Source organism: Scatophagus argus, chromosome 4, assembly GCF_020382885.2.
Source record: "Scatophagus argus isolate fScaArg1 chromosome 4, fScaArg1.pri, whole genome shotgun sequence".
Taxonomy (NCBI): Eukaryota; Metazoa; Chordata; class Actinopteri; family Scatophagidae; genus Scatophagus; species Scatophagus argus.
In genome coordinates, this window is record NC_058496.1 from 21,046,405 (window position 1) to 21,334,762 (window position 288,358).

The following is a 288,358-nucleotide window of genomic DNA, read 5'->3' on the forward strand; positions in this document are numbered from 1 at the left end:
TTGTGTGCTGAGCTGTGACATGTACATTTATGAATGAAATATCTATCTATCTAATAACTAATCTAACTAATCTAGCAGGCTAAAATGTGATATTTAGCACAACACAAGGTGCAGCTTAGATTGGCAGGAATGTCATTTGTTTTGGGTTTTGAAAATAATACATACACACTGTAAATTAATTAAAATTTAAAAAAAATTCAGAACTACAAATATCAGCGTCAATGTGTGAGGAAAATTCTGGTGGTAACCAAAGTCACTAGAATTCATCCTCTGGAGACCATGAATATTTGTACAGGATTTTACGGTGATGCAGCCAGTCGTTGTCAAGTTTGGTTGTGAAGTCTGGACCAAAGTAGTGGAACAACCAACTGAAGTTGCCATCCCCTGCATTCGACAAGGTGTTCAAGCAATGTTTAGCTGAGAATGAGCTCCACATGGCAACGATCATGGAATCTTTGGCTTTATCAGGCCCATGTATAGGCTCAAGATTCATTTTTGCTAAAAAGCTACATTAATATTTGTTGCCTTAGAATACTAGACATTTGTTTGCAAATTCCCTTTTTAAAATAGTTTATACCAATTCCCCTTATACCCCTTCTTATATGCAAACACACACTCCAAACTTTAGGCTTCAGCAGTCTGAGTAAGTCAATTCAAAAGGGTAACCTTCCAAGTTGCAGTGTTTTCAGTACGGAATGTTTACAGCAAGCAAAGTCTCAGTTTCAGTGCCTATATACACTATGTAGACAAAAGTATCCAGACAAACCCACTGGGCTGTTTTTCAGGGGTTGGCCTCAGCTCCTTACTTCCAGTGAAGGGAAATCTTAATGCTTCAGCATACCAACACATTTTGGACGATGCTATGCTTCCAACTTTGTGGCAACAGTTTGGGGAAGGTCCTTTTCTATTCCAGCATGACTGTGTCCCAGTGCACAAAGCAAAGTCCATAAAGACATGGCTGGATGAGTTTGGTGTGGAAGAACTTGACTGGCCTACACAGAGACCAGACTTCAACCCCATCAAACACCTTTGGGGTGAACAGGAACAGAGATTGTGAGCCAGGCCTTTTTGTCCAACATCAGTGTCTGACCTCACAAATGTTCTACTGAATGAATTGGCAAAAATTCCCACAAAAACATTCCAAGACTGGAAGCTGTTATGGTTGCAAAGCTGTCTATGTATTTGAATGCAATGTCATTAAAGTCCCTGCTGGTGTAATGGTTAAGTGCCCCAATACCTCCCTCTATATAGTGTACATGTTTTACTGTTGTTAAGTCAGACATGAAAAAATGTTACCCTATCCTTTAACTTTAAGTAAGTCTCAAACACTAAAACAATGATTTCAGGAGAGGATTAAAGCTGTGACTGTGGGAATAAATGCATGAATGCATGCAGTCTGTGACTACCTACTGCAGTGTAACATGATCAGTGAATCAGTAACACTGCTGCTCTACACTAATGCTGGAGAGCTCTGGGTGAATCCATAACACACCTTTCACATGAATCAACAGGTATTCACAAGGGTAATTATACCTGTAAATTGTGTGTGTGTGTGTGTGTGTGTGTGTGTGTGTGTGTGTGTGTGTGTGTGTGTGTGTGTGTGTGTGTGTGTGTGTGTGTGCACATATGCATCCTATGCTATTCAGGATGCAGGATGCAAAGCATGATGTGTGTGGGTGTGAGTTGTGTATTTACAGCAGGTCACGCTCCTGCTAATCCTCTTGTCAGTTATCCACCACATCCAAAACTACTCAACTCAACTGCTACTCAACTACTCATCACTTCCACTGAAACACACAGCAGCCTCTCAGACAATGCAGTTCAGTGGTGGCTTGCACCAGGAGCTGCTGCACACGTTCATAGTGTTTCACCATCCTCTGCACTTCCCACAACACCAGTGTTCCTCAAATAACCATATCCTTGTGCCAATACACTATCACCTTTTAATGGTTCGTGCCTTGCAAATCTACTAGAAGCGTTCCAATGAGGCAGCTGCCCAGGGAACAGGACATGAACACTTCTGGCCAAGGACAATGTGTCTCAGTTGGCCATTGCACCCAAGCAATTGGCCTCGAAAGGCTAAATGTAGACCACCGTGATGCAGCTGCAGAGAGTTTCCAGTGTTAAAACATGTCTGGGAGCAAACTGAGACACTTTAGTCTGTGTGTTCAGGTTGTCTACATGGTAACACTCCAAAGCTCGCAGTACAATCATGCCTCCTGATCCTTATCTGAGCAACAGTGATGCAGACCTGCTCTAAGAAGCTTTAATGTGCTCCGCTCCACAAGCAAAAGCTTTTTAAAGCTTGACGTCTTTGTGCAAGGGAAAAGCTCTGAAGCTCAAAGAAGCAGTGCTGACTGGTGTTTTATTACATTGTGTTTCTTCAATGGCCTAGTGCTTGAAAACAACTTTCCAGATGAGCAGTCCTAGCATTAACAAGTCGTTCATCTTTGATGAGCTCCATATGCAAAAAAACAGAAGGGGAAAAAAAGAGCCTGTGATCAGAGAAATAAAATCATATGTATATTCTGTCATGCCTCACATCCTCTGGAGCGGTGCAAAATGTGGGGTGCTTGAAGGAAAACAAATAGCATGTCCTGGTCCAAGGCTGTGTTTGTTTCTGCTGCTCTCATTGGAATTGCATAAGCAAATGTAAGCCTTGAAAATGAACATGCAGCTAACAACTTTTGTTTTAGATGATTTATTTCTTTTACGGTAAATTGCAGGAATACTTTGCCTTATCTTCAGGGAAGATTTCCAGCCTGCTGCAGGGACATGTCAAGAGCCCCTCTTGCTCACAAGTCGTGTTCTTCCCTGCAGCTATATTTTCAACCTTGGGTGGTCACTTTACATTTTCTCATTCCTTCTTTCAACTCCCACTGTTTCAAATATCGCAACACGGTGACGATGAGCAGTTTTTTATCTCTGTTTTTGATGGGCCTGCCCGCCCCCCCGCACACACATACACACACACACACACACACACACACACACACACACACTGTCTGCATGGAAGACAAACACATTCATGTCATACTGCATCTGCAAAACAAAAAGCCTCCCAACCCCACCTACATTTTCACAGTTGACAGTCAAGTTCTGGTTCAGTCAAGCTGGTGGAAGTTTGCATTCATCTTTCTTTTTGACACATGTCACAAATGAAAAACGAGACAAACGAGATTTCCACATAAAGGGTTGGAGAATTCATCTTCAATTTCTGAAGCAGCTTGTAGCCCTGGGTTCACCAGAGTACAAGGGCACAGAGACGCACGTATTTGGCACGCACAAGAAAAAGCCTTTTTATATTTAATTTGCTGTATTTTCCACGGTTCTCAACAGCACCTATTCTGTGTCAGATCGCATTATTCCCTTCCACCACCATTCAACCAGCTCCAACGCGTACAGTATGTTACTATGTAGTGTGTATGTGTCCAGCCAGTGTAGCAGAGAGCAGGTCACAACAAAAAGAAAACCAAAGAACATCAGCACCCTGTGGTGAAGTTTATGCTTTTGTGGTGTATACTATGTGCCAGTGAAAGGGGAACCGGGGATAGAGTCATCAGGATTGTGGGATGACCCTGGGTTCATGGCATGCCCCCCCATTGCTCACCCCTTTCATCAAGCAGCACAGTTGTTGATTTAGCTCAGGCCCTTCTCAGCAGGCCTTGGCACAGGGGAGAACCCGTGGCCAAAGAGGATTTGATGAGAGGAGGAGGAAAGTCTGCTCACACTCAGCAGCAGCTTTTTGAGCATCAAGCACCACCTACTACCAATCATGCATCACCCCCAAATCCTCCCTTAGCCTGCAAAACCAGCAGGGCGAGTGCACTAACGGGGAAAAGGTCTTGCCTAAATATACCTTAAAGTTAGCACAGAAACAAAGAAACAAACTCTCAGTAATGCACTGTCACACATTTCAAAGCACTCGAGAATGTATCCAACAAAGTTGGCAACATCAGTCATGTTTCCTTAGAGACAACTTGGATGTTATTACAGCATTTATCTTTTAGTGGTGCAGTGGCACATCACAGGCTAGGAGATAATGACACGCTTTATTGAAATGGAGACGAATGCACCCTCTCCTCACCATGGGTGGTCTAGTCAGAAACGTTGCATGGAGAAGAGCCCCACAGGCAATTAGCATGCAAGCCAGACTGAACATCTCTGGTTTATGCATTACACACAGCTGGGTTCAAGACATCACTCAAAATGCTACAGAGTGTGTGCATAGTTTTTTAAGCAAAAGTAACAGCATATGTTTGTGAGTGCAGACATTGTATGCATGCAAGTGTAAGAGTGGCAGTGGAGAATGTAAAACTAAAATCATACTTTGTTTACATCGGCGAGTCTCAACCAGCAGAATCCGGAAGCTCTGTGAGTCGGCGCCAACAGGACGACAACACAAAATATATGTAGATGGAAACTAATAAGGATTGCCCACATGAACTCATCCATGTTCCAATTTATGTTTCATGTTTTTGTCTGTTTGGACTTTTGCCTTTTAAAGAGCATTTTTGGAAATTAGTTAAGCTCAGTCAGTTCTACAGTCTTCAAGTGTTTGAAGTGCAAGCCACAACTGATCAATAAGAAGGTAGCTTGGAGGTTAAAATGATGGAAGAGACACAGAAATCTGCAGCAAAAATTGTGTCCAAATATGTCAATGTTTCATTTACTGTCTAAATGACCAAACTACTGCCAGGAGGGTGAAAAATTGACATTATGATCTCTGCTTTGTCTAGAATGTTTCTTTTAGGCATTTGATCCAATGTAGGAATTTTTTTTCTGTTTTCTCATAATTCTTATGTTCCGAAATAAGAAAGAAGAAACCAATTTCTTGTCTCAGTGTGATCCTAACATAATAATCTTCATTTCTTTCCAACACATGTGTAGACTCTTTTGTGTACTTTTCAGATTAGAGTAAGATCCAAAGAAAGAATTTTTTCAATCATAAATAATTCAGAATATCAGAAATTTGTCTCAGTGATCAAATTCAAGTGTTAACAGCTGCACAGTCTATAAGATGCAGCTAAATATAATCCAGAAAGGGAACTCCCCTAAAACAAATACAGCCAGACAGAAAAACTATAGATAAACAGCAGTGCAATATCAGAGAAAAATGATCCACATAACTGCCTGTGAGGGTCAAAATCCCAGGTAGTAGATTTGTGTGTGTGGCTATCCTGCTGGGAGATACCACATCATTCATCATCTCATTAAAGAGACTTACAGGAAGGAAGAAAAATTGATGGTTGGACATACTTTGCAGAGAGTCATCATCATTGGGTGGAAATACCAGTTGGGTGGGACATTCTGGACATGCACTCATTTTCATTGGTAGACCCCTGCGGCTGCTGGTGACGGCAGCTGATCTCGGGGATTGTGCATGGTCAGGTGCAGCAGTCAGTCAAAGCTCTGGCTCCCACTCAGCAAGTTGGCGAGCCGTCTGAAACTCTCACCCAAAGCCACAAGAGATACCTGCAATTTGTCACCCCTATAAAATAACATTCTCCATCTGAATTGTCATTTACAGGCACAGTGTTCCTACAGGGAATGACACTTAACACCAAATCTGTGTTTCTTACAGAGCATTGTATTATCAAGAACCTCCCCCAGTCTCCCCAAACTCCTAGCCTGGTGTTTTTGTAGCAGTTGGCAGAGGCAGAGGAAGGTTTTAAAGAAGTAATCTTTTCTGGCTGCAAAGCTTTCATACTAGTCAGTGTAAAGACGGGCAGGAAAAGCCCAGAGGGCAGTGCATCGGTTCTTTGTTTGACGACTGCCTTGGCAGATCGCCAGGCCAGATTTCTCACACCATGCATGCCACAGCACACCTCAGGCTTAGGAGACAGAGACACAGATGGAAAGATTGATGACTGAATTAAGGTTTTAAAATTTCACTCTGTTGTTGACCTTTTTGTCAGTTGTGACTGTATATAATCTGACTTACAAAGAACTGAATATTTTTCTGCAATTAAGTTCTTACTAATGCATTATTTGAACAGCATTTACTGTATGTTAGGTTTAAGTTCAAATTAGCGTTCATATCAGTTGGTGGTTGGCATAAAGAGGATGGAGGATGAAAATGTTTGAGTTGTTACCTCAGTATTGCTGTGATCCTTGAAATACATTATTTTTTTGAGTTTTCCAGGTTTCAAAGTATAAGTGCAGGGAATGCCAACAAGATGTGACCTTATTGCCTGGAAGCAAAACAATTGAGGCTTCTTCATCCAAAATATTCAGTAGAAAGACACACTTGGGTACAACATATGGATCCACTATATTTTACTTACTGTTTACTACTGTTATATTTTACAATAAATCTACAGAAATCTGCCAACAATTATGTGTTGTAACATGACAATGCATTAATATGAAACATGGAGAAAACAGAAGTATTTAAACTAATATGCAAGCCAATTAGTAAGATGTACTACACATAGGCTATCAACCAACCTGCAGGGATGAATTTACAAGCTGTTGCATGCTGGTCAGTGTACTTTGACCCTCATTCAAATAAATGAACAGCCATTTTTTTCACACAGAGCTAAACTTGGTCTAAAAGCGGCCTAAGGATGTAATGCTTCCATCTCACTGGTAGTTAGTTTGATGAATATTAAAGCAGTAAGTAGGAGACAGTGAGTATTTTTGAGCAGTATCAGAGTGCAAGGCTGTGGCTATGTCCTACCAGTGCAAAACCAATACACACAGACTGCTTGAAAGTCTCAGTAGTTTGTTCGTTTTTTGCCAGTACTACTTGTAAATGCTATATATGTTGTTACATTGGATAAAGCATTGGGCACCCAGCTCTGGACAATCAAATGAAGTTGAAGTTTCAAATAAAAGAGGCTTAAGGAGAAAGTCAGATTTCCAAGTCAGATGACACTGTTGATCCCTGTGGAGAAGTCATTGCACAAAAGAATACATGAACTGAGCAACAAAAGACTAACATAGAACACAAAATAAGCACAGAAAATATGAGTATGCCAAGTGCACTTGCACAAAATCCACTTCAGTTTTCCCTTAAGAAAGGATAAATTTTTAGCAGCACAAATGTGTTTAAATAAGGGAAGTTTTCCCCTGTTGTCTTTGACTTCTGCAGCCATCAGGCTCCAGGGGTTTGCCCAGGCGATCAGTTACCATTCTGTCACTGTGAGTGATAGAGGAAAGAGATTATTCATTGATGTCAAGTGATACAGTACATGACATACCTCTTTCAGTGGATAATTCACTGAGAGCATCTTGTTTCATAAGCAGTTTCACACAAATGACACTGCCTTTTTTATTCTTTTTGCAACTCTGAGTCAAGTCTCAAGTCTATTGTGGTTGCAATGAGTGCTGCATGCTATCTGAACTGCTTAGAACACAGCAGAGCTGTCTAAGGAATTCAAAGTCTGTAGTGTATCACTATTTACACTATCAGCACTGACTAATTGTTTAGCATATCACTTTAAACAGGCCATTGGGATGCAATATGAAAAAAGACACAGTGAAAGCTTTCCTATCCTATCCTAAGTTAATGAGTCTATATTACCTTGTAACATGGACATACTAAGGTAACTAAAACACCAAACTTTAATCACCGATGAACAGAATAGACAGAAAAATGTTGTTTCTTATGTGGCGGGGTTGGAACTCAAACAAAGGTCTTGACACACTTCAAAATGACTAGCACTTCAACTACCATGACCCAGATGACAGCTAAAACACCATGATTTTTAGTTTCAAATGAATATACACTAATGAAAATTTTGTTGCAAATATTATATTTCTATTTTTGTCCCTAACTCACCCAATCTTTAAAGAAAAAACAATTTGCTTGTCTGTTGCTGAATCATAATAAAACTGAGTAAACTACTCTACTACCAACTACTATCTAGTAAAACCCTTGTGGAACCACAGGGTTCAAAGAGAAGAACTGGTCCTAAGCTAATGCTGCAGGCTATATCAGTCTTTTTTCTGAATATAGAGAGGGAGGCTAAATAAAGATAAATAGAAAAATACTATATTACTTCAGACATTAAGCATGCAATAGTAACTTGCACAGCCACAGTTGTACTCGCCATAGTGGTGTTGCTGCAGCTTACACTAGTCTATGGTTGTGCACCCCATAGTGTCAGCTGAATGATGCATAATCAACATTTCCCCTACAAATTATCTGGCTAACCCTCACCATTTGTCCCTTTAACACATCACAGACCTTGTATTGTCTACTGCATTAAGCCAAGAAGTCAGCTTTTCAATGGGAATAGTCATATGTGCTGTGTGAGTACACCTTATTTATTCAAAGCAAACAACCGTGTCATGCTCCAACCTGTCACACCAAAACACACACAGGCTAGTTTATGCAAATATGCAATAAGTTTAAATAGACTGTAGGATATAGTGACAATAAGGAATTGTCTTTCCTGTATAGTGCCATTTCTGAACTGTGGTTTCTCTTTGATACACTGGAGGGGCCATCTTGTTGACTATGTGTTAAGGTAGAATACTTTACATTCAAGTATTTGTGTGTTCATAAGTTATTGTTCTAACCATTAAAATGCACTTCAGAGAAAATGATATATTTCTTTAGGCCTAATTAACCTATGATTATTCAATATTTTCACTATCTTGCAAAATTTAGAATTAAATAAACTTTTATGTCACATGTTTCCTTCACAGGGCTGTAGGTAACCTTTAGAGGAGCTCACTTTCTACAATTATACAGAGAGTACACTTGAGTTTTTTGGGATGATTCTCTTGTCATCAGGAGAAAAAATATCATGTGCTGCTCAGTGTATCTAAGATTATGAAACAGGGCACTGTCAAACAGAAGCCTGTGTACTTAGCAAACCCCTCTTTGATGAAGAAAGGTTAAGAAAACATGTAAGTACACAACGAAATGGAGGCACAGATGTGCAGTATACAGCAGATGTGTACACAGGTGCAAACATAAGTGCTGCAGGTTGATTCTAAAGAATTAATGAACTGAAATGGCTTATGGCTGCTTTAGATGTGGCTCAATAAAACAAACGACAGGAACATGGTAATGTTACTCTCAACATATCTAATTTTATTGCAAAGAGTGATTAACAAAAAGTCAAGCAAAATTGACCATGTGTATTTATTATTCACACACAGTTTGTACATAATGATGTGGTTTGATTCTGTTTCCCAATTATGCATGACCCAATTTGGTTCAATTACTACTCAGAAATTTAAAACAAGACAAATAGAAAATTCTTTTCTAGCCATTTCACCTTGATAAACATGCAACATGCTTCATGTTAAAGCAATAAAATACATTAGCTTGAGCAGTCTCATAGTTACTTAAACTACTTCTTTATTGATGTTGCTATCAATATGAAATGTTTCTGTGACAATAAATGGTATGGCCCTTCAGATGTGTGTGTTGGTTTAACCCCCCGAAGGTACATTATGGCACTTGTGCAATGGAAAGCCTCGTGCAAAACAGCACAAGAAGAACCAGATGATGATTGGCAGGGCCCTCTGCAAGGCAGACTTGCCGGCCGGCTGGCTGACAGGTTCGTTGGCCAACTGGTTTGGGTTTTTCCTCATATGCAGCTGGAAAGGGGGAGAGAGAGAGGTGGACAGAGCATGGTGCCAGCGATTCGCTTTGCTGTTGCCTTGGGATTCTTAATAAACACATCCACACACTCACTGTGTCCCCCACTTTGTTTTTTTCTTGCCAGGCTGACCAAGTCAAGGCATATAGTGGAGAGTTCAGACAACCAAACTCTGTTGGTGCACCTTTTTTATTTCTCCAGTTTAGTTTACTCAGCTTTTGAAGGAAATCAAAGTCAACACTTCTGGAAAGAACATTTTGACAAGGTCAGCCTAGCCAAGGTAGTGTTGTTTTAAGACGGTTCAGAAATACTTTTATTAAGGTTATTTCTACTTGGGATATGTCGTAATTTGATTGTTCTATGCAATTGCCCTATAATTTTATATATATTTTTTTGTATGTGTAAAGAATAATTCAGCAAGACTGACAATTCTACAAGAAAAAACTCATAAAATTGTATCTATCAATCTGTGATGCCTTCAGAAAGGTTTTAGACATTTTCCCACATTGGCATAAACTTAATTTTAAGTTAATTCAGTTTGTTGTCTTTACTTTATTCAGAGCACTCCATGATCACAATGCAAAATTATGGCCCTTCAAGGGAAAATCTTTTGGCACCCTTGCTTTACAAGTTTTATGGAATTGCATCATAATGACAGATATACCGTCACATCTTGTCTCATACAAGCAACGCAGAGTTACTGTAGCTGACTGCAGCTGGCAAACAGCACTGATTTCTTAGAGATTCTTGACCAAGTAATTTCTTGCTTGCTTAGTTACTTTCATGGCAGACAACAAGCTTTCAGAGGAGTCTTTTACGTCAATCAAGAATTGATGATAGTCCAACTCAGCTCCCCTTCAGACATCCACAGGATGTCCTTGCTCTTGATACCTTTCCCCACTTGACCTGTCTGTAACCTGGTCAAGTCAGTCCACCTCCTCAAGCCCCTCACACACACCCACTCACCCACACTCAGACAGCGCAGCTGTCCAATCTCCCTCCGAGGTCAAAGGGAACATCCCAATACTCTTCTCACTAGAAACGAGCACCTGTTGGGCCTGTCTTAGCCTTGCCTTCGTAAAGACAACAGAGAATTCAATAAAGCAGGCTTAGCGTCACAAGGCCTGGTGATGACTTTGTTCGACACACTTTCAGTGCCTTCTTCCTTCACTTCATTTCCACGAAGAAGTGAAGTGGATTTGAAGCAAATGAGTGAAATGTCATTTGAAAGACTGAGAAGACCTTTGGAGCAGCAGCAGTTTGTATAGAAAAAGGCTATGAAAGATGCATTGGTTGAAGCATAGTGGTTTTGACAATGAGTGCTGCTGCAGGGACTATCCATGCTGGGACTTGTTAAACAGTGGAAAAAGTTGTAGGGATTTTGGCAAACAACTTGTCTTCCTGTGTATAAAATACTCAGAATTTGTCTTGAGGGCTTGATTTTAAGATCAGATCACAATTATACACCTGTTTGTCAATGTAGATTTTTACAGGTGGGATTTTTAAAGACAGATGGAAAGTTGACATGCTGCCAAAAGGTGTCTCTTATATACATACTGTAGATACATAGCATAACATGTGTTATTGACAGTAACGTCACCCCATATCAACCTTCTAGCTTTCACTCATTGATCCTATTTTTGCCACAGTGTGAGGGCCTACTCCCTCATATTATTTTTAGATTAATGTGCTCTCAGCTGTCCAAGAGTGTAATTAGAGGGCAAATAGATCCTACTGTCAATCTTATACATTGAGGATGGAAGAAAATTGGTTGTATTGTGACTTGGACAATGAGTGAGTCACTGTTCTGATCCCCTCCTTCATTAGAGCAAATCCCTTCCACAAAGACCAATGAAGAAGAGGTTTACTGTAGTCTGGGAGGTCCAAAAAGTCTAATGTGTGCAAGCACCTGCGTATTGTATCTGTGATATAACTTGTAATGTTTATAATGTCTTTTTTTAACCCTTCTTCCACTGTGTTTCTATATCGCTTCTTCTTGCTGTCACTCACACTCAAACACCCCTCCGTCTGACTTATAATTAACTGCAGTTGTTAATGGGCTCAAGAGGAATTTAGCTTGTAAGCTGATCCTACAATTAGGGCTTGTTGACTTTGCATAAATGTTGGGGGCTGCCCTCCCCAGGGGCACAGGCCAAAAGAAGGGCGGCTTTGAGGGGCTGCCAGGCCTGGCTGGACCTCCTAAGATGCTGGAGGAGGAAGTGGGGTCTAAAACACACACACAGAGGAACCCCTTCCAACAGTCTTCGCCTGAATCCTGTGGGGTCACGCTGGACATCAGGTTAACTTCTGGAAACTTAGATGAGACCCCATGGACCACTGATTCTCAAATGTGCATCCTCAAAAGACTAACCATGCAGAATTATTTAAAAAGGAAATGAACTTGGAACAACTCAGCTATATCATGGTGAAGTTATCTGCATGTTAATCATCAAAGGGTGAGGCTTTTTTTTATGCTGTGAGGAAAGACTTGGTGTAAACATTCAAATGCATTAAAAAAATTATACTGAGTAACCTGGAACTGCACTGTAACCAGGCAGGCATGACTTAATCATCGTGATAAACTCAGTTATTTGTCTGGTTACAGTCTTCACATACTGATACTCAAACAGCCACACAGACTCTTACACTAATATGTGAGAGGAGGATTGCACTACCACTATTTACACTGTAATATGAAATGAATTTATCATTTGGCACTGTTTTTGTTAAGGCACCTAATACCAATAAGATGCCGATCAGACACTGATTGCCTGCGCAGTAAACTACATCGCTTCAGTGTGACACCTCTTCTTGCGTGGATTTTGATCTGATCAACCAACTGTGTTGGTTTTCTCCATCCTTTCAGTGGTCATGTGATTAGTCACATGACCCTCAAGCTCAGCTGTTACACATGAAACCCATTTGAAAGAAATGTTACAGCACTGTGGCGCATCATGTGCACCTATTTTCATGTGTAATATATGTAATTACGTATTGGATTCCATGCTGAGTTTTTAAGTCTTGTGCAATTTAAAACAAATGGAAAAATCATAAAGAAACACTATAAAGTGTATAAAGTAGTTTCTAACACAAATCAAACTGTTGTAGGATGTTTTTTAATCAAGAGCCATTTTTACACAATCATTTAGAACAGCCGGGTTGGGGAAATTTCTGTAAAAAAGAAAATACACTGTAAACTTAACTGTGTCAACTTTTTCATTTAATGCAGTAAGTTTTTAAACATGTATTTAAAGAGGAACTCCACAGATTTTACTTTTATAAGTCTTTTAGTGTGTCTCTGGGAGAAGTGAAAAAAAAATGTTTCTCCAGAAAGAGCTGTGAAAGTCTAATAAACTGCCAGATGTGATGTCATTTGAGTTAGCATCAAATGGGACTGAAGACAACAAATTTGCGCAGATAAAAATAAAAGAAATGAGCCCCCTCTCCTTATCTCTGCTTAAGAATATTGTGTTTGTTGACACAGACATGGAAACTATTGGTTCCTCACCCAGAGTTGTGGGTTTTCTTCAGAAACCAAGCTCTGTAATCGCCTCTTTCCCTTTGCTGCACACTGCAAGTTGTGACAAGTGCCGGAGCCTCCCCTTCCCCTCCCCTCCCCTTCTTCTCTGTTGCTTAACAGGGAAAATGATTCAGCAACACAGAGAGAACATGCTATAAAATAACACACAAAATGATAAACACATCTCCCAGTGCATGTCAACACAGCTTCCAGTCAGAGATTATCTACTGTATCTGGGACTCAGTGCTGTTTGAAAGGGGTATGTACATCTACTATTGTGGTCACTTTGGTTGAATTTTAAAGTTCAGTAAAGTAACCTTTAAAAGATTAAAGAACACAGTCTTTCTCTTTGAAAACCTGAAATGAAATGCACTCTTTCTCACTTCAATACACACAGGGTTTTTTGGTTTTTTTTGTGCTGCTACAGCCCTACCGGTCTGGTATTACAGGTAGCTTTAGTCTTAGCTAATGTTAACAAACTGTAGGTAGTCACAGGTGAATAATGGACATTGTTGGGTCAGTTTGTCAACTTTCTGACTCGTCCCTGTGTCTGTTACACCGTTACACAAGTAGATGTGAAACTTTACTTTTAAGTATTTACTGTAATATTATTATGTAACTGTGACTGATCCTCGTGTCCACTTTAACATTAAAAAATACAGTTATCGCAAAAGCACATTTTGTTCTAAAGATACTGGCATATAGATGCAGTACTAGCATCATCCTTTAGAAACCCATGTGGGATTAATTCCTAGTTAGCAGACACTGAGTGCTAAAACTATAAAGTTCTCTTTCTGTGTTTCACACTTCCAGAGAGGTCAAAGGTCAGGGTCAGCCAGAAAACAACAGCCCTGAGGGCATCTCTGTATCTTCACGCACTTGATGCAGACAGATTATTCTCAATAATGACAATAATCTGTCTGACACTTGACCTTGACAGAATTAGTAATCTTACCTTGTGCCTCTTTCTCAGTCCTTTTCACAATTTCACTTTTTCTTTTCCTCAAATCAGGGTTTAAAACATGTACGAACTAACATTTAGTTGAGATATGAGAAGATAACTGTTGAGACTGATTTATGAGCTTGTCTTTGTTTGCAAAAGAACCTTGAGGAACATCTAAGAAATGATCTTGCAGGCTCTCATAAATCACTGTTTCACCACTGTTTTACCACCATCCAGTGTATGCGCATGCACACAAGACAGACTCACTTTAGTTCAAATGATCAGTAATTTATGGTAAGGTCTTGCTGTGCTGTCAGGTCAGCTAAACAGCAGCAGAAACATGGATCTGTGAAAGAGAGAGGGAGAGTGTGTGTGTGTGTGTGTGTGTGTGTGTGTGTGTGCGTATGTGTGTGTGTGTGTATGAAAGAGACACACGAGCAGGGAATCAGCGCAGTAGCTGCAAATCACACTTTCTGCACACACACTGACAACTGAAGGCAATTCAATGCTCTCAGCCAACTCAAAAGAGTATGAGAGGCAGCAATCATAGAAATAAATCAATACAAACAATTTGAACAGATCAAAAGAGTTTTTGATATGGCAACACCTTTGAGTGTGGTTAAATTCTTCACTCTGTTTAAGTCAGACAGCGGCAAGTTTGTCAGGCTGGTTATGTTGGTTAATCGGGTTCTTGCTTTGTTTGTGTTTGTTTTGATGGTTTTGTCATGTGTGGACATGATGCGTTGTCTTGGAATCACGCATCACTTTTTATACAATAGCGTTTTATCAGAGAACAATTTCTTAAAATGAACATATTCAGAAATCATCAAAAAGAGTGCGTGATATTGCAAGTCTGAACAACTCCTTAATGTTGTCCTTTTTTCAGCCGCCTATTTTAAGTTTCAGTCAAGTGATTTTAGTAAATGGGTAGGCTTTGTGCATCAGCCACAGATGCCAAAGGGTACCTTGTGCATCTGGATGAGAAGAACAAAGGTGTGACAAAGCTTTGGCATGTGACAGGCTGGAATGAGAATGTGTTGCGCTGACAGGAGAGTAAAACCACCTGCTGCTGTTGAATCAAAGCCTGCAGGTTGTCATCTCTCCATAGCACAACGTTTCATTCATGAAGAGCAGTCTCTCAACTCCCAGTGGATGGCTGCAGTGTCTTGACAGTATACCACAAAGTTTGAGCGCTTGGCAGCAGACATTGCAGGATGAAGGCTTCCTTTGGCTTCTTCTTCTAAAAATAAACCTGGATGCAGGCAACAAAAAAAGAAAGACGCATTAGACCTTATTATATTTTCCAGATCTGCAGGGCTTGTGCTCCTCCCAGCTGATTAGACTTCTGTGGCCAATAGTCTGCAAGGCAATCTGTTCTGAATGTGAGTGATTAAAAATACTGTCTCAGGAGTGTTCATTTTGTGGTAACTGAGACTGTACCTTAAAGGAAAACTCAGCTTGGGTCTTATTTTAACTATCATTTCTATGGCAATAATAACACTGCACTCAAGACCACAACAGCATCACTATAATAAAGTATGATGGGACAAAAACTATCTATGTACACATAACCACTGCAAGAGTGGTGTACATGTATGTAAAAGATGAATTTAGAACCGGATCTGTGAATTCTGATGGATGTTAACCACAGACAGTTTGGGTAATAATTTTAGCAACTGGACTTTTTTGCTTTGTCATGTTCTCCATCTCAGCAATTAAGTTGATGAGTACAGCGTTATTATTAGGAATGATGGCCCAACCCTGTCTTCACGGAATTATGTTTATATATTTCTAAATTGTTTTACCACAATTATTTTGCGGTAACAAACATGATTGCAGGGCGGCACGGTGGTGCAATGATTAGCACTGTCGCCTCATAGCAAGAGGGTTCCAGGGTCTGGGCCCTTCTATGTGGAGTTCTCCCTGTGCCTGTGTGGGTTTTCTCCGGGTACTCCGGCTTCCTCCCACAATACCAAAAACATGCACATTAGGTTAATTGGCTACTCTACATTGCCCCTAGGTGTGAGTGTGAGAGTGTGTGGTTGTTTGTCTTTGTGTGTTGGCCCTGCGATTGGCTGGCGACCAGTCCAGGGTGAACCCCGCCTCTCGCCCGTAGTCAGCTGGGATAGGCTCCAGCTCCCCTGCGACCCTGACGGATAAGCGGTACAGAAAATGGATGGATGGATGGAAACATGATTGCTGCCTGGATTACGTTTGTGAAAGAAGAATCCATCTACCACACCGTGGTCATAGACATGGGGACATACAACTTTGACCGCCATTTCCAGGGATTTTTAACCTGTTGTTATGCAGCAGAAACACCCTGGTTCAGTTTAATAATGTGGTTGTCACTACAAGGGGATATTGTCTTGGTGGGAAAAAATTAAATACTTGGTGAACATATTACTGATGCATTCAATTCATTCATTTTTGTGACTTGTAGCAACATTTCCTCTTAAACTGGAGACAGGTTTGGATGGAAAAAATTCCATGAGCCAGTTTTAAACTGCAATTTCCCTCTGATGTCAAACTGAAATTAAAATATACATGCAATATATGCTTTGAGTACTTTCAGTGACTCCATATATTACTCCCATTCATAATTCAAATAACATGTTAATGTACAGATTGCTGAGGTTACAGTTCTGCTGGTTGCTGTGAGTTTGTACAGTCACAACTGCTAGCTAGCCCTTTGTATAATGTGTGACAAATAACTATAACAAATAGTGTGTAAGCTGCCAATGTCTCAGCAGGTGTTAATATCACATGAGGAAAACAGAGGGTCTACCTGGCATCCATGCTAGGCTAATTGGCATTTCAAGTGGAATAAAAGCTGCATAGCATAATGGGTCCCCCAAAATGTGTAAAGGGACAGACATCATAACCAAAGCTATGTGATCACACTGCATGTTCAAGAGTGAAAAGAAAGTTGTCCATACTCTCATCTGAAACGCTACAGTGTCAGAACATCATTAGGCTACAGTGCTATGAAGGGCTCTAGTCAGTGGCCAACCACAGAAGTAGACAACACGTGTGGTAACAACATGGCTGTCAAATGTCACTCAACCACGGGAAACCAAGAGGACTGAAGCTAACACCATTTTCCAAAAATATGTCTAAAAACATTTTTCTCCTTTGAATAATTAAACTGTTCATTACTTTTACACAAAAAGTGAGAAGAATTAAATCTTCAGTTCAGCTTTAACTGGCATTCATTGAAGACACCGTAAGATTTCTGTGAACCTTAGCTGTTTCTGCGTACCATAATGGTGTAACAATTTTCCGGACTTCACTAAGTTTTTGTGACTTATGCTTTGCTCTTATGAACTTTGCTAATTGCCTCATATTTCTCAGAAAATATCATCATGCCTATTTTAAAGTTAACACAAACTTATCATCATGCAAAGTTGAAGTCCTTCCAGTATTTTGTCCACCTCCTTTTATTGCTTGGGGATGTTATACTTTACCATGTGTATGGAAGACAGATGAACAGTTAGTCCAGCCATTATATCATATCTCCCTGAGAGACAAATGTTTACAGGACAGCAAATCGAGCTCTAATGAAGTCATAGCCGAGAGAAATGCTGGGATAGGCCTGCAGTGAGCATGTGTGTCCGATGCCAAGTGCTGCTCTACAGTGATGAACGACTGCAGCCGAATTTTGCTAATGATCATTTTGGAAAAGCAAATAGATGTATCCAGCATCAGTATTTCTTAATTACCATCGTTTCCTGTGGAATTCTCTGTTGACGAAAACAGGGCGAAACAATCAATCAGGCAAGAGAGAGAGAGAGAGACTCTGGGAAGCAGGAAAGTAAACCTCAAAGGATGGATTTCATCACTAGCAATGGATTTTCACCTTTTTCAAAGTCTAAGTGTGTGTGTGTGTGTGTGTGTGTGTGCACACGCATATGTCTGAATCGAGTAAAGAGAGTGACACTCACCTCAAAGAAAGGATGTGTGTGTGAGACAACCAAGAGAAAAACACAGTGACTTTCTCTGCCCTCTAAATCCCCTGCAGACTACATGCCAGTGGCTACATGCTGCTCAGAGTGCTTTAATGCCCTGTCAGCTGTGCCAGCAGGAGAGAACACACACACAGTGAATCATGAACTGACACACACACACACACTGTTAACCCCACTGCACAAAGGGCTGCAGCTGCTGCCAAGAAGCACATATGAATCCTGAGAGGGAGTGTGCGCTTGAGGTTTGGGGATGATGGCACGACATGTGTATGTTGGTCTGTATGTAACTGGAAGCAATGGTGATACTGGAACTGTGACTGTTCATAAATTGAACATACAGTGAGTTGTTGGGGGCATGGACACATTTAAACCGGCCATTTCCCCTCCATCCCCCTTTCTTCACACTTCTACCACTCTTTTACTTCAACAAAATTTAGAAATTTGGAGCACTTATTTCAGGAGTTAAGGTCAAAGTCTTATTAATTCTAATTCTAATGAGTAATCTTAACATACTTATAGTTGTAGCACAGCAGAGGGCTTGAACATGCATGAAACAAAGCTCTGATAAACCCACTGTATACAGCCTACACAGCGCCACATGACACACACGCAAAGTTAGTGCTTCTGTTAGCTAACTGGTGAAGAAACTGTTTAGCAGCTAAGGAGACAGATCAGTTTTCAACTGATGATTTTTAACATCAGTTGATGATGATGATTAATCACTTTCTGTGATGAAGAACATTAAGAATAACAGGGAAAATACTTGCTCAACCCACAGCTCCACTTACTTTGCAACTTCATAGGCTTGAAGTGGTTGTGTTTTTTGGGGTGGAAAATGCTAATTGTCAAAAACCAACAAAAAAGTTTAGACTTTCAAATCCTCTCGATGATTTCAAACATGTGCTATCCAATCTAGTTTGTCTTTCTGCCACTCAATTCCCTACCCACCCACCACGCTCACTGTTAACTAGACTCTGCAGTGTGAAAGGCCAGGATTAACCTTGGATTTGAAACAGGCCACAAGCCCATACACTTACCAATCCCTCTGACGGACCCACCCTCATGAGCTCATCTCTTTCTGATGAATAGCCACGGTCACAGGTGAACACACACGCAGAGAGACAGGGACACACACACAAAACAAAAAAAAGAGCAAATGGGTGCTTATGTGTGCCTTTACACATGCAGACTCATACACACAATCACAGCATCAGTATATTTGCACTTGCTTTCTTTTTGTGTCTTCAGTCCGATTTGATGGTATTGTTAGTGTTACTCTCTCACTCTCCTACAAAGAGGCAGCAGTGTCAAACCAAAAGTAGAGCTGACAGGGAGCATGCCCTAACCTCACACACTGCTCACACATACACACAGAGCCGAATACGAAAGCATTTTAGCAGTGTCTTTATTAGAGCCGTTCCTCTGAGAAATAAGCGTGTCTGGCTCAGAGCAGGGAACCCGGATCTTCAAAAAGCCTTTTGGGAGGAAAAGGTTTAGCAAGTCGCCACTGCAAAACTGTGTGTGTGTATGTCTTTGTTCACACACACTGCTACAAAATAGTAGATGGTCTCTGCCCTCTCACCAAACTGTGCCTCCATGGGTATGTTTTGCTGAGCATCTAATTTACATACTATGCTCCAGCTGGACAGTTGTTTTCTTACAGAGCTGCAGTAATACACACAAGAAAGTTCTAAAAAGTTTGATTGTACATAATAGAATACTTTTGTTTTCTGTTATGTTGTAATGCTTTTACCTTGCAGTACTGAAACTTTAATCTGAGTGGGCCATCCCAGACTGCAACATTTTTTTTCACAGAAAATGTCCATATTAACCATGTGACACATTTCTTTGAACATATACGTTACATTTATTATATTAACAGTGCAAATTTTCATCCTGTTTTAATTTGTTATAGATATAGTTTCACTTAAACTGTTCTTGACATATTTGATTTACTATGACATTCATCCTCTACAGCAGTGGTTCTGAAAGTGTCCAGGGGTCCTTGAGCAGAAAAGGGGAATCATTTATTTTCACTATAATTCTACCCATAACTAACACAATGACGGAATGTATGTCCATTTCGGTCATGGGTTTAATGTACAATGTATGACAAAACATCTAAAAGTAAAACTCATATTAGATGAGGGACAAACTAGGTTCCTGGTCCAAATTGTGTCAATTCTGGGATACTTGACATGAAAAGTTTGAGAACTGCTGCTACTTTGTTATTTTACTGCTCAGTGTTCCAGTTTCATCATGTGAATGATAAAATATTCCTATTATATTACATTATCTTAAACCATGAGCACATACTGTGTGTATCTGTGAGTGCATACCCCTCATCCTTACGCACACGCACACACACACACACACACCCACACAGACCCACACACACACACACACACTGTGTCATGCAGTGTGATCTACTGTGGAGATGGTGCTTATTAGTGTCCTATAAATCTTTTCTACCTCCCAGTGGAGCCCTAAGTCATAATTTAAAGCAACACATGTTGCTGGCAGGGCTTCCACCAGTGTGAATTTCACAATGCGGTTGGCCAACTTTAAATTTATGCCAAAGAAGATAAGATTGTCATGAAACAATAAAACTCTGAATTCCAGAGGTAGCCAATTCTTACATGTTAATGCAGAATACAACCTCTGGTGCATTTTAATCCAGGTTTTCATCACATCACATCAGAGGAGAATGACTTCAACTTGATCAGATAGGGATTTTAATAAAAGGATCATATTGGCCTCATACATATGACAGACAAATCAGCATCACCCTGCTGCTGTTCCCCAAGGGCAACAGTGAAGAGTGCACTGCAAGAACAAAATTACTACAATCAACTCATACCACCACCGCCATCAGAGGAGGGCAAAAAAAAAAGAAGAAGGGTAAGAGGAAATAGAAGGTGAAAAAGGAGTAGAGAAGAGTGGAGAAGAAGCTGGGATAGGCTCCAGCTCCCCCGCGACCCTGACGGAAAACGCAGTGTATTTGTAAAAAGACATTAGGAGGGAGTCATTGTAAAGCGTGGGTGACAGTATAGCAGAACACAAAGCCTGAGACTAAACCTGTAATCTGTGGCATCGGATTCAGCGTGCTGGTGAAACGCCATGCTGGGAGTGAATGGGGCCTTTGTGGAGACTGCGGCTTACAGGCTCATTTGCATGCAGTGATAAACGTTGTTTACACTGGACATACAGCTCTGTGAAGTGGTAGGTAAACGCAGCAGGAATGATAGATTTACTGCCTCACATGGGAGCCAGACGGTTATGTAGTAAGCACACATACATACACATACACACACACACACACACACACACACACACAGACCAATTCATGCAACAGGTATGCAAACATAAGCTACACAGAGACATATGAGCAAACACACACACACTCAGACGGATCATTTCATGCAAGAGGGATATAGCATGTATACACAGGCACACACACACACACACGAAACAGTATCCATCCTTCTAGTGATAAATGTCCTCTTCTTTCCACTATGGCTGACATTCATATTTCCAGCCAATCTGTCAACATCATGCTCAAACAATGTTTATTTTCTCCATGTATATTTGATAAACACGTAGATATAAGCTAGAGCTCTTGTGAGTGAAAGGGGTGGAGGGCAGCAGTAGGGCAGACCAGGTCCACTGCCTTGTTGCAAGATGAGGAATCCCCTTCCTAAGCAGACAGGGCAGGCTGTAGGGAGGGGACCAGGGGCCCTGCGGAGTCTCAGCTCCATTTAAGGAGCTGAGGGTGATTTGTCATCTTCTGCAGTCGACGGACTGGAGGGTGGCAGTGTGTCGTAGGAAGGAGGCGGAGGTGGGGGTGGTGGACAGGGGCAGCGATTGAAGGCAGTAAATGGGTTTTGGGTCACTGACATCGTACAGTGGGCCAGTCATTGTGCTCCATAACTGGACAAGCTAGAGGGAATGGGATGGAGTCAGGCAGTGTGGAATATAGAGTGTATGCATGTGTGTGTGGGCAGGGGGGGTGAAGATGGTTTCCCTTCACCTCCTTCACCCACTCGCAACACCCCTCCAGACCCTCTAGGTTAGTGGAAATGGTAGATCACCCCTCTTCGAAATTAAGTTAGTTGAGTTCAAAGCTAGGTTGAGTATGTTTGTTTAACAGTGCCAGGTAATGTCGCTAGCACCGTGGTGAGTGGAGGAAAGGCTGTGCACCACCCAACGAGAAGGAGGTGCGTGGAAGCTCTTTAATGTGCCCAATCTGTATGTTTTTCAGCTGTCACTTCTGCTGTGGTGTGGGATGAATGTGACAACCACAGAACCCACCACAACCTCCTTGTGTTAAGAGCATCCCTCTGTTTGTGCAGAGAAATAATATGGAGTTTCCTTGTTTCTCACAGAGACTGGTCACGGGAGTCAGACCTATTTTTCATGTGCTACCAGCCAGCTACTGCAGTGAAGGGCCGATAAATCAGCTGAAGGTAAACACACAGACAGCGACTGAGTGAATAAGAGCAACAGATGACAGCAGAATTCACCCTCTGTAAAGTGGATGGTGGACATTGTAAGGTCAAAGTTCAAGTGACGATGCAGATTCTGCATTAGTAAATAATGCTATCATAACTAGAGTACTATATGGAATAGCTAGGGTTGTGTTTGAGCATCTGGTTTTATTTTGGATATGGCTTCAAAAAGATACAGAATCTGTAAAATCAGCTGAAGACGAAATGAAACTTTTGGCTGTTTTTATGCTCTCTGCCGTACTGAGAGGTGGATGATTTGTTTGAGTCTGTTACACCACTCTGTGATTGATAGGAAACCGCATGTTTTTGAACCAGATCAACAGGATGAAGAGTCTTCTCTGGTAAATCGATCTAACAGATTGCAGCACATTAATTCCCAAAGTTGGAATCTGTCAATTTAGCTTATACATATAAAATTGCTTGGATCAGAACCTCCAGTGGCTGGCAAAACATTATGTGTGCAAATGTTAATCGATTGCATTTTATTTTCATACAAATATGATACATATTTATTCAACATTTAGTTTATCACACTGCTTATTTTATTATTAAGTTATATTTACATGTTACTTATTAGAATTTCTGGTAATTCCAACTGTTTTATTCTTATAAATATTGAAAGCTAAGCTTAATTAGACTCAGTTAGGAACTCGAAATGGTTCGGACTCAACAAGAAGATTCAATACTGAATTCAGATTTTACGAAATGCCATTAAACTCCTGCTTCAGGAGTAATAGTGATCTGAGTGTTGCACAAAAGTACCCAAAAGTCATATTTGAATAAAAGTCAAGCTAAAATATTACTTTAGTAAAAGTAAAAGTCAACCGTTAAAATAAAACCCGAATAAAACTTACGAAACAGTCCTAAAGTACCTCATATCAAATGTGTGATATCAAGTATTACAAGTAAAAGTAAATTATATGTATATTCACATGTGTGTTTATATTTTAGAAGAGTGAGTTCTGAGATCCAGTGACGCAGGTTATGTTTTAGTTGCACATGTGGAGATACACAAACATGCATAGATTCACATGCACACATGAACACACTTGACTTGATTTAGCCTGGTCTGACAGAGGCCTGATTGGTGTCTCTGTCTCTGGGTGGGCTGTTTTAAAGTGTCCCTGAGGTCTCGTTCCAGGTAGGGAGACAGACGGGGGCCTGGAACTCCACCGGTTTCCCTCAGACCCACTCCTACTGCAGCTCCTGGCGAACAGACCCTGCCCACATACACATACTTACTCAACCCTCATCCACACAGCATCCATGCTTTCTCACACTCGCCTGAGCTGTCTGGGTCTTTGGGTTGCGTGGATTTCTCACCCCCCTACCCGTCTCGTCCCCAACAAGCTGCCGCACATTCCAGCAGCACCCGGGCTTATTATTGGAGGAAATTTATAGGGCCATTTATTTAACTGGATCTGAATGACATCGGTTCTGGATGAGTGGAGTTAGGGCAAACTGCCGGGCCATGTGGTCCAGGGAAAACAGAGCTGGGCATAAATCAACTGAATGAGGGGAGGTGGTGTGTGGGAAGGTGGGAGACAGAGAGAGAAAGGGAAAGACAGGGAGAGGAAAAAAAAAGGGAAATAAGAAGAGTAGATGATCTGTAGTTGGGCTGCACAGTGCTAATCTCCGAACCACAAGCATGGACAAATTAACCAGTGGAGGGGCCCCAGTCAGAAAGTGGGAGAATGATGCAAAGTGATATCATGCCTTCCCAGAATGGTGATCTGTCTTTTGACATGTGCATCTAAAGAATGGTGTTCCACTCACACAGACACACACCTCATGACTCTCCTGCCACAGTGAACATTTAGAAATGTCATAACTTAAAGAGAGGAAGCACATAGCCAGAGCAGTTTCACAGGCTTGTTAGCACATCTGTGCGTGTGTGTGTGTGTGTGTGCCTTATCTCTGCTCACAGGTGTCTTGGTGATAATTTCAGAGCTGGCAGGGATCAGACGATGGTTTAAAACAATTTTTGTGATGTGATTCAAAGTCCTTTTCGAAATTGTGGAAAACAATAGCTTCAAAAGACAGCAACGCAGAAGCGATGTTAAGGAAAGTGGGAAAAAGAGTTCTTGGTAAGCTTTAAAATGATTCTGAGCTCTCTCGCACACACATGGAGCGCCACTTCTTTGCAACATTATGTAACTGTTCTATAGCCTCAAAATCATTTTGATGGTAGACTGACTTTTAATAGGGAGAATGGCGTCTCCGTCATTCCCTCTCTGCACCCCGGACACCTGTTCTTGTACTACATAACTTTGGTTGCCAGGCACAATTTCGCACAAGAAGCATGTGACACTTTAAGCACTACATTACACATCACTTACGCATGTCACTGATTTTGGCAAAATGAGATCATGTCATATGGAGAAGAAACTTTCTGGTTGATGTTCTCTGACAAGAAAAGCAGAACTACATAAAAAACATAGAGGGTGAGATGAAATGTATCCAGTTGTTTGCAGTTTCTAACATTGACTCTATATGCCACTAAACCCAAAACACAAAGAAATGTCAGTGAGAACACTTGTATTGTGTTATTGGATGTAGTGAAAGAGAATCAAATACAGATCTGGATTTGACAGAAGGAAACCTAACCTCGCCAACCTAGCAGAACAACAGAGATTAGCAGACTAACTGGCTCCGATTGTCAAAATGTTGTGCTTCCTGTTATTGTTTGCCTAATGTCAATCAACTATTTGAGGAGTTAGATAGGGATTAACTGCTTTTCTGTAGTTTAAGCTATTAGCATAGCTAGCAAATTCCTGGAAAATTATTTGAACACAAATTAACAGAAAATAATTTTCATCTGTGCCTGCGTATACACGTGATTTGATTCGATGTGGGTACAAAGGAGCAAATACAGTCAGAGGTCTCATATTCTCAAATGTGAGGGAAGAAAGAAGTGCATATCAAACACGTTAAAAGAGTTTCATCCATGGACGTATTAAGAGTTTCATCATGTGCCAACATGTAATGAAACATCTGACCTCTCATTGTACATGAAAACTAATGCGATCTGGTGCTACCAAATAATGCTCTCCTCTGTCACCCATGATACTTTTTCACATTTAAATTGGAATGAATGATATGGAAAAGCCTACTGAGGTAACCTGAGCCCTGTTTATTCAGCCAGCCCTAATGCAAACAATCCTACACACACACACACACACACACACACTGCATTAAATGACTGACACTGGCGGCTGTCACAAGTTGCAGGGGGCTGGGAGGGCTGAGGGTGATGGTGGGTGATGAGGGGGTGGAAGTAGCGGGGGTGTGGGGGCAGATAATCCCAGTCCACAATAATGACCTTTATTCAAAGCGCGTGCGCACACACACACACACACACACTCACACTTTTATGGATGCAGAAACATCTTCCTGGATCTACACAGCCATAACTGTCCATCACACATTACTACATCGTCTGGCCTAAAGGGGGTGCTATGTCATACACTGTCACTTGGACTTCACTGACTGTGTATTCACAAAATGTGATAGAGTGATACATCTCATCACTGTCTGGTTTGTGTGTGTGTGTGTGTGTGTGTTTATTTATTTATTTTGGATATGTTGACATTTCAACAGATCACACTGAACACAAACATATGCACACTAATCAAACAATATTAGCATAACACAACAAGATTAAATACATTTTTTTCACAGTTTATTATAGAAAGATTTTTTTTTTTGTACAAGCAAATACACACTCAGTTTCTACAGAGGAATCACAATAACACAGAACTGCACTTATTATTCACACACAATGTAGCTAGCTGTACATGGCAGCTGTAATGTGCTGTGTGTTTGGGTCAGTAAGTGGGAAAAGGTGGAGTGTGGTGTTCTCACCATTGAAAGCAGCAGCAGCAGGGATCCCAGCGGACTCACTCCTGTTCACTCTTTTTATTTGGTCAAGCAGACGGCTCTCTGTCCCTGAATTAAGCTCATTCCCATTTCCTGAAACTGGAAAACAATGTGTATTTGCTTTTTGACAAATGATGATGTAACAACTCAAATGTATTAAAAATAGAATGTGGATAAGTCTGGATACTTCATTGGTCGACATCCCAGCTAGTGTAAAATGTGAAGTGTAAAATGTTACTAGGCCTATGCTGCTCACCACCATAACGGCAGTTTGGTATAATTTGAACTAATTTTTAAATAGGACCTCCACATTGCATTGTGTTATCACAAACATTTTTTCATCCTTGTAATGTTAATATATTGGAAGTTAGATAAGATCAATGGCAGTGATTAATGACTTCTGAGCACACATGGCTTAGGATAACAAAGACGCTGTATATATAAGAAACATTAAATATAACCTTCACCGTATGAATTTGTTATTCAGTTTGGTGAGTAGAACATTTTTTCAAACCATAAAGGAACATACAATACTTAAGTTAATTTGCAATTTTTTAAATCACCAAATTTGGATATGCATGGCTTTCACTGACAGAAGGACATGTAAAGAAACATAAAGTGTGAACCCCTCTGAGGTCCAAGCGATGACCTGGGCCCTTCTATGCAGTGAGTCCAGCTGAAAGCATTCCTTCACTGGGGGGGTGTAGAGGCAGAGATTGGAGAGGATGGAAGAGGATGAGTTGGGGTGAAGTGTTACGAGGAGAACCCACCTCCCACGACGCTGCCACGCTCTCTGCTCCTCTGAAGGTGCCCTACCTGCAAATTTGCATCAGTAAACAAGCAGCCAACGACTTCAAAGTGTCGACACCAAAGAGGCCCAACTCAGGAATGGACTTGTGTTGAAGCATGTATGCAGATATATGTGTGTCTGTATTTACTTACCAGTGTGTGTGTGTGTGTGTGTGTGTGTGTGTGTGTGTGTGTTAGCTTTTATATCATGAGAATACCGTTACCAAGTATTTGAGGATCTGATCAGTCCAAGAGTCACTGAAAACTCTATATTTGTAATTTATAGCGGGTGGTCGTAGATTTACATTTTCTACATGCTATCTCAGAATCACGTCAGCTATCTTACAATGGTCATTTTTGTACAATTGTTATATAAAAATGGTCAAAGTAAAAATACAGAATATTATGTGCCTAGTGACTTCAACGCAAACAGAATCCATATCGGCTTTCAAAACACAAATCAGTAAATCCCCTGTGTGTATATCTGTATGCTAAAAAAATCCATCAATGTGAATGTGTGTATACATGTTTCTTTAGATGGGCCACCACCCACGCAGACATGTCAGGTAAATATTTGGAGGGTGGTGGTGGAGGAGTGAAATGTCCAGCAAGGGCACATGCCATCTGAAGTTATCCATCCACTCCGAGCAGGCATCTGATATGGACCGAGACACCTGATCCTGCATTAGGACGCCTCTGAAGCAACACAATTTCACAGCTCACCCAAAACATCAACTTGAACCAAAGGGCCTCTAGCCAAATAACTCTGTGTGTGTGTGTGTGTGTGTGTGTGTGTGTGTGTGTGTGTGTGTGTGTGTGTGTGTGTGTGAGTGAGTGAGTGAGTGAGTGAGAAGTTTAACCTACATGTGTGTATTCCTCTTCACGTACGTATGTCAGGCTAGCTGAAAATCACAGAAAATTGAAAGACATGAAAACAGGCAACAAGACATTGAGTAATTGGTTTTTTTTGTTGTTTTTAAGCTTTACTAATTGCTGCGTGGACGCAGGCATGTGTGTGAATGTGTGTATTGGAGTAGGAGTAGTTGTCATATGTCACATGGAGGACAGGTGATGACAGAGACTTTTCGAGGTGTGTTTTCAACAACAAGAACACAATCTGGGCTTAAACGTGAAGGGTGTTTCCATGCTAACTCAATGCAGCAGAGTATATTCAAGAGATTACTAGTGATGCTTCACTTCCAATGAGGTGACTGCTTTAATCCAGGTGCATTACAGTAGAGTGAGAGAGTAGAGCATTTATTAATGTCACTGCCTCATCATCATCGCAGGAGTCAAAGTCCTACCTCTTCCTGTGCCAGTGGAGGTGTGCAGCTTAAGTTTTGGTACCCAAATGCCCACCTCTCCCACGGCAGTGCCAGGTGCTCTTACACCAGCAAACCACACAGGGGAGCTACTGCTTTTTCCAAGGCATGTAAAAGAGACACACACACACACACACACACACACACACACACACACACACTCATACTGTCTCTCCAGTCTAACATTCTCTTCAGACAACCTGCTGCACAGGGTTCAGTATGGATCAGCAGTCGGGCTGGAAGCGAGAAAGGCTGTGATTTCTCTCTGCAGCCAGTATAAGAATGACATTTTATTTATAGGTGCAAGTTTTACATTTGTCTTCTGTTTTTTTAAGCTGCATCCCGATTTTAATAAGTAATAACTTGCAACAAAGTAGATGTCAAAACAGCAGCTGATCACCGATAACAACTTGCTGCTGAAATATCAACAAACAACTCGACTATTTTGCCTGTCTACATTATACCCTATACAGTATGTAAAAGTGGAAGTTTTCTGTAGCCAGTAAGGTAATTTTGTATTACTGTTATACTTTTACTTTGAATTTAGCTATTTTAAAAAAGATATATATTTTTAAGCTTAACGTCATGTTGCTTTCATGGGCTGATTTTAAGCTTAGTTAAAGGTTTCATTAATTTATTGTGCAAAATGTTTTCATATTCATATGGTGAATTTTTGATTTTGTTTATGTAATTGTAGCCGTACTCACACTTTTGTACTTGCTTTTTAATACAAATTTGAAATCGTGTTGCTAATAAGGGCAGGTCAGGAGAGGGGTTTGAAGGTTTTCAACAGGACAATAAGCTTACATTAAAGAATTCTTTGCAAAGAGAGAAAACAAAGTGAACAATATTGATGTCAAACCCTCTTCCTCTTAGTCATATGTAAACACAACTCGGTATCTAGGACAGTGATGTCAGATACGGTAAGAGACATCCGGCAAGCGAGGACATGTTCTAATAAATATCATTACATTCAAGCCGGCTGAAAATATGCCAGCCTGCGAGAGGCAACGTATGACTACAGTCAAGATTAATGAGCTGAGAAATCAGACCCAAACACAAGGGCCATTTTTTTCCACATCCAGCTCACTCCAGTGTTTAGGCCCTCTCAGTTTAAGCCACATGGGAGATTGCTGCAACACGTATGACAAGAAAGATTTTTTTTGTCAGCGCTGTTTGGCTCATCTATCAGAGGGTCCATCCATATTTAACAGGGTGAGAGAAGACGATAGGGGCCTGTGGAATACCTATATGAACGTATGAGTGAGGAAGAGTCATATCAGTGTGAATAAAAGGTTTTTAAAACTGTGGCAGGCACACTCAAAAAATTTTGAACTAACAGCAACCTCAGGCCAGTGAATCAAAAGTTTATCAAAATCAAAAGGATCCAAAGTTTACTTAGAGGTTTATTGTGAAACCATCTCTGGTTAGGAATAATTCAAAATGATGTCATCAAGAGTCTGGAAATAATATTGGGTTGGTTGCAATAATAATAATAATAAATTGTGTTGTAATTCAAAATAAATGTCTCATAGCTTTACAGTATCTCAGGTTCATAAACATTTTTTGATTATCAATGTGACCTGTGTTTTCCTTTTAAATTATATAGTTTTACAAGGTTGCATTGCAAAAACTTTGAAGTTAAATGCTCTGTACTACATAAAGTTTTTTAAAAAATGGGATTTTTAATTACTCAATTTTTACAAGTAATGTGAGTAAACATTTTCAAAAATTCACATCCAACTAAAAAGAGTGTTGACCGTGTATTTTAAATATAGCTAGAAAAAGCAGAAACACCGTGTGATTTCTTCTGATTGAATTTTCTACATTAAACTGACAATATAATCAAATGTTTCGATTGCAAACAATGAAAAAATACTTTTTTTTTTTTAGCTTGTCAATATTTCCAAAATGAATGGACTCTTTGGGTAAATTCTTTGACTGCTTCAGCACAATAGTTGAGGGAACTTTTTCATTATACAAAGGCCATGTTATCGCTGGGCCCTTTGTTTTCCTTGGGCTCTCAAATGTTCCTCGCCACCTCAAGAGCTGGCTAATGGATGCAGATGGAGGAAGTGTTTGACATTATGGACACAGCAGTGCTTGTTTTAGAGAAGCTGGTCATGTGGTCTGCCCTAGCAGGCCACACAGTACCCCCTTAATGTGACCCAGACCCCCCAGCCAACTCCAGGGGGTTTCAGGAACTGTCCGCTCTGGGGGAACTGAGTGTCAGTTTAGCCCCCCAGTGAACACAAATCAACATGCCTTAATCCCCCCTCCACCTAAAGTTACACTTTTGTGTCTGCAATTAGCCAGCCGGCCAAATCTCCCCCACACCCTACTGAGCTCGCTCTTTCCCAGCTCCGACATGGAGCTCCGAGATGGGGCTGTGGCCAGCGTGTAGGGCTCTGTGCCGGGACCCAGAACTGCTGCCTGTGCTGGCAGTTTCCATGGCGCAGTGCCGGCCCAGGCCACATGGACCCTCATCTTTCACTGTCACTGTGCTGGAGGGGAAGAGATCAAAACAAACATGTGGTGGCAGGGAGTGCCCGACATGATGAATCGCTGTAATCAGTATCAGACAGCCCAGCACTCGCCCTGATTGGTGGAGGCTGCTTTTCACAGATTCCCAGAGTGACAAGGTGACAAGATGCGCAGAGCACAATCCGTGACCTGAAGCACAGCTTAAGACCCGAGACACAGATGATCCAAGCAAAAACCACCACTGAGAAAAGTCTGCAGGTCATTCCACACTGAGCTGCAATGAATGTAAACATTTTCTAAGGTAGGGAAATGTTGGCAACATGGAAGCTGGGTGTTTGGTGGGCGCCGTGTCCATTATCAACTGGCCCTGAGCCATGCCAACAGAAATGATGGGGGTGGTTCCAGTGCTTGGTATCGGCTCCATTCTGCACATTGTTTGCCTCCTGTGTGACTTCCTGCTTCTTCATCTTGGAAGAGGAGCACAGGAAGTCCCGATGGTCCCCCCTCAACCCAAATCTCCTGTACGTCCAAACAAAAAGCCACATTGTGGCTCATTTTCCTGTCTCCACCGCTGTGCATTTCCAGCCGGGGGTGTGGTATTGGCATTCCTCAAGGTCAAATCTCTGCATGCCTCTGATCCCCTAATTTCACTGTCTGGGGCGGGTGTGGGGGCTTCTCTAATGGACATGTTATGCACTTCCTGCTGCTGGTAAGTGGCAATCCTGATCCAGCTGTCACACAAGGAATTGCCACGTTAAAACCCCACTAAACACCTTCAGCGTTTCAAAATGGAGACTTACCGAAGGACTCTTCATCTCACCGACCCCTGAGGTTTGGCCATTTCTTCACATGGGCCACAGGGACACAGGAACACCAGTGGTCAAGGAAAAATGAAGAGCAAGAATAGAGGAAGAAATAGGATCAGTCTCTGAAAGCTGCATTTACTGACTGGAGGAGAAGGGAAATATTCACTCTGCTGAGCTTTTGGAAGAAAAGGAGCAGAATATGGCAACCTCGCTGGCTTGGACATTACCTCCACTAACACAGTTATGAATTTCAGCTAGAGAGGGAAATACACACACACAGTGGGGCTTTGACTTGAGGTCTGTGGTTCAAGTTCACAAAAGCAGGGGCTGGTGAAGAGTGAACAAGCCAGGGTGACTGAGGAGGGACAGATGGAGCAAGCGTTGCGGGGACGAAGGGATGGAAGAAGTCGGGGGTTGAGGGGTGTGAGGTGGTGTCGGAGAGTGGTTGGGGGGGGGAGTCAAGCCCCCTCTGCCAGAAACAACAAGCAGGCCTTCTCATATTCAAATAAATACCAAGCCAGTGGGGAACATGCAGAGGCTGCAGATAAGGAGGAGGCAAGGGGGCAAGAGTCAGACTGGAGGATGGCTTCTCTGCTACACTGAAGCCTATTTAGGATCACAGGCCAGGCCGAGAAGAGCAAAGCAGGCAGTGACAGATTTATAATGAGCATAGACTCTGCCCTTGCATTTAATACAGGGCTTAAGATGTATTAGGGAGACAAAGGTTGCAGATCCTGCTTGAGGGAGAAGAAAGGCCTTAATTAATTTGGGGAGATCACTGAGGCCCCGAGCCCACATCATCGGTTCTTTGTGGCAGGAATGCCAGCTATTTACCGGTGCTCCAATAGGACTGAGGGGAGAGGCGAGGTGATGACGACTGGGGCCGCTGTGCAACAGATAGGGAAAGGATACTTTTCAAAAGCTAAAAGCTTCCCAGTTTTAAAACAAAGACGGGAGGGAAAGAGAAGAAGTGATTTTGAAAAGAGATCTGACTCCAAACAGCCCCCCACCCCCTGACTCCACCCCACCCTTCTTATGTCCTACACAGACATTCCAAACTGTTTTTCCTCTCTCTCAGCCCCTCCATGAGAAATTCAGCTTGATTAATACTGATAACAGCTCCGAAAGTAATATTCAGTGGTATAAAATTACACATTTAAACATTTTCCTGTACGATGAGATACAGAAATATACTTTTAGGTTCCCCTCTCTCTCCTGTACAGACCGTTGCTTCAGGTGTGGTGGAGCTGAAGGGAGCAGAGTCGAGGCTGGCCTGCATGGACCAGGCTGCAGGCACAGAACCTGCTGAAGGGCACAGATGGCAGCTGTCAGGCCAATATTCGTTAACTCGGAGAAGACGTGTGGAGACGGGAGCTTCCTTCCCAAAATAAACAAACAGCAGTGGCACACATCTTCCCAGACAACTGCAAAGGGGGAGAGAGAAAGTGAAAATTGTGCTTTTCTTTATTTGTCTCTTTTTATTTCTGCTTGGATGGTTGAACAAACAGACTCACGAGTAAAAGTTGTCAAACCACAGAAAGAAACAAGAAGGTTATATCAGCAGGAACATGTTCAGAAACTTTTCATCATATAATTCTGAACCATATTACATTATGGTTCTTTTTAAAACACATTTGGGCTTCCTCTGAGATTTATAAATGAACCATTTTTAAAAAGGCAACAACTTGTTTTCCCTGTTTTTAACAATGTGTGTGGGAATATATGTTGGAATTTGCCTGGAACAGACACGAGGGAATCATGATTTTCACCTTTGGTCAACCATTGTGTTCATTTCCATTGTGTTTTTATGCACAAGTCCTTTTATGATGACCCCCTCAAATACAAAGAGAACAGGGCTGAACAGGAAAACCACATTTATATGCCAACAAGGAAATGTGTTTGGACTCGTTTTTTTTCCTTGTCTTTTTTTTCTTCCCCGAAAAGGAGAATTTTCCTGTAAAATCAGCAATTAATTAATATGGTTATAGACTAACGAATAAATATCCCAGATATTAAACAGAATTAGCTCCGGTAAAGATTTGACCTTTTTGTAAACAATATGAATGTGAAGATTGGGTGTTACAGTGACGTTATAGTCATTTTGGACGATTTTAGGATTATCTGATAATATTCCTTAAAGGCCTTGTAGCTTTGTTGTGATGTTTGCATTATTACAACACATGTATTGAACCTGACTACAGGATTAGTGTAACATGGCCGCCTTTACGCATGACTGAAGGGCTATTGAAGAGCGACGTGATCTGCAAACATCTGTAAGACAATGTAAGCACAAATTGACATGTGCACCGGCAGCAGACAGGACTTTACGGAAACTCAGTGTGCGCTGTGGGAATCTCAGTCCTGTATCAGCGGGCATATTTACACATTATTACACACAAGTTTTTACGTCAATTTATTCATTATGGAAACTGAGCGACACCACGGAAAATATCGGCTAAATGTCCAGCAAACCACTCAGTGACAGATGGTAGAAATGAAATTACAAATAAAGAAAAATAAATACTGATAGACATCGGACAAATATTCATCACTGTGGTAAAAATGTTTAGACGTTTTTACTGAAAAACTCTAATGACTGTTCGGCCTGATGTGGACATTTCATTTCGGGAAAAGGAGGTGGTCATTTTTTTTTAATGTTTTTTATTTTTTATTTATTTATTTAATTTTTTTTTTTTTTTTTTTTTTTTTTTTTTGGAAGCGGAGGAGTGAAGGAAGGCATTCACAGATTCGGCCAGCAGACTAAATCAGAATACTGTCGGTGCTTTACGGTTGCAGCCTGCTTGCACCTGCACAAAAAAGAAAAATAACAACATTTATATATTTTTTTACTTCTTGCCAAAGGTTTTTACATTATCTGGTTATGTAATCGACTACTCTTTAATTAGCAACGATTAATTGATAATGAATTCTAAAAATAGGGCAGACAGTGAAATAACAAGAAAACTTAAAGTCCTTTTGTTACTGGTTGGAAAAATCCTAATCACGGACTATCACGGTCATTTATTCACCACCACGGTTCCTTGTAGAAATTTCATAGAAAGAGTAGATGGATTTTACATTGATTGCTTCTATACATTAATAAATAGACGATATAAAGTGAGAAAAAAAGAAAAAATACATGTTTACGTTTGGAAAAAAATGTATTTCTTGTTTTTGTTTATTCATTAATGATATTTACGAGGTCTAAATTCCATACTGTTAGACAACTTATTTGAGAGCAGACTTTTCTTCTGAACAGAAAATAGATTTTAATTTATATGGATTTCTGCCTCAAAATGGCCGCAGGTCCTGTGGATAGCTGAGGCACCTCTTTTGAACGTTTCCTCCCTTCATACCTGCGTCTCTCCCAGCATTTCCTAAAGCCCCGCGGAGAGAGGGGACACCCCGGGCTCTCTGCTGTCAGCGGTCAACTGCTCACTTCCTCTCCTTCTTATTCAGGGGATTTAGACCAATATTTAGACAGGGTAGGGTTTTATACGTGGAGTGCGCCGCCTCGATCCCCACAGCTTCAGTCACGCAACATGAATAATGTGAAAATCGCTGTTTATGTGATAACTGGAAGAACCCGTGATTTATTATCTGCTAAATGATGTCAGCGTGTAATTAATAATTTTATCAGGCTGATTGTGGCAGAGGCAGGCTCATTAAATTAAAGAGTGGAGAAATAAATGTCTCCACAACACAAGCGCAACAACATCAAAGGAGATTTGTTGCAGTTTTATTGTGTGTCTGAGTGAATGAGAGCAGAGGGGGAGAGAAGAAGAAGAGAGCGCGCCCACAGCTCCTTCCACATATAACGATGACCTAATCACATCTCTGCTTAATAAAAACACACAAAGAAGCCGCTGAGCCTGGACGTTTATGAGATCTGTGCCATTTAATGAGGCATGGGCGGGAATTTTTGGGGGGGTTTGGTGATTTGTCTTGTAGCCACAACAGGACACACGGGACCACACAGGCCTCTCCTGCAGCAGGAGCAAAAGCCTCCGATCCTCCAGCAGCCAACAGACAACAGGAAGGAAACCGACGGCAGGTCACATCATCATATTGTGGCTGAACAAATGTCAAAATGCACCAGACCAGTGTCACTAATACACAATCAGACCGATGTTTTTTTTCTGTTTTTTGTTTGTTTGTTTTAAATCAAACGAACTTGTTTACTAGCTTGTCCATGTGCGTAAAAGCGCAAAGGACACCGAGGGCCCACAGGTTTGCCCTCTGTTGGCTCATGTCATCCTTCTACAGCCGCCTGTCCGTTTGTTTCATACAGGCCAACTGCCGGCTCCGGCTGTGCCTCCCGGAGACAAGAGCACCGCATCACGGGTGTCAGGCAAAGCAGCGAGGAGCGTTAACGGGGGGGGGGTATCTTCCTGTGCAACTATTTTGTCAACATCTTAATTCCTAAAAAATGTACAATCCGCCTAAACTGTTCCAATTTAAATGTTAAGATTAAAAGCATGTCTGCAGCAAATTCCGAGGCCTCAGAAGAGGGCAGGTTTATTTTCCGGATGGACGGATCAACTTGGTTGACTGCGTGTCAACGCGTACACGTGGTCAGCAAAGGGTTGTCACTTTCATTCAGAGAAGTCTTCGGGAAAGTCACACCAAAATATTGGATGTAATCTTTAAAAAGACGTCGGCTCAGTAGCCTAACTTATCATTTAATACTCGCACCTAAATCCAGTGCTGTTTCCCCTCAAATTGGACGAATGAAATACTACAATTTATAATTAATTTAAACACTTACACGCTACCTTAATGAAATTCCAACACAGCCCACAATGTGAATAATAATTTTAACCTCAAGTTTTCAATGAAAAAAAAAAGAATAAAGGAACACGCAGTGAGGCGCTCAGGTGTAAAGGGAGACGTGGCTGCGCCGTATCCGTCAGTCAGTGCGTGAGGGACGGTGAGGCCGGTGTTCAGGCCTGTATCCTCTAATCAGCGGGGGGGGGGCTGTTCGCATACTTTGCTCACTTTGTCCAGTTGTTGTCAGATTTGGGTCGTACGTGTTAAACTCCTAACCATGCATTGTGCGGCACATGAAGTCCTTAACACCGATATTTCAAACAGAACGATGCGCATTAAGAAATAACAACCAAATAACAACTGTGAAAGCTGTTTGAACTGTTAGAACGAAAAGCCACGATACACTTTATTTAACAGCTTCTAGTTGCGCTGATTTTGTTTCCTTGCGTGAGTCATCGCTTACTCACTTCTATAAACTGAGAGAATTTGCATTCTTATTCATACAAAGCCTTGGAGTATTTATTCAACGCACTGAATCTACTCTTTTTATTTATGGCGAACTTTCCAATTTGAATTCTGCTCTAGCCTGCTTCTAACTAAATCCGTAAAATTCATTTCATGAGCGAGAGAAAATGCGCCTCGTTGTTAAACAAGAGTATTTTTCCGTTTAATATTTCAGTTCAAAGTCGGTCTTTATGTTCAGACGTGCAGCCCTGAATGCCTCGGCTGTGCTTTTGGCCGCTGCTGGGGCCTGCGAGTGAATTCCAACACAGTCTCTTCCCATTTTGATCCGCTCCTGTATTTTGTCTGTTAACGCCTGAGTATTTACAAAGGAGGCTTCCGACTTGGCAATGATGAAGTGAGTTGGTATCGATGGCATCATATCTGATAAAACATCCCGGCATTTACACTGGGAGGAATACATCATCAGGGACATGGTTTACACTGGTTTTGACTGCGCCATGCGTGATTTCTTTTAGAGAGCAATCAATGCGCAGAGGCCACATTGGGTGTTCTCCCACTTTATGAATAAATACAGAGCTACAAGTATGAGTCACGATGTAGCTCTTATCTATCTATCAAAATATTTGCCCCGAACAACATATTGCAGCAGTTTATTTATGCTGCTTGCCTCCCATGGAGAAACATCCAAAACAAATAGAGTTAATCCTCTACCGGCTCAATCCAATTAGAACCCCGTGGCTGCCTTCACACTTAATTCAATGTCTTCAGTGTAAATGAGACTATCCGCTCACTATCACAGCAGCTCCAGCAAAGCACGTCTTTGGCTGCTGCACATTAAAGTTGAACCCCGATAAGCTGAGAACCAGAGAGGCGATGGAGGAGGCGCAAGGCGGAAAGGTCAAGTCCAGCTCCGGTCCAAAGTGCCACGTGTGTTTATCCTCTGTTTACTGACTCAACAGTTGGCGTTTTGCTCGGTAAAACTTCTGTGTCCTGCTTTGTGTGGCAAGGTATGTAAGAGTCAAGAGGCTGTGCAGAAATCAGATCAAACCGTCAGAAATGAAACAATAGCCCATATTCTGGTGCTTTAGGAAAAGTGCCTCAGCATGAGTAAGCGCCCGGATGGAAGGCTGCTGTGAGAAAAACACTCTTAATGTGGGCAGTATCACCTGGACGTCTAGTGAATCACTGATGAAATAAACCAAAACATTCGCCACTTTTCACTTGTTTCCATTTCTGTATTTCTTGTATCTGTATTTTCGCTTATTGCTTGATTTAAAAAACATTACTCTTGTTTCTCTGTCTTGCGTCACTCGGAAAACACCCAAAACATTTGAAAATCAAGTGAACATTTTTATTTCTTTACTGTTTTTCCTAACCCTTGTGCAAAGAGTGGACAGTTGCGTAAAAGACTTCTTTCTTTTGGCACTGCAGCCCCTGGTGTTTCTGACAAAGTCGTGGCAGGAGCAGCTCTGTCTGGGCTTGGACAGATATAATATGCAAACGCATATATGGGCCCATAATTTACTGGAAAAGTGGTGCACTTTGAAGCCGGACATTGCAGTGACGTTGGAGTTGAATTCAAATGACTGACACGGTCTTATTGAAATAAAACATCCAGCGCAGAGCGCAGACACTTTTTTCCTAGTGGTGCAGGGGAGGCGTGGATCTCGCTCACTTTTGACATTCTCGTAGCAGTAGTAGCTTCTCCTCAAGGCAAGACTCAGATGACACCACCCCGCCACCGACCGGAGGAGAAACAAGGGAAGTTCTCTCTCTCTCTCTCTTCTCTGCGGATGAACTATGTTTTGACACCAGGACGCGTTTGGGGGTTCATCAGATGAATCTGGACACCGAGGAGCTTCTCGCGTCTTCACACTAGCCGTGGGAATACTTTCAGAACAGTCTACCACAGAGTGTCGCACCCACGGAGCGCCGGTGGCGGAATGTGAAAACCCCATTTTGGCGCATGTTCGTCTGCATTGTGCGGAGCCTTCTCCTGCTTTCTGCGCGGTTGGGAAGCGGAGGAGGAGAAGGAGGAGGAGGGACGGCTTTTCCCGACTCGATCCCTTGCCTATGGACGACGGCGGTCCCCTCTCTCCAAAGGCAAATGCTTTCAGTATTGCCTCTCTGATTTCGGCTGCAGAGCAAGCAGGAAACGCAGCGTTTGACAAACAGAACACCGGCCTGGACAAGCCAGACCTGCACAACCACAGTTCCTTTAAAATGCACTACAGCACTGTCACCCGGGAAATGGAAGGTAAATCTGTTTGTTGATGCCCATAAAGCTGCCGTAGCATGTATACCTCTCAGCCGAAATTGTTTAAGATCCTGCATCTGCTCGGCTGCTCGACAGTTTCCGAACGCACAACTAAAATCAAAGCCAAACCCACATATGGGCGCGTTGTTTTCAGTGCATGAATGAAATTATTGTAAAAAGACATTCGAACAAGGTTGGCCCGCTATGACAAATAATATTAATTCAGTCCTAGCAGTCCCCATCAGTAAGAAGTCTGCATACAAAGCAGCTGCGGGGGGGTGCCATTCCAAAAAACCCCAAAGCGTTGGACAAAGAGTCAACTTTAATTCGTGGTCAGGATCACATACTGAAAACGAAGCCAAGAGGAGGAGGGATCACACGGGTACCCTGCACGTAATGGTAAAAACAGACCATAATGCGCATATCCAGCTCAGTGGGGTGTGTGTATATCCCATCCATAGATCTATTTGTCCAATAACGAGAAAGCAACAGTCACCTGCTGCCTATTTGTTTGTTCATGCAAATCAATGTGTGTTTACCTTGTAACGCGTTTACTCTCCGCTCTGCCGACCAGATCCTCTATTGTTTGCGAACGGGGGTTGATGTGGGCGATACCCTTATCCAAAAGTTAAATGGGTGCCGGAAAGCCCATTAAAAAGGGGCGCACTTCTCTGTCAATCAGCCTCGTCCCAAGGCGAGGAAAAGGCACATTACCTGCAGTTCCTTATCTAAATAGAAATAAGAACCGGTTTTATCGCAAAGGGGAGGCCCTCTGCGTCAGATAAGAGAGCAGACTTGGTTGCAGTGTGACACACAGCAGCAGCGCACAACAGAGGCCGCTCAGAGCGCAGTCGATCCAAAGCGAAATCTAATTCGCACGCACTCCGAGCCCGTTTCTGCCAATAGTTCGGAGATTCTACGAGAACAGCGCAGTTTTTTGGGGTTTTTTTTGTTTTGTTTTGAGAAACATTTCGTCACTATTTGGACTTTTGCTATTTTAGATCAGGCAAACCGTAGTATGCTGGCAGTGGATACAACCTCAGGGATTAATAAAGCAGAAGAGACGGAAACTTTTAGACCGAAAGAGGTGCATTTGTGCGTGACATCTTCATCTGGAGATCGCCGAGTCCTGCTTCTGTTTTTACTATCTGTGTTATAACCGTCTTAAAGTGCAAGGCATATTTAGTAAATCCAGTTTTTTGGGATGATTTCAGCCATATCCAGTCCGTGGCTGACGCAGCTGTCCCATTTTTGCGATGTTGCAGCCTTCACGACGAGCAGCCTGAGCAGCCTCAACACGCCGGGGGGCTACCACCTCTCCCCGTCCCCCGGGGACCCCTACAGCCAGCATGAGTCCCACTTCGAGCCCTGCCCGGCCGCCCAGCACAACTACAACTATCCGGGGTCTAACCCGGGCCAGGGCCCGCCGAGTGACAGCGGGACTCCCAACTGCTCTTCGTCGTCCTCCAACTCCACACCGAACGGCAAATCTATAGTGAAGAAGAACCCCAAAGTGGCCAACATTAACGTCCAGCTGGAGATGAAAGCTTTATGGGACGAGTTTAATCAGCTTGGCACGGAGATGATCGTCACCAAGGCTGGCAGGTGAGCTCAAATTCTGCGCAGGCCAGAGGGTGTTTTTGAAGTTGTTTTTCTTCTTATGCACACTCGTAGAGACCGGACGAATAAAAGTTTATCGGAATATATAACATCCTTCGATATCCCGATTAAATGAAGTACCATGGCACCGAAAGACTGAAGTTTCAAATATAAAATGCATTTTTGAGAAATTGTGCCTATAAAGCAAATCATACATGCGGATATGCAATATTTAGATTTCGTTTAGTCTTTTTATTTGGAAAATATATATATATTATTGCAAATAGTACAAAACCGAGGGTAAAGATAAAGGAGTTAATATATATATACATATACACACACACACACACACACACACACACATTTCAACCTGGATTCATCCTGCAGTTAACAAACTTTTTATTATTTCCTTTTTTTTTTACTGGTGGAGTGCATGTTTTCTCTCTTCAAATAACATTTATGTGTCCACACTGATAAAACTCTTATATTAAAAACAAACAAACAAACAACTAAAATTAAAATATTGCGCCTTCAATATCTAGGCTTAAAACGTTTACAAGCCGGATTAATTAAATTAATAAACACTAACATTTGTGTCAGCCCTTCAGACCGTTTGACTTCTATCTTATTTTAAGTTGGGCAGGTGAGCAGTTCAAGTCTGCTGCTGGAGATGTTTTAAAGACCGAGTCACACGCATGGAGGCTTGTCTGCGCGCGCGTGTGTGTGTGTGTGTGTGTGTCAGCTGTAAACACCACGCTGATCCGTTATAGACCCAGTAAGGAGAACTGTGACTCTCGGCCGGTTTTCCTCACCGTCAGTGTGTGTTACACGGAACATGAGGACCACACCGATCTTTACACACATGAAGGAAGATCAGCTCCTGGACAGGCTGATTACAGTTTTGCAGTGTTGGTTGTTTTTTGTTTGTTTTTTTCATTCGGGCCTCTGCATGTGTGTACCTTTATTTGTATTTCCTCATCATAGGAGTGCCTGCTTGCCTCCCTTTCCTCTCCAGTTTCACAAAAAACCCAATTTGGTTACAGAAATTGCGTGAATATTATTCTTCTTGTTATTCTTATTTATTTATTTATTTTATTAAAAAAAAAAAGGTCATTTAAAGATGTGCTTGATTTTGCCATTTTAATTCCCAATTTTGATTGACCTCTGACCCTCTGAGTAAAGTTAACCAAACGTTACATTAGCATTATTATTTTAGAGCAGTAAACGCTAACAAGAAAAAAAAGGACGTGAAAGCATCTCGCAGTGAGCGAGACGTGAGTTTTTGTCGCATTCTAGTAATATAAAGAGGCATGATGATAATGGATCTAATCCTGAAAGTGAGGGTTGAGTTTCCCCGCTGTGCGCTGCCTGACAGGAGATCTGCAGCAGAGCACTTTAAGAGCTCCTTCAGCCTCACCTAGCCACAACACTGACGTTAATTGAGCGTTGATTTTGGGATCCCTTTCACTGACTCGGAGGATTACTCAACTTTCAGTTGATGTTCTTGAGGGGGGGGGGGGTATAGATCTGCCCTACATAGTAACCCAGATGAGGTGGGGGATAAAACAAATGTTAATGTGCGCCGACAGAGCCGCAACGACGACGAAAAATTGCAGCAATTTTTTTTAAAATTTAAAACATTTTAAAAAGTGCCCAATGTATCCGCATACAGAGAACATTGTCCCTTTTAATTCCCATTTTTTCTTTCACACAGATTGAATGGATAATTTTTCCCTCTCGATCCTGATGATAAAAAGTTCAGCCTGAAAGCTGAATTCTCCATTAGGTATTGCCACACCTTTCCTGCCCAACACGACGGCCATCTGTGCGTGTGTAGGCCTTCGCGTGTCTGGAACTCGTCAAAAGAGCAGAGGACAAGTTAACGCGTCTTGCCAGAAACGACAAAAGCGGAGTGAAAAGGCTACAAACGCAAAGCTCCGTTCAGACCAGGGAGAGTTTTATCTGGTTACGCACGGACTGAATCACGTCATTTCCAATAACTTAAAGCGTCTGTCGTCTCCTGTAGCCTAAATGAAGCTCTGAGGGCCTGAAGCTGCATGACTCTCTGCAAACATACCGACTTCGTGAAAAATACTTTGGCTAAATCATTTGTTACCTCCTCTGATGAATTGCAAACAATTCCAATAGTTCAACCCCGCCGTCCGCTCACACACACACACACACACACACACACATACACACGCCAGATGATCCAGTCTGAAAAACGTTAAACGTGAAGCCATGCAAGCAGCGACAGCAGCCATTTAAATCCTACATTTAACAGGTTTTTTTGTTATTATCATTTTCTTTGCCAGGAGAATGTTTCCAACCTTCCAAGTGAAAATATTTGGGATGGATCCAATGGCAGACTATATGCTTCTGATGGACTTCCTGCCTGTAGACGACAAACGTTACAGGTAACTTTTACACCTGAAGCACACATCACGTCACTACAGGACCGTAAAACACCGGAGCCTTTCACTGAGCTGCACGGCTCACACTGTGCACCATTAAATTCCACTCGCAAAATCACTACTGTATCAAATAAACGGTGCATATAATAGTAGAAAAATAAATAAACAAATTCACAATTTCATTAAAGTTTTACGAGAGAACGTAACGACTTCCATAATTAACCAGTTTGTGCCCAAAATATATTGACGACTATGACATATAAGCAGACATCAGAGATGCATTCAGTGTCATACTTTCCCCTATCATGAGACTTGTTGTATTTTTAAGTAATTTTTGTGTGTGTGTGTATGAATGTGAGTACATGCATGGACATTTTGTAGGGCGTGAGTGTATTGTATAAGGTGACTTTAGTTGAAATGAAAAATGTCGGACCATCGTGCCTAACGAGCTTTGTTTTCGCCCTTGAAGGTACGCTTTCCACAGCTCATCGTGGCTGGTCGCCGGTAAGGCTGACCCCGCCACACCGGGCAGGGTCCATTATCACCCGGACTCTCCGGCCAAAGGCGCTCAGTGGATGAAGCAGATTGTCTCTTTTGACAAGCTCAAACTCACCAACAACCTGCTGGACGACAACGGACATGTAAGTATACACGACTGGGAAAGAAATGCGTGCAAAAATCACCGCGCGAATTATTTCGAGATTTAACTGACTGCAGTGCGGAACATTAGATTTCACCAGCACTTGGTAATAGCTACAAACCGTCAACTCCCCATTTAGACACATTAAGACTCAGCAGAAAGATCCCCAGCGTCAGGGAGAGGCCGAGCCTTTTAATTCGCCCTCAGACTGATTGATAAACGTGATTTAACAGGAACAAACCTTGATATTTTGACTAGTAGTCAGATGCTGCCAGAAGCCTATTTTCAATCGACAAAAATAGCACTGCAGGCTACATCAGGCTGTACTCCAAAAATGACGGCAAGGAAGTGGAATATTTCACCACTGGAAATTATTTCAGCCCTTCCCGCTTGATCTTCCACTCTGCCGGAGGGTTTCTGTGTGTGTCACTGCATTAGTGGTGAAATCAGAGAGAAAACGGGAAAGTTTCCAGTCGGATTTGCGAGTTTGGAGGGGAATATTTTAGCGCTTATTGAAACGAGGGAGACATGGCCAGGATGGGCATAGAGACAGTCCTGCAAGCTGAACGAGTTAACCATCCACGTTACTGCACTCTGGATGGGCTTTTAAATGAGAACCACGCTAATAAAATACTCTCACAACACCTTTATATATTTAGGTAAATGTAGCAGTTTGAAATGGCTCTGCACATTTTAACAAGAGCGTCAGGTTATTTGTGCTTTTTAGTAGCGCTAACCCAACCTGCTCATATTAAACTTTATGTATCTCGGACAAGGTTGACACAGTTTTAATATTTAGCATTTAACATTATTTTGTAATTCATCAATTTGCAACCTTTTAAACACATTCTATTTTTTCTCCATCCAACCATCATTTGTTCGGCTCAGTCTTATTTATTATACCCTAATAATAAACTACAAGATCGAAAATAGTTGGACTTGTGCAAATGAAGCCTTATAATTCTGTCTGAGCGCTGAAGAGTCGTCTGGTTTTTACAGATCATTCTGAACTCCATGCACCGCTACCAGCCCAGGTTTCATGTGGTTTATGTGGACCCCCGCAAGGACAGCGAGAAATATGCCGAGGAGAATTACAAAACGTTTGTTTTTGAGGAAACCCGCTTCACAGCAGTCACAGCGTACCAGAACCACCGGGTAAGAAGCCTTTGGCACCTCGTATTCCACTCACATGGTGTGATGTGCGGGAACAAACAGCAGGTGCGGGACGTGGCCTGATTCTAAAGGCAAATATATTTGTTTAAACAGTATGCGAACCCATGAGAAAAATACTACCACAGCGTGTAGCCCATAACAATAACCTTCATTAAAGGTAAAAAAAAAGAAGTAGCTTGTGTTTGTGTTTGTGGCACTACATTATGCAGAAAAATTAACGAATGAACGAGTAAAAATCTCTCCTATTGCGCGCTTTTTGCGCCTAAATGTTGCCGCGGCTCTGTGCGCACAGCTGTGTCGTCTTTTCCAGCTTTGTCCCTGTTCTGTTGTCCAACAGTCTGTTTAGGTTCACTCATCAGCGTCATCATGGGTTATTCAGAACGACTCGTTACGAGTGAAATATTTTAAAAAATATATATATATCACTTCCGATCGACAGTGAAGAGCGCGGGAGTGTGTGCGTTATGGTGACTGTAATATTCCAGTGAGCACATGGCGGTCAGGCTAGAGAATGAGACAGTTTATCTGTTTGTTGTTAAATGTTACACATTATTTTTACACTTGAAGCCCCGGCTACAGTTACAGGTACGCTGGGCCAGTGTCAGCTTTTAGAATGTGACTCAAGAAATAAAGTCCAAATGACTGTGAGAATGATTTTTTTTAAAACACAGTGAAATGATGATGATGATGAGAAATATCTCCCATTGATTATGAATACCATATTAGTGGGACTTTTGGAATCTACAGATGTAAATTTTACAAAATAGTTCAATAATGAAAGTTTACAAAAAATGTAAGCTTTGTATTAAATGCCAGTTATATTAATTCGCTTGTGGTTTAAATACCACTGATGGACATTATGCTGTAGCCCTGACAAACACAACTGGCTCTTATCAAAAACAGTACTGTGTTCAAAAGTTTGTTTATTTTTCTATTTTCAAACAGAGCAGGTTTTCCACAGAAAAATCTTTAGGCCATGATGCTAGCTTATCACTGCTGTCCTTTCTCATAGAAATCGAATGCAATGAGCATTTAGGCTTGAAGCTCTCATTGTCTGTGACTACAGTATGCACTGAGGTTTATTTAATGCTGTGCGCTGGATTTCAGATCACACAGCTGAAGATAGCCAGCAATCCCTTCGCAAAGGGCTTCAGGGACTGTGACCCAGAGGACTGGTGAGCGTTTACACTCAAACATTGCAGTCTTATTGGCATGTTTTCACAGGGTGCAAAAAATGTCAGAGAGCATTTGCAAAACAGTTTTGCCGTTTGTTTTATCTCACACAGGTAGCAGATGGGTGCAGTTTGCCACATGAAAGGACACAATGAGTGCCAAGGAGTTTACAAATGGCTAGATATTGTTTAAAAGTTAATCGACTGTTCTTTTCTGTCACAGACAAATCACCAGACACTCTCGTAATTGTCACAATGGAGCAAACCCCACCCATCTGCCGTCCTGCAGCTGAAAGCAATGCAAAGGCTTATTCCAAATGCTGTTCATCCAGCTCTGCAAATCACTTTTTCATTTAGCATTAAATGAGGCAATTACACTGAAGACTGTGTTTTTGGAGTTTTTCATTATTTTATAGAACAGGCCAATCTTCAATCGTCGTATAATGTAAGGGGTTGATTCACATTTCATTCGCTGTAAATTGGGGGCCTGTCGATGTGCAAATGCTCATTACATGCATCAGTGTAAACTCTTAAAATGTGCATTCATCATTTTAAAATATAATAAAGAAATTGTGCCCTTGACATTCATTAAATGAGCATGTAACTGAATCCATTCTCCCTGCTCCAGGCCCAGGAATCACAGGCCAGGCTCTCTGCCAATAATGAGTGCCTTTGCCAGAACAAGAAACCCAATGTCATCTCCCCCTCAGCAGAACGGCACTGAGAAAGGTCTGCAGCTCACTCTTTGTTTCATCAAAGCTCATGCCTGCTATCAAACAGAAAAAACGTTGCCACATTAAGCTGTTGCTTAGCCTTTACAAGAAAAGCTTCTTTAACATGTTGACACGTTGAATCTCATTTTCACATTCGCAGTATCAGGCCAGTGTTGGCTTTTAATTAAACATCAAATATCATCCAGTCGTCACCCACCACTGACATGATAGATGTTCTTACGCTATTATATAACCGACCACAGCTTTGTAACATAGTGAAATGAAAATTTGATCTTTTGACACGGTGATCCAATCAAGAATGATGATTTTATTCATTAGTTCAATAATAATAATTTGATCACTAAAATATTTGTTCAATTTTCACCTTGACTTTAAAAAGCTTTTAATTCATCTGAAGGAATTCATTACATTAATGGGAAGTTATGTGACATGGACTTTATTATGTGTCAGCGTACACTGCAAGCTGTACCTGTCCTAACCTCCTGTATTTTGAAGTGCAGGCCTGAACACACTCGCTCTTCATGAAAATATCCATAACCTGCTGGTACAAAGCACAACACACTGACTGTTCTCACATCTCTTCCTGTACAGAGGACAGAAGCCGGGAGTACGAGCGAGACCCCAGTGGCACACCCATACACGCTGACCCGGCTCACCAACTGATGTCCCGGGTCCTCAGTCCCGCCTTGCCTGTCCCAGGAGGCCTTCACGCCGTCCCACTCACCGGCGGCCGACCCAGCCCTCCTCACGACCTTCGGTCGGACCCCCACCCTCTACCCCCAGACACCCTGCACCACCACCCTTACAAGTACCCCACCACCTATGAACACTATCTGGGAGCCAAGACCAGACCGTCACCCTATCCTTTACCTAGTATCAGAGGACACACGTACCATCACCACATGAACCCAGCCACAGCTAACATGTACTCAGCCACCAGCGGCCCCTCTAACTATGACTACGGGCCCAGATAATGACTGCTGTCTACGTGGGCTAACGGCGCAAAGCACTGTGGGAATGGAAACAGGCAGGAAGGGCAACACAGTACAAGCCATTGATGGCTTACACAACCTGCGGTGTGCGTTCACAGGCTGAAACTCCTTTCTGCTGGATAAACCCTGCCGTATTTATTTAAAGGAAATGCCTCTTTGTTAAAGCACGGACACCTGCTCTGAGTCGTTGAGGGGGTCTGCTTTGACATTTGAACCCAAATGGCAATAGGTCCACACCACGGAGCTTTTTACCTGAGCGGTGCAGACATTGAGCCAGCAAACAGAGGAGACAGGAGGAACCTCTCCTTAACATGGACAATACCTTTGATCACAGACTGGAATTGAATTCATTTTTTTTTTTTTTTTTTTTTTTTGTGTTGGATGCACTTTTTGATTTGCCTTGTTTTTATTGCTTTCAAAAAAGCCATATGTTATATAGTCCATCAACCTTCTAGGTAGACGAGATGTTTGCATGTTGAGCTCATCAGAGACGGTGTCGAAACACATCAAAATGTTTTTGTTTGACGAAAAAAAAAATTTGATTTTGAAACGTTCTGAACATCTTGAGCCGCTCTGAGAAGCTTGTACCATGGCACTGACTTGCAGCAATTCAAAGTAAATAAATGAAGCAGAATGAGTGTTCTGTATCTGTAAAATAAACATTAAATTCTTGTAATTCATAAAGAAAACGGTCTTTGAGGAGATCTTCCATGGGGGGAGTGGGGGCGGTAAAAAAGGCTTACCTCACTGATAGCATTGTTCAGCTCTCTCCAACCGGATCTGCTCTGTTGAACTGGGCTGAGATGTCTGCTGCTCCTGCAGTCAGCGGTAGTCAGGACCTGGAGGCTGTCTAAACATTAGACTGCACTATAGTTCAAATGGTGAAATGTTCATCTGGCTTTATATATATAAAAAAATACTCATACATAAACGTATACATTGACAATGCTTCCTCCTTCTACACACACTTCCCTCTTAGTTTGGATGAACCATATGTGCAACTGAAGTAACTGTGATTTCATTAGAAAGTGAGGTTTGTTGTGAAAGCCTTCCACTGATTTATTAATAAACTATGTTTGGTGATAATAATAATTTAAAGTAAACTGGAATATTATGCAGCTTAAAGGAAATTTAATAAGTATGTTTTATCACATTATTGAGCAAATCATTTGGTTGAAAAAAAAACTTAACCTACTCTATAATTCCTAATTTTGTGTTTTGGAAAACATCCTTTCCAGAAAACAGAACCTGTGCCATGTCATATACAGCGGAAAAAAGACAGCATTTACATTTCCGCTCTCCCCAAAAGGATATAATTGCTCATATTCAATGGGACAGCTGAGTGATATCTTAAGAATGTCGCCCTCTCCTATCTGGGCAGCCATTTCCATCTTCTACTTGAAGTTCTGTGAGGAATGCTTTGTTGTCAATGTTAATCTCAGTGGAAAAAAAAAGTCTGCTCTGGGATTTGGGATTTGTGCTTGTCACGATACAAAGGGAAACTTACCCTAATGATTCATTTCAATAATGTATATTTTCTCCTTGAGGCCGGCTGCCATTGAGCGGAGAGCAGGGGGAAAGGATGCCCGACGGCGCCTGACCTCTGACTGTTTAATGGCTTGTAAAGGTGTCAGAGGTTAAAAAATGTTTCCACTCATTTAAACGACGACTAATTGATTGTATAATTTTTTCTGGTTTGTTTGGGCGGTGATTAAAACTCTGACGCTATTTACTTTACTTACTTTACCATGAAGTCAATACTGTCAATGACGTCTTTACAATTTTAATGAATCTTATCCTAGCCTAAACGGTAGCTAGGTGTACCTTTAGGGAAAAAATGGCCTATTTGAAAATCTTATTTCTCAATAGTCGTCTTAAACGCTCTGTTAATTATATTAAATTATTCAGGGAGATCATAGCTATACTATGGCTATTTTCATTAATTCACATTATTGCCTGGTTTGCTATTTTATATCTCTAACGGCCTTTCATATTGCAGCCTCTTGGCTTATTTTCCCCACTCCCATCTTTTCTAAAATGTTGTTCTCGCCACATAAGTAGCCCTAACAGCCGGGTGAAATTCCTGTGAAGTGTGCTCAGGAAGCCGCCTGATGTTGACCGACGCCGGCCTGCAGGTGCTGAGGATCAGCCAGTCCGAAACCGGGAAGCACCACGAGGCGACATGCTCTTTATACCCGCACTGCGCGAGGGGGGTTCGGCAAGGGTGACACGTGAGGGGAGAAGGGTCAAAAGGCGATATTCCGACTAATTATAGGTTTCGTAACAGGGGAAAAACGTCAGCTGCTACTGGACGACTCATTTAATAAGCTGTCATCTGTCTGTGCCCTCATCACTGACTGAAGTACGCGAACTACCATCAGCTGCTTTCAGGGAAAGGTCATCTAGGTTTCTTCATATTAATTAGCACACATTACCCCGGTACCCATAATTTCCATATAGATTCAGAAAGGTTTCCAGCTGAAAAATGCCTACGTTCAAATGCGTTAATACCCCAGTGCTCATACGAGCGGACAGCTGAGGACCATCTCTAAGGATCCAGCAAGGCCTGCAGTGACCAACTGGCGAAGCGAGGAATTCATTTACACTTAGTGAGCCAACACTAAAGCAGGGGCAGTGGAAGTGGAAAAATATATTACACGTTATTCATTTTTCCCCGCAATAGGCAGATTTTTACTGCAGAAATTTATAAAGATGCATTCATCGTATCTGGTCGTTAAAATCAGATCAGTTTAATCTACCAAGATCACTAGATTTTGCAAGTCTACTGCGTGAAAAATCTTACAAAATGACAATATTTACCCTTAAAGTGTACTGAAGAATAAAGTAGATGTACATGCAAGTATTTCAGTACAGTAATTGTAATTAAGTACTGGAATAAAGGAACAGTGTTCTCTCTTTCTCTCTCCACCTGCACTATTAACAGTTGTCAGTTTTGTTCCAAACTACATCCAGCAATGAAAATATTCTTCACATGTTGCGATCTTAATAAATGGTGCCCCCGGTGTGGTATGCAACATTCTGGAGAGACTTGACATTGAAGCCTGAGGCAGCCCTCGTTTAGTAAGCCTGCCCTACAGTCTGAAGGGACCTGCAAGAATCTTTACAAATTAGAAACACAAGATGTTTTTTCTACTATTTAGTCTTACAGCTACAGTATAATAGGCTTTGTTTATGGATATTTTAAAGCCTTGCAAACTAAATAAAAGAAGCAATTTCTTTCAAAGTGACAAATGAGGGAAACTGCACCTACTGGAGGAATTATAATGAACTGCACTTAATTTATCAACGATGTCAGTGTGGTGCCCGTATTGGAAACCATTTTCCACACGACATTTCTATGCATGTACCAAAATAATTTCCAGGATGCTTTTAATGAGACTAGGCATAGTACAATTTTTTTTATGTAGCATTAATTGAAAAGAGCAACCTCCTTAGGCCCAGTTTCATTGTACAAAACATTATATGCCCAGATGTCTCAGGCTCCAGGCGACATGGTGCCAAGGACTTGGCAGTGAAATATGAAGATTTAGAGGATGGCTGATCATGTGACCTGAGACATCATTTGACACTCAGCTGCATCTGGAACATCTGTTGTGACAGGCCTATTAGGGTCTCGATTCGTTCCCATCACCTCTGTGTACATTTCTGCTGCTTTGAGCCTTGCCTCGCTGCCTGATCTGGGGACAGTTTATTAAAAACAAGCCAGGTAAACCAGCCGGAGACGTCCACAACAGAACACGTGTTTTACATTTTCCTCCCACTATGGCCTCTTAACTAATACAAAAGGTGCTACGGTTTATGGTGTGCACGAGGTTGCTGATGGACACTTTATGCAGAACATCAAAACACATCATCACCACTGAGCAAGAGCCATGATACATTTGTATCAAGTCACATCAGAAAAAATAAATAAAACCAACTTAACCATGAGGCAAAACATTGGTTTTGGCTTACAAGGAGGGGAATTATTTTCTTCAAATTTTGTTCACCATTTGTTGTTTTCTAAATAATCAGGCTCAGCGTGGCGTCTTCCTCGTTCATGAATGCAACCAAAGCCTCGCAGAGTGACAGGATCAACCCCACACACACTCACACACCGACACAACCCAATGGATTATGTCCTAACCCAAAGCCAGGCTGACCTCTGACCTTCGAGACTGAGGAAGACACACGTTAGGTGATAAGTGAAGCTCGAGGCCTATTGTGCACATGCTGTCCACGTCCATTTATTGACTTCCTAAATGATCCATTATGAAGTGATTTATGAGGTCCACCACCACCCCACCAGGCACTTCTAAAGTTGGCAGGCGGCTGTCTGCTCCATTCAGCAGACATCTGCACGAATGGACCCAGAATTTGATTTATCAGAGGATGGACGGAAGCTGGCCCACGCCACCTTTGGTGTTTGTTCAAAGCCAACAGGAGACTTAGGAAGCTGTTATGAATGCAAGATGTCACCGCTGGGGTGAGGGACAAAAGCTATAGCTGGAGCTCTGCTGGAAACAAGGAAAACATGTCATTACAACCAAGGCCTTGAAAATCAGAAGTTCAAAAGAGAGTTCATTTCTGATGTATTTTTAAAATGACCGCAAAGGGTTTTCAGTGATTTTCAATGACAAACATCCCAAACATAGGCCTGATTACAAGCTAGGAAACCAATCAAACTCTCGGTTACACACTTTTCAGAGACAGTAGCGTCACGGCATGACAGTTTGTCTAGCCAATGACCTCGCCTTTCCTCTGTACACTAACGATTCGTGCCTATATTCTAGTCCGGCTCTTTGATTTCTCAGGCCTTTCCTGTACAGCATGATGAGCTTCTCAACTTTGGGGTCATCCCTGGAGACAAAGCCTTGATGAAGCAGAACGTCTAGTGTTTGCAGCCCTGACCCCCGGCCTCTCGGCACAGTGCTGTACCACAGGAGCTCCCATGCTGCTCATTGACTCAGCTATTATTAGAGACAGTGGACAGAAAAACAACACCTCTCTATTTTCTCTCGGACTTTCACAACAAAACCCTTGGCCTTGCTCATGACAAATGTCTGTTTCTTAAAAAGGGCATCTCTTTTTGGAATTATATATAAAGTAAATGCAAATGAATGTCTTTATTTTGACATACTCTACTGTTTAAGCATTTCACATTCTTCACCAGTTAATCTTTTTCTTATCTTAAAAAGAAATAAAAAGAAATCAGCTCCTATGAAGACAATACTGAGCAAGGAGAGCATCTGTGGATCTGCACCTCCACTAAACCAACAACTCTCTGTTCTTTATGTCCCTGCTGTGATTAACCTTGTTTGACAAATGCAGCTCAGGTCAGGCTGGAGAGCTTGTGTGTTAAGCTAAGACCTGCTAGAATAACAACTCAAGATTACATAGTTGCTCAGGTGTGTCGTATGTCTCAAATTCAAATCCACTGGAGCAAATCTCCTATTAGATAAGTCAATACAATCACATAGCTGCACAAAGCATCACAAAAGGCTTTAGCAAACAGTGGGCTGAAAAAGTCAGCCAGTATTGGGCAGAAAACTCTGCTCTTAGTCTCTCTAGCAGGTCAACAGATTCATACTAACTGCTCAAGAGTCTGATATGAAAAAATCTTATCACAGCAACTTTGCACTATGCCAAACATGTTGTTTAACATCACTTTGCCATTGTTATATCTAACATTTCAAATGTTACATATTGTTTTGGAAATGCCATTTGGATTTGGTGAGGAAAGCAATGGTAGGAGGAGTCAGTAAACACAGGCTACAAATGAAATTATTAATGTAACTTTTTGTAACTTTAAGTTTTTATATGGACTAAATAAAATCAGTTAAGACTGATTCCAAGCACTGGTCCTTATTCATGAGATTATGCTGAACAGCGGGTTTGACCAGTGTCTGTTGTTTTTAAGTTTGTGGCAGAATGCAGTACTATAATTTTAGTCCCATTAGCTAAGAAACAGCCAAGGCTCACTGTGTGGGATGAACTTGAACACATATCAATAGACATTTTCTTTAATTGTTTTTTATTACCTCAGCAGACATTATTCACCAGGCTGCTAGATCCCAGTGTTGATGAAGTTCAGGATACATGCAAATGTTTCTGTTTTTAAAAATCTAAACAACTGAGCAGGGGTAGTCTGGGTGTCACATAAATGCATTTCCCTTACTTTACTACTGTGCCTGTCTTGCTCTTAAGAGCTCAGGTGAGACAGAAGTTGTAAATAGGTCCCACCTGACAAATGCTTCATGAGATAACCCTGAGTAAGAAATAGCTGTTTATAGAGCCCATGCATTGTCAGTATTGATTGGCACTAGTCTATGCAGGACCTCAGTATCTCAATAAAGAGATAAGTATAGCTAAACATAACACACGTCCATATGTGCACATAGCAACACATAGCAAATCATTGCTCTGGTCTATTGAGGAACTGTTAGCCGCTGGCACCACCACTGCAAATTTGGGTCAGGAAAAAAGCAATTAAAAGTTCATATATTGTCCCAGAGCTAAGAGGCTCAGCTTGTGTCAGCTCCCTCATTGTATATTGACCACAGGCTGATCCGCTGGTCTTTGGATGCAGCAGCTAGCAGTCTTTGCCTGGGGTCCTGGTGGTCACAGAAGGCCACACTTTGCACCATGTCAGTGTGGTACTGAAGCACTGCCAGTGGTCGCAGCTTCTTCCATCCAAATACTCGCACCCGATGGTCCCATCCCGCTGATGCTAGAAGCTTACCGTCACCCCTGACGCACAGCTGGGAAACCCCAGCATTGACCAGAGTCACACAGTCCTGGAGCTGTAAAACCACAAAGAAGAAGAGGATTTCAGCAGTTGTTTGGAGGTTATAATGCATGTATCTTTACATGTATTACAGCACTCCCACACAAGGAGACCAAGGATGCTATTTAGTAGTGCTGTTTAGTGGTTATTGTCAGAGAAATCTAAAACTAAATGTTGATTTAAAAAAAAAAGAGACAAAAATAATTAGACAAACTGGGGCAGAGAGCCGATTAATCTCTGCCGTCTAGGAAACTGAGGCCAACACAAACACTGACAGGGAGAGCCTATCAGCTGATCTGATGACTGAAGTCCAAGTGTGAGGCTGGTGTCTGTTGAACCTGGCTGTGGACTCCTGGGACTCAATCATCGGCCATAAAACATTATGGCACGAGGGCTGTGAGCAAATCTCTCTGCATCCCACTATTTGGTTTGGAGTTATGGAGGCCTACTCTGGAAGCACGACAGGGCTTGAGTTACCTTTGTCACAGTTTGCAAGAAAGAGACTGTCTCGCTGAAATGCTTGTTTGCCGAGGCCTTGTTGCTTTAAGTGCCTCTGATGAATTACATTCATCATGAAAGGTCTGGTCAGCAGGAGAAGAGACCCGGTAAATGCAATGTTGTAACGTCTGCCTGCTAAAGATTAGCCACAGCTCCCTCTCCCTCTGATCTACTGTGTCCCAAGGACTGTATCAATCTCTCTAAAGGGGCAACATTCTGACACATTATAACGAATGACGGCTAAGATCACTATCTAAAGGGCCTGCTGTGTTGGGCATTCCTGGGGAGCGAACGTGCTCTTCCTGCAGGCTAGGGATCTCTGCTGGACCTGTAGATGTGACACAAACATCTGGATATGGGAGCTGAAATCAAACTGGACAGCGTAAAATTAACTTCATAAGTTGTGTCTAAGGAGACGAATGGCCTTGGTTCGGAGGAGACGGTGGAGAATTTATCTGCACGCTTCTGTTCCGGGTAGGAACCATCCACAAGCTGCATGTGGAAGATATAAGCCAGGTACTCATGGCCCAAGTGGATAAAGTGGAATGCAAGGGAGAGAGGGAGCAGGGAGGAATGTCATTGATCAAAACAGAGAGAAAGAGAGCTAAGTTCAGAGCAGGCACAGATTTGATTTCTTTTTTCCTGTTAATTAAACCATCATCTCTGGTACGACTGGTGTGAGCCACAGTGTGGCTTGTTAGACCAAACAAGCCAGATACACTAATACAAAGAAACCTGGGGGCTGAAAGATTGTTTGGACCTTTGTTATTACCTCAAGAAGTTGGTATGCCCCTTCCTCTCTCCATCTGGTTTGCATTAGAGGCCTGATAATGATGGGTTTAAGTGTCTGTTTTTGTTTGTTTTGCTTCCCATAGTTTGTGTCAGGAAAAGGCATTTGTTTCATTAAAGGGTCAATAGTAAGTAGTAAATGGCTAATGGCAGAGTAATGGTCATTCAGCAGAGCTGGTTGGCTTGTTTTTACTTTCTACAGTCTGAGAACGCAGACGTGGTGAGAAAAAGGTTGTCCCATGCTCGAATTTATAATTAATGGTGCTCATGTGTTGCAAGCGATCAGTGCATTTTCTGTGGCAGCAAGGCTTGACTGCAACAGAGCTAAAACAATTAGTGGATTAATTGATAAGCTGATCAACAGGCAAAGATTTACCAACTATTTTGAAATCCAATCAAACTCAATTAAGTTACTTTATTAAACAAACTAATTTATTAATCAGTTTTAAGTATTCATTCTGTGCAAGTACTGCTTCTGCTACTTTACTCTGTATATCACTGTAAATTAAGTATCTTATGCTTTTTGATCGTCAACTGGACAAAATGCATTTGAAGGCATCACTTCGAGGGATAAAACGTGATGGTCAGACTTTTTCAGTTTTCTGACATTTCATCAACCAATTCATCAAGTCATCACAAAAACCATCAACAGATTAATCATTCATAACATTAGATTTTAGTTGCTGCCTGACAATAGTAGTGTTTTGATTTACACAGAAGAAGAAATATAGTTCTTCGGATATATTATAATAATACAAACATTAGTGTTTGAACGATGAGACAATTTCTAGAAAATTAATCACCAACAATGTTGATAGCTGATTAATTGCTGAAGCCATTTAATGTCATTTTCGGATGTAATATTTTGACATTAAGCTACGTGCTTCCAGTCAGTGTGGCTAAGCTAAACTACTCAGCTGCTTCTTGTTTACAGATGTGAGAATGGTGAGAATCCTCTCGATAAACTTGTACAAAATTTCCACAAAATATACAGGCTCCTGTTTGTTAAATGTGAATATTGGCCTGTTTTCTTAGTCTTCTATGATGGTACACAGATCATCTTTGGATTTTGGGCTGTTGGTGAGAAAAAACAAGAAATCTGCCGTCACCTTGGGCTCTGGGAAAATGTGACGACATATAGTCTAAATGTTTCATCGATTCAATGAGAAAATAATGAGCAGATTAATAAAATTAAAAAATTAGTAAAAATGACAATTTCATGTAGCATTAAATGTTCTTTGTCAGCGTTACTCACTGTTCTTTGTTCTTTAAAAGGATTTGAATTTGAATTCCATTGCTGTTCTTACTGAACAGTCGTACCACTGCTGAATAATAACCAAGAAAACACTGCTGACTTCCAGCGTGGCCATTAACCAGTTCTCCATATGTAATGAAATCCACTCACTCTAACTGAGGAGTCTTGGCTCATATTATTTAACGCCCCATTTTTCTTCCCCTTCCTTCCTTCCTTACTATCTCATCATAGACAGAAATCGTCTTTGGGCTGCATTTTTCTTTGTTTTTTGTTTGAACAGCCTTTCCTTGCCTGTGTTACAGCATGCATGCAGACACACACACATACGGCAAACTTTCTGTTTTAACACCAGCTTTCAGGAGCCTACTAGCTCTGCTCAGCAGCTGGCCCCACTAGAGTTTTTGTGGCCTACAACAGATCCAATACAAACTCACACTCTAGGATCCTCATTTGTAGCATCTCACCGACAGAGGAGACATTCAAAAGGAGTGTCCACTTGGCAGATCTCACTCAAGCCTTGCTCCACTTTTCTCCTCGCTGACTTGGCACAGATTTTGGCGTGCACGCTCATCTACTGAAACATCCCATCATCGCTCACTCACTCCAGCCTAGCAGTTGAGAGGCTTTTCGCAGGTATTTCTGACACACCCTGTCCCAGAATCACACTCAGCAGCGGGGAGATTACAGCCTTTTGTCACCTTGCCTGTCAGAGCTTGGCTCTGGCTGACAAGAGATGGATGTGTCAAACAGTTGAGCAGTTCCATTCAGAAAAGAGAAGGGGGGGGGGGGGGGGGTAATTTTTATGACAACATCTCATGGATTCATCGGTCCAACAGCAGACTCGAGTTGGCGCTGATGTGACCTGACCCATAAGTCAAGTCGGGTCTACCTGACGGGTGCAAGAATTCACAGAAGACCATGTAGGTAACTACAGGGGGGAGACAGAGGGGATATCTTTACACTGTAGTGAAGATGAGAGGCAGGAGTCCCACCTGTAGAGAACTGTCATCAGTCTCAGAAATAGCTTACTGGCAGCTAAGCTTGATTTACACTGCTAATCTTCCTCTGTCTATACCTGTTCTCTCTTTTTCCAGTCTGCGACCTCTACCTCTTTCTTTGTCCTGAAGAAACCTGTCCCTGCACTTGTCAATAGAGTTGAGTGGCCGCCTAAATATATGTCCATCTGGCTTAACAGCTTGCAAAGCCCTAACACCCACACCCTCATAGTCTTACCCTGACACATTCCCCAAAAAATGTACACTAGAAGGAAAGGAGAAAACAGGCTGAAGATGATGCCTCATTACTGGGAGGGAGGATATCAAGCCAGCCAGGCCAAACAGCAGATAAAGGCCTCTGGGAGCCATGTGTAATACATTAACCTCCGTTCCTGAGGCTATCTGTCTTTATCTGGGCTTGATAAGCTCACTTCACAGCCTTTCAGCTTCACTAAATCATAACTGCACTGTGTTGTGTCACATTCAGTTTCCCCCCCCACCCATTTCACAAAAAGCATCAATCTCCCTTGCCAGCCAGTTCCACTACACTAGACTGTATTGCAGGGGTAATTTGTGGGAAGTGGGATGCTGTGGCACTTATAGCCTCCTCAGCCTTTATTGCAGCCTCCCACTGTGAACTACTGTTCCCTTTACTGCAGATGTGTTTTTTGTTTGGTTAAGGGGCCTCCAAGGTTTTGATATTTTTATTACCTCTCACGGGTCGTCCGTCAGGACCCGGGGCCCCGGCCACCACCCGGCAGGTCCTCCCGCCCCTGACTGCTGCCACACAAAAATACTTTTGTGGGAAGAACTGAGGATGGCTGTCTGGACGTCACACTGAGCTGCACTTCAGGATAATTTAAAAGCCCCCATTGGATCTTTTCCCTCTCCATGTGCTTTTTTCCTGTCATCCTCATCCTGGATTACATGTTGAATCAATATTTTGTTGCTTGAGCAAAATAAACCAAATAACCACTCTCCTCCTGTTTTTAGTATATTGAATCAAATCCTTCGTAGTGTTTTTCTAGACACATTTTCAGGGTGAAAAAATATGAGGCTTTGCAAATATTTCTAATTCAAGCATTCATTTGTAAAAAGCCTTGGAAAGAATAATACCCCTTCAATGTGCAGGAGTGTACTATGACAGCATCAGGTTCCTTTCTGCTCTGATTCATGGGGGTTGGCTGCAAGATGGGAGCATTCCCTTTCGCTCATGAAATCAAGAGAAAATATCAGCTTCAAATGAGGCATTAAGTCTCTGAAGCATTGACTGTTAAGTAAAATGAATTATAGTACACAGCTAATGTGATCTTTTCTGGTGTGGCAGAAGATGTTCTGCTGTGGTCTTTAATTTGTAGTTTGGATCACTCTGAAATATTTGTTTGTGTAATATTTATTGTGCAAGTACCTGTATGTACTGTAAAGTACAAAGTACGCATCTCAATTGGATCCCAGTCAAAAGGAGTGTTTTTTTAACTTCTGACTGAAAGGAATATAACAACCTTCCTATTTATTACTATACAACAACAAGCAAAATTAGATGTTGCAATGTGTCTATATATGTTATCTGGGCCTAATATGAGTCAGGGTGTGTTTGTGTGTGGGTGGTTTGAGTCTGGAGTGACAGCCCCAGTCCGGCCCTTGGCCCCTGGCCCTGCCAACGCTGTGTAACCAGCAGCTGATTTATGGCCCCTGGAGCCCTGCAGAGCCTCTTCCTCTTTGGCCCCTGATGTTTTCCAACAGAGGCTGGAGAAAGGCGACACTCCTCTTCTCCCATCTCATCTCCATCATTGCCTTTCTGTGCTATTTTTTTTGACATTTCATTGACTCTCTTGTGCAACAATTAGTTGGCAGGCAAAGTAGCTCAGGACTTTAACCAAGCAAGGGACTGGTTAAGTAATGGCCACACAACCAGGAAGTACTTGTGGAAATATTGTACTTTGAGAAAAAAATGTATTAAGGTTTGATTAAACAATGTGTATGTCCATACACTGAGTCAGCGCTCACGCCTGAATACTCCATGATGCCAGGACGTTTTAATAGTGAGCGAAAAGTACAAGATAAATAGCTGACAATTAGCTAAAAATAACTTATAAACTGTATAAACGTTCAGCTTCAGTCACTCTGAGGTAGTCATGCAAATACAAACCAACCTAAACAGTGACAATTCGAGTCAATTTAAAAAGAATTGTAGCATCATCCACTGAATACTGGGTTTCCACAGGAATGCTCCCCTAAATTTTGGCACACTTTACTATGTATTAATAGCTGTCAATAACAGTTTAACATTATTAATAGTGTTAAACAGCCAGTTTGAAATCAGTTTAAATGAAAACATTTGGAACATGATGATGGTATTGATGAAGGGGTACTTTAGTTCACCTGACAGGACTGTGGGGATTCATCAGACAAAGAAGTCAGTGAAGCCTTCAACGAGACAACACCACTACTACCCTCTCTGCTGACCTGCAGGTTGTTCTGTCTGTCCAGCATCCAGGAGGAGAGCTTCTTGTCTGAGGAGCCTGATATGCCTCTCAGATGCTTGGTGTCAAAGGTCAGGCACATGACAGGCTCAGGATGGGCTTTGACTTGGCTCAGCTTGGACCTCTGGGTTACATCCCACAGCAACAGGGAACCATCCTCATATCCAGCCACCAAGAGAGGTCCGGGACCTGAATCTGGCTGGTAGTGAGGGAGGATGATAAGAGGAGGGACAGTGAGATGGGAAGAAAGAAGACAAAGAGGAGTGTGAGGTAAGATGTGAGATGAGGGCTGGGCTGTGCAGTAAAAACCACAAAAACCACTGCAGGATGCTGGAAGCTGAGAGGAGCAAAGGTTATCATCCTGGAAGCTCCTGCTGACACTTGGAAAGACACAGCGGGCTCCATTCATCAGCCTGCTGCTCTCTCTTTACAGAACTCCATTACACCACCCCTCACTTTGCTCCTCATCTATATTACTGAGACACAGGCTGCGCTGCCGGCACTGATACAGAGAGTGAAATAACAGACTCAACAACCATTTTTTATCTTAAAAATTGGTTCATTTAAAACATTTAAAACTCAAACCACTGTTTGGCATAGCTTAGATTACTTATATGCTTACTATATTTCAGATGTGCATTGATTTGGTATATGTTATCGGTACCTACTTTTCTCCGATTGTTGTTTTTGGCTAAGTATGCTCCCATTTTTACTGTTATACATAAACTTATAATTATATATCAGTTTTCACTACATTTGCTCTGTGCAGAATATTTCTCTTGTTGTTTTTTTGTTTCTGTTTCCCTTAAGCTGCAAACTGTGACTCTCTCTCCTCTCCTTTACTCAGACTCACCTCTGAGCCATCCAGAAACCTCGCTCTTTCCTGGCCGTCGTTGCCTCATGCAGATGCTGCAGTGTCGTACACTGTACAGATTATAAATTGCACTGATGTATTTGTGATTTTGGGCTATAGTATTAAAACAGACTTTTTAAACATGCATTTTCTGTAAATTTCAAATTTTGACACAAGTACTATTTTTGATGTTTATTTTGAAAAATAAATAAATTACTTTTTCATGAGGCACAACAACTGCCTGTTTATTTATCAATTATTATTATAACTATTTTTTAAATGTAAAATAAAATGTCCATTACAACTTCCAGACTGCTTCTTGTGTCTCACCAACTGTTTAAACCTCCCGCATCAGTTTACAATCAGAAAACAGAGGAACAGACAACATGATTCTGAGTTCGAAGCAGCCGGTTGGGGCCTCTCTGGGTGCACTTTGTGAGAGTTACCTCAAGGTCCTCTGGCTTCTTCCCACAGTCCAAAGACATGCAGGTTAGGTCGACTGGTGACCCATAGGTGTGAATGTGAGTGTGAATGGTTGTTTGTACCTATATATGCAGGCGACCTTGAAAAGGATGAATGGTGATAAATAATAGATGGAAAACAAAGAAATGTAATCTAAGTAGTAATGATTAATATGCATTTATTTTCTGTCGCTCAGCTGTTTCAGCTCTACACATCTTATTCATGCTCACATACTAAAACAAATGTAGAAATGTAAAAAACACACTATAGTCTTGCTTCATCCCCACTTAATCCCAGGACAGATCCAGCTGCAATGTTTACAACTGGTGAAACCATCAGAGTAAATCTTTCAAATCACAAGAAATGAAATGGAACCAGGTGCACAAACAGGCATCAGACACAAAACCTAAACCACACTACTTCTGTTAAATAAATAGAGAGCAACCTGTACCATGCACAAAAGATAGCTATACTGTATGCACACACACAGTGGAAAGTATAAAGTATTATATTTAAAAAGAATTATAAAGTGGTGCCATCTTGCAGATAATTCTGAATACTAGCTTCTTGTAAATACACATGCATGATCACACAGGCACAAAGGTTGTGGGGATGCATACAGCGAGCTTAGAAATCTGCAAACGGGAATATAAATGTGAACCGCTAGAGCTGAAGGCTCCAAAATTTTTTGAAATGCTAGAGGAAAGGCAGGGAGGACTGAAGATGAGAGAGAGAGGGAGGGACAAGGTGAGATCTAATGTCCATCCCACTTTCCCGAAGTCCCACTATTCCTCTGTGCACACATATGATGCTGTCCAATGTTATTCAAACAAAGATTTTCCAAGCTTAATAAGATTTCACTCTGGCCTGTGGAATAACACATTTCAGAGAACCTATGACCACGCTGCACTTTGTCCTAATTCGTGCCTTTGCTTCAGAATACCACCAGACCCCCGGCAAAAGCACAGTGCCCAGCAAAAGGAAGGAGGGAAAGAAATTTTTTCCATATGTGCAAGGGGGTCATGTCTGCCATTTTTTCATCCATCTTCAAGTCCTCTTCTCACTTAACGCTCTATATTTCTCTTCTTCCAGCTTTAAACAAATTATAGACAGAGCTGTGTATTCCTTCCAAACACATCAGCGTGGACGAACACTAAGGGATTATGAAAACAAATAAAAACAAGTAAAAATCAGTGGCCCCTGCTTGCCGGCAGGGAAGGCTAAGCGTTCCAGGCTTGGGGCCCACCGTTTCACTTAAGTGTAAGACCTCCTTGATTGATGATGTCATGGGTCAGAGGTCAGGGAACCCTGGGTAGACACCTAATTCATTATATCCTCCACAGGCCTTTCTACAAGAGGGCTCTCTGCTGGAGTGGGGCTGGGGCTCTGGGAGCAGATTCATCACCACAGAACAGCTGGAAAGACAGATGGATGAAAGCTGCTTTAAGGGGCAGGACCAGTAGAGAGAGCAATGATGCTGGATCTCCTCTAGAATGACTACTAGTAGGGCTTCGACCCGTAAATAGTCATGTGTGCCATTTTTTTCATGACTGTATCTCTGCACATCATTATCATTATTTCAAAAAAGAAAAAGCCCTACTTTTAGATCCATTTGTTCGGTCACTCAGACAAGCAGTCAGGTCATCAGCATGGCCTCTAGAAGGGGCAATACTAGAGTGACTTTGGCACATCAACTTTTCGTTCTCTCTTCCTCTAAAACAACCAACTTTGGTGGAGGTGCTTAAAATCCTGGTGCTGCCGAGACAGCAGAAAAGCAGTGACCTATGGAGGCACTAAACAAGCTCTAACAAATAGAGACAACATATCTACAATTGCTAAACCACTAGATTAAAAAACAACATTCATCATTTAATTCCTCAGAGATAAATCCGTATGGACAAATCCTCCATACTCAGATTTTGTATCTAGAATGACAGCTGTAGAAGTGAGGAAAAAAACGAAAAAGCAGGTGCAGCTCCTCAGAACAGTTCATTTTATGAACCTTATAAACACAAAAGGACAATGATATGTCTGTTTATACACTGATGCAAGGAAGGTGCTAATATTTTGCTGATTAAATGAAATCTGTCAAAAGTGCAAGTGTAAATATTTTTGTCCACCTCAGTTCCTCCTACACATGTTGTACTGTGGCATTATTTATCAGTGGATGCATGCTGTGCCGTTTTGTATTTATTTAACTATGCATGAATTCAAAAAGAATATTCTATATTTATTTAATATGCAATTTAAAGCACGCAATTTTAACACATGGAAAAGAACAACAGCTGAATATTAGACTTTTGGGTTAAGTCTGGCTCGCTTACAGTATTTTTTCTGTTTGTCAATGAAGGATGTCATCGCCAAATAAACCACACATAAATAATTAAAATCTGAATGTAATCACAGATAAACGTAGGGATAACATCCTGAATTTACTGTATATTCAGCAAAGACATCCATGTCATTTTCTTTCGCAGTAAGTCCATCCAAAACCATGAACAAGCCAGAGACCAACAGCTTGTTTGCTGATGTGGCCAACATAGGCCTCAGGCAGGCACCGCTACAACATAAGGAACCAATCGTTTCCTCCGGTTTTTGTCCCGGTCCTCCATGATGTCATGGCCACGAGGCAACAATGTGATGAGCTGAGAGTGATGGATATCTGTATAGGAACATTTCCTTTTCCCCGCCAGCCTCTGTTCACATTAAAAGCCTTGCACATCATACATCAATACTGTCCCCCCGGCCATGCCCTACATCCCCGCACACGTCAAAACCCACATGTGGAGGCACTTTCTTCCACCAAGTCCGCCGCATTGTTTGCTGCTTCACAGCCAATCAGATTCAGAGAAAACAGATAGCTCTGTCACCTTTTAGACGCAGCCCAGCATGTGAACTCAAGTCTGGGTGGGACTTTGATGAAGGGAAGCTGAATTGAGAAGAAAGTTCGGTTTAACACCACATTTAATCTTTTCCATAAATGCTGGCAGAGAGGGCTTAAAGGCCAACAATAAATCTGTTGGTGAGTCTGTCTTGGAAATAATGGAGGATAATCACTTCTCGTCTCAACAGTGGGAAGAAAAGAGGGAGGGATGGTGAGAGAGAGGACAGCGAGAGGAGAATGTTGTCAGTGGTTTCTTCCTGGTGTGTGTGTATGTGATAGAAAGAGACAGTGCGGAGAGAGGGGTGACGGTGTCTGCTGTTGCCTCCTGCTGTGTGAGGTTAAGGAAACAGTGGGCAGCATACGAGCATTTGATGTGAAAGACAACATGAGACTTTTTTTTTTATGACTGACAGACAGAATGTGTGGGTAGAGTTGTGTGTGAAAGATGGTTTACACACACACACACACACACACACACACACACACACACACTGGGCTTTTCAACCCTTTCCCACTGCCTGGACATCTCGAGTCACTCAGTCAATGTAACAGATGAACATGCCTCAGCCTTGAAAAGAGTCAGCCTGAAATGATTTAGAATCACCTGGGCCCTTCGGCTTTGAAGTCAGACAGCTGCCTGTGCTATATTACAATGATATTATATAATTTATAATGATATAATTGATCATTATGTTTCCTGGCACTCAACGCTAAACCAGTGTTGGTTCATAAATCAGATGATGAAAGGTGGGTGTAGCAGAAAAATCAAAGGGAGAGAATGAAAAACACAAATACAATGTCAGCATGCATGGTGAGACACCTCAACTGGTGTACATGAATACGGAAGGGCCAGCTTTACTCTGCCTTTAAAATGATAAATTGTGTTTTGATTTCTGTTGCCTGTAAACTGTACAGCTCTTAAAATTTATGCAAACCATCCACAGTCTTGCATAAGTCTAAAACCCCACTCTGTCCCCTAAAGCCCCAAACCCAAAGAGTTAATAATTAACCATGAAAATAATTGCAGGGTTTCGTTAATGGTTGGAAAATAAAACTTTCGACAGCGTGTACCAAACAGAAAGCTAACTTTTTTTGTTCAGATTGGATGTACAGCTCCAGGCTGATATATGGCTGTGAACCCCCAGCCCTTCCAAATGCTCTAATTACAGCGTTGGAACTCGCTGCCAGCTGAGAAGAAACACTTGGAAAAATGGCTCGGGACGAGTTGTTGGGCTCTAAATCATGTGCCATGTCTCTCATGCACACTTGTGTTGACTTATCTATTATTGCGTTTTGTTATGGGCTGCTGACCAATCAGAAGAAAGCAGGTACATATTAAAAAGGTACCATGTAAAATAGGGAAAAAAAGAAGAGAAAATCTGCTGGTTTTCATAATGGCTGCCAAGATGAACTCATTGAACTTCAGATGCAGATGCTACTTTTGGGGTTTTGGGGTAACAAGTTTTATTAAAATGACACTTGTAAGGACTGTATGGTGCTTACCTGCCACAGTTTGATACACATGACCATCCCCACCTTAGCATCAGGCACCAGGGTGCAGACTGGGGTCTTACTGGGAAGCTCAATAATCTTGATCTGCAGGGAAAACAAGACAATTAGATCTTGCAATTCTCTAGAGATAGCTGAAGGGTAGGGTAACTCCTCTGAGTTTCTGTTTACAGGTGTTACAGTACTAGTGCAAACTTTGTGTCTTCAGAGGAAGCTCTGTGAAGTCTGATAATTTAAACAGCCTCAAGATGCCACTTGAGTCAGCTTTGGTTAAGGCGGAAGACTACAAGTGTGGAAAAAAAGCAATCTGGGGGTGTGGAGTTAGAAAGAAGTAAGATTACTCCTTAGGTACTTACATTTGAGGCTTCCGCAGGTCGGAAATCAGCTTTTACTGCATCTAGAATAATGAATATAACTGACTGTTTGCTATTGGCTGCTAAAGTTAAAGATCACAGCAGCTGACACCCAATATGCGGATCATCTTGCTGTGTCTGCATGAGCTGCCCGCAGGTACTCCCACTGCAGGTTAGATTGACTGGTGACTCTAAATTGCCTGTAAATGTGAGCGTAAATGGTTGTTTGTCAGGAATCACCCTTTCAACCCTCCCTGTCATGCTTAAAGGACATTTAGACATGGAATATGCAGGCTGCTGTCATTGCTCTTTTTACAATTTCTGCACTTTCTTGAGCATCAACATGCTAAACTGCTTTGCACAGTGTTAGTTTAGGTAACTTGGGTCATGCTCATACTCTGCTGCTGGCCTCACTTTTAAGTTAAACCCAACTGTGAGTCATTTGCCCACCCAGGCTCTAAAGCATGCAGACAGTTCCACATGAAAAATGCACCTCTTTCAAATCATTTTAGGAATTTCTCCAATTTATCTGGATGCATTTTTATTTAAATACATCTGTTTTCATTACTTTTGTTCTTAAGCTGTTTTCATTATGGCGACCTGGTGACAGTTAACACACACACAAATTGCACGTATGCATTCATCTACAATTTGCCTGCCAAGTCATGATTTGTTTGTTTTCAGAATTCAAATAACAAAGCAGCAACCTGAATGTGTCATTGTGGTTCAAGACCTCCGCAGATCAGAGTGCCTCCAATCAGCAGTACAGTACCATCCATCAGCACAGAGCAGCCGCCCCACTGTCTATAATAAATCCTGCTAAAGTCTGACCTTGCGACATGAATGGTGTTTTCCTGCACACACTGGCACTGATTCTGATAAAATACACAGCCTAATGAAGCCATTGACAAAGTATGAGCCTTTGTATGCATGTAGCCGAATCACTAATCCCTTCGACTTCTTCCATGCTGATGATCCGGATATTCATTCTCATTAGGCCTCAGATTAAACAGACCTTTAAGGGAGCGATCTGTATTTTAGCGCTAGGCCACATCTGTCCTGTATGTTTACCTCTGCATGCCTGACAAAGAGGGCCTTTAAGGACTTCTCTGTGCCTCAGGTGATCACTGTTCTTGTGTGGCATCACACTGCCCATAAATAAAACACCCACACTATTAATTAAAATTGCCATGGCAGCAATCTGCTGGCAGAAATCTTACTGTGAGCAGTAAACAGTGAAACCACGTGAAATCTACGAAGGAAGAGGTTATTCTGTTTTCCTGGTAACATATGTAAATATTGACCTATCTGAAACTGCCTGTGGCACTAAATCAAATCATTGTGCATGTTTTGTGGCAAGTTCGTATGCATTGTTTCTCAAGGAAATTCATTTATGCGGGTGTTTTATTTGCAGATATAGGATAAGCATTTGTCTTGGTCGGTCACGTCTGAGGAATTGGGTGGGGAGACAAAATGACAAAATCGGCTGTGGCTTGATTTGGTCTACCTCATATGGGTGTGTGTGTTTCTGTCTGTCTGTTTCTGTTGAGACAATGGCATTATTGAGGTGCTGGGAGTCACAGGCGCCCTGATGCCTGGCCTGCTGGACTGAGGTTAGCAGAGGCACGTTTGGCTGGATCAGGTGACCGCTCTGTCCCTTTCAAGTGTGGCTCCTCCTCAACAAACCAAGTAACATGAATCTGGAGGCAATAAAAGATGGCTGAATCACTGGCTGCCCTCTCCCCCATCCTCCCTCACTCCACACAAAACCATACAGACTTGTGGGTGTTGAGCATTAACTGCGAGACACATTATACAGACAGGACTGTGATCTCATTCCAGCGTGCAATCTCTTCAGCCCTGGGAATTCTTTTATTAAGCCACCAGTCGAATAATAAAAATGTAAAGAGCCACTTTGACTGCTTCATCAGCCAAAATAGCAGCTATAATCTGAAACGTAAAATTTAACTTGCCTTCTTAGGCCTTCACTGAGCTGTTAGGTGTTTCAGACAAATGGATCCACTGGCATGTTATGAAACACAGCCAAAATTAACCTACATTTATATGATACCTGGCATTAATTTCCTATGCTTGCAATATGCATGCTGACTCATGACTCGTTCCTGGCTGCAAACTTCACGCTTACATGTCACACTGACTCCTGGTCCATTCAGTGACGCTCTACTAAAAATATTACTTTGATCCATGTGATTAAATTTGAGCAGTTTTACATTTATGGATCAGGCAACATTCAAACAATCATAGTGTGGCAACAGGAAAAGATGTGAAAGAACAATTCTTGCTGTGGGACCTCCAATTTTCCATTACTCTACTAAACAGGACTAAAAGCCACAAATATGTGTGAACACTGAAAGCCATCCAGCAAAGCAGCGACAGCAAGTCTGGTCAGGTTCATACAGGTTGACATTTTTTATACTCACGTCAGACAGTTTAACCAATTAACCATCCGACCTAAACATTGAGCAATGTGTGCCAATGGACACTTTGACTGGGAGGCTCCCTGGTTAATTTCTCCTCCTAAAAACACTCATTAAATATTTAAAAGGTTAAGGAACTATAAAAGCATGAAGACTGGGTCATTTATATGTATTACTGCAGAATGTATCAGTTTTACACTGATTGTATGAGAACTGTCCTTGTTCTGAATTTGAAATTGCACCATTTTAGAAAAAATGTATATGAACTTTTTTTTCTTCAATCAATCAGTTTTAAGAAACAAGCATGGATATGTGTCATTACTTTTGTGTATTATTACAAATCATTACTCCTCACAGCAAGAAGTAAAATTGCACAGAAAACTAAAACAGCTTCGGAAAATTGTGAATCAGTTTTTCTATCTTTTTCAAAATCGCAGGGGACTAGACCACATCCCAGCTTGCACTGGGTGAGAGGCAGGATAAAAAATGACTGGTTATGGTTAATAAAGCATGCAGGCACCTGAACACATCCATAGCCACAGGCTAGAGACAAGGGTGTCAGCTGCTGATGTCTCACCTCCTCTGTCTGCTGTCCAGCAAAGGCCAGCAGGTAGTTCCCAGGAATCGTTTCCAGCGTGGAGCACTGACAGAACCCAACACTGCCGGTCCACACTGAGTCCACCACCTCACTGCGACCTTCGCTCAGATCCCACAGACAGACCTGCATGTCCCGTCCCTGACTGCTCCACCGACAGAAAGAAGTAAACAGACAAAAGCAACAGCGCTATCATCATCTAAAGTACAAGCATTTATTTAAATACACAAATGCTCTAACAGAAACAGTGAGAAAAGATGCACTCACCTGATCAGGGCATCTGTTGCCTGCAGCGTGCTGACCCAGATGACCGAACTACCTGCATGACCTTCTATTATCTTCTGAGCCCTCCTGGTGTCCAGGTTCCAGATATGGATGGCCCCCTTCCCTGACCTGCAAAACCGAACAGGATGATTTTTGGAGGCTGTTTGTATTACACACAAATAACCAACATGTCATTCAACATTGTGCTGCTCTCACCTACAAGAAGAAAACTGTCAGATTTTCTCTGGCCAGAACTAACACCAAAATAACACTGAAGCTTTTGGTGTATGGTGTGGTGTTTTAAAAGCTGGTTTTACACATCCAAACTCAGTACAAACTGAGGAAACCTGTCTTTGTATCATTCATGATGGACAAAATGAAGCATTCAATTGGAACAAAAACTCAGAGCAAAAAGAGGAAGAGAAAAACTAATGAAATCTTGACTGTTAGAGAAGATGAAAAGCCCAAATTGTGAATGTTGAGATAAGGGACTCACCCAGAAAACAGAAGGGGAGTGTCCCCTCCACGGCAGCTAAAGTGGAGGGTGTTGAGGGGCCCACCTGCCCCCCTCAGGGTGTAGATTGGGGACGGAGCAGGACGAGACATCACTGAATCATGGAATCAATGTACGAATGCAAGAGGGCCATGAATCCACATAATGACAGCCATTGAAACAGACAACAAGAAAAGGCCAGGATCAGTCGATCAAAAGAAAAACAGTTAATTAGATTAGTTTACTTTGAAATTCTATCATTTAGCTTATCAATTATTAGTTTCAGTCATTTCTAAAGCAAAAATGTTAAACATTTGTTGGTTCAAAGTACTCATATGTAAGCATCTGCTGTTGGTTGGACAAAAGAAACAATATGAATTGTGATGCTTTTTTTCCCAGTGGTTTCTTTTTTTTCTGACATTTAAAAGAAAAAAGATCCAATCAGTATTTCTCCAAAAAATAGAAAAAATAAAAAAAAAATCAACAATATACTGTTTAAGCAGAAATGACAAATGTTCCATTCAAATGAGATTAATTTGGCTCTTTATGAGAAATACTAGAAGATGACAGTTAAATGGAGGCCTAATATGCAATATCCTCAGAAACCTAGGCATCTCATTTTGCTGTTGCACAAACACTGAGCAGAGACTGTCAGAATGTACTGTATCTCCATTTTGCCTTGAAGCCTTTCCCTTCCACACAGCAGACAGTTATGTTTAATTCACTGTCTGTATTTTCTCGACTGTTAGTAGCTACAAACCCTGTGGCTCTCTCTCTCTCTCTCTCTGTCTGTCTTCCTGCTCCTAGTCTACATGATAACACCTCTCTTACTCAATACGTCATAAATCACAACCCCTGACAGCTTAATTACAGTAAACAGATTCAGGCTTCTCACTCATCTTGTGATCAACAGCCGTTGTCCCAGAGGCAGAGGTAAGAGCTCAGGCTTTTATGTCGTTTGTAGGCCAGGCAGATGAGGAAACAGAACCAACCACAGGTATGCAGCAAGGAAGTGATGCGTCAACATTAAAATGTAGCACAATCAGGTAAGTGACTTATTTTAGACAGCTTTTATCCATCTATACATCCGTTTTCTAAACTGATTATCACATTCACAATCACAGGTGGCTTGAATCCTGTTCAATATTCAGTATAAATTTAAATGAGACCATTTAAATTCACACAATAAAAAAAAATTGTTACTAAATTCAAAAATTCTGTCTTCCTTCCAAGTGTTATAGAAAATAACTGGCAGAAAATGGCATTGCCAACAAAAACCCACTAAAATATAAGCAAACAACCAAAAATTCCACCTTTGTCATACTGAAATAATTTTTCTTCTGCTGTTCCATGTTCATCAACACCGAATTTCCCAAAAAAGATCAAAATCAGACAAACCAAACTATTATAAGCTTAGAACTAAAGAAGCACATTTTGGAAAATATGCCTATCTGTCTTCTTGAGGAGAGTTAAATTAGGAGATTGGTACCACTAGCATGTCATTCCAGGGAACAGGTAGCTGCAGTCAGGAAACATTACCTTAGCTTAGCATAAAATCTGGAAACAGGGAGAAACAGCTAGCTTGGCTGTATTTAAACATCTACTTACAAGCACCTCTAAATATTAATAATGCATAGATCTCATTTGTCTAAATTCTAAAAACATGAACTGAGGCAACTAGTGGAGAGCCTAAGAAGTCAATGTCCCTGGCCAAGAGGAAGCCCAACACAGAACTCCCTGTCAAACCGCAACTAAAACCAGTGGACGACACCACCCCCCGACAATTACCCCCTCCTCCACTTTTACTTATCATAACCCCTGCTCCCAGCAATCAACAGACGCTGAAACTGGAGCCCAAGGCATTCAGGAGAAACTCATTTCATGAGGTTAGTTGTTAAATTGTCCATGTGAATCTGTGAAGCAGAGAGAGAGAGAGAGAGAGATCTGACCAGCCTGTGTAATTAAGGACATGGCGCGAACTCTGACGGACTCACAAGGACATTGGCCAATCTATCAATTACTACTGATGTACCATACTAGTTGGAAATTTTGGCTTTCTTATTTTTAAGCTTCCTACAGAAAATCTGACCTAAAACCTATTTGGTTTATATTCAACATGGCTCAAGGTATATGGCTGATTGCACAATATACTGACCATTAGGTATCATCCATATCTCTGAACTAAACCAACAGGAAACACTTTAGCCAACAACTGTACAAACTTGTTTTTGCATGGTATGAAGAAAATGGCAAACAACATCAACAGTGTTTTTGTGAGGGTCTATCAGTTAAGCTGCTCCTCCAGTAAATGGGTGGGTAAGGCTGCATTCCTGACACCGAGTCCCGTTCCTGCGTGACAGGGTGAGGCTCACCCTGATAACAGGTGGATTAAGCGTCTCTTATTGTCCTCCAGCAGCAGGCCCTCATGGAGGTGTGAGTCAGGGACACACAGCAGCCTGAAACAGTGTGTTTTCATTGTGTCAAGGCAAGGGGCTGTAAGACTTTCCAATGACAATCACAGTTCATTGTCAATCACAGACAACAGGTGTGGACAGTGATGGAGATGTCACATGGGGACTGCAAAACCAAGCTTATACTCATAAGAGGAGTATAATGCCCACTTTCCCTTGACACTAGTTCCTTAGCAGACTACTTCTTCTGTTCGCCAGGCGTCAGCATTTCCAGTGTCTGAGTTGCCCCCAACAATAGGTCTGTTGTGGCTGCAAGTGAGTCACCCACAAACCCAAATACAAACATGCAGGCAGCTCAGGAAGGGGAGAGACACTGAAAACAAACAAGAAGGTGACAGGATGTCACTCAAATCTATTTGCATGGACCCTTTAATTGTTCCCTGCGAACAGAGAGAGACACCGAGCAAACAGTCCAGCTGGTCACTTGTCAAGCTTGTTGGGTTCCATATCAAAAAAGTTCAGTGAATGCAAAGATACCTTGCTGGAGAAGAGGGAGTTGATGTGATCCTCTTGTCAAAGATGCTCAAGGACAAGTTGCTTGATCTATTCACATGAAACTCTCTCCAACCAGCAGTTTCAATGAGCTTAAGAAGCTGTCATAAAGTGATCTGAGCAACAGATAACAAATATCCAGTAGGTCAGGAAACATGCTTATTAAAATGTCGACAAAAAAAAATCTCAGAACGGGGTAACTAGCTATGCCTAATTAAACTTGTGTGTGGTGGACAGGACATAATAAATCAGACTGACTGATTAATATACCTGAGCTGGATATGGGAGCCAGTGGGAAGAGGCAGGAGAGGAGGATTGAGGCTCCTGCTGGCCCTGTAACAGATAAGACAGCTCTGGGGTAATCTGACTCTAAGTCCATGGATAAAGGCAGTTTGTCTCTTCTTGGGCCGTCTGTCCACACCTACTGGGTAATTAGGCCTAATTATGAGAGAAAGGTCCGCTTCCCCTTCATGTTATTAAATAAGAGCCAGCCTCGTCCGCCAAAAATCTCTCAACACCAGCAAGGGTCTGGCGACCTTCAGATCAAACGCAGCCACTATCTGTGCCCCCCACTCCCCACCCTCACCTTGACTACAGCACCCGTTCCCCTCCTCAGCAACACTGCATACATGAGGGTTGGAGGAGAGAGTGAACAGAGAGTATTCGTTGTGATAGGGGGATCAAAGTTTTTTTGGAGTAGGGCTGAGGGGGGAGTCCTGTCCACATTCCTCGCTCAGCTCTTCAGTGCTGGTATCATGTGATCAGCAGCTACCCACCTGAGCTGCTCCCTTGTCAAATTCTTCCATTCATAAATAAGAGCGGTGAAGGGGGTAAATTGATCACAGGGGTTTATTACAGAAGCTTTATAGTGCCCAAGCTTCACAGGAGCCATAACAGAGGCATGGAATCCCAAGATCCCTTGCTGATATCATCCTAGTCAAATATGAGATCTGAGCTGCGTGATGAAAACTGAAAGTAGATAACAAATAACTCAAGAGGTGCATTCTAGATAGGTTGACCAATGAAAACTCAACCTTATAACCTTTCACACTGATAGCGCGTCTTTCCTGTAATATGTTTGTCAGCCTAAAAAAACCGTAATGTTTGAGAGAAAGATGCCTAATCTATCCATTCCTGCTACATCATATGTCAACTATTAGTCATTCTGCTGTTTTTCACAGGCTACGGTCTTATCTGCTGTTTCCCTGTCTCGCCAAGGGGTCACTTCCACCTCGCTGGCCGGTCAGTGGGTGGTGAATTGGATCTATGATCATTAGTCAGCCTTTCTGCTCTAACCCTCCCCCAATGAATACGATCTTTCTCTGGAGGAAACCAAGCTGCCACATAGAGAACAGAGTCCATTATAAAAGTCCAGTTACACAAACAACATGGGAAGTAGCGAGGAAGACACACACCCTTGATTGTGTCTTGGTGGGGTTATCTCGACTGGATAAACAGCCCTGCGTTAGTTAGAGGCTGAAGTCAGACACAAGTGCACCAACACCCACTGTCAGTCACAGATCCAATGAGTGGGAAGAGGTGGTATTGTTCGCGTGAATGGCGTGAATGCTAAGCAGGGGCCATTGCAGATAAGGGCTAAATGCCTTGTGGGTGTCACTGAGGCAGGCACTGATGGAGCACTGTGTCAGAGGGTCCTGTTTTAGGAGAACCTGACTGTGGTCAACAGGTACCAGGAGCCTTATCTGTTTGTATTATCACCCATTTCCTCCATGAAGTCATTTACCTGAAAACTAGAGGATAAAGGGACACAAGAGGGTCGACAGCTCAAGTGTCTTCGCGCACTACGAGTTACGGGTGCAATAGGCTTTCGATCTGTGGGGATTTTGCTGCCCAAAGATATGAAAAATATAAAAACAAGGAAATGTTTATTGTGCTATAATCCTAAGAAGGCAATATGCAACAGGGGATAAAGAACACAGAAAACAACAAGATGTTACACGATTGTCAAACAACACATCCCCCAGTCTTACAACTGTCATCTTCAGGACTGTGATGAGTGACTGCATGAAAACTAAGTAATGGATGATGACAGGTTTGACAGAGTGCTAATCAATTGTACATGATGACCAACTTCCAGAGCACTACCACTTTTTAAAAATTCCTATTTAAATGAGCGAACTGAATAAAACCAACACAAGTACAACTCTAAGTTGTGCATTTGTGCACCATCAGAGCTCCATGACCAATTTCACAGCTAAAAAACACTCAAGTATAGACCTGCACCAACGCTACATTTAACCTTTGAATATGTTACTGTGATATAATGAATAATACCCTATAAATTAAAAGAAAAGGAAGCAGGGCGGCGGCCTTCTCCATTAACAGTAAGTACAGAGGTAAGAAAATAATTACATAGTTAAAATGTTTTTATTCTTAATCCTGCTTTGTCCAATGTCATGAAATCCATCAAAGAATGCTTGTATCTGTTCAGATCCTCCCACACACCCCTTTCTTCTAAAATAAAGTTCCAGGAACTTATTAATAAACCGTCACAATCAACTCAACTCGCATATACATGTACATTACTGACCTTTAGCAGCAAGTTGATCCCTGTTTATTTTAAATAAAGCTCCAATTTCCATGCTATTATTGTTCACTAAATAAATTCTGCAGGAACGCAATTGGAGGTTTACTATCTGCGTTTTGTTACAAAAGTAAGCATTTAACACAAAACTAAGATTGTATCAGTATAATTTCACTGATCTTGTTTTGCTCATAGCGTACAGCACTAAGCAGATAAGTCATAAAGTTCTAATAGGATCATTTCATCAGACAAGCATGAGACACAGCTTAAAGTGTATCAAGTAAAGACAAGATGTCTATACGCTCAGCTTGGCTGAGAACTGCGGGTGACTATGACACCTTGTTGTTAAATAGCCACAGTTTTGAATTTTGATACGATGTCGTCTCCATGCGACTCTCATAGGCGTTAGGGCTGCAATATACTCCAAACATTGTTTACAAATTACCATCGCCAGATGAGGTAAAACTATAATTTAAATCTACAAAACTGTCAGTCGTGATGCTAACGTTGTTTACAGGAAGGTTAGCAAGAAGCTAACGACTACTTAAAACAACTGCGAATAAGAAGTATACCTTGTTATTACATGATAAGCTTTCTCGCTGGGTAAAAGAAGGGTCACGAAAATAAAAACGAGGCTTTAACAAAACTTGACAAAATACCATTTCACTGAGACACCGGTGTTTTCACCGAAAACCAGCCAGGAGAGAATACAAAACATGCGCCGGGGCTGAAGGACCCCTATTTACATCAGATGAGTTGTCCGTGGAAAGTGCCTGTATAGAATAGCCAGCTCTCTCGCTCTCAGCTCTCAGCTTGGGTTGACTATCTGCCGGTGCGTGTCTTCGCAGAGATCAAGTGTGTCTTTGCAAAAACACACAAAAATGCAAATGCTTTGCAAAAAAGCATTCCGATATATAATTAAAATGTGGTTATGATGAGTGTTATAAGATCACTTGAAATGAATGAGTTTTTTTGTTTTTGTTTTGGGGGGAAGGGGAGAAAAGAAGAACGGGAAAATTCAAAGTTAAAAAAACCAACAACTCGGAATTCTAACATCTCAGATAAACCACATGCACATTTTAAATTCTTACCACTTCTATGATGACTGCCTACCTAAAAAAACATTAGAACTGAGTGATAACCATAGAATTTGCAAAGCCTTGCAACAGGCTACTGCACGAACAGGAGAGTCTTTATTTTTTTTCATCCTTTTCAGTCTAATGGAGAAAGGGAGACAGAGAAAACACAGAGCTCTAATCCACAGAGCACACAGGCCCCTTTCATTGGAGTGCTGGGAGAGACCTTTATTTGTCCATTCCTATCATGGAGAAAGTGGGTTTCAAGCTCAGCTAGGTCTGAGCAGGAAGATTAGATGAAACCAGAGTGTTTTAAACCTTTTCTGTGGATTAGACTCAGTCCGGGGGCTGTACCCTGAAATGAAACAATAAGACAGGTGCCTCAGTGGGAGAAGGTGCATTGCATGTTGAGCATAGTGAGGTAGAAACCCAAATAACCTATAAGCCCAAGCAACAAAAAAGACTGAAAAGATTAAGCATTTAACTTTAAAGAGTACATATATCTGAGTTTGTTTGGGCCACTAAATGGTAACATTTTGGCCTACGCAGCCTTCATCAGGGACACACTCCAGTATTACTTGTTGAATTACTGGGTGCAGTGCATTCATTTTAATCTGCCTGTGAACCCACTTAAATGACATTCTCACCTCCCGGAGGCATGATACTCAAATATACTACACGAGACATACAATATTTTTTATTTAGAGTGGGAGAGGGATTAAGAGTCCACCTAATTCTCTAATGAGCTAGTTTAACACATAAGCACTTAATGACATACATGAAACTGTGAGTCCCAGTTGCAGAGTAGCAGTAAGTTTAAAACAATTAGTGCAAATGGAGGTGACAGGACATTACCCCTCAGCAGGAGGTGGGAGAAAGTGCCTGTTGCCCTGCATGAACAGATACCATGGCCTACATCATCATCAATTATTCCTGGCATCTCAACTTACCCTGGGCCAGAATGGTGTATGGGACAATGCCAGGGTGCACTTGAGAGCTAGAGCCCTGGTCTCCCCATGGGGAGAGGAGGAGAAGGAGGAGAGTGTACGAGTGGGGGTGTGGGTGTGTGTGTGACAGTGTTGGGGTGTGTATACAGTATCATCCATCCAACCCAAGATACTGCCTGGTAAGGAAACCCTTGGAATCCCACTCTCGCTCCAGCCGCCCAGGCATGGGGGCAGGCAGGTCACTTTACAGCTCATCACCAAATTAGAAAGGCTGTGGGTCAGCCTGAGCAGCGGTCAGACCACAGAGAGATAGAAATAAATGGGAGTGCTACCAGGCTCCTCTCTCATCATGCAGAGATAGACGACTGCATTGTGCACTGTGTAGGGCAAAACTCCAGGGGGAAACACTGAACAGTACATCTCCGAGACTAACTGTAAAGTAATGAATACATAGTGTGAATAAAGAGACCAAGAGGCTGATGAGCAGGGGCAGTTTTCTGTGCTGACATACAGAGCATGAAGGCCATGATACAGCATAATACTGTGTCACTATTATCAATACTTCTGTTTTTCAAGCAAAAGTCTCCAAAAGTTCTTCAAAGGAATACTTTTGCTGATTTACATTCTACATTTTGCAGTGATGAGAACAAGGCTGAGAACAACACCTCTCTCACATCTGTTAGGATATCGCTACATAGACACAGGAACACTTTGCAAAACCGTTGTTGGTAAACAGTTTGTTTGCAAATGAAGGAATCTGTGTCTATAAACTTTTTCCACACCATCCCAACTTTTTTGGTATCTGAGTTATGATTTCCTAAATTTCCTAGAATCCCTCTAATAGTGAACTTCTTTCCTTTAGGCAAGGATGAACAGGTTTGAGTCCACAAAAAACTATTTGCAGAACAAATGCAGGTGTTATCCTTGGAGACTGATAGCAAAAACTAAAGTGTTAATGTTTCTGATAATGTAATGTTCCAGCAAGTTACAGTGGAAAACTTCATGTCTGCTTTCTACATGTCAGTGAATGCATATGCATAAAGTTATCAGAACAGAAGGAGAAGATACTGTGCATGGGAGTTTGTGTTGAATGTGAAGGTATCATGAAATGTGATGGTGAGGCCACTTGTTTTCATTGGGCATCGTGGCAGGTGTGAACGGAGAGTTCTCAGAGCAGGTGAGGAGTGACAGGCCTGCCTGTCGTTTGAGGCGTACAACAAAACGCAACTTTAATGAATCATTGTAGAAGGAGGGAGAAAGCCTGATGCTGAGGCACTATCAGCACTACAAAACCATCCTCCCCTGGAAAAGTGCAGAAGGGAGAGGCACCCAGGGCCTAAAGTTAATATTTTTATCAGTTCTTTTTGAAACTCCTCTTCAGTGATTAAGCTGTTTCTCATGATCATGTCCACTGGGAACAACAGGCAGGGAATCATCTCTGAACCCATCACTCAGAAGAGGAGTGAACATTTTCAAAGGTTTATCTCAGTCATCAATTGCACCCCACCTTTTGTATTAATACACCATAGCACATAAGATGAAATGTTTAAAAGTCACAAGCTATTCCATTTGCTCCCAATACCTTGTTTAATTGTACAGTTGTGATGGTAGGATTGTAGTTTGACTCAGCGTTGGTTATTGGCACTGAGATACGGTTCAAGGTTTTCTATAGATGGTCAGTGTCACAGTAATGCACATTAATGTTCCCTGGTGTCAGAAAAAAAGTTCTCATTAGCCTCCTTGTTGCACTTCCAAGTTGTCCCACCTGGTGGGAAGACATACATGAAACTGATGGCCAAATTCCCAATAAGCCACTATTGGTGGTAGTTACTATTGATTAAAAAAATAATTAAATAATCTGGTTAATTTCATGTGAACAAAACAGAAAAGTAAAAACTACTGGTTAGCTGTTTAGCTGCCTTTAAGATTTTAAGCTAAGCTAAGCTCATCACCTTCTGTCTCTAGCTTCAGACTTAATATACAGATATGAGAATCTTCTCAATGAACTCTTGACAGATGAGCTTATTTCTCTGAAATTAATCTATTCATTTAATAAATATTACAAAGTCCTAACCAAATCTCAGAGTCCTGTTTTGATGTGCAGCTAGCCTGTCTCTTTTTTTAAGGTACAACTGAGATTTTTGGCTTTGCAGGTTTTACTTATTTTCAAAGAAGTGTTTGGTACATGGCAACAAGTAGATATTTACATCGCTTAATGGTCAAAATTGTTGCATTTTAACTGTGACCCCTACATTATCATCTGAGGGGTTAGGCTATCTTAGTGCCACTGACACAAAAAAGAAACAACGATAAAGACGGTCTAAAAATGCCATTGCCTGGACAGAACCCAGATCAGTGAGTCAAGACACATGCCATGCCTCCTCTTCCAGTATACGCCTCGACATACACTAATGACCACCCTTCATGTTGCTGCTGCTGCTTCATTTGTCATACAGGATAACATTCAGGCCAGAGGTTACTTTTGAAGGCTAATTACTGAGCTGGTTATATATACATTGGCCTCTGTGCGTATGTGTATAGCATAGTTTGGCTGTGACAATGACACTCCTGTTATAGAACCATCTGAATTTGTTTTGGAAAGACAGAGCAGATGTACAGCTCTATACAGCTTTATTTTTAGGGAATGTTAATGTGAAGTGAATGCTGGCTTACAGTATACCCATACCATGCCATTCAAACATGCAGTATGTGTGGACATTCAAATACAGACCATATACAAGAGAGTTCACGAGGCTGATGCACCCACGTGCTCACATTCCCACCTGCCCCCACGAAAACCAGGTCACACGCACACACACAACATACCACACAAGCCATCTTTCATCAGATCATTCACTCACAAATAAACACAGGCAGGCATAACTGTGAGCTTCGAAGTAAAGCTAGCAGATACATACTGCATGCTAGCAGATACATACTGCATGCAGCCTTGTCTCAGCTCAACCTGTGTGTGTATGTATTCTTACCATAGACATGTTTATTGACAAGGAAATCAGCAGGAATTGCTATCTGTGCCAGTTACACGCTCAGCTCAGGCCCAGGCAGCTCCTTAGAGTTGCAGCCAGATGTTTTAGCTGCAGAGTGGGAAGCTTTCATGGAAGTGGAAGGTACTTTGATTTATGTGTTGCGGCTCAGAGTGATAACACCAGAGCCCCAGAGCTGACACATTCAGAATGAAACTGTCAAGTTTCTGTTTATACTGATGCTCTCTCTGCTCTACTATTGTTTGGGAAAACTCTTAGGAAGTGTAAAGTAGCACCCTTTTTAAATTTTCCGTGCAGAGACTAGTTAAGTTGATGAACAGATCAACAGAAATGTTATAACTCGTGTCTTCCAATCAGCCACTATTTCATATTTATGAGAAAGTGGCTACAATGGTATCATAACTTAAATGACAGAGCTTTCATCTGTGGGACCATATACTGAACCATATACTTTGGTAATGTTTAATATGTAATCACTGCACACACACACACACACACACACACACACACACACACACACACACACACTGCATTATATTTTAGGTTTCATAAAGGAAGATTATTAAATAAGCCAGGCTTATTCTTGTATCCACATCCATTTATCCATTTCACATTCAGGCATCCAGACTTAACTTCCCCTAAACCTTAACAAGCTTTACAGGACATCTAGCAGCTGATGGTGAACAGGATTCAAAGCAAACTGCAGCACATATGCAGCAAAATGTAACTTAAAGAACTTTGTCAATCTCAAAAATTTGCACAGCATTCCCATCGTCCCCTCACCTGTGGACTAGAAAAATATATTTTTGCTTAGGCTGCTTGAGTACAATTAAAAAACTCTGACCTGTTGTTGTACCCTTGTAGTGAAAGTAGCATTTTTACCAATTGTCATGAAAACTTGTCATGAAAACCTTATAAATACTGGTTCAGTCTTAGTTTCATCTCTAAGCCAGGCTTTTCAAATCAAGCCCTGCTGCAAGCTTTCATTCATGCCAATTTATGCAACAAGAGAGCAACGCAGTACTGAGCAACTATGGAGTTAATTGAGCAATTATTCTAAAAGTCATCTGTTTTTATTTTTTTTAAAAAGAATACTTGATCAAACATAAGAGGTTAGAGGTGCAACAACATAATTATAATTCCTGCAAGTCCAAATATAGCGTGCCAGGCATGTCTTGTTTAGCTCCAAACATCAGAATGCATTGTGTTGCTTTTGCCAGCAGACTGCTATTGTCCCAATCGGTGTGGTTTGGCATACATACACACACAAACAATATCCCTTTGTTGTACGCTGTCATCAAACATCAGCTCAGCAAGTCTCTGTGCAGCTTCCAGAGGTAATAATACGGCTTCCTGTGTGGCAAAAGACCTGACTAAATGATTTAGGATTTGAGGTTTCAGATGGAAACAGCTCTCTCAGAACTACAAACTAAGACACTGTAGCACATCCTTGTTACTGTTGGCCAAAAGCACAATATTCTGCATAAGGCTGTGGTCGGCTGAATAGGTCAAAGTAGGCTAAATCCTACCTGCAATGCTACATCTCCTCAGATAAAGCCCACTGTAGCAGTCATGTGTATTGAATTTACATCATTGCTGAGGCTATCCTGTTCTTATCAAGGGTCAGATAAGCTCATTCACTGGGCTACAGACAGGATCCCCAATGACAAGAGCTGACCTCACAGACGTTTTCTCAGTGTCTGTGGTTGAATGAGAAGTTCAAGAGGGGACAAAACTCGCTCACTGAATCTTTCTAGAAGGTACAGTTGTAGAGTGTAGTAAAATCAAATATGCAACCCTTAGATCTTTAAAACAAACTAGACAACCTTGAAATTCCTGATGGGGAGTATCCAGACTGTAGACTCGGCCAAAAGCCAGCTTCAAGATTAAAATGTGTCTTTGGACTGAGGAGTCCCCACAGCAGAGAAGAAATGACAGTAGAGGCATGCAGTCTCATTTCAACACCCTTGTTCCCATGGTTGTTTTTGTGAGTCTGCCATTAGACTTAGTGCATGGCTTCAGTGGGTTCTTTGAGCTAATTGTCTTGAACTTGGGAGGCCAAATAAGGGAGTAAGCAGCAAATTCTAGCTTGGAGACTCACCTTGACTTACCAGTCTGAGGGCCCCTCTTTTTACATCAAGCCTCCTCAGGACCCCCTCCCCAGTCCCCGCCCTCTGTCCGGGCCCTGCAGGCATCTCAGGCTGACAGCTCTTGAGCTAGACACTGGCAGTACAACAGAGCAGTCATAATTGGCCCCTATTCATTTCTCCGAGATAATCCCCACCAAGATTGAGCCTTTTCTGTTCCTAGCGTCATTTTTTCACATATGTTTACACAAGGTATGTATTGGTTTCTCCTCCTCCTGAGGCTTTTGCTCTGGCTGTGGGGCTGTATACCCAGCATGTGTGTTTTAACGTGTGTCTGAGGGATCTGCTCTTCTAGCTTGGCTGCTAGAGCTCAAGACCTGAAGTCACAAAGGCCTTGTGAATGTCTGACTCACAGACAACTGTCAGCATTTAATGGGCCGGATTAAGACAATGTGTAGAACCGAGCGCACACTGACATGTTGACATGTTCTACTAAGTGCATTTCAAGGTGGATTTAGCTTGTTTGCTCCATTGTGGAGAGACAGGGGAGACACAATTGCTAAATAGGACGGACTATTCTTGAGATGGCGGGTGAACTCTACTCCTGTTGTCTGGGTTAGGACTGACACTGGCTTCATTCTCAGGGTGAGTGAGGCTGCTGCGGATCCTGAGGAGGTTCAGGGGTTTCAGAGAGCTCTGTCCTTAACCAAACAAACACACTGGAATTTCTGCCATTGTTGGTGCAGAGGGTTGAGTGACAGGGCTGCATAGCAGAGCTGCCTGTCAGCAGAAACGACTCCGGGTCAAAGTGTGATCACCCCTTGTGACACTGCTTAATATTAAGACTGAGCCATGTGGCATATTTTAAGATAAACCTGTGCAGATCCACAGAGGTGCATATTTATATTCACACCAATATTGGTTCTCTGGATTTGTTTTTGGATGCCTTTATAATGGTGTGAAAATGCACAATCATGATTCCAAAATAGTTGGAATCTATATTCAATTGAATGCAATACAAAGACAAGATATTTATGATTTATGCTCAAACTTTATTGTTCTTTGTGAATACACACCCATTCTGAACTCAATGCCTGCATCCATTATAAAAATGTGGGACAGGGGCATGTTTACCATTGTGTTCCATCACCTTTTCTTTTAATAGCAAGTTTGGGAACTGAGGAGACTAATGGTGAGGTTTTGAAAAAGAGAGGGGTCTTGACTGAATGCAGGCCAGTCTAGTACCTGCACTCTTTGACTATGAAGCCACGCTGTAGTAACATGTGCAGAATTTGGTTTGGCATTGTCTAAGCAGGGACATGCCTGAAAGACATTGTCTGAATGGCAGCATATGTTGCTCCAAAACCTGTATGAACCTGTATGTACCTTTCAGCAATAACGGTGCCTTCACACATGTGCAAGTTACCCATGCCATGGGCACTAACAAACCTCATATCATCACTGATGCTGGCTTTTGAACTTTCCCCTGGTAATAATCTGGATGGTTCTTTTCCTGTTCAGCCCAGACCACGCAAAGTCAGTGATTTCCCAAAACAATCTGAAATGTGGACTCCTCCGATGACAGCGCGCTTTTCCACTTTGCGTCAGTCCATCTCAGATGAGCCCAGGACCAGAAAAGTCATTTGGTTTTTACATTGCATGGCAGAGTGCTGAGATTCAGCAATGAGTTGTGTTCCCTTCAGTGGTTTTCCACAGTGTTTCATGTTAGCAGTATCTCTTATACAACCATGTTAGTGTTTATTGCTGTGCTGCCTGAAGGACTGAAGATCACAGGCATTCAGTGTTGCTGGTTTTTTTATTTTTCCATCCTTACATGCAAAGATTTCTTCACCTGTTAGGAACTTGTTTCCCTGTGCAATGTTCTGAACAGGTGTTTTTTGAGCGGCAAAAAAGTCTTTTGTTGCCCCTGTCCAAATTTGAAATGTGTTGCTGGCTTCAAATTCAGAACAAACAGATATTTTACAAAAATCAGTGAAGTTAGTGAGGTAAATCATTTACTGTTTGACAAAGGAATATATGTCTAAACTGACCAGCAAATTATCACATCCTTTTTTATCTACATTTTAAATGGTAAACATCAAACTGATAACTTGGCTCGGAAAGGAATGGAAATGTGGACAATGAGCCGTTTCCAAATTCATAGTTTTAATGCTAAACTATGCTAACCTGGTTGCTGGCTGTAGTTTCTCTTTTTGCTGCATTACACTTACATTTTGTTTCTGTAACTCAGCCTTCTCCTTCTCTCTGTATATGTTTTGTTTTTACAAAATGAGCACAGTCCAGTGAAACGAAACTCCTTGCACACACATGTACTGTATGCTCATGTGTACATTTACACATTCACGCACATGAACACAGATGCTAGCGATCCTGCAGTTATTTATGTAGAACACAGTACTCAATCAGTAGGCATCATTATTTTAATGGTGACACTGTGCATTCCAATGCATTACTTTACATATAAATTATGTATAACAAAGCTTTTACTGGAAAATTACTCTTCTCTATTTACAACTACTAAAGTTGGCAGCCAGGTGACATCAGGCCTGCACTCCCCAGTTTTGGGTTTTAGTGCAAGTCATCATGAGCTGGCTGACCTGAAAGTTGAACCCCAACCCCCTGTGAGGCACAGCTGAGTCTAACTGATCAGGTCTTGGGCCCTTGAGTGACAGATTAATTCAATTATCATTCAAATTAGACAGACAGGTCATTAAAGAAAATTTCATCCTAACTAATATCTGATTTTGTGCGTGTGAACAGCCTTACCGTGTATACTATGAAAGAGTAAAGGGAAAAAAAGCTCGAGGGAAGCAGAAGGTAAAAAGCAAACAGACATTACAGTTACACTTATGGCCTCAATAACTTCCCTCACGTTGCCTTGGGCCCACCCTGAGGTCTCTGAAGTGCCTTGTTAAGCACAGGAACACCGACTCAATTACCCTGGGCAAGCACGCTGCTAATGCTCAGTATTGTGTTGGTTGGCTGCTTGGTTGGCTGTGTCTGTCCCCTGCCCATCCACCCTGTGCCCCCCCCCGGCCCCTGCCGTGCAGTGCTGCAGCATGCGAGCGATCTGTGCTCCGAGTGATAGAGTCAAGCTGTTCCTGCTGAGCGGAGGTCAGGGTCCTTCAGTCAGCACCTCGGCCCTGAACAGAGCACACAGGAATCCCCCTTCCCTCCCTAACCAGAGCTGAAACTCAGCTCTCTCTCCTCTGGCCCAGGTCCAAATAAACCTGGTACCTCTCTCGCTCTCTCTCTCTCTCTCTCTTTCTTTTTCCGCTCCCCATCTCCTGGCACACTGTCACACCCCTCAACAAAATCATTAATCAGACTAGGCAGATTAGACTTCAAATAAAAATAAACTATATCCAGCAGCCTCCTCATAGGTCCCCCGATTTCTGTAGCAACCCTCTTTATTGACAGTCCTCCTCCTCCTCCCTCTTCTTCTACTTAATAAACCCAAGATGTTCAGCACAGCCAACAGGTTGAACATTTGGGAACTTTGGCAAACTGTGGGGGTCTATTACTGCTTTATTGATATAAACAACACGCTTTATCTTTGAGGGTGATGACTGTTTAGGCCTAACCTGCCATCCAACAACAGATAACCCTTATCAGTTTGGCACCAACAGAGCCTGTCTGCTTTCAGACGTCTTACAAAAGCACATATCTTTTATAGGGATTAAAGGGATTAAATGTGCAACCTGAAAGTATTCAGGCTTATGTTTTATCCAGTGGGTAGTTTAAACTGCCTTCCATTCTTGGTTCAGAAAAAAGGGTTTATTGGAGGGCAACAGTGCCACCTTTGGGTGAAACTGAGGAGTACAGTTAAAGCAGAGCTCTCCCAGCTCTGTTGTCAATGGGTAGAGTTGCCCTGGGCCTGGGCTATGGCATCCACACAGCTTTTGACACCACATGTTTGTAGTCCCATGGCTTGTTTAGGGCCCCACTGGGAAGGTGCCCATTGCCCAGGTCTGGCTGACTGACAGGCGGCCCGCCGACTGTTTGTGTGTGTCCATGGGAAATGGGGCGGTGACGCTGTGACGACAGCCCAGGAGCTATCCATCAGTGTCATGGGGAGGGTTTGTGGGGGTGTATGGTATGTGTCATCTAAAAGACTAATGGACAGGAAGTACAGCCGGAGAAACAACAATATTTGCAGAATATATATTCAGAAAAATGTTAGGGCTTGGTCTACAGTTCTCGTAAGTTTTCAACAAAACACTGAGCTCTCACTAACCTGTAGACCCATGCTTTCAGAGCATACACTCACAACCTGCACCGTGCATGGGATAATCATAGTCTTGGTTATCACATGACGTGTCAGTGACACTAACTTGGGCAGCTAGGGATGACCAGCAGAACTGGTTCATGATGAGATCCTGTTGCACAGGAAATCTGGGGCCATTTTGGGGCCAAACAGAAGGAGAGGAATGAGGAGAAAGAGCAGCACAAACCCAGGCTAACTTGTTTCCTGTGTGCTCAGTAGTGTTCAGAGACCGAGGGGCTTAACCTCAGCAACCGGTGACTGTAGCATCCAAGCCAGAGCGCTTTGTGATGTTGACCTTGGTCACCTCCTCAGCACAGGTTGGGTGGATGCCTACTGTCTGCAACAGGTGGGAATATGTTGCGGCACACCTGAGACACATAGAGACACACACAGAGATCATTAACGTTGCTTTTACTCACAGTCTCTCATGACTGATAACTATAGGAGTATTATCCTTTAATGTCCTGTCATTGTAAGTCAGTTGTTATACATAGAAAAACAACTCATAAGTATATAGTTCATTAGTGTCAACAATTTTAATATTTGGTTTGCTGTAACAAATACAAACTGCATAGGAAAGTCAGGTCAAGGAAAGTCAAATCCTACAAAAATATTCCATTCTGCAAATGTTGCTGACTTTGAGAGAGTTATAACACATCAGCTCGACATCATTGTTGTTTGGATTGTTGTTCCATAGGACATAAATGCAACTTTACGACCTTAAATAATACCCAGATTTTATTTAACTTACTGGAAACCCAAAGCAAAGCCCTGTGTGACTTCTCCAGCGTTTGGACCAGTGAAGTGCAGACCCAGGATCTTCTGCTCTCCACCACGCTCACATACCACCTAAGGGGGTAGAAAATTGAATTCGAGTCAAGGATTTGTTAGTGGTAGCAGTGTACCCATCGCATGGCTTCTTTGTCTGTTTCTGCCTGTAGCTGCGAAACCAGCCGTTGTTTTTAAGGATTATTTTTATCTTTGCAACTGGTAGAGAACGACAAGTGGATCCTAAACCTGACTGGCTAGAGCACAAGTTAGCAAATTAACGGTGAGGAGGATTACTGAATGATCAGACCATTGAGATTATTTTATGTCATGAGTCATTTCCGCTCACAATATGTGTTGAGCACCATGCTAAACCCCCACCAACATGCTGCAGGAGGTCCTGCTACTCCAGTTCCTCAACTACAGACATACACAAATTGCATTTCTGACACAAACACATTGCAGAAAAAAAAACAATTACACAGTATATTAAATGCACACTTGTAACCCTACCTTCAGGTAACACTGGCTGGCATCTCGCTCTGCGACAGTGAATTCTAGGGGTTTGTAGAATGCATGGTAGACCTACACAGACGTTAACACAAGACAAATCATGTGAACAGGAGAGATGGTATTCAAAGTGTGTAGACAAAAACTGTGAGGGAGTTTCCATAGTGATGATGTTTTCTGCTTGCATATATTTTGTAAAGTGATATATTGACTTTTATTAAAAAAATAGCAACTAAATGAGCACAAGGATCGTTAAAAAAATGTTTCACAGATAATAAAGCACAACTAATGAGGGAATTAGTTTTACATATTAAAAGCCCATTGATGTTACAGATACATTTTCTTTTACGATATCAATACTACAATAATACGTATCAGGTCATGGCCTCCAACTTTCATACCGAATTTGTTTAATTTTGGCCAGACAATATCTCACTAATAATGCAAGTGCAGCACCTTATGAGCACTGATTCAAACTCACTGTATAAAATCTGAATAAAGATATCTATGCTTGCTCTTGATAGCGACTGATTTCAAACTCTCCACTGGAAATGTGTGCAGTGTGTTTTATTCCACGGGCGAACGTGCCAATACAAGTTGTGAGGGCCGTGCAGCTGTTGGGGGCCGGTGCTGCAGCTACTCCTCAGATCTGAGCACGCCTGTCATCACCCCATACACACCTCAATCAGGCCTCCTGCTCGCCTGTCACTCAGAGCAAGGAGCCCCACCTCGCCGACTAAACCGTTTATCAGCGGGCTCGTGCAGGTGTTGGCTAGCATCTGGCACACCGCTCACGTACGCAAGCATGTAAAATACAGAGTTGCTCGCTGCTGCATTGTGTGCGTGTGTCAATGTTTGCTCATGGGTTAGGGAACATTGTATCGGGTTTATGCAGGTTGGTGGCAGCAACAAGCCGCTAACACTGAGTGTGTACCTTTGTGTTTTGCATGTGTGCCATTCATTTATTAGTGAAGAAACAAAACTCATAACAAAATAAAGTAGCCAAATGGAGCCAATGCTGCAGCAGTTCTGTGTTATTATACAATAAAGACTGTGCAGGTTCTACATATGATGAGATTAGTTGTTTTATTTTACAGTGACTTTAGAACTTTCACAGACGACTTAGTGCAAAGTACTCTTGTACACAGAAAATGATTTCATATCGTTTTCTATTTCAAAATGAAAGCATCCAAACAATGATGTTTACTTTATAATATCAACAACAGAAAAGAACAAACCTCATTATACAATATGCCAGAAAATGATTTACGTTTTCAGCATTTCACAACATTGTGGGCACTTGAGTCAGGCCACTAACACTGCTGGGTTCAGGTTCAGGTCTCACTAATGCCTAATGTACGTTATTTAATGTCTGTAATTAAAAGGGGTTTTTTTTACGTTTTTTTTTTTTATCACTTTATTTTCTCCATAGTGGTAAAAATTTGCAAATTAGGAGCAAATCGGTATTCTTCTTATACATACATACATACATATATATATATACACTAGTATGGAGAAACTAACCTCCCTAATCTCCCGATTTTCTATTGTATTTCAACTTGAAATGTGGACATGTGAAGGGCTTTCATTCAAAAGAGAACAAATTCTTCTGATTCATTCTGGAAAGACTTCCTGTTGGGCTCTCAGTGACATATCACGTCCTGCGTGTAGTATATGTGAGTGGTTACCATCAGGACAGAGGTACAGGGTACAAGCCCTGCAGACTTCCTGTGCCCAGAGATGCTTTATACCTTACAGCACAGCTCTGTTAAACAAATCCTTGTGATGTGAGGTGTGTGTCACTCACTTTTTGTTATACTTAACCCTTTTTTTGCTGGTGGTGTTGTAGTTTCTGTCCTTCATTTTAATGTCTTTTTAGTTGTTGTTGTATTTGTCTGACAGTTGTTGCAGACACAAAGAGGAAGGACAATAAACCAAACTAAGCTCATTGCTTACAGCTGTATTGTAGTCACACGGCCACCACATCTATCTCACCTCTATTCCATCTTTTCCATGCTTCTTCTCGGCCTCCTCCTCAGAGAGACCCACACAGCCGTACTCGAGGGGAGTGAACACTGTGGTGGGCACCTGACACACACACACACACACACACACACAAGGACATGTTGATCTATAATTATGAGGACCATCATTTTTAATTCGATCCTAAACCTTTAAACCAAGTTTTGACCTTCAAAACATCTTTTGAATTACTAAAGACCTGCCAAAATGTCCTGAAAAAGCAGAAATGATCTCACAACATGTGCACACAGTTATTTGACAGAAAATTCTGCAAAATTATGATAATTAAACCTTCCTTTCAGTAGCTTCAAGAAAAAATTCCAAATCATTCTTTAGTTAAAGTTTCTCAGAGTGGGTTTTGGACTAAAATTAAATTCAAATTTATTAAATTTTATTAACAAAACAATTATTCAATAAATTGAGAAAATAATCAGCTGATGAGCCAATAGTTAGCATGTACTACGAAGTAATGATTACTTTTACTTTATATTTCAACACCATGAAGAAAATACAGAAATAAAGAAATTTCAAACCTATTTCTCTGACATCAAACAAAATTAAACAAATATCATTATGTCAATCTCAGAAATTCCTATGAACCCATGTGAATATAAAGGTAGCCTGCTCATCAATATAATAAAAACTCCACTGACATCTACAGAAGAGTTGAATTTAAGTTATACACGGGATGATGAAGAGTCAAAACTGCTATATGTTTATGTCACAACTCATCCTGAAGACAAGCCCGAGGTACAATAAGACTCCAACCACAAAACAGCAGTGAGCATTATAATTAGCCTCAAATTAAGTATAAAACAATGGGTTCAACAAGCCAAACATGTACAAGCTGTGGAAAGATGAAGGGAAAGCGTGTGTGTGTGTGTGTATGTGTGTGAGTGTGTCTTACACTGTCGTATTTCATGAGCTCAGTGCTGTGACCAGCCATTCTGCGGGCGAGTAGCTTTCCCGCTTTAATTGCTGTTGGAGTCAATTCAGGACGACCCTAAAACGAGAGACAATTCAATTTACTTCAGTATTTCTGTCTCTCAAACACAGTGAGTCTTGTCTGTGGCAGAAGTCTGATGTTAAAGCAGTCAGTGTAAATACAAACACACAGACAAGGTGGATCATGAGTCTGTGACTCACTTGAGAGCTTGACATTTAAACCATCAAGTTCACTTTAAAAGGAAAAATCTCTGCCTCTTTGTTTTGCCTTTATTGTTCTGGATGTCTGCCAAAATAGACAAACACATAGTCTTGGATACACACATGCACACACACGTATACAACTGAATGGTGCAGGAAACAGTAGGGCTGCAGGGCAATTCTAGAGGCATGACTACAACCTGTTAAATTACCACCGCATATCCTGTTGTCCAAAACATCACCTGCACCTCTGCATGCATGTGAATGTGTGCTCTGGTATTCCAGTAACTGTCATTCGTCATTATAATGCATTTCTTGGCACACATTTCAGAGGATAACAAACTGAGATATCAACCCTCCTGCCTTTTAAAAAAAAAAAAAAAAAAAAAAAAAAGCTGACAGACAGATCGGGGTGGAGTGCGACTCATCAAAGTGAACTGTCAATCAGAAAGAGTGTGTGTGTGTGTGTGTGTGTGTGTGTGTGTGTGTGCGTGCGTGCGTGTGCATGCCTTGACGCCTGGGAGGCAGGAAGAAAACACACAGCTGGTCGTGGTGAAAAAAAAACAACACTGACGTTACATGCAGCAGATAGAACTAGTATTAACATGGCTCACTTGTTAGCCTTGCAGATTAGTTGCACTTCATACATAACGTCTTCTGCCAAGTACTTTCTGGTTGATAACACATCTTGTATGAGCACAAATAAATGACAGTTCTTTACTTTGTCAAATGTGCTCAGTTTAGAGCAAAGGGAAAGGTCGATAATCTTCAACTCACTGAGTTTGAATACAGCCAGAAGAAAAGAAAAGAACACATTTAGAGTGAAGAAAAAAAATTGTTGTCTTTACAATCATTATTATGCTTTTTACACATACAGCAGGGGAGGGTTTATGGGACCTCAAAAAACTGAAGTAAAGTAAAAGTAAAGCTAATGTTAACAAAAGTAACATTTTTTATATCTTGACTTTATCCAGGACTTGGCATCCTGACATACCTCGAATCTTTATTAGCTGAATTCAAATTAAGACCAATCATTACGTATTGCTTTTCCATCTGTGACATCTATGTTATCTGGGCTGTTTTTGCTGAGTGTTGTCTTTTCACATCGCTTACCTCCCCAACGTCTCCGAAAGCATAGATGTTTGGCACCGACGTGGATTCATCGGCGCCCACAAGTATTTTCCCCGTCTCTTTGTTAAGTTGCACACCAAGCTTGTCCAGGCCCAGGGCTTTGGTTTCAGGGGCTCGGCCTGAGTTCAACAGAAGGAAACACTGCAAGGTGAATTACATTACATGACTGACTTACATGTCGGGAGAGATAGAGGCTCTCTGTATGGTATTCATAACACACATTGCATGAGGTTTGAAGGCCCCCACTGCTCATCCAACCCAGTAAACCCTGTGTAAGAGTTATGAAAGTTATCGAGAAACTGGAGGATATGTGTTATGTGTTATGTTTATGTGTGCACTGTTCCTAACAAATACAGTGGCATTCAGCTGGAGCACTAAGAGAAAGGAACCAATACAGTTCAATACCGATTCACCTTCATGAAGGACAATAGGTGATGAACTTTGTGGTGACCTCTCTTCTAACTTCAGGAATTACTAAACAATATCAGACTGTCTTTCACGATAAGACTTTTTGCACACTGATGATAAAACTCTGAGAACAAATTAACTATTGGTGAAAATAGATCAACTGCAATCAGTTCTGAATAGCAGTTAATTCTACATTCAGTCATGCTGGCAGTACTTGGTACAGTACTTGTACTTGTGCCAGTGGTGACTTTGAACTACATGTTACAATCAGCATGCTAACACAGTCACAGTGACAATACTAACATGCTGATGCTTGGCAGGAATAATATTCAACACGGTCACTATCTTATCTTAGCCCTTTAGCATGCATACATTTGCTGATCAGCACAAAATCACCTGAAGCTGATGGGTGTCATGTGACTTTGTGCTGATTGTGTCATCTTGAGGATTTTGACGAGGCAATTCTACTTTATTGCAAAAACCATGTCAGACACACAAGTGTCTTTTAATGTATACCTAAATACATGTGTGGAGGGGAACTTTCACTATTTAACAATAACTAGCTCATATCTATTACCCATGTTGGAATTAAAATAAAAATAAAGTCTACTCATAATTTACAAGTCTTAAATGAGAAAACTATAACATCTGGCCAAGTGAGAGTGGGAGCCCAAAAGGAGAAACTGATGAGCAGCTGGGAATCAGTATCCCATCATCTCCCCCCGCCCCCTGGACACCCCAAGGTGTGATTTTTGACACTTCCTGGGGGACGTCTGACTGATGCTGTCGACACTGAGTCTCTATGGTGATGGTGCACGGACCACTCGCACCCCGCTTCTCTCCATAGCTCCTCACAGCCTGCCTGGGTAGCATAATAAACACTCAGCCCTGAGCTACCCATGTAGATGCTATCGGACAGCAAAAATAACAAACCCGCGAGACTCTTTTTCCTGACTGGAGCCGAACAACAACGTCCTCGCCCTCTTCTCAGAGCAGGGGGGCTACTATAGGGACCTGTCTAGAGCTCTACAGCATGGGTGGTTGAAGGTGATGGAGAGCACAGAGGACCATTCTATAATTCTCAATTCTGCATTTAAAAGCAAGAATGCATCAATGATCATAGGTTGAAAATATATAGTGGACAGGGGTGTAAAAAAATATTTATGCACTAAAGTAACACGACATTGTGTTTTGTGAGACTGCTTTGATTTGCAGAACCAGTGTCAATTTTCTTTAAGAATAGTTTAAATGCAAACGCCATCTATCGGTGGATCATTTCATATTGTGTGTTAACTCCCAACAGCTAGACAGCAGTGTTGAAATCTTTCTTCTGCTGTTTAATTCTCCCACTCCAATGTAATGTCAACTCAGACAGCAAGAAGTATGCACATATTGCTGTCATAAACAACAACAGAAACAATATATAATATATTGTATATATAAATATGTGTGTGTGTGTACACATATATATATATATATATACAGACACAATATATTACTATTGCTTACAGTATCTCAATATATTGTACTGTGATACAGTATTGTGATACATATCAGATACACAACCTCAGTGGTGGGTGAAACTGTCATAAAGACTTCAAGATTACAGCATTGTATGTGTCATCATCAATCAATAAATATGATTTCAGCTATGTTATATTGTGGAGGGTAAAAATAAAGTGTTTTGTTTCGTTCCTGAGTTTCAGTGGAGTTCCATAAGGGTTAACATCCTGTTGAGGCTTTACCCTCCAGATAAGAATACATTTATTCAGCTGAAACATTTCAATATTTTACATTTTCTGCTTTGAAAGCTTTGAATTTCAACATCAATTACTGCAAGAATATCAACAAAATTCATATCAGCAAGATCTGACTGGTAGGTATTGACTTTCTCTTTACATATCTGGCCTTCCTGTCTGTTGCTCCAGTCACTGCTGTACTGTAGCAGCGAGCACAGCTCCATTGTATAGCAAGGACACAACAACAGTGGGCTGGCTGATAAGGGAATCCGCTGGAGCTGAGACACTGTGGTCCAACAGATAGGCCAATCTGAACAAAGCCTGTTGTGACATTAAGAGGAAGCCTCTAGACTGCTAGGCTAATTAGCCACAACAACCCTCTACAAGTTGAAATGAGAGCTGGACACTTATCTGATGAAGCAAATGAACAAAGACAAAGGGGACTGTTTATCTTGGGGGTATAGATCATACAGGATGCCAAAAATTGATTATGTGTTGTATCTCAGGCCAAAAAAGGTTTTAAGATGCAAATCGATAAAGAGCTAATTATCAGTGGAAAACACTTGCATTGCCTGTGCATAACAAAAGATGTCAATGAAAATGAAGCCCCCATAAAAATAATATTTATTTAATTATAATAATAATAATAAAAATAAACTAAATTTACCCTATAGACTGACTGGTGCGTTTTAGTATCATCACTCTCTCATGCTGTGTCCACAAATGAGGTGCCGCCTCAACCCAAAGCTCAACCAAGAAAGTCACCAGTCACTTGTAACTCCTGATTTCCGCTCGCTTAAAATTTATCACAACTTCACACAATCTACTTATCTGAATAAGAGTTCTCTCAGTCACCAGGAAGACAAACATTGTAAACAGAGTTTAAATGCCTTGAAAACTTATTTTCAAGATCAGCACTCTACTGGGAACGAGTTAGAGTCGTGTGGTTATTTCATAGGAGAGATTTCTGCGTTTGTGCCTTATTTTCCACGACTTTCTGACTTCTTCAAAATAGGTGAGGATGGGTTGGAAATAGGTGATGTCATGCACATCTCTGCACCTGTCAGAATTCAGCCACATTTGAATCAAAATGTGATGACAGTCATGTGTTTGTTGTCAGCAGTGTCTATCAAGTCAAATCAAATCACAGCCATAAATGAAAAAAGTTGTTTTGTTTTTGTTTCCAAACATTAACTCACTGAAACCTATTTAGTAAATGATTATTTAACATTACAGTGAAATACTGAAAGATTTAAAACCATATTTACAAGGACTTTAAAAAGATTTAAGATAAACTAGCAGTTGAAGACTCAGCAAGATCGCCTCAGAGCTTTAAGAACAGACTCATACAGTGGGCATTGAGCCATACACTGGTGGAAACAACAGGGCAAAACAAAATAAGAAATCTTTCTTGTTGTCTGCACATGCTATACCATGACTACAAAGATGCTAAAACTAAAAGTCACAAGAATACTGAATTGCTCTATATATTTTTGGATATATTTTGAGTGAATGCCTATATATTGCTGCAGTCCATTGGGGAAGATATTCAGTGACTCACAGTAACCAGGTTCTACCTTAAAAACAAGAATAATATGAGACTACATTCTATCACAAGTGATTTTCCAACTGCACAATTGCAAACCCACACACTAAAACAGACACAGAGACACAGAAGATGTCATCAGTAACTGAGATTGGCAAATAGGGTTTAAAAACAAAAAAACCCCAGAAAAATAGGAAATGTTTTTTAATGAGAACTGAAGGAAGACTGATGTGTCCACTGTCCACATGCAGACAGGAAGTGTGGAAATGTTCTGTTTCCTGGTGTGTTTCTGTAGGCACACCTGGACAGGGGAGCGGCCATGAGGCCAGGAAGGAGCAGGGGAAAGGTGGAGGGAGGCAGAGCCGTGCAGAAGGATGTGGCAGACACTGGTGATACTGTCCTCCGGTCCCCTCTGGCCTTTAATAACTCCACAGAGGCCTGGGACCCTGCCTGGCCCCTAGTGTAAGGTCACAGAAAAAGGAAGTGGCCTTGTACTCATAACTCCTGCATGCTCACATCAAAGAGCAGAGGCCACGTTCTTACTGTTTCTCACTAAACTGTATGGGAACAAAAGCTGTCAGGGATATTGCTGGGGCTTCCAAGGTTTTAGCTAGTAGCACTAACACAAGGGTACTGCCGCTGGTGTTACGATTCAGGAAACCCTTTTAATATGCCACACTGTTTTTACAAAAGTTGATGGAAGTTAAATTCATGGAGATCAGGCCAGTGGTGCCATTCAACGAACTCAAACAACAAAAACTAACAAATACTTAGCTGCATTTAATGTAATATGTAATGGGAAAGGGGCTAAAAACACGCTAAAATATTTTACAGTTTGGTGGACTGTGGTTTTGTGTAGTCCCAAAATATTAAGTGCTCGACTAAGTTTGGGTGAGAACTCTTGCTGAATATAGGAAACCAAGGGAAGCAGCATCTCATGCATATCAGAATACCCACTGATACATGCTGTCAGTGCAAATGTCATTCTCACCAGCCGCCTTACGTGGGGACGGTGTGGGAATTCAGTCACAGGAGGAAAGAGTGAGCGTCATCTCAGCTGCAGGGTCACGCACATCCTTGTCGCTGTCACACGCATACAGCAAGAGAGGACCCCCCCCAACCACCATACACACACACACACACTTTCCTGCCGCATCATTCAAGTACAGTGTGGTGAAGTAAGCACTGAAAAAGCCTGGCAGTTAGATACTCAAAAGCATCACCTTGTCTTTGAAACCACTCAACACAAATAAACCAACAGCGCTTCACGGATGTTCCCTCCATTGTTGCTAATACTGCTAGTGGAATGGGAGAAGGAAAATGATAGAAGGTACAGACAGATGAGAGAGGACAAGGAGGGCTGGTGGTAATGGCAGGCAAGAGGGCCGCAGTCGGGGCTGGCAGTGACAGATGTGGCACTGGTTTCCGCAGGGCTGGCACGGGCAGGAAGGCCCAGAGAGGGAGAACAAAGAGGGGAACGCTGTGACCCTGTGCCTGGGAGCATCCTGCCCCGTCCTGCCCTTCTCCATCCATAGATCCAGAGAGCCAGCGGCGGGTGATTAACACTTCTCCTGGCCATTCCCATCACTCAGGCTTTATTACTTTGTTTTCAACCTTGATTCCTCTGCTATCTGCTGACACTGCACTCTATTGAGGACGACAGTGATATTAATGGTGGAAGAGAGAACGGTCATACCAGTGGTTTATTTCAGGGAGATACATGAGAAATGAAATAGCTGGTGTATTACACGTAAATTAGAATTTGATTTTATTTACTTTATTAATCCCAAACTGGGAAATTACTTATCTGTATTTAACCCATCACTGATTGAAACACACACACACACGCAACATGCAGTGAAAAACACAGGAGCAGTGGGCTGCCACTGTCAGGCGTCCGGAGAGCAAATTGGGGGTAAAGTGCCTTGCTCAAGGGCACATCAGCTGGCTAATCGGAGGGAGATATTATTAATTTTGCCCATTCATCCAGAAAAGCGTTTGTGAGGTCAGACACTGATGTTGGACCAAAAGGCCTGGCTCACAATCTCTGTTCCAGTTCATCCTAAAGGTGTTGGATGGGGTTGAGGTCTGGTCTCTGTGTGGGCCAGTCAAGTTCTTCCACACCAAACTCATCCAGCCATGTCTTTATGGACTTTGCTTTGTGCACTGGGACACAGTCATGCTGGAATAGAAAAGGACCTTCCCCAAACTGTTGCCACAAAGTTGGAAGTCTTAAGCATATTAACATTGTGTGTTATTATACAATAACACAACACAATATTCAAGGTGTATGGCAAAAGACCTCCTGACACTGTCTTGTTTGTTTTTTATTGATCCAGGTTAAACGTTCGAGTTCTAACACTTTTGCTTAAAACAAGTCAGGAACATTACAATGTTGAGCACTCATTTCCAAGTCGCGAGTCTAAAGCCAAGGCTTCTTTTCTTCTCTAATGTGCTTAAGCAACATGCTGAGTCTCTACCACTCCAGGGATGTTCTTCTCTATTTTAGCCTGACCCCTCTGACCTCCACATGGAGGGGGTGAGAAAGCATATTACTTAAATATTCCATTCTTCATTATCACATTTTTTCCAACCCATGCACACAGACTCACCAACCGCCCATAACACAGAGTCGTAGGTGTCCTTGTGTTCATTGCCTGTGTTGGTGTCTGTCCAGGTCACCTGCAGAGCTCCTGAGGAGAGTTTGTCCACTCTCTTTGGGACACATTGCCATGCAAACTTGGTCCCATATGCCTCCATGTAGTCTGTCACTAGACCTGCCATTTGCTGAACAAACCAAAAGAGAATATCCATCTTCAACCACAACAAAAATCACTATCATGTTGTGCACAATATTTGGACTGCAGCTCATGGAACAATACCTGGTCAAACCCCCGGAGGGCGATGCTGCGAACCATCACTGTAGTGTCCAAGCCAATGCCAGTGAGGAAGCCTGCACACTCCAGAGCCACATCTTAGCAACAACAGGTTGAGGACTATAGTACTTATACAATGTGTGTCTATAACACATAAAGACTGACACTCTCGAACAACAAGAATAAAAATGGGAGCTTTTGGGTCCTGTATTACTAAATAACTGCTACCTAATCTGTCTCGGACTGAGGACTCATCTTAAGGGTCTCTGTGTAGAACTGCAGATACAGTACTCTGAGTTTAAAACAAACGTGAAGAGTTAATACTTTTGAAACTGGTCTGGTGCCAATCTTATTTTAATAGTAAGTTAATGATATTTCTCTACTGATAAGCAGTGGACATATGGTAGTTGTATTTATAAGCTGTCTGGCAGAGAAAGGATACAACTGGCTCCAACCACAAGCCTGTAAAACACAAAACGGAGAAGTTCTTAGACGAACTAACAACACAATAAAAATACATTTCGCCATTTGTGCAGTACACTTTGGCCAAAAAAAATAAAGCAAGGCTAAAGTTGAAAATGTTAACTTCGTCCTAGAATTAGAGAGGTGATGAATTACAGAACTTCACAAGCTCAGAGGGAAGTGACGAGGTGTGAAGAAAATGCAGAAAACAGGGACAGGGCTGTGTATGCATGTGTGTGTGTGTGCGTGTGTGGTCCAGGTGAATTACAGTTCTAATCCAGCCCTAAGATCAGTGGCATTGAGGAGGGCTAATTGCCAGTGTTTAAACTAATCCCTGTAGATGGGGTGCGCCATGTTCTGGGCTCAAGTCCACACATCAGCCAGCTGAGTGATGGCTGTCACCCGCATGCATGAGGCCCTTCTCTCCCTTGTTTTTACCTCTCCAGCCCAGACTTCCATCCCTCAGGTCTACTCCACCTGACAGCTCGGGCTGCCTGCGGCATATCCTGCACTCGTCCATGCTAACAATAACTGCTAAAAAGCCCCTGTGCCCGTTTTCTCTATGTCTGTGTAATGCACAGCTGCTCTTAGCACGTATTGTGAAGTGGCTCAAAGAAGATTAGGCAAAGAGCTTTAGCTTGATTCTACACTTTCATCACCGAGAAACTGTTTTCGACTAAAAGATGCTCCTTTGGGACCTGTCTGAGCCCTTTCAACAAAGGTGACAAGCAGGCAAGAAACAGAAACAAGGACAGAGTGAAAATTTTCATCCGTCAGTCTTTGTGTCCTATGGGTAAAATATTGTACTAAGCCAAGTCAGGTTTGTTTATATAACCCAGTATCACAGCACAATCTGTGCAGCACACCACACCACAATAGATGAAATCTCAAGGACCAACTGTTAGTCAATAGCTGAATCACTGTGGAAATCTGGACGAAGGCTACTAAAAGACAGCTAGTTCAGGTGTTCCAAAAAACACAGTGATGCTTTACACACTACTGGGACAGTTATGTAACCAACTCTGTACTTTTTGACGAAGAAATGTAGCTTATGCATGGCAGATTGATATAATAATGAACTATATACATAGTGTTTTTTGGGTGTCATTTGTCATTCTCCTTAATGTTTGCTTTTCCGTCTGTGTGTCTGTTTTGCTTTGTATCTATTTTGTGGATAAAAAAAATGAAAAACAATAAATATATTGAACAAAAAATAAAGTTCTTCCAGCTTCCGTGTGCAAATACAGCATGTGTAGAGCTTTTGAAACACAGGAAACTATTATATAAACAGTATGTACCACACAGACTTGTATTATCAAAGAGGAATCAATGCATACACTGCATAGGTGGCTTAAGGGGAATCTCCTCTGACCATCTTGCCTTAGCTATTTGATTCTGAAGCATAAGAAAGCCTGCTCAGCATACAGTTTCTTCCTGTTAACAGCTGCACAAAAATGTAGCAATGTTGTTCCATTTCTTGTTCCCCACTTTGTTTTCTATGCATGTCTTAAACAAAGTGCCAAATGTTAGATTAAAGAAGATACCACAGAAATAATGCAAGCAAAACTCCAAATGTATTTAATGAAGGTATTCAAAATAAACGTGACAGAACGAGAGGCTGTCAAGTTCAATCTCACGCAACGCTGGACTCCCACTGGAAGAGTGAACAAGGAGCCATACAACAAACAGAAACACTATCAAACTGGTCAGAGGAAGCTCAGGCGCTTTTACTGAGCCCACAAATACATGAAGTGGATGAGCCAAACTAAGATTTTCATGGACATTTGGACTGTGATACTGCTGTAAATTAGCATGGCATTACAAATCCTTGGCTTCCTGAGTTTTCAGTTCATTTTTATGAAGGTACATATCGTAACATGTGTGATTCATATGCTTCTCTATACAGGAGAATGTTATGTGTTTTAACAGGAACTTTACTGACTGTTTTGTTTTACAAGCTTTAACCTTTACTCCCCAAGTACCCAAGAATTTCTATTTAATCTGCACAAATTTCTATTTATTTTGATACACTGATCTGTCATTTAGAGGAGAGCTACTGTATATGAGTGGAAGTGTACTGCTGAGACCATTCTGTTACACTGTTCATGTTATTATACAGGTGCAGACTGCTTGTATGAAAAAGAGATGCTGTGAATGTTTTGTTTCTCTACAAATACAGAGAAGTTATACTGGAGCCATCTGTGGTGCTTTGCAATAAACTGCTGAAAGATATATCCGGGAAGTGTGGTCTTCGACTATACAACACAACCCTGACTTAGTCCCAAAAAAACAAACCCTCATACCACCTCAACTCATTCAAGTTGTGGCCCATTCCTAGACCAGTATCACAAGCCTGCTGGCACGTGCGCTGTGCTTTCTCTTGATAGCAGGATGATGGCAGGCCGCTCTGGGCTTTGCTCCCCGGCGGCCAAATCTGTCACTCAGGTGTGTTTGTGCTCTAAGACCCATTAGACACACATCACTCGCCCGGGGCCCCTTCCCACATCAGCTCTGCTGGCAGAGACAGCCTCTCGGACATCACCTGCACAGCTTACAGCTCAGCAGGACAACAACATCTCCAGCTCGAGTGTGTGTGGTTCAGTGCTGTTACAGAGGATGCTAAAGCTAATGCTAACCCTTAACTTACCCCTTAACAGCCTGCAGGGGGGAAGAGTACCCCACTAACAGTCACACTCATACATCAAAGAACTTCCTGAGCTCAAGTGTCCCTGAGTGGATAATTCTACACTGTTTATACAAAAGGTATTTTGTCAAATGCCACAGTGTTACCTGTTTAAGGATGTGCATTCACGTTGATTTGCTGACCACAAATGATTTTGTATTGCCATCAAGTGGTCAAAAATCTGACTTACATACATATTACTACGCATAAACTGCATTGAAATACCACACATTCTGAAATTAAAATTATAGAGTACCCGACAGTCCGTAACTAGGTAAAAAAAAAAAAAACCTCACCAAAACACTACATTATGTGCTGCATACCTATTGCCAGAAATACACAAGCACTAATAATAAGGCAAAACAGAAAGACGAATGTAATTAGAAACAATTAAAACCTCCACGCCCCAGGTGCAGACCCCCTAGATACATGTGAAGCTTAAATATCGGAATCATTATTTCCGCTTATCTGTCACCGTGGAGCTAACAACAACCAAAACTCAGTTACACCACAACCGCTAGCCACTGTCTGCACATTGAACCAAGAGGAAACATCAGGGAAAGACCAATTAACCAGGTGATGACAGGGGCTAAATGGCTGAATTAAAGAACTTGTTCTGTAAAGGTCAGGATGCACGCCGTTAATCTGAATCATGAGGCGAAGACAGGCTGACAGGAAGGGAGAAAAACAAACTGCGTGTCACTGATGAATGATTCCAGTGTGTGACGGTGGGACGTGTGGTGTCAGCACGTGAGACAGCACATGAGTTAGAGCAAGGCCTCAATACTGCACAGGTTAGAGGTTCTGTTTCCCTTGCAGCTCACTGTATAGAGAACAAAGCCAGCAATCCTACATGCACTAAAATGCCTTCCTTTGAGGCTGATATTATTATTTTAGAACTAAATTGGTTATAAAATACACTACATGGACAAAAGTATTGGGACTTGACGATTACACCAATGGGGACTTTAAAGACATTGCATTCTAAATACACAGACAGCTTTGCAGCTATAACAGCTTCCAAAATCTTGAGGAAGCCTTTCCTCAAGATTTTTGTGTTTCTGTGGGAATTTTTGCCCACTTGTGCAGTAGAGCACTTGTGAGGTCAAGCACTGATGTTGGACCAAAAAGCTTGGCTCACAATCTCAGTTCATCCCAAAGGTGTTTGATGGGGTTGAGGTCAGGTCTCTGTGTGGGCCAGTCAAGTTCTTCCACACCAAACTCATCCAACCATGTGTTTAGGGACTTTGCTTTGTGCACTGGGACACAGAAATAGAAAAGGGTCTTTGGTCTTTGATGCAAACCGTCATCACAGATTATCATCAGATGTAGAGGACACTGACAGGTAAATAGCTGCATGATAATAAATATAATACACATGATTTAATATAAGGTGTGTATAATACGTAGGTGGAAGGTGCTCTCACGTTTTCCCGGGCGACTTTTTCAGCCAGAAGATGTCGTCGCTGGTGATGCCGTGCTCCACTGCTCCAGGGATCTGGAACAAGTTAAAGCTGTGAACTACCAACAGGTCTATCAGTGATGTTAAACACAACAAACAGTTTGGTCTCTAAAACCTGCTCTCTTTCATGTCTCAAAACTTGTACGTGTGCCATACTGTAATAACTCCACACCACATGACTACATCACTTCGGGGTTTTTTCACTCCTCTGTTGCCACAGAGTGTTTCTTTCTCAATTGTTTGTCTACCTTGTAACCAGTCAACCAAACAATACACGGAGAAAAAGCCAAACATGTTGCGTACGTTTGTGGGATACTTGGGCCGTCCCCCTGTGGCGATCACAATGTTCTGGGCAGTGAGAATGGTCTATATGAGAGAGGAGCAAAACGTGGAGTAAAAGCCTTTGTTCATATTTGTTCAAAGAAATGTCAAATGAAAGCAAGCAGTCTCGACAGTATTCTGATTTAGGCGATGATAGAAACATTTTGAAATTACTGAAACAAGTAACAACACTACACAGATGTGTCCTTATAAATTAGGATTCCATGGATGAATTTAGATGTTGTGCTTCACTTTGATAACTGGGGAGTAGAAAGAAATGCAGAAAACATATTTAATTGCTAATTTTATATTATGATTAAAGAAAAAACTATTAAAAATTGAAAGTGATCATAAAATCGAACTTAAGAAACCAATGGATTGAAAACAAGTACACATTAGAACTGTAAGCAAACATACAACAGGATGTCATTCAGACAGTTTTTTATTGTATTCTCAATCATTCTAAAATGTCTACTTGTGAACTAGCAGCCCACCTCTTTCCCTGCTTTCGTTAGTCCTTTAACAGTGTGTTCATCCGCCAGGCTTCCTTTCATGTTCAGATACTTCACCTTCCTGTAAGACAGAAGATGAACAGCTGGTTGCTCCTGGAGGTGCGTAAGCTTGCTGCAGCAGTGCACATCACACACACACAGTAACTGTTGTGCTGTAACCACTGTCGTCATCCGTCACATGTGTTTTCTGCTGATTGTCACTGTGTATTCTCTACATTTCATCCTTTTAATCTGCACAAATCCAAGGAAACATTTGTAAAGTTGTCCCAAAAAAACATCAACAAAATGATGAGTATGAGTTAGTTGCACAGAGAAGAGAATGGGCCAGGCTGCACAGCAGATGACTGTTATGATCTGCGTGTCTCCTTCTTTACAGGACAGGGGAGGAAGAACAGATGTTGAGCGATATCTATGTGGAGTGTATCAACAGTGGACATGTGGATTACACTACAGGGTTGTTATGCAACTTACTATGAGCATTTTACATTTTGTCACTTGTTTGCTTTGTTTCCATTTTAACAGACAGTCACCCTTGGTTCCACTTTAAGAAGCAAACCAAAACCATTTCTAGTCTCCTGGAGATGAGGATGAGAGACAAGAGGCAGCATGAATTTGGTTTTTAACTTTTTTTTTTCTTTCTTTTCACTGACCGTGTCTAAATGCAACATAAAATCAGCCGTGCTGTTGCCACGTAGAGGCACGTAATTTCAATCGACTCCATTTACTTTAAAGTGTGAATTTCAATTTAGATTTAAAATTGTATTTGTTTAAAAAATATCTTCATGAATTCATCCATGAGTGTGAAAAATTCTAACTTGTACAAAGCAAATATAATCTTGATCACTCATATCTCATAACCCACAAATGCTATTTAAATTTTCACATGCTAATTATTCAGTATTACTCACAGCAATAAAACTTTATTGCTTTTAAGGAAAACTTAATTTTTGCAGATTAAAAATGGGATATTCATTTCACCTCTCTGCACTTTTCTTTTTTTAACCACATTTTTAATTATCATACTGTGCTGGCTCCAGTAAAATTTCATGACAAAGAGGAGCAAAAGTTAAAGAAAAAAAGAACGAAGAAGGATGCATTATATTGCAGGAAATATATAATATTGCCTATCGATTGATAATGAAATTACAGTGGATGAATAGAGAAATGCAAAGCCAAACTGCTTGACTTTAAAAAGGCAGCAGCTACACAGACATTATGATTGCAATTTGCAATACATGTTCCCCAAAGGATCAGAGAGAAAAGGAGTTTTCTTATTAATCTTATTAGAGCTCTCAAATATTAAATCATTCATCTTTGCTCACTCCATCTTAGCCTTTCTTACCCTCAGGTGTGCATAAACTACAGGATTTGTATTTCTTACAAAAATATGAAATCATCAGTTATCTTATTAAGCTGGTGATTATTGGTATCAGATGAAAAAGTCCATATAGTTCATCCCTTGACCTGAACATAAATATATATTGTTTTATGAACATTCTCTTTTTCTGAAGGAAAATTATGAACATGCAAAATGCAGGAGGCTGCTATAGTAATTAAAGTACATACTGCTATAGTAACACAATGTACAGGCGTTGATCTAAAAGCCTAATTCAATCTTCAGATCAGGAATAGACACATTTACTCTGGGCAGGATGTCAACATTTAGACTGTAATGGGACACAATTGACAGCTAAAACAAACCCTCAAATCAAAAGGGAGGAGTAGTCCACTAATTCCTGCCATCAAATCAGCCATTATATGAAATATAATTTAAAGAATTAAGCCTGAATAAAGCGAGCACAGCTGATGTCACTTACTTGTCCTGCAGCTGAACTCTGTGACCCCAGTTTAGAGACCTGACGTGGTTTTGCACAGCCTCTGCCATGGTGACCCTGGAAAACACAGCAGAGGTCATACTCTAAACGGAGCAGCCCACTGTGTTCCTGGCCACACTGACAGTACAGAGGGGGAAAAATGGTTCATGTCGTGAATGTGTTCACCAGTAGGTACTTTGACTGTAATGGCTCAAAGACATAATAATGCCCAGACACCATATATTCAGATTATATTTTGACAAACTATAATTTTACCCAATTAATATTTTATGTAATGGCATCAATCCCACCGCTGTTAAAGAATTCATTTTCCAACCGCAACTTGTGTTTTTGTCCTACTGCACTTGCATCACTAGATGGTGCTGTTTAGCTGATCATAATCAGCTGATCATAATCATTTGTTTACTTTTCCCATAAGCGAATAAAAAGATGATTAAAATAATTACATAAATAAATTCAGTGACAAGTTTTGATTGACCTACCAGTCATGGCGGACTGGCCCTGATATCTGCCAGCCATACTTTCCAGCATCTTTGATTGCAGTGCCAAGTAGAGCAGCCTGATGCATGAGCTTCTTAGGAATGCAGCCAACATTAACACATGTTCCACCAAGACCCCATTTGGTACCTGCATGTTAAGAGGATTTAACAATGGTGCCTTTAAAATCTTCAAGCAACAAATTGTTTGTTTGTTTTTCTTAGAATGAACCAGCTCAAATGGACAAATGTATTTTACCTGTAACAGATGGCTCCACATAATCTAAAACCGCAACTTTCTGTCCAGCCTGTGCCGCTGTAGATATGCATAACGATATGATGTCAGTGTGTTAATAGAGGGAAATCACTGTGCAAAGCACTTCAAAAAGATCTCACCTTCTTTGGAACAAGCAAGGCCTCCTGAACCACCACCAATAACCACCAGGTCATAGTCATACTTCCCTGTGTGAACATTTGGATTATCAATAGTGGACACAGTAGAACTGATGTAACATACACACACACGCATATATACATAAAAACACTCTCTACTTGAGTAAAATTATACAACACAACACTCCTTATTGATACTCACGTTTCTCTAATCTTAAAGAACAAGTTTTAGTGTTATGCCCGTCATATTATTTCTCCAGAACATGGAGGGCTGTAGCAAGCAGCGCGAACTGTACATATTTTTATTTGACGCCGGGCTGTTTGTTAGTCTGCCGGGCCAATTTTACCCAATGTATTCATGACGTATCCAATGACCATGTACATGTACATTTGGTGAAATAATTTTTAAATTGTGCGTAGAGGTTATCACCACACATGAGGACAATTATCCAGCTATATCTTAATATACCATTCCGTGGTTCTTAAGACTCCAGCTGGGTAATGTATGACCGATAAGCATAATACGTGAGTCGATCAAGACGTAGTTGACCTCCATTAAAATGGAATGGAGACTGGATGGATGGCTGAGGACAGCAGGAGAATGACAGTTACAGTAATTAACAACCTATTAACAACTAGCAGATTCACAAGAGTTGACTTGAGTTGACCAGCAGGGCTGCTGGTTTGGTTCTTAAAGTTACCTGTAAGAAGAACGGAAACACGTCCAACTATTAACCCGTCCAAATTCTGTTTCCCGTATTTACACAAAAATATGTGAACGATAAATTGTTACCTGTCAGATTTCTTGTCAAAACATGCAAGCAATTAGCTCTTTTCCACCGGTGTCTTCCCCTGCAGAAGGCTGCCATGTTGTTATTACAAAAGGACCCGGGCACAGGATGTGCTGTCTCGATAATTGCCTGAAAAGAAATGGGTCACATTCAATCCCAACAAAATCGAGAGTTATGAAATGTGTCCATACGTTAAATGTTGTTCATACTACATAAATTCGAAATTAAAATGTTAATAAGGATAACAATATTTATCCGGTTTTATGGAAATTATTTATGTATACTGTATAAAGATCACTACATAATACTACTTACTTTTTTCCAAATGTTACATGTAAATAATATGAAGGAATTGTACAAACACAGACTAATTTGAATGAAAAATATTACTGGCCTGTGAGCTAAATAGTTTTTCACTGTGGCTTTCCCAAAAGAAAAAAAAAAAGGGGTCAGGAGTCCGTGTTAATGTGTGTGCCTGGTCTGCCTACAAGACTGAATCCCAGTCCAAAAATATATTTTTCTGTTGCTAACTCTAAGTGGTTGAGATTGAAACTCAAAATGTTCCTGATGCATCATTACAACATTGATAAGATTTATAGCTGCGTGTCTGTTGGCTGTTAAACTCTTCGGTCCTCCCGGCCAAAAGTGCAGCCCTCTGCCCGCCTGTATGTCCTGATAAACTATAAAAAGTAGCTGTACAGCTTCAGTATTAAAATGGTGAACACAATAATGCATCAGTATTTATATTCCAACAGGACCACTTTACAAAATTTAAATGCATGACTTTTACTTGTAACAGAGACTCTGTATTGTGTCACTACTTTTACTTAAGTATAGGATCTGAGTACTACTTCCATCTCTGTCAAATCCTGAAATTCTGAGACAGACCTTACACATTTCATAGGCAAGTAAAGCCATCATTTTAATTTCCAAAATTGTTGATATTTTTGCCTAAAATCAGTTTCAGTCTGGATAGTTCTGTTGTGTTTGAAGTCATACTGAAATAACGTTGGCTGAGGTACAATAATCTTGTAAAGTGTATTCATTTCATTGAGTAGAGTTTTATTAAAAATACTTGTGTCCCCCCCACCTTTGAAATCAAAACTTCATCCTTGGTTAGACACAAGATATCTGACAGTCTTCTCGTGTCAAACTCCGCACACACACTTCTGTCAGAAGTTCACAAATGTAATCTATTTACTTGATGACAACACTGTACAGTTACAATTTTGATTTTCATTAAACAAAAATAAAACACAGACATCCAGGTCGTTCATTTTCTGGGGAAAAAGTATCTGGGTTCTGTGGGTGCTCGTATGAGGATGAATACTACTACATGCTCTCACCAGACCTCACAGTATCTCCAGCTGTACAATTGAGAACAGAATAATGTAGGCTGATACTAACTGTGTGAACTAAAAACGTAGCAACCAGGTTACATCACTGGATCTGTTTTTAACCATCAAGTGAGTAATCTTTGTCAGTAAATACAGGACTGGACTTGTACAGTACAGTGTACAATGAAACAATAATTTGGAAATTTCTTTTCTTGTACACAGTAGTCAGCTGTCATTAGCTGAACCAATTAGGGAAATAAAACTAAAAAAAAAAAAAAAAGTTTATTACACAGTTTATTGAGTACTTTATTGAGGTAATGATGAAATACTGCTGTCCAGGAGAACAGGAGAATACTGTTCAATGAAAATTAAAAATATTCTAAAAACATGCTGTAGGTGCAGACTTGTGTTGCAGTTTTCTGCTGCAATCAACAGGGGGAGGAAGAGGTGCAGGTTGCTGGCGGTGACAGAATGCAGGAGTCTCAAGCACCTGCAGGTGGAGGAATTGTGACGCACCTGTCTTCCAGAATCTGGCAGAGGCTGTAGGTGGAGAAAACCGCTTGTTGCCGGCAGTGGATGGAGGTGGAACCTCATCAAAGCTGGTGGGACATTTGTCATTTATAAGGTAATGTCCAAATTAAAAAGACTAATGCTTTCCTACAGGTTCAGCCTTGGTCATCTGGTTTACTGACTCCAAACAAATGGCTCATATTGTTTAAGTAGATGCTGTGGCATATGCTCACAATTCCTCGAGTGTGGCAGATTAAAAAGAACACAAAACAAAGGTCTCCTCAACTAAATTCTGCAAAGCTGTATTTTCTCACTTTTCACTTTTTCACCCCTAGTCATATGCAACCATGCAGATGGCTTTGATGAATTGAATTTCATTTGTGGTGGACACAGCACTGAAGCAATGAAATGTAAAAACAGCAACATCTTTTTTTTTAAGAAAAGTCCTCCCCGATAAAAAGTAGTTCCAATGCAAACTGTTCACTGTGAGCGTCTCAAATTAAATTCTATTTCTGTCATTCAGGTGAACTCACTGTTTACAATTCTGGGGTGGCTTTTAATGAGAGCTGTAGCCTCTGGGGTACGCTATCATAATTTAATTTAATTTATTTTACACAATGTAAAATAAGACACAGAGCCGAGACACACCTACTTTCCAGGCATGATTTATTGAAAACACACCAAATTTATACTCTACAAACCAGTATTTTTCCGTTAAGATTAACAAGCGTAATATTTGACTCTGGGTATTAGTAAAATTAACATAATACATTCTGTCACTGTGGCATCGCTTCTGCTTGCTACGAAAGCACTGACAACTCCTCTAGGAAATCAAACCCATTTCTCGAATGACTCTATCATTTTAAAAGTATATAATACAACGTAGTACAAGGCAGAAACCCACCAACAGTCTAAACTACTTGGGGCTGGGAGGGGGTTTGAGAGAAAGGAAGAGAGGGTGACACAGGAGGAGTGGAGGGGAGGTGAATAGACAGGATGGAGAGATGACAGTTGAATAGGGAGGAATAGAATTATATAAAACACACTTATCTTTATCTACCATGGAAAAGGTTAAGGCACATGATAGGTACAAACACATCTGCTACTGAGTGTTACAGTTACTTTATTTTGACGGTCTTGAATCAGTTATATCTACACAGGTAGGCTTGTTTGATTCGATTTGTGTCTGTGTCCTGCATTGATTTTACAGCACAGTTGCTTGGCTCTTCATTTTGTAAATGTACACTGTACATCCACAAAACAAAAAAAACCTTTTATGAATGCATGTAAATATACCTCAGAGAGGTGTATTTAACAGATCCTTTGGTTGTGGTACTGCAAAGCGCAGTCGGGAATAGACAGTTGCATGGGTTCAGCATTGTCCAATGAAAGCACAAACTTCTGAGGACACACAAAGGGGATGCTGGGTATTATTCTAACTTTTTAAACCTTTGAAATTAAAATTTATACACTATGTTTTTTTGTAGTTTATTAATTTTTGCCACAACGTACATCTTTGTAAACACTGTGTAAAATATGCAAGCTTTATAAAGTCACATACGTCACAAAGAAAAATCAGACTTCAATGCAGGCACATGCCGTTCGCCTTGATGACGCATGAGTGATACAAACTTGGATTGGATTCTCTTTCTGTGTCCCGTTCACAGTGAATCAGGAGACAGACTTTGTCAGCAGTCTCATCAAGCAAGAGAAAAATGGCAATACGATTCTGTATCTCACTGCTTTTCTACATCACAACTGCAACCCTAAAACGTTGTAAAAATATATACTTTATGACCAAACTTGATGTTTTTTTATGTTTTTTACAGCGTGATGGAACTCTTTTTATTTGCCTTGAACATCCAGAATCACTCGTCCACCTGTACTCTCATCCTGCACATGAATGAATTAGTCGATATCCAAATGACACCACAAAAAACTGGCACTTGGAAAGAATAGAATATAAACATCTGTACAGTTTTTCTTCATGCTCACGACTGAATATTTCTCTTTAAAATGCGTCGGTAGAGGAGGGTTCAGGGTTGGTGGTAACTTGGTCTGAATCCACTAGGAGGAAAAATGAAGGGGCTTTCATTAACACTGCAAACTCATGTCTATCCCATGACATCTGTCTGACCTCTGACCCCTCCAAAGTGTGTGTTTCGAAGACACAGGGGCTGTCAGACAACATGTAATTCTTCGCTTTCTGAAGGAACACTGCAGATAAACCTTTTTTTTGACAAATGCAAAATATAAATAGGTGATCGTCAACATAACTCGACAGTTTTCGACACACATTTAAGTTACATGGTTATTTCTTGTTTACAAACACGGTGAGCCTTTATCAAATGAGATGTGCTTTCCAAACAATGTGATATTAATATACAACTAAGAAGTCGGTAATTTTTGTTGTTTTTTTTTCCTTCATTTTGCAGTTTTTTTTTCCTTTTGACCCTAATATACATTTATATAAAACCCAACAAAAATAAAAAATGCTTTTAGATCTATCCTTTCAACAAAAGAACAATCTTCTGCCTCTCCTTTCTAAAACACAAATCATTTATAAACAAAATGCCTTATATTCTCTTTAATACACATCATTGACAAAGAGCAACCAGCCAGGAAACTCATGAAACTGCATCGCTACACGACCTGAGTAGTTACACAAGTAACCACAGCTCTGTGAGTGAGAGTCAACATGTATCTGTGCTCATACATGTTGTCCACAATGAAACAGAAAGTCTTCTTTATATTTTATCGTACTTTTGCGATGCAGTGTGAACTTCCTTTCTCTAGAATACAACTTGTACACTCCACACTTTATAAAAATGGACATCAATCACCTGTTAACAACTTTTGATTTCAAAGCATCTCAGTGCATTTTTTTTTTTGTTTTGAAAAAACACAGTGAACCAAATGGACTGGAAGTCTTTGAGAGCAGGCTGCTGGGAGTACATGTTTTTCCACTATGCTACAGCTCTTCTCAGGCTCAGTTTCTCTCCTTTTACTTTTCCTTTCTCGTATTCCAACCCAACAGTCTGAAAACAAACATTCACTGACCCTCAAGTCCATACCTGTTCACATCAAAATACCAAAGCCAGAACCAACAAAATCAAAGCATGAACTTCTTCCTGGATTTAAAAACTAAAATGAACAAACATCCATTTCGTATTTCTTCTCCTGCAGGTTTCCTTCCAACATACGTTCCTTTTCCCTTCACTTCCTTCACCTCACTTTGTCCACCCTTTGTATGTCCATTCCTCCACAAGCACTGCCCTCGGTCAGTTTCTTGTTACCGGTAGAGCTCAACAAGAGTCAAAACTGTAAAATTCACATGATGTTCAGTGGGAATGTGGATGTGTGAATGTAGTCGGAGTAGTCACTTTTTTTTTCTTTAAAAAAAAATATTAAAAGCATGAGAATGCTGGCTGCTGCTGTGTAGTTGCTGTTGTGATCATTTTTTTAAAATCCTCTTTTCTGTACAAAGTCCAACTCCAAAGATGAGCTCCATGTAAAATGGCAGTGGTGATATGAGAGATCCTCCTCTAGCTGGGGTGTTGCACTGTCGTCATTTTAAGCCTGAAGCATGTGAACAAGAAAGAAAAATATTAGAAAAACCACCTACACACTAAAAAATGATGAGCATTAGTTAGAAATGCTACAAATCCAATGACATGATGACGATGAATAATGATGGATTTATTTGAAGGATAAGGTGGCATTATTCAGTATTTTGTTTTCGTTACTGTCAACAAATCTCTCTTAAAAGATCAAAATCAACAAGTTAGTGTGACTGAAGGTGTAAATCTACTCATCAATATTTTTACAGGGTTGCCTGTGACCAACCCAGACTGTTACCACCCAACTCTGCATTCCCTCTCATCTCTATGGAGTATTTCAGCATCTTTTATTTCACAGTTTCTTTTCCTTGGCAACTTAATTGTTCTGTTTCAGTCTTGTAGAAAGATTTCCAGCCACACTGGGCAGCTGATGTGGAGCGCAGGTGTTTTAAAAGCTCTGTTAACCCACTGCACACTACCCGTGGCACACTGTCGGCTCCAAACAGCCAACAGACACTTTGCAACTGCTTTGCAAAAATAGTGGAGTGTTTAGCAGCTGAAGAGCCACACATTTCCCTCTGGAGCTGGAGGTGACCAAAACAGAGCTAAAACCCGGTATGAATAAGCAAATGTTTGCTAACACAACATCTGTAGCAACTTTCTAAAGCCATAATGTATCAGTTGTGATGTTAAATTACTAAGGGTGCTTCAGCACCTTCACATCTAGGTGGCTGAGGTAGGCTATACTTATATACTATCCACAATATCTCAAACATTGCTCAAACTATAATAAACAGGTCATATCCTTACATATGTTTTCAGCTGCAGATTAATACACATTTGGTGTACTTGTAAGTTGATCTCTATGGTAGAGAGGAATAAGATACACAGCATGTGTGTATAGTAGAGTCAATTCATTGTTGGTTTTAGTCTTTTCTTAGGATTTGTTGACAATAATAAAAATAAAGCATCATTACATTGTGCCATCAGCAGGTGTGAATTTAGAATGAAATCCTCCAGTTTCAGATGGTAAGTTAATCAGTTTGTATCATCACATCACTGCCACTGTCTTTCAATCACGTCATTCCAGATGGCAGATGGAAGCAAGAGACAACAAAACAGATGCTTAATGTGTTGGATGAAATCCTGCATTTGTCATTTGAGTGAAAGTGAAAACTACTTACCTGGTAGTTCTCAATAGAACCTATAACATCTTTTTTGTTCTTACTAAAGAAGCTAAATTACACAGAACACCACAAATCACACCAATGTGTCTCTCAAGAGTCACCATGTGATGTTTTTCCTATGATAATGCAATGGATGGAGATGAAAGAACTGAACGGATGGCCACTGGCAAAGGCGACTGAGATAAGAAGATGAGGATGAGAAAGACGGAGAGGACCGACAAGAGGCCTCTGGCACAGGAGAGGACAGCAGTGATGAGGAGGCGGCAGGAGGAGGAGATAAATGCTGCTGACAGAGTAATGACGACTACTGAAGCTCACCCAGATCAGCTTGCAGCTTTGCTTAAGTCATGTAGTGGGACATTAAATAGTGAATCAATTTGGGAATTCAGTGAAACACCAGCAGGCAAACAGCCACTAATGCACTGCAAATAAAATTTACGGAGATTTAAGGACATGACTATTGGATTTCTTTCCTTGTGACTTGTTTAACAAACAGCCTAACAGCCAACGTGCATGATGCAGGGGATTGTTCTATCAAAATAGTATTTATAATACTGGTGCTGCGATATAATAAATATGTGATATTATTGTGTAAACAATCAATCACAGATGTTAGGCCTCGTGTATCTTTTGCTTATCAGTTTATATGGTTGTTAAGTGTGACTGTTCTTTCTGTACACTTTGGTTTGGGTTACAGACTTTCTCTCTCTCCATTTCCCTTACCTGAATTTTTGAGCGTAATTTATTTGCCAAAAAAAAAAAAAAAAAAGAGACAACATGCACAATAAACAACATTAAAGGTGAGCCTGACTGATAGCACTTGTTTTTTTTTAATTTTCTGTAGATCAGTAGTTTTAGTTGTAGCTCTATTCACTCAAAGTGATAAAAGCTTCCTGCTGATTCTCTCTTCTAAAAAAGACATTTTTGGAAATCTTCCATCCACTGCGAGAATAATTTCCTTCTTTCTGTAACTTAAATAGAAATATGACCATCCAAGTTACTGGAGAAAGCGCCTAGTAATTACTTTTTCCATGAATTCAAATCAGCTACATGACACCTTAGAATGTAATTCATTTGAGCTCACCCTCCATTACATCTCTGCCTTTGACACATTATCATGTGAGAGTAGCTAATGTGTGAATTTGTGTGTGCACATTATGTGTATTGGTTTCCATCGTCAACTTATTACTGACATGAATTATTTATCCGAAGACACCTTGCTTCGACCAAAGGTGTGTACAATGAATGTGGTCAGAAGAGAGATTACATGTGTGGGTGTGTGTGTGCGCACATCCTTTTCTTTCTCCCTGCTGCGTTTCATCGAGAGATAACTGAGTCCCCGGAGGATCCATCTCAAGTGGGACGGGAGTGACTCTGCTTCATCATTTGTCGCTAATTCCAGCAAAGGCTGTCAGGGGAAACAGTAAGTTAAACTAGGCGTACGTTTCAATCAGACAGGTGGTACTGAATGGTAAACAGACCGAAGCCCCTCTATTTCTCTAAATCACGTATAAACGTCCTTTACAGAGCGGTGAAGTCACGTTGGTCTTTTTGTTGCAACTGACTAGTTTTTAAATACGAATTTTGCAAAATGGAGCCAAGAAACACAATTGTGCTAAGAGACTGAGGTTAAAGCTCCATGTCCCTGGACACAGTTAGCACTCTCACCAGCTGATGATCTACGTAGAAAACAGGGAAATAAAGAAATGCTTTTTTGTTGTAATGCAGAACTAGTTTTAACTGTAGTAGTACGCAGCAGTAAGTATGACAAGGAAAATGAATTGCTATTTCACTCTAACACAATCCCGATTGGCTGTTTAGCTTACAGACTTGTTAGCAATTTCAAAGCTTTAAGATGATGCCTGAACAACGTTATCTGGCAAACATGAAGCTATCTCAGGTGACGAGATTGGCTGGAATACAACAAAAAGTAGAACAGTTGGCTTCGGAAGTAAAGCACCATTTCCTTCCACTTTTGCTCTTGTGTTTTTGGTTTTAAAAAAGCTAGTGTGGTTAAATATTCTGTGCAGGTGACAGATTACAGGTGACAGTTTATCTCAGAAATTTTCTCAATTCTCATTCATCCTGTAACTATGAGATGTAAGAGATATAATTAATGAGTTTGTGAAATCATATATATATATATTGATATATTTAAATAAAAATCCAAAAGATTAAAAGCCCTGTGTTGACCTCTGACTAAACTGTGTAAATTTCCATGAAAAGGACAAGGTGACCGCTCCAGCTGATTGCTCTGGGTGCAGGGTGACAGCAGGTCTACATGATGCAGTGTGAGGGTGAAAGGAACACAAACGTGGAAGAAACAGGAAATGAAAGGCATACAATCCAACCAAAAAGGTGAAGGTCGTTATTTTTGTTATGTTTTTATTTTTCAGACCTACCATGCATGCATTTAGACCCAGGAGTCAACAGGCTGGGGCTTAACATCACAAGCGTCCACCAGACTGACCGCAGGCCTGTTACTCCTGATATAGTGTTTCCTATTTGTGTCATTCTGTGGCCACAGGAGGAAGGGTTAAAAAAACACACAGCAAAACAAAAAGAGGTCAGTACATTTCACAAATACACTCGCACACATACACACATGCAACCAGGATCAGAGAAGCCAGTGTTAGATCCCTGCCTTAAGGAAAGTTTGGAAAGAATCAGAGTGATTACAAATCAGCAAAACAAATCATGCAAATGAAAGAGGGAGAGAGCAGTATCAACAGCCACGTCGCATTCAAGGCAGGAAGAACACTTCTCGGGAAGTACAGACAGCAAGAAGACAGCTTTGGAGTAACGCTACAAGGTCTGCACACTCTGAGGATAAACACAACTGTTTACTTTGTATCTGCACTCTCAGGAGGTGACAGTATAACTTCAGCTCTGGTTTAGTAGTTCACCCAAATATGATGAAAAGTAGGTGTCAACATACTTTGCCTCTATGTGTCCTGCATAATTTTAACATTAAAATTGCTCAGATTTGTAATTAATCTGGCCTTCCTTATGACATCAATTATGCAGTGGCAAATTATACAGATGTTTGAGTGTGACAAAGCAGATTTGGTAGCAGGTTTTACGACTGAATGCCCTCTCGCCCAACAGTGGGAGAATAGAGAGATAGGATAGAGGGAGACTCTCTGGAGGAGTTGTTGCTCCCACACCACCGCACGACCTCACACAACTCCTGCTTGTGTCTGAACGAGGCCTTAGTTTTAACCTGCATGGAATTAACTCACCATGCTAGAAATGCTAAACTGACTTCAGTGGACTCTTGATTGCATTCATTTTACAGTCCCACAGGGAAAAATCTATTCATCTTCCACTACAGCAGATCAAAAAATAAACTACAGAAAGCACTTGAGAGTGATCTGACATATGTCTGGCATCCTCTGAGGCCATTATCCTGTGACTCCTCTTTGAGGCTAGATTACTAATCAGCAATAAACAAACTTTGGAGGCACTGTGAAACAGCTGTATAATCAGCAGGAGGCAGCTTGATAAGGCTGCAGTCTGTTCATTGCCAAAGCAAGGGTTGTCTCCATGAGGAGCGTTTGTTGGTGGCTCTTTTCATCAGTCTCAGATTAATTACTTTGAAGATACCAAAAGCTTACACTCAATTAACTGGTGGCTCACAGATCTGAGGCTGTCCACAGCACTGAGCTGTGGTGGGCAACATTAACAGGGAATGACAACTTCCAGCCTCTTCCTGAATCGATAGGATTAAGAGCTTCTAATGAGGACAACCAAATAAAACACACAGGGAGAGGGAAAGAGAAAGACGCAGAGGGACAGAAGATGTAATAACATTTCGGTGAGACATCATTATTTCATCCTTTGTGCCCTGTTCTCTCAGGAGACCCGAGGAGGTCTGCCTGTACCTTTAATGGCTCCCGTTCTGTCAAGTCCACTGAGCCATCGGCTGTCTTGTATTTGCAGTCCTTGTCCCTCTGGTCAATGGTGGAGTAACCATCTAATGAGGTCAGAGAACAACGGTAAGTTAAATCTTCTCCGTCCATGATTAAATAAAAACAGTGACAGATCAATTCTAGTGTTGTCTTAACCTATGTGGAGTGACAGACTTAAAGGTTTCCTGCCCTGGAACCCGTTGCTGGAAAACTGTTGGACATTGAGACTACGTGGCACATTCTTAGCCTGTGTTTGTCTAAACCTTCTGGCACTCATGTTATTTACCAGCACAGAAGGTTTCAAACAAGCTAAATGAAGTATATGCAAGTGGTATTTGACCCAGTCCTCACAGGGGACTTGCACTCTCACATGTTCCAGGCCAGTATATTATCAAGTATCCCAGAGGGAGTAACAGGCCTTAACTGGCCAAAAAACCTCACAACTGAGTGTAAGAGCAACATTCCTTTGCAAATACTGGCTGATTTTTTTGACTGAACTTGTCAAGATGGAACAGAAAGCACATGCCTTCAATGTATATCTCAACAATCGGCACTTAAATAGTGTATTCCCATCAGTAATGTCACATAAGATAACAGGAGAAGCACAGCAATGTCTTTTTGAGTGTGCATTATTTCACAATAAAGTTGCCACGAGGCCAGAATCAACTTAGATACAATACCAGTATAAAAAAATGATACTCAATACTGCTTTCAATAAATATATCAATAAATAAATGAATCTTGACACACAAAATGCGATTTTTTTTTTAATTAAGGAAAAGAAGAGAGCACACACTGCCATGTTTGTAATAATGTTAATAATGTTGTTTTAGGTTTCTTTTTTTGATACCTTTGATACTATTGAATGTGGATATCATATTGTTTTAAACACGTGCTTTTCAAATATTATCAAACTATTGATACTTTTGACAGCCTTGTTGCACAGTACACACAAACTGTGGTGCTAATTTTGATCATGTAAAACTGTGTGACTGGATAGAGTTTTTAAACTGAATACACATTGCTAGATTACAATATTAGAGCTTACTGAGTAAAGATATATATACCCACAAGCCTATTGGTATGCATATCATTATACAATTAGGCTATTTATTAATTTTGGCATCACATTTTTGCACAGATGACTAGCCTATGCATAAATGTGTTGCTATTTTCTGCATTTTTAACGTTACTAATGTAATATTTCAAACTCTAAGTGTCAAAATATTACAACATATCACCATAAGTTTTACAAAACAGCTCAGAATGTTCACAGTATCTCCTGGGAGTTCTTCACCTCACTGAAAGACAATGTAGGAAGCTTCATAAATGTCCCACTTTATGGTAGAAGTTTTTTTTAGTCCTAGATTAACTCCTTGGAGGGATTGTGAGACGTTTGATAAATATGGGCCCAGAGACTTGAAAGCAAATCAGTGTGATATACCCTAAGAGGGAAAAAAATGAGTCTGTAAAAAAGTGACTTTTTCACAGTAAAAACTTTCTCTGTTCTATGCACTCCCAAGAGTTTTGATTTCATTAATGTGAGAAGAGAAAGACCAGTTGCGGTTCTGTATTTGTAACAACAGCAGAATGATTTAGTTTGAAAGAAGCACAGCAGAGGAAATCTGCTCCTGTGATATATGTATTAAGAGTGTATTCATTTAAAAGGAGAACCACCCACATCTTTTGGTTTTGAGCTTGTAACGAAGGCCCAGCTTTGCACAAACATCTTTCAGGAGAGGGGTCTTGCATACAGCATCAAAGAGCATCATGTCTGAAGCTCGGTCCAGAGCCATCATGCCGAGATCAGAGTATTCAGTGGTTTGAATTTTCTGACTAAAAATAACTTGGCAATGGTTAAAGAGCTAGTAGAGGAGAAGTCGAGTCCACTGTTGGACACTGGAGAGAGATTAGAGGAGAGCTAGCTCTTCTTTGGCTGAGGACAATCATGCAGTCTGGCTCTTACCTGGACCCAGCTCATCCATAGGTATCATATCACCACTGCCACCTTTCCTGGTGCCTGAAAAGCATCCATATGCCATTTGTACAAAAGAGGCACACAAACAAACTGAGTCATTGAGCCAAAATGCTGCTGCTTTTCAGCGTAATGGTTCTCGGCCAGTGATTAAATAATGCAAACTGAGAGTGGGCAGGCATGAGCACTGCGATTCATGTGCATGTATAGATGCAAAAAAATAAAAATAAATAAAAAAGAGGGGGTGGGGGGCACAAGGCCAAAAATCAGGACATTAAATTGCTGCTATGCTATTGACTCCTCTGTCAAAGAGATGTTTGTTTTTGGGCCAATATACTGCAAAAGTCCCACAGCCTCCTCCATGTACTATACTGCTGTTGTTAGAGAAAACCTCACTCCCACTTTCCTCACTGGGGATACAGCTACAGACACTTACCGAAGGGTGGGTAAATTAACTCTGACCCTATTATGTCAATTTAAAACCCATGATGAAAATTAAAATTGAGCTGAACATATGAAATGGACATTTCTTCATATTCTGTCAGAACTAACTTTTTGAGGGCTGAAGGTTTTGGTTCAACAGCAGCAATATGCTTTCACAGTTCTCCCATTTTATATGTTTTATTTTTGACCCTTATGAACTGCATTGTTGCAACATGTAACACACCACTGCTTCACCACACAGAGGATGAGAGTAGTAATGTGTCAGGCACAGCACTGCAGTATAGCCATGACCAAAAACTCACGTGACGTCGACAAAGTGGACGCACACGATCACACGCTGTTTCCAAGTTGCTGTTAGCTTTTACTTTGAACCTACTTTGAGGACTAAACAGGTGGGATACTCAGGACTAATTAGAAAAAAAATTAACAGTCTGTATATTTCATACCCTAGTGTCCAAAAACAACTAAAAACCCATTAAGAACAACATAATTATACTGTGTGACATGCTCCTTCATTGTGATGAACATGGCAACTGCACTTACTTATAAGACTTACATCATCAGTAGAAACCAATGGACTTGGACGACAGAGAAGACAAGGAAGTCAAAGAGAAATGGACTAAAACATCTCTCAATACTGTAAAATAACAAAATCAAAATCATATCCTCAGCATTATACTTAAAATTAGGCACTGAACCCGCTTGTGGTCTTCAGGTTCTAATTAATGAAATTATAGTGCATAGAATGCTGAGAACCCCAAGGATATTCTTTACCATATCCTGCCCGCTTAGTCCTGTAAACAGCAACGACCATACACACACACACACACACACTTTAACTGACCTTGGTTCTTCTCCATCAGGGGTAGAGTGGTGTCGTCGTAGCCCGGCTTGCCGTTCTTGGTTGCTTTAGGGGTGGCTGTCACCGTAGGCTGAGAGAGCAATCAGAGCAAGCAGCATGAGAATACAACAGCTGCATGGAGAACTATGCTGGGTTAGCACTGAACAGGTAATGATCCTTTTCCTTTTACTGACACACAAATATGACATGCTAACATCAACTGTGTGTATATCAACAGAGTATGAAGACATGGTGTGTTGATCCCTTTATGTTTTAAATGTGTAATACCTTGGTTCGACGTAATGAAAATTTATAGCAGGATACTCCTACTTGGCGAGATACTTCATTATCGACACCGTGGTTCTTCTCTAAATTTTGTGTCTCTAAATGTTTACAAAATTATTCGGAATCCAGATTATGTGTGAAGTATGACATCTAAAAGATTACACCTCTGTACCTGGAAGTGGCTCTTGTTCCAGCCATCCTTAGTCAAAGCGTTCCTCAGCTCCTTATAACTCCAGACTGTCTGCAGCACATGGGAAGCTGCCTTTGTTTCACGAGCTGATTGGCTGATGGAGACACAAAAAAGAGATAAAACACATGAAGATACCTCAACTGACCCCCCAAAAAAGTAACGACTGGGTATGCTAGGACGTCATTGCTGCAATCACTCTCTTTGTTCAAAGACACTGAGTCCCCTGAGTGGCTTCAGGGTCTAGTTTTTAATTCATAGTCAGATGAGTGCACATTTCCTTTCATTAGCTACCTCTGAGCCACCAGTATTAATTACATGTGGGTGGGGGCCTCACTTCAAAGAAAGCTAATCTCACAAGCCTGTGATGAAACACAGCTATTTGGTCTGTGAATGAACTGTGTGTGTATATATATATTCACGCCAGCTAAAGTGACTCTCCGTGTGATCAATACTTCACCACACAAGGACAAGCCTTTTGAAGAGTCAGCTCATACCGAAACACTGTGGTGAGGATAACCCTAACACCAATCCTAAAATGCCTGTTTAATATCTGCATTCATATATGTTACTTCTCTTTATCAGTCTGTTGAAGAACGACTATTCATTTATTTATGCAAGCAGCAGCTTCAGAGGCAACACCTCCCAATGCCCTCCAGTTTTAACAGCCTGCTAATAAATGTGTGGCGGCTGCTGGTGTGTGTGGGCTCAGGCTTGTTATAGTATAGTATTGTGATAGCCATGTTTTGGCCATTACAGACACGTTACATTATCCACCATGAATACTAATATAAAGGTTCATGATGCAAAATGCATTCAAGGTCATACTATAATTATTACATGTATAATGTCCCTGTGGTATACACACACTTCAGGCATGGTTTACATTAATATTAAGACATAGGTTCTGTTTGACTCGCTGTCTGTAATGTAATCTGTCTGACCTACAGTATAAGACAATGTTACAAACACCCAAGAAAATCCATTCAGTGCTGAGTGTATGATTGTGCAGGTTTGGGGCTCCCTATGAGAGAAAAGTAGTATGATTAATGCATAAAACATTAAACAAAACTGATTTACAGCCATAATCTAAGTGACAGTCTGTTGGCTTAGATGTACTAGAAATAGCTAGTTCACACATGTTGTAAAGCGACATTAATTACAGTCACGGTACAGTATGTCTTACCTGGTCCTGTTGATGGCGACCAACTTCTCAATGGCCTGGGCCTGGATGAGGGAGCGGGCGTTTTCAGAGCTGTCAGTGATGATCTCATGGATGGTGTTAAGGATGGCAACCACAGTGTCTTCCTCCAGGTTTTTGGCTGGCCGCTGCTGACCACTGGGCAGGTTGCTCACCAAGTCCCGCATGGCATAACTTCCTGTAAGGTGAAGTATTTTTTCAGGTTAACCAAGAGATAACGATGGGATAAAGAGGTTTAATGTGAAATGTCATCAAATTCAATCAAAATATGAACTAATTATCAAGGCATATCATTGAACATGCATTATCAAGCCATACAGCACAGTACTCAGTGTGCTGAGTCTTTGAATCTTGTAAACTGGGATAATTTCCAATGCTGTTTCACCAGAATTTCAGAATCTGACACAAGATACCACTTATCATGTCTTGGTTGCTTTGGAGACAGTTAATATTATACTCTAATGGGAAGATTTTTAACAGCTGTCTTTTCACAGTGCTTAGCTGAAGCCAATATGATGTTTCAGCAGCCAGACTGTACATCACAACTAATGTACATTAGTTTGGCTGCTTTACAATATAATCTCATTATGAGGGGATCTTGTCATGGACACAGGAAATAATTACACCAATAACTCTTTCAGTATACATATGGGCATGTGAGAACTTCTTAAATCAGCGTGTGTGGCATTGCTAATGGTTTGTACCGATCAGATCCTTGTTGCGGCGGTCGATGGACAGGTTGCGCAGGGCGATGGCCACAGCCCGGACCACCTTGTCAGAGTCAGAGCGCAACAGCTCCACCAGAATGGGAAGACCTTTCTCCTTACGCACCGTGGATCGGATGTAGTTGGACCACTGGAGGGTAGACAGAGCGCATGGCATGACTGTTTTTTATAATTTCAACCTTTAACGTCAAGGGGAGGTTGAGTGAGCACACGCTGTCAGCAACATCCTGTTTGACATTCATGCAGACCTACAGATTCCCATCTGAGAACTACCTGACACAACCACACATATTTTCTTTTGACCAGGTCACCTCCATCACACCATTTGAGAAATTCATACATGCTCACACGCACACATACTCAGTCATTCACTCACTAACTACAAGGCAGCTCAGCGCTGCTCGTTGAGCTTGACTAATTCACAACATTACACAGTGGGGCTGTGAATGGACATGTGATATAATTTGTCTTAATTTAAACATCAGTAGATTTTACTTCTCATTTTTTTTGCAACATGAAACATTAAGTTTGACATAAAAGGATTTCTCTTCTAAGAACCACTACCCCAAGAGATGTAATTAAATAGAGGACAGGCACAGCCCAACCAGTAGGTGGCAGTAGTGCACCTTAAAAAAAAGAAAGAAAAAAAAGAGGTCTGCCCAGCAGTACAGGACTAAGCTGCAGCAAAGACTGAGGAGGATTTAAAGAAGAAGCTCGGATATCCTCCCAGGGAGCAGAGACATGCTTTGTCCAGCCCCCAGATGTGACAGGGCAATGGGTTAGAGGCTCTGTAGCTTCCTGAGCCTTGCCAAGCACTCAACATGAAAAAATACAGCAAAGTGAAAGAAGGATTTCTCCTTAAATGTTCGGCTTAAATTAGTAAGTATTTGCTCAAGACCACAAATACTAAATTATAAACACACACACGCACGAAACCAAATCTGAACTGTTGAGGTGCTTTTCCAAATGAGGCGGAGAGGCTTGGTGCTGCTGGTGAATTCAGAGGACTGACGGATATGTTTACAGTTTGACATACGGGTGTTAAGAGAAGAGCTGCCGTGATGATGCTGCTGTGGGCCAAATACACCCAGCCAGCTGAAAAACATTAGCAACCACTCTTGCCCAAGGAATGGCTGTCGTAAAGTGGCATCTGACATCCAGCTTGCCCTGTTGATAATTCACCGCTGCCTGCAAGCCAGACAGCACAGACACACACCTCTCAGCAGCTCCACAGAAGCTCTAACTGGAACAAATGTCTCATTCTGGATGTGGAGGTTCTAATATAATCCATCATCAGAAGCAAACACCTAACAGTTAGTCAAGCAACTATCAGTATAAAGATAAGTGATAAGATAAAAGTTCTGAGAAACCTGCTGCTGTGCTCATTTGTGATTTATGTCAACTTCCACAGTTGCTATATGGTTTGCAGAGAGAGTGCATCTACACCTTGTTAAAGTGACTCTCTGAGGGCAGGTTTTGTTTTCTTTAAAGCCCATCAAACTCATTCAAATCACATTCCAAGAGCTACTGCTACTGGAAGGTCAATGCTGAGGACACAAGTTACAAAAATCCAATTTGTAAGTAAAAAAGGAAAAAAAAAAGAAGTCAGACAGAGCACAGTGTCTACTGTGTGTTCTGCTCTCCCCAGCCCTTGACTCACAGTCCACTGTCCAGCGCTGAGGTTCTGCAGGGCCCCGGCGGCAGCCTCCAGGGTGTTGTAGTTCTGGCTCTCCGTCAGCAGAGACAGGTAGAGCCTCACCACTTCCGGCTGATACAGCAGCTCAAAGCCTGCAGGGAAATACAGAGAAACACACACATAGATACACTGGTTAGACTCCCTGGCAGGACAGACAGGCCAATTAGGCTGAGCGAAGGTACGAGCAGTACAGTTCTGAGGTTTATCACAGACCATAGGGAGAGTTCTTTGGCAAGGGGAAACAGGAAAGAAGCTTGGCTTTACCACACCACCTGTGGTAAACATGGACAACCTTGACAAAGGCAACACATTCTGGACTGCAAAGTGTTTTGTAGAGAGAAAATGCACACAACTCTACAGCATATATGGGGTGCAAAATAGAAGATTTCCACTGGTTTCTTTATCCACTTCCTTTCTTTATTAAAAAAATATTGTATTGCCTATTTTTCTGCATAGTAATTCTAAAGCATTATGATTGAATATACAATTGAAGTAACTATTGATCTGACAAGCCTGCCCAAGCCCATACTGTTGAGAGGGAGGTTTATCTCACTAGCACATAGCACATTCCAGTGCAGACAGTCAATCATTAGGCCTCCCTCTAACGAAAACCTAATTACATTATCAGCTATTAGACAGTGCAGGCACAGGGAGAGACAGGGGTGCAGAATCACATCAAATCAAATTTATTCATTTTTTTTTTTTTTCTTATTTCAAACAGGTTCGTCACTGAGTGCTTTACAAGGGATCAACGAGACACAAAACACTTTAATAGGTGGAGATGTTAGAGCAAGGATGTTTCTTTGGTCAAGGTCATTTCGAGCAGTTCACAATTCTGGAGGGAGTCATGCATTTTTTATGTTGGGATACATCACACTACAGAAAGGGAAGGCATGTCTCATCTTCTTATGGCTTGAGCAAAATAATTCTTTACTATTCTGATATTCCCAAAGTCAAGTGAAGGCGACTACAGATATGTTCAGGTTTTATTTTACACCAGTTCTTAAAAGTAGTTGTAAAAATGTAATAATGAAGCACTCCACTTCAAAATTGATGTAAAATAGTTTTGTTGTCACGTTGAGAGTCCGCTGATGTATGGTGAAACAAAGCCAGAAGTCAGGCCGTAGTGCTTCAACAGGAGGCTCAAACTGCTATTACTCACTGAGGCTTTAACACAATTCTGCAGTCGGTATCACAAGATAGCTGATGCTTTGGTTAAAATCCTCTTTTACAGAAATACCATTCCACCAGCAGCTTCCTTCCTATCCTCTACAATAGCACACAAGCAATTTCAAATCCTTCTTCTATCCCTCTAGGCTCAAATTAAAAAAAATATAACCCAGTGTTTCTTCCTATGTCTTCTGAGGCCAGTATTTCCGAGGTTCTATTTGGAAACCCCTGTATTATGTGGGCTGGGATATATAGTAACCCTATTTGATTGATGCACATGGGCTGGCGAGGCCCTCAGCACATTTTTGAGATGTCGAAATAGGGAATCTTTTAGTTATATACTTGGGTCCCAGAATAAAAGCATGAATCAAAACCCTTAAGAGGTGGCTGGTACATTTTCAGTAGAAGAAAAGACAACAATGTGGGAAGAGTGTCATTTGTGTGCTTGTGAGGTACAACGGAAACCAGCAAACAGACATTTGTGTCTCTAAATCCACATCTCACACCCATAATTTGCAGAGAGCGTAATCCTGGGCGCGCTCCGAGATTGCCAGATTCAGGCGGAGCACCATAGTTGTTAACACTCAAAAAGCAGGGTTTTCATCCCTGTGGCGTTTCTCTCCGAGATCGTGCCAAGTCTGTTCAAAAATGTGCCAGGACGAGAGGATGTTACTGAAGGTGCTGCTTGAGAGATCTTGAACTTGTTTTCAAAGAAACAGCAGAGGCAGGAGTCATCACGCACACGACCCTGGTTGTAACCACGTGCTAAAGTATGAATCACATCAATAGGTTTTCTCAGGGGCTACGCAAGAGGGGAGAGTCTGCAAACCAGACACTCAGAAACATTCTGCATGCTTCTCATATTTCTGGCCCTACTGGGTGCACACTCAGCAAACTGGAGCCCATTTTGCAGACAGTCCTGTTGACAGACACTTCATCTCCAAGGCAGATTCTCTCTGCACAAAATGTCAGCCATGGTGAACTTTTGGTGCACGACTGTTCCTTTTATCACAGTATTTTTTAATATAAAGTGTAAATCCACATTTCTTCCATCTTGTCATTCCTGTGGTTTTGGTCTGGCAACTAACTGAAGCGACTTATGAAATTGGCGTTTCACAAATGAAGGACTCAAGTCAAAAAAGACATGTACTGCTCAACAAAGGGGGATGAGAGCGGAGGAAATTTCACCATGCCTTTAAACTAATTCCTTTATCCTTATTGGAATTTCTCACTGTTGAGCCAGAGAAAATCTCTGCCAGAGCTTTCACTCAGCGTCTTTAGCAGGGGCTTAATGTTGGCACAGTGCGCCTTAGGTCTCTCCTAGCCAGGTCAAGCTCAGTTGGCAACCGTACACTGTAGTGTTGCTTGTGTCGTCATCGGTCATCTCCTGCTAGCCTTCTGGCCTGCTAGTTGTCAGTTTGTTAGGCAGAATTACAATTCAGGGGGGGGGGGGGGGTTGTCAGTGTGATGTGACCTTGGCTTTGCTCAGGACAACCCACAGCCCTATATTCTGTGACAGACTGCAAACATGATGAGATTACTTAAATACGGATGTATCCAGCGGTGTTGTGTGCAGTGGATACAAGTGCACTTCCTTTTTGGTTAGTACAAAGCACTAAGTATACTGTTTCAAGCATCCATGGGGCACACAGCTGGAAATGGTCCAGGCTCTGGCACCAGTGGTGAAAGTAAAAGTCGAGATACTACAATGAAAAACTGCATTAACAGCAAACGTACAGTAGAAAAGGTGCCATGATCAGTATTTTCATATTATTAATGGATCAAATGACTACATGTAAAAGAGGTATTTTATAGTAACAAATTCAGAGAATTCTGCTGTGCTACACACAGCATTTCAGCTTCTTTCAGCTCAGCTGTTTCGCTTTTGCTGTCTGCAACGTTACTCCTATGGTAAACTCTCTCAGTATGGTAAACGTAGTGGAGCAGTTAGGTGCCAAAGATCCAAATATTTCCCTAAGTAGTTGGTGGAGACAAGACTAGAGCTGGTGTTATATATATGTTAGTTGTGGATTGTTACTATTGGACTAATGTGTTAAAAGCATTTTACTGCATTTTATACAATCTAAAAAAAGTGACAAAATTTATAGATTGACAGTGTGGTAAAAAGTGCAAAATTACCTCAAAATGAAGAGTACCAATTTGAGCAAAAAAACAACCAACCAACCAACCAACCAAAAAAAACCAAAAAACACCACCAAACACAAATACAGAACTGCAAGAAAATCTCTAAAGAAGACATTATAGCATAACTAATGTTATTGAGCTGAACCCAGTGTGTCTATTTGCCATGTTTGTGTATTGGTGTGGCAGAAAACATCACACAACTGGGGGCCCCTTACAAGACTGCTGAGCTTTGCTTCATAACACACGTACACACACACACACACACACACAGACTCCCGGCCTTGTCTCTATGCAAACACAAATAAATGTACAGTCAGTAACGCACATGCAGAATACTCAGGAGGGCTACACTCATTCCCTAAATGAGGTGAGAGGGGAGGAGCAGCAGGTTAATTTTCAAAGCAGAAGGCGACAGCGATGACAACTCCTGCAATTGAAGCGAGGCTCAATCAGTGCCCGCAAACTGAAGAGAAGGGGTTCTGTGGCGCTGCAGTGCGTGAAAACTGGGTTAAAAACAAAGTTAAGCTGAAGTAACTGAGTGAAGTTTGGTTCAAGTGGCTTCACTATTGGCTGGGATTACCTGATATAAGAAGGGGCATACACACTTACACATGTATGTGAACATAATGCAGACTCTCTGAGACTCACACAACCAGACAAACCTCTCACTGATTTAATTCTCTCATCTGCCATGTGCCTTCCTCTCGGATAGTTGGCTGCTCTTGTCCAGAACTGGACGCACACCTCAGCAAACACCTGCATGCACACACAGAAATCCACAAACGCAGCAGACCTTTCCCCGGGCATGTCAAAAAGTGATGTTCATCCATCCAGTCTGCCCACAACACACACAGGGTCTCTTCCTCCATCTACACGAGCACTGTACTATCTCCATTTATTTACTGCTCCGTTTCCAGCACACAGCACTTCCATCGAATCAGGGGGACATGCAGGCATATCACTTTCTACAACTCAGTGGGGAGTTTTACAGCACTGTGAAAGACCAGAGAGAGATGGAGGAAGGTAAAGACTGGCAGCTGGGAGAAAAAAATCAGACAATAAAAAAAACAATAAAAAAAATCCCTCCTATCCTATTCATCATTTATATGCTCTGGCTCTGACATCTGCACTTTTGGTAGACTGAAATGCTGATGATGTCCAGTCCTGTAGGAGAAGGAGCCATCTGCTATTACACTCATTATTAGGCAGCTGCCACTTGAAGACAGAGACATTGATGGACAGCGTAAGAAGAATAGAGAAGAAATACTCAGAGCAGCACTGACCACAGGGTTTCACTCTCTGCCTATGAAAAACATGCATGAATAAAAGGCGGCATTCCAGTGGGAAACGTCAAGTCATCGCCAGGTCATTTCCAGTCTCATGCACATTTAACCCCGCCAACCCCCTTTTTTATGTAAGAGTATCTTTATTTAAATACACATTGGCATATAGGAGAGTGCTATAGTGCTAATGAAGACTTTTGCAAAGCCACAGCAGGGCGATGCCTAAAACAGCACATCATTAAAAGCAGCATGTTACCATTATACTTATGGTCGTGACTCTCTCAGTTTCATTAAAAACCAAAAGGTGAGCAGTGGAGCCACGTAAACAGAACAAGTAAATTGGCAGCATTCCCAGGGGCATGAGAAATGCCTTTAACAGTTCCACTTTGAGTTATATAGAATCTGCAAATAATTCCTTTTTAAAATATTTTTACACTGCTTGAGAGAGCACCAGATGGATGGAGTTTACAGACATTGTTGGGATTTCAGTGCATGATGAATAATTATAATTGGACAGGCAATAATGCATGTAAACCATCTGTAAATACAGCCAAACCAGCTATGGAATAGTTCACTGTGCCACATTACGATTGTAATCTACAATTAGGCCATAAGTAAACGCTCTGATGAAGGTTTTGTTTGTCAAACTGTCAAATAAAAAGGGCATAAATTGAAGGCATGACTATTTGTAATTACTAGTGCAGTGTGACTTTTCTTGCTTTTGGGGAACCAAAACCACATAAACCTTACTGCATGATTTCAACTGAGGAAAGCATGCAAATAAATCAGTTTGTTGAGTCATACTTTTTAAGAATGGATTCAGTATCAGTGGGTCTTTACTTTACTTGATCTTTACTCTCATTTAGTTATTTTATTTTATTAGAGGTGACATGCATTTAGTACAGTCAGAGGGAATTTTCCATTTTTTGCATTCAGGAGATGCATCTTAATGTCAGGTGTGAATGTAATCAGCTTGGATGTGAGATGAGTGTCAATGCCACGTATGAATCACAAACAAAGTACATTTAAGTAACTTTCAGGTTCTCTTTCCACTGTTCTCTGGTGTCATTTCGGTTGTGGTGAAATGCTGTGAAAATCTGCTGCCCCACGCAGGTTACACTGAAAACAAACACTCTTTGTAAAATATTTTGAAAAAAGGTTTGCTTCAATTGATTTAAAACATGCAAGCGTCCTCATGCTAAACCGGAGGGAGAACACGTGATGGAGGTTCACATTCCCTTTCTCTCCACAGCACTCCCAACAGACTTGGTCTCGTAAGGAGCCAAAACAGAGTGCACTGCCAGGCTGCAAAGGCCCCTCGCCCGCCGGTCACCCCTTCAGACTGACAAGGTCCAGGAGTCATTTTTTCCTCTCTACCCGGTTGGCTTCTGCAACAGATTGGCATCTCGATGGGAAGCCCCAGGGCACCACACATTAGCATATCCACACGGTGGTTTGGCCTTAGCGTGTCGGATGTTGACAAAGAGAGGCAGAAAGGTGGCAAGTGGCCCATCTCTTGGACAGCTACCCATCAGCTTTGGGCCACATAGATGCCCTGGTGTGATGTGATTTGGTTTAGGAGACGGTAGAGGGAGAACGGAAAAGAGACAGAGTGGACAGAAAGAGAGAGAGAAAAATCACTGAAGACAAACATGCAGCACAGACCCCTCCCTTGCTTCCTCCCTCCATCTTTGCCATTTCACAACAGGGAACCTGCTCTAGCACGACCAAAAATCTGGCCGTTGAAAGCTTGTTTCCTACCATTTAGCACAACAGGACCCTTTTCAGTAAGCTGCTTCTACGGTGACAGGGGAGTACTTCCTCTTTCCTGTGCTTATAGGCCAGAAAGGTCCTGCTGTGGCCTTTTAGTCCAGAGAGGACACATCAACACCAGTAGCAAAAGCACTCTGACAAACTGACACCAAATTGTCTGAAACGTCCAAGGACTCCTTTCACAAAGTCCATCGGAAATTCTCCATCTCTCCCACTATGACCCCCTGAACTTTAGACAGAAACACAGTGCCAGAGGGTCTCTCACTCTTGAGCCTTTGTTCTATTAGGTTTTCTGTGGTTCGCTCAAAAATGTGCCTCTCAGCTATAGAGTCTCTCAGTGGATCAACAGTGCTAATGCTCTTGTTGTTTGTTTCCAGTGTTTCTCAAGCTAATGTAATAGTGTTTCAGGGCCTCGGGTGAAGGTGTTACTGTATATTAGAATCTCAGGTGGAGATGTTATTTCCCTTTGGATGAAATTTACTACCACGTTACTACCACGCAAAAGCCTTTCACGAGAACTATTCAACAAAAGTTAACACTGCCTAATGTTTACACACAGTTATCATGCGCTGCAGATCGCTTGTGTGCACACACAGCCACACGGTACAAGCTCTTTATCTGTGCCCAAGTGCTGCTACTTGTTAGGCACAGGTAAAAGCTGCATGTCACAGAGCCTGGTGCTCTTAGTTGTAACAAAATGGACTGGAGGAGTAAAAGTAAATTCCGTTTTCAAAGTTGGGCCAGCCATGTGCACTGAAACCTGAATTATGATAAGTGTGACAGTATTGAAAACAGCACTGTAGAGTCTGGATGGAGATATAAAAGTAGGCTATAGTTCATAACAGTGATTCTTAAAGTGAGGTGAGGGTTCCCAGGGAAAAGATTTATCAGTCTGTTGATTTAATTCTTTTGCAAATTTAGAGTTATTCATAGTTTTATGATTTTTCTTGATACAGCATCAATCACAACAATCCAGTGCCGTTCAAGCTCTACTATTTTCACTATAATTCCATTCATAAATAACAGCAGAATGTATGACTATTTTGGTCATACATGGTAAAAAAAAACGTCAAAAGCAAAATTCTTAAAAGATAGGGGACCTTGGACAACATTTTTTTGCATGGGGGTTTGTAGCCCAATTCGTGTCAGAAGAGAAAATGTTTGACAATCACTGGCTTGTAATATGACAAAGATAAGTATTACAGTCATGTTTGCATATGTGGGAGTTATCTTAATTACCACTTTTTGACTTAAATGTACAAGTTGTAATTACAACTGAGAAACCTTTTCCAGGCTTATTTTATTATTTCCCCTTTCTGAAAGCCAAGACATACATAAAATTCAAATTCATAAAAAAACAAACACGCCTCACATTAGCCAAACTTCATAGTTCAAGGCAAATCAACACTAATTTACACACAGCACTGACACAGCAACCCGGGTCAAATGAGTATCTGCAGTCTATCTGAATGAACACATGTCACGCAACTCACTGTTGGCCAGGTTCAGATGGTGGTCAGACTCTGCTGAGATTTAAACATAATTTAACCAAGAGGGAGAGAGTAAAAAAAAAAAAATAAACAAAGAAACCAGCTAGACAGACAGAGGGAGTTTGACTTAATTCTGTGTAATTCTCTGCTTTATAGGTAATGTATGAACTATACAGAGCTGTCTGATGACATGGGTCATAAACACTGCAATCTTTCCCATCTTAACAGAAAGTGTAGCTTTTTGGAGCCTGTCTTACACTGGGATACAGTTTACATGCTCAGTCATGAAGCTGAAGCTGCCAGACTGCTCTGTATCCTACATACTGCTGCAAGACACAAATGGCAGATATCCGTGTGGACTATGCCATTACACTGGCTACAGATGGAGAACAGATACAAAGGAGCCTGCTGCTGTGCTAATCTATCTCCTCTACTTGTTTTTCTTTTCTCCCTTTCTTCTTTCCTGCTCTCATCATCTTTGTCTACTTTTATCTCACACGACGTCCCGTATCTTCACTGTGAGACGAAAATGCAGCAGATTTGCCAAAACTAAACTACACTACCTATCGATGTAGACAATACATAGGGATGAAAGAGTGCATGATGGTTGTACTAGGGTTGCTATGGAAACCCCTCTCCATCACCACTAACAAATCTGTTCATTCGATGTTCATGTGAGACAGGAAAACAACAGCAGTACAAGGAAAATGAACAAACTGCTTTTCAATCTGCATATTAACTAAAGCAACAACTTAGTCATTTCAATGATGTGTCTGGAAGCATTGAAGACAGTGACGGACAAGCCAAACTGACAACCTTAAATGGAGACCTTTCTCAGCCTTACCTACAATTTCCACAATTCCACAGCAACCGGCCACAATGCAAGCCTGAGAGTTATAATTAGGGGACAGCGCTGCTTATGCTCTGTGTAAGTTTGTATTTAGCAGCAACAGCTCCCTCAGATGCTCAAGTACTTCAGAGTGGAGTGGCATGTGTATCTGCTTTTGAGCGCATTAATGTGTATGACTCTGAGTGTGCATGTTTCAGCATCACCTTGAGTGCCTGCTGTCTTTGCTGAGGCAAGTCACGTCCTCACCCAGACACCAAAGTAACTAGAAACTCATGCAACAGCAAGAGACAAAGAGACAGAGAGGCAGAAAAAGGTAGAAAAAGAAAGAGGTCAAGGTAAAGAGTGTGTGTGGGAGGGGGGTCCATAGAGAAAAGCTAAGGGGAGGGGAGGCAGTGGACAATGTTTCCTATTTCCTGTTCCTGACAGTTTTAGTCGCTCACCTGATCTTGAAAGGCTGAAAAACAAGCGTAAGTTGTCAGGCCAGTGTTGCACTTTCACCACAAATTCTAACGTGCAGTCGATTCCGGACATGCTACATTTACCAACGTCTGACAGGGATTTCACAGGGAAATATGGAGAGGAGGAGGCGGGAGAGGAGGAGGAGCAGGAGAAGAAGGAAGGGGAGAACAAGGGAGGGTGAGAGATAGAAAGGCAATGGAAAGTTATAACTAGGGTGGCTGGGCGGTAGGAGAGGGGAGAGGCAAAAAGACAGAGTAAGGCAGTGAGAGAGGAGGAGAAGACAAGAGTGAAGGAAAACAGGTAACCAAGGCAAGAAGCAGAGAGGGAAGGAACAATATAGTGGATGAGACAGAGAGAGAGAAAATAAAAAAGTAGAAGATGTACAGGGAGATGGATGGATAAAGAGGTAGATGAAATGTATGTGTATTTGAGCTATGAACGTTGTTTGGTGGATGGGACAGCTATCTGGTAAATAGTCCACAGAGATGCATGGATCATTTCAGGGCAACAAGAGAGTGATAAGAGGAGGGAAAGATAAAAACCATGTACAGTTTACTAGAAGAAGAACTGATGCACTGCAGCACAAGCTAAATGATGTAGTCTGCAGTTTGGGATGGGGGTTTGGAGGTTGGAGCCTTCGGGAATAAGCCTAGATAATCCTGTGGACTGCTGGCGTGTGTGTCTGTGTGTGTGTGTGTGAGGGGGCGTTAATAGAGATATGGCAGTGACTGGAACGAGGACCGAAGATAGAAGCATTAGACTGGAGCAGATGTGGAGTAAGGGGGGGACGTAACGACTGATGCAGGCCTGGGCCTGCTGTCCGGATGATGGAAAGGAATAAGGCTGAAAACGCACAAATACCCAAGCTAGAGTTGCACTAATGACTACTGTAAATTTTTTTGTTTAAACTTGCTGATACTAGTCAGTGAGTATTTGGTACTAATAGACAATGATGCAGGTATTTGATATTAAAGATGTTAAAGAGGAGTGCATGGTAGCAATGATCGAAAAAAATCCACCAGTGACAGCTGACATTTCAGACAGGAAAAGCAATTTTTGCCAACAAAAAATAAGAATTTTTGTCAAATCAAAGACCTAGTATTTCAAAAATACCATAAATTTTGAGTAGTAACAGTTACTCTGGTATGGTTATCAAGTGCACATGTGTGGTGTGAGAAATGAAAGCTTGACAGGCACAACAACTGTAACTAAAAGGGCCTTTGTTGTGTTTATTTTCATTTCTTTTTTTTTAAAGGTCGAGATTTGCAGAGTGCTCAAGCAACACAAAATATCAGGCAATGTATACGGTTTCTGCTTTTATTCTTGCCTGCACTACACCTACAGTTTCACCCCAATTAAAACATCCTGAGCTCCACCTAGCTGCTTCACCACAGCCTGGCCTTCGGCACCAAAACAAGTGCACCCTCTATATCCAGCTGGAGCCTGAACCTGGAATGTGTGATGGCGACAGTGATGGTGTCTGACAGTGGAGGGATTTCCTTTGTCCGGGTTGGTGTCAGCCCCTATCTCTCATTTAACGCTCCCTCCAGTCTCGCCAGCGCCCTCTTTGTGAAATGGCACGCTGAAGTGTGATGGATACTCTGCATTAACTCTTGCCTTGGAGTATGAAGCTCTGTGCTTTTCTCCACACACACACACACACAAACTCCCATTGCCTATGCTGTGGCCAGTTTTTTCAGGTAAATAATCCCACTCTTTCTGCGACAACAACAACAAACAACAAACAACACCACCTCTAATAGCCATATAATACCACCCTCATCTTCAGAGCGTGTGTGTGTGGACAGCTGTATGAATTGGGATTTGGATGTGTGCATCTGTGCATGTGTGTGTGCTTATAAGAGTCAAATGAAAAGCAGTGAGGATGCGATGAGTTGCCCCCGTCAGCTTAAATGAATTCATCGTCAAATCAAATGCATATTAAAATCCAAAATGCTGGTGATTATAGACCAGTCAAGCAGATTGGCTGTGGATGGTGTCGGCATCTTCCCACTCACTCTTTTCTTTCTCTTACACAAACAGAAGCTTACATCCTTCTCCTTAGACTGTGTATTTCTCCTTCTAGTCATCTCTTTCGTGACTGTTGTGTCGTCACAGGGATATTGTTTAAAGCACTGGGACCTTGGCCTTTCCACTCTTCTGATTACTTGCTTGCAAGGAATGCACAAATTTTGTGCCGCAGAGGATATGAGCGACAGTTGAATCGCTAATAAATTCATCTGAAGAGTCATGCCTGCTTGATACACGATGTAACTCTGACTGTTTTTATGCTCAGACTAAACCCTCAGGAGAGGGACAGTTTGACTGGACTCCTGCCAGCGCTGAACTCCTCTCTGCTCCATTTGACCCTCTCCTTCGATTGTTTACAAGGACAGCGGTCCTTAGGGTGCATTTAGGCACTCCTGTTTACAACAGTGTAGACTCTTTGCAACCAGTATTTCATTTACTGTTTACCAGCAACAGGACAGTGGCAAATTCTAGAGAGGCGTTTTTTTTCCCTCGCTAAGCCTCTGTTGTAGCTCCAGCGATGGCAGTCGCCGCTGCATTAATCTGCTTTTAATTAGATTAAAGCATCTCTTGCAGCAACAGGAAGCAGCACTCTTGTGCCTCAAAGAGGTCCAAACAAAGGCTCCAATTGGCAAGTAAATCTCAGTGCGCTGCCTCCTACTTCCCTGGAATCGTTCTTCTCTCATAATTATCACTTTGCTCCAACTGCTCAGGTTTGAGAAGATGGGGGAGGCGAATGACATGGTTGATCATCTGAAGAACCTGATGTTGCTGGCTACTTTGGATTCCCCTGTTATCTTTAGTATACCACAGAGGCTTGTAGGAGGAGGAACACTGATGGGGGGCATCAGGATTTTTTCAGGGGTAAGGAAAGTTTGAATCACTTGAGATATCAGTGATATCATAGGTGGGAGGAAATGGAAGTTTATGCCATGCCACAGAGGAAGTGCTGGGAATTAGAGGCACCCCATTATGCTTTGGCAAACACAGGTGGATAAATGCTGCCATGCATCAACGCACACACAAACACACATACTAATCTGCAAGGACTTTATTCCACTAATGATGTGTAGAGCAGCCACTCTCCAAGAGACCTCCTAGGAATAGCATTATTATGCAAACCTCTTTGTATTTCCAACAAAACACAAGGTGGTCCTACTTAAGTAAACCTCTCGCTCCCCTCATTTATTCTTTACTCCTCCTTGCCTTGTTATCACTCCTTTTCATCACTGCCTGTGTGAAACAGCTCATATGGGGAGGACACACGTTAAAAATGTCAGCTGCAAGCCGCTGGCTATTCACGTAATTAGCCCTTTTTCTGTGTTGTGCTTATTTTTTACTGTCAACAGCAAAGGAGGGAGAGTGATTGGCATGTAAGGAGTGTTGGGCCAGCTGTGGCCACCTGAGCACGCTCAGTGGCACTCCCAACACCTGGTGTGGCACAGCAAGTTCAGTGCTAATCTCAGACAAGATAGCAATGAAAGGGTGATGGAACATCTTGGACCATCTTCAGTAGGCTTTTAACACATTGGCAAAAAGTGTAAAGACACAATGTAATACAATATATATATTGTTTTGTTTATCCTATTTTTATACCTTTCACTTATCTTTCTTGGTTGGGAACGCTTTCTTTTAATGCCCCAAGTTTCGATATTGTTGAAGTCACTGTAATATGTCAGGAATAATTCACATCTGTTCAACATCTGTCTAGAATGTTGAAAAGATGTGAAGTTAGCTTCAGTCTGTGTTGAATGATTCTCGGTGGCATATCCACTTGACTTTTTTGATATTAGATCTGCAATCTAATCAGCCAAAGATACATGAAGTATTAAATGTAACATCTGTGCCTTGACTCACAGGCATCAATTATCTATGGCTGCCACTTGGTGCACTCCTCAGCAAAGTTGTTCAGTGCCAGATACTGTAATTAAACAGTTAAAGTGGGAAGGGTGGAAGTTTCAGACGAGCATGATTGTGACTAATGTTTTGGTTCTAGGTTTTTGTTTATATTTATTTAGCATTTATTTAACTAGGAAGTCTCCTGAGATACAATGTCTCTGTTTGGTTTTTGTTTGTTTGTATCCCATTTAGCTTTGCCTCTCCATTTGAAGGTTACAGCAGAAATGGAACAGAAATATGAAGCCAATTAGTCACTCTCACATCCTGTTATACACTGGCCTTCTTTTCTTAGAGGAGGATAGACTTCCCACTGGATGTGATGGCATCCAGGTTTAAAAACTCAGAGGTGATGCCACAAACCGCATATTTGGCATGAGGAAGGTGTAATACCAAAGGAAACGAAATGACTGAGGCCAGAGAGGAACAGAGAATCATATAAGGTGCCAGACAGTCTGGATCCAACCCTGTGTGGAGTGGACACCAAGATAGCAGAGAAGCTGAGAGCGAGAAACGTGTGAATGTCCATGAGCATGTGTCTGTACAAATGTGATACGCTTGCTATTTGTTTGTTTGCATGCTTTCAGTGCATGACATGTCATCTGTGTGTGTGCTGGTACAGATATTCATGAGTTAGACATGGTCATTTGGGGTCTCACCTTGCTGCAAAATGTGGCAGCAGGAAGTGAGGAAGAGGAGGTGAAGGAGAAACACAGCCAGAGCAAGACAGTGGTGTGTTTATTCTGAACAAAAGGGTAAGTGATGCAGGAAAGTGGACACAGGCTGCAAGCTAGCAAGAAGTCAGCAAGGCCAGGGCTCAGCATTCACTATCTGGGTGTTAAATTCAACAGTCATGAAAACAGAGTGCCTACAGAAGACCACAGCTTGGAAGTCAGGGTGGAGAGTGAATTATTTATGATATTCTGCTTTAACTTGGGGTGTAAAGCAGACACAGAACAGGGCAAAACTTTCCCTCCCACCGGAATTGTGCTACTCTGAATCAGACTTGCAAGCAGTTAATGGCACATAGATGCTTTATCTTGAAAATGGATCTTCTTGAACATATTTACTCACTGGATGTTCATCATGCCTTGGGGCAAAATGATTGGTTTTTTTTTCTTGCCACAGCTTATGATCCATAGAGATGTTGCAGGGAGGATTAGAAGAATAAGATGCCACTGAGCCATCAAGTGAACTATTTCTCCTCCATGTGCGACGACAGCAGAGACGAACAATGAAAGTGCATCTCCATTTTCTTTAATTCAATCGAGTCTCTGACTTTTCAAGAGTTGAGATGCATCAGAAACGGAGATTACTCTGATAGGAAAACCGTCAGAGTTCATTATACAACAAATGGAGATTGCCAGCGAGATGATATCAAAAAGCGTTATACAGTGCAATACATAACAGTGCACACGAGTGTTGTTTGTCAATGCTAAGACCTCTCCACAAATTAAATGCTCAACTTGCAAAACAAAGCAGTGAGACGCCTTGCGCAGTTGTCATCTCGGTAAACGCTGCTGTTTTCTCAATTGCTCAATGTGCATTTGTAAAGCGAGAGGAACACAATAAATCTCCCAGGGATGGAGTGAGCACTGAAGTGGCAGAGAGCAAGAGAAATGAGAATTAGTTAGTGAGGTAGGAAGAGAAAGTCAGAGCAGGAGGGCAAGCTCATGGAAAGCACTGAGGCTTTTTAAACACAAGGCCTTGCTTAATCAAATTGTCCTTCTATTGTCAGATATGACCAATTAGCACTACATAACGCATGCATGATCATTCAGCCTCTCGGGAAACTACAAGTGTTTGACAAAAAGATTAATCAAGTTAGGAATATGTTCTCCCAGTGGACACAAACCCCAAAGTAATATATTGACACACATACTTTTATATATACATTGTATATATGTACACATGTAAATACCTATATTTTTAGATTTATACTTATCTTGTTTTTTATCCTATTTTATATCTTTCACTTTCTTTTTCGGTCGGGAAAACTGCAAGTGCAATGTCTGTACAAAAAAGATTTTCCCCGCAGGGATAAATAAAGGAATTCTGATTCTGATATATTTACTGTGTTCCTCATCGTCTGTCTTGTTTTTGTCACCATGGCACATGGCATCTTCTACTGCACATGTAAGGAACATTTCTGCATATGCCCGGCTCCAAGTGCGGTATGTTTGGAAGTGCAAATTTATCTGTTGTCCATGCACAGATCTGTAGCTGTCCTGTTGATACTTAAGTATGATCAACACTTAAGTCTTTTTGACAGAACAGGCCAAAGAGGATACTGAAGAGTTATGACATTGGAGTAGATGCTGCAGTCCGACTTCATTTCTGAATGTTCAGTTGTCGTTGGAGGCACATGCAAAAGACTCCTGCTTACAGCAAACTGCCTCGCCATAGTTAACAAAATTAAGTAATCTAAAACAAGCTGAGTTCTCAGTACATACAGCTAAAAAAAAAGAGGGCCATATCCAAACTTCCTCATCTGTTAAGGTCAAATGATTCCTATTTTAGATTTGCAGGGATCTGAGAACTTGTACTGATTTGTTTTGATTACTGGAGCTCATTGAAAACACACCCACATGCTCAAAGAGGAAGTAAGGCTCTCCTACACCAAGACACAGATCTGACAGTATGGGGAAGGCAGAAGATCATAACAGACAGCAGATGAAGAGGGAAGAGATGGAGGCTGCATAAAAAGTAAAGGCTAATTAATTTCAGGCACCGTTTTTCTCTAAGGACAGCCAAAAACTGTTTGTGTATTCTCTCCGCCTCACCTCCTCCTCAGGTTGGCGGAAACCTCGGCAAAAAGAAAGTCTATCATTTTTGTTTTTTACTGAAGCTTTTTTTAACCTCTCAGAGCTAAGGAGGCAAAATCTGTCCAAGTGCACACACACACAGCCATCACACATCAAACTGTCTCGTCTCTCCCCCTCCTTCCTCCCCTCACCTGACCTTTCTCCAATTTAAAGGTTTACGCCGTGGTTTCAATTAACTGTTGGGAAAATGTTTCATCATCTCAGGGGCTGCTGCACTCACCGGCTCTTTAATGAAATGTGTCTTTTCACACTTTTTAATTACTTTTGGTACAGCAATCCCTCTCTTTCTCTGCCTGCGCTGGGATGGATGAATAATGCCACTGGTAACTCTTCACTTACCTACTGATGTATGTATCTGCACCAGGTCCAACTACAAATCCAAACAGTTCACTTAATCAGTTAGTGTGAACCAAGTGGCCACGTAATCAACTAGAAGGACAATAATGGCTGGGAAACTGGGAAAGACAAGTTTAATAGGTAGTAGACATTTCAATTCTATTCTATCAATTCGTCAAATTATTTTATATTTTAGCAGCTGAAATGTTAGGCTGTCAAACTGCTATAACAAACGGTAATTTTTCCCCAGTTTCTTTCAGTTCCTTCAAAAACTAAAATTACCAACAACATTCATTATTCATGACAGGATTGCCCAGTCAGCCAAGTGAATCATAAATCTACTTGCACAAAGTCAGTTTTACTTGCTTCTACACAGATTGTTTTATTAATTAGTGATTATCGAACAACAACCACAACTAAAATAATACAATACATAGTTTTGTCTCTATCTGCTGCCAGTTTCTCACAAGTGCCCATGTGCATCTTTCACCAGAGATGAGAACGAAGTGAGATGGTTCAATGCTTACATACTGCCATCATCAGCTCCAAAAAAAACCCCCCATAATGTGTTTAATTCTTTTCCCTATCAGTGAAATTGTGTCTGAGAAATGACATGCGAGATTTTCTAGCCCGAATTAGCATTTTACTTACTTACTGTACCAGGCAGGTAATCCTTATTGCGTACACCAGCTTGTTTGGGAATCTCATGATGAGGACAAGACTCAAAGAAGTCAGTGAGAATTAAAAACAATCCAGCACACAACCCACTGCAATATCACAAACTGATGGTATACAATTCATCATGTGGGTCAGAGAAACATGACTGAATTTTTGCTATAATTTCTAGATGACTGATATATATAATGTGTAACTATGTAAGTGTGTTTTGTCTGTTCTCCATTAACTCCTCTGTGACATGTGATAATATCTCAGTGCTGTGATTACAGCTAGTTCCTCTGTCCTCATGACCAAAAAAAAAAAACAAAAAACAACAAAAAAAACCTGTTCACAAAGCATTAAAATATTCAAAACCAATTACAAAACTACTGTCTTCAACCTTTAAAACACTTAACAAACATATCTTCAAGAGAGTTGTGAACTGCCTACCAGGTGCAGTTCCCTTTTCTTGTTCTATCTCTCCTACTTTTTCCTTCTCACGCACACACATCCACACAAGAACAAGAAAATTAATCAATGCCCACTGCCAGGTCCAGCCTGGTCAAAGCGATGACCTCTGTCTGTCTGACATCAGATCAGGACTGGGATACACATGTAATCTCCCATATCGCCCTTAGCCATCGCCACAGAATGAGGGCTGCTCTTGCTATCTCGCTCTGCAAACTCTCCACAGATGACCGGGGGATGTGGTGGTGGCGGAGGGTGGAGTATGTGCCTGAACCCACACAATCATACATTTTCATAGACAAACAAACAAGGCGCCCAGATGACTCTTCATGGTCTTGCAGTCACCAGCAGTCTCACCTCCGATGTTTCCCGAAGACGAAGAAGTGATAAATGTGCTTTAAAAGTCAAGATGGGTTTTGCTCTACTGATTTAGCTTATTATCCATGAACCTCACTGTTGTTATTCGCCTTTGTGTTGAGCTAATAAACGTCAAGCACGATTTGTCTGTCTGCGAGCAAGAAAATGCAGAGCGCTCTCTACAACTGCCCCACACACATTTCAGTTGTGCGTGACATTTAGGCCTATAACGATAATTGCTTTCTCTGGATTCAAAACTCCGAAGGGTGTTGTTAACACATTGTGTAACGTAATCGCACCACAATTGTAACCACTGCAGATCCATAGTTGCAGCATGCCAGCTTGGCTTTTACCCATTAAAACCCAGTGAGTGGAAAATAATAATTATGATCCTTGGAGCTCATCTGCTTCCCTTTACTTTAGGAGTGATAGAAAAAAGGCAAAATCGGCTTAACTTGGGGAAGCACAGCAATTAATTGTGATCTAGTTTAATGAGAGCCCACTTTGCTGTGTTAATGTGGCTAATTAACAGTCAAACTGGAAGTGGTATTGACTTTGAGTGCCTGCCACTAGACATTGATGAAGGTGCTGATATGTAAATACCACATAAGGGTGTATAATAAGCGCAGGCAAATTCCACAGACATCACTAGACAAATGGGCACACACACACACACACACACCTTTCCACAGAGGAGTTACACATAAATACACAGTGTATTAACATCCAGACACACTGATGTGTGTGTTGCATACTAATTTGCTTTTATGGCTATAACAACTGCCTGTCAGTGCCAAAAACGCAAAAGCAAAGGGAGAATGAGTGCACAGACACGACTGTGAGACTCAAATGAAGAGGATGGGAACAAACGGTCACATGGTGAGTTTGCAAAGTTGGGTGCACACAACAGAGTGGGTCACACAACCAGGGAGAGGAGAGGAGTTTCTGCTTCTCTGAAAATGGTCAATAAAAGCACACTCCCTTGAACCTCATGAACCAACAGCAGCGAATTCAACCTTTGAAATAATAGCAAAACACCTCTTTCTCTCCAGGTTTGTGTGCTACTGACAATATCTGTAACATTGTAATGTTACAAACTAAGTCCAGTAATAGCCTATAGATGCTTGGATGCGTACTGCTACCATTGAAAAGAAACAGGGTAGCTGTTTCCAGTCTTTGTGCTAAACTAAGTTAACAAGCCACTGGCATTTGCTTCATATTTATGTAACATTTTATTTTCATTAATCCCATTGATTAATAATTTGTTCTATGAAATTTCAGACAATTTGGGAAGTTTCTGAAGCTCAGTGTTACATCTTCAAATGTCTCCCTTTGTCCAACCAGCAGCCTAAAATCAAAGATGTTCAATTTCCAATCATATAATATAGGAAATCGGCACATCCTTACAACTATGAATCTAGAAGCAGAAGTTTTATTTAAACGAAAACCGAAACTTTTATTTGAAACTTGACTTAAATGATTGACTAAACAGCAGTCAATCAATAGTAGCTGATTTTTGTTTTGTCATCGACTACTCAATTAATCGACCGCATGTTTCAGCTCTAATCTCAATATTAAATTACATATACTGTGAAATAACATTGTGCATCTCCTACTCCTAGGCTCAGCAGTCACCAATCAATTATAGCACAGCACAATGCAACAGACAAAACAATGGATTCCCATTAGCATACAGTCATACAGTCTGGTATACAATAACAGGCTGCTTTTCTTTGCCTTTTGTGTCCCAGTGCATTGTTGCACTATTTAACAAAAAGTCAGCTTACAGAGTTGATGTTCTCACAAGCTGCCAACAACTGACTGTCACAGCAAAAGCACAAAACCATAAAACAAAGCTAAAATACCAGTCTGCCTCTTCCTCCATCAAAAGCCTCCCACTCTTTTGTTGACATACACATTTGACCTGTCACCATCAAACCAGCCTCCAAGATATGATTCTTTTTCTCTGTGTCTTCTCACGCAGGATGACATCTAAATGAGCTGAGTCATGTACAGTCTGGGATATCCTCACTCAAGAGTGAAGGTGTTAATAGAGGGATGTCTTGCTTGACAGACAAGGCGTACCTTTTGATGGCTCTGAGCGCTTGGGCAGATCCAGTGTGTCGTAGTTTTTGTCGTTCTCACCATTTTTTTTGCCTGGATAGAGGAGAGAGGAGGGAAGAACATATCAGTGTCATGTCTTCAGACAACCGGATTATACCAGACAATGTCACTGACACCAGGGTTAGACCGATATGTGTTTGGAAGGCTGCAAATAGCTCATATTCAGTATTCAGTATCCTTTAAATTGATCCATTTTCATGATTTCATCATCACTGCATTCTCTTCATAGAAAAGAGCCTCCCCATTTGAATTAACATATGGGTCTAATCGAGGGCTACAGACTCACCCACAGAAAAGCATGAATGTTCGCATGCATACACAGTAGAGAGCTAGAAGCGTGATATGTTCAAACACACATGGAGATTCCACACTGTCACCAGTGTGTTCACAAAGATGAACTGACATACTGCAATCTGTGTAAGTGCAAGACTGCACACACACACACACACAACTGCATACACTCCCTTTCCTCAGCTGAATTACATACACTTTTCCACTGAAATAGCAGTGCTTCCTAAGCTGGCAAACCCGTTGAATAATGCAGTGGAGGAGGAGAAATGGAATACGAGGGTGTGGGTGATTGCAGCTCAGCCAGCTAAAGGTCATCTCACATGCACATGGACATGCCCATGGGACAGTACAGAGATACAGAGACAAAAAGCCTGCTTTTTGAACTAGACAAAAGTGAAATTTCCCGTCCCTTCACTCCCTTCAGGAAACTGCTCATACTTTTAAGCTGCCTAAACCAAGGCTCAGTGATACTGGGTTTTAATGTGAAATCAGCTAATTAGTCCTGTCTTCCACCAATACATGATTAAACTGACAATGTTTCAGGCTAATATTACTGACATGAATTCACCATTTTGGAAAAAACACAAAATACAGTATTTTGTAGTTTGTATTTTGTGTACTGTATACTGTGTATAAAAACACACATCACAACATCTGCAACACTGGTTGGTTGGTTGGTCTAACATGGGGGGAAATACATACACTGGCTATTTTGATGACATTTAGATGAGCTCACATTGCTGTACACTAGATATGAAGCGACTGCCAGCAGGTGTACTGCTGAATACATAGGGAGTAAAGCTAGTAATGCTACTGTTAATTTAACAAAATCTGCTAGCACCTCACTGACTAACACATTGTTTAATGGATATGCAAACCTAAAAAGAGGAGCTGGTAGGCACACTAAATAAATTTGGACAAGCCAGGCAAGCTGTTTCCAGCACTTTCAATCTTCAGAGAAGCTAATCAAATTGACATTGACTGGATGTAGCTTCATTGTTAATGCACAAGCATAGGAGTTTCACCTTATTCTCAGCAACAAGTAAAGAAAACAGCAGTATTTCCCAAAATGTCAGATTATTACTTTAACACCTTTCCAATTAATTAAGAACTATTTCTTGGGTATAATGATAACCTCTACCGTTTTGCACTGAAAACCCCAAATCTTGCATGTTGGCAGCTTCAATAAAAATCAAAATCCAAATGTTTCAATATCAATAAGCCTCTTTATATACACACAAACAAATACACACAGAGTCTGTAGCAGAGCTTGACATTTATTCTTAAAAATCACAGAGAGATCAGGCTGGATGCTGCAGTTTTTCACAGCTGTGGAGATTTGTTTTATCTGTCTAAAGTGCTGTAGTCCTTGTCAAAGATTCAGACAAAAACATTTTGGGATAGCTTCATGACTACATCTGTGACTCATTTAGATTAGCCAAGCTCTACTTTATATCCTGACAGACACCAATGGACTTACCTCTTTCATCCACGTGCTGCCTTTACTTTATGAAGAACTAAATCTAACAAAATGTGACGATTGGGATGGGAGGAGTCTACAGTACTCTGTGCAACGGTGGGTAGGTATGGGTAAGGAGTGCATGTGAAAAGAGTGAAAACACCCCAATTTTCTGAAGACCCTGGAACTTTCTCAAGTTTTTGGAGGACATCCAAATCTACTTCTAACTATATTCTACAGCCAGAACGAGGGAGGAGGACGATGAGAAGGAGAAGGAGGAGGATGGGGGGGGGGGGGGGGGGGGTTGCTGAAGTGAGAAAGGGTTGAAGGGGGGACACTCACCTTGATTAAACCATTCCTCTATAGTTAGCCAAGGAAGCAGCAGCAATGCCAAAAAAACACAAAGCAGGGAGAAGAGAGAAGAGGCACGGTGAAAAAGACGTGTGCGCATGTGTCAGGAAGCTGTGCAATAGATGTGAACAGTTTCTCACAAAAGGAAGTCATCCTTCGCTGGTCAGGAGAGGTGAAAGAGGAAAGGGGAAGTAACAAAAAAAAGGCAAAATGGAGAAAGAAAGAAAGAGAGAGCACAGAGAGAAAGGGGACAGAGTACTTCAGAGATTTAAAAGAGGCTAGATAGGAAGCCATTAGCAGTCCATAGGTGTTCTCTGGGAAGCACGTTCAAAGAGTTGGCATCAGTGGGATGGCTTTGTGGAGAGAAAGGGAGAGGCAATAAAAAAAAAGAAAAGTCAAATAACCATAACCAAGTGTTAAACTTCAGGGGAAATAAAAAAAAGATAGGAAGTTAGAAAGAAGAGAATAAAAACAATGAAATGAAAAGAAAGAAATTAATCAGCTCCTGCTGTCAGATCGGAGAGCAGTAGAGGTCACAGAGAAACATACAAAAAAACAGCAAAAACTGCCAGCATCTGTATAAGTGCTTCATTAAAATGGCTGTGTGGGAAGAACAGACATGCTCAAAGAGATGGAAATAACAGCTAAGAATCAGACTGTTTATTAGCGAAAACAAAGCTTGAGCTGCTAAGCATGCGTTGATCATAGTGGCATATTTCATACTGAACGTGACATTAAACTGAAGAGGAGGCCAAACTTAGCCTACTTAATGTAACAAATTACCAAGTATATTGCTGACAGTGTTGCTGAACTACCCGCCTCCACTCTCCTTTATAGCTGCATATAATGCTTCTGTACCTGAGCCTTTTTGTTTTGTTTTGTCCTTTTTTTTAAAGAGAGTCTTCAGGGGCTGAGGCAGCTGAACACATCTTGTTGCTCAATGTGTATGTGTGTGTGTGTGTGTGTGTGTGCGCTCGCGTGTATTTACAAAAGTATTCACATGGTTAACTGGTGTCTTTCTACATGTGTATACATGTGTATACAGATAGATATCTGTGTACTGTGTTGTCCTGACCCCTGAAGCTGAAAAGATTCTCCAATGAGTCCGTAGATGTTGAGGGTCACTGGCTGGTAGTCACACCTCATTGGCTGACTGATTAATGGCAGCCATTATTGCTGTACAGCAGGGAGATAACAGTGTCGTTTAGCTAACAGCCTGGAAGAATGCTGATTAAGTTGTCACTAACAGCAGTGGGTACATGGCACATCTGTTAAGGAGTGTCAATAACGACAAAAAGCCCCTGATGGTGCTGTGACAGACGTCCATTACAGAAGGGGCTGAACACAAACGTCTCACCATAGTCTTGTACCGAAGGTAAGAGGTTACTGTGACAATCAAAATACTGAATAACTGAAGACCTTGATATGTTGTTTACCTGACTTGGTATAAGTGTACCTATATGTGATGTCCTTATTCACTGTTACATGCATCTTTTATGAGCACTTTAAATCAAATATTTTTCTGACTCAAACCCCAAATGAATAAACAGTTTAACTAATTTCCATAAAATTTAAACCCTAAAGCAGATTGGAGATTGAAACATTGTAGTCTATATATACATTAGATGTGACAGGTTACTCATTTTCTAATAGGTCATTACTGTCAAAGTGGATTTGTGTGAGCCCAGCACTCATATAAAAGCAACAATGAACTGAAATACAGCAAAGAGCAGGAGGACAACGAATGAATGAATGGTATCTCTGCAATCCAGCTGTTTGAATAACTGCTCTGCTCTCTGCCAATTGTTCTTACATCGTCCAGATTTCATGAAAAAAAAAAAAACATAAATAAAAGGCAAAAGGTGAAAACACTGTGTGAAGCTCTAATCATTTGTGCTAAATATTCCGCACTTACAATATGACTTTTCTAATTGGTCCTAAGATGCCTGTTATGCAATAAAAATCTTCATGAATGAATGAATGATTTAAATGTTCGACTATAATTACTTTTGCAATTGTTAGTGGGGAGGCAGAAATCATTTCGGAATTAGTAAAATGTATAGTTCTTATTACTGGTTCTATTTCTACCTTTGGCCTTCTTGCCTCCAAAGCAGCCGGCGTCATCCTTTTTCTTCCTCTGTGGTCCTGCCGAGCCAGGGGCCTGCAGTGCTGAGGGGTCCTGGAACTTTTCAGCTCCCGGCACCTCTTTGTGGACGTGATAGGACAGGTTCCTCATAATACAAACACAATTCTCCACAGACTAGAAGGGAAGACAGACACAGAATTTATCATCTGCAACTGCGCATCGTCATCATCAGTAGGATCTCAGCAACTTCTGGTCAAAAGAACGCTAGAGACGCTGTACATTGTAAAGATGTATGCATAAACTACTACGTATTAGAGTTGGTGAGTCAAACGTTCCTACCTTGTTGTCCATGTCTTTCTTCCCTACAGCTGACTGGAGAGCATGCAGCAGGGCGTCCACCAGTCCCTCACATTCCCTTAGCCTGCGCCGAGCTTCTGCTCCGTCTGAGCTCACATTCCTCGAGGAAAACAGTCAAAAACACACACACTGGCAGTAAGCATAAGAGAGTCATGTATACATCGACGCACAGCTGCTCTGAACCTGTTGTAAAACCTGCAGGAATCAGATTCACAACAGCTCTTCTGCAGCTGCAGCTTCAATTTCTGTAACCACTCTGCAGCAGATGATGCAAAATTTACAGAGATCGTGAGGAGAGATTTGTATTATTTAAAACTCTGACTTCATGTAAGTATAGACAGTACAATATACTGAGACTGATATCTGAAACTTGCACTTCTGACAACCTGTTGAAGCAAGAGACACACCTTTCCATTAGATACATTTACCGCTTGGATTACTGCAACAGCTAGTAGTTTAACTGTTGGGACAAATACTAGTACTACTACTTCATGCATAGTAAATAAAAACATTTGAGGTGTATGCGCGCTTAAAGAACCTGAGGGCTGCAAATAATGGAGTCGTTGTTATTTTTCTTACTACAACATTACTATCACGTCAGGTTTATTGATTTCAAAAGGAAGAAGTTTACAGACTGAATGACAATGACTAGCAGATGTATATCACAAACCAATACCAGTCTGAGCAAACCATGTGATCTTCTGGGTTTGCATGTGATCCATGGCCTTTATCCTCCCTGTCTGTCTCTAAAGTATAAAGCAATAAAGACTGACTGCTTTGGGAATAATCTTAAGAAAATGATGAATATAAATTTCATTTTTGCTACAAAGGGAAATGCCATCTGTGTTACGTCAGCCGGCGCCCTGAGCACAGCTCCTCTAAGCACAGCAGCAGAGCTGGTGCAGTCTTAGTGTGGCTGTCTGACTGACTGTGAAAGGCGAGGCTTTAAAGAGGGTTAAGGGATAGCTGGGGCTCCCCGCTCCTCACCAGGGACTTCATTTATGAGGGCTTCCAACCCACATAATCCCATTAGCTGACCCACAGTTAGTCCTGTGGAAGAGTGGCAGCCGTGCGGAGGTAAGCACAGCTCGAGAGCTTTTTTGTGCTGTGTGGACTGAAACCCATATCACATCCAACATATGTGCATGTGTCAGTTTAACAAAAAAAAGCACACAACCGCAAACTTATACTGGCCTGTATTTTAATCATCTAAAAATAATCCTTATGTGCTTTCTTATTAATTTACAAGCCACAATGAATGTAGGCTACGCTCCAATCTCCACCTGCACAATGAGCAGAGCTCCAGACACACACAATCGCATCACCTGCCTTACACCGGGTCATCTTCTAGGCCAGTGTGTGAGTATCTCTGCCATTTGTCCATGGAGTTTAACCCCACAGAACTATCCTGCAGTTTGATAATTAAAACTAATCATTGATAGAGACCAGGCAGACAGCACTGGCCATCTGGACCCGCTCATAAAGCAAACCCATCCGTCTTCAGCTGTCAGAAACCGGTTGCCACCTCCCCTGTAAAAGGATCCTGAGGAGCACCCGTGTTGGATTTATTTGACAGGAGTGTGTTTCAGGGCAGACGGACAGAAGAGTTTTATTGTCAGCTGTTTCATTTCGAGGAGTCTTGTAGGGAGCAGTTGTCTCGGTGGAAGGTTTATGGACGGCGCATCTGTCAGTGGAGACAGTGTTGGAAGGTGCTGCTGTCACTGGACAGGTTATCTGGTGGTGTAATGTTTAGTTTATGTCTATAGGTCCTGGTGATTATTGATCTGTCCAGGACATCTGTTCTTTATCAGCCCCAGCCTGCATATCTTAGCCACCATAACATGCATATACAGTACATGCAACAATTTTAACTTTTAATGATATCTGTTTAAAGATATCTGTTATTAGAATTTCATAATAAACAAAACCATCAGCAACAAGCCACATAAAACACAGTATCTGTATCTTTCATAGTGGTTAAGCTAAACCTAGCTTTTGTTTTAGTGTTTCAAGGACAAAAATAAATACAGTACATGACGCAATGCGTTGATTTGGTTATCTTATCCCAGTATATGTAGCATTCAGCAACTTCCCATATACACAATAAGCTAATAATATTTGCAGTATTAATGTATTTCATTGTCCCCAACATTTTTTGCTCTACAGCCATTTTAGAAATGCCCATGACATCACAGACAAAATGATTTTTCCTCTCAAGTTTTGATGGTCAAAGTATAAAATAGAAAAGAATAAAATGGCACAATACTGTAGTTTTAGAGTAACAAGGACCCTCTCTTTCCTGAGAGAATCAAGTGCAGAAATGTAAGACATATAGTGCTTCTCAAAAGCTGAAGGCTTTTTATTATTAATACAGAAATAGTTATCTTGGTTTTCAACGTGCTCTTCTTCACAATGTGTCATTCTTCCTAATGGCTGACATTATAATGAACACCACAATGGACCTGTGCCAATTTAATTTTTTTTTAAAAGCATTCAGGCCATTAAATTGTACATGTATCAGGGAACCAGGAAATTTTGCTTTCTTCTACTCTTATTATGTCTGGCTGTGAGAGGTGTTACTACTGCAGGCTGAAAGCATAAGTAGGAGTGCATTCAGGCATCTGTGTGTGAGTGTCTCTGTGTGTACAGACACTGAGAACCTGTCACTGTGATCTGGATGTGTCTTTAGTGTGTCTGCTTTATCAGATCAGGTGTGAGCGTGAAGGTTATTCAGAGTCATGTGGCCATCAAAGGAATATAGAGCAGCTGGGACGAATAGACTGGAGCACGACTGATGGAGACTGAGTGAGATTGATGGATACATAGCTGACCTCTGCTATTGCCCGGGAAGGTCAATGGCAACACAGACGGACCAAATGCGTACCCTGGGGTTTGGTATCTTTTAGGTTTAATCAATTCTGACTTGATTTCTGATTCAGGTTATGGATTCTGCCTCTTATTTAATCCTTGTTCAAGAAGCAAGAAAATAAACTGAAATATGTTAAAAGATAAATATCTGCAGATTTTGGCCTTGTTAGTAGAAAAGGCAGATGTCTGAATTCCATTTAGTGGGTTCAGTTTCAGGTTCCTGTTACATGTATTGTGCACACTGCATCACAGTCTCATACTGTCATGTCTTTCTGGGACATAAAGTGGAGCCATTGTTAACATTTGGCTTTCACTTTTTGACAAATCTAATTTTCTGTGGTGAAGAATGCTTATTATTCAGAACGGAACCACATTCATGTTGACCTTTTACTGCTGGGGATGTAGGGTTGTTTTACTCTAAACAATCAGTAATGACTTCACGTCAACATCGTTTTCACAAATTCAACACCACCAAAGACAATACGCACTGACAACACACACACACACACACATACACACAGAGTAAGCCCACAGTGTAAACACTGTAAATAAGCTGGCCCTGTCGACAGAGGAGGCCATTATAATAAAACTATCCCCGGCTTTATTGAGGTGTAAGCTGCCTCTCTGTTGGTGTGAGTAAACAGATTCTCCCTGGCATCAGCACTTCTCCCCAGCGCACAAACCCTGCGTCTAGGCATCTGTGGACTTGGGAACAGTTACCATGGAGACCCATTCTCGTCAGCAGGGCCCGAATCGAGGGTCGGGAGAGTGAGATGACGGGGAAATATTGTGATCTGTGTCTGCTATGAGATACGTTGCATCAGGCGTGAGGAGGTTCAGATACAGTGTTTGGGAAGAAGGTGAAAAACATACAGTACTTACACACAAAAAGACAGACAGATGCAGAAGACAGATAATGAAAGCAATGATGAGAAAGACCATGAGAAACAGTGAGAGGCAGTGAGAGCGAGATTCCCACTATGGCCCTGATGTAAAATTCCATGACTTCTCTATGACTTTTCTTAGCTATATCAGAGTATCAGAGAATACATTTATATTATATTATTGTTCTGCACGTCAACCAGCACTCTCCAGGAGATGTTCTTTCCTGTATTACAGTCTAGACAGGCTTGGCCAGCTGTAGAAGAGACAGCACAGCTGCCATGATAACCCACGTACACACTCTCCATCTTTCACAATTTGCTACAGTCTGTCATCAGTAGGTGAGGCCAAACTGACAGATTCAGCAGGTAAGGTTAAAAAGAGGAGATACTTCGAAGTTAATAACAGGAATTCAAGATGGCTGCACTCAAATTGTCATCTTGAGTTGAAGACAGTATTTAAAATAGCTCGGCAGAGAGGATGTTTGGCTGAAGTTTTGCTGTTTTTGAGGTGCACTTGATTTCTGCCTGACACTTAAATTGCTATCTGTTTGAATATTAAGTATTCCTCTGCTGTGATTTTCCACAAAACCTGCATCATTTTGAAAGCTTTCAGGTAACTCTCTTCAACTAACCAATTACTTTGATTTTCAATGGATTTATCAGTTGATCATTTGGTCCATAAAGTTACAAAGGAACACTAAGTGTATCCTTTACAAATTCCTAAAACCCAAACTTCATTGTAATGAAGACGTCAGATTCCCCACATTTATTCCTTAACCCTCTTTCGAATCACCTGTTGTCCCTTACTTTTACTTAGACGCACATTACATGCTGTCCATGAAAGTTCACTGTATGTATGTATAACAACTAAAAACAAATGTTAATCTTGAATTTTGTAGCTGGATTTGGGGAATATTTTTAATTTATACTAGAAAAATTACTTGAGGGATGAATCGATTCTGAAAGTAGTTGCCGTTTAACTGTCTGGTGATGGGCTGAGCTCCAATCCACAACCTGAAGACTCCACAGTTCTTTCTAATTTGACTTGTATTTGCATTGTCCTTAAAGTCAGTCACACTATACTGTGTACCAATGCCGTCAGACGACCACATAAGTATTAAATAGTAATTTAAATAGCAGTGACCAACAGGTAGGTACTGTTTACAGTATTAATCACGTTACTGTTTTATCCTTATGCATCCTTCTGCACAACAATAGATGTAGAAGTATTTGTCAGTGGCAAATTTTTATGCACCAATTTGTGTCTTTTCTCAATCAGTTAATAGTGGAACTGGCTTTATTTATGTAAAGGAAAACACAAAATTCCACAATATATGGTGATAATGCAAAACATAATAGAACTTTATCCTCTCAGGCAAGTGGTTTGTCAACAAAAACTGTCCTACTATCTTTCCCATGAATCATTACTGCTCCAAACTTGGAAGAAGGAAGAAGTTTTTGTGAGACACTGTATGACTAAAGTTCAAGGTAAAATGGATTCAGCACTTCCTAGTGAGGCTAAGAGGTTCAAATAATGATCCTGCAGATTTGCTTTGTCAGTGGAGAGCAATGACACCGGTTTGACTACCAAGATCTTGACAATTGTCACGTCTTTCTTCACAGTATATCTATGTAAGGAGCACATCCAAGCTCTTATCTCAGTCGAGAGCCCCACGGGACTAAAGCAAACCTTCAGTTCTTAAAACAAATGGACCAGAAAGGGTCAGCAAAATGGCCGTGTGAGTCACACTGCTTAAACAGTGAGGTGTGGCGGTGTGGAAATGGAGAAGTTAACACCATTTTGGATGACTGACCTAAGAACAATTCAAGCCTCTGGTTACAGTCGCTGAAAACAGCTGAGTGAAGTAGTGTTATTCCTGAAGTAATGATGGGAATGATTCAGATATAAAGCTTAATGACATACTCATTCAAAAATTAATGTTTTTCATCCTAGTTAATACTAAGGTTTGCATGTTGTTTTTCTTACCAGCAAAAAGGAGTGCAGTCCAAAAAATACTTAAGAAACATGCTGACTTGTCATGCGGTAAAGATTTGCACTGCAAGCTCAATTTATCTTCTCTCCGCCTTAACAAGCTTGAAACTAATTTCATTTATGTGATTATTTAACTGTAACTTACTTAGTTGCAGCTAATGCTGCTCACTGGCCTCAGTGTGGAGTAGTAACAAAGTTGGTCCGTATTGGAAGAGACAAATAGAGAAACCTTTACCAAGTGTTTCCCAAAAGGCAGTGATCCTTTCTGCACCTGTGAGTGGTCACAAGTGAGGGTAGAAGTTTGGGGTACATCATAAATAGTTCTATGTTTTCCTAATGTCACAGCCCAAAGTCTCAAAGAAATCCAAATGACAGCAGACAGACATCCAACATACATGACATACACACAGAGGAACACAGCATCTGCCATATTGTAAATTCTCTTAGTACCAGAAGAACTCAGATCTGACCCTGAGTCAACAAGAGCACATATTTAGTCTCTTAATACTCTTAATCTCTTAAATGTCACACCTGTCCCCAGCTACAACTGGTGTCTTAGTAAAAACAAACTGTGAAGGCCGAGGGTGTGTTAAGGGTCCCCTCTATAAAATCCAGGATGATCTCTTAAATGAGTCCTCTGAACTGACTTTAACCTGAATGCCTGCCTTCTGTCTCCTCAGTTTTGCCTAAAGGCTGTCTGTATCTTCCCTGGTTTAGCTGACAGGATTTCATTCAATTTAATAAATGCAAGCCAACCATTTTCAACAAAACTTTATATTGATTTCTTTGCTTTTTCTTGCTGTACTTCCCACTAAAGACTTTTATAATCATCATTTCTAATCACTTTCAGCTTCGATTATCTTCACTATTGCTCGCAAAAAGCCATGACTTAATCGAAAAAAAAAATGTTTAATGAACTAATATGAGCTTGGTTCATATATAATCCATTTTTGGGCTAACCCTACCTCAGGCAGCCTGAGGTGTTCTTGAAGACAGTGGTCCACTCAGCGTCGCGAGGTTTTGAGTCCTCGTTTGGCTCGTGCTCCCATCCCGAGTGGGGGATAATGACTTCATTGGTCATGGTCTGCAGGCCGTGGTTGATGATCACCATCTTCAGGGGTTCATAGGATGACAGATTCCACAGAGTTCCTGTAGAGAATGGGGGGGGGAATAAAAGAGAAATTAAAAGACACTTTAGGACAAAGTAACAAGGGACAACAGGTGTTTTGAAAGAGGATTAAGGAATAAATGTAGGGATATATGGGGAAGAACGAAGGAAGAAGGCATAGGAGCAGAGCAGAAAGACAAATTAAAAGATGTATGCAGAATGAGGGTGATTTTAGGCAGGAATCAGGAAATGTGAAGGAAAGGAATGAGAGCAAAGGAAGAAATGTGGAAAATGAACAAAAAAATGACAGAGGTACAGGAATATGAGAGAACGATGATAGGAGTGAGCGACATAAAGATTGGAAAGGCACAGAGGAAAAAAACAGACATAAAGTGAAGGTGATGCAATGTAATGACAGCTGCCAAACCTACTGTGGTGTAGAATTTGAGATTGCAACAAAAAACAGAAACTAATAAAACTGAACTGGTGGTTCTTTCACCAGTCATGATACTAACTGGCCATACTGAACTGAGTGTAGTCATTTTTATTATGCTCCCCTGAGGCCTTAACTGAAGCTAAGTTGTGATCAATACTGAGTTTATAGAGAACATATTATACATATTATTTCTCAAATATTCTCATAAAAGAAGAAATACAGAAACAATGAGGATACAGTAACTTTGCAATACTTTGTCATATCTCAAGTAGAACAGTATCATTAATCTCATTGGACCTTCATGTGTACATATTCAACAGACACAGTGTAAATTCACTACTTCAACAAACAGCACATCGCCTCCTTCTGTGTCTTGACCAAACGAATCCAAACAGGAGAAAGAGCGTTTTCTGTTTACCTGCACATCTCTGTAACAGGCAGCCTATTTTCTACTTCTGCAAAAGAGGTAAACTAAAGTGAACTGGGTATGTGCATCCCGAGGGTTCACAAAAGAGAGGCAGACAGACAAAGCACAGAGGAGGGCATTTTTGGCAGCGCAGCCAAGCATCCAACCCCACAAAAATAAAATGCTGTGTTAAGGCATCAGCAACAGATATGTTTTCACTCTGTAGCTCAAGCAGACTTTGGTTTGAGGAGAAAAAAAGAATGTTGCACCTTAAAGAAAAAAAAAAAGTCAACATAGTCAGTTTTTATTAGCCCCACCTAAAGGTCTCTTTCTCTGGCGTCTCGTATCAGTTACTTTCGTTCCTTCTTTTGAATCCAGGCCCTTTGCTAATATTCTTACTCGGGGCGACTTACTAGTGATTTGTGAGTCCTAATCATACAAAGTATAAACTATCAGCACCATTAAAATTGGCTATTAGCAACTCCTGTTTGCAATGCACCCACGGAAGTACAGACTATCACAAGATTACTTTGGTCAAGAAAAGTAATTAAAAATTTGATGATTATCAGGCAAGCCCAAGAGTTATAAGTTGTGTCTTCTATTGCTTCTAAGTGGATTTATGGATGTTTATTCTTGGAATAACTGAATCTAAAAATATGTCTTTTGGATTGTATATGAGATTCACTCCACCCCCACAATAACAGACCGTTAGCAGAGCAGTGAAACCATCACACATCCTCGCCCTGTTCTTTAATGCTGTTTCTGTACATTTTCCAGATGGTCAATATTTCCTTTGCTAAATCATGCTCTCCACACACAGGAAAAAAGGTCTGACAGACCCAGGCTAAAAATAAATTCAGTCCTTCTGGTGTGGTTGTGCCTGGAGAAAATCGGTTGCCTTAGCCAAGACACTGGAAAAAACCTTTGTTCTTGTGATATTTTAATATGATTTTCAATTCTGAGTGCATCTCATGACCTTTGTCACTTTCACCCGCTCCGTGGAAACACTGCACCTCCATTCCCTGTGTGGCTACAGTTGGTGACTAGACTGGCTTGCTGTGTGTCTAAGACTACCAGGTCACCGGTACCTTACTGGGAAGCTATTAGATGTAAAAGCTGTGGCTCTGCTCTGGGACACTTTCACACACAAATCCCAAGTGTGATGCAGGATGTTGAACACACACTAAAGCCTGAAGCCAACTTTATATAATCCTGTGTGCTTAAAAGATCAAGTTATTATAAACTGTTCAGCCCAGTGAGAAGGTCTAACACTTTGAACAGTGTGGATGGTCTGCTGTTAATTCTTTTATTCCTTACAGATCTCTTTAGACTCAGGTCTTGCATGACCATCAATAATATTATACCTGACCACAGACTCCCTATCTGATTCAAAGTACCAACAGAACATGTCCTGAGAGCAGAGGTATAAGAAGTACTCAGTTGTTGTACTTGTGGAAAAACTAAAGTATGGAAATGCTCTGTTACAAGTAAAAGTCACACAAATAATTTTTTACTTAAATGAAGATGCAAAAGTGTTAGAATCAAAACATACTTGCAGTACCAAAAGGGAAAGTACTCACTTGATTGTTACTTTTATTTTGAACTGACAAAGGTGGTTCATGTACTTTATACAGTTTATCTCGCAGCTTGTGAATTTCTCCTCATTCTTAAAGTTTAATTTTAATTTAGCATCAGAATTAATTTGCGAGTTATATTTTGGATTTTTAAATTAAATCAGCAAAGTAACTGCTAACTTAAGTTGTCAAGTAAATGTAGTGAAGTAAAAAGCACAATATTTGCCTCGGAATCGTTGGAGTAGGAGTATAAAGCTGGATAAATTGAAAATACTCAAGTAAAGTACAGTAGTTACAGTAGCTAACTTAAAAACAGGACTTGAGTAAATGAACTTTCCACTACTGCCCAAGAGTAAGCATTGCTGACACACTAACTGGAGCAAAATGTCCCCAAGGCCTTCAACAACCAGGGTTTTGATAATTACACTGTAGAATGAAGGCTGTTTTAATTTCATGTGGTTATTGTCAATCCAAAAATGGATTGTTTTTACCGCACATTCATGTTACATTTAACTTAGATGAAAGCAAGCGAGATGTTATGTATGGTTCGACCCAGGTGTGTGTCAGCTGATCAGCAGCAAGTCAACTAATTGCACTTTTGGTTGAAATTTATGAAGTAAGTATGTAACTATTGCTTGAGAACAGGTCCAAATCAGCAAGAAGGTATAACCAGCACTGAAGCATTTTTTCCATTTCATTTTGTTGTTTGGTCTTTTATATGTAGGTAATCTGCACTGTTGTAATGGCTGTTTTAAACTCTTATTACTCACTAAGTATTGTTCTTAGTCAGCCATCCACTCAATCCCTGGTGCATATTTTCACTACTCTCTTTTTTTTTTTTACATGGTCAACTTTGTCTTTCAACCACATATGCACGAGAGGCTGACGGGAAATATCAGCATCCAGGAATGAATCACATTAACTACAAATGGTGGCTCTTGTGGTGCGTAAAGTCTGGTATGATGACACCTAGCTAACATGCATGCCTGTCTGCCTGCCAGGCTGACAGCTTGATTACCTCCACTGCTGTGTCATTAGCATCTGCCTTACTTGTAACAAGCAACACTCAACATGCAGTCAACACATGAGGAACAATGTGTTCTAAAGGAAGACAACCAGTGGATAAACAAACCTTGTGACTAAAGTGTACAGGGAATATCTAAAACTTACGAACTAATTAAGGAGCTCTGCTTATTAATGTGCCACAAACCTGGGGAGGAAGATGCTAAGAGTACATTAATAATCCACAAAATAAAACCTTCTCATGTATTTGTATTACAACTCTTGTGTACACCCTGCTATGAGATTAATGGGGTATGATGTCTCTAATTTACACTATGCTCATTGAGTGTTATTGTTTCCCACGTCATCATAAAACAGGTTCAACAGCCCATATCCAACATACACCATCAGCCACACCATTAAAACATTAAATCATGTGTTGAGTTGTGGCAATCATGTGGATGGTCTTTGACACACACCACTCACCTAAACATTGCAGACCAAATATGCCCCCCACACCCCCCCACCCCACCACCACATCAGCTCTTGCTCTCGTCAGCAACTGCACAATGTACCCCATCACATTTTGAAAATAGCTCAGGAATGTCTCAAGGACCACAACAACAGTCTTCAGATTCCCCAGATCCCAACCTGATCAAGAATCTGTGGGACCAGAATAAGCTGAATCCATCCTCAATGCACAGGACCCAAAGGGTCCAACATTCCAATGCTGGTGACCACCACATATCCCCAGAGGACCTTCCCCTGACAGGTTAGACATGCAGCACAGAGGGGTCCTACAAATTTTGATCGTATAAATGGAAATGTATTTCTGTAAATAAAATGTAAACCAGATTAGGTGAGAACCCAATATATGGCAGGACCACTTATGGTCAATGTGCGAGTATGTGGCCACACGTTACACTATGTTACAGTGGTAGACGGTGGCAGTGTCTATAATGTGAATTCCTAGTTATTAAATACCCATCTCCAATTTTCTGTAGTGATTCCAGTAATATTAGTTGTTAGAGTGCTGTGCATCAGTCCAAAAAAAAAAGGTGTGTAGGTATCTGCCTCAAGGTGCCCTCCCCCCATGGAATGTGTTTGCCATCACTGTGATCCATCAAATGCAAAAGACAAACAGCCCACAGTCACAGTCTTATTTAAGATGACAGAGTGCTGTGGCAGTGACAATCTCCATCCTGTGTCCTGCCACTGATTCAGGCCAGTGCCTCTATATCAGGTTTAGTCCACTTGCTGTCTTCTGTCAGCTTGTCAGTGGTGGGTGTCTTGGGGGTGTCCTACTGTCCTGTCTCTGAGGCAAATATCTTGCTATTGGGATGTCAAATACTCCTTTTACAAGTGAGCCACATTTTACTATCTGGACTGTGTTTGGATTTGTTAAATTACATCAACCTCTGGCTTTAAAGCATCATCAGTACTTACACTGTAACCAGACTGATCTTTGCAGTTAGATTAGTTATCATGGCACTTACAGTCAGGAATGCTAGCTTAAAAAGAAAAGGACCTTCCCCAAACTGTTGCCACAAAGTTGGAAGCACAATATTGTCCAAAATGTCTTGGTATGCTGAAGACTTCCCTTCACTGGAAGTAAGGGGCCTTGTCCAACCACTGTAAAACAGCCCCATATCACACCTGACACTAATAAAGACGTGTGTGCTTTTACTTTTGTCTATACAATGTACCTGAAAATGCAGTAATTTGGCCGAATGATGACGATGCACTGAGCCACTAGTCATCAAACACACCTCCACATCACAATGCTGTCCAGGCTGCCCGGATGTTAAGCTCTTATTTCTGGAAGTGTTTTGTATCCAGATTCAGGAAAGCTTTAGTGATCAAATCTTTGCACATCTTAATGCTAAATGTTAATTATGAGTGGAAAAAAGAAGTCAAAAGTTCAAATACTAAATTATGATCTTAGATATACGGTTAACTTTCCTCCAGAGTTTGTTATTTAATAAAGTCAGGATCCCCAGCAGGGTCATCATAGAAAATTCCAAGACTTTAACATGACCTTCTAGCATTCAGACTGCTTTCAAGATCGAAAAGTGTTATTCCTTTCTGGTTTATTAATGTTGTTTATCTACTGAGAAAAGTTCAAAAGTGGGTAAACAGTTTGGTTGAGTTGGTCGTGAAGGAAACCATCTAATAAGAAGCATGTAATGAAATGAAAGTGTGAAACATATACTGCAATAATCCTGTAAACAAAACTCAGAATTCAGCTATAAAAATATCTATGGATACATACGTTATGCTTCATTTTCCTTAAATCAGAAAATACATGGGAAAGGCTTACGAAGAAAACCATTGTGATCTGTTGAGTAGCAACAATCAGTAGCAACTATGTTTGCGTTTCCCCATAAAACCATGATTTGCTTTTGTCTCCTTTGTCTTTAAATCCATCCAGCTGCAAGGCAAGTTGAACATAGACATCTGTTCAATCATTGCTGCAAACAGACAGCTTAGATTCGCCAGACTGGCGACAGAGTCTGACATCTCCCAACAATGTTTAGATTAAAACAGTGTATGTGTATTTGTCAAAGCAAATGACAAGATGGGGAGCAAAGGAGACAAGTTGTGAGCTAAGTATTAACCAAATGTTACCTTTCTGTTTCTCTATTTACTTCTTTTTCCTTTCTTTAACATCCCCCTCTCTCCGATACCTGCATATGAGGGCTGGAGGGACTGGGACCGGGACTGGTAATGGGACTGGAGCTGAGGCTAAGGCTAATTAAATTTTCCAGGCACCACTGGCAGGCATGTTGCTGTTCTAGCAGGACTATTAACTTAGTTCTGCCCATTACCATTCTCCTCCTCCTCCCCCTCCTCCTCTTCCTCCTCCTTCCTCCTTCGCCCTGTCCTTCTCCTCCTCACCCCGTATGCCATCCATCACACTCTCAGAGGTAAAGATGGAGGGAGACAGTTTAGATAAAAGGGAGATGGCATGCAAGAGACATGAGAAGAGGAAGAGGAGGAGGAGACCTCAGTAAGTGGACTCACTCTAGTAACAGAAAAGTAACAGAAATGGGAGATTTATGTGTGTGTGGGTGGGTGTGCACTGAGGTCGATCCCCATAAAGCAGTTAATGAAATGAGGTAGATACATTCACATTCACACACACACACACACGCACATTTATATATATGTCAATGACGTTCCCAGCAGGTTGCCTCATGGTGAGGGGTCCTCAGGTATGTCTCAGTAATGACTTCACTATATTCTACATCATCATAAGGACCACGTCCATGAGTTTGATAGTCAGAATATAATAGAGGAATTAATTTGATTTGTGTTCTCCAGATCAAATTTTCTCTATAAATACTGTAGAATGCAATGATGACTCTCCTTCGCTGTCCAACATCTGTCCAACACCTGACTGGTTTTCTGTAAGTGAATGCTTGTCTGCTACATGTATTGGGTGTAGTTCTTAGTCAAATAAAAAGTATTTCCGCCTAGTTTGACCTCCAGCGTAAAATGCATTTTCACTTCTGTCTTGAGGTCCACTGACTGACCTTTTTCACAGCAGACATTTTGACTTTTCAAATTCAGCAGAAAAAGTGCAGCTTAAGTCCCATTATCGGATGCCAAAATGACCGAAAAAGGGGGTATGTCCATGAGAGGGGGTTACTGCCCCAGTTTTACCAAAGCAGTTGAATTAAAGTTAAAATTTCATATTTTTATGTACTTTATGTACTCCTGTAAAAACATACATTCAAGCGTACATGAGATGAAAAATACATTCTCAATGGGACAAAATCAAACTGCTGTGTATTATTTTTGCTTGTGTTAATAAGAGCACTGATAGCGCCAAAGTATTCAGTCTCTCTTGCTACAAATCTGCACTAAGCAGTATTTTTTATATTAACATTGGAGAAAATTACAATGTATGATGTGAAAGAGCTTATAGTCAAAACTCCATATAAAATTATCCACCAACTATTGCAGTTCATAGAGCATTTTATTGTCTTTCAGCTCATTGTTTTTGTTTTTATGGTCCATTGCTTTCATTGGGCACAATGAACAATACAGTGTCTGCTGCATGCGCAAGTACACAACTGTTTGGTAAGACATTAGTCATAACAACTTTATAAGGTAATAATTTCACAATGATGTATTTACTGCTTATTGTGCTGCAAAAAGAAAAAAAAATCAGCTGATGCAGGTTAGAGAATTTTCCATGGAAATCATTGCATTGATGCATTGTACGGGTCAATGCATTGTACGGGTCCTCCGAGACCATCTGCTGAACTGAAACAAATTCTACTAACAGTGCTGCATATATCATACTCAGAAAAACACTCCCTGAAAGCTTTGGCATAGACATACGTATATATGTAGGTCTAGACAGCATTTCACTTCTGGCTTAAAGGCCAGCTAATTTGTCTTATATGCACTTTTAATCCAAACGACAAAGGCACAAGCACCTGTGCGTCAGTTCACAAAACTTCACAGACATTTCCTGCAGGAAAAACAGAAGAAAAATCTGCTTAATAATCGACATTTCCAGGGTGGGAATTGCTGGAGGGCACAAACAGCCCAGAGCTTACCAGGAGGGAAAATAGAATGATTCTGAATGGTACAAAGCTCTAAAAATATGAGCAACCAGTCTGTCTGTCTAGTGTGTTGGAAAATAAAACCACTTGGTTCCTTCCACGTCACCCGTTTCCCCATGTAGAAGACAGAGCTCTGTGTGGTTTTACAGGGACAGTATAAAAATTCAACAGCAAACTCTAAAAACACACGGGTTATGAAAGGGTGTCTATATTTAAAACCCATATTTAATTGTAGAAAAACACAGCCAGTTTTGGCCACATACACTGAGGCTGTAAGCTAGCTTGCATTGTGACTGGTGTGTTTTTACTGGGGCCAGAGCACTGGCGATGGAAACTGAGAGCTGGAGACAGACAGAAAGAAAGAAAGAGATAGGGAGAAGAACAGCAAGAGACAGAAAATCAGCCAGAGTGTAGATAATGAATGAAGGAGAGAATAAATTAGATTTGGTGAGGGAGGGTAGATAATGAGTGAGAGAGAGAGAAAGAAAAAAAATGAAAAAAAAAAAGCCTCCCTCCATTCTGTCCTCCTTGTCTTGTGGTGCATGGTTATTTTTAGCTACGATGGGGAGCAACACACTGCTGTAAAGGCAATCATTTCTGCTGCGGCACAGTCATCGCTCACCGCAACATCTCTGTCACAGCAAAAGAAAACACACACACACACACACTCACATACACACATATACACATACACTTATCCATGCATGCACCCAACAGTTCAACACTATATTTTGTATACATTTTGAGCTTCACAGACCAGACAGAAATGACTGACAGCTCCCAAAAGATGACAAGTTTTTTCTCTAAACTGTAAAATTGGCAAAAAGTAACCCCTTCATGACTTGGGGTTACTTTACAAAGGTCAAGTATTTCACTTCAAACGTATGCACTGAAAACAAAAGCCCCTTCTCAGATGGCAAAGTGTGCATACCAGTCAATGTGTGTCAGGCCAAACTAATCATGTTGGGGATTAGCTGAGCACGAACGCACAAATGCATGCACGCATGCACACACACACATACACACACATGCATGTACACACAGACACCGACACTGTATTCCCCAGCTTACATTTACCAGGTCAAGGAGAAGAAACCCTATCACAGATCAATAGCTCCTCTTAAAGGAATTAAAACATATTTCATTACACAATGCAGCTAATAGTTTTCCCTCTAAAATCAATGTTTGCATGCTATCTGCTTTTCTGTGGAGCATCATTCCAGTTTCTCTGTCTCTTTTTGCTCACAGTACAGTGTAATACGGCTGAAGTAATCAAATATCACACTGTTTGTTTTCAACTCTGACTCTACTGGTGTCCTTGTGACCCAACATTGTAAGAAAATGGCTCCATGACTGACTAATTACTTGGTTTACTGTACTCAGTTTACTTTCTTTTCATCTCACTGTTTAAATTTCGTATTTTCATAAAAGCCCTTCTAGGGAGAGGGTACTACAAATTAGCATCTGCTATAAGCGTTCTGATGCTTCCATTAGGCAGCTGTTTCAGTTTGCTTATTGATCTGTCCCTTTCAAATAAACCATTAATTTAGAAATAATTAGCTCATTAATGTTCGCTGCTCTTTTTGGAAGTGGGAAAAGAGACAGCTCCAACACATCCATTCAGTCTCTATCATCACTTATCCTGTGCAGGGTGTTTGGTGTGTGTGTGTGTGTGTGTGTGTGGAGCCTATCCCAGGTGAGACTACAGGCAAGAAGCAGGGTACACCCTGGACTGGTCACCAGTCAGTCACAGGGAGAACATGCAAACCCCAGACAGAAGGGCCCAAACCGGGATTCAAACCTGGAACCCTCTTGCTGTGAGGCAACAGCACTAACCCCTGCAACAACATGCCTGCATGGAACAGGTTGCACTGAATTCATTTTCTTACCACTAGAAAATAGGGAGTTACACAACTGAATGATAATTCATCAAGTACATCTTTCAATGTAGAATGTCTGGGGCACAAAGTTATCAAATAATATAAGGGTCCTCAGTGATCATGTGAAAACAGTACACTGTAAATACTGTTGCAAATACTAGTGACGGGTGGAAAACACAAAAACACTGTGCTTCTCAAAACAGTATGACTCAGTCCTGCATTACTATGCAGAGTATGGGATTATGGCAGCCAACTCGGTATATTCCTGGATGGAATATATAAATGACGGCAAGCACGCAGCCAGTGATTGGAAAGGACTGGCATACTAAGGTACTATCATATCAGCTTAAAAGGCTTCAAAGAAGCACTTTCATTCTTGCTGTAAGTGAAAGAGAGTTGAGACTAATTAGTAAGACAGAAAGAGAGGAATCCTAAAGTCAGTGGAGAAGACAGCCAACAGGCTTGGCTGCAACAGTGCTATGCAGGTGGTTTTTCCATAATATAAGAATCATTTACCTATGGCAGGCAAATAGTAATTTATGTCTTACTTCATGAATGTAATCAGGCATATGCATTGCACTTGTTTCAAAGGATTTCACCCACATGACAGATGCTCTTTCAGTAGTTTGAAGGATATTGTGAACATCTGAGAAAATGTGCTGTTTGCAAGCTTTGCAGTAGAACCGGATGATGTGACAGAGACAAATATTAGTGGAATATTTTTCTGACATTGATGAAGGCAAAATAACACACAGAAATATGATCATGTCATCATAACACAATTCCAGTACAGTAAACAATAACTGTTGGCCAGCTATGTTTCTCAGTGTAACGCCTACAGTCAGACAAAAATCATTTGTTTGGATTGCTTTAAACTGATGTTACAAAATCACTCACACATATACATAGGTGGTTTTTGTTTCCCTTTTTTGCCTGATCACAAGGTACTTAGTAATAAGTAGCACTGAACAGTTTAATAATAATGTTACAGTTTCTTGTATAATTTTTGGCAATCATCCTGCTTGCCTCAAATCATTTTGCACCACCACTGCAGTGTGTCTATTGTTTGTTGTATTTCATACGGAGATTTTATTTTTTATAGAGTTTATTCTTACCGGTGATGAGCTCTCGAACCTCCATGTCATTGGTCTTTCTCAGCAGGCGGACGAGGGCCGGGATTCCGTCACAGTTCTTGATGGCCACCTTGTTGTCATTGTCCTTGCCGTAAGAGATATTGCGCAGGGCACCACAAGCTTTTCGGTGGACTTCAGATTTGGGGTGGTCCAGAAGCCCCACCAGAACAGGAATTCCCTTCAGCTGACGCACATCTTTCTTAATCTTGTCATTTTCATAGCACAGGTGCTGCAGGTAGGCAGCAGCATTGGACTTGACAGGGTCAATGGGGTGGCCTAGCATGGCAATGACCTCAGGGAGATCTGGGTCGCGCCAGCGTGGATCTTTGCGGATGCTGTCAATGGATGGTGAGCGCCGGCCACCCATGCGGTCCAGACTGGCCATGCTCCCCCTCTCAGGCTGGGCCAGCGGTGCTGAATACATGCCGTGAATGTAAGGATGGCGCTCATCGATCAGCTCTGCCTCAATGGGGTCATCTGGATACCCTCTGGAAGCCGAAAGAAGAAAGGACAGTGAGGACAAGAGAGATGGACGAGGCAAATGGAGGGTGACTCAGACAGATTTGTCTGATAGACGGATTAGGCAGCCAGGGGAAATACTTTGAGTGAAGCCATCTGAGGTGAGAGCCACTGACTAATGTGAGGAAAAGGGAAAGCAAAAGACAGGGTGAGTGAGAGGTGAAAAGATGGGGGCAACGAAGAGGAAAAAAGGAAGGAGTGTAGGACAGTGAAGGGAGATCTATGGTCCCTCTGAAAGTCTGTCAGGGGTCTGCGGTGTTAGTACAAGTGATACGGTAAGCAACATTCTACTCATTATTCCTCCCTGTCAGTTGGTAGCAGCAAACATGTCAGACTTCTACAAACATGATGTCTTAGAGAGGGTGATTGAGAGACAGGAAAAGATTGCACAGAGAAAAAACAGGCAGTTCACAAAGAAACAGAGACAAAGGCAACACCAAAGAAAAATCTTTGAAGGAAAGTCTTGTGAAGTGTTTTCTTTTAGGAAGCACCATATACAGAAGAAAAAGGTATTTCATGTCTGTTCCCTGGGTAACATAGAAAAAAGCTGTGCTGTCCCCCAAGGGAAAACTATGAGTCCCCTATGACGCCCCCAGAGCTCCCTTTGCTGACAGTGCCAAACACTCGCATTCAGCTGGTAAAATGTTAATGACCATCTTTCTGGGACTTCTCTGCTAGCATTAGCCTCATTAGCATTATTACTGTCATGGCTGCGGATTTCAAAAGTATTGAGCTCTACTCATTTTCAGTGACAGGAAGTAAGTGTTGTCCTCAGGGTGGACAAAGAGGAGAGATGTTTGTAGGGGGTTCCCTTCGATGAATCTCTATTACCCAAAACTCTCAACGTCTATGATGTATACTCTGTTCTTGCAGTCTCTTTACTCCAAAGGCAGCCTCATCAATTCTCTATTGGAACATGGAGGGAAATATAGGTGCTGAATTCCAATGACAGATCATTTGTTGCTGGAGTGCAAGTTACTTATTTTACTTAAGGCTCTCTGAGGCTCTCAGGAGTGATTTTTTACTTGTAGAGCCAACTCCAAAGATGGGGACTGGGAAATCACATTTTACACTGACAGAAAAGTTGCAAAGACTGGTTTTTGAAACTTGTGAAACAACAATTCTTTCGGAACACGTACTACCAAGTTGTCAAAAAGAATGGGAGGATATTTGGTAGGAAAAGTTATGACATGGGGAGAGGAATTTAATTAGGGTTGTGTACTTATGCTTCGCTTTATCATCCCCCTACCCACCCAACAGCTTGAGACTTGTTTATCCTTGTTACATAATCAAGCAGGCCTCCTCTCACCATCTTTGATGTATGGTGGTTGGTGGTGCAACAAAATGGCGACTAACGTTGGTGGTTGGCAGGGAACTCCAGACCGAGCTCTAATTTTAATGAGTTTTATGTTAATTATGTATTTTTACAGTTCTTCTCAGGCATCCTGGGGGAGGTGGGGGAGGGGCTCTGCATGCCATCTCGCCTTGGGTCTGATGCATTCCTCTGTTGATTTTTCTTTTACACAAGCCTCGAGTAACATATTGGCTTTTATGGCATGACTTTGTGCATTTTACTGCCAGGTAAATCGATACAAGATGAACTGGGAGAAAAACTCCTGCCCAAGCAGTGTAACGAGATACTAAACTTATTCAGATGGATGGAAAGAGGATTAATAGAAATTCAGTGGGGAACCACAGCAGGCGAGCACATCCCTGACTCCAAATGCTACAAGCAACATGAACCAAGTTCAAAGAACCACCATGTTGAACGGTTGTGGCAAATGCTGCAGGACAGGCTTTGGGTGTCATAGGCACATGTCAAGAACAGCTGTGACTCTGGAGGTCTAATGTCAGGTGTTCTTCATGTCAAGGAGAAAACGTTAAACTGAAACCCAAACTAGAATGTCATCACTGTTTATGCTTCCTTTAAAAGCAGTTTTTCCAGCTTGTGGAAACTGTTGGAGAGCCACAAACCTCTGTAGGCAGCCTTTAACCACAAAATGGAAGGAAGGGCCAATCAAGAACCGAGTTGCAGCACATCATTTGGAGAAGGACTGCAGCTCTGAGGTTTGGCCCAAGCACTAAGCTTCAAGACAGACTGCATAGAAATAGAAGGAATTCTGCAAGCATGTGTGCACGTTACTAAATGCTTCCTGGTGCACACAGAGATCTAAACACGCTCCCACATTCAGTGGGCATCATCCAACTTTTGACTGCTGTGAGATTTCAGACATCGTTAGGCAGCGGAGAGCAGCACACAATCTCGGCATCATCTGCATCAAATAGACCTAAATACATAAACACTATTTCTTTAATGCACAGTATCTCTTTCTCTCTTTGACCTTCCCTCTCTTTATTTGTCGCACTATTTGCACACTTTCTCTGGCACACACACTTCAACACATCAGATGAGATGTACAGTTGTGCAGATCGCGGCTCATTTAGATCTGGGACGATGTGGCGAGGCTTTTGGTAAAGCAGGCATCGTGAAGCTGAGTGATGGGAATGTCAGGATTTGCATTTAAATTGGTGCCATTGTGTGTACAGGGAGGGGTATATTCATAGGATGTGAAAGGGCTTTGCGCCGAAAGACGCAATGCTCTGAGCGTGATTACAGCAGAACACTCTCCTCATGCTAATCGAGCAGCTAAATGTCCAGGCTGTGCACTTGTCTACAGATGCGCGTGTGTGCTTGTTTTTCCATCCGAGACACAAAGAATAAAAGAAAAGATAAACAGATACAGGAGATATGCTTCACTATTCTTCCTTTCCTTCATCCTCTGTCAATTACTTTCATCATCTTTCAATCGTGGCAGTGCCTGACCTGCTTCTTTGGCAGGTCCATAAAAGGAGATCTACTGAGATGGATCAGACACTTGCAAGAAGATGTTTGCATCTCGTATGTACTCATAACATCTCTGCAGCGTTTATGAGCTTTTCACTGACTGTCCCTGACGAGCAGATTGCTCATTTTGAATTATAGGCAATAATTGTTTTATGATGCGCAAGAGTCTTTGCAGGACAGAGAAGAAAAAAGAGAGGGTAAAAAACAGTAAAGCTGGAGTTTTCATGTCTTGTCACTTTCTAATCTCTCAGGCTGTTTTGATGCCATTATCCACTGTCACCACTGCTTGTTTTCATTCAATTAGAAGAAAGTGACATCGCTCAGAAGTTTCCTCTATAATTAAGGAGAGGCTTCTGAGAAACCTCAAACATGACAGAAGGGAACTATAATATTAAACGGAATATTTATCTCTCAGTGAAAGCCTTCTGGCAGGCTCGAGGAGGAGGAGGGGGATCACTTCCACAAACCTTTCTCTACAGACAACTCTGTATTAGAATGAGACCCGCCCCTCTCAATTAAAGGATGAGTGTGTGTATGTGTGTAAGTATGCAAGTGTGTGTTTATAAGTCTTTATGTGTGTGTGGTGACTCCTAGATTGTAGATGGGCAGGCGCAGCAGAGCGGGTCACCCAAGGAGAGATGAACCGTTAGAGATTGGCTTAAAGACGCCCCTGTAGTCTGGCAGAGTTCGAAAGCAGCTATTAATCATGCTGGCATGAGAACACACACATACACAAAATGGTGCTCATGGACACACACACACTGTCACACACACATACACAAAATGGTGCTCATGGACACACACACACTGTCACACACACATACACAGAATGGTGCTCATGGACACACACACACTGTCACACACACATACACAGAATGGTGCTCATGGACACACACACTGTCACACACAAATTAACATAAAGGATGGGTTTGCATGTGGGAGAAGGGAGTCAGGTGTACTCACATCCAGACATTGGGGGGTCAGGAGAGAAAACCTGAGCAGCGATAAAGGGAACAGAGAGCAAGGCACTAATACAGTGTTGTAACAATTTAGAAAGCTTCAAAGTGCCCTTATACTAAGCTGACCAATGCCAAAACAACTGATCCAAGACCAAGTGAAAAGCGTCCAGGTGACTAATAGAAACAAGTTCCTTTAGTCAATTAAAACAGAAAAAGGAGAGGAGTCTACATCATATGAATGTTGATTTGATTCCAATTAAATGCATAATTCTTTCTGCAAAAATCTGCCTTGTATCAGCTTGGTTTTCAATGTAATTATGCCAGGATCACCTATAATCATTTGCAGTAGACTATTGAGACCAATGATACAGAACAAACCTGAGTGAGTGTAGGTACATAATAAATGCAGATGGTTACATATAGGTGCACTGCATGATGAGATTAAGCAATTAACATCTTATCATACTCTATAGCATGTATACTGTAAGCTGCTAAACAGGTCCAGTCAATGTTTTTGGTTGGGGCAACAAGTGCGCTGCTATCTTCCATCACACTCAAGATGATGAGACAAAAGGATTTTAGTGACTTTGAAAGAGGCTTCAGACATAAAGACTGTGTAAATGGCTGGTGCTGGAAGATGAGCTGAGACTAAAGTGACATCTGCATTTCTATCTGTCACAGACATCAGTAAATATTTTCAGAAACAGCATTTTGTTGAATGGCCTTGCGCAACAGCACATGATTCACATTGTTTTCATACTCGTCAACTCATGCAGTGACCCGTTGCGATCTGTATGGAAGTCTCTGCATTCATTCAATGACTAGGCTCAATTATTTAGCCTGTTCCGTTAATTCATCACCCATCTGTACAACAGAGCTGTATTAACACTAAAATACAAGAGTGAGGCATGCTCGCACGTTTATGAAACTCCAGCAAGAAATTATATGTTATCATTCTCAACACATGATAGACTCCAGGGCGGAGACAAAATGAGAGCTCAGTGCCAATGCAAGAAGCCGTTTTAATACTAAACATCTTCATTTTTGTCAGAATATTACTGAGAATGATAAGCTGTAATTAAACCGCTTTAATTCCTAGATTCATTACAGCACTTTGGAGTTGCTGCTCTCTTCTTGGAAGAATACTAATTGCAGTTTGAGTGCACAGGGGAGCCTGGACACTCTGGGAAAAAAAAATGCTTGTAGTATACTGATATTTTGGTGTTTTGATGTCAGCTGATGTGAGTGCAGGAGAAACGAAGGAAAGAAGAAAAAGGGAAATTTGTGTTTTGCTGCAATTAGTAAGGCAGCAGACAGTCAAGAGGCTTTAACTGTGTGTGTGTGTGTGTGTGTTTGTTTGTGTGTGTATGTGTGTCTGAAGGGGTGTATGTGGCTGTTGGGGCTGTGTTGTGACACATGCAAGGCAGGCTACAAATTGCCTGTCACAGCAAGCGCCTCTTACTAGGCGGATGGGGGAGTGACTCATATTCTGAAGATGTGGATTTTTATTGAGTGTGTGTGTAAGAGAGAAAGAGATACATGTCTGTAAGTGTCAGAGTGAAGTGAAAATCATGTAAAGATAGAGAGGCTGATTAGGCATCTGCACTTTAGTGCCTCATGAACATCAATGCAGGGGCCTTTAATTCCAGCTAGTTGAGTGAGTGTGCACATACGCTTAATTAAGAAGGCTGCAAAAGTAAAACTTATGGGCTGCCAAGAAGCCAGGAAACCTGCATTCAATGTCACCTTTGACACACACACATACACAAACACAAACACACACAACATAGACAATCTTTCCTGTCTTGCTGTGTCCTGGCTCTATTCCTGTCCATCTGGCTTTGGGGTCAAACGTCACTAATATTTTGCCCTGAGACTGAAACAATAGACCTAAAAAATATCTGCCACAGATCACGAGTCTAAAAGAAGTTTTAACAACAAACCTTCCACTAACTGCTGAACACCTGCTTCAATCTACTTGGGCAGCAATGAAAGGACTGGAAGCTATTAGGACACAAGAGTCCATTTTGGGATCTTACCGTTGGAGACTAACAGGTTTTATTTCAGCCCACTAGAGCCAGAGGTTATACTCCTCTCAACACAGGTTGTGCAAAAAAGGAAAGGCTTTGAGAGATAACTGACAAAAAGACTCTGTCCTCTCCCTCTCTCTTTCCATCCTCTTTATCCTCCCTTCCCTCCCCCATCGTGTCTCAAATCATTCCTGCCTCTTTAACTCTGACACAAACACTTGTTCACTAACCATTTGTAGGAAAATGGCAATCAAAGACTTGTTCTTCCTCACTTCCTTACTCAAGCAAGTTGCTCAAGGAGAAGAGACATCTGTTTACTTGTGCGTAGTGAAATGTACTCTTTTTTATCGCAAGAACAAGAAAGTGTTCTCTATTCCCTCTCATCTTAACAGACCTGATCTCTTCTCATGTCAAGAAAAAGTCTACACACATACATATGAACAAGAACTTGCAGTCCAACATAAAAAGAATAACATGTATACTGCATGAGTTTGAACACCACCTTGAACACCAAATATCTCCTGCAAGCTCCAGTAGGCTGAATTCTTCAACACAATCTGTCAGGTTTTTAAGTAATTACACCATGTACTCATGTATGAAAACAACTGTTATGCAAATTTGTCTGTGTAATGGCTTTGCTCTAAGGTAGGACAGAACATCATATGTGCCTTTTTAAAAGCAAACCTAAACTCTATGAAGTTTTCTGCATTTATCCTCACCTGCCTCGAGGCCCATCACGAAGAGGTTCCCGATGGGTACGACCTCGATTGGCCCCCTGTAGGGTGCGTCGGTTGGCAGTGGAGTAGTCAGGCTCCAGCTCGTACGGCTCCTCCTCTTCAGGGCCCAAGCTGCGCCGGTCATCCTCCAGGCCATATGGCTCGGGCTGGAAGCGCTCTGGCTGTGAGCGGTTCAGATCCACAGTGCTGCTACCCATAGGCACCTGGGGCTGGGCCACATGGCCATAGTCATCCTTACGAATAGGCAGCGTGTAGCTGTTCTCCGGTCGGTAGCTGTTGGGCATGTAGGGGTAGCGTGGCGGTCGGAAGTTGACGCCACGCGACAGGCTGCCGTAGTTGTCTGCCAAATCAGCATAGCCATCGTGAAGGCCATAGTGGCGAACATACTGGTTCTCAGGCGTCTCGCCATATGAATCATTATAGGAGTTGTTGTAGGAGCGTGTCAGGGTGGAGGTTGCTTGAGGCGTGATGAAGCGGTCACCTCCATTCTTCATGTAGCGCCGGTCGATAGAGTCGGTGTAGCTGCCTAGCGGGGATGAGCCCTCGGGCAGGGGCAGGCCATCAGGGCCCAGGGGCACCTGACGTACTGTCCGGGTGGTCACCGTCTTCACCATCTTGGTAACCTGTAGAGGGGAGCAGGGGAACATGTGGACATGATATGTTCAGGCAAAACAGGAACAGAAAACCATGCTAGCCACTAAACAAAGACATTTGCTTCTTTAGCTGTTTGGCATTGTATTAGAAGGCCACACAGTGAAAGACGCAGACAAATAAACAATGAAAAAAAAAAGATAACTTACTCCTGATCTCCGCATTTCAAACCTAAAGCAGAGGAAAACTCATCCACTGTATCAATTTAATCAAATTTAGTTTTACCCATTTTCTGAACCCTGGGTTTTATTGTGGTGCATTGCCATTGTGATTCGTGTCTCATGAGTGTGTCATTCAGTTATCGGTTCAAGCATTTAGAGTGAAGCATGTACTGGTGCTTTTGATGCTGAAGTTTGTTGGGACTAAATGGGAGGAGTTAGGACTCATCAACCATCAATTTAAAATCTACAAATACCAAGAAAGAGAGGAACCTCTGTTGTGGTCGAGGGGGACAATAACTGACCAATATGTCTATAGTAATAACAACTGTAATGCCAGTATCACCAATTTGTGTTTTCTTAAATTATGAAGTGGGGAAAATCAGTACAATTGCTACAAAAATCTTTTATAAGACAAACACTGTCAGCCAAATCTAAACCCACCACTCATACACAGTAAGTGTCAGAATGAGCCTCCTGGATTGTGCTCTAACAGAGCCATCTTGAAGCCCTACAGCTCCGCTGGACCTTGAATCCTTTTCTCGCTGAAGAGCAGAGTAGCATCACGCTGTAGCTGGAGGAGCTGCATGCATCTCTCACACACTTCACCCTATAGCTAAATAACTCAACTTCTACTGTCTCTGAGTGTGTCAGACAGGAGAATTATACACAGCAACCTCCCTCCCCGGGCTCTCCGCCCATACAGAAACCAATTTGCTGCCCAGTGAATTCTGCTGTGGCCGATAATTGGCTATTTTGTCCGCGGCTATGAATTCATCTTCAAAATTAATGAGGTTGACGAAAATTAATCGTCATCTGCAGGGGTGCAGGTCTGATGCAATTTGTGTTGTGCCTGACAAGGTGTTGTAGAGAGGTTCATTCCCACTTGACAAGCATGGACCGCCAATCTGAATTTCTTGGAGAAAGAAAGGGAAAAAAACATTCTACTCATTTCTATATCTGATGGTTTTAATTTCAACACCAGACCTCTTAATCGTGATATGCTTTCTTCATTTTCCCATTAAAGCCATAATTTAGATTTTAATCAGAAGCAAGCAAAGGCAGGTAACAGTACTCAGAAACCACAATGAAGTATTAAATTTTGCTACAGAGGAAGGTGCCAAAACCAAAAGCACAAAACAAATTGGCTGTTCAACAGGGCATCCTTATTAACTTGGTTGAAACAAACAGAAATCTTCACTGTCCTTGTTTCTTGATTACACCCTGACTTTGAGCTACATAACAAAGCATATTTCAGCAATGCCAAGGTTCATTTCCATGTTCAGAGTAATCACTGAGCAATTTACGTTTGTTTCAGATGCCAGTCTCCTTGGCTTTGTACAGTTAAAAATTAAGAGTTGATTTGCTTGATTCACATTAGCTAAAGCATATGTATGACCTTGGAATAACAAGCTTACTTCCACCCTCCCGATTCACAATCAGGAGCCACGGCAAAACCCAAACTATTCTGAGGTTCATATCATGCCCACAAGGGGACTGTAGAGTTTGGTATAATATATATAGTTTATTAAATAAAAAATTAATTTTATTTTTTGAAAATATTGATTTTCTGGAGAGATATCACTTCATAAAGGAGCCCAAGCCAACCAGATTAAGGATAATGTCAGAATGCCTTTATTCATATGCTATAATTTTATCACCTTTCATTATCATCATAATTTTATTCTTTGTTGCCTGTCATGGAGAGCACACTGAATGCTACAGCTTCCCAGCCTTGACAGCCTGGATGTCTTGTAGTAACACAGTTTTTTAGGCTATTTGATGTACGCAAAAGTTCATAAGGCATTAAACCACCATGGAGGCGGAAATGGGGTGGTGTGCTGGCCCTGTGTATCAACAGGAGCGTCTGAAATACGCGGAGTAAACAGGGTTAAAGGAGAATTGACAAAATGGTGGAACATGTGAACATTTGCACATGTGGAATACTATAAATCTGCATGTTAGTGCATACTTACGCAGTCACAGCTGCACTGACACGTGTTTCGAACAACCACAGACAGTTAGACACATGCCTTTACTAAAGTGTTTAGAAAAGGAAGGAAAGGCAGCAGGCGTCAAACTGTCCACTTTACAGCACTGTAAGGGGTTTCACAATCTCTGCGGCATTTGCTTTATTGGGAACTTAAATAGACACTGTGTCTGGGGGTTAGTGGCAGAGGTGGAGATAGTAATTCAGATTTTTAAAAAGCCTGTGATAGAGAAGCTTGTGAATCATTTCCAGCCAATCAAAAGACCTTTTGCGAGGATGATGGAAGTAGAAATTACTAGTTATTTCACAACGCCAGAAAGTCTAAAAGGCTACATGTGGGTCTCTTTAAAACTTGATGTTAGAGGAACGAAGATGCAGGCAAGGGGAGGGGAGAACACAGCGAAAGTCACACAGTCACCATCACTGGATGGTAGGTGTAGGGGGTGATGGTTTTGACCAGTTTGGTCACCTAGAGTTGAAGGGATGGGTGGGTGGAACTCTCAGTAAATGGTATGCAATGTAATGATTATGCATTTGCATAGATGTACAGCCACACAGTTATTCTTGCTCTTTCAAGCTACATATAGTAGCTGTATACAATTTGAGAGAGGACAGAGCGTGTTCTCATTGTGCTCCAGTAACTTTTTAAAAAACTGCTTGTTTTGGTTTCTGTTTGAAATAAGAGAAAGAAATGCTCTCTGAGTAGAAAAGCTGCCTGTTTTTTATTCTGTTCTATTCAAGGGTAAACCATATTCTACCTACTTATGGCTGGCAGTGTGTCCAGGGTAGGGAAAGGCTTTTATTTGTTTGTGATCTACCTCAACTTTCATTAGCTCATATCCAGAGGAAGGGGGAGGAATGCTGCTTTTATTGGTCTAACTGAGCTCTTCCTACATGACTAGCGTTACATTCAGAGTGTCTGCCAGCAGGAATGGAGGCTGGATGATGGCCAAGGGGAAGCATGGCGTGCTGGGACAGGAGGACGGACACTGATCTAGTTGAGTGAGTACCTCTGCTCAGAGTTCTATACACATTCAGACCCAATTCACTTTGAGTTGAATTGACTGAAAATAGATCCAGCAGTTAATCTGCCAGTCTGACATTGTTCAGTCAGTGAATTTCCAGCAGTATATGAAAAACGTTCTACATTAACTGAATTTGTCGACTTAAACTTACCATGACCCCACTGCACACGCACCCAAGTGTACAACATGGCTCCAGTTCCTTTTTGCTGACATTCTCTCATATTAAACAGAAGCTCTGTCTTGGTACCATTTTTTCCTGCTCCTCTTCCAATATTCCTACTAGTAATATTGCTGATACTAAATCAGCTAGAAACATGTTTACCACTGAATAAACTTTTTTGCCTGCAAATCAGGAAGATGGGAGAAGCTTTCATGTTTCATCTTCCAGCAGTCAGATGGGGATAACCATCAAGGGAAAGCAGTGTGTTAGCATTAGACGGTATGGCAAGCCTTTGGTTCAAAAGAACAGATAAGCACATAAATAAAACTGTGAGCTGTTGCAAAATGAAGAAAGACAGAAAAGGAGAGATGGTGAAAAACAACACATGAAAGTGAGTGAGCAAGAGGAGATGCAGAGAGTGAAAGGAAAGTTGAGGGAAAGTGATGAAGACAAGTGGAGGGGTTTCTGTGAGTAAACTCTCCAATGGCTCTGGATCCATTTGCCACCACAGAGGTGCTGGCCTCCAGAAGATCACCCTGAATATTAATCTTTTTCCACAAAGTGACTTCCAGCAAACACCCAATAGCTCCTCCCAGCACAGCACAGGCCCTTTAAAGGAGCGTCATTCCTCTTTCCTCCCTGAGCATCAAAACCCTTGATTAGCGTGATGTTCTGCTGCACATTTGTGTATGTTGTCCTGAAGACATTACGTGCAGGACTACATAAGACCATGTAAGTGTGAGTGAGAGTGTGTGGCCAATCCCCTCGCAGTAAACAGGCTAGAGGGCAATGGGCCCTCCCTGATGAGGGATTAGACCAGGATTTTTAATTACAGTTTCACAGTCCCTAGAGTAGGAGCTCCACACAACGCTCCACACTCCTCTGAAAGACTACAGCTGACTATTGTAACGTTTACATTCAAGGAAAACCTTGAAATATATGCTTATCTAAAATGAGTAAAAGGGAGGAGCTTCTAACCACGTCTCATTCTTAAGATTTGTAGATTCACTTGAAATCTGGTGTGGATTATGATGGGTATTCTTCTCCATGCACATAGAGTGCTGAATTCAAACGAGAAACGCAGATTGTCTCGCAATGAACAGGCGCACACTTGAGGTTCTTCAAAACCCCAACCTGACACTAAGAGAAATTCAAAAATTTAAATCAGTTTTCGGTTTTCAAAATTCCAGTCCAGGGTGTAGCCCGCCTCACGCCCGTAGTCAGCTGGGGTAGGCTCCAGCTCCCCACAACCCTGACGGATAAGTGGTATAGAAAATGGATGGATGGATGGGTTTTCAAAATTATAGCAAATCACTACGGGGCAGCCAGTGTGCAAAATGTATTATAAATGGTAATTCATACCATTCAAAAGTAAAAACCCAGCTAGATCAAGGGTAAAACTGCAACAAGCACACCAAAATAAGCAACATATTTTTAAAAAGTTAACATTCCATTTCCAGTTTTCTATCTCATATCAACAATCCTAAGTACAGATAGGGATGTTTAACATGTTGCTGGTGCTGAGCAGTGGCATTTGTACCTCCTATAATGACAGCAAGGGATGTAGAAGAGTAGAGAATTTTTACCAAAGAAAAAAGAAATGGAGAAAGAGAGAGAGAGAGAGAGAGAGAAGATCATGCAAAAGAAACAATAAGAAAGAGAATGGCTAATAACCCACAAAGTGGAAGCAACAAGCAGTGAATTGAGGAGTACATAAGAGTATAGACTGGGCTAGTGGCTTGTGATGAAGCAGACTGTGTTGCATACTGCTGCTGTAGGCTGGGCACACATAAAATAGTGGCGTGGCGGGAAAAGCCATATTGGTATAATGGTCCACTCACCTTCACGTTAGTTGATAAGTCCTTACAGAAAAAAAAAAACAACAGAACACAGTGGAGGACGAATCAACAAAGGAGCTTTTAAGAAGAACAAAACTAAGAGAGTTGGCTCATAATAACACAATAAATAAATAAATAAAGCCACAAGAGGGAGGTGAAACCACTTTGGGCTATAGGATTATGGGATTTAGAGTTCTGCAGGGTGGAAGTCAGGGAGTGGAGCTACAATATCGTACTCTTTGGAGGTCATAATCCATAATCATAATTTGAAGCAATATTAAAATGGATCAAAGGGACTTTTTTGAAGCTATGAGCTCAACAGGATCTCTTTGCCAACAATGCAAGTGCTCTGCTCTGAGGTGTCCTGCTCACATTTAATAGTACCAGGCTGGATATAAGCTTTGCACAGTAGATTATGACATTAAGAGTCATGAATTTTACCTTCAAGTCACAACTAACTTTCTAAATCTGTCATTTGCTTAGTAGCATTTCAAAGTTGAATATATTTTAATGATTTTATGATAGGAACTCACACTACCTAAAGTACAGTATGCTTGGGAGTGTCTTTCCATCCATCCATTTTCTATACCCCTTTATCCATAAGGGTGGAGGGGATTGGGGGTGGGTGGGTTAAGTCTCTCTCAGCTGACAGCTGGCTGAGAGATGGGGTTCACCCTGGACTGGTTGCCAGTCAACCAGGGCTGAAACACAAAGATAGTCTATGGGCACCATGCACCACAGTGCCCTACCTTGGTTTCTGTGCGCCGTGTGGTGCCGTCATCGGAGGTGACCACCGAGACATGAGAGGTGGGGGTGCCGGGGTCCTCCTCTATGGTGACCGTCTCCTCTACCACCTCCTGCGGCTCCTGCATCATAGCCAGGGATGTGGCGTTGCTGGGGCTCTGCTCCTGCATAGAAAGGGCCAAAAGAGAAGTAAGGCAATCAGGAGTTAACAGATACATTTTTCATATTCAGTTGTTAGGCAGCGTAGAGAAAAACAGCACAGCATCCAGGTAATTTTCCATTAGATATACAACAAGATGAAATTTTAATTGGGCCACTGCAGCTGCAAATTATATTATAATCCAGCAGAGAAAAATAGAGCATAAATAACAATGCAAATGAAGGGTATTAAATATAAAGCCACCCACGATTTGCAAAGAGAGTTTAAAACACAGTGGAAAAAATGTGACAAGTGATTTGAAAACTGGCAATATTTAGAGGATACATTATTATTATATATTATGTATTCAATCCATACATAACATTATTATTAAAGTAATTTATAACTGCAATGTGTGCACATGGCAAATACAGTGTTATTTACAGTGAGATTGAGGCAATTAAAACAAAAAAAAGGTGAAAGGTTTTAGAAAGATTGTGATTATAGCAGTAAACTATGAAACATCCAGTTCTTTGTAGTCAAAGTGGGACACAGTACAAGCCCTTTCACCACTCTGACCTCCACACCTTTACTTTTCACCTCACTACCTAACAAGACTAGGTTAGGTTCTACAAAATAAAAGTAAAGATGAAGCTGTTCTAGTGTGTTTCCCCTACTGACAGCGCATGATTTATTTGGCCCTGATATTATGTCCAAACACTGCAATGCAGGATAGCTACCACCTCCTCACCTCTTGAGACTTTAAATTGAGTTAAAGCTTCTTTCAAGGCTACCAAAAGCCCGGAGGTCTGTTTTTGATTCATATTTCATTGGGAAACCATGAATTTGAAGAAAAAGTGTCCATGGGCTAAGGATGAAAGTGAGTATAAATAAAGTCCCTCGGATTCCACCTGACTGTATGTGAATGCGTGAGAAGTTATGTGCTTCCTGCTGCATTTCCTGCTGATGGAAAACGATATGAGGTCAGTGGTCGGAGGTCCAACGCCCTAGTGTGGCTCACTGCTGTGCATGAGTGTGACAAAATTACAGCTCTCATGATGGAGAGGGGAAGGAAGGCATTTGAGGCAATCATTGATAACCAAAACAGCAGCCAAGATAGAAAGAGGAAATTGAAAGTAATGGAGAAGACAGAGAGAGAGTTGAAGTAGAGGTTTGTCTTCTAAAGGGCTAAAAAGAGGAAGTAGGTGGTTATACTTATCAGACACACTTCGTCCAGAGTGCTGTAACTGACCTGAGGGCATTTTTTTTTTTTTTTTTTGGTGTCTGCCACACCATTTCTACTGTGTGCACTTTACTTGTGCGGAGGAAATGTCATTTTATTCATAAATGTGACAAAGTACCAACAGTTTATGCTCAAAAGGCAGTTTTTAAACTGTTTGATCCCCATTAATCTTAATCTAAAAAGAAAACATCAAAGATATAATAAACAAAAATCCTCTCCGAGTCTCCATCTCCAATTATCTTAAACTATTTGAAAACTTCATGCAGAAAAACTGTGAAAACAACCGAACCAAGCAGACTATTTTTGTCCGACCAATTACACCAAGCTGGGAGACAGAGACAGAGTGAAGGCCAAGCAGTGGAAGAAGAGAGAAAGTTTCAGTGTTGCTCTCCACTGTAAGAGCAAAGCCTCATGGAGGGAGACTGCTTGTTTTCTTCATGTCTTGGAAGACACTAACAAGTGAGCAGCTCTTCATTGATTGGCTAACTCTTCTCAGGCTTCAAAGTCCCACACAGTTGTCATTGATCTGTAGCCCTTCTTGCTGATCTGTCAAAAGTTTGCACTTTTTTATGTTCAGGATCTTTTTTCCCCGATTCCCAAAATCTTCCAGTCTCCATGTCCCTGCTGGGAAACAGACCTGAGTCCTTGTTTTCAGTTCATGCATAACTTCCTTAAGCAACATGAAGCAAACGAGAGGAGTGACCTCAGCAGAGTTCAGATCCCCATCAGACAGTGATGCATGGATCACAGTTATATCTGTGGGCATAGCAGATAATCCGCAGACCTAGTGGGCTGGATCATTAAAATCAACATTTTGATTTTGCTGCTTAAATGTTCCACAATATTTGCTGCAGTGACATTGCTGTGTGCACGGAAAGCAGCCTCTTTAATCATTTACGTAAATCAGTGAAGTCAAACAATAAAGCTTGTGCTGTTTGATATCATTTCAAAGGCAACATAGCTTACAAGTACCAGTGCAGGTGGAGAAGATAACTAGATCAGGTGGATGGTGGATGGTCCACAATATCAGAGTCAATCCACGCATCGTATGTGCCAGGTGTGTATGACGGCAAATTGAGTGTGTGTGTTTGTGTATGTGTGTGTGTGTTTTCAAAAATTGGGAATCACTGCAACCATGAGAGGTCCCTAAGCATGCAGTCAAAAATGTGAAAAGATTAGAAAATATTAGGCTGATCATTCCAGGAGAAAGCAAGATAAACTGCAGACAGATACAGACAGGCTTATGCCTGGTGGAGATAATGAGAACTTCCTTTATTTACCTGCTCCACTCTATCCAGTTACTTGCAGTCAATTAGCACTTTGAACTGAGCTGAGTTAGGTCATTACACTTGGAGAAGAGTTTCAACAAGTCCCATTATTGGGGTGAATGACTGGGAAGGCTATCTGCTGTGTAGAGAAAGACATTTATTTACACACAACCACTGCTGAGCTAAGAAAATTTTTTTTTTTTTTTTTATTACAACTGACCTCAGGCTACATAGCAGAGCTCTGCTAGAAGATCCTCCTAGTGGTATTCACATAAGTTCTGTGCTGATTATTGGCCTCCAATCAACATACTTGTTCTGTTCAATTATAAATGAAAACAACGGATACTGTATTTGTGGCGTCTGGGTGTGTACAATACTAATTAAAAAATATACCATGCTCATAATGCCACAGGGAAATGAATTAAAAATCAATTTAACAACCAAAATAAGGCCTTGTTCAGTCACAGAAATGCAAGGTCTGTTTGCGCATACACAGTATTTTCAGGTCTTTTGCATTCTTCCACTGACATACATGAACACATTTGCTCCTTAATGTGAGTATGCCATAAAAAACAACTGAATATACTTCAGACAGTAGTTCATTAGGAATCCCATTAACATAATTAAGTCATAGAATGTACGTGTTTGTGTACCAATGAGCATGTATGGCAAGATTTATCTTTCCTCCTTTGTACTGGACAAATTAACTGCATTCTTATGATGTTTCATTCTTTTGAAGGCTCACTGGGTGAACCCAGAGGAGATACCATCAAAACAGCAACACGCAATAAATGCAGCACCACCCTATACTAGTTTGAAACACACATTGGACAGAGAGGAAGGCGGGGTCCTTGGAGAATCACTGACAAACTGGCTTCTTGATGCAAGCTTAATGCTGTGTCTCTTGCTCACTTTCCTCACTCACTCCCTCTCATTTCTGAGAGCACTAAGGGAGAGAGTGGAGTTGAACTCAACATTACAGCCCCTAAATAAATGATTAAAAGCCGTCTGGCCGTGGGGTAGCACGGCTCTGTGTTGGTCCTGGGGGAATACGAAGCTGATTCTGAGTCAATGAGACTCGGGAAAGGATACCCTTTAGTCAAGGGCGGGAGAAGTGGAGCATAGTGAGTTAATGGCTGATCTCGGAGAGATGAATGATAAAGTCTAGATAAAGAAGGGAAGAGAAGTTCAAGCACATGCAAGTTTTGTGGAAGTGGGGTGTTCTAATCAGTGGAAAAGTTGAAACTTCATCGAGGTTGGACGGTTGAGCTTATGATCTGACAATTGCATGCTAAAATTCCCATCAGCTGGATAAACAAGGAGAAGCCACTCACAGCTAACAACTGCCCAAGGACCCTTCAGCAGACCATGTCAATGCACCTGTTCTCCTTGAACAAACTATGGCTGTTCTGAACAGCATACAATAAAAATGTGAAAGTGTCTTTAAGCTCGGGTCAAACTTGGATTTAGTGGATAAAAACATATTAACACCACCTAGAACAGAACACAAAACACAAGCTCTTATACACACAAGCAGGCATATCTGTTAAGGAGCATGTTTATCTGGAGAAAAACACACCTTTGGGTTCCTCAGCACAAGTAAATAACAGAGCGACAAAAATGTTAGTCTACTTGCCGAGTGTAATAACCCTGCCAAGAACTGGACCCCACTTCTGATGAATAAAAAACTTTCAAGAGCTTTTCCACTTAAACCACCTCTGCACAGGCAGTGGTAGAGAAGAAGCTAAGGCGTCAAACAAAGCGGGATTTGGCTGTGAAGCAGGCTTATGGAGTTCTACAACCTGCACTTTAGTCAGTCTGGTGTTTTTGGCTTTGACTAGTTGTACAAGAAAGACCTCCCCTTTCTGCTCAATGCAAAACAGAAAAGACTAAACACTCCTGAATGGATGAGGCTTGTCGTGTGTTCGTACTTTTACTATAATATGCCCACCTAACCCTAACCCTAAGAAAATTTTAAGCAACTTAGCCACTTTTGCTACATCACATTAAACAACACTGAAGAAATGCGTACAACAGACCAACAATGGAAAGACATTTAAGAACGTGTGGTCTTCCATAACTCAACACCACAATCAATGGCTCTAAAAAACAATACCCTTGAAAAGAGCCCTTGAGCAATCTCCTGTGGAGTCATCTTCTGTGACTATAGTTCATTACAATATATCATGCAGGGACATAAGGCTCCTTAAGAGTGACTAATCTGAACCCTAATGGATTGCTGTGCTGTGAAAAGAAAAGACGGAGGAGGAGAAGAATACAAAGACGGGAGATGAAGTGATACAGCAGTGTCAATTAGCAGCCTGCTATCTTCCATCAATCCCCACCCATTCATCATCTGTGTTCAATAAGCTGCTCAGTGTTGTTTGAGGATGGAGAGATAGAGTAAAATGATGGAAAAGGAGAGAGTGTACTCAGATAAGAGGTTTTCCTTTCCCCACGACAGAAAAACAACAAGATGACTTCAGTTGGAGTTCAGAGAATGAGTCATCCCACCATACCTGTCCAAGGTGTGTGGTACAAATTGTACACACATTTTCTAGATGCGGTTGTGGTAGTATTAGTACTAATAATAGTAATACTTTTTAGTTTTATTGTAGCATTGAGAGTAAAATGTCTTGATCAGATTTTTGAACTTAATCTTTGAACAAGTTTGCTCATCTAAGTTAGGGTTAGGGTTTTATCTAAGTTTTTATATGACAGCAGCACATTAAGCAAGTTGGAATATTTTGTTACACGCCGAAAAAAAGAGTGGGGCGTTCTGATGGTCTACTGGTTAATATGCATACTGTGTAATTAGAGCGTCTCCAGTTTGATTCTTGTAGGCACATATATATATCCTACCCCTTCCTTATTTCTCCTGCGTCCTGTCTGTGTCTACACTGTCTAATTCAACAGTTGCCAGTATAGCCAAGTCTTGTGTTGTCGTAACTGTCTCTTGATGTGACATTTGGGTCCACTGCTGCTGTATAGCAATGTAAATGGAAAAATTATTATTAAACGACAAAAAGTTTCATTAAACAATGAACAAAAAGAATATGAGCAGACATTCATTATCAGCATTCAGGTTATGACAGTCTTCTGTATCTGTATATATGTGTTTCAGTTGGTACCAAAAATATAATGAGGTTCAATAGCCTAACCTATATACACTATATCGACAAAAGAATTGGAGCACCTGACCATTACGCCAGCAGTGACTTTAATGACATCGCATTCTAAATACACAGACAGCTTTGCAGCTATAACAGCTTCCACTCTTCTGGGAAGACTTTCCACACTCTGTGGGAATTTTTGCCCATTCATGCAGTAGAGCATTTGTGAGGTCAGACACTGATGTTGGACTGAAAGTCCTGGCTCACAATCTTCGTTCTCCAGTTCATCCCAAAAGGTGTTGGATGGGGTTGAGGTCAGGTCTCTGTGTGAGCCACTCAAGTTCTTCCACACCAAACTCATCCAGCCATGTCTTTATGGACTTTGCTTTGTGCACTGGGACACAGTCATGCTGGAATAGAAAAGGACCTTCAACAAACTGTTGACACAAAGTTGGAAGCATAGCATCGTCCAAAATTTCTTGGTATGCTGAATGATTAAGATTTCCCTTCACTGGAAGTAAGGGGCCAAGGCCAACCCCTGAAAAACATCCCTATCAAAATACTTTTGTTCTTTTTGTCATTTTTAAAATTGAGCATTAATTTTTGAACAGGAGGAGTCCAAAGAGACACTGAAAGCTACAAAGTCAGTCATCTACAAGAAACAGTTCTTATCACTAGCACAACAGTAGTTTCTTGTCAATTACTACAGGTATACTTGAGGACAGTTTTCCATCTCACCCCTACACCACCTGCGTGAGCAGGTATTAGATACGTATGTCTCATTCTGAAAACACTGGGAAAAAGCTTTCAGGCTGGGACAGCAGAACCTGTCAGATCGCCACCTGGTCATGCATACCGGCGTGATCACAGTCATTTTCCTTCCTCATGCACACACCCACAACATGCTCAGTCTTAGCCTGACCCCTGTGCAGTGACTAACAGGATTTCACTCCGGAGACATGCCAGCAATCATTACATGGCTCTTACACAATTAATCCTCCAGCAAAGATCGCCTGGCTAACCTCAGGTCATCCAATTTCCCATCAGCCCCTTCTGTTTCTACCACCTGCCCTCTCGGCAGCTTTCCACAGCAAAAAACCACATGATGAAGTTCAAAAGAGAACGAGGGTGAAAGAGGGAGCGCGTGCAAACATAGTGCACAAGGGTGACCCGTAAAAAAGCAACTGTGAGCCACGGCCATGTGATTCAAACATTCAGCCAAAACACGATTTGTTTGTGGGATGAAATAGAGGCAGAAGGGAAGTCAAGTAGAGGAAGGCAAACTCGAGAGGCTGACAATGCGTGGCACAGGCCCAAAGCAGCATGCTCTCCCAGGGCGAAAAGGGAGAATGGGGAGCATTCACTCATATCCAAGGCCAGCCAGGCAAGCCTCATCTCAGTTACAGTCGGGGCAGAGGTCCCAACTCTCTGAAATGATTGAAAATCCAGCTGACCCGGTGTTGGGGTGTACAGTGGATTTGTGTATTTGTGCATTTACGTGTGAGCATGCTTTAAAAATCTTTCTAGGGAACTGTTAAGAGGTAAAGCACACAAATAAGGTACACAAAAACACACAAGTAATGACGGGGGAGAGGGCCAAAGCGCTGATGATGCAGCTGGGATTGATGGGACCTTAATCTCTCCTTCTCTGGCGTCTGATCCTGGGCCAAATCTGGGCTTCTCTCCCTCTCTCATCTCTTTCACGCTTGGCCTCCTGGTTTCAGACGCCTCAATCACTGCCCACCCCAGTCCAACCTTTTGTTCCGTTGCACCATTGCCCAGACAAGAGGTAGCCAGGTCGGTTCGCAGGCTCAGACCCTGAAAGACAGAGGCCACCTCTGAGCCTCACATCCAAAACCCAAGCAAAGAAAGAAGGACAGAAAGAAACTGCGTGCTTCTCAACGGGACATCACGACCAAACATTCACACTTTGAACCAACTACCGAGCAACAGATGGAAACCCCAGCTTGACCCTAGGCAACATTGGACACCTCAGTGTCTGAAAAGGCTGATGTTCCATTTCTAATTGGCAGGGAGATGTTTTGAAACCTTTGGTAATTTCTTACAGATGCTAACAATTATATACCATACACACAAACACACTTGCAGACATGGAGTCACATAGCACATGTTCTCCTCACAGTTCAAGGCCCGGAGGCAGATTAGAAGTCAAACATGCAGAAAGTCACTCTCAGGATTGAATTCATGGCTGCACACAGCAACTTGAGCAGCAGGAAGATAAATACGTTTTCAGTAAGTAGCTGAAGAGACCAAGAGAAGGAGAAAGATGATAAATAAAAAACAAAAGGAGAAGAAACCACATGGAGCCTGTAGAGTAAAAGTAAAACAATGAGCCTTGGAGAAAGGTCAGCGCTCATGGCCAGGGTTTTGATTGTTTGGACAGCGGGCGCGGCCATGAGAGAGGCAGAAAAGAAAGAAGAATTCAGTACTGTGGAGGCAGATTAGTGGTAGCTGGCCACAGTCGGCGGTTGGTGGGTGGTGGTGGGTTTGCTGCGATGGTGCAACTCTGGGTTACTGGAGGATGGATTGTGTGCAGTGCCCCTCCCCTCAGCCTCTGGATCACTGTCAGCATGAGTACTGGTGATTGGGGTTGAGGTGGTTGTGATGGTGTGAGTGTGTGTGTGTGTGTGTGTGTGTGGGGGGGGGTATTTAAAAGAGCATTGCCAGAAGCTCAGTTCATATGAGGTCTACTAGAGATTTAGGGAGTTGGAAAGAGGACATATGTTCCAGATTCTGTTAGGCTACCAGTGCAACACTTACTGTCCCCCCGACACCATTTCTACAAAAACTGTCTGTATGTGCTGCACAGTCCCCCATGCAACAGAAATTTACCCCCCACTTCCTCCAGCTCAGGCTTTTTTTCTGTATCTCTTGAGCAGAAAACAGTAAAACCTGGGGCAGTTATTACGGAGGAATACTAACAGTTTTAGCAGGGTGCTCGTACTGTTTTAGAAAAGATACTAAATGTGTGGGACTGTGGTGGTGCAGGGGGGTGTGATGTAGGGAATTCTCTATGAGAGGAAGCCATTAAAAACAGGGGGTTATATTTTGTAGGTCAACCAAAAAATTTTCCAACTGTTTTATATCATGAAAACCAAAATAGACCCTATGAACCTGTGTGGCAACATTTGTGCTTTTAATGATTTATTCCAAACTATATAAATGTCTGAAAAGAGCTGAAGGGGGTTGTAGAGGTGAGGCTCAAACTTGTGACTGCATTCACTCTAATGCAGTGACTGATTGAACATTTTAGAGCAAATTAAACTATTCCTCATTTTGACAGGAAAACCCCATAACCTTCTGAAGGAGCCCTGGAACCTGAAGGCACCTCCACCATCACCAGAACCCCACTCTGAAAAAACGTTGCACGCTTAGATAACACCTCACAGAGCTAATGCAGTCCGTCACAATAACTGTGACTGCTTTTCAAATCCACACTCAGTCAAACGTGATTAACCCAGCTCTGGGGATATTTTTACAGCCTTGTGCCAACCGTCTGGTAAAAGATTAGGCTCATTTTGCGGGCAATGGCGTGGCGTCACACCCAGAGGCGGAGGACAAACCATGAGAACTGGCCGATGGAGAAATTTACTTTACCTTCAGCGGCTCGTGAGATAAGGTGAGACTGGACGTATATGTCTCATAAAAGAGCCATTGTGCAGCTGGATAAATCTATCAGGAGGTTTGAGCTACAGCCTGGTTACTTTATTTATTATTCTCTCTCTGTCAGATGAAAAGAAATGTGATATTACATCTATACTGCCCTGCTCTGCTAACCAGCCCCTGTGTAGTGAATATGTTTCTGCATGTGTGGGTGAGTAGATAAGTGGGTGTGTATAGGAGCATACATCATGTCAGTGCTGTGCCCTCTAACTGAATGCTTCCACCTGGAAAAAACCATTTACACAGAACATTGTTTTTAACTCTATTTATTAACCAGATGTTTGTTCATGTCTAACTTCTGCCTGTATTTACCTCTGCAAATTACTCTGCAATTACGTCTTAAAGACTGCTATGGATGATGAATATGGACGTTTGCATCCAAATCATCTAACAGACATGACCCAGTAAATAATAAAAATAACCATGTGTATCATGGAAATTGTTGTCTTCATTGTGAAACAACAACCATTGCCAAAGAAAATCTGGTATGACTCTGGAAAAGAGAATCTTTTAAATTTCTATTCATGTTATGATTAGTCAAGTCTGCCAACTTACTTCCTCACTCTCTGAAGTTACAGAGACAGATGAATATAATAATAACAAATGTCTAGTCGTTTTTCGACAATTTAATGCGGAAATGTTAGATATTATATCTTTATCTTCCTAAAAATTATGTTTAGTCTTCAAGTCGTTTTCGTCTGTTCTAAAGCAACAAATATGATAATTTAAAACTAATGATAAATATGACATTTACAATTATATATATCATTGAAAAGCAAAATATTCTCTGGTTAAGAAGCTGAAACCTACAACTGTTTCAGTGACTCAAACAATTATCAAAATTGTTGCTTGATTTTTTGTCGATAAACTGACTAATTGTTTCTGCATTAATATTCTTAACCTTCTGGTGCCATTAAGGCCAGTAGTTTAATGTTAAATGTTAACTTGGTAAAGAAAAAACTTCCTCCCACTAGATAGCCTTACAGTAAGATACTGATAGAGGACTGGAACAGCCCTCTACACAAACTGAGTCCCTGAGACTCTGAGCAGTGTGCAGCCGGAGCTTAATGTTAAACACTACTACAGATCTGAAATCTCTGGGTCAACCAGAGTACACAGACACCATGACCTCCACATCACTCCAAAACAAAGACAGAGCTACCTCTCATCTTGCATTGTTGGATTTGGAAAAACATCGAATCTGAGTCAGCACAAAGAGCTTGTTTCATGACAATGATATATAATAGCAATAATAATAGCAATAAAGTCAAGTAAGATGGAGAGTAGACCAACATATTTGCACATAATGTATTCCAATGAATCTGGAAGAGGTAAACAGGGATAAATTGGGTCTGAACAGGATCTGTATTGGTTTGATGCAGATGACATTGTGTTGCAGTTAAGACTTTTAATTAGAAATTAATAGCGCTACAAAAAAACAACAGCTCATTTACAAGCTAATGGAAACAAGTCTACCTGATTTCCTCTGAATATTGAGTAGGGGATAAAAATGCAGAGACAAGAGACAAGGCCCCCATTCTGGTGCTCTGTGTGATTGAGTGTGTGTGTGTGTGTGTGTGTTTGTGGTGAGACTGAGCATGCAAGAGAGTCTTTTAAGCTTACTTTCAAAGCTGCAAGCTGATCATGAATATTTAAAACTAGGCAGATATCTGAAATATAGCTTTTGGTACTGTGCCTTTTTTTCACATGCTAAATAAGTAGTACATTTTGAGCAAGAGCCACAGTATAAATATAAATAATGTCTTTGAAGCTGTGGATCATTCACTATGAAGTATGGTTTTCATCCCCAACATTTGTTGGATGAATTAAGAATATCAAAAAAACTGTCTTTTGAATGATCGGCAGAGCTCTCATATTTATTAAGAGTGCATAGTAAAGCCTTTTGATTGGATCCAGATGGAAGAGGTGCCTGCTGCACCTCTGCATTAGAAGGATGGGCGAGTGGGTGGGGTGTTTGGAGGGCGGGGTAACTTTGAATCTCACTGTCTAATAGAGTCATTCCTGAGTTCTGAAGAGCTCCCCAAGGTGTGATATGAAAGGACGTCTCTTTCTTCCACTGAAGTGTTAGCACTTCTCAAATTTTATTTCTGTGTCATGCACTATTCATGTTCTGGATCTGTGTTGTGTTGCTCTGCAGGTGGCTGGGAGGAAGAGGATGCAGATGAAATATGGATTATCTCCTCTCAGTGTCTGGCTAAGCCCCACTTTGCTGGCACTGCTGCTTTTCAGTGTAGCTCCCCTCCCACTCAGCCAGCCAGCTGCAGGCCTAGCATCTGGCTGCTAACCCCTCGGCCAGCCTTTAATCAAACGAACACACACACACACACACACACACACACACACACACATACACATACACACACACACACACACACACTCCCAAACATCTCTATCCAGCTCCCCCATCATGAAGCAAACCCCTCGTCCTGCCTTTGCTGCTGCTGTTTAGTGCATTCCATGCAACAGGAAATGCTGACTTCTGAAGATTTGGGAATCCAGTAAACAGGACCTTGACTCAAAATAGCCGTTAACTGTCCTTTTAAAAGAATGGTCAGGGTAGTTTGCATGATAGATATCATCCAGACACTGGTAAAGACATGACTCCCAACAGGAAGGAAATCTCAACCCAACCCTCTGGGACATCAGCCAGAGCTGCTCCTCATCTGAAACCCACACAGCCACACAGATAGATTGTAGATTTACATTAAAGGATAATTCAGATTTTTTTACAGTTTAGGTGATTCGTAGCTTTGGCTAACATTCATATTGGTAATAACAGCTGTCAAGACTGACACAAAAAGATGTTGGGCAGTGCAGAAGAGGCGGACAGACCATCATACAGACGTGAAACAACTTACACAGAAGAGAAAATAAAGGCCAACAAGAAAGCTATCACCTAAACTAGAACTAAGCATATGTAAAGGTCATCATATTGTGCCTCCACAAAACAAAAACAAAAAGCTCTATACACAAATGAATAAATACGGCAGCAGATACTTTTGTATCCGTGAACAGGCTGCGCTTGAGTGAGTGTCGTGGAAAACAAAAATCAACCACAATTTGTAATACACCAGAATTATCCGTTACTGTGTTTCAACTATTTTTCCTGTTTTCAAATCTGACGCCACAGGAATCTGCAGAAGATGAAGCAGAAGAGAAAACAAAGGTGGTTGAGTTCCATATTAGAGTCAAAAGTATTGTGATGGAGCTCAAAATACATGATAAATCAAGAGTGATCAAACATTCTTGTGTTACATTCAATACATTCTAAAGTTTGCACACTGCCCCTTAGGGGATAAGTTGTAAAATAAAAAAAATCATATTTATAATAGTTACATTTACACAGACTGCACTGACTATAAAACTGGAGTGAGTAATGAAAACATTAGACTATTCCTCATGTTGCTGGGGACCCCTGTGGAACCTCCTTAAGCTTTGGGGATCTCCAGACACCACTTTGTAACAGATCACCAACATAACTATTTTAACCCAGGGGGACATGGGTAATCCAACAGTAATTATGCAAAGAACAACAGTCATCACTGCACACTTCAGTAAGTGGTGCTTCAGGCTAGTCCAATTCCAGAAGATGTGATTGCTCAGCAGCTGATAGAGTCACTGCGCCTCCCTGTCTACAGCTGTGATTATCAGGAACACTGAGGAGCTTGTGTGTTTTTGTTTCTGTCAGACAGAGGATGTCCGGTGCACGCCAGCCATCTGATTACCTACAATTCTGCTGCCGTGTAGCCACTCCAAATCAGTTTAACCTCATCTCCCTCTCTTAATTGATCGAAATTCGGGTACTTTCCAGGCTCGAGCATCAAGGCTGTCGAGCAGCCCTGATGAAACCTGAAACCCGCTTACAGTATGTTACTCACTCTGGTGTAACATTAGATACGTTTAAGATACTTAAACTAACAATAAGAGTGGATGAATACCATCTGATAAAATGCACTGTACACCAATGTAAAACGCAGCTACTATACCAAATGAATGGCCTGTCACAGCTCAACCCAATGTCCACCGAGAAAATGTCCTTAACCCTTGGTACTTGTTTATCTTGTTGTAATAGTAAGACGTGTGTTGCTGGCATAGCATTATCAGCATAGTGGGAGCTTGGCAAACTGTATGAAGGCGGGAAGGAAACACAGTGCTTGTCGCTTTCCTGCTGTCTGCCCACTGTGGAATCCAACCCCACCCTGATAGATGGAATTCATAAAGAAAGAGGGGCTAACTGGTAGCATTATGCATTACTAGGATTCTCAATATTACAACTGTGCATGCTTTTCATGCCTAGAAAAGGGTAAAAATGCAGAAATAAAATGACAAATGCCTTAGTGTCAGTCATCAGAAAAGAAAACAGAAAGTAAAGCAGAGAATGGTCTGAGCCACTGTGTGCTGACTCACTAGTACCGCTCTGACAAACATGCCAATTCTCCTGTAAGAATTCAAACTTAAATGAGCATGCTTCTTATATTTTTGGTATAGCCAAGACAGAGGTTTAGTGAGGCCACACCATATCTGGAAGGGCTACCTCCACTGTTACTTTTGTACGAGCTGGCAGGAGCTGCTTTGTGTGAGTGTAAATGTCTTGGGTGAGCAGAGGCCCACACTCTGGCCCACACAGAGCGAGTGGGGTCCACTCAAGAGGGTGTGGGTCTCTGTCTAAAGGCTGAAAATAGAATGGAGAGTGTGAGATGACTGCACTCAGACAGTGAAGAGCTTTTGTTAGAAGTGGGGTTTGGGGGGCTGCTGCATTGAATAAGTCTTACTGCTGTGCGCTGATTTCTGCAGCATGTAAGTGGAGCCCAAATATAATTCACTACAAAGTTGGATCCAGATACATGTACTGCATAGATTCAGATGCACACAGCTCCTTGATGGTTAAAGGAAGGCTGGCTGGAACATCTTACAAACATCTTACAACATTTATAACACCAATATTTCCTAAAAAAAAAAAAAAAAAAAAAAAAAACAACAATCATGAAGTTGCTTCAGATGTGCTACAAGCTTCTTAAAACAAGGTGAGGCAGGCTGAGATGACAACAGCTGTTCACTAAACTCACACCACGCTGGAATAATTTGTTCTGTAAGACACTGGTTTTTATGATTACCATAGCAGTCATAAAAACTTTCACTTTCAGAGGAACTTCTTCACATCGGAAGTGGACAAGGCTGACTATCCAATACATCATTTTTAAACATAGTCTAAACATATTGGCTAACAGCAGCCGAACACACACACACAGCCATGCACCCAAGCTCACATACCACTGCCACAGTACTTTTATTTGCGATTATAAAAAAAATATACTGGACAGTGACAGCCTTTTCCAATAATCCTCCTTGAGAAAGAGCTGTAAGAAGCCAGCTTTGGCAAAAGAAAAGCAGACACACAATCGAAAGCAAATTTTTCTCTGGGAAAACAGAACATAACCACAGGGCTTTTTGTCAGCTTTACACAGCAAGAAAAGAGGCAGATATGCAAGTTTCTCAAAAGGTCCTAGTCAGCTTTTCACACAGGACTGCAGAGGTTACAAAAGCACTGCAAAGGGAACTGCCTTGGACGGCTGGACTGACACCAACAGCATTAACTACAATACGTGCTAACATCCTGTGCTTTTGTGGCCTTAGCATTGTGCTCTTCCTTTATGCCTCAGCAGGAATGTGAACTTCATACACAACGATCGTCTGTAACACACTGCAAACCACATAGGAAACAACACAGCCCACAGACATTCTGTATTCAGTTGGTTGGTTAACTGCCAACAAACATTTCAGAAATTGTTTCAAAATGAAGTAATTTGCTGTGAACCAGGAAAAATGACTTTTTAGAGGTAAAATTGTACATGGAACTGAGTCTTGCACTTCAAAAATACTTTTATAACACTCCACAGACTACACTAATAGACATCTGTCTTAGCTAAGTGGCACAGGATATGAAATTCTAGTGACAAACAGCAGCTAGTAGCATTGATAACGCTAACACAGACTACAACTTTGCTCTTGCAGATAATGTGTTGTGTGTTGAAAACCATCAAGAGGTAGCATGGTTTTAAGGCCCAGAAGCACCCTTACAAAGGTAGAATTAACATTAGAAAAGGAATATTAGCATATCTCAAGTTATTGCTGTATGAATGCTGCACAGCTTTAAAGCACAGACACAGATGCCCCCTTATTCTGGATGTTACTTGTATTATTAACATTGGTTGTGCTCACCAACACAAAACGATGCACCATCTTATTAAAATCCTGGGCTCGGACCAGATCACTACATGCTAATAGCTAATTATGCACTTCCAGCTAACAGGGAGATTTCTTTCTTTTCCACCCATTACTTTTGCAATTTGTGCAGTTTATGTCACAAAAACAACTCATGTTTTTTTTCTCCCCCACAGAAACACATCTATATGATAATGACACAGCTGGTTTCTACTCTGCTGAGAACAAGACATTTGAGTAAACACTAAATTCATTTCTTGGATTAAGAAAAAAAATACTATGTTGGTCACACTAAGTTGTTTAAGCCATCAAATATACATCCTGACAAATTACACAGAGCTGACTTCTTTGTAAGTCAGTTCTCGTCAAAACCCTTTACAGCCAAACGAGTGAGAGGGTCTACCATCAAAGCCAGCAGGCAGTGTTTCTGCAACATTTATGTGCACAGGCTCAACACCTGACTTCTTTGCTCTGCATCAGCTCAGCCATGCAGGCGATTCCTTAATCAGAACAAGTTTGTGTTTGACAGCAGAGCTTGGAACACGGCGAGAGAGACAACCTTGATACTAAAAGGGACTCACCTCTCCCCTCCCTGAGACATCCCCAGATTTCACTGCAATTACTCTGAGCATCTGCACACTATCCATGCTGCAGCCACCTGAGCACTGTGGAGCACTGCTCTTTCGCCACGCCTGGCAGAGATGAGGGTCTTGTCCCTCTGCCGTAGCAATTCCAGCAAATAAATAAGATATGCAACAATTGTTTCACTTCTAATTCCAGGCTGCAGATGCACACTGATTTCATTAGGCTGAAATTCTGACTTAAACAAAGAGAGACAAGACAGGGCCATAAGCATTGCGTGCCAGATAGTGGTTAGACAGATAGCAGGTCGGCACCATCCAATAACAAAATGAACACTCAATCTTATTTTGGATCCCTGGAAGCATTCTAGTGTTTTTCTCTTCAGTTGGAGCAGATTTTTATCTAACCACTAAACTGCTGTGAACAGATCGACTGCTCACTGGAATGTCCCAGTCATGGTGAGTATTTCATATGAAGCCTATTGTTATCTGCCCCACTGGGGCCTCAACAAATGGCCCAATGAGGGAGAAAACACTGGAGTGGATTCCACAGACCAAAGCCCATTAGTCCACTGGCCTCAGGAAGGAACTAAGCAATATCTGAAAATGATGAAAACAACATTTTTTTCAGGCTAGTGATGCAGTGAACAAAGACTGAAGAAGGATGATGTCTGAAGACCTCTGGTAAACCTGCGGAATGTATCAAACAGGGAACAGCCTGTTCCAGATTACGATTCAAGGATGCAAAGAGAAACTGCATGCAACTCCGCCCTCCACTCCACAAATGATTCTCCACACACTGGGAAAGAAAACGATGACTCTCACTGTTTATACATAACTTACTTTGTCGTGTAATAAGAAGCCAACAGACCCCCACCCTAAAAGCCTCAAAAACATAACCCTGTGAATTATTTCTTCCAGACTCGATGCCCACACAAATAACAACATCTCACAGAGTGACGCTGGATCGCATAAACTGCAGTCCTCTGTATTGACTGCATGCCGAACAACAAACAGAAGCCATATCTGACTACACCATGGGAAAGCAGGATTCTAATGTTTTTTTCAAAACACAATGAATATGTCACAAACTATGGTCAAAAGTTTAATATGCAAACTGCAACACTAAAGATAAATAAACGTAGGAAATATGAAGTGAAAAAACTGGAGGACAGAAAACCCAAAACTAAAAGCACTGTACAATCAACATGAGAACATGAAAATGATAGTAGTTAGCTGTAGTTCAGTACATTGTTTTGACCCATTCCGTTTAAAGGTAGAGTCAGTGATATTTGAACTCCACGGCCAGCTTCTAGTCAACCCAAAGAGAAATAAGGCCGAATCCAGAGCGTATGCTGCCGGAGGGTCAGTTAGTCTCAGCAGTGTTACACAACTGAAGAGGTGCAAGTCTTCCACTGCAAGTAAAATACTTTTAATATCTGCTCGTGAGCTCGAGATACAGCTCTTTTCCTTATGGGTGACAACACAAGAGGAGTAGAGTAGCCGGCAGAAGCAGAGAAAGAGGCAAATGTCGAAGGGGAAATGGTTCCTCTGTTGCTGATTGGCTGGAATAGTGTTGTGCGGCTCGGTCCGAGTCACTTTGTTTGTCTCCCATTTATAGAGCCAGGGCTGTGCACACAAAAAACAGACAGGTAGAGGACCGTGATCAGATATTCACTGAACGTGACAAAAAGTGTATTGGATTAGAAGCACTGACTGTACCTTTAAAATCACCAGCTGCGAAAAACAAAAGCCAAACTGGAAATGAGGACGCTGATTGTTGTAGGAAGCAGACAGCCTTGATTCATCAGCAACCATTTATCGAGTCAGTGAAGGACCTCAAAGCTGCTAAACTGCTTCTCTGCCCAGCAGTACGTCACATGACAGAAACAGGGCAAAAATATCTGGAACATAACTACTTTACTTCAGCGGAGGAGACACCTAATCAGCCAAGGCCACAAATCAGAAGCAACCAACTCTGCTCTGTCTTGGTACACATTTGCTGATGCTAAATTCAGGGCATCAGTTTCTGAACAGTCAGTGGCTAGAAATAGATGCAAAAGATCTGAAAGCAGATGAAACTACAACCTGAAAGAGGAGTGTCCAACAACCAACAACACAGACATGATAGGTTTCCTGTGTGTTTATGTACGTTGTGCAAGTGCTACAGGGGTACTACAAATGCCACTTCCACACTCAGTGCCAAAATAGAAGCCACGTGGTGAATGGACTGCTATTTTCTCCTGAAAAACAACGGCTCCAAATTCCTAACATGTTGTGGAGATTAGAGAGCAATTCTGTGGAATTCCGAACCCCATATGGTGACAAGGTGCTCACATCTCCCCCTATTAGAGGTTTGTTTTCGTTGCCAGGGGTTCCACTACTTGTTCTGCAGCCAAAATAAAGATTAAGCAACAGAGGGGAGCAAAGAGAAGGCCAGCAGTGTGTAGTGAAATAATGCTCATTTTGGTGTGAATGGTTAAACCTGCTCTCATCAGCTGCTCCACAAGTGGGCTCTGGACTGTTAAACAGGTTTAAGAAGAATGGAGAGGCGCAGGGATCATGACTCATTTGAGGTATTAGACCTATGCTGTTCAAGTTTCCTAAATCACCTCTATAGATTTGTGGTACAGCATGCAATGAGTCAGCCCTTGGACACTTTCAATGAAAAGACAGTGGCATCCCTGACTCAGTGAATCCAGGAATAAGCTTCTATTGTGAAATTCAGACGAGTTTTACAGGAAATACCCCAACCTAGGGTCTTTAATATATGGGGGATCTTTTACCTGCAAGTGCTTAGTGATGTCAAGGAGGATTCACAACTACGGTGGAAGGTTTACTGAGCTCTCTTACTAGAGTACGGCAGCATCAGTAGTGGCATCAACAAAACATCCTCCCCATTGAGGCTTTCTGAAGTAATATCAAAACAGATTCTCTGCACATCGAGCTTGAATTAGGTTGTCACAGTCTGAGAAATTAGTCTCCGTAACTGTCTGAGTGCATGGCTGTCATATTTCATCAAACCACTAGACCAGCCAGGCGACAAACACAAAAACAGACCCAGCAAACATTAACATAAAAAGCCACTGCTGCTGGATCCCAGTTTGACAATCGGGCGGCCTGAAAGAGATATCATACCTTCAGGCCACAGCCTCATAAGTGGCGTCACCAAACTAAAGTAGTTTGTTGCATCATTAAGGCTGCCCTGCATGTTCAAGCCAGCATATTAAAGAGAGAAAACACAGTGCTGACTGATTGGGACTCCAACAGCCCCATTAGAGAGGCACGTTCCAGAGGCATGCAATAATTAAGGCAGCTCTGCCTGCCAGGGAGGACTGGAAGATCCATGAGCAGCCAAATGCTCATCGTTCAAAGCAGCCAAGCTGGAGCCCCAAGCCAAAAAAAAATGCAACTTCTAGAGAGAAGAATATTCACGAAAACAGAAAAAATCTGATTGACTAGAGTGATTCTGCTGCACGTTTACACAGTTTCATTATGAAACGTGCTCACAGGCGACTCTAAAACAATACTGGAATTCCAATGAAAAGAAAGCTGCACTTGAACAAATTGGACCCACTGAGACATCAGTGAGGAGCAGTCAAACTTTTCAGTGTGCATGGCAAAGACAGATGGATAACTTCCTGAATACATCACAGAGGAAACATTAATCCAGTATGCAGGTATCTCGCATCATTTTTTTTTTTTAGCTCCACCATGTCTACAGGAGTCAGTGTCTAGTCACAATGGTGGTAATGGCAGAGTTCTCCTGGCTGTATGTTTCTTTCTCACATGCTCCTCTGAGAGTGAACAGGAGCTTCAGTACTACAGAGAGGCTTACCCACTTCAGAACCTCATTGCACGATACTGAAATGCTACCATTAGCAAAGTTCACAAACACTGCCAGACATACACAGCACATTGGAATTCATAAATCAAATCAAACACAACAACATGCAACCTCTGTATAGTACACATACCAAAGAAGTTTTAAACTCCATCTTGCAGACTTGAGCTCCTCCCTGGTTATCTGCAGCACCGGCTCTGCAGATGCTGCATACCTCTCCTGCACCCCTCAAACCCCAAAACAGGACAAGTTGAACATAATATTCTTAACTTTGACTGTGAAATTGAGAGAACAGGACCCAAAAATGAGCACCGGACAGCCAAGGGTCTGGGCATTTAAACACTTAGGAAGAAAATGTTCATAGAAGTGAGAACTTCTCAAAGCGCACAGCTGTGGCAGAGGAGAGGAAAGAGTGTTCAGCCGAGAGGAAAAGTTAATTAGTTTTGTTGGTGTATGTTGGACAGAGAAGACAGGAGGCTTGTTTGCCACAGAGACTGGAGTACACCACACCACCAGCAGTTTGTGGCTTCAGGGCTCCAGGGTCAGAGGACTGGGGATATCCTGCCAGTCCTGCTGCCTGCAATCCTCAGATTGCAAAGCGTGGATGGCCTGTAATTTCAGATCAGTCTCTGTGCACGTGCCCGCTGTGATTTCCATACCGCAGTGTGGCAGGGGACACAATGGCTTTCCCTTTGAAGGCCATCCCACAGATTTAGTATCCAACTCTCAGCCCCTGCCACGGTGACCATATTTCAGTGAGACTGGTTGGAGTAATTCTGGACTTTTCAGAGAATGCAGGCAATTTGTCATCACAAATACAACAGAACATGAACATATTTGCATATTCATTATTTGTGAAAATTGTAGTACTACAATTACAACTGTAATGAATTATTGAGGGCTGAAAGCCACAGTGTACATAACACTTTTGCAATGGCTGGGTACAAAACCCATACTTTGAGAATGTTAACCCAATTTTTTTAGGTCACGCTTAATTGACTGACAATGCAAATGTTGTTTAGCTCATCACTCGCAACAATTCATTACATTCACAATTAGGGGTGGCCAACATGACAGTTTTAGCTGAAGATCAAACTAGATGGGATTTTCAGGTGACTCAAAGCGAGCAATTTAATGCCCTCTCTTAAATGGCTATAGTGATTGGACTGATTACTTCAGTTCCATTACTATTACTTTTACTTGGAAAAGGCTATAACCAATGAGTTCCTGGGTGAGTGAGTAATATTCTAAGTAATATTTGGTATGCAGGACTTCACATCAATTTAAAGATCTACAATGAATTGTCGGGTACATGATTCACTGGATTAGCAAGCATTTTCATTTGATTACTATTATTTCTATATGGTTTGTCAGTTGGATTTGCTACATCGGTTGACAAAGTCCTCATCTGTGTGGTGATCAGGTGGTGGCTGGGGACTTGTGAACACAGGTTAGGCTCAGGGCTAAAAGGGAAAAAAATGGCCCCACTGCTGTGTGTAGGTCTCAGGATTGAATCTGTTGTCAACTGACCAAGGCAGGAAACGTTGTTGGTGACATCTGTGCAGGACCAGGGTGTGCACTTTCATATGTGTGTCAGAGTAAGGTGCTGTGCTATTTTCCAGCATCAACATGTGTCAACATGCAGCAGTTTTGTCACAGCTGCTCCCCAGATTGGCTCATTCATACTATCACACTTTGGCAATTTCATCTGTCTGCAAGGTGTGTGTCAAACAATGTTATATAACACTGAAGATTAGTCTGGCTGTTAGCACCAGAGAACTGAAGTAAATGTTGATTTCCCCCTTAAAATCTTTCCTGACTGTAGAAAGTACTTTCTGAGTTCATTTCTTCAGGTAATTGTAGAAGGTAATACAGCACTCAGCACTCTTCAATTTCATCACCATTAGCAGTACAAGACCATAACAAGACCATGTTAAAATCACAACATGAGTGGCGTGAGAACATGAAGGATCAAGTAAAAGGGTGCACTCATTCGGGTCTCCCGTGACTTCTGGCTCACCGGTAAGTGACGCTGTGCCCTGCATGAGGAAGACATTGATCCTTGTTGTGCTGGGCAGTTACAGACACCAGCAGCCTTAATTAGCACCAGAATTTCAGGGATCTTATGCTTCAAGGACTGTGGATAAGTGACACAGGGAATACAGTGGAGGTGGATTATGGCTTGAAGCAGACAGGAATGAATGCTCACAACTGAGCATTCAAGTCTGGAATGTAGCTACTCCATGACCCTAAAAACACTCCTTGTGTTCCCTTGTGGTCTGAACAACAGAGACTGCAGCTGGCCACTCCTTCACAGCCCCCACCTCACCCCACCCAACTACCCCACGCACGCACACATAGAGCCGAATTCAACAGGGACAGTGCAAAACAGGCAAAGAGTGGCTTTTATTGGATTAAGCCTCTCTTAACTGTGCTAGAATATGATGGAAAGAATTTGGGAACTCAAGTAGGTCTGTGTCAACAGGCCTTGTTTGCTTAACTTTGAGAATGTAGCAGGCTTTAGCGGCGCTTTTCCTCACGTCCTAAATCTGCAGGGGTAAAAAGAAAAAAGAAATGTCTTAGCACAGCTGCTGACCAATCAGTGTACCCTCCTTGAATCGCCAAGGATCCAAGAAAGCCTGGTAACCGACAGCGACTTAGAACACCCACAGGGAAATGAATAAATACCCACGAGAGCTTAATGGTGATGGCAGCCAAAGGTCCAGTGAGGAAAATTTCAGCTGTGATTCTTGGTATGTTTTAGAGACAATCTACCTGTAGTATCTTCACGGCTGTATTTTTTCCCCCACAATATCTACAAGTTCAGGTAACACAGTGAGACAGGTAAAAGCACAAATAATGATGGAAACTGGGGTATTCTAATGGCTCAATACTGAGACAGCACCATCAAATCATGACTGTCCTCTCTCTGCTAATACATTATAATCCAATAAAAGGAAAAGGTAATTTGACCTGCTACATGTTGAATATTACATCAATATATCTATCTTAGAAATTTAATTGTAATAGCAGAGTATAATAGCTGTACAAAAATGTGACCCCTACCGAGAAATTAGGTTTATTTTGTATTGCTTTCTGTTTGTTCCCGTGCATAGTCATACAGGATGGAGTTACAGAACAAAGAAAGTAACTCGTGTTGCGTTTCATGTCTACTGTGGATCTGAAGGCATGCAACTGAGTCATGACACAACCAAACTAAAAGCTTGCTTGGCTAGAGCAACAGGACATTGGCAACTCTAAAAGCCTACAGCACAGGGTCAGAATTGTACACTGTCCAACCCGGCATCAAGTGTTAAGTACAGCACCTTCCACGGATGGCTGGCACCTGTCCTTCCATATCCGCAGACCTGGTTGGCACAGATCAACACTGCACCACGCTCCACTTCACAGCCTATTACACATTCCAAACAAATTAAATATGAGGGGCTGTGATGGGTGAGATGGCATTTTCGTGGAGTCCCAGCAGCCAGCGCAAGCCATGTATGGTGTAGAGGTTCATTAGACAGCTCAATAGAGCCTTGTGGAATGTGTGAGGAGGCGCATCACTCCATTGTCCACCGGTGGCTCTTCTGGGAAACGGCTGAGCACATATCAAGAGAAGATGAGATGATGAGTAACAATGCTGTGCCATCACATATAACGGCATATGACAACCAGCCCACTGTCTAGATGCCTCTATTGTACAAAGCATTGAAGTGTATAAACCGTTGTCTGCGTGGAGAATGCCAGGAACTCATTTATCTTTTCCAATTTAGGAGATTTTGTTCCCGGTTTGGCTGAGCTCTTGCCACTGGTTAACATAATGTTTGTGTGCAGGCACTGTTGGGGCCGGAGCTGTTGCTGTTACAGTGGAGACCGCATGTAGCAGGGGCCGTTGTGGCCCCGAGGCTTACAGTGCTTTGGACTTTCCCCTCTCACTCTTTCCTCCTCTGTCATTCTCTTTTACTTTTCTCCCTGGACCCAAGCCATCAGCAGTAACAGCCAATATTGTGCGTTGCAAGGTCCAGAGCAGCATTCTAATGAAGTGCTGGACCTCATCAACGCACTTCAAAAACAAGCGGCTCGGTAACAGCCAGACCTCACTTCAAACTCCCAACAGGCTTAGTGACCGAGCTCTGCCTGAGCAACATGGATCTACTACAGTTACGGACGCTGTTTCAGATACAATGCAGCAATATGAGTCTTTTGCTAAAACAGTCAGTTAATAAGCCAGTCAACAAAATCACAATCCAAATATAAAAAGGGCTATCTACACTTATTCAATATCACAATTAGATTGTAACTGTACGTTTCTTGCCTATCTTAATGTAATGCACGATATGGATTTTTTACTACAAATGCTTGACATTGTTGTTTATTAGAGATTGAGCAATTATCAGCCCAATATTCAATTTTTTTTCTTTTTTTTAATATTTAAATTTTCACTGCAAATGCATATTAGGCCCCAATACCGGTTATTAGTGTTTGTGTATCGGCCCTGATAAAAACCATATTGGTCGATCCCTAATGTTTACAGTTTCACATGAACAGACAAACCCTGCCAACAGCTATATTACATGTGAGCACGGAATGAAGTACAGAGCTGGTCACAGGTGTATACCTCATCCGATCAGTCACAACTTTAGAGTCCCAAATTTGGCTAGTTTTAGTTGAGTAAATATAACTTGAAACAGATGATAAAACATGAATATATTGAATAAGTTTTTCTCCATTTCGATTTAAATTGTATCACTGTAAATACTGTGTCTGATAGCTTGCATCGGAAAAATTGCAATGGTTTGAATTGATTTTTTAAAAAACTCAATGTCTAATGATTCCTTACAGCGGCTGAACTAAATAAGTCGGAGATGATGCCTCATACAAGCTCCTCGCACCGCCACATGTCAGTGTAATCTGAATGGTCAGCCAGCACTGATAGAGCCCCACTAAAGAGCTGTCAGAGGGAATCATTAATCCCAAAAGGCAGCATGAGACAGATGGTACGATGATGGAGAATCGATGCTCTCCACAGCATCTTGACTACTTCCAACGGACGGCCCAGAGGCAGGAAGTGGGCTAATCCGTCAAAAGAAAGTTCCAGACTAAACACGCAAAAGGAGCCTGAGCCATCTCCTGCTCCCCCAGCCCCCATGGCTGCACGGCATGCACTACTTAGTACAATGTGGATGGTCCTGAAGGGGGTTAAAAAGAGAAAGAGAGAAGTAGGGAGGTGTTTGTTCCTGCGTTTCTGGTTGAGGGAAGCTTTATGAGGACTTTGACCTTCCCCCTCGGGGCCTCTCTAAGAGGTCCCCAGCTGCAGGATGGTGGGGGTGGAGCCTATATGAACTATACATAAACTGTCAAAGAAGCCCCAGTTCTTTTAAAAAGGCCCCAGACCCTTCTCATACTAAAGGTTTGGGTGGCAGAAGTATTCCCAGCATGGAGCGCAAGGAGAGAGGGAAGAGGAAGGAATGAATAAGAGGAAAAAATTGCAGGGTCTTCACAGACCTGTTCCGTACGGCCATCATGATAACTTACACATATCGTATCAATAAATCAACTAATCCTATGGCCTATCTTGAATACTGTTGAGACTCCTGCAGTCCATCTAACACACTTGAATGACCTTAACTATCAATGGTATTGTGAGACAGTCACAGGACGGTCTGGCTGTCAGTCAGGGTCAGACACAGCCACAGAATATCTACGCATCACTTACATTATCATCTGTTTTTTCTATGGCACAGATGCAGGAAAAATGGGAATTAGCCAGTTACAGTGGTGGCACATGAAATCACACACAAACCCAAGTATATTCATCAGAAAAATGCATGGACACAGACACACCCACACAGCGCAGGTCGTGACAGAACATTTGGTCACTAAGATGAAGAAGAGTCCCTTTCTTCTTCAGTGACCCTCAGTCCACTTCTGTATAACGCTGCTTTTAATCTGTTCATTGGCAGTACGAACATCTTTTCACAGCATCACTAGTCAGACCTGACTGACCATGGTTTCATTTTAACAGGAGAGCGGTGTGTATACCTCCTAATTTAGAGCATCAGATTGTGTAATAACCAAACTGTTGTTATTATGTAATCACACCGTATCTCTCAAATATTGTCACTACAATAAATACAGCTGTAATGTGCCCACAAGCACAACTTTATTTAACCCTAGAACACTAACGTCGGGTGATTTTCACCCACACAATTTTGAAGTGATCGAATTTTACAACCAAATGAAGGGATGTGTTGATACTTTCGACCAAATGTGTGCTCAGTACAGCTGTGAAAGAAAAACCAAGAGGTGGCCACTGTGTGTCCTATATGGCATGATGAACACTGGTGTGATAAACTGTATTTTATCCGAGATATTATATCGGGTAAAAAATACCCAACGTTAGTGATGGTGTTACTAATTTTAACGTTAGTGTTCTTGGGTTAAAGTGTAATGGGTGCTGGTTTTCTGGTTAGTCTCTACCACTGTGTGACTCAACCTCTTCTGCTTTCTCTGGGGCAAATGGTTTCTTATCTATCCGATCGAAAACACGGCTCTTGTTGCTCCCTTCCAGCAGCACAGATATAAAGGTGTTTATTGGACAGTCAGGAAACCATGAATCCCACTCCCTTATAAACAGGGTTACACTGTCTGGAGCCTGCAGACAAACACTGAGTAAAGAAGCCAGGGATCCAATTGATGTTCCTTCGTAGCCTCCAGTTACGTGTGTGTGTGTGTCTGTGTGCATTTGAGCATCGAAGGGAGTGGGCTGTCTACACCTCCCCTCTGGAGGATTTAATGTATTTGGCAGCAGGAAAAGCACAAAAAAAGTCTCAATCAGCCAGACAGTCATTACAAAGTGACTGGAAGTTCACTGTACAAAATGTAAACCGGGGAAAGGCAGTGTAATGTTTTAAAGGATGCTAAGATGTTTTCAAGCTCGAGCAAGATAATAAGCTGACACTTCCTCACTGTGATGCTTTGTCTCCCCAGTGCTGTTTCCAAACACAGCAGTATGAAAGAATCCGTCTCCAGCATCTCTCCACCCCTTCCAATTTGCTGCCACTCACCTTTTTTTTTTAAAAAAAAAATTCCATCAGCGTGATGATGAAAGCTGAGAGAGCATTATGGTCCTCGCCAGTGGTCAGACAGTGAGTGAGCGAGTGCAGGCCTGCATCGGTCACACTGTCAACCAGCCAAATGGGTTAGGACAGAGGGGAAGCCAAGGCAGGGGGATGGGGGCACATCTGTAATGCCAGGGGTTGAGTGGCAAGCACCCCTAATGCTCCGCAGAACACAACCACTTTGTAAACACCAAAAACGTGGCAGTGTGTGATTATGATACAGAGTACAGAGCAAGAACACACAATGTTCTATGTATAGTGATGTATAATATTGATGGAGCAGGTAGGATTTACACATATTCTTAATGTTCAACTTAACTCACTGGGAGGCCCAAATGTCTGATGCCTGTTGTATTGTTACAACAGGAACTTTCACATTAAGTAAACCAAACTGTCATTCACTGTAATTGCAGTAGCATACTTTGTAGAAGCATGGTGCTTTATAAGACCATCACAATATAAGACAGGGGTGCAATAGTTATTTTCATTATTAATCAGTGAATGAAATGACTTTTCATATTCATTAAAACAAAAATGCCAAGTTCAAAATGAGTATTTGCTGGTTTTGCCGCAATGTTAGTCCTTTAATCTATTATTCATTTATAAAAAAAAATAGTTTATTAGTCATTTTGATAATTGATTAATTGGTTGGCAAATTCTCAAGCAAAAATGTTAACATTTGCTGGTTGCAGCCTCTTAAATGCAAGGATATGTTGCTTTTTATTTCATTATGATAGTAAATGTAGAGTCTTTGGATTTCTGAAAGTGTGAAAATAACCAGCAATAAAATGAAAATGAAAATAATGAATAGTTGCATCTTTATCCTATGTGACTGTTAACTGAACACCTTTGAGTTTCAGACATTTCATGGCCACAACAATTCAAAGATTAATCAAGAAAATAATCTGCATATTTTTCCGTAGTGAAAATAACAATTAGTTGTGACCCTAAAGTGGTTAACTGTTTAGTTCGTAAAATGTCAAAAAAAACTGTGAAAAACACGTTCCCAGAAACCAAGGTGGCATAATGGGTTAATTGAAAGATATTTGATATTTCATTATTTCTGACTATATATGGACAGTAACAAATAAAACTAAAATTCCCTTTAAGCATGTAGGTCAGTTCAGGCAACTGAACCAAAAACAGGCACCCAGTGAAAGAAGAAGAAGGTGTGCAGGATGCTAGGCAGGCAGCTCTGTGGTTAATGGTGGGCGGGGTAGCAGATACTGTAACATGTCAAGCCATGTTGTAGGTCATGCGATGAGAGTGGCCATGGGAACGGTATGGGAAACATGGGGAGAATGGCCAGGCTGTGTGACAGGAAGGCCATCTGGTATCACCAGTCACCAGGCACTTACCGTCATATGACCATACACTCTCTCCTTCAAAACACAACAGCACTCATGAGCCACCCACCACCCCACCTCCGCCCCTACCCCGGTCTCCCATCCTGCCACCACCCCCAGCAAATACCCCTTGTATTGATGCAGTCTCCACAGCTAATGACCATTCATATGTTTCCGGTCACTGGCATTCTTCTTGTATGACCTCCATTCTCCAAGCAATAACATCCCTCATGCTCCACATGTCTTCAAATATTGATCTCCGAAACATCTACTGCGGTCTGAAAAAGCCTGAGGGAAGGAATTGAAACGAATACGCGCATGATGATAGAGTTGTCTAAAGAAAAAAGAAAAAAAGAAAAAAAAAAGAGCCGTGAGAAATTTGACGGATTTTTGATTTTGGGAAGAAATCAAACATCGTCGGAGAGGAGTGGGGAGGAACACCTAGCTGCTACAGCTGAAAGCTCCGCTAGCTGTCAGGAATCTGGCAGCAACCTGCCGTGTGAAGACCTCTTTTGGTCTTTGGCTGAATCACTGATGAATTATTTTGCTATTCAGATGGGTCCTTCTAGCTTGCGGAGGAGAAGTCAGTTTTTTGATAGACCCTGGCAAGATGATGACTACTGGATTATTCATAGTGTTTTCCTTTCTCCTTCACGACAAATCTGTTCTTCTATTTTTCATGAGCAGAAGATGCTACGGCCTCTGCAACTAAATTCAGAGGATTTTTGGCACTAGTGCAAAGTTTTAAAACATGGGACAGTTTATATTTAACTCAGATATTGTCTGGTTGAAGCACTGCCACTAATTGAGAGCTATGCAGTAATCTTCAGTGGGCTAAAACTCATTTACCGGAAGCTATGCTACAGCATTTAGATGAGGCCAAGGCAGATCAGCATCTCTCTCATCTCCTCTTGGATCTCTGCTAAAGATGGCACCTAGAAGATGTTCATAAGACAACTCCACTCTTACTGTTCCAAACTATTTCTTAATGGCCAGCAATAACTGAGCAAAAGCAACAACAATGACAACCAAAACAACAACGCAGACACTTATACTCATCCATTTAGGGCTTGAGTCTTAGTCAAAAACACAATGATCCCCTTTGCCTGACAGCACAGCACAAAGCAGGTGCTCCCTAGCTGAGGAATGTCCTGCTGAGTTGAAAAGGTCACACCACGATGCCGGCCTTCCCTTAACTATGCCAACTATCTCAGTCTTACGCGGGTCATGAACATAGGGGTTCATCTGCACCTCTCCGACCCATTTTGGGACGCGTCTGGAAAGGGGCTACTTCCATTTGCATAACCCAAGTGAGGATTCTTGCAGGCAGCTTTTGCCCTGTTTCTGACCCTTCATCTCGGGCTTAGAGTACAGCCTTTAAACTTATCAAAACCAAGGCACAGAAAGAATAAAGTGTGTGAGGGAGGAAAACAGCTTCTCCTTTTGGCAGGGGCTCCTCCAGTTATCTAGTGGCACTCATCCACAGGGGCCACTGTTACAGTATTATTATCAGAGCAACGGGGAAAGCTGACAGAATGTTTTTCTCTGCCAGACAGGAGTTTGGTAACTCCACCCCTCCCTGCCCAGCCGAGGAAAGCGGCACTGATGAGAAGTTGACCTTATTCAATCAGATTTTTTTTCCTCCACTTTCTTTCATTTGGATGTCGGTCTTCCTTTTTTGTGCATCTGAGCACTGCCAAGCTCAGCAGGGAAAAAGAGACTTGTGATGGTGTAGGCTGCCTGTGGATGCGCTTCAAACACAGGGAACACTTCCAATAATGTATGCACATCATGCCCTGGTACGCACACACCCACACAGACAGTAACACACACTCGCAAGAGCTAACAAAAGCACATTCCTGCGGTATCTATGCAAGTGAAAGACAAAAGGGTTTAATGCCATGTCTCTCACACTATTGGCACTACAGCCCATAGGCTATAAATCCTGGCCGAGGCTCATTCAGAGCCTCGCAAATGATGATCAGGGACAAACTTTCAATACTTCAATGCTTGTCCCATGGTCACACCATAGGTGGTACTGACACCTCTGAGCCCATGAATGTGTCGGGGAAATCGTAAGTCACAGCACTGCTTTACTGCAAGGCAACCACCAGACACCACACACACACACACACACACAACCATCAATAAACATATCTCATTACTCATGGTCATTACTATTTACAACGTGAAATGGTCACAAAGTAGGCTAGTGGAAGTATACAGTCCTTACCGCGTCTCGTGTCATGCAGCAGAGCTTGTACACACACGCCTACCACACACGTGCATACTGACTACACATCCATATGTGCACGCACATTACACACGCGCGCGCACTTCCCTGCTGAAGGACATCGATAAATCTGAGATTCTCTGCTCTCATGTATAAAATGGGCAAATAAGTGGGTGAATAACGCTATATAAGAGACGCGGAGAGTAATGTTCCAGCATGAATGTGATACGTATGTAACAAAATCCAAACAACGAGGAATCAATTAGAGAGGAAGAGTCAGAGAGGCTGAAGATACGATGAGAGGAGACCGGCAGAAACAGCCACACTAACCTGTTTCACTTCAGCAGGCATGGTCCAAAATCCCCCCTACTTTCCCCAAAAAATAAAAACCTCCCGAAGAAATGTGTGATAACTATTTCCTCCGCTCGGAAAAGTTCTCCTTTCCCACCTCTCCTCCTCTAATCTCCTCAGTCTATTTACGTTGAGTTTTCCCTCTGTGAGCGCAGAGGTAGCAGCTCAGACGCAGGCAGCCATCCTCTACTCGGCTGAGTCGAGCCAGACAGAGTTAGCGTGAGAAATGTAGGAAGTGCAGCGATGTGCCCTTCAAAATAAAAGTGTTACAATTTTACACGCTTGCAACTCTACCGGTCATATACCTGTTAGCAACAACAAAACGATGGTTGCTTTTCAGCAAAAAAAAAAAAAAAACAACAAAACATTTCAAATTGTAGGCTAAGAATATGTTGATAGAAGACAAAACCGTCCAATAAGATGTTGAGGTTACTGTCATTTCCCTTGTCTTTAGAACAGTTTTCTAAGCTACTTACAAATTCTATATTATCTAATTTTAAAAGTAGTTTACCAGACATTCTATGTAACCATGCCATAAGTTGTAACTAAAGTGTCTTTTTTCAGGTTGAAGCACAGCTTAAAAAATAAACTAGTACAGGCAGTCATGGTCATAAGTTTACAGAAATGATTTTTTACAAAATGATGCATTTGTCATTGAGAGACACATATGTGCGTTTCACAGTGAACACAAAGCTAAGATTTTTTTTAAAAAATACAACAAAATAGTCACTGTCACTGTTTATAGTCACTGTTTCCACTGACAGTAGGCCTATATACTTAGCTGGTTGATAATGCACCTGCTGGCCATATTGGAGAGCAACAGACACACCATTTCCAAAGTAATGACAGTCATTTCTTAAAAGTAATTTTGTATGTATTTTGCTGTACTTGACAAAGGGTATTTCCTTCAGAACATGAGGAAGGTGAATGAACAAAGAGAAGCTTGCCTGATGGATGTCATTTGGCAGAAAGCCTGTATTTTTGACATGGAAACAAAAATTTGGGGGAATAGTAATGCTTTTATTTTGGAAGCAAATGAATCCTACATCCACTGTAATTCTGGCTATCTCAGGCAGATTTCACACAGCTGAAAAGGGGGATTCTGCTTTTTGCTTGGCAAAGATGCAGTGTCTATGTGTGGAATGGGGAAAGATGAAGGGCAAAGGGAGCTACTGCCCCCTGCAGAACGCCCCCACCCCACCCCTCAACCAAGAGAAGGAATGAAGCTGAACAGAACTGTGTGCATTCACGCACACACACTCAAAAAGTTAGCCAAAGAGAAAACAAAAATCTCTGGGCCTGAGAGAAAGGGGGGAAAGAGGAGGTGTGTTAATAGAAAGGAGGTTTCCCAGACAGGCAGTAGGAGCTGAAAGGGTAGGAACTCTCTCTCTCTCTCTCTCCCCCTCTCTCTCTCTATCCTCCTCTCTCTCATTGGGTCTATGTCTGGCATCTTAGTGGGGTGGGACCAGCACGCTCTATGCACTCCAGCTGCGTCTGTCTGTCAACCCGTTGACCCCTCCCCCTTGTTGGCAAAGACAGAGAGAGACGAGGAAAAAGAGATGGGGAGGGGGCCAGGGACTCACACACACAAAACAAAAGTTGCCCCTATTCAGGCAAAAGCACCCAATACGCTGCAAATTTTTACCCCCCCCCCCCCCCCCCACACACACACACACACACACAGCTCCTTTTTTTAACCTCTTTGTCTCGTTCCTCTCACTGCACTTGATATAAGAAAGGGATGGGACGTACGTGAAAGAATTCACATTCAAATATCTATGACTGTGACCAAGACTGAGAAGGAATGTTAATCTCATAACATAGATTCAGGCTTAAATAAGGACAGCTCTGAGAGACGTCTGGACTTAGAGAAGAGAGAAAAAGAATGACTGGACTAAAAAAACAAAACAGAAAGAAAGGAGAAATCCCAAAAGGTGGGGAAATGGCTGAGGTTTTGCATTCCACAAGCCTGGTATTTCATCTCCCTGAATGTTACTGCTCCATTTGTTCTTAATGAAAGACCTGGCCCACTATCCACCACTGCACTTAGATCTATTTACTTTCAACAATACCATTACAAATTCAGCCAACCAACATTACCTAAAAAAAAGTCTCATAAGTTCAAATGTGATGCATTTCTTTACCTTATGCGATTTGCAATAACACATTCCATTTAAGCCATTTAAGCATTGACTGAGTTTCATAACCCTATTTAAAAATCCATTAAGTGCTTTGAAATGCTCATGGGAGTAGATGAGAGGACTATCACTTTTCTCTATAGATCTGTACATGTGTGTTTTCCCCCATTGTCAGAGTTTAATGTTGCAATTATTATTTTATGGAACATTTGCAAAATTCCCATGCCATGAAGAATTAAACAAGACGACAGGTCCATAGCCACGGTTGTGGCTCTATGTGACTGTACTAAAGCATGTTGTTCAGCATGCTTTCCCATGTTCAAATCCTTGTTTTAGGTGTTAGTATATTAACATCTTAACCACTTAACACAAAGTGTAGCTGATGAAATGTCGTTATTCAGTTGGTTACAAAGAAATATTTTGACATGATGATTATGCTAGATGGAAAGTTAAAGGATCTCCAAAGTCATTAGGTTTTAGGGACAAAGAATGACTACACTAAATCTATACGACAATACAACATATTTCATATAAAATGATGGATGATATGAGAGCTAAAACTCCTTGATCGCCCCCTGGTGGCTGGCTGCAGTATAGGTCATAAACTATCCATGCCAGTAGATGGGATATGAGCCTAAAAACTTAAAGTACACGTCAAATAAATTTTTTCCAAAGATGACTTCTGTTATTTTGGGAAGTTTCTGGACCAGCTGTGATGCTTTTGGACCAACCTGCTGACTGATGTTGCTAACATGACTCTTTTCACAGGCAGTGTTAATAAGCATCCTGTTCCAAAAAACAACCAACTTGAGTAAAAATAAACAGGACAGGTTGAGGTGAAATAAATAAATAAATAAAAAAATTCACTTCAAAATGACTGACTTTGACATTGTGTCATTGTCACTGACATTGTGTCCAATATAACAGGTTGGTGATACTGTTTCCAGGAATACTTACTGCTGTCAGACAAAATCTATTTTAAGCCAACCCACATCTTGTAAAACAAAAAAAAACAAAACAAAAAAAAACAAACAAAAAAACAAAAAAACATGGCTTGTAAAATAAATGTACAAGGTGCATAAATAATCCAGGAGTTGTAATCAAAACTCCTGCAGTCATCTTTACTGTGTCAGGATGTACGGTGGGAAAACAGATGGCAGAAAGGTTGGCAACAATGCCTGCTTTGATAGCCAGACACCTCCAATGAAGCTGCATCTGTTAAAATCATGTTTTTCACTTTCATTCAAGATGCCAGATGCATGCAAAAATAGAGAGAAGGAAAGAAGAGCGAAAGCAGATACCAATAGTAGATAGAAGGGAGGAGTGTCTAGTGGATTGAAAAATATATAGGGCATTTCATTACAAAGTATAATGTTTTTACATTTTCCGTCTCAAAAGAGACTTTAACAACATCTGATTTTGAAAGGGGCTTCAAAAATTATCCACTCCACCAAGAATACATTTCTGGGACACACTACTTTACCATCAAACTTGAATAAAGAAGTGAGTAAGTTCCCACTATAATTCCCACAAAAAAATGCATGAAAGTGTTTTTAAACACAACATAACACTGACTTTGCTACTCTAAGTTTTTTAGGGCAATGAGTGTACAGTGTTGGGGTCATGATGACAAAAAATTTATGTGGAAGATCTGCTCCACAGCAGGCTGTCAACTGTTTATTTTAACAATGGCACAGCTTGCAAAAAAGCCCTTATCTAAAGACTTTTACTATCATGTTTTATTTTCCCCTTGAAAAATGGCTACTCAGCGATGCACAGGATTAGAGTCCAATCTACTGGGGGCTTTTGTCTAGCAAAAAGGCAATTTTCCTTCATTTAGGGAAATAAAGGTCTGTTTAAATGACATCACTTCAGATCAAAATGTTCTATTTTTTGTTTTTATGTAGCAAAACTGTAACTGCACAGCAAGATTTGTTTTACCATTATAACTGGAATGGGCTTCTCCTAGTTTTTCATCTTGTTCTGCATGAATTCAACAATGGATGAAGGACAAACAAAAGAGTCTGACATCCAGCTAATCATCAACTTTGTTTATTTTAGTTGGATTTGGAATAGAGTCTCTCTGTTGATCGGTCAAGCGTAAGTCTAAAAATAATATTTAATCAGTTGTTACATGGCCTAATGCCCACCTTTCCACCAAATTTCCTGTGAGATTCAGCATATTTTTTTGAGATTATTGACAAATTGACTAGCTAATTGGAAAAATATAATCTCTTTTTCGGACAACATTAAAAAAGACTTGCAAATTGAATTTGACTTTAGCACTTTTGACTTGTGACTTCATCTGCTGAGAGTATCTTCCATGTTTTGGTGTCATTTATGTCCCCGTTGCTTCTGTCCTCTGCTGTCTGTCCTTGTTGGAGTTTGACACACATACCAGGACAGAGACTCCATGGTGCATTCAGGTACACCTCATAACCCGGAATCTACTCTGCTTCGTACAGCAAATTTAGCTGAAGATCAGGTGAATTTAGATTGACTGTGACTCATCTAAAGATTTTTAAAGCTAAGATGTAATTTTTTTCTCTTTCTGTGGAATATATGTTTGGTATACATGCCCTTATTCAGCAACCAATGCTCAGTTTGAATGAGACACTGAGAGAGAGGCTGTCAAGAGTAATGCCTGTCTTTTCACACATTCCTGCGCTATTACCATCACCCTCTACAAAACGAGAACCACTCTCAGACACTCAGACACTCCGTGTGAGACAGTTCACATACCGAGCCCTGTTTCCTTCTACATCACGCATTGCAAATGTCAACATATAAAGAGGGCCCCACGGCCTGGTGTAAGCTTAACACAAATGATATGATTTTCAAACGGGATGTGTGTGTAACTCTGTGACACAAAACAGCAAAGGTTTGCAAAGTCCACACTCTGTGATGTTCAGTCTTTATATAGTCTGTCCGGCAGTGTAGTGTGCCTCAGCCTGAGGAGATGCCAGAACTCATATAGTCAGACAGCCAGAGTGCAAAGTCATTGGATGTATATGTGCTTCTCACTTAATTGACATAATCAGTTGGTGTACCACCTGTAGACGCCTGTAATTCCTCTGATGCACACAGATGGAAGAGCAAGTATTTACCAGAACTAGCAAATACCAAGAGGTTTGCTTCTGTCTGCATGAAACAGAGCAGAGATTTTAGGCTAATTTCAGGTTTCAAAGTTCCCAGCCGAGAGTTACAGCTGCCCCTTCTGAGTTGATTCATCTACTATTTAGTTTGTAGATCTTGTGGGGACTCTTTCCAACTCCTTTAGTTAATGTGTCTGCTTTTTCTGTGCTTTAAATGCAGAGTTTGAGCTTTACAGGAAATGTGATGGCATCAAAACACTTTTCGCAAATGTCCGAAAAAAAGTCTGTGGAGAGCCAGCATTGAACATTCACATTTCCGTAATCGTTGTTAAAGGACACACTAGGGTGAAACTGAAAAGAAATGTTCAGTTTTAAGTTTGGCCAGTGAAGCATTTGTAGTGTTAAAGAATTTTCTTTCCAATTAAGTACTAATTTACTCCTGCAAACCTCCCAAAACAAGACTCAGTGCTGCTTCTGTTCTTCATTTGAGGGCCATTTACATGCTTGTAAGTCATGTAGTTAAAATGTCACACCAGTATGTCAAACCCATGAGGATAATTAAAGCAAGGCTTTGAAGAACACCTCCAGCCCTAATACAAAGTTCTAAGACTGTTTTCAATTAAGATTTTTGCCGGTGAAGGAGGTCAGTTTTGTTTGGTTATCCTGCTGGACACTGGGAAGGGTGAGGTCACATTCCTCAGGTGGCACTGAGGCCCTGTGAAAGAGACAGACTTTATTTTTAACACATGGGGTACAATTCAGTCTCTGAACTTAACGTTCGACTCCAGCAATCTGTTTAGACTACCACAGTCATACTTCTCTGCTGTCCAAAAACTTTCAGACAGAGGCAGTGGCCTTAAAAAATATTCAACCTGTCTCTTCACCCATGCAAGAACATAAGGAGGATGTCTGGTAAAGGAAATGGAAGCATTTTCACAGATACCCCTCTAAGAGCTTTTAGTGAGCATAATGGTTTAATGGATTGTGATCAAATGACAGGATGGTGCAAACGGACAGGCATTAAGTCCACCAGCATTGTGGCTGGTTTGAAGGATGAAGGTTTGAGCCTTCCCAAGAGGAGTAAAAATAGCTTACAGTACAAAAGGATTTTCTGCAGCTTCCTCTTCAAACCTCTTTCTCCCTTTTAGTGTGAACTAGAGGAATACGAACAAACCCAACCTTGAGTAAAAATTCCTGTCCTTCCCTGTCACCCCCTGTACCAAGCTGGGACGCAGAAAGAACTTACCCCCAACCTTGAGCCGTTAGCAGTGTGATTCATGGGCCATCGCCTCAAATTTGACTCCTAATGTTGAAAAGGAGTGAATAAAAGAAACATATACGGCACGCTCAGTGCACTTTAGCTGAAATTTAAGTGGAACAGTGGAAGCTAGAAGCTAGTGGCTTTTGCTCTTTAAATGTGTGCTACATTTATTAAGTTGTAAATGGATTGAATTGAGTCCTTAAGACCTTGACATTCTGTTAGCAAGAACTGAACTGCCAACCCAAGGATTACTGGACAATCCACTCTTGGCCCTGAACTCCAAATCTGTGTGTCTCAGTTACACCTGCTTGTAAAGCAGTAGTCCCCAAACTTTTCTCCAATCTTTCTTTATCTGCATCTCTTTTATGAAATACTCTTCGATTTTATGTCTTCAGGCCTGTGAAAATAATTCAGCTGATACAATCAGAGAAGAGAAATCGCTATTTGGCTGAACTATTCAGAAATGACAGACATTCTGCCTGGATGTTGAGGAGCCTGGAGGAGATACTGCTTGCTGCATGTTAAGGACTGGGTGCCACTTGTTCAAAAATTGAGCACAAATATTTGCAGCTCGAGGATGTCATAGCCAATAGGTATCTTTCACAAGATATCATGTTTTGTATTCTCCCAGAAGTGGAGGTACCAAAAGCAGTTTTAAATGACCAGCTTCATTTTCGGTTTGTGTGTTAAATAGTTTTCTATTGCTGTTTATACTCTTACGTGGCACACATTTGACATATTGCATTACACTAATGTGGAAACATACAAATACCCCTGTAGAGTTTCCATGTAGAATTACTGTTGGTGCTGGATCATACTGCATTTTCCACAGAGTGGCAACAGGACAAAAGTGTGAGTTTATTGATTCATTTAGTCTGCAATGAAGACATGAAAGTGGATGTAAATAGTCTCAGGCTGACAGTCCGACTGGATTGCAAGTCAGCCTTTCAAACAGAATTACATAGTGAAAGTGAGGTTTGTAGGTAACCACGTTAAACACTTAGGATATCTTTATTCTATAGCCATTACATTGTGCAACCAATATTATGTTTATAATGATATGTTAAAGCAAAACGTTGCCTACTTCCAGTTTAAATAATGAAAATAATGTTGGCTTGGTCTAAACAATGAAGAAAAGCTTTGAATGTTATTATGATCTGATGGTTTTTTATGTGTTTATCCTGACACTGGAAGGTCTGCTGATTGTGTCATTACACTGACTGTGAGAAGAAATAATGTGGTGTTTGTGGCTAATTGTGTCAGGTGTCAGGTAACTTGGGTGGGGGCTATTATATACACTATAATAATATGTAATTAATTGGTTAGGGATTCTATTTGGAAACATGGAAAACAAGCATAGAATTTAAATGTGACAATTCCGCAGGTTTCTCCATGAGACTACAACATACGAGAGAAGTGGTGTAGGAGGGTAGAGAAACAGTGTGATATACAAAAATAAACAAAGGAGGCACTTTCACAGCAAGGTAATTAGGCTGTTTATGGGAGGAGAAGGTTCCTGATGGCACAGTGAGGGGAAGAAGAAGACAGGGGAAGATAGAAGAGAGGAGGGGGTAAACTAAGGCTCATTGTTAGGCAGGTGATTTACGAGGGTACAGGGGCTCCAGGGCCCTGCCAGTGCAAGGATAGATCTTCTGTCGCTATAGCACCCTCAGCCCTTTGTGTCCATTGTTACTAGACAGGGTTGGGGGGCTGTGGGGATGAAAGTGGGTGGAGGGCGGCTGGAGCGATTGTTGGTTGAGTGCCGTAGTGTCATTGCAAGGCCTGTACATTTTCACCACAGACAGCAGCACGGATCAAAGGCTGCACTGTTCCCTTTCTTTAAAGCTCACAGGCCTTTGAAAACTTCCCACAACATTTGCACAAGGGGATGATATGCCTCTGCAATGCTAGAAGCCCACTGAATAAAGCTTCTGAATACCAAAAACCGAAATCTAATGATATCCACAGTGCAAGAAATTATCCTGAGTTTCCTTTTCAATGAAGCTGGTTGACTGTATGTGCTCACGAGATGGAATCTGTGCCTGTGCTGGGCAACGACCATGGGCACACAGATTAGGTGTCTGGTGTATACGAAATGAGGTCACCCTCTCCCTTAGCTCCAAACAGACGTGGATGTCTAAGTGCTGTCTGCCTTTCTCCACACATAGAACTATCGCCACGCACCACTTGACCTTTCGGAGCCGTTGCGATAACGCTCCTTGAGGCAAAAATCAATTACTACAGGCAACCGCAATATCAAATGAAGACAGGGTAGGATCTTTGCATGTGAGTGGTCACGTGTTGTGGCCATCGATTCAAAAGCATCTTGGTCCGTGTCACTGAATCTCTTCTGATAATTACATCAGAAGAGCTAATGGCGTGTCCGACAGCATTGTCCTGATGTTTTTCACAGAACAGCGTAAATACTGGCAGCAACCCATAAAGTGTTATGTTGATGTGAATGAGGATCAGAATTCAATTAGTAAGGTTTTGGAAAGTAGGGCAGTGCTGTTTACATGAACCTCTCCTATGCTCATTGTTACAATACAACGGTCAAAGAGTCTTGTGTGATCTACCTTTTTTATCCCCAGTCTTAACATCAAACAGGGAAAATATCTTCTAATGATAACTGAAACATGTTGAACAACCATACTCTTTCACTGGTGTTCACTCGAGCTAAGTTGTGTAATTTCTCTTGGATAGTGATTTATTTATGGCTGAGACTATTTTCTTATAAGGGATTAGTTTGTCTCAAGCAATATTAATATTATTTTTACCATTTCAGTTGAGCATGTTAGCAAGCTAATTATTGATTTTATATGAATTTGGCTATTACACAAATATGCAACAAATTACTATTTTAATCAGATAATGGCACTAAAAGAAAAGTCACACTATTAGCAAAGATATTATGATGAATAGTCTGGAAACCATGAACACTTGCACCAAACCACCTGGTAGATAACAAGACATTTCACTGTATTAGTGAAAAGATTTACCTGATGGTTCTGTAAGAAAAGTCAGAGGATCACTGAAGTGGTTAGGATTCACCCCCTGGGCACCATGAATCTCTGAACAAAATTTCATTGCAATGCAGCCAGTACCTAGTGCTTTTTGAGCTCTTATTACATTTCATATTTCAGTCTAGACAAAAGTGATGGACTGACCAACAAACTAACCAATGCTGCCATCTCTAGAGTCATGTCTCTAGATTTGCAAAGTAAAAGTCCCTAATTTCACATGAAGATCAGCCAAATCATTTGTCACCAAACTCATATAGAAACACTACAAATCTCCTTGACTTTAAATTTGAAGAGGAAACAACTGCTACATTTCTGTATAACATCGTCAGTCCATCACTGTATGACTTATTTGAGTCATTTGGCTGCTGTCCAGGGCCATGCCTCACTCCACATCCAGACATCCCTGGAAAGGAGAGCCTGCTGTGCTTAACTCAGTAAAGTGAGGGTGGGGGTCTGATGAAAAAAGTGGTGTTGAGTGTTTCAGAGTACTGTGTGGAGTTACCAATCACACAGTTCTGTTCTGATGTTTGTGAAGTAATCTGTACCAATCTCTGGGTCCTGAAGATAATTTTTCTCATGCTTATTAGCAACCCACTGGGCCCACTCTCTAGCTCGCCTGTGTTAAAATGCTGACAACATTGATCTAAATGATGAAGGAAGATTAAAGTGCTGGCTGTCTGCTGGTGTTTAAACCCAACCTGTTCCAAGGTGCGCACTGTGGAGCAGAGCATTATCTAGATCAGTGGCTTCTCACTACCATTAGGCACCTACTTCAATTCCATTAATCAGACTTTGTCCACTTTTCCTTTTCTGACCCCAACTTTAAATAATGGCAGGCCTCATTGAGTCTGGCCCTGAGGTTGAGAATCTGAACCTTCAGGTACTGATCCATGCTCCATTTTAATCCATCAAGCAGACTTGGGATTGTTTGTGCGTGTGTGTGGGAGAGGAGACAGAAAGAAAATGAACAACCTGATGCATTCCTCATCGCTCATACCGACTAATTACGTGAAGGAGAGGGTCCCCAGGTGCAGCATGTGTGCACACACACACACACACGCACACGCACTTACACATGACACAGCACCTTTTGGCTAAAGACTGCAAGACTAAACACTCAGGTGCTAGAGCTCACACTGATTAAACCCCCACATCCACACATCCAGTTTGGTTTGCATTTATATGTGCTGATGATAACACAAATGGTTCAATGCCTGGTAATCGAGTGACATTTCAAAGTGATGAAAAATGGAGCATGGTTATGTGACAGGGTCGCGCCCTGTTACACCCTGATGGCCCAAGAATGTGCAAACAGCCATGGTGGGGGGTACCAGTGAGTCTGATCTAGAGAGTGACAGCATGAGAGAGCAGGTTCACCCACTGTCTCAAGTTAAGCACTGTCCAGCAAATCATGGACCACTTCATGTGGGGGGTCTCTCACCCTCTCTCTGTCATAAACACATGCACATGCACACACACGCACACACCCACACACACACACATAAATATAAATTGGGTGTTGGGCAAGAGGATGACAAGTTTATTTTACCATGCTATACCTTACCTACATCCTCTTCATTATCCCTTCATGGGGCTAAATTGGCAGCAAGGCCTTTAAAATGAACACTGACACTGACTGTTTACAAAACGTGACTGCAGGCAAATGAAGGCAGAACAGTCCATCTCTGCAAGGCTTGCTCTATCAATAATACATGAGACTGTCTGCCTTACTGTGATTAAAGGTGATGTATCTAAGTGCTACAGGTGAAACATTACCAAATTGCGCTTTCGCATTCTAGTTAGTAAAACATGTGTACATTGTGAAAGGGTTTCCACACAGAAGTGATCATACCCAGGAGTGAATACAGAAGTAAGTTCCAAGAATATCCACACCAGCCTGAAAACAGAACAATGTGATGTTATGTAGTTATTAACTGTAACACTTTCCTGTCAGTGTGTGGTAGCTAACATTTGGAAATGTGTAAATCAATAGGCTGTTGTGACGGCTGACATTTTGAGAGGATTAAAACTGTCTCATTTCTACATCTTACATTTACTGCTCCTACAGAGTTGTCCAACATTGACAGGAACCTTGGCCAAGACTCTAAGGTACCCCAGACACTGGACAGAGCTGGGCAAAAGGCCACATCCAATCAGTGGCACCACCAGGCAATATCAAAGACCAGTGGGCGAAAGGAGATGGGATTGGATGGCAAGCAGTGGTGTAGAAGGAGGAGGCGAAGGAGGACAGAATGAGAGGCTGAATCTCAAAAGCTTGCCTTTAAAGATGAGTCACCACAGGGCCGATTATTGCACAACATTTGGGACAGTGGGTACAGACAAAGGGAATAAGTGTCCCAAATCACAGAGAAATTGAACAGAGTGATTATTGAGGCCCACCAGTGATGAAAAGCAATGACCATGAGCAAACATGAGCATGGAATGAGCTTGCTCAGACGAAAGAAGGGAGCAGGACGATGTAGAAAGGTGGGCAGGGAGGCAGACATGTGGCAATGCAAGTTGGCGGTTGAAAATGATGGGAGAGCATTGACGTTGGTTGGCCAGCAGACTGGCATTATTTACCTGCATCACCACCTGTTGCCATGCTAGTGGTTGGCTGGTAGAGGGGTTGGGAGGCAGGTTGGCACGTTCTAACTGCAGGGTGACATTGCGACGCTCTTCCTCAAGGGCTCGGGTCAGCTGCTCAAAACGTGCCTCCTGTTCTTTCACTGAGGCCAGGATACTGGCGGCTGAACGCACATCGTAGTCCTCCATGTCCAGGGTTGGTTGTGGTTGTACAGATCTTCCGAGTTGGGTAGGGAGGTAGAGAAATGGGAAGGAGGAGGAGGCACCAAGTCATTAAAGACACCCTGACCCAGCAGGCTGGGTGAGTGCTATCAACAGGCTGATGCATGCCTTAAGTTCAAAGATTGATTTACTGGCCAAAACAGAAAACTGATGATTTCGCATACAGCACACGCTTTACATTATCATCATGAACAAAAAACCTGATGATGCCTTGTATACCTGGTATACCCTGAATACCCTCCCCATAAAGAGTGACTACATGGAGCAGTGTCTAATACTCCAAGCCCAGCATAGCAAAAATACTGAACTGAGAGGATTCTCTGCTGGGTGCCAATTATGTTTTTGCTGTCAGAAATTTGAACATTTGTAATGATCGAGACAATCCTGGCACCACACATACAATTAAATACATTTTTAAAAATCCATGTGGCAAAACGGATATATGATGCCCCAATTCCAAGGACATGAAAGGGAAAGAAATAATACAGCTCACAACCACAAAGCCAAAGACTCTTGTTTGACATCCAAAAGGTGGAAAGAAATTATCTCATCCCTGCAAATGAACAATAATAGCCAGTGTGGAGGAATGGTGCTGTCATTGGATATAGTCATGCACAAAGCCATAATGCATTCTGACACACGAGCACTGTTGCAAACACGAAATCAATACATGCAAGCTTCCCACAGCCAGCCATATGGACACCAGGGACTGGTATCACACACAAACACTGTCTATCATAACAATCATGATTTCTGGATAACAGTTGCAAGCCACAGTGCGTATCACTGTCATACACACCCTGATATCCATAACTGATGATGACGTGATATCAGGTGGTTTAACGGCACAATAAAAAATGGGGTTGGAAATACCAAACCACGGCAATACAGACCTAGCAGATAAGCAGGCTGAGAGGTGTTAGAAAGCAGACATCACCCACACTAACGGAAGCAGAAAGATGAGACAGCAAGAAGGACAGAGAGCTGGGAAAGAGGGGGAAGAAAAGCAAAAGGAAGACAAAAGAGAAAAAGCCAGAGGTTAGTACAGTACAAATCTAGTGAAGTAGAAAGTATTAGTACAGTATGATCTATGTACATTTCAAAATAAACATCTTTAGTTTGCTCACTGTGCTTTATACTGTTGTCATAAATCTTTTTTACACAAAGTACAGACCCTGTATACCAAAAATGCCACAAATTCCCAAGTTCAGTGTGTGTCATTTGAGTAATGATGATGTGGTCAATTGAGTATTTGTTTAAGAACATTCACCACTAATTTACAACATCAAGGAAAATGATTTTGTTGGGTCTGCATTATTAGTTTTCGTGCAAACCTAGCACCAGAGATAACTGGTGGATTCTGCAACTCTTGACTGCATTCAGGGACATTTCATAATAATAATAATAAAGTGTTTGTGTTCTTCTACAAAATCTGTGCATGGCATGGCAGCTACAGTGTGGTAAATGTTTGGGAAGGATCCTGGTGGTAAATAAATCAAGTGGTCACCCCTAGGACTTTTTTTCCTTCTTCTGTGATATCAAAATAGATATTGATTATCATTTTTTTATTAGTATTGTACCTCAGTTTAAAATTCTGATATCATGACAAGCATAGCTTAGTTGAAGATCAAGCTTACTTTCTGCCTCTCCTCACAGGGGGCACACAACTTCCTGTTTTGGCAATGGATATTGTCAGTGGACATAATTTACATGTTTTTGTGTAGAAGATAAGATACATACTGCACAGAGAGGAGGGAACCAGGTGTTGCTTTTCCCACCGGGCCCCAGAGTGGTTTAATCCATGCCATTTCTATTTTTACAAACACTTCACTTTACTCTGTGATTTTACAGATACAGCACAAGTGATGTGTCTTTTTGTATGTGAATGAGACGCAATGTTCTGGCCTTGGACTGCACAGCTCAAAAAGAGAGTTACACACGTATTTGTTAACTTCGTCAACTTAAGTCAGTCAGTGTAAAAAAAAAAAAATTAAAAATTAAAAAATTGAAAAACAAAGTAATTGTGGTGAGATGACTCCTTGTGTCCAAGATGTCTCTGTTTGAGAATCAATGCTTTAAACAGAAGTGTAAGCTAAACGCTAACTTCGACACCAGAAGGTTAAACAAGAAGGTATTTCAGAAACACCATGAAATCACACTGAGTAAGGAAAAAAACATTTCATCAAAGCATTCTGGATATTTTCAAACTGATCTTGCCATTGAAGCAGACAAAGATTGAGGAGGGGTGGTTCGGCTCAGCAGGGGATGATCAATGCAGATGCAACCATAAGAATCTCAAACATTTTACAGACACAAAGTGTGTGTGTGCACTCATGCACAAGATTCGTTCTTCACTACAGGTCCTGGTGAGTGTGAGGCCTTCATTCCCTTTGAAGCACACAATCCTTCTTTGATGTTTGTTGTGCGCTGATCATTTATTTATCTGGAGTAGAGCCTCGTCTGACACGACTCTTCCCTCGCTCTTCCTCACATGCTGATGTGTGCTTTCAATATTAAACTTCACATCCATGTCAATGACAGAAAATGCTGTTTTGTCCCTCTGCCTTGTGTGTTTTGGTGTGTTTCCTCTTTGTGTCTCTGTGTGTGTATGTGGGGAGTGGGGCATGGTCTTCTGGTTGTTTCCCCACCAGCTCATCTGCCCAGCTGAATCCCACTGTCTCAATCAACTCCACCCCAAGACAGCAGTATATGAAGACTTTACCCGTCACTGACACTTTTTACAAAACTCCTACACAATAGTGTAAAAAAGACTTTTGGATCTTTTACTCCTGCGTGTCTGTGTGTGTGTGTGTTCTGCTCTGGGGTCCAGATTCAGTGTGTGTGAAAACACAACGGCTCAAAATGCAAACAGTGCTGGGTAACGGCTACTTGCAAAAATAGCATCCTTGTCTGTTTCCAAAGCTATCCACTACTTGAGATAACCAACAGCAATAGGGTACCATAAGCCATGCTGATTGGACATACTTGATGACGGACACCAATGATTCACACCCTGAGAGGGTTGGGGGGCAACACAGTCATTGCTTCCTGAGTCATAAAGGGAATAACATGGCAGGCATGTAAGCTACGCCCCAGCTTATCATTAAACACCAGCTCCTGGGCCTACTTAAAATAGCACAGGGAGGGGCATCTGAAGAATTCCCCTCCGCCACCATGACAGCCCTGGATTTTTAAAGCTTTGGTTCAACAGATGTTTGCTAATGGTCTGAATCAGAGGGGATACAAACACAGCCAAGGTCTGCACATGTAACCCCATCCTCAATTACACATGCCCTAGTTAGTCCCAACTTTATGTGGTGGAAACACATCAAAGTGCACAGTGTCACTGGCGAATGCCACTACTGGAAGTTTATGAGTACAGAGGATGATCACTAATCAAAAAGATGAGATTAAAAAAAATGTTTAATTAATTCTGAGGGAAGTGTATTAGATTTGACAACTCTTAAGGTGTAAACATCTTTAATTAAAAGGAAAAACAGGCTCATATTCCTTGCTGCGGCATCTCACTACCAGCATCCCTTTTCCTCAAATATAAATGCACTTCAGCACAAACCCTCAGCTCTAAAAATAGCTCAGTAATAAATATACCCACACACCACACATGCGACCACAATTTTGAGTGTGGATTGGGAGATGAGATGCAGCATTCGCTCACTTCAAAGGCTTGCTAGAAAACCCAGTAATAAATCCTTGTCACCTTATTCATCAGGTCCTCCCTTAAAACAAATCTTCCAATGACAAGACCCTCTGCCATCATACCCCTCCCTGCAGCAGCCTGGCAAGCATTTAAGCGATGTTATTCTCAAGAACGGCTTTCAGTGAACAAGCAGCCAGAGGTCTGGTTATCTCACTACATGACACCACAACTAAATCAGAAAAATAGAGCTGCGAGGGAGAAGAATGTCTTATCTTTCTCAACTGAAACCTTGGCGATTCCCTCATTGGCTTAAATTCTTTTGTGTATATGGAAACTCTTCTGCCTTAAGCAACCTATAAGCACACTGACCAGATCAAGCTGAGATGACCAACATTTGATGCTTTGCCTCTCATGTTCCTTTGGTATACCCTGGTGAAACACATCACAAACTGGGCCAGTCGGTATGTGTCTGCTGTATGCACTGGACTGACATAATACAACTAGATTTATTGCTGTTATGTCTCACTGCCACTTTGAAACCATCAGTGTGGAAATATGCCAAGAATAGCTTCACCCACAAGGCCAGCCTACATCTGTGAAGACAACCTGTCATTCCACTGAGGACTCTGCATGCTTTGGTAGCCTATGGGTGTCTTTTTAGTTTAGAGGAGAGTCAAATGAGGCGACACCCTGGGAAGATAGCCATACTATGCATATCAACAGATCTTAAAATAATACTTCAACATTTTGGGAAACAGGCTAATTTGCCTTCTTGCCATGAGAAGTCCCTTACTTTATGGTAACTCCCATGGGACCTTATTTTCGAAAAAAAAATATGATTTAGGTATATGTGTGTACACTATTGCTTTAACTCTTGTGTTACAGGAATCAAAGCAGGGACAAAGAACAACCACCAAATGGAGGCCACTCTGAGCAGAAGCAGCATGTCTTGTGTGGTTTGACTAGGGAGTCATTAGAGGGATGGTGACAGACTGGGAGGCAAAGAATAAAGATAATTGAGTGTGACTATCAGTATGCAATATGGAGTTAGAAACATTCACCTGATTAGGGACTAGTAGTGTCGTGGGATCACCCCACCAACACCAGCAAATTTCCCCTTTCCAGAGGCTGTTATGGCAGCTCAAATTAATTCCTTGTCTAAACCCATTTGATGCCTATCTGAGGGAGCAGCTTTCAATATCACAGTTGAGGACTTAAAAACACCTGCTCCTCCTCCTCTTTCGCCAGCTCCTGCTCCACATTCTCTTCGTCCTGTGTGGAGGTGGTGGTGGAAGTCTTCAATCTATCTGTGTTTGCTGCTGATGGTAATACATTCATATAGTCAGAGGGTAAATTGGAGACATTAGGCTACGTTGCTCTGCTTTAAACTGTTATTTGAGAGCCACTAATTTCAGGCTCTTAAAAAAATGTTCTCCTTGGCTAAGCTGTCCGGTATGTCAGAGCTCTTTTTCAGAGAGAGACTGACAGGTAAGTTATTCACCATAATGACAATCTGTTGTGTTGGAAATTTCTGCTCACAGGTGGAGAGATTTTTGAGGTTTTGCAACTCTTTAAAAGTGCTTCTCAAGGATATGTAAGTCAGTTTGAATTAGTGCTATCTATGCATAAAAACGAAGCTTTTATTCATCACAGGATGACAGGCATGGCAACTGCACATAGTGACAAGGGTTGCCATTTTTCAAAAGGCTCTTAAAAGAGTAACTGTGGCAAAACAAGCCAAGACAGTTGTCTCAACCCCTTCCCTTTGTCAGTTGTGGAATTGTGGTAAAGAGTACAGTCTGCATTCATTTTCAGCAAACAAAGGAAGAAAGGAATCAATTGCCTATTTTTAGCAGGTTAAATAAAGAAATGATGTGCTTCACCACGTAGCATTAGCTAAAATCACCATATTCAACAGTCTAACATGTACGGAAAGTCTTTTTGAATATATATTTGATATTATAAGTAACACTGCACTGATGGGAAAACATTTTTAGAAAGATGCAGATGCGTGGTGTCACCATGAATGAACTTCCTTCCAAATTAGGATTCCAGTCACTGTTGGTTTGAGCAACACTAAAGCGAGTGGTAATGCCCTGAGGAGTATTGTTCAGTGATGCCAGGATAAGCAAAGCTCAGTGAGGTACATGGAATCCATAGCTGATCACTTTCACAGCTACAGAAGAAAGGCAGTTCTTGTTTACATCCATATTTCATTACATCCCCTTTCTTTGGACCGCTTTGCTATGTGTAGGATTTAGGGATGGAAAAACTGACAAACACATACACATATATATACAACAACATACAAAAAACAATTTTAAACGAAAACATACATCTAGTCCCTGAAGAGCCATAACAGGTCATTAAGACTTGTAGATACCCATATACTTATATACAACAGATACATGCTTCAGAATTCTGTTCATGGGATGCACAAAGCTTCTAAAAACACAAAATAAATGCCTTCTCTTCTATTTCACATTTTAAATTTGCATTGCATTCTGGGGTTTGACCTCGATTCTTGAACAGGGACTATACAATAAGCTTGAGGTCCTAAATTGTGAGAATCCAACTGTAAGAAAGTCAAGGTTCAGAGTCCAGTAGCATCTAGCTATTTATATGTCACTCTGATCACGCTAAAAGTGATGCTGTGATAGACATGGACAGGAGTGAGTATTTTAATTATATTACAATATATTCAAATATATGTTGTGTCTTACTTCTTATGGAGAAGAAACGATACAAAAGAGTGTATTCAAGTTTTTAAAGCAAAGGCATGCAAAAAATGAGCTTTTGGAGCACATGAGATATCCAAATTGCAATTAGGTGCCTTGGGTTGTATCTCACAACAGGTGTCAGATTTCAAACACTCCATGACACAGTTGAGTCTGCTTTTAGGAAGTGGACGCCTCTGCCACTCAGCTCTACGATACTCTATGAATTGCAAAGAGAACTGAAACTAATTTTCAACTGACATTCACCTGAGCTGATTCAACTGTGTGAATTATTGAAATCAGAACATATTTCCTTGAGGAAAAAACTCCTGAATGTATTGAAATAAAAATCATACAAGGCACCTCAGTGACAAAGTGAAGTGAAGTGAAGCACCCTCGAGGAGAGATAACAGAGAAAGTGAGGTCTTGGATTTGCAAGCCAAAAAAAACTGTCAGGAAATGTAATTACTGCAATGATGAGCTGAACAAAGTGATTAAAGGAGGCTAGAGGTGTAGAGAGAGAGAGAGAGAGAGAGAGAGGCGGGGGTACCTTTGATGTTCAAGAGTGCCGTCAGACCACAAGTAGACTGAGGACAGGCGTAGCTCTGTTAGAGTTGACTCGTTTGTTCAGTCCGCCTGGGGAGATCTGTGGATAAAAAAACACAAGGACAAAGAAAATAAGTATTGAGCCAACCTGCTGACAGTGCATTGTTAATAAAGGGTTCTTATGTAATGCAGACTTACATATATAGAACAATTACAGTGGTTTCACAACTGTGTTCTACTTTCAACCATTGTGCTCTGTCAGTAGATATTGGTTTTACTTCATCCTCTAATGTCTGTCACAGGGTGTACCACAAGGCTCAGTTTTAGGTCCACTACTGCCTTCAGTTTATGCAGTATGCCTTCTTTGGAGAACATTTGCAAGTAAAATACCAATTTAATTTCTATACCAAATGACACCCTGCAGTGTGTCCCCACAAAACATGCAATAATGGCAATGTTGTCATTTCATTAGCTTCTGGATGCTCAACAGTTTTACAGAGATCTTCTTATTCAGCCTTTCCAGCTCCATTCAGCTGATCCATAAGTGTTAAACATGCAGCATGTTTACGTAACACTGGGAGTTGTATTATTTGATGTTCAACAAATACATCCAAGAGTAGACATTATCTTCTGGCCACAGCTCTAGTTCTTCATGCTTTTATTTATATCCAGTTTAGATAACTAGACATTTAGTTATGTTTAGGTCAGAGTTCTTGATTGCAATAAATGTAGCAGCAAAGACCTTAATAATTCATGAAAATGTGATCACGTCGCCCCTATTTAATGCACCCTTCACTGGTTTCAGTTAACATCCCCATCTAATGAATTTCAGAGAGTTGATTTCAAAATTTTAATAATTACATTCAATACTAAATTAGGTCTGAATTAAATAAATTAGTCCCAACCCTTTCTGAACCAAACAGGCTTTCACTGACAAGGGTTGTGCTCATGTCGAAAAACAAAACATTCAGTCAATATTTCTGCAGACACCAATTTTCTCCAAAGACAAAGACACCCGGGATAATAATAATGATACAAATATGGAGTTAGTAATAAGATGGCTATTACTGCTGCTATGGTAATAAGAATAATTTCAGGCTAGGAACTTAACATAAAAAAACCTGTCTGTCTGGCCAATATCTGATTCTTAATAATGAGGCAACACTTATTCAATACTCTCAGCCAACAAATATGTCAGCCTGACCTTAGCATTCATACAACCTCTGAAAAACAGACATCACAGACTGACACAAAAGAAAAAGACCAGTTTCCAATACTGCAGCACAAATTTGTTTTGATGCTTCACATCACGAGATGAATCATTCTGCTATAGACACCAACCTGTCCAGAGGCTCTGCTGCCTTAGATGACTGGGAAAACAAAAGCATGGCAGTGAAACTATTGGATTGACTGCACCCTTGAAGATGTCACTGATGATGAAATCAAACACATCCTTACACACAAGTGCTGGCAGGCCAAGACTTCGGGTTTATTAGGATGTAATGGTTCCTTAAAAGTTGAATCATGCTTAAACAACACTTCATTTTAGTGGAATATTTATTGAAAAACTACAGTCCCAAAAATGAGTTCATCAGCAGTTCATTTCAGATTAGTAGCTGGCATGCATACAGAATCTGTCTAAACTGGGGTACAGACTGAACGTTGATAAAAATGTTTAAACCTAAAAGTCACTTGTCTATTAAGCAGACAAAATGTGAAAGAACAAAAGCTCTTGTTGATGCAACATCCTTATTTTAACCTGCAATTTCAGTGTTCCTCCTTACTGAAACTGAGAAAACATCCATGTCAAAACCTGAAGAATAAAATATTGCAAACCAAACTTCTGGAAGTTTAAGCTGTATGAATTCATGCATAAAACCAGAAATATGTACTCATATGTTTTAAGCTTTAATGTGTGGGCAGTTCTCCATATAATAAGTATCTCCAGATGCAGCTTTGACTCCAGGCCAAATAAGCATCAGTGACTAGTGAAGCCACGCAATGTTTCATTAACTATGATCAGAGGACACCCACAGTGAGTTAGAAATAAAATCGATACTCAGCCAACTTTCCTCTCCAGGTTTTAGCTGGCTCTGGGATTAGAATATCTCTCCCTCTCCAGGGATTCCTGGGTGTGTTCATTTCAAGGACAGATAGGCTCTGAGCACCTTGGATTTCTGGTACAAACATCAAAGGTGAAGCTAAGCTCGACCGTATTAGTTATCACCTCGTCTCTCTCTGTCTCCCTCTCTCTGGCTCTGGACGAGCCCTTACATCACTCCTGAATGGAGATTATCTCGACATAAAGTCACAGCTCACAGTAGCACTTTGATTAATACACATTTTATTCTACTTAATGTGATGCAATGCTCTTGTAAGTGACTTTTTCCCTTGCCTTGGCAGGTTTGGGAATAGAAAGATTGATGACCAGTGATGATGATGAAGGAATGGTGTTTCCACTATTCTCAGCTAATGGCATTTAACTTCCCAGTTCGTCCAGTGAGGCTGATCAGAGATCAATAGTAGGAGAGAGTGATTATTCTGAGAGTCAATCGTCCGGTGGCTAAAGAAGTGTTCTGACACAGGGCTGACACATTGCTCAAATATGAGCTGAAGGTTGGAAAGGGGCTATCAAAGAACCAAAGCTTTCTCTGTGCTTCACTTGAACTCATACAGTTCAAAGTTATGAACAGTGTTCATCTTTCTGAAGTGCCCAGTTGTCTGAAATATTTCCAAAAGAAGAGACCATATGTGAAAGATGTTGTACATTTTTATGCAATTACTTCACAATCACATGTTTGATTCATGTTTGGAGAACAACGCATTTTAGACAGAACTATTTTGAGACTACGTCTAAAATATTTAGGTTAGAAATTAAAAACTGCCCTTTTATTGTGATATTTGAGGGCCATCACGACCGCAGTCTATTCACATCTGTACAGTTTCACATTTTATTAGCATGGCAACATCTTCTGCTTGAGTGAAAAACTAGTCGAGCTCTATCCATTTCCCAATGGCTTCAGGATGTCACGTCTTTTCTAAAACTGGAGAAGAAATCTGTGAACCGACAGGTAACTCTGACAATTTTTTCTGAGAAATATCAACCATTGGCAACATACTTCAACTCACTGAAGGTCAGACTGAACCTCTATTGTATCTATGATATATATCATAACAGCTGTACCATATTATTTCACTTCCTTTTCTATTGCAGTATTTTTAATTGTTTATTTAATTATTTTTCTTCTCAGTATTATTAGTTTTTTCACTTGTCAATTTGTTTAGTCCTTGCTCTTGCAACAAGATGACCGTTCTCAGGAGTGAATGTGGACAACAAGACATTGTCGGAAAGAAGCTTATATGTTCAATGAAGGACCTCTGGGGGTAAACGAAGATATAAGAAAAATCAGTGGCCATGACACAAACGGACAGAATTTTATACTCCCTATATCCACATCCAATCAGATTTATTTGCACAGCACCCAGTCAGATATGTTGTCTCTGCTCTTGATTCTGTTGAACATGGTGACAGTCTTTAGCACTGCCCCACGACGCTGCCACCATTATTTGACAGTTATAACTGCAGAACTCTCATGCAATATTTGTGCTTCATATCAACGCCTGATATCTCACCTGCTGTGCATTATGCAGACAATTGCATATTCTATTATGACTTGTCCCCTGTCAACCCACATCGCTTGGAGAGCGCCCCAGTGTAATTCTGTGATTAATAATGAATGCAGAGTGAGGGTTAGCTCGCTGACTGACTCAAGGGCTGACTGTCTGGGGAATGCTACGCTGATGAAGGTCTTTCCTCCGCTGCCAGTGCATCTGCACACTCACACAGAAGAACTGCCATCACATATAAATGACCAAGTGGATAAGCAGACACTTCTTGCTTGCATGCGTCCACACACATTCATAAAGGACTAATTTCATACATGCTCTGTGTATGCAGATTTCTTACGAATGCAGTGAGCAACCTGTTCAGGCAACTATGTAAATGAAATTCTAAATATGAATGTGGAAACGAAAATGCAAGTGTGGAGGCATTAATTATGCAAGACTGATGTGTATGTGGGTTCATCTCCAACAGGTCCTCCAACCAAAATGACAAAACAGGTTGTTTGACATAGCTTTCCAAAAGGACTCACAAAGTGTTTTCTGATCTGACACCTAAAACAACTCGTTCAAGGTTAGGGGAAAGTTGTGTTTATGGTCCGAACTGGAAATGTTTCTCATTTTCTAATAGTCTTAAGGCTACTTAAAACAAAATAAGCTCCTCTCTACACACATATATACAAACCTCTCAGCAGCTTTAGTGAGTGATAGTTGTGTTTTAACTTTACATATGACTCATACTGCATGTCCTCTATTTTTCTCTTGCTTTATTCTTCTCTCCTCTCTTCTCTCCACAGTATACAATGTAATAAAACAGAAAAACTTGCAACTTATTACAGCTGGTTTGGAGCACTCTGTTCTCCAAAAGAATCCCAGGACAGCTCTGTATTTCCAGGTAATTGTTCAACTGAAAGCAGAACTAAGACACATTGTACTGAAAATGTTCCTCCTGTGTGTATGCTGTATTTTCAGCAGCTGATTGTATAATCCAAAAGAAAATTACAGTCCATCATCATTAGTCCAGACAAGCAGGCAGGCTTGAGTCATACAAAAAAAAGCAGCGGCTCAAGTTTTAGAATTCTATACACTCATCCTTGAGGGCTGACCTTGGCTAATGCTGCTTTAATTTCAGGCAGGAAGAAATGATTCTGCCCCAAAAGAACTTAGCACCTCTCAAGATGCAAATAAAGATTTACTGAAAAAAAATAACAAAGAGATAAAGATTTCCTGCCCAAACTAAGTAAACAAAGCAAACAAAGCTCACTGAGAAGTTTGAAGGGTATAAGGGGAAGAAGGAGAAATTGATTGGCATGCTTGTTCATTGGGCTATGCACAGTTTTAGGTTTTCTTTCATATTTCAGCAGATTACTTTTGAAAGTTGAATTTCTTAAAGATTCATTACTGACACACTGTGATCAGTGATGATCACAGCCATGGCCTTGGTATCAGCATATAATAACAACTCAGGTGTTCAAAACCCAACATAGGGAATTATCTTGCTTCACGCATCAGTATTTGAGCGACCCACTGCACTCTTTGACCTTGCGACTGATGATAGACAGACATTCTCAGACATTCAGACAGTCTCTGCTCATACGTCCCACAATATTCTATATAGCCCTTCATTAAAGTCAAGGTGGTGGTTTGGAAATGCAGAAAGCAACTAGCTTGTTCAATGGTTCAACCAATGTGTTTGGATGTGAATATTTTTATGGCAGTAAAGGAAATCGAAGTAGTTACAGATGGACCAATGGTCATTCATTTTTACTTAACTTTTACTTAACTTGTAATAGAGGATGATGTGAAGCTAGTGGCAGATTGGGTATTCTGTTATGCAACCTGGTGTTACTTGCTTCTAAGCTCTCTGCTGTTCTTTCATGAAGTCAGTCTTCATAATTTTCCACATGAAGAACACAACATTCTGCTGTTGAATGTATAGTACAAATGAAGTCATCCAACCTTGGTGAAAAAGGCTGGCATCTTTTCCTTCAAAATGATTGGTGGCAAGAAGCCAAAACAAATCCTATCACACTTTGATGAACGCTCGCTAATGTCCTTGAATGATAACACTTTGACAAATCAGATAATCTAGGTTTTAGCAGGACTGAATGATAAGATTCAGGTGATGATTGATTAAAGCACAGAGTATTGTATCCAGCATCCAGAGTATTGTATCCAGCATATGAAGGATCTCCCAGATCGAACAACAGAACTTGAAGGGGTTGTTTTACGCACTGCTGGTTTGAATAAAACATCCATGCTGGGATTCGCACATGACGGGCAGCCCCATCGTGCATTCGTCAATTATATAATGTTTACCACCGAAGCCTGGTGAAACACTCACCTCTCATCGGTGTCTACAAAGCAAGCTGGAGACTTTATCTGGGGTTTGGTGAGAAGCGTGTGTGTGTGTGTGTTAGGTAGTATGTGTGTTAGGGGTGTCAACGCCACGAAGAGATCAAACATTTTTCTGGGATGTTATCAGCTGCCTCTATTTGCAGCAGTGCTAAGGAGAAGCACTGTCACACCAGGCAAGTCACACTTACAACTGAATACATAAAAATCATGGTTAAACTATGAGCTAAAGTCATCATAATGCAAACACTGATAGGGACACAAATGGATTACACTATCAGAGAAGCATTCATTTACAGGTTTTTCCCCTAATGGACCCTGACTGACAGAGCTTGAAATCATATATACAAAGGCTTTAAGCCACGAACATTCATGTCAATCTAAAATGTATGATAAAAGATATTCTGCAAATGAAATGGAAAGTGAAAATTGACTCAAAGTGTGCTTGAGCGATGTATTATATCCCTGCTAAATCACTGAATTAAAGGTGACCGAGATTCTTCCCACTTTGCCTCCCTTTCGTGTTTTTCTTTTTCACTGAGCCGCAGTTCATTACACAACAATAAACACTTTGTTTATGCCGATTACTGTGTAATTAAGAAGGACATATTGTTAGCAGTAGCCAGTGGCTGAAATCTCCAGGGGAGGACAACTGATTAATTGTTGACAAACCTAAGTCTAATTGCAGTTAACTGGTGGAAAAAAACAAAACAAAACAAAACAACAACAACACAGCCATTCAGGCGAAGTGAGGCTTGAAGCTGCATGTCTGCGTGGAGTGGACTTCCACCATGAAGGTCACCACTGTTGCCTCGACACTGACCAGGACATCTTTTGTCATGAAGTCAGTGCTGATATTGAACTACTCTCCCCCCCCCCCCCCCAAAAAAAGGAAATGGTAATTGCGTCTCACAATGTAACTTCCCTATCTAACAACCTTCAGAAAGCTCTAAAGTGAGAATGCAATTACTAATCAGTAAAAGCCGACTGAGTGAAGGTATGGCTCTTGAAACGACTGCTTTTTCCCCCAAGGCAGAAAGGGAATCCAGCCAAATATAATTGGCCACTACCACATTTCTGGTAAAATAAAGCAGCTATTTTTAGAAGCACAGGAATAAGGCCCAATTTCCTGAACTGGGCATGGAAAGCCGTCTCAACTGGAGTGAAACCGGCCACTGGACACAAGAGGAGCACACCAAAGCGAAGGCTACAGTATCTCAGAGGGGGGCCTTTTTAAGTCATGTATGAATATTCCGCTAACCCATCACCACCTTTCATTCCAACAGAAAGAAAAATCCACTCATGAGACTTCCAGACGTATACCTGCACAGTCCTGGAGTTTTTTTACTTTACTTTTTGACATCTGCATATTTCCTTTCAGAGAGTGACTCACTGCAACCATGAACATTCTCATCCAGTGAAGAGTTCAAAGGAAATGAGAACAGATTTCATTTTGTATTATTTTCATATAGATGGGACTGTAATATCCACATGCTGTGTGGTGCTGGGATGGAAAAGAAACAGGTGCAAACAGCTAACATGATTCAAAACTTACTAAATAGCATGCGGTATCTTATTTGTTTATTCTTTACAAGAAAGAAAGTTTAAAATATAATGTGGTGGCCTATTTCATGGCTTTACATTTTCTTTTATCTACCCAGCCTGTTTACAGTCTTATTGCTGATCTACACTGACCAGCTGCTGGCTGTGGCTTCATTTTCACTGCAGACATGAAAGTTATCAAAGTTCTCAACTAATTCCCCGTAAGAAAGTAAATGAGTATGTTTTTTGTAATACTATTTATTTAATGTTAAAGAAGAATAAGATGATGATGAAGAAGTAGAAGAAGAAAGCTGCTGCTGAACGTTGTTTTCATTTCTTGCGACCTAAGTAGGAAGGCAGATGAGAAAAAGCAAGGCTGATGGAAAGGTAACACACACCATCTCTGAGCCGTCACTCTGTAAGACAGGGAGCCTCAATCCATCACTCCTCACTCTTTGGCACCATCCTGCCTGCTCTGCTCCCCTCCTTCACTACTGATGAAAAATACTCAGACCAAAACACTGCATCTACTCCCTTTGAGTGTGTTTGCAGAATTATACCTCAAATCAATCTGACCTGGATTCAGTTGAATCTAAATGTCACTGCTGTCATAGAGAGGCGATGAAGGTTCTGGTTCTTTCTTTGCATGGAGCGTCATACTACAGGTATGTCATGTGTCTTTGAGATAACCTAATAAACCTCCAGGTAGGACCGATCCACTCTGTTGTTCTGAGATGACTGAGATCAATGTAAACCTTACTTCCATTGAGCAGGTCCCACCATCTATGCCAGCTTGGCACTGAGATGCACTGCAGAGCTTCCCAGAGTTTATAGCTATAATTTAACATCAAATGTCAGGATTTGCACATTGAAAGACAATTAAATCCTTGTTTACCCAAATGAGTCATTAACAATTCCGGAAAACATACACACACACCCACATACACACAAACACACAGTTTGAGTGTGAGAAGAGCTACAAATGGCCATTTTGTTTACAAAAAGGCTATTGTTGATAGTGTTTACCAGAGTCACAGTGATGAATTAAAAAAATGGACTTTGTACAGATTTATATCCTTCCTTTGTTACGCTCTCTGGCTGCTGTTTTCAGCTTTATCAGGCCTATTATAAAACTGACCGCTGCTATGCGATAGGCATCATGTAAGAAACATGCATCTGTGCCGACAAACAGGAGGAGCAGAGATCGAGAGGCAGAGACAAGTCACTAAGAGTGAGAAAGAGAGTCAGGCAGGCAAAATTTCTGCTGCCAGCTCTCGCTGACATTGATGGGAAAGACCTAAAGTTACCTCGAGCGCTTTGGGAAAAAAAACAAAAAACTTCAGCATCAGTGCATGAACAAAATCTGTCTTAAATTTAACAGTCAACAAAAACAAACCGACAAGGCAAAAAATGTCAGAAAAAACAAGAAAATGTGTTTCAGGCAATTTGTCAGCGTGGAAGATCAAAAACACCTTACTGTACTCAAGCTTCGGCATAATAGTAGGAGTTCTCAGCTGTGACAGATGCAGGTCCACAGAGTGCACCTTTTCTTTTCTTTATTTCTCTTACTGCAACACTCTCCTCCTTTCTGTAAGGCACCTAACCTTCTGCGGAGCAGCTCAGGTGTCTGTGCATGCAAACACATGAATATGAAGTAGGAGAAAAAAAATGTATAAACCCTGTCCATGGATAAATATAGGCAGATGGAAAATTGCCAAAATGAAACACCATAAAGCTGAGGCTCTCCTGTGAGTATTTAAAAACCTACAGACCATTTTCTCTCCCTCATTTCTAGGTAATGTCCTCTTAATCTGTGCAAAGCCCGGAAGAATCTCTCAGCACTATCCAGGTGATTAAACAGCGCTTCCACTGCTACAATGTGGTGGATCAGGCGGCCAATTTGGGAGCTGCAATTAATATTTCAGAGATGAGCTCCATGAAGGTGTGCACAAACCTCATGGAAAAAAACATACTGGGAATGTCCTGGATCAATGCACATAAACACTGATATCACAACAGGGTTGGAGGGGTGTTGATATGTTCATGTGAATCAATACTTCCTAAGCATCTCTGAGAATAGAAACATATATTAAATATCCAATTATATCCTTAAGAGATGAAATGTCCTTTCAAAGGGTGATTAAACTGTAAATTTGATACAAGAGGTAGTTTATGGTCATAATATGAGCTGAGGTCAAGTGAGTACAGCCAGACACAGAGGAAATAGCTCTTTCTGCTATACACCAACTCTGGATATATACCGGAGAGGTTAACTTCAGCTTTTAAATTAATTAAATTCAATTTAATTTACTTTAGTAATTTATTTAGTTAGGTGACTTCTAAGGTATTGCTTCCATGTTAAAACTAGACAGGTGCATTGTACGTAATCCCATGTTACCCAGGCTTACATTCTTTCATGCACTTAGTCATACGAAGTGACAACGGTAAGGTTCACCTTTCTCACCGCTGAATAGGAGACCACATCTGTGCAATCACCATGTTTATGCTCCGCCATACCTGAGTACGAAATTTGGTAAGTAAACTGATTGTGTTTCATATCAAACTTTTACAGTTATTGGATTAAATGGAGTGATATCTGAACAGACCCTTATAGCAAAAATGATCTGCATATGCTCCGTTCAAGCATTTCTCCAGTGAAAGCTAACATCATGACAAACAACAGAAGATGTATTTTCACCAAGGAAAGCTTGGTGAAACTGAGGGCTGATTTACAAAGTGCCAACACAGTAGCTATCAGACTACTACTAACAACAATGCTTAAGAAGTAAAGCTACTGCTAACCCTAAACCCTACCCAGATTTTTGCTTGGGTGTATTTCAACACTATTCTTACATAGGATTTTTTCCAAAGTGTGGTACGGTGGTGCAGTGGTTAGCACTGTTTCCTCATACCAAGAGGGTTCCAGGTTCGAATCCCGGTCTGGGCCCTTCTATGTGGAGTTTGCATGTTCTCCCTGTGCCTGCTTGGTTTTTCTCCAGGTTCTCCGGCTTCCTCCCACAATACCAAAAACATGCACATTAGGTTAACTGGCTACTCTATATTGCCCCTAGGTGTAAGCATGTGGATGCTTGTGTGTCAGCCCTGTGGTTGACTGGCGACCAGTCCAGGGTGTACCCTGCCTCTTGCCCGTGGTCGGTTGGGATGGGCTCCAGCCCCTCCGACGGATAAGTGGTGTAGAAAATGGATGGATGGATGGATTTTTTCCAAATAATAGTTTAATGTGAGGACCAAAATATGGAAATTACTTGAAATGTTGCAAAAAACAAATTCATCTTGTCCCGAAATAGCAACAGATGTGTTTTAACTCTTAGAAATAATCGATCTGGTCTTCCACCAAACAGTCTAAATGTTGCGGCCACAGTCGAATCAGCCTAATTTGATCTTTTCTTTTTTTATTCGGTACCCAGAAGACACAGGGAGAAAGATGCACTGGCCTCAGCCCTGCTGCAGCAAGCTTGCTTGGCTACTGATAACAGGGCTGGAGCTAAAGGCAGAGAATCCCATTACAAATAGCTTCATTAGGTCTGTCAGATTGTGCAGCTGAGGCGGTACATCTCGATTGACCCTGCACTGCCTCGGCTCCCCTAGGGGTCAGAGCATTGCCCCCTTCTGGAATAAAATACCACCGCTCTTTTCAAGGGGACTGTGTTGGAGCTCTTGCAACAAATGCACACACACACACACACACACACACACACACACACACACGGTCACAGTCGCACTACAAGAGGATAAATTTCTTTACACTCACCACCACCAACTAACTAAACTGAAAACTAAGGTTATCAAGATCACACTGTTGCACAAGAAATGAGGATCTATATGAATTAAGATAACATCAATACTACTTAAACAGTGTACATAACTGACAAAGTTAGCAGCTCTTCAAATAGCCATTGACTTAGTTCAGCAGTGACTGATAAAGACAATAATGTATACTGTGCATTAGGAACTCCTTTCAACCAACATGGATCTGAGTTTGACTTGACTTTGCATTGCACACAGTACCCCTCAGCATAGGTGGGAATCTTTATCTGATCGTCTGCAGTCTCTTCACTTCACCTTTTGGTATCGGCTCAGTTTGCTCAATGGAGGTTATAACAAAAGCTACTGTGCACAACTGAAAAAGAAAGTCGAGCTGTACCACGCGGTGGAAAAGCAAATTTACACCATCAAACATATTCAGCTTGTGGATTCTGTGTAGTTTGCAAAAATGTACTTTCAGAAATAAAAGTGTGGCTTCAAAGTGACCTTAATCAAGGTGTACCTTCACACATATTCTAACTAATTAAGAAAGTTGGCATCTTGTGCGTGCTTTTACTGACAATCTCACTGTGCTTAAACACACTCAGGGCAATTCAGAAATGTGATGGAATCAGTGTGTGAAAAGGACTTTTATTCTTCTATACAGAAAAAAGAAATAAAACTTGGGACTTCTTTTCAAACATGACTACAAAAACTAAAATTGCCACAATGTTTACAGATTACAGTGCACCTCTCAAAACAGCAAAAAAGATGATTACTTATTTTCTGTGTGTATGACAGGTATCCACTCCACAGTCAGGAGGAGGCTGGACAGCAGTACTCCATTAATTGGTTTATTCATGGCGACAGCAAGACTCAATCAAACAGTATCAAAGATATGTGAGAACAGCATAATCCAAATAAGCCGTTCACCAAAGTATGGCCAATAGCTGGCTTACTCTGTGTGTGTTAGAAAAGCTAACAGTTACCTGCAGATGCAGGAGGAGGAATATGAGAAATCCTATAGGAGGAGGAGGAGGTGGAGGAGAAGGAAATGAGCCGAGACATAAGTGGCATTGACTGAACTAGTGCATGCCTGCCCTCATTCATAAACAAGGATAATTGTGGATGATGCGTCTCAATGACGATGACCGATTCCGGCATGCGTCACAGCAACACCTGTGAAAAAATCTCTCTGATCATGCAAAACTGAAACAAAACAGCAGAAAACAAAGATAAAAAAATAAAATGAAACAAAGATTTATACCCAACAGGGATATAGTCTGTATTGACAGAATTGTAAGGAGGTCATTTGCCTCATTTGGACTCGGAAAGCCCTTTTTCAGTGCTTTGGCAATGTTTTACAAGAAACGTGAGTACACACACAATGCACGTTATTGATTAGTGAAAAAAGGGGCTTCTCTGTGGGATAGGTGGCAGTAAAAAAAAAAAGATCTAACAATGCAGAGATAACACATCATTCACGACTCTCAGTGCAGACTAATCCAATCACAAGGGCTGAATTACGCTCCTGATGAAGATAAAGTTCAAAGAGAGAATTTAAAATGGGATATCAGCTTTTATCGCTGTATCATATTTCAAATCAAACCCAAACAAAGATAGACATGCTGCATGCTTTCACAAACAGACAAATATACTGTGGAACATGAGATTGTACTGTACAATTCCTGACATAGAGTCAATAGCACATAGCTCTCTGACATGGCAATTACAGAAGTGTCTTGGAAAATTCAAAGTGATTCATCCTGATCAGAGCTGAAGCCCATATCTGGTATGACCTGATACTGTGAGGGTGGTTGAGAGTCAGCAGCTGTAGAGTTTCACAAAACAAAACACAAATTAGGCTCATATTTCAGCTGAGAAGGGGCGAGAGCGTGTTTTTTTAGACAGGAGGCCTCATTCTAATCACTTTGATCAAAGTGCTGACTGTTAAATCTGCAACAGACTGTGTAAATCCCAAATGTAAGTTGATACAAACAAAGAACTCCTAATTAGCATTAAGATCACAGAGGCTATGTGAAGCGACGGAGGTTGCACTTTTCTTTCAGCCTCTCAACGTCAGCCATGCAAAGTTGAATCTGGCATTCATAAGTCGCAGTTATGCAGACGCCCTCTCTTGTTTTCCACACTCAGGCATCTTATTTTGGGGCATCCTCCAGGGCACAACACCACACAGAGCAGTGTGGTGCATGACTCGAGATTACTGATGTGGAGTCTGGTTCATACAGGCTTCATCTCTCAGGGAGCTGCGAGGCGAGTTCATGCTGCATATGATCCCCAAAGTTGTCCCACTGAATCATACTGTTCTGCCCCTCTTACTGACAAAATATCTTAAAACACTGAGCCTCCACAATGCATTAAATCACAGATGTAAAATAGAAAGATGAGTCACTTTAACCACCAGGCACTATAAACATCATGAATTAGTCCAAGGGGCTTTACTGCTGCAGCTAATACTGATGTACAAAGACAGTAGCTCCTCACATTTGATTCAACAGAGGTATGCTGTAGACAATACACAGCTGTGTAAAGTCACTGTGTAAAGTAACTTCACTGCTTGTTTAATTACATAGTCTTTTTGCCCTAACCAGCTGCTCATTATTTGCGCATTTATGGGCTTCAGATAATTGGAACAAAGTGATTACTTTCAAATATGAGAAACGTTTTTCTGTTTTTCACTGCAATTTCAGGCAACTTCCTGTTGAACTATGGCCTATATTTCTTATGTGTGAGTTAATTTCTCTACTCCATGCTTTATTTTCATCTTACATGCTCTTTTAAGTGTTATGTCAAGCACTTTAAATTTCCTTTTGTATGAAATGTTCTGCATGAATAAATTTGTCTTGATTTGACTGTGGTGGTGAACTTGTACTTGGCACATAGGTAATTAGAGAACTTTCAGCATTTATGTGTTAAATATACATAAAGACATTTGACTACTGACCCCCATGGATCACTGCAGGTTAATCTTTGAGGCCTGTGAACATGAAATGCTATGTTGTTTTTTTTTTTTTGGTTGTGTTTTTTTTTGTGAGCAAATGAAGCAGTTTTTGATCAGAAATCACAGCCTGAGACTAGAGGAAATCTTGGCACCATGCAACTAGCAGTAGAAAATTGTGCCAGCCAAAGAAAGACCACTGTGTCAATATGAAACATAAAAAAGCCCCAGCCCCAAGCTCCTCTGTACACACTGTTCCCAGTTTACAACAGTAAGAAACAAGTGAAGCATGTGATTAAATTAAACAAAGTAGTACAAATCAAGTGCTTAGCTCACGTGACCTGCCAATGTGTGATTTCATTGTTCAATAAAAGTCTCCCAACATGCACCTAAAGTCAGATGTACCTCTGAAAGTATGGCATGTGACACATGGTAGATAGATAGATAGCTAGATAGCTAGATAGATAGATAGATAGATAGATAGATAGATAGATAGATAGATAGATAGACAGACAGATAGATAGATAGATAGATAGATAGATAGATAGATAGATAGATAGATACTTAATTGATCCTGAGGGAAAACAAGGTACATCGGTTCAACAGGTAGATTGTCATAAAAGCAGCAGAGCCTAGATTGCAATGAACAGAGAACCTACACACAGTTGCCTTCTTTTGTGTTCGAGCTTTTGGGTGGCATATGGAACACAGTTTGCTGATAAAGTGCTTGCATCCATCCCCTTCCTATCTTTGGCCATCTGGATCCAGGCAATGCCATGGCAGTCATCCTGACTTCATCTCCCCTCCAAGGCAGCAAATTACAACCAGCCAAATGCTGATAAATTTTAGATGTGGCCAGTAAATCTGTCTGCTTTACCAGTCACTTTGGCGGGTCACCAACGTCATTCAAAGCTTCTTTTCAGTTCTGAAAATCTAGTCAATTTGCAAAGTATTGATGCTTTTGGGTAGATTTTGAAGACTGAACAAGTGAGTGCAGCTTCCTTACTTGATGAAGTTGCTGGCCTGCCAAAGCAGGTTCCCTTATCCCTTCTTGTTGTGGTTGCAATTATGGTATGAGACTGTTTTGAAGCAGCAGCATAACTCCCTGAATTGCACACACTTGTATAAGCATTAATAATAAATTCATTCCTAATCATTTGCTCAATTTCAGCCTTCATTGGCTGTTGTAATCACCTCTTCTGAATCAGCTCTCCATCTTGGATAATTTGAACTCATTATTTCACCAGTTGTTTTCTGTGAGAAATTATTCTGCCTCTGCAATACTTTCATGTCTGGCTTCTCATGATAGTGAGAGTCGGTATTTTTTTGCCCTTGATCTGATGGAAGAGAAAAGGGAATTTGGCCAGCCTTCCTGTTCAGCACTCCCCATCTGTATGCCATCAGTAGAGACATGCCTACAAGGCAGATGACACGAAAAGCAGTGGTGGTCATACATATCCAGATAAAACCCATTCTGCTGCACCTCAATCATAGCACAGCACTTGTTGACAACGCCAGCTGCAACTACTGCAGCAGGTGTGCATTAACAAAACATATCACTTCCCCACACTCAGGTACAACAGATGCTATTCCTTTCACACGTGCCACTAGCTCCAATTCTCAGAGAGCCCTGAGCCCAGTACACAATGTTAAAATAGAGTAGAAAGCTGCACAGTATCAATTTGTGTGCAAGTCCACATGGGAGAAGAGAGATTAATCTATTGCAGAGGGGAGGTTGGCACTGTACAAGGAGCAAGGTCATTCCCAAACACTGGCTACATTGTGTGAAATGAGAAAGCAACAGATAGAGGTCTATACACAGGCTGCTAACGTTCAACCTAGATTTCAGGCTTTATGTAGAAAAAAAGTAAAAAAGTTAGAGAAACGTCTCAACATGTTTTAAAAGGAAACGTATACATTTCTTTTCGGCATTTTAACAGAATTGATTACACTGAAAGCATTTTATGCACCTACGTTATATAGATGAAATATGGGAGCACCTGACCATCACATCAACAGGGACTTTTATGACATTGCATTCTAAATACACAGACAGCTTTGCAGCTAGAACAGCTTCCACTCTTCTGGGAATATTTTCCACAAAATTCTGGAGTGTTTCTGTGGGAATTTTTACCCATTCATTCAGTAGAGCACTTGTGAGGTCAGACACTGATGTTGGACCAAAAGGCCTGGCTCACAATCTCTGTTCCAGTTCATCCTAAAGGTGTTGGATGGGGTTGAGGTCAGGTCTCAGTGTGGGCCAGTCAAGTTCTTCCACACCAAACTCATCCAGCCATGTCTTTATGGACTTTGCTTTGTGCACTGGGACACAGTCATGCTGGAACAGAAAAGGACCTTCCACAAAGTTGGAAGCATAGCATTGTCCAATATGTCTTAGTATGCCGAAGCATTAAGATTTCCCTTCACTGGAAGTAAGGGGCCAAGGCGAACCCCTGAAAAACAAAACCCATCAAAAAACCTTTGTCTTTATAGTATATGTGGTATTTTTCACACTTTGGTTTGATGCTAAGGGAGAAAGAGTGTTTCTCTGTCAGGTAAAACATGTATGTGTGTGAGTTTGAAAAGATATCAACCCCCTCCAACACTATCACTAGAGCATTTACTGGCACCCGAGGCCATACCTACTCGTTTACAGAGAGGAAGACAGGTTAATGAAATATTATTGATTCTCCCTCTGTATCCCAGGAGATGAGGGGACGTAACACTAATACTTCCGAACGTTGTTTTCCTCTTCTTTTGATGGCCCAGTCATCCAGTGAGCACTCCGTGTCTTTCACGATGGGAGCAGAGGGTATCTGTTTGAGCAGTGATGCCGTCAGTGGCGTTAAACAAGAGAATAAAGGGGAGGACAATGAAGGTGAGGGGGAACAGAGGGAGCAGTCAGCCCTAGCTCAGCTCCATTTCCCTCATTCAGAGGAAGAGAGGAGACAGCGGTCCTTCAGTCAGAGAGCATCAGACTCGTTTTACTCTCTTTCACTCAGAGTAGCCATTGCTGCTCTCTAAATGTTCTAGATCACCTGGCTGTGGAGATCTTTTTCTAATCTCTTGTGAGTCCGCCAACTTTATGTAACATGTATTACTAAGTGATTTCTTCAAAGCTACAAACTGAAATGCAAGAATGAGCACTGATACAGAAGCTGCTGATTAAAAAAAGAAAACAAAAATAATTAGTCCTTGTTGAATAAACTACTGTGTGTCATTTCACAGTCTGACCATGTTCTCTCTATAGGCTATAGGCTAAGCTATACACACTGATAGACATACATGGCACACTGTGTGATAACAGCAATCTTGCAGGTTATTCGCATGTTACACTGTTGGAGATGAGTCTAATAAAACCTTGCAATCTATGTTAGACACTGTATGATGAATACCTTGGGGATGGCAGTGCTTCAATGTAATTCCAAAAAAAAAAAAAAGAAGAAAAATAGCATTAAATTAAGCCATTCTGCTACACTCCATCAGTATAATACACCAGTATTATGTTTTACTCTATTCAAAGTATCACATCAGGCAGTGTATTCCCTAGATTGCATGTAGTGCAGCAGTGGCCACATTTTGAGAATTTGGTCATCGTCCATTGACCATTGGTCATCAAATCTCTAAACTGACCACCATTTGGATTAGACTTTAATATGTTCCCAATTGTCAACTTTCATGAGGAACAGCCTAAAATTGCACAGTGTATATAGTGTGTGTGTGTGTAAGTCTTTAGCTGGTGGTTTAATGTCACTACAGTGCAGGGGGTGAAACTAACAGACAACCAACAAGCCACCTGAAAAGGATGACAGGGATCAATGACTGTGAGGCAGAGACTCCTCCATCTCCCCTTTCCATCTCCACGTGTGGTCTCTTCGGAGCCCGGAGGTCTCGCTGTGGGCCCGTAGTGGGAGTCAATGAAGGGAGAGATTGTCACCCGGCAGCAATCAAAGAAAAGCCGCTCCTGTCTGGAAAACGTCATGGTGTTACGTTTTGATCCTCTTCTGTATTTTTAAAAAGTATCGCACCATAAATCAGACAGATGAAGAACGTATCATGGGGGAGGAATAAACTGGTAATAACCTCATATGTGTGTTCTTCATATACAAAGTGCTCTTCATGTGCACTGTTCTGTTGTGTCCACTGGACATGACTGTGGATATTTCTGCAGTCAGAAATTAGAGCTCATATACTTCAAGGGGCTCCTTCTCTGTTCTCTACAATTACAGCTACAAGAGGGTGACGAAAATCTACTGAATTGACCTCTCACAAATGCACTCACAAGCACACACTCACACAACTAAATATGCAGATGTCCCTTTATTCCTTTGGAGAAGCAAGATTAACTTTGCACTGTTCACAAACTGGAAAGAACAGGAAACAGCTTGGCTCAGTCCAAAGGTAACAAAATTTGCCTATTATCACCTCTAATGCTCACTATTTCATACATTATATAAAGTCCTGTCATCACTGTGAAGTTACCAGGCAACTAACAGAGGCGCCAGGAAATTACTGGAGTAAGATGGATAACTGGAATAAAACCACAAATTATAGTTGTAATATTGTGACAGCTTATGTGTTAACTTGAGTGCTGGAAGTTCTGCTCAGTGAGTTTTTTTTTTTAAATAAAAAAATAAATTAAAGCAACATCAGTTAAAAGTGAATACTTTTGCACTAAGCATTGACATGATAAGAACTCAGTAATCAAAAAAGCTTTTTAAAGAATTTTAAGATGTGAAAAGCATTTGAAACTGCATTCAGCGGACACATCGTGGGACAGCAAAACTCTAAAAATTACGAGAACGAGAGCGAGAATTTAAGTTTAGTGTGAAACACTGGAATAAATATTGCATCAATATCTCAAGTGTCACCAAAATAAAACACTTGGAAATTAACACAAAAAACAAAGACAACAAAATAGTATGAATGAATAAGTAAGTGAACACAAACACAATTCATCTCAGCATCTGTAAACGAGCTCCTGCAATTATTAGCTATTACTTATAGTCAGCCTCCAGTTAACACTGTGGCAGCATAATCACTGGCCCTCTTTCATATAGATCAATAACAGCAGTCATAGTGCGGGTGCTCTGAAATAACTTGTAGAGTTCACCAAATCTAATGTGGGTGAGGTTATTGACACTAGAAACACTGGAAGGTTGTAGAGCCCAAATATGGTTTCTTTTGTTGTTATACTTCATCTGGGTGTAGACAAACTGCCATGACTAGACTACAGTCTAACTACTGAAGCTCAGGAAAATGGCTGTGTTTATGTGTGTTTATCGACCTCTTTTGATATAATCTGTAATAGGGATTATAAGAAGTAAGAACACACTGTGTGATATGATGCAGTTCATTTGACACTAACAAAACATTGAAATCAGACTGCAGTATGCATGTATAATTCAATAGTAGTAGGCCTAATTGTATCAACAAGGAGCGTTTTATTGCCCTGTGGTCTAACTGCTGTTCCAGCAGGGTTTCTAATCTCTTAAAACTAAAAATCTGGGGTATACACACTGAATACTTACAATCCTCCTCATCCTATGTGAAATTGGTAAATTGCTCATATCTAGCTTCGAGCCTTTACTTGAAGTCTACTGGGTTATGTGTTAAACACTAATACAAACACAAAGATACAAAAGAGACAAAATCAATCAAAAAGATACCCAAAACTTATAATTTTATTTTATTCAACATTTTTGTTTTCATGATTCAATGCTATGGCTCTGTTGTGTCAGGGTGCAAAGGGATGATTGTTTGGGGCTATGTGTGCGCTACATACATTATGTATGCATCCATCCACACATACGCCACATCCATAGAGATGTGCTCTAAAAAGAAATGGATATATCAAAGTGAGGAGGAGGTAAACATAAAATGAGCTCTTTATTATAGGTTACATGTGGGAGGAGAAGCCTCCGGTCAGAGGTCTGTGTTGAGCTTTCTGTAGCTGCCGTCTAATCTACCGTCACCTCCTCTAAACAGCATGCGCATGGCTCCACGCCAACGCAGTGTCCTTGAATGTGTGACTCTTGTAGAATGGATAAAAGACAGAAAAAAAGAAAGTACAGATGAGAAAGAGGGAGAAGAGGCGGGACAACAGAGAAATGATTCAAATGACGGTTAGAGTTGTAGAACCAAAAAGCTCCTCATTAGCATAACTTCAAAACATTGCCGCTCCAGACTTAATAATATATGCGCTTTGAGTCTCCCCGTGAATCACCTCATGCTCTGTTTCTGTTTTTCTATTTGTTAGGAGACGATGAGATGTGTGGGAGACAGGAAGGAAAGAAAAAGGAGAGATTCCAGTGAACAGCACTCCTCACATCCACCTCCTCTCCCTAGACTCAGTGAGGCGAGGCAGTGAGACATCCTGATCTTTGCTTTTTTAAAAGTGGCCTTGTGTGTTATCTGTGAGGCAGACCAGTCATAGCAATTAACATTCCAGTGAAGTGTTTCACCAGTCTGAGATCAGGACACTAAACTTCTTTCCGTCCTCTCTCTCACTATGCATATTGTATATATACTTATCCACAACCAGACATGCTGAACTAGCTAATTATACCCCAAATACCTTGACAAGTGGAAGATATTGATCCGTGGCTTTCAGTTTTACAGTAAAAGAAACATGAAGGTAGCAGGCTGTATCTGGGTACAGTCTGCACAGACAGATTTATTCTGGCCCGGCTTCATTGAGTCGAACTCTCTACAAAGAGACAGTGAAAAAGAGAAAGAGATGGAGCTAGACCTACTGGCAGAAATGTTAAGAGGCTTGCAGCCCATCCACAATTTTTTGCCTGTTTACTTTGAGAATGTCTAAATTATGTGTGTGACTGACTGATACATACATACTCAGCTCGATCCACCAATGATATGATGAATAAAATGTTGCTTGTATTCTTACAAAATTAAAGCTTTTATATATTTTTAGATTAACAATTGATGAAATAACTTTTCAAGAAGTTTCACTCATAGTCAGAATTTTCAGCTAAATAATTCTGTCACCCTACACTACCAAGCCAGCACCAAACAAGAGACAAAGTAAGCAACTGGTTGGCTAATATTGTTAACTATTTAGCGAAAGAGCAGGTATTTTCCTCAGGAGTTGGTGAAGACCAAAACAGAGCAAACAGAGAGTATTGGACTGCTGGTCAGACAGCCAGAAACATGATTCTAAAATGAATGCTAGTGTGGTCCATGCATGTTCAGCATATTAGCATAAATGACAGTGGTGATGATATGTCATTGTTTAATGATGGATAGTAAGAGAACTAAAACATTTTAAACACAGATACAAGTGTCATTTGTATCTGTGCTGCCATTCTGCTGTCTCTCTGCACTAAAAAATGTCTCTGGCAACAGAGATATTGCCAGCGAAAAGATTTAATTAGATTGGATTGTATTGGTTTGTTGTTGTTGTTTTTTTGTTTGTTTGTTTTTCCCCACATACAAACTATTAATATATTAGTAGTCCCATATTGGTATATAACTTGGAGGAGCACAGGCCAGTAGGGAGGCAGTCAGAAGAAGAAACCCTCCTTATATCTGAATAAGAACAAATCAGTCCAATTAATACAGAGGAACTATACATTGCCAATTACTCTCCTTTGGCACATTAGAAGGCATGATTATGATTATGATGACAAACTAAATTAAAACTGTAGCATTAACAGAATTAACGGGTCTCTGAAGGGCAGTAGCCGTAACAGTGAATGCATATAAAGTGAAGGCTGTACAGTCAAAAGGGGTTATTATATTAAAACATCAGTTTTAAAACTGTGTCCTTCTGAATCATCCCAAATAAAGGAAAATGATATTTGTGTTGATAAGATAGTACAATCAGCTGGTTCTGTCTCACTTGTCACCTGGAGGGCAAAACAAACAGGCCTTAGTAGAGCCTCACCAGCTTCACAATGCCTTACAAATGCTGGCTGTTGTGTGTTATAAAGCTTTATGGAGTGTCTGGTCAAACCAAAAATAAATCAGTGCAAAATAGCCCTTTTACTGCTTCAGTTGTTGACAGTAAACTGTGGCCCCTGTGCTTAAGAAAACCGACCACCCCCATAGCAAATAACACCCATCCAAAAATACTAAAAGCCAATCTGAGGAGCCCCAAAATTTGTAGGCTACGTGCTGGGCCCCTTAATGAAAGTCTAAACTACACTATACGTGGTCATAATGAACTGAGATCTTTGTAACGCTGTTTCCAAATCATAACTCCCCACTGCTGCATTGGTGTGTGAGGCCATGGGTGTGCAGTCCCCATCAGGGAAGCGTGAGGCGTGAAGGACGGCTAGCTGTACACACCACACAGGAGATCCCCGGATTAGTCACGCTCGCCGGTTCTCTGCCGCCACCACCCTCTGCTGCATCACCACCACGCATCCAAATCCAGTCTCAAAACAGCACAGCAAGGGCAGTGCTGCACTACCCACCATTGTGTGCACACACTAGAAATAAACAGTAAGCTTTTCCACAGTGTCAGACTGCTATTGCCAATAATATACAAACCAGTGTGCATGAAGCATATGAGATGTACTGTGGAAATGTATTTTTCCTTTTTTGTTGCTTTACTTATACCAATCAGTTTAAAACATCATTCAAGTCATCAAGTCATTGTATAGCTCATGTCATATATGATACTGCATATATTTTACAGCACCACAAAAGTTTGCATGGAGCCTCCATCCTCACATTCCCAACACTGTTTTAGTGCACACTCAACACTGACAGACGTATGTAAGCTGTACCTAACATGACACATGTAACCATTGAGAGACTGCAGCTAGTTTCATTAATAATACTGACTAAATTGGCTCCTGCAGATGTTAAAAAATCTGTTTTCTATATTATTATCCATAATCTACTGTCTTTGTTCTTATGTCTTATTATTAGTATTGTTCATGGAGTGACTGTGAAATTGCAAGAATCTCTAAAGAAGTCCAGACTCTCCATACCAATGCTACAGAAGAAAAGCTTGCCACTGCAACACAAGGTCACAAACTGAAGACAGCAGTCCTTCTGGAGTGGCACCATAATTTGTTTCCGTTTAATAAAACACCCACAATTGTCCCCATGAAGCACGGCCCACTGGAAATAAGCGCACAGTCTGTCCACAGCACTCTGGGGGATATAATTATTACTGAGAACAGCAGTAAACATATGCCTCAGTGCTATACAAACAATTCCACTGAAATGGGACAGTGGGTCCAAAAGTGTTTCTATAGTCTTGGTAATGTGGTACCAGTGGCAGAACAAGAATATATTTATGGTGGCAGGTTGATTGTGCAGCAACTACACAGGAACATCGAGTTACAGCTGAACCCAACCACATTCATGTCTGGAGTCTCTGCAAATATCGGCTTTACACCAGCCACACCTCCAGCTGCACTCTCTCTTTTTCTGAAGTCAAACATGCAATCTTCTAAGGAGGCTGGAAACCTCGCTTTCATTGTAAGTGCTCTGTGGCAGATGAAGGGTTGGAAATGGCATGTTACGACTACGGTTAGACTCATTACTGTAGTAAATGCAGACAGGAAGAACTAGAAGACTTTATCATTACAACCTCTAATTTCCCTAAAAGACTGCAAATCTAACTGTGGACTGGAGTTGACTGCACAGCTGGAAACCCATTTCACCCTGTGACTCAACCAATCCATACTGCCAGATCCAGTCATACAAAAGCTCTTCTCACTTGGCCTACATTACATTAGCAAAGTCATTTTCTCTGGCCCATTAATATGTCCTCAGTGCACAAATGATAAACAGTGGACTCAGGCTCATTCTGACATTGAATGAATCAAAGTAAGTACAAAACAATATCTGAACACTTCCTGAAGCATAGGGGCCAGAGGACAAGAAATCAGTTCAAAAGCAACATGGCCTCAATGTCACTTGGGGTAGCAGTTCTCTTGCGGAATTCCTCTTATTAATCATGTAAAAATATAGCATGAAAGAGGCAGGAAGGGGACCAAAGTTAAATTGAATTACTGCGTATCTGGATGAAAACCTGAAAAGTAAGATTAACTTTAATAAATTCTGTTCTATCTTAATTATTTGGAAAACAGGCCAGTGCGGGTCACTGGGCTGTATGCCAACGGTCCCTCTTTCTCCAAATGAAAACAACACACTGACTTCTCAGAGGTGTCAGTGAGAGACAGAAACGGAGGCAGAAAGAGAGAGAGAATAAAGTAGTGCATTAGTGGGAAAGCTGGGAATTTGTGGCTATGGGCCTGATGGCCCTTAGAGACAGGCTGTGTAACTCCTGGCTGAGGCTGCCTTATTAAAAGTCCTCCTCTGCACATTCAACACCACAGTCAGGAAAAGTCATTTCAAAACTTTTTGGAACAATTTTCCCGTTATTCAGCTGAAGAGCAGCATAGAGCTGAGCCAACTTGTAATGTCTGCCATTTGGTGAACACTTTTATCCAAAATAGCATAAGCATGGGCAACCTCAGTGGGAACTGACAGTCTAACTCGCTAGTCACTGACTAGCTACTGTTAAAAACTCAGTTTTTCTATTCAGCATGTCCACAGATATAACTCATGCAGATACAAGTAAGAACTGACTCGTGAAGCAACCCTTTGATTCTACATTGTGTGGTGTTGGGTGATGATGAATGACTCAGGCATATCTCTCATAAGCCAGCCAAGTTACACAGTAAAAAATCAACAACAATCAGACAACTAATACAGTAACATATGTTCATGGAGGGGAACAGATGATATGTACTGGTCAGTCCTACAGCTGGTTGACCTCTGTTGGCTCATACATTATGCAAGATTACACAATATCAACAAGTTGTGTCAGAATCACGGCTTGTTTGCAGAGCGCACTATTCTGTATGACCTAATTTTGTACAATTTTCCGACAATTTTCTCAATTGATCATTTTGTCTGTAAGAAACAATTTGCCAAAGTACAATATGATGTATTCAAATTACTTGTGTTTTTCAAGCCATAGTTCAAAACTGCAAATATCTATTTTACATTCAGAACATACACAGAAAAGCACGAAAAGCAAATCATCACATGGTGATTTATGGTGAGTGGTATCACACATGGTAGTGTGTGATACCACTCACCATAAATCATCACCACAATGCTGTAAATTCTGCTGCGGTCATTATTTTTCACCAAAGACATTCCTAGGTTAAAAAAAAAACAACAACAATACAACAACAATATTTTAGCAGAATGGATTCCAGATTATACTACATTAGTTTAATAGTGCTGCCATGTTACATGTACTGTATATTAAATCTACATTGAACTTCGTCATCCATAATACAAATTGCTTTCCTACATTTTGAAGTCAAACTGCATAAAGTCTGTGGAGGTTCTCAGTCATCCAGGTCATATTCACTCAAAGAGTTAAAGCAAGGAGTCTGGACTTGTGAAGATTGACTTAAAGACGTTTCACTGCTAATCCAAGCAGCTTCATCAGTTCTGAAAAAATGTTTGGTGGGGAACAAATATATATATACCTCAGTGGGTGTGACCAAGTGAAAAAACAAAGGATCTGATAGTCCTGTAATTAGCCTATGTAGTCTGACTGCCAGTGATGGCCCTCCGTCTCTAACGACTGGAACGACGACCAGTGCATAAAGTGTAGGAAAGTGAGAGTTTGGAGAGGTCATGTTAGTCCACACAACACATGCTCGCACACAGTAACAGTCATCCATAATTGGTCCCTTGCCAGTAGATTAATATGCATTCACACTCTATTAAAAGGGCTTTTCTCAGAGAGACTCCAGAGAGTTAATTAAACCGGTGCCATTTTGGAGAGCCAAGGATTCGGGGAAGAACTACCTTGATTTGAGAGGTGGGGCTCCTGGACAGATAACTGCACTTCAGGGCACTTAACCTTCTCTGACTAGCATTTACTCGGTAAGGCTAACAAGCCCAACCTGCTGTACCCTGAAATGTTCTGCACTTGTAATGAAGGCCGATGTGAGGAGCAGCTGCTGATGTTTCACGGAGAAAGGTCACACTTAAAAAATGGTATTGAGAGAGAAAATTGTCCCCCGGGTAAGATTCCATTCAGCAAACAGCAGCTGTGTGTTGGTTGCTACTAACATAGAAATCCAGAGGTTAAAGGTCATCATACAGCACTGCAAAAAACTAGCGTAATCAAGCTAACCTGAAGCCATGAAGGGGATGTGGACAAGCAACTGCTCTGTTGGATCTTTCAAACAGTAGAACAGAAGATGTTGCTAAAGTTGACTTTACTCATAAGAAAACTGTATAGGATGTAGTCGTAATCAATTAATTGTGTTCTACAATCTCAACTTTTCTTTGCTTCAAATTCTCTGTAATATTATATACAGAAAACTCTCAAGAGGTTTTCATAAAGGAATTATAATTTGTTTTGATAGATAATTTGCTCAAAAAGTTCTCAAACATTATCGACTGAATGACTCCTGGTGGAACTACAAGGCGTTCAAGGAGCAATTCGGTGTGTGCCAGTGATTTGACCCCTCTTAAAGCCAATGCGCACCTCGATGAATCATAAAGGAAGTATTCTGTAGGCTTTGGAGAGATAGAAATTGAAATGTGAAATCATAAAAACAAACTAACAACATTTAGCTGAACACTGTAAAATGCTAAGAGGCAGTGAAGCAGCAGATGACAGTGAGGAATCACTCAGTAGTTCTGCCCCAGCAGCCCTGCCTCTCAAGGAGACAGGAGAGAAGGCACCAACCAGGAGAGAATCATTGCCTGAGGGAGGTGGTGGAGGTGGGTTAATCTCCCGTCCCAGTGCTTTCAATAACTGCATGTCAGAGCCTGGCTGTCTTCACCATTTTGTGTTCAGTTTTGCAAGGCTTAAATCTTCCCCTCATGCCAAATCTTAAAGTTGATATGTCATCAGAGGCCAGGCCATAACTCCTGGTTGAGGTGCACAGATGCAGCTCTGGTGATGTACTGCTCCAGCAAGAAGAGCCAGCGCAGTAGCTCAGCCCCATTAAAGAAAAAGTACAAGACCAAGGCAGAAACAAAACATGACCTGGAGTTCCTCTGCCAAACTATGCAAATGGCTGGTTTAAGATGCCAGAAACGAGATTAACTGCAGTAGAAAAAAGGAACAACACAGTGCTGTGACTCAACGTTCTCGTAAATCAGCAGCTGAAGAGAGTTCCCTTGTCAAGTGACCAAAAAAAAGGCTGACCTTCCCTTTTTCCCCACAAATAGGTACAACCTGCGTTTACAGCTCCCGGGCAGCAACATCAAGGCCTGAATTATTTGTCAGGTGGAAACAAAAGTTTACCTCTTTGAAACAAAAGCATCAGTGTCCAGCAGTTACTTAGGATCTGTGAAATAAATCCCAAAGAGGGACATCATGGCAGAGATTGTGTCAATTGCTTTAAAACTTTTGTAGATATCAATGGGGACTTAGTGACACAAAGGACCAACTTACTTTATTCTCACTGGCAGACTGGGATCCACTGCACCAAAAGTCCTTTTCAGATAATCCAAGCAAGGAATCAACTACATCTCAAGTGATTTGAAATTCACCTATAAATGTACTACACATCGCTCCAAACCAAGGTCTATGACCCTGTCACGCCATGTCTGTGATCCATCATTTTCACTCATAACTGATGTGACGTCTCTCTCTAAGCTTTCTAAGGACTTTTATATGAGACTAAAGACCAGCACCTGTTATAAACTGGTAACAGCAAACCACAACACACCTGTTTTAAAAGTGGATGAACTCACCTTTGGTTGAGGAGAAAGACCCATACAAATATCAGGACAGGTTGACATTTATCACATCAGAGATGCTACACCTGAAAAACAGAGAGAAGGACATTTTAGACTTTAGTGTAATTCAAGTACAAAACATTTAAAGGAAATCCAATCATTCATTTTCGGGGGCAGACGTGACCTATGGGGGCAGCCGTGGCCTAGAGGTTGGAGAAGCGGCTTGTGATTGGAGGGTTGTCGGTTCGATTCCCCCACCAGACGGGCAAGAAAAATTTGGGTGTGGTGGAGTGAATAATGAGAAAATGCCAGACCTCCAGCTGAGTCCCTGTCATATGTTTCCATCTTTCCTCTGACTCTCCTCACTCTGAGTGTTTTAATTCACTCAGTTTCCCACTCCTAACTGTGTTAGCTGAGCAGTACAGCTAAAATGTGAAAGGTCACAATGAGAGAGAATCCAGGGATGCCAGATGCTGCAGACATCCAATAAAACACTCTACACTGCAGCTAAATGGAAGCAAACAACAGTGAAATGAAGAAATATACAGTGCTGCAGTACGTACAAAGCATTACAAACAGGCTGCAGATTTAGAAAACACAATCAAATACAGAAACACAGATTGCAGAGCATTACTGTATTTGGTTGCGTTGTCTGAATCTTCAGTGTGTTTAGCTGAAATTCAGTCAGGAAAACTATATTCATGCATACTCTATTTTCATTCTCTCTTTGTCTCTCTCTCTCTCACTTTTCTGCATTCAACTCTGTCAGCCGACTGAGCGTTCAGGCTTTCACTTAAACCAATCAGACGTTTCCACGACATCTCTGCTGTAAAACTCGCTGTAAAACGGGTTCCTTTCTCTGCTGTTGTCAGCTGCATTTCAGTGTCAAATTGATGTCACCCTCTTTCATGCCATGCAACCCCAGTTTCCATCACATCCACTACGCAGAAGACATCTCACATCTCATCTGTCCAGATCTTCAGCCATTGCTCCTCACCACTTCTCCAGCACCATCAGTGTCCCATTGTATTACTTTTATACATTTTCTGCAGAGGAAGGAAAGCATACCCAAAAACTAATTTTCAGTGAATCCAAAAAAGCTGTCTTGTTAAGAATGTGACAACATTTACAATTCCTGGGAGGCCTGCAAAGAAAAACTGACAGGAGAGCTTGCAAGCGGCGGCTTCATTCACTGGTACTGCTCATTCGGCGGGATCTTTTATGTGACACCATTACAGCTCAAGCTTTTTTTGTTTTCTAACACAGGCGGTGATTCAATGCTTTGTGAAAAGAACAAAAAAATTGTTCTACAGAGCAAGCAAATACAGACTTAGACTTCCTTTTCAAGAGTCCCCGAGGGGAAGATTAGTTAGAAACAACGGCATCTTAGAAAATGGATCCAACAGTCACTGGGCTGAGTCATAATTTATTACCCATGCATGCAGCACAGTAGTGCCTGTTAGTGTGAGACCCAACACTGGGCATCAGACACATAATAGATACAAGAAACTGGAGCTGGGAAAATGATCATATTATAGCATTGTTGGGTGTCTGTAAAAGCAGATGACATGTTTGACTGTAGCTCTGTGGGGTTTGACGGTGGGCTTGAAAATGAAGCAGTGCCTGATGCTCGTATTTTATTGAACTGAAATCAGCGCCTACTGTAGATACAAAGGAACAGCAGGAACATCAGTCTTTACATCTTCTACAACCATGAGTAATACAAGGTCCCTGTAGTACTGTGACTTCAATGAGTTAAATATACCCACACACAAGGCTAGACTAGAAGTAGAGTGGAAAACATGATCCTGTTTTATGGACTTGAAGTGGTTAACTAAACTCACTCCTGCTGTCATTCTTTCCTGTCTCTCTCTTTCTTCTCTCTCTCTCTCTCTCTCACACACACACACACTCTCTCTGTCTCTCTCTTTCTCACACACACACACATACAGCAGTCAGAGGCAGAGAGCTTCCATAAATAGAATGGAAAGTAGGCAAGTGACTGCTGGGAGTGGCTTTTACTGGGAATATGATCGATTAAAAAGCAATTTGCTCCTCCGCTCAGGCCCTGCACTCCTAAATGACAGCCCCCCACAGTCCAGATGGAGGAGTCGGCCTGCCCCGCCTGGCTCCCACTACATCTCCATTTCCAGCAGTCAGACCCAGTGCCCACCCCCAAACACACACACACACACACACACACACACACAGCCTTCACTCTCAAGCCTGAGCCTGGGTCACAGTCTAGTGAGCACCTGGAAAGCGAACAGAAAGAAAGATCCAGGCAGCCCCTGCTGTTCTGACAAAAAATCTAGATTTTGTTATAACATGCAGCGTATTTGAGAAACTGACATGAAGCGACAGGGCAGCTTATGGCAAACAGCAACCGGCCCCCACACGGAACTAACACAGACGAGGCATAAATTCGATTCAGTATTCTGTCTCACGGTGCACTGCACCAGCAACTTCCTATACTGTCGCTACTGCATGACACACTTTTTAAACACACCTGCAACATGGTAAGATTGGTTTAGATGTTCTGGTTGCTGACCATGTTTGTCAGCATGGTATTCACTACCTTAGTGGTAGATCTTTTATCTCCGAAAAGTCACAATGACTCAGTTTCCCTCCCTATGTGCCTCAGTGTGAGTACACTGATAGCTCAGGTGCTTTGCAATGATGTGATTTTCTGGAAAATACGGCATCTTCTGCTGGTCAGCACTATAATAATAGCAGGGAATAGTGATGGGATATAGGTACTGGAATAACTTGGCATCACGGACATTTTGTGAGGCTGACGATGCAGAATGCCAGCTTATTTTTGAGTTTCTGTTAATATTGTAATCCATTATACTGCTCATTACTGGGAAAAGTTTCAGTTTCAGTTACAATAATTTCTTACAACCTTCTAATCACGTCACACAGCTTCACTGCACAATAAACTAGAGCTATAAGAACTAGAATAATCAATTGGTTAATGGTCAGAAAAATTAATCATTTCAACATTAGCGTGATAGTGTTGATCAACAGAAGTCATTTGTCCAGAAAGAAAGTGACAAATCAAGAAATTTGAAGAAAAGTTTGATCAAGAGAAAATACTGATGAGAAAATAATCAGTAGATAATGAAAATAACAGTGAGCTGCAGCCAAACCACATACAGTATGTTAAGTAGACAGTATAACCCCTGGCCCCAGACATGCTGCATGTGTGTCTGATCACCTGCTGCGAACAGAGGATGGGTGAAAAGGGGAAGAGGGAGGGCAGGTGGGACCATATGGGCCCAGCTGGATTTGGCTGGCTGCAATGTAGAACTTTTTGGGAGACTGACCCATTGGTGAAGCCACTTTCACTGATGATAACAGAATACACAATGACCTGTGCAAACTGAAGTGTGAGAAAACTAAATGATCAATTTAACCTTACCTACAAAACGACCTGTCTGAGACTGATACAATTTATTGTAGCCTAAATATAGTTTGCACTCACACCCAAAGGCAGCCTTCCTATGGAATGAATTATGTTGATTTCTTTCCACCATACATTCTGTCCATTTTCACTTTTTATTAGCTTTCATTAGTGGTTAAAAAACAGGTATTGTTTGATGACGGCAAAAGCATACCACTGACGATGGAAAACGATAAATGCTTTTTTGAAAAGCCAAGAGTATGTTCTCTTTTACCATAGGAACACATGTAGTAAGTGGTGGTGGTAGTGGTAGTGGAGACTGTGTAGCTAGAACTAAAAACTCAGTGCACAGTGGAACTATTCATGGTTTTCCACCTGAAACCTGGCTTCATCTGATGTCAGTGGTCAGAATACAAAGACATCAATCACTCAACTTGTTCAAGCCTTTCATCTTCCACATTCACCACATTGATTTTCCCGTATGACACATGATTCAAAACCGCAATGTCTCTATTTCTGTGTTTCTAGCCTTTTAGCAACACTTCCCCTGATTATCCTCACTGTCTGCAGCACTTGGCTTCAGCAGAGCTTGGCTTCAGACCTCTACAGACTTAGTGGCTGGAGGTTAATTGACACTGACAGATGACATAACGTGGAAGTCATTTGCAGAGAGATCTGGCTTCTTTATCAATGACGCTACTCCTCACACACACGGACAGGAGGGAGGGAGTTAAACAGATGTGATTCTGTCCAGAAGGCTTGTGTTCCCACATGCACAAAGCTGTAAATATGAATGAACATTTTGTTTATTTTCTGTGATACAAAAGTGATACTTACCATGTTTCATTTTTAGCATGAATCAAACTTAGTCATCCTACTTCAGAGCGGGTTGGATTGTTGTTTAATTTATACAAAACCTGAGGTGTGAAGTGGTTTCAGGGGACTAGCTGTTTTAGTCTCTTTCTATTCTTTTATCGAAACTAAGCTAACACTCTCCTGGATCTGACTTCATATTTAGCACACAGACATGAGAGTGGTATACTGTATGTCTCCTCATTTATGTCCAGGCAAGAAAGCAAATAAGCTATTTCCCAAAATGTTGAAACACTCATTTAAGTATGCATTATTTGGCTATTAGGGTCTAGAACTCACCATTATTTATCTAAAGGTGACTGGACTTTTGCTGCCAAGAAACAATCACTTTAGCCAGCGTGTTCTGTCAATGACTCGGTGACCTTGCATGGTCGATCAGAGGTCCCATGAGTTCATTGCTAATGGGATAAAGGGATAGCGAGGGTGGGGGAGTGGAGGGGGTCTTACAGGATTTCAGTGAAGAGAAACACCCAGAATAAAAGCCCCTCAGAGGAGAAAGGAAAAACCATCAGAACTTTTGTTCCTTCGTCTTTTCACGCACCCAGAGTGGCTGGCTGATTGATATTCTTATGAATGTTAATTCCAAAGCACCTCTTCCAAAGCTCACCTTGATGGAATTGATTTTCCTCAAAAATAATTTAGCTGAAGCATAATGGAAACTAGTAAAAGTGCCTCAAAGGCTGGATTCAATGGTTTTGAAGTGAAAAAGTTTCTGGCATGATTTCTTTCAGTGTAAAAATGACTCTCTGTAGACTGTGGATCCAATTTCTTCAAGATATAGAACAAATTTAATACAGGTACGTCTATATTTGACTTTATGACCTATTGTCTCCTGCTCCATCTTCACACATAAAATATTCATTCATCTTGGGTGCACAGATTAAAAAGAAGCTTATTGTTACTGTGCAGAAAATCCTCCAAACACTCATTTCATTTTTCTGTTCTTAAATTTTTTATAGTTCTTTATGCATAATGTCATGATTCTAAGGTCTCACAAATCCCAAAACACTAAACACTTGATTGTCAATGTGAAAAATAATGCTTTCACTTTTTTGAATCAATCTGACCACTAAATGAACCTCCAGTCTCACCTCTGATAGGCAGGACTTTGATGCAGGCAAAGACAAATGAGGACATTTTCACTTGATATGGCAATAAAGCAGCAGTCTCCTATTATGGCTTGTGGATTAGCTAGTCACAACTCACACACACACACAATCACACACACAGCTTTCTCTGGCACAAGCAAAGTGTCAAACAATAGTTGCCAAGTCTGCTGCCTGCAACAAAAGATGGAAAGAATTAGAGAAATGGAAATGGTGATTCAATGCTCTTATAAAGCTGGCAGCATGGCATCCTACGACAGAGTGAAAACCCATTAAGATGGACTTAATGCTTCATGGAATCTCTTCCCTGTCCCAGTCACCTGTCTGTGCCACTTAAACAGGCAAACAAAGCTCAGGTGTATTGTCGAGTTTTTACACATGCTCATACACTTTCACACCTACCCCTCCCTTTGCATCCAATCTGTCTGGCTTTGTACATTTAAGATTCAATATTTAATTGTCAAAATGTCAACCTTGGAATTGCAAAGTCAATCCTTGTCACAAAAGAAAAGATGAGTTACATTTTTAAATTGCACCATATAGGCTGCAATATAAATATCATGCCAAGAATATTTTGTGAATTCATTGTGGTCCATTTATATCCTCTGCCCCACCTCCCCACACCTCACTGTTCACACCCAAAGAAGTTACACCATACTGAATTCTCTCAATAGCAAATGCAAGTGCAGACCTTCCCGATAACTGTTTAAGCCTTTAGCCATAACTGACTCTGGGCCCCATCCAGGAGCAGTAAATACCCCTACAGAGGCAACGGCACTGCAACGCTACAGAGGAGATTGGTATTCAGAGTGGCAGCTTACAAAGTCGAAGCTGCATAAATCGCCCAAAATATTAGGTAAACAAACTACATTGTGCTGAATCATATCAGCTCTGCGTTGCAGCAGGTGGATAAACTGACAAAGGCAGTTGCGCTCATCAAACCGTATCATAATAATGTATTTTTTGGTTTTATTAGTGTTTGTGGAGCACGCGCCAAAAGCTGTCAAGATGGAAACAAAAAGAGAAGACAATAAGAGAGCAAGAGCAGAAATAAGGCGGAGGTAGACAGAAAAATCTAAGCGGTGAGGTTTTAATCTTTCAAAGATGACTTCTTTTGCCGGGCAGCAAAGCCAGCCAACTGTAATGTGTGGCAGATGACGTCTCGCAGTGGCTGTCAAACTTTTTTCAGAAATAATAGCATACTGCTCAGATAATGAGTCTCAAAACTTTGAATAAAGAACAACACACACACACACACACACACACTAAAACTTGTTTATTCCATTCACTATGGCTCAATAACAGCCTAGCATCTCCCCACCACAGCCAGGATGTGACACTTTTTCTGTTCGCAGGCAGGGAAATAAATATCACGTCTTTCACTTTTTGTTGATGTTGTATCAGCCACACAAGCTGCAACCAATTTAAATGGGGTCTGCAGGAAGCTGCCAGAAGACGCGATCCAAAATGAGAGATGGTGGGAAAAGAAGGAGACATGAATAATGAAGAATAAAGAAAAAGGTAGAAAGAAGACAATGGAGAAAAGCAGAGAGGGGCAATAAGGATATGAAACATATAAGTATGTAAAGATGGAGAAAGGAAGTGCTGATAGGGATTTGGGGAGCAGTAGTGGACATCTTGCGGTTCTCCCAGGTGAGATAGTTTTGTGGCAGGCTGTCTGTGCTGCTGTCAAACAGCATCAACACTCCTTCTCTCTGGAAACAAGATTTGTGGTTGTTTATCCATCCAAATCCTGAATGACTGTTCACTCACTGTCACACAAGGCACACATTTAAAAGAAATCTGTTGCACTGTTAAACATTCAGCCACTGCAATGCCAGAATGTCCTGTACTTATTGGCCACCACAAAAGTCTTATTGACCACCACATGGGGGTATACTACAATGCAAGTGGCACAGATCCAGCACACTGTAGAATGCTTAAACCTGTTACAGAATATTTAAATATTATTCTCAAGAACTGTATTGACTGAATATTATCCATGAGAAATACCAAATGACTAACCAATGTTACCTTAGCTGCAAAATTAGCCGTGTAAAATGGACTCGTTCAGTGTCATTACTAATACACAGCTCAGCACATTTGCATATAATCAATAATTGAGGCTGGTGACTAATACTCACACTTCACCTGCAGTCTCCAGTTTGAGACAGGTGTAGCGAACATTTACATGTAGACCGCAAAGCATGGTACAATAAATCACTATTTAAATCTTGTAACAGCATGAGAATCTAACAATCCTTCAGTGCTTGTGACATGCCAGACTAGTAAGGTATTACACACAGATTTAGAGAATTTATAGCTTTGCTCTTGGAATAACATAGCAATTGCAGGCTACTTAGGAACCCCATGGTCCACAATTTTTTTTTTATTATTCCAAACAAGCTTTCCTCTGGGTTATATTCCATTCTGTACAATCAAGAAGAATTTAGGGAAATTTACAGATTCTCTGCTTGGTGCACATGTAAGTTACTGAATGCCACCATTCTACTTACTTGGAAAAGGGCAGCTGCTCTTGTTGCCTCATTGCACATGTATCTGTCCTTATGCCCCTGCACCGGTGTATTTGAATTTGGAGAAATCTTAATCCAGATACAAATAACATAACCTGCCGGTAGCAATATATTTGGGGTGATGTAATATTTATATTCTATTGTTAATGTGCATTTGTGCAAACAAGATTTACCACATTTTTTTTCTGCATCTGTCAGTCAGGTTGCACCAATGTGAATTAAAAAAGAAAAAAGGAAAAATTAGCTTATAGTTTATTTACAGTTACAATTGGTAGGTTGGGGGTAGTTATTATTTGAAATATAATCATTTAATAATTAGGTGCTGCATGGTGGTGCAGTGGTTAGCACTATTGCCTCAGAGTTTGCATGTTCTCGCTCTGCCTGCGTGGGTTTTCTCCAGGTACTCGGATTTCCTCCCACAATCCCAAGAACATGCACGTTAGGTTAATTGGCTACTCTACATTGCCCCTAGGTGTGAGTGTGTGCACGTGTGGTTGTCTGTCTTTGTGTGTGAGCCCAGCAATTGACTGGCGACCAGTCCAGGGTGAACCCTTGCCAGTAGTCACCTGGGATAGGCTCTTCCAGGATTGACATTTGATCTCACTGAAGCAGGTGTTACAAGTGAACAAGTGAACACTTGAATACTGTGTTGTTAACACACTGCACACTGGAAGTTAAGTGTACACACAAAACAGTTTGGGCACATATGAGAATTGTTCTTTCTCCACCCAACATCACAAACCTGTAGCCACGAGTTTCTGCTGCTGTTCACTGGCTGATTTGACGTACAAAATTCATTTTATCTTGAGTACCAATCGCGGTGCAACAACAGGTGGGACATGGTGGTGCCAGTATGTAACTGGTTGCTGATGAATGCTTCCTGCAGTTTGGATTTTTGAACTTTTCTGCTCTAATACATGGCAAAGTGAGGCACCCATTGTTAACATGAACCGAAATTATTACATAAAACAGACAGTTGACAGTCTCTGGAATTACTCTGTATGTATGGTATGTATGTATGTAAGAAGCACATTCTTTTTTTCATTTCCATGTAAACCCCCAGCTCCATTGCTCGGCATAGATGACACATCCTTACTCCAGTTCAGAGCTGCACACATTCAGCTGTGGCTAATTTATCTCCGACTCATTTTCTCCAGGCTTTTAAACAACAGGGAAGCAGAACAAAAGTCTGTCATGTGTGATGTACAGTACAGTAAAGCAGACTTAGCCTCTGGAAAAACTGCTTCCATTTACTCCAGGAAGTAAGGGCTAAAACGCAGCCCTCGCCACTTAATTTATGATACAGACTAAATTAATGGGGGCTGACAAGCTCAATAATTTTTCAGAGTCAACAGATAACAGTTATAATTATCAGCCGTGGAATTAAACAGTCAGTGGAGAGACAGTGGGCACTTTTGTGTGTGCTCACGTGTAAATGTGTGCATTTATATGTTCTGTATCAAGTCAAGTGTTTTTAGTTTATTGTCGTTTCAGCTTTTTAAAGTAGTACAGTGAAGTGAGACCACGCTCCTCCAGGGACCAGGTGCCACACTACACTACACGAGAAGTCAAACCCCACCTGTGCATAACTGAAAACAGTACAAACAACCCACGCTATACATAATGCACAAGGACAATACAGACTATACATACTGCACAAAGACCATACATAGTGCAAGAGAAAGCTATAAACACAAAGGGAGTAGCACCGACCAGAACACAGTTTTGTAAGGAGTGTGAGAGACAGCCATAAATGCAGGTAGGACAGTTAATGTAAACAGCATAAACAGTATAAAGTACAGGTTGAACAGTCATCGTAAACAGTGTGAGGTGTAAAGTGGCAATGTGCAATGTTACATCTGAGAATTGAGGAGTCTTATGACTTGGTGAAAGAAGCTGTTGCACAGTCTGGCTGTAAGAGTCCGAACGCTTCTGTGCCTTTTGCCTGATGGCAGCAGAGTGAACAGTTTGTGTGACGGGTGTGCATGGTCATCCACAATGATGATGGCTTTGCAGATGCAGCTTGTGTGTAAATGTCCTTGATGGATGGCAGAAAGACCCTGATGATCTTCTCAGCTTTATCCCTACCCACTGCAGTGCAGTTACCACACCAGGCAGTGATGCAGCTGCACAGGATGCTCTCAGTGTTCCCCCTGTAAAAAGTGGTGAGGATGTGGGGGGAGCTTTCCTTAACCCCTTTGGGAAATGGAGTCACTGCTGAGCTCCACAACCATCTCTTTGGTCTTAGTGACGTTCAGGGACAGGCTGTTGACTTTGCACCAGTCCGTTAGACATTGCATCTCCTCTCTGTAAGCTGACTCGTCCTTCTTGCTGATGAGACCCACTACAGTCGTGTCATCAGCGATCTTAATGACATAATTCCTGCTGTGCATTGCCACATAGTCATGAGTCAGCAGTGCGAACAGCAGAGGGGCGAGCACACAGCCTTGTGGAGCTCCAATCCTCAGTGTGGCAGTGCTGAAGAAGTTGCTGCCAATCCGGACTTTATGTAGTCTCTCAGTTAGAAAGTCCAGGATCCAGTTGCAGAGGGAGGTGTTCAGGCCCAACTAACTAAGAGACTAAGCTTTCCAACCAGATGCTGAGGGATGATGGTGTTCAATGCTGAGCTGACGTCTATGAACAGGATTCAAACATAAGTGTTTTTATATTCCAGGTGTGCGAGAGCCAGGTGGAGCGCAGTGGTGATAGCATCGACCATTGAGCAGATGGAACGATACGCAAGCTGCAGGGGGTCCAGGGTGGGGGGGCAGCAGGTCCTTGATGTGCCTCATGCCCAGCCTCTCAAAGCACATCATGATGGTAGGTGTGAGTGCAGTAGTCAATGAGGCAGGACACTGAAGACTTATTGGGCATGGGAATGATGGTGGTTTCTCTGAAGCACTTTAGGACAGTGGCACTGCTCATGTCTGTGAGAGCATCCACTAACTGCACATCCCCTGATGTTGCCTGGCCTTACGTGGGTTTACTCTGCATAGAGTCCTCCACATGTCAGCTGCAGCAAGATGTAGCACCTGGTCGGAGGGGTGGACTTCCTTGCTGCCACGTTGTTCTGTATCATCTGCTGGCCAAAGCTAGGCCCGTTAATGACAGACCTTAAGTGTTAATGTGACATTGCTTGGTTTATTACAGTTCAGTATCTGCCAGAACCCTGACTACAGAGAGCTAATTCCACGCCAGCTCTCTCTCTCTCTCTCTGCCTCTGCTGCTTGACAAAGCATATTGCATCTACAAGAGTCTTTTTCCTCAACCTACTGTATTGCCAAAAACAACTCAGTTGCAGCTACACTCTGCAAGGGGCTGTCATTTCTTTTGCGTTGAATGCCTCAGTGTCAGGAGCGAGCCATTCATTGTGTTATGATTCATTATCCCCAGTCATTTAAAGCAGTGGTTACTCTTCTGCATTGCAAGCTTAGTCATGTTGATGGCTTTTAAAAAGCTTTTAAGTGAGAAAGACTCAGACAGAGGGAGACAGAGGGGGATACAAAAGTAAGTATAAGAGAACTCAGCATCAAAACAAGTCCCTGTATTGTCTCTGGCGGAGGCCTGACTTCATTAGAGGCAGGCATCCTGTGTCACACACGCACACCAATAGCCATAAACAACAGAAGAAATGGACCCTTTCTGCGCACAGTGTGCAAGCAAGGCCAGTCAAACAGGAAAACACACCACCTCTTCAGGATAACTTGTGTTACATCTCTTACTCTTATGTGTGTACTCGATCAGTCAAAGAGCAGAGATTGTGGAGAGCGCAGCTGCCCTCTATGGGTGTGAAAACACTCCAACACTCTGGCAGAGGGGCAGCTCTGATTTTTTTTTTCTTCTGCTGCTGAATCATCGCTTGAAGAAATAGAGAGGTGCTATTGTTGGAGCTCAGGTGTTGAACACTAATTAGACAGCTTATCTTGCTAATGTTGCAGAGTCATCAAACGTAGCTCCAGCAGTGTAGAGCATAAGAAGGATTTCTCAGTGTAGTAAGATATATATAGCTTGCTTGAAATGTGAGGCATCTGACATGTGTTCATACATTTCTTTTTATGCCCGTGCTTCTCTACTCCAAACACACAAAGTTCACATATTAATAGTTTTAAATTCTGTGCTTTTGCTTTCCAAGTTCAATACAGAACAAGGAAAGGATTATCTTTTCTTTGTCCTCGCTGCCCCTTGACACAAGCCATAAAAAACAAGGTGAAAACACACAGAACTAACTGGTAACAGATCTAGCGAGCTCAAACAAATGGGTCTGTGTGTACACTGACTGAGCTTTAAAGAGCCAGAGCAGGATTCAGTTCATATTTCTAAGTCAGCAGGCTTCTTTGCTGTAACACAGAGACCTCAGGAGATCCAAGAAGCATGTAGCTCTGGAGGGAGGCTGTGTATGAATCCTCCCAGCCACTATGAGGTCTTCCCCCTGATCATACCAAACACCCTGTGATCTGTAATCCTGCAAAGACCTGAGAGGATGAAAGGAATACATAAGACCTCCATCTCTGAAAATATTCACACCCCTCAGAGCTGGTCAAATTGTGATTTTCAGCAAAAATGTGATTTTATTCTCTAGGAAAGAACACTGACACTGAAATATCAGTGGGAAGATTAATTCTGATTAGTTCAATGGCGATACCTGGCCTTTTTGTTTTTAAAGAAATTGAACATTAAACAAAGTACCATTCTTTTAATATAAGTGGGCTTATAACATTACTTGGGTGTCCAAGTAATGCTCTGAGATGTAAAACATGGATGGACCAATCATCAGACAAGGGAATGAATGGAGTTAATTAGGCACAAGCCAATGAGGCAAAAGGGTATATAATGTTTTTGGAATGAGTAGTGAAGAAAAATCAACATTTGCAGAATCTTGTGATTGGTCAGGAAATGAGGAGACAAGCCAGACAATGTTCTGTTCAGTAAGTCCTCAACACACGTCGCATGTTAATAAGAGCACCAACGGTTTCATTACTGAGACTAAAAACTGAAAATCAGAAGCCACATAAGACAATGAAGCACTCAAATGCCACATCCAGGTGAAAAAGTAGTAGAGGAAGCACACAGAGGAAAAATCATTCATAAGGGATATGGCTGTGTAGGAACACCCACACAATCACTTCATCAGTTCGCAGTGTGTGTGTGTGTGCGGTATGACTAAGGCTACTTTCAGGGACACATTTCAGGCTAAAGACCAGTTAATTGGGGACAGCTGGTGCCACTGGGGACAAATGTTGTGCCAGCTCACTTTTGGATCAGTGGTCAAGGCTAGGGTTAGGGTCAGGATAAGTCTCCAGGAAATTAATGTAAGTAGGTTTGTGTTTGTGTGTGTGTGTGTGTGTGTGTGTGTGTGTGTGTGTGTGTGTGTGTGTGTGTGTGACCACAAGAGAGACAGACAGAGAGAGAGAATGTCACTATTTTCCTCAGGAGTTTAAATATTTGCCTTATGAAATAAAATAGCCTATTGCTTGAATATCATAGAGCTGTTTTCACATGCTGTTACACAATGCAGCTAAAAAAAGAAAGTGGCTGGTGTAAAAATTGAGTGGCTGTTAGATTTTGGAATCCACCAGCCACAGTAGCAGGTGGTCAAAAGTTCATTTCCACCCTTCTAGACGAATGAGTGATTTAAATGAGCAAAAGAAGAAACACCCGAGACTGAAATTATGCTGTGTGCACCCAATATTGTTATAATACAGTTTGGCGCTTTGGCACTTCACCAGACCACTCTGCATATTGAGCAGAGCAGAAATGAAGCAAATTCACTGTGCCAGTAAAAGAAAGGCTGCATAAACTTCCCTATTAGAGTTGCAGGAGTCAGGTAATGGAACGAGGGCCTGCCCTGGCTGCTGCTCCTGCTGCCCGGTCAGCCATGGCAAAGGTCTAGTACAGGCCGGAGAAAAGCCGAGCATCTCTAAAGGGAGAGGAGGGATGTGAAGCGAGATCACTGCAACGTGTTGTGAGGCTAAGAGCTGTGGGCAAAGCAGCAACTCAGACTGTTAACACCAGTTACTGCAACAACGTGCTCAATTATACCGGGCTGCAGACCTTTGGCTGCCAGAAAGCATTAAACACACTGCAGCAACACTTTCAGTAACACTAAGAGAAAACACATTGTATCAATAATAATGAATCACTCACTCACACACTCATGCAATAACTGTCTCACCCACACACTCAACTAAGTCACTTACTCAGGCGCTTGCTCGCTCACTCATTTGCTCATTCACTAACTTCACCAGTCATACACTCACTCAGAAATTCAAAAAAACACACACACAGATACATGCAAACACAGACACGGCATCCACTGTATCTGTATAGGAACGGGGATACAAAAACTGACTAAACAGAGAGAAAGCATCACAGCATGTGTAATTGCACGTGCGCTACTGTCGGCCAGTGTATTATAAGTAGGATCAGCTTAAAATAGAGTGTGGTGCCTGTGTTCATTGTAATGAAGGAACAACACTAATGTGTTTTTGCCAACAATGGAGCTCCGTGGCACAGAGGAATAAAACATATCAGATTTTGGCTGCACAAGTACTATGTCGCTTCAACAGTACACTTCACTTCAAGTAGGCCAACAGCAGACAACTGTAAAATTTAACCAATATATAACATAATTATAGATGTTTCTCTGCTTGTTTGTGTGTTCATTTAAATGTCACTCAGGCTCAGGCACCTCTGACCAAGTTGTAATACACTGCTCAAAAAAATAAAGGGAACACTTAAACAACACAATGTAACTCCAAGTCAGTCACACTTCTGTGAAATCAAGCTGTCCACTTAGGAAACAACACTAATTGACAACCAATTTCACATGCAGTTCCTGCAAGACGAAGGCATTGGTGCTATGGACTGGCTTGCCTGTTCCCCAGACCTGAATCCAATTGAGCACATCTGGGACATCATGTCTCGCTCCATCCACCAACGCCACGTTGCACCACAGACTGTCCAGGAGTTGGCGGATGCTTTAGTCCAGGTCTGGGATAAGATCCCTCAGGAGACCATCCGCCACCTCATCAGGAGCATGCCCAGGCGTTGTAGGGAGGTCATACAGGCACGTGGGGGCCACACACACTACTGAGCCTAATTCTGACTTGTTTAAAGGACATTACATCAAAGTTGGATCAGCCTGTAGTGTGTTTTTCCACTTTCATTTTGAGTATGACTCCAAATCCAGACCTCCATGGGTTAATAACTTTGATTTCCATTGATAATATTTGTGTGATTTTGTTGTCAGCACATTCAACTATGTAAAGAACAAAGTATTTAATAAGAATATTTCATTCATTCAGATCTAGGATATGTTATGCTAGTACTACCTTTATTTTTTTGAGCAGTGTACAAAGTGGGATGAGTGATAAATCTCACAACCACGGGACTATGCTTTTCAAAAATAAATAAATAAACACTGAATGGACCTGTGAGGGGATTATATTTAAAATTTGCAAGTCAGTTTAAAACTTAGATTAACTAAAGATTAACTAAAATCTTCAGCAGAATATGAAGAAATAACACTTTTGACAATATGTCAAAGACATCTATGTGTTGTAATGCAGAGATAGCTATAGAAATTGGCATGCTAACCAGCTAGCCTCAGCCCGTCCTGTCTCATAATATGATGGTCTGATAATATGGTTCACACCTCCGGAGGTGACCACAGACTGATGCACGGCTTCCCTCTCTCCTCTCCTGCTTCACATACTTTCTGTCCTCCTGAACCTGAAGCAGATAGCTTCTACAGTTAGCAAAAATTTGGTATGATATCTGATATGACATGAATTCGAAAGGTGGCCAATTGGCAGGCCAGCCATTTGCACCACTAAAGGTGCAAATGCATCACAACCTCACTGGTTGTGACGCATATATTTTTCATATACAGAAAGATTGTAACCACAAACCAAATAAAAAATTGATTTTCAATAACTGAAGCATAATATTACAGCCATTATCTTAATATCTCAACCTCCCATTCTTCTGCAGAGTATGATGACCTACGCTGCACTACTTCTAGAAAAACATATATCTAATTTACTGTACTTTTCTTTTAGAAATATGCAGAGCCCTGTTCCAAGGTCAACAGCAAAAGTGTCTCCTCAGAGAAAACCAGTGGCTAAAACAACAGTTCAAATATTTGGTTTGTTATGAGGGCTCGAAACAGTCATCCAGCGAATATTTCACCACTACTTGACCACTAAAGCCTTTCAACATTTTCAGATTTCATAACTTGTATCTGCATGGGTGTTTGAAATCGACCATTTACACACTTTGGTTTTAAAGTATGAAATCTGACACGCACCTCAAATCTGTGGCTGAAGGCACCAAGGTTTCGATATCACGCATCATTAAAAATCATCTATTTACACATACTTTTCAACTCATTCTCAACATTTATTCAATATTTTAATAAACCACGAACCAGAAACTACAAAAATGTGTCATGGCAGTATTACAAAAGTATTCCTTTTTGTATCCTTGATCTTCATATTTCCCTATCTTTATGTCTGATAATATCCAGTCTTTTCACTCATTCTCCAGATTGAATGAACATCTGTTATATATCTGACTTAGAATGCTTCACATGTTCTATCACATATCTGCAACTGATCTTCACTGCTTCTGACTAAGATCATCCAGAGATCTTGAACAGTTTTCTAACACAGAGCTGGGTGACTAATTTGCAACCAGTTACACAACACCTGAGCGAATTCAGACAACTTAGCTTTTCATGCAGGTGGGTAGCAAACAGTGGATATGGATTTGAACCCGTTGAGCTGCCAGATGTTTTGAGGGGGGTTAAGCGGGACTGCAGGGTCCTGCCGTTTGTTAGCGTGCACAGGAGCAGGTGGGCAGAGCAGTTCTGGAGAGAAGAACTCATTCAAATTCAATGATGGGTGATATGTGAATAATCAATGGCGATATGTGAATCACTCATTTTGAGTTTCATGCATAATTGCTAGTAAACCATGTGACCCTTTGAGTTAAGCAGTTATTGGAATGAGCAGCTTTGGCATAGATGTTAAATCTAGTATCCCCTCAGCTCTGGAGCATTTTGGTGTCTTTGTGCTCACGTTTTATCATTTTATAGTCTGTTCTGGTTCATTTTGATTGCTGGCCCCAAGTGGCCGAAAACATAAATCAGTGCATGTGTAACTGATTGCAAAGTGATATTTTAGATTTCATGCTACTGCCTTTGCATGTACCAGTGTCGTGTGGACTCAGAGCCGAGGCTCAAGGCCACAAAACTTTAAATTCGAAGTTATAGCTGTGTGTAACTGTTCAGAAAAAATCTTCTTTCAAAGTCCAGTATCATCAGCAGGAGACAGGATTCTGAGTAGCAAAGACTTTAATGTCGACAAAAAAGGAGAGCAGTTCACTATGCACGCTGAGTACACATGAAGGGATCTAAATAAAATGGCTGGAGGCTTCACCTTAAATACATTACGGTCTGGACCTTTCCACGTCTATTGTCCATCCCTTTACCATCCCTTTACTTTATTTATACACCATGAAGTCATCTTTTTGCCCTGGGACTGTTGGGGACTTTCCACAGGCTTCATTTTGATTTATCTTGCACCTGCTTGTCTAGTCCTTGGCTGTTTCAGGGGTTTTCCACTTATTTTTTAATTACTTTTTAAGTACAGATTACACCAATATTTCTCTTCCCCAGGCCTGTTTTCCAGTTTTAGCCTAAGTTATTGCTAGCATCAGACACCATTATTTCCAGGCCTCTTTGTATAATATTTTTTAAAAATAATTGTTTTATGCAAGATAACAATAAGATGTTCTTTTCAGGCTTACGGTGATTATAATGAGGTTACACAGACAGTGTCTTACTACCACAGACAGTGTTTCACTATCATAAACAGTTTTACCTTCCATAGCTTACAGGCCCATAGACAGCTGTACCTTTTTAATACAGCTGTGTCTTGCATTTCTTCAATCATAAACAGAACATAACATGACTACTTCGTGCTATCACAAGACATTGCATACTACAACTTTAGCTCATCACAACTTACTTAGAAATTATACCACACCAGCACCAGTCTAGTAGTACCACACTGATCCAAGTAATGATAAATTCAAGGTGGCACCTCCTAAAATAGCAGCCCATAAGCAGTCCCATGCATCACCAAATTCAAACAGGCACACGGCCAAGAGGAATGCAGCTGAAAGTAACTGCAGGCATTTCATGAGTGCATGCAGGAAAGGTGAGTCAGCGACTGCTACAAGCCTCACTCGGACTGCCTCATTAGCAATGGATGGACGGACCGTCAGGACCAAGGAGCTGTCGAGGCTTTACCTGATCCCACGCAAACAAAATGAGCCAATTAAAAGCCTTCAATTGCATCCTAATACATCTGAGTTTGGGGAGCTGTAGATTCCTTCGCAAGCCGGTTTACAGATTTTAATATGAGAGCAAATAATGATAATAATGATGTATGTGAATGATAATGTACCATGTACATGCTATAAAAATTAGTACAGGTGGTGTCAGTCAGGCACATTTGCTTATCAATCACACACATGCCTATGACTACTCCCCATCAATGACTCTGTAACTGTCACAGCTGTACATCATCAAGCTGTGATTCATGTCAGTTAAGTGCAGAAAAGCAATAAGCCGCAGAGGGAGAAGGTACGCCTCAGACGCCTCCCATCAGATCTGGCATTTTCTCAGGTACACGAGGGATGGCTGAATCCTGCGTGAAGAACTGTGTTGAAGATAAAGCCCACTGTGAAGACGCCCCTTATTTGGCAAAAAGGCAGTTAATCCAAATTAACTCCGCCAAGGCTCTGCTAACACTCCCACACCTGTCAGTTTGGCCTGGGCTCTAAGCCGAGCAGCAACGCTACAATCGTCAGACCTCCACGAGAGAGGAAATTACTCAGGAAAGTGTTCAAGATTATTAAAAGAAACTGCAAAATAAGCTAAAAATAAATTTTACCCAAATTATCCCAAGCACGTTTTTAAACCTTAAAATGTTCCTTCCTTTTGTTGGCCATATCTGATACTGTTTTTTGCAACCACCTAAACTCAGCACAAATCTTTTCATCAAAACATATCATGTGACCTCTGTGAGGAAGCTACCCTTTTACAAAATACCTGCTGAGTCTTGAGGTAACACCTTCCAGAACAACATTTTTACTGAGAGCTGAATAGGAATAGGAAATGTGAGAGTAGGGAAACAATATAGAAAGTGTCATACTGTATATCACAAAAGTATACTACTAAAGATACAACCATTGTCATTTGCTGATTATTCCTATGTCACATAAACACAGCATAAGCTACAGCCAAACTAGGCCTGAAATAATAGATTCACTGTACAACAGAGTTTGATATGTCACAGCAGGAAAAAAAACAGGTGGACTTAATAACAGTAATGTTGGCTCAGTTCCATTAAGTATCCCAGTTAACTAGCAAGCACAACAGCAGGATCTTCTCTAAATGGAATGCAGCCATCTTTATTACACCTGTGCCTTTCTTGCAACCAGTCCAGTAGTTGATCAACAGGAATGATTAATAAATTAAATAAAATCATTATTATGCAGTCCTGATCTAATCTGAAGAGTGTGGGGCTCGATGTAACAAAGAATGATGTAGAGTGTGAAAGAAAGATGCAAAGGGAACTACTCTCCCCAATTAAAAGCTATCCATTTTATAAATGATCACAGTCTAAACATTACCCTGCCACCACAGCTGGCACACTCTCCCAAATGTTGTCATGTAATCGCCCGATGCACCCAATATCTAGACAGATCTGCTTTGTGTCCTGGTTATGCTGTGCCCAGACTGTAGTTATATCACACATCCAAAAATCCACATACTGTATCAAAAAGAACCAAAAAAAAACAAAAAACCTACCACCCTGACTCTCTGTCAGATTATTATGTCCAAAGCTTTGCAGGAGGAGGGGGGAGAAGGAGATTACAGATTCTCATTTTATATCACAGCTGTACTTGAAAAAAGAAGAATTTGCTGTCATGACAACTATTGATTTGTAACCATTCACAGGGTGATAATAACCCACGAGCTGCTGTCCCCTAAGGCCTGCTGGAAAAAAAAAAGAAAGAGAAAGAGGATGCCATGGTGTGTTCTCTATTTTCACCGTCGCCTATAAAGAACATTTAGGCACTTTACGACTGTCAAGTCATTTCTTTTTCTCATGAAAATGGCAATGTTGTACTGAGGGAAACGTTGAATTTTCCTTGTAGTTAAGTTCCTTACATAACACTTTTTGTTACCATAAAAAAGCCAACAGTGTAAGAACTACATGAAATAATAAGCAGATTCTGCGTGACTTAAAAACCGCAGCCTTAGCGTAGGATCAAAATGTGGGCAGGGACATAAGGAGCTTTAATCGACAAACTATCTGAGTGGCTAATGCACAGAGATGTTGCACAACTTGTTCATATGTGGATTTGAAGAGGGTTCAGCCTGAATGCTCGCTTTCATTTCAACATACTTGTAGGTGCTGTCAAATAGCTTTGCAAAAGGTTCAATCCCACAGTACGGCTTAACCACTTATCGACATTAACTTGACGCAGCCTCCTGCAGGTCCAATTGACACCCCACCAGGGTGAGCCATTAGTCCCTATACTCTGGTTATGAAGCGGGCGGGGTAAAGAGAAGTGGTAGCGTTCCTATTTGGGGGGACTTAGCTGACGATCCGCACCTCACCTACCTCCCCCTTCTGCTGTTTGAACTAGATTTCAATTCCACCACAGTTCTAATATGTGTCGTGGCCCAGAAACCGCTGCAGAGTGGCTTAGCCTGACCTCGATATTTCCAGACAGGCCACATCGATGGCTGCTGGGCAAACAGAGGCCTGTCCGTGGTTGGAGTCAGCCTTGTTAAACAACTTGTCACCGAAACGAAGGAGTGGGCTGTGAGCCACGCTAGGGATTGGTCAACAGCTTTAGGATTAGAGAGGTCACGCAGAAAGACATAGCCCAATACTGACAAAAAGTAAGCAGTATTTATACACACTGAATCTGGCTCCCAGTATGCTTCATTTCTATATAAAATTGCTACCCTAACATAACTTTTTTACATATTTATCCCCTATTTGGAGTGATTTACAAGGGCTTCTACCTTACTTAACGTAATGCCAGACACCCAAATAGCACTTCTTCACTGTGTTTTATTGAGGAGCCCGATACATTTTCTGAGTGGTTGTTCGCCAGTACAAGAGGATGTCTTCCAACTGTGGAGGCTGGAGTGAGGAACACATACAGCCACAGTCCCTCCTGGGAGTATAAAGGCCAGGTTCCCATCACAACAAACTGAACAAGCATAAGGAGAAAACAATACTATACCTGAGGTATCTATCAAGGCAGTCTACAAGGAATAAAATCCAACAAGTGAATGCTGACGTTGTCCCTGCCAAGTTTGACTTTAATTAGGCATCTTGTATCTGTAATCAGCTGAAACAAACCATGCCCTTGATATGGCTCAGTCAGTGCATACTGCAGTACTACCATACAAACAAAGAGAAGCCCCACAGAAGGAAGGCATTAGGCTGCTGGTTTCGATGTGACTCACACAGAAACACTTATGTCCATTGTGGGTCCAATTGTATATGAGTGCACGCCATTGATTATTTAATTACTCTGTAGATATTTATAAATACAGCGTCTGTGTGTGTGTGTATGTGTGTGTGTGTGAGAGAGAGAGAAACACAGACAGAGAGAGAGAGAGAGAGAGAGAGAGAGAGGCAGACATGATCTGAGCATTGAGTTGAGCACCGAGTTTGCTATAATGTGAAAAGATAGCTAATCTTTTCACTAAACCAATTAATCTGCAACACTTGGACATTAGCTCTCACTTACACACACTGGCACATACAAACCCAGAGCAACACTGTGGATGCGTGCACGTGGTACCTGAGTGCCTCATTTACATATAACAACAGGGTGCTGCTGGATGTTTATTAGTGTGTACGGTGAGTGAGAAACAAAAAACAAGTCAAACTCCAGGTGTGTGTTCAGTTGCCAGTGGAGCTGATTGTGATGAGAACACAATGAAGCTACAAATGCTAAATCATGGATGCTTCACACACATCTTTATCCCTGCAGCACAGAAGATCGCTACAATCAGCAGTTTCAAGGTGAACATCCACAACTAGTGTTATCAAATCAGTATCTGACCAAATGTGAAATGTGGTCACAATGTGCAATTCTGTTCCTGAGTTATGGTGCTGAATAATGAAGAGAAAAGTGTTTTGGAGCTACATTACGATGTCACAGTGACATTAACATCTTACCTATTGAGTATAAAATGCCATCACTTCACCATTTTGTTCAATTAAACACTGGGTGTGAAATTTTGTCATTTTCTGGTGGCCATCCATGTGCTTAATATCTTCCAGTCATATATTTGTAAAAATGGTTGAATTCCACGCTCCAACTCACTCCTGGCTTTTCCACTGGACAGGAGAGTTGCTCTGTTCTGCCTCATTTAGTGATCAGACAGATAGGACTATTCCCAGAGCAGGACCGAGCACAGGCTTGACAGACATTTACCATCATGCAGTAAGAGAAAATAAAGACAAGTAAACTTAAGTCTTAAGTCAGGCAGCAAATTGTCAATTGTGTCAATGCACTCAGACTTGAATCTAATAATAAAATAAAGATGAAAATGAAAATTAAATTAATCAAAGAACCAATCAATTAATATCCCTAGTATAATGGTTCTTATGGGGGCTACAGGAGCAAGCTGGGAGCATCCTCTGCCTATATGGCAGCTCAGTTACATGGTCACTCGGGAGCAGTTGGACTTCCAAATGAATGCAAATCAAATTAAGCCCAAATTAGAACTGCATGCTTGCATTCTGATGCAGTGGATCTAAATACTGAGCTCCGTCAGTGTAAAATTGTGTTTCTCCACTCCTCAAAGAACATCCCCCAGAAGGAAATTTCTTTCCCTTTGGTCTGACCATTTTGTCAATAGTTTAAATGAGAAAGAAATGATGTGCTCAAAATAAAACCATTATGTTCTATAGGAGCAGTGCCAATCCGCTTTTTGTTCCTTTTGCTTCGAAAGCTCTCACAATCGTGGAGGGTGCAACAAATTTAAAATGGATATTGCTATTGAAAAAAGAATTTCAAAAGAAAGGGTCCATGCTAATTGGAAACCCTTTAAGTTCTCTTATCACTAGCCTGTAAAAGCCATCTGATATGATAATGTTCATGTTCTCCAGGTGCTTTGAAGTTGAATCCACCAGAATCCCCCCCCCCCTCTCTCTCTCTTCATATATATATCTATATATATATATACTAATGGATTATGTTAGCTTTTGGGGTGCAGCAGGTAGATGGATTTGTTACCTTTTACCTGTTTCTAGTCTTTTGGATAAGCTAAGTTAACCAGCTGCTAGCTTCAGCTTCATATTGAATGGGTAGATGTGAGAGATAACAATCTTATCATCCAAGAGTATTTCCAAAAATGTCACTTTTTTAGAGATCTAATAAACAGTGGGTCTACCAAAGCTTTAACAAAGTTCTGGCTAGCCACCAGTGTTACCTTTGTACCGTGATCTTTCTTTACTGTTGCACTTGTAATTGTGTTGTATGAACCTAAACAGTACATCAAAGAAAACTACTGTCCAAAGGAAACAACTTATAGGCGTGACAGTCTAGGCATAACCTTTAAAAATAATTGCATTAAGCAGGGTACTTACATTGTCGTATAACATCTATCAAGTTGTAAACATGCAAGGGTGGTGGGATAATGAAATCTTACACTTGAGTCTTGGCAGAACATGGCTTGTGCACATTATGATGACTGATTATATCCCTCACAGTGTGATGTAGCAAAGCACCGAGCACAAAGGGACAAAAGGCAGCTTGCAATGTACTCAAATCTAAAAACATGATTGTTATGGACTTCCATAAGGCCTCTGTCATAACATCAAACTATAATAAATGGCTCCCCTTGGGAATCACACTCCCTATCCTTCAGTAATGGTTTCCTACACACCCTGTATCCATTTACCTTTTAGAGCCCAAGTGAAACGGACTATAAACTGAATACTTCAAGATACATGCAACCCATAGTAACACTAATATGCAGAAAAAGGTGCACAGTACGCTGAAATTTCAGTATCCTCGCCAAACAGATGACAAAAGGTATAACAAGGTAATAGGCCAGGCAGAATCATTTAATTAATCCCTTGCTAGCAGCAGATGGGCACAAGCTTAGTGGCTCCTAGTAAGTGCTAATGTATTTTTGCACTCAGTGTAATGATGGCCATGATGTTGCAGGCAAATGGGGCTCTGGAGCCTGAGGACCAATATGGGGAGATCAGAGCAGAAAATGGAAAGCACCTCTAGGTCCGGGCTCCTGTGACCTTCTAACTCACAGGACATGGTGTTAAGGAGAGTGTCTTACCTCCATGTAATCCTCTACACAGGGAATCCTCAGGATTACAAAGCAGTTTGCCCTGTAAAATGCCTCTCAGTGGACTAAAAGAGCTCTCAAACTGCAGAACATGTCAAGATCACTACTCAAGCAAATCTTAATTTTTCCATGATGATGGTATTTCACCATGATATTTCATATTTATTCTGGCAATTAATCATAAAAATAGTTTTAATTCTATTATATATATCTGATATTCTTATGCATGGATTAAATTATTCAATTTCTCTGAGGGAGTCATCTCAAAGGGATCAATAAAGTGAAGTCTAAGTCTAAGTCTAAAGCTGTTGCAGGTTGCCAATGGTTTGTATAAACCATACTGGGATGCTGTAGTTGATGTTATTCTAATAGCTACTACCAGTACAGATGACACTGTTTCAGTTCTGCTAGCATGTAAATGCATTAGCAATGACTGCTTGATTTTTCAATAACCATCTCAGAGATTAATACAGTAAACATAAAAATTACAAGAACCACCGCAGGGGAGAAAAAAACTGTTGTTATGCTTGGAGTCCCAAAAATTTCAAAATCTCTGAAAGTTTAAAAATTTTAACATTTTTATATTATTTAGTATTTTGTATTTAAAACTATAGACATTGTTTCACATTTGTTGAAGATGTAGCACAACCATTCTTATTTTAAGGTGATTATACACTAATAAAAATATAATCATGAATATTACACTCCATTTCTGCTGCTAAATTCCCCTAAATCCTACACACTGGACCTTTAAGATTTGTATTTTTATTTTGCACAGCAGTGTTCAAGTGCAGTGTCACTGAAGCAGCATACTGTACCTGTCATAACTCATGTCAGCTAATTAAGAAAGAGATGGGTTCAGCTGGTAAGTTCTTGTCGACAAAAGTGGACATATATTTTTACTGAATAACCTCAGCAATATTGTCAAGGGAATAGTTCACAAGGTAACTAATTCAACAAAACATTCCAGTTTTCATTATAAAACAAGTCATGTTATTGTTGTGCAAATAAAAGCTTAATTTATATCATTTGTTGCTCTTAGTGTTGTTAATATTTGACAAAGAACTGCATTGTTCCTACTGAATGTTTTTTCTGAACAAGTGTGTTGTGCGGAAGGCCTTGTTTTGACAGATAAGAAAATGAAAGAGGCAAATGACATGCAATAAAGGAACAGAACCTCATATTAAACCAAAGCAATAGCATTGCTAGCTTCCTTACTGATACTCCAGGCATAACCATAACAGCAATATTTTTAGCACACAGGTACATCCACCAGTACTTCAATAATATTTACAATATAAGCATTATTCAGAGATGAAAGATATTAAAATCCAACCTATCAAAATGTTATCAGCAAGGCTGAAATGAAAGAGATAACAATATTTGAAAGAAAGCAAAATATATTACATATTGGAAGGTTTATTAGCACACTAGTATTGCCTACTGTGACATTTGCATTACACTGAATACTGAATTGCCACATAATCTTTTCCTGGTATCTCGGCTCACTTTGGTACTGGTAAACTGAAATTAAAAGCCGCAGGAGGCTTGTGCTGGGACCAAATGTGAAAATTACACACACTTGAGGGACAGACTGTATTAGCTTAGTGGATGCTCACTGAGAATAATCACCCATCCTCCAAATTCCCTCTGAACGTTACCAGGGTTACAGCAGTTACAGCAGCCGCATGCACTGCTTCAATTTGTGCCTTCATGTGCCAGCTAGTGAGGCTTTGGTGTGCTTCTATATTGCACAAATTTGTTCCATAGCGTGACTTAAACATCATCTCTGCTCACTCTAGAATTGACTGTAGTTACCTGCTAGCCAGACCATATGTTACCAACAGATACTGCAAATGTGTCACACAGAGTAATAATATGGTTGCATTTTTTACTCTGGTGGTATTATTCAAGCTTGATGTCCATTTTCACGCTCATATGAATAGCTAGGTTTTTCAAGGTGTATGCATTTATATGCACTGAAGTCTAAGATGAGTGTCAGAAATGACCATTACTGAAAGGGTTTCAACAAAGAGGTCGGATAAAGGTCAAGAAGAATGAAAAGCCCCAGAATTTGAACACTCTGCTGTATCTGTCCTGTTTAACAGGTATGTGTTTCTCTTGTACTCCAAGAGGGGAGAGGGAAATAAATGACATCCATGCGCATTCCTTTGTCTGTGTATCATCCAGGGCTATCGCACACCATTAATTGCAAATGGCTGATATAAAGTAGCAGGTGTTCCCCAGAGGTTGGTCATCAGGTCCCATCTATCTCAGACAAGAGTCACTGATTCCACTGCTTATCCCTGTCCTGCACTGGCATCCAAAGTTGCACAGAAGGCTTTGTAAATCACAAAGGAAAAAAGTGATGGTACTGAACTGATGAGGTATGGGTCCTCAGCCACTGGCAAACAGTCCAGCAAAAAAGGTTGGCAAAACTCTACTGAGATCTGGAGTACAAGCAACAAGCTTTCAAAGATACTGGTTTGACCCCACTGGCGACCCTTATTCTGCCTTGAAATAAACAACACTGATAAGATGAAGGTCTATATGTAGGTTGGCATGTGTAGGAACCCCCTTGCACCTAGTGGGACTCAACTGGCTTGGAGAAAGACACAAGCAAGGGTGACAGACAGAGAGGCATGCGGGATTCCTTCAGGGTGCTGCAAAGACTCATTTAATCTCTCTATACCTCCCTGTCCTCAGCAGCTGTTGGAGACGGAGGGGTTTAAGACGCCATGGGCTGAGACCCATAAGAGCAGATTAGGTTGGAACAAGAAGGAGGAGGAGATGAGGGGGGAGGATGGCAGGGAGAATTTTTCATCACAAATATGGGACATGGTAAATGCCTGGCTATTACAGTGTTGAAGCCCTGTCAATCATTCCCACAGTGAGACGGGTCCCTGGGTGGAGCTGTGACATGGATGTGCACTGTGGGCCATCTCTTTACATAGTGAACTCTCAACAACCGGCTGCCTATCGGCATTTTTAGCAATTGCTGTGATTGGGTTTGCTTTGCTTTGCTGTGTATGTAAAAGAACTGTTCAGAATATTAATATCCTGTCCCGAACAGCTGAATGCAGATTGCAGACCCAGCGGGAGTAGTTACAAAGCAGGAGACACATGCAAGAGAATTGTGAATTTCCCCAGTGTGGGACTAATAAAGGCCTATCTTATCTTAAGAGGATGGCATGGCATTTGGAATTGATGTCAAACTGTACTCATATAT

At 41.3% G+C, this 288,358-nt stretch overlaps 4 protein-coding genes across 17 annotated transcripts; 1 reads left to right on the forward strand and 3 right to left on the reverse strand.

Annotated features, from left to right (window-relative positions):
* The first annotated feature begins 38,584 nt into the window (after positions 1 to 38,584).
* Positions 38,585 to 48,687, forward strand: tbx1 (T-box transcription factor 1). 2 transcript variants are annotated; one of them, XM_046385722.1, is made up of 8 exons: positions 38,585 to 39,274; positions 40,489 to 40,879; positions 43,189 to 43,290; positions 43,757 to 43,928; positions 44,927 to 45,082; positions 46,208 to 46,275; positions 46,901 to 47,001; positions 47,598 to 48,687. In XM_046385722.1, exons 1-8 carry the CDS (start codon positions 39,091 to 39,093, stop codon positions 47,978 to 47,980), a joined length of 1,557 nt encoding a protein of 518 aa, XP_046241678.1. In that variant the 5' UTR covers positions 38,585 to 39,090; the 3' UTR covers positions 47,981 to 48,687. The 2 variants fall into 2 exon arrangements, with proteins under 2 accessions (XP_046241678.1, XP_046241679.1); XM_046385723.1 differs by having other exon boundaries at positions 40,540 to 40,879.
* Positions 48,688 to 54,015: 5,328 nt separating this feature from the next.
* gnb1l (guanine nucleotide binding protein (G protein), beta polypeptide 1-like) lies at positions 54,016 to 76,963 on the reverse strand. Of its 5 annotated transcripts, none has more exons than XM_046385726.1 (9): positions 76,737 to 76,912; positions 73,890 to 73,952; positions 73,605 to 73,735; positions 70,660 to 70,831; positions 70,167 to 70,292; positions 69,882 to 70,044; positions 66,508 to 66,600; positions 60,705 to 61,004; positions 54,016 to 54,801 (listed from the first exon to the last, which is right to left on the reverse strand). In XM_046385726.1, the coding sequence occupies exons 4-9, from the start codon at positions 70,767 to 70,769 to the stop codon at positions 54,523 to 54,525; spliced, it is 1,071 nt and encodes a 356-aa protein (XP_046241682.1). In that variant the 5' UTR covers positions 70,770 to 70,831; positions 73,605 to 73,735; positions 73,890 to 73,952; positions 76,737 to 76,912; the 3' UTR covers positions 54,016 to 54,522. The 5 variants fall into 5 exon arrangements, with proteins under 5 accessions (XP_046241682.1, XP_046241683.1, XP_046241681.1 ...); XM_046385727.1 differs by having other exon boundaries at positions 76,824 to 76,909; XM_046385725.1 differs by lacking the exons at positions 73,605 to 73,735; positions 73,890 to 73,952 and having other exon boundaries at positions 76,824 to 76,963.
* An 8,743-nt stretch (positions 76,964 to 85,706) lies between these two features.
* On the reverse strand, positions 85,707 to 108,792 carry txnrd2.2 (thioredoxin reductase 2, tandem duplicate 2). The gene is made up of 17 exons (XM_046385729.1): positions 108,651 to 108,792; positions 107,861 to 107,926; positions 107,724 to 107,780; positions 107,471 to 107,615; positions 106,971 to 107,045; positions 105,136 to 105,214; positions 104,624 to 104,686; positions 104,286 to 104,356; positions 100,156 to 100,175; positions 99,720 to 99,811; positions 99,450 to 99,624; positions 93,127 to 93,263; positions 91,775 to 91,870; positions 90,841 to 90,933; positions 88,849 to 88,920; positions 88,319 to 88,416; positions 85,707 to 87,935 (listed from the first exon to the last, which is right to left on the reverse strand). The coding sequence occupies exons 1-17, from the start codon at positions 108,724 to 108,726 to the stop codon at positions 87,812 to 87,814; spliced, it is 1,539 nt and encodes a 512-aa protein (XP_046241685.1). The 5' UTR covers positions 108,727 to 108,792; the 3' UTR covers positions 85,707 to 87,811.
* Positions 108,793 to 111,144: 2,352 nt separating this feature from the next.
* On the reverse strand, positions 111,145 to 213,813 carry arvcfb (ARVCF delta catenin family member b). 9 transcript variants are annotated; one of them, XM_046385732.1, is made up of 19 exons: positions 213,578 to 213,813; positions 182,435 to 182,593; positions 181,689 to 181,709; positions 175,846 to 176,486; positions 168,756 to 169,261; positions 157,623 to 157,806; positions 150,895 to 151,012; positions 150,558 to 150,729; positions 148,461 to 148,478; positions 146,330 to 146,401; positions 126,472 to 126,599; positions 124,791 to 124,941; positions 124,072 to 124,264; positions 122,871 to 122,982; positions 122,417 to 122,504; positions 121,120 to 121,173; positions 119,127 to 119,218; positions 117,645 to 117,757; positions 111,145 to 114,074 (listed from the first exon to the last, which is right to left on the reverse strand). In XM_046385732.1, the coding sequence occupies exons 1-18, from the start codon at positions 213,596 to 213,598 to the stop codon at positions 117,656 to 117,658; spliced, it is 2,832 nt and encodes a 943-aa protein (XP_046241688.1). In that variant the 5' UTR covers positions 213,599 to 213,813; the 3' UTR covers positions 111,145 to 114,074; positions 117,645 to 117,655. The 9 variants fall into 9 exon arrangements, with proteins under 9 accessions (XP_046241688.1, XP_046241691.1, XP_046241693.1 ...); XM_046385734.1 differs by lacking the exon at positions 111,145 to 114,074 and adding an exon at positions 116,521 to 116,650; XM_046385735.1 differs by lacking the exon at positions 121,120 to 121,173.
* Positions 213,814 to 288,358: the final 74,545 nt, after the last annotated feature.

Bases quoted from the DNA above. Each gene is read 5' to 3' on its own strand.
- tbx1 (XM_046385722.1), top strand. From the start codon at position 39,091: ATGGACGACGGCGGTCCCCTCTCTCCAAAGGCAAATGCTTTCAGTATT. The intron at 39,275-40,488 runs GTAAATCTGTTT...GGATGATTTCAG, and splicing joins TGTCACCCGGGAAATGGAAG to CCATATCCAGTCCGTGGCTG. The intron at 45,083-46,207 runs GTAAGAAGCCTT...GCTGGATTTCAG, and splicing joins CAGCGTACCAGAACCACCGG to ATCACACAGCTGAAGATAGC.
- gnb1l (XM_046385725.1), bottom strand. From the start codon at position 70,769: ATGTCTCGTCCTGCTCCGTCCCCAATCTACACCCTGAGGGGGGCAGGT. The intron at 70,293-70,659 runs GTGAGTCCCTTA...TCGGTTTTGCAG, and splicing joins ACTCCCCTTCTGTTTTCTGG to GTCAGGGAAGGGGGCCATCC. The intron at 66,601-69,881 runs GTGAGACATCAG...TTTTCCCTGCAG, and splicing joins CTGGACAGCAGACAGAGGAG to ATCAAGATTATTGAGCTTCC.
- arvcfb (XM_046385730.1), bottom strand. From the start codon at position 213,598: ATGCCTGCTGAAGTGAAACAG. The intron at 151,013-157,622 runs GTAGGGTTAGCC...GTTTTCCTCGAG, and splicing joins AACACCTCAGGCTGCCTGAG to GAATGTGAGCTCAGACGGAG. The intron at 146,402-150,557 runs GTAGAAATAGAA...TCCTCTATCCAG, and splicing joins TGGAGGCAAGAAGGCCAAAG to GCAAAAAAAATGGTGAGAAC.
- txnrd2.2 (XM_046385729.1), bottom strand. From the start codon at position 108,726: ATGGCAGCCTTCTGCAGGGGAAGACACCGGTGGAAAAGAGCTAATTGC. The intron at 107,046-107,470 runs GTAGGTCAATCA...TGTGTTTTCCAG, and splicing joins GGGCCAGTCCGCCATGACTG to GGTCACCATGGCAGAGGCTG. The intron at 100,176-104,285 runs GTGAGAGCACCT...TGTGTTTTACAG, and splicing joins AAAAAGTCGCCCGGGAAAAC to GCTTGTGGTTGGAGCCAGTT.